The sequence below is a fragment of the Equus quagga genome, chromosome 20, assembly GCF_021613505.1.
Source record: "Equus quagga isolate Etosha38 chromosome 20, UCLA_HA_Equagga_1.0, whole genome shotgun sequence".
In the NCBI taxonomy this organism is placed as follows: Eukaryota; Metazoa; Chordata; class Mammalia; order Perissodactyla; family Equidae; genus Equus; species Equus quagga.
The window spans coordinates 11,460,738-11,749,095 of record NC_060286.1 but is presented as its reverse complement, the minus strand read 5'-3'; positions in this window follow the sequence as shown (position 1 = coordinate 11,749,095).

Here is a 288,358-nt window from a genome sequence, read left to right as displayed (position 1 = left end):
GTGTGTCTGGAGGGCAGCAAGTGGAGCTGGAGAGGTAGGTAGAAGCTGGTCTGTGGAAAGTCTTATCAGCCGAGCTAAAGATTTGGCTTTTGTCCTGAGAGCCCTGGAAGCAATTGGATGGTATAAATAGGAGAGTGACATATCAAATTCATATTACAAAGAGGTCACTCTGGATACTGTGTGGAGAATTGAATGCAGAGGAGCAAGAGTGAAAGTCGGAAGACCAAAGAGGAGTCAATGGCAGTAGGCTGGAGAGAGACGATGGTTGCTTGGACTAGAGAGAGAAGGTCTGCAGAGATGGAGAGGGGTGTGTATTTGAGAGACATTTGGGACATAACGTATATAGAACTCAAGGATCACTTGGCTATGGGGGTGAGGGGGAGAGGAATATGTCACAGATAACTCCTAGTTTTAGGCTAAAGTGACTGGGATGATGATGGAAACATCCATGGAGATGTCATAGGAAGAGAACCAGGTTTGGAGAGAATACCACAAATTTAAATTTGGATGGGTTGAAGTCAATAAGCATTTGAAATGTTTAAGTGGAGATGTTGAATAGACAGTGGTTCTACAGATCCAGGCCCAAGGAGAGGTCCAGACTAGAGATTTGACTCTGTGAATTAGGCTACAGAATCCTGAATTCAGTGGAAAGTGAAACCCCAGGATTTCCTAGAGCGTAACGCTCTGCACTTGACTAGACTGAAGATAGGTGGGAACCAGAAATCAGAAAAGCCTCAGACTTAGTGTTTTTGCCCTGCTGTTTCTACCAAGAATCTCCCTCTGTCTGCTTTTGACATATCCTCAGCCAGGAAACCCCTCTTCAGGTTCTGTTAGAGAAACACAACCCAGGCCCATCTAGAGGAAACCAATCCCTCGTGGCCCAGTTAACTTCACTCTCTTTCTTTGCTGACATCATTTTGGAAATGCTTTGCTTTTGTTACGGATGGGGCTGGCCAGGAGAACAAGGAGGATCCCTTGAACTACTCCATCTGGGAGCCAGGGAAGGTGAAGGCCTGTGTTAGGGTGGTTGCTTTACAAGACCAAGCTGAGCAGAGTTGCCGCTAAGTTGCTGCCCCAGATCCTTCACGTCATGTGGAGTCTAGTAACCTTGGATTCCTCAGGCAGGAAACACGTGAAGCCCTGGGAAGGGAGTGTACTGTGAGTGCACAGCTTCTCCTCTGGGTTGAAGAGTCTCATGACCAGGAGACAGCCAGTTTGGGGCGTGAGGTTGGACAGGCCTCCTATGGATCCTGTGGCACTAGATCTGCCAATGGTAGAGAGAAGGGGCCTGTTTCTGCCTCTGTCCCCAGTGCCATCTTGATTAGCACCAAGAAGTGCTCTCCCTTAGAGGCTAGAGAATCCACACTGAATGAACTGTTAAAAACATAAGATGTGGGTCTGCACATTAATGAATGCTGACATCAGTCAACACTTATATTTCTTATCTCAGATCCTCGCTCTTCTTTGGAATCCAGCTACCTCAGCTGCTGGCGGTATTGTCATTAGCTGGAGGCTGCCAGCGCCCCTGGAACTGAGCTTATTAAGAATAAATGAACCTTGGGTTCGGACCCCTTAGGGGTTTGGCTTTCTGAAGCTAGGCACAAATAAAAACTCAGCTGCCTAGGCTTTGCATTATTACATTTTCTGGGTTATATTGGTCTCCAGGGACTCCGCTTGATGCATTTCTAAGTTGTTTGTTTTGTTTTTAATGGAGGAAATCAGATTTTAAACAACCCTCAATTATCGGAGAAGCCCCCTTTAAAGTAGGAGTTCTGAGCAGCAAGATGGCTATTTTAAAATGCCCCTTTCTCAGTCAGTATGTTGGCTCCCCGAGCCTTAGTCCTGGCTGCTGACTTAAGCGTGGAGCCACAACTTTCTGCTCCAGTTAGCATTTGTTGGGTCTGACACAGCTATAGGATGGGAAATGGTTTCTAATTTTCCTGCTGCCTCTTCAGCAAAATTGACAGCTAAGTTCCAACTGCTGAGGCTTTATTACTTTTGAAGGTGTGAGAAGCAGAAAAGAGCACAGCTGGGTCCCTCATTCCAGGTGGAGTCCACAGGACTGGCGGGGAGAGGAGTCAGCTTTTGACTGTCAACTGAGGCCAATTTAATCTGGATGTGGTTGTGGGGAGATGGAATTTGGCATCCCCTGACGCTGGCATCTGAATAGCTGCCCTTTCAGGAGTACACATCCGGGTTCATCACATCCTCAGTGAAGAGTGACCTAAAAGCCCTAGTGAAAAAGTTTTAAGAAGCTCAGCTGTTGGGGTGAGGTGGATATAATGGGTTGTTGTGTTGGACAATTCACCCACCAATGTGTTTGCATATCTCCCATTTTCTTGGAAATGCCACGTCTAAGAGACATTAGAGCTCAGCCTGAGGAAGGGTGGAATCGTGGTGATTTCTTGTGCTGTGTGATTGTGTGGGCAGAGGAGGCCAGCTAACGGCTTTCTAGGCTCAGGGCTCTATTGAGTCCTCAGATAATTATTTTGTGGCCACATGTTCGCGTGTTTCTATTTCCAAAAATGAACGTTAACTTCCAAAAAGATCCCTAGGACAGTGTAACAGCACTTTCTCAGGAAGCATGTGCCCAACAGTCCTTTTCTTTCCAGGTGGGCTCTTGCTCAAGATGATAATTTACCAAAAGAGTGTAATTATGCAATTGAGAAGTCTTTAAATTGGATTGTCAGGGAAATGCTGTGCAGCCTCTCAAAACAGGCCAGGTGTGAGCATAAAGTAATGAGACTAATGTTTAAATTTTTATACTGCTGTACAAAACAAAAGGAACAATTCTGCACTCTGACCTCTCTCTTTCCCAGCTTAACTTGGGGCAATTAAGGCAGAACTCTGAACACTTTTTGTAGAGCATTGCTCTCTCTTTTTTGTGTTGCTGCCTCTCCTCAAGGGTCCCTGGTCCTTCTTGTTCATTTGTTTGTTATCTCTGAGGAGGACAGGTCTCTCCTGATCTGGGGCTTGTTGATGGGGAGAGCAGAGTTTTCTTCTTGGATCCTCACTGGGCATATGGTTGCTGTTAGAATCCTCTCCTCTCCTGAATTGGATGGTTGGTTGGGGTGCACAGTCAACTTCCTAGCATTTTGCAGTCTTTTGTTCTCATTCTTTCTGAATATTTCCCAAGGAAAGGGTAGATCAGGTTACCAAGTTTCTACTATTTTATCCAGAAATCTTTCCTCATTCTTCTAGTAATAATTCCTTCTCTATCTTGTGGCTGGTTTCTGAATAAGGAGCTAGTATGGGCCTAAAAATCTTCTAAGTTTCTCAGTTAAAGTATTAGAAATTAAGATGGGCATTTGGCAACACAGGCATTTCTGACCTGGGGGTTATACAAACTAAAACGTGTACATTTCAGGTAATTGTTACTCAAAACAATCACCTTAGGACTCCACGAACTTATTCTAATAATGATGCCATTGCTCAAAATGCCCACACATCTCCTCTTCTGGAGCTGTCTCCCAGGCTGGTTGGCAAATCGTATGGGAAAAGCCTGTCACAGAATGATGCACGGTCTTATCATTTTTTGGATCAAAACCAGTATTTTTTTTTCTAGTATTGCATAGTTGGATCACCTCCACTCACCTTTATCTATCAAAATGGGCTCCAAACAACTTCAGTTTCTCAAAATCAAATCCATCCTCAAAGGATGAATATTTATCAGCCAATATTAATGGGACTCTAAAGAAAATGCCATAGGCTATGAAAGCAATTCCTAAAATGAAACTCCAAGAATTTTTTAGATGGCAATAGTATTTAACTAGTACAGAAATTCCCAAGGAGACTTCTTTGGAGCAAATAATACTTGTTTAGATGTGCAAGTTCTGATAAGTTGGTTTAAAAAGATAGTCTCATTTGTTGTGGGATATGAGATAAATGGGTCCCAGCCTGCCAATGAACATGGGCAATGTGCTTAGCATCTCTAGATTTCAGATTCTTCACATTTAAAATGAAGGGTTTAGATTAGAAAATCTCCAAGGACTCTTAGCTTCAATACACTATGATTCACTCATCAAACATTTATTGGGTAGCTACTGTTAGTATTAGACACTATTTTAGAAAAAGTGATATAAAATCCTTGTCCTAAAAGATCTCAAAATCTAGCCAGGAATATGGATGACATACAATTTTTATATCATCATATGATATCCTCTCATATATTATACAACATAATATAGTATTTGTTGCTGTGTAAACTGGTTACTTATTCATCAAATATTTTTCTTTTCTTTCTGGAGACTCTTTTTCCAGACTCTCTTGTAATTAATTAGCTGTGACCAAGTGACTGGAGTCTGGTTAATCAGATGTGGGCAGAAGTGACATAAGCCACTTCTAGACTGGACCATGAAACGCTACGTGTGAGTCTTCTCTCTTTCTCTCCGTCTATTGTCTGAATAGAGAGAACTCCACAGAGCCAGAAGAGTGTGGAGCCTCAAGATTGAAGGAGCCTGGGTCCCTGAATGACTGTGTGAAACATAGGGCTCCCCCATACATCCTGCCAACCTGCATTGGACCGTAATATGAGGGAGAAATAGCATTTATTTGGCTAATCCACTCCAATTTGGGGATAGGTGGTTACAATGGTTAGGTTACCCTGCCCAATGTACTTACCTTATAAAGGAAGAGGCCTCAAGTCTTCCGATGATCGTGGAGAAGGCAGATAGCCATCATAATGGTGCTTCAAGTGGGCAAAGGGCTAAAGGGAGCCCTGGGGGAGGGGGGTTCATGTCTAAAAGGAAGAAGGCAGCATAGCAGAGGGGCGGATAGAGCAGTGAGAAACAGACAATAGCATAATTACTAGAGTAGTTGATTGCCTAACCCCAGGATGTCTGTCTGAAAAAAAAATTGCTTGAAAAAAATGGGCTATACAGGTCTTTTAGAAAAAGTATGGAGGAAATGGCCAAATGATTCTTATTTTTTCATCTCTCTAACACTCACAGGACCATAGAAATTCTTTTGAAAACCATTCAGTCAAGAGTGAAGCCTCAGTAACTGGTAAGAATGTTATCTGAAATAATGGCTCCCAGACATGATTACCTACCGTCTTGCGTTTCAGAATCTGATGTGTAGGTACCTAGAGGTTTAAAAAGGCATTTTTTAGGAGTTTGGACCATGTTAAGAATGACAAAGATAAAGTCTAAGTGGATGCTCAGATTCATCTAAAAGCCAATGTATTTGGCTACTTTTAGGTCAGTTGTAAAGAGGATGACACTAAATTCAAAGTGATATTATATTGTGATAGGTAGGATAATAGGCCCCCAAAATGTCCACATGCTAATACATGAAACCTGTGAATGTGTTTCCTTACAACAGGGATTTTGCAGACGTCATTAAATTAAGGATCCTGAGGTGAGAAGATTATCCTGGGTTATCTGGATGGGCCCAATGTAATCACAAGGGTCCTTATAGGAGGGAAGCAAGAGCGTCGAGTCAGAGAGGGAGATGTGACAACAGAAGCAGATGCCAGAGTGACGTGGGGCCCTGTGCCAAGGAGTGCAGGCAGCCTCTAGAAGCTGGAAAAGGCAAGGAATGGGCTTTTCTCCTAGAGCCTTCAGAAGGAACACAGTCCTGTCCACCCATTTTGGGCTCTGACCTGCAGAACTGTAAGATAATAAATTTGGGTTGTTTGAAGCCACTGAGTTTGTGTAACTTGTTCTAGCAGCAACAGGAAACTGATAAATGCAGACACTGTGGCCTTTGCGTTCTCTTCTGTTTTATCCATAGCAATTATCCATAGCTGTGTGTGAATCACTGTACTCTCTAGGTGCTGGAAAGGGAAAGAAGATTAAAAAATAGCACATTTCTATGCCTTTTGTGTTTATGAAAAAAATTAATTTATTGAATTCTTACTATGTTTATATAGCATTTATACTATATGCCTTATTACATATATATTATATATACATAGTATATAATATATTATATTATGAAATATATATTATATATATACAGTATAGCCATACCTTAGGGATATTTATACTAAGGGTCTCACAAATTATAATGCATTTAGTTCTTTCTTAATAACTTAAGGATATAAGCACTATTATCTCCCTTTTACAGATGAGAAAACTGAACTTAAGTAATTTGCCCAGATTTATATTTCTAGGAGGCTGCAGGGCAGGATTTGAGTGTGAGTCTAGCTGCTCCAAAGTGAATGCTATTATTCACTATGATACATGGAGTTCACTGACTTGAATGAAACTTAAAATTCTGATTTTATAACTTCTTTTTATCTTACATAAATGTTTCATCAAAACTGCCTTATTGTTGCCATATGCTTACATGAGTCATGTAGGTTAATTTTAAAGACTTGGATGATGATATTCCACTTTCAGTAATGGCAAACCAGCTTTAGCAGACCAAACCTCCTGTTGTGAATAACTAGAAAATATGGATAATAACAAAATAAAAGCTTGTGTTTGAAACGTTGGAGAGCTACTCAAGTAGCCAGGACAGGAAGGCTAAAATCCTGGAGAGAAGGGAAACTCAATGTGGTAAGCCTAACAATCTGTGCTATTTTCTGACAGATATTTGCCAGTTCATAAGCGGTCTGGGAAGAGGAACTGATAGAAAGAGAAAAGGCACCTGCTAAGAAAGGGAGAAGCTGAGCAGAGTCTTCAGCAGTGTTACGGTGCTTGGGAGATGACAACTGGAGTTCAAGGCTACTGAGTAAACCAGGACTTGAAGATGCTGCTGCAAAGAGAGGCTGCAGAGAAATGAAACCAACAGTCTGAGCTGTTTCTTTTTGATGCATTTGCTAAGTAGTAAGTGGCACTGGCCCAAAGAGAAGCAGATCGGGAAACAGCCACCAAGGGTATGACTGAACAGGCTCCTCCTGAACCACTCTATCCCACAGATAACAACTACAGTCCCTTTGAGGGGGTGGAATCTGGAGGGGAGTTGAAATCTGCAAGAAGGGACCAATAAGAGGGAGATCCCCATTTTTCTGACTTTTAGCCTTGAGGGCAGACCAAAGGTTAGTACTGTATGAGGTGACTAAAACTCTGATAGAAGACCTGTGCTTCTGTCTTTATGTCCTGAAGGATCAGAGGACAGAGATCAGGAACACCACAGTGACTGGAAAGTGAAATTAGTGTCCTAGAAAAGAGAAAGAGCCCCAAATTCTGTGCATCAACTCTGCCCAAGTTTCTGGCTGGCCCCTGAGCCATGCATGCCTGGGACATACTCCAAGTACCTCAGAGAAGGCCAAAAGATCAGAAGTGAGATTTGAGGTGTTGCCCAAGAGGCAGAGTTTACAATTTGGGTCAAATCAAATTAACTGAGTGTGAAGACAAAAACATCAACATTCTTCTGAGTAACATAAAAGAATCCAGTGTCTCTACAACACAGAATTGACAAGGCCATGATTCAATTAAAGATTACTTGACAATTGAAGAACCCAAAAATGTGCCCAAGTCTTAAGAGAAATGATAATAAACTGAGACTAAGCCTGGAGATTTAGGATTAATCCTTGGAATTAGCAAAGATTATAAAATGGCCATTATGAGCATGCTCAATGAAGGAAAATATACTTACAATAAATTAAAAGAGAGGAATCTTAGCAGAGAAATACTATAAAAAAAGAAGCTATGGAAATTCTAGAATTAAAAAGTATAATAGCTGAAATTAAAATTCACTGAATGGGTCTAACTGAAAAAATGCAAATTATAGAGAAAAGTGTTAGTGATTGTGAGGATATATCAATAGAAATTATTGAATATGAAGAAGAGAGAGAAAAAAGTTTGGAAAAATAAACATAGTCTCAGACAACTAAGGGACAATGACAAAAACTGTAACATCTATGTAAGTGGAATCCCAGAGAGAGAAGAGAGAGACTGAGGCAAAAAAATATTTAAAGTTAGAATGACTGAAAATTCACCAAATTGATTGAAAGACATAAATTTGAAGATTCAAGAATCTCAGCAAAAATCACACAGAATAAACACGGAAAAGCTATGCCTAGGTGCATCAAAGGCAAATTGCTGACACCAAAGATAAAGAGAAAATATGGAAAGCAGCCAGAGAAAAATGACAAACTACGTCAGAAGAAAAAATATTTGAATTATCATTCACTTTTCATCAGAAATGATAGAGGCCAGAAGATAGTGTAATAACATCTTTAAAAAAACCTTTTCATTGAAAAATAAGTTTAGACATACAGAAAAGGCACAAAAATAATACAGAGAGTTTCTGTCTACCCATCACTCAGCTTCCCCTATTGTTAATTGCATATGTAAGCATTGTTAATTATCAGAGCCAAGAAATTAACATTGGTACAATATTACTAATTAAACTACAGAACTGATTAGAATTTTACATTTTTCCACTAACACACTTTTTGTTGCAGGATCCAACTCAGGATCCCACATTGTATTTAGTTGCTATGTTTTGTCCCTAACTCCCTGTGACATTTTCTCAGTCTCTCCTTGTCTTTCATTACCTTAGTACTTTTGAAAGGTACTAGGTAGTTATTTTGTGGAACATCTCTTAGTTTGGGTTTGTCTGATGCTTTCTGGTGATAAGGATGAGATTTTGCATTTTTGTCAAGAATATCACAAAAGTCATGTTCTATTCTTGACTCAGTGCATCGTATCAGGGTTCCACAATGACAAGTGTCTCCTTGCAGGTGATGTTAACTTTGATCACTTGGTTAATGTCATGTTTCTTCAGTGGAAAGTTACTATTTTTCCCTTTGAAATTGAGAGTGTCTTGTGAAAAATACTTTGAGACTATGCAAACATCCTGTTTCTCCTCAAACTTTCACTAGTATTTGTCTATGGATCTTGTCTGTGACAATTTTTATTGTGATATTTGCCTAATGGTGATTTTCTGGAATAATATCTTCAAGCACTTAAAAAAACAAACAGACAACCTTTGACCCAGAATTTTATATTCAGTGAAAATATCATTTAAGAACAAAGGGTACAACCCAATAATAAAAGACAACCCAATTAAAAAAAATGGGCAAAGGATATTTCTCTAGAGAAGATATGCAAATGAAAAGATAATCAACATCATTAGCCATTGGGGAAATTCAAATCAAAGCCACAATGAGATGCCACTTCACACTCACTAGGATAGCTATGATCAAAAAGACAGAAAATAACAAATGTTGGCAAGAATGTGGGGAAATTGGAAGCCTCATACATTGTTGGTGGGAATGTAAAATGGTGCAGCTGCTTTGGGAAATAGTCTGGCAGCTCTTCAAAAGATTAAACATAGATGTACCATAAGACCCAGAGATTTCCACTTCTAGGTATATACCCAAAAGAAATGAAAACATATGTCCACATAATAACCTGTATACGAATGTTCATAGCAGTGTTATTCATAATAGCCAAAAAGGGAAAACAGTCTAATGTCCATCAGCTGGTGAATGGATAAAAAGATATGGTTTATTTATACAATAGAATATTATTTGGCCATAAAAAGAAATGAAGTACTGATATATGCTACAACATGGATGAACCTTGAAAACATTGTGCTAAGTCAAAGAAGCCAGTCACTAAAGATTACACACAATTTCATTTCTATGAAATGTCTAGATAGGCAAATACAGAAAGAAAGTAAATTTGTGGTTGCCTGGTGCTGGAAGGAGATGTTGGAGGAGAAAGGAGAAGTGACTGCTAATGAGTGTGAGGTTTGTTTGGGGGAGTGATGAAAATGTTCTAAAATTGATTGTGGTGATGGTTGCATAACTCTGTGAATATATTAAAAACTGTTGAATTATACAGTTCAAATGGGTGAATTGTATGGTACATGAATTATATATCAATAAAACCGTTTAAAAAAGAACAAAGGTAAAAACATTTTCTCATAAAAGAAAACTGAGAGAATTTATTGTTAGAAAACTTGTACTACAAAATGCTATAGGAATTTCTTCAGGCTGAAAGTAAATTATACCATATGGAAACTTGGATCTTTGGAAAGAAATGAAGAAATTTGAAATAGGAAGCATTTAGGTAAATATGAAAGAAAACTTTATTTTAATTTCTTTAAAATACAAAGAACTAAAGCACAAATGATATTATCTTACAAGATTTATAACATTCTATTCTAGGTCTTAGTGCAATAAAGCAAGAGAAAGAGATTAAAGACATAAAGATTCCATAGTTTGTTTATATAGAAAATGCAAAAGAATTGGAATTAAAAATGAATTTAGCAATGTTTCTGATAGAAAGTCACACAGAAAAATCAATTGTGTTTTCATATACCTGCAACAAACAAGTAGAAACTAAAGTTTAATAAATAATGCCCTTAATAACAGCATTGTCAATTGGGACCTCTGGGAAGCAGACACTGAGACAGATTTAGGAGTGCAGGAGGCTTGCTGGGGTATAGGATCCATGAAAGATAACAGGGAGAGAAAGCAGAATTGGGCAGAGATAGCCTCAGACCATGATACTGATCTCACAGAGATTTGGCCAATTCACTGGGGAGCTCCAAACCAAAATCTGTTAGAAGGGTCCATATTTGGCAGAAATGGCCAGACCCTAATACTTTTACTGTATTCAGGCATTGTATGGGGACTTCCCAGGAATAGCCTGTCCTCATCTCAAATGATGCTTAGCCTAAAGGTGCTAACAGCTGGAGGCTATCAGCTAAGAGAACTTCTTGCAGCTCAATAGCAAGTTCTTTTGTAAAGAGAGATCCAGGGTGCTGGCCCCATAGCTAGATAGTTAAGTTCCCGTGCTCTGCTTCGGCAGCCCAAGGTTTGCCAGTTTGGATCCTGGGCACAGACCTACACACTGCACATTAAGCCATGCTGTGGTGTCATCCCACATAGAAGAACTAGAATGACTTACAACTAGGACATACAACTATGTGCTGGGGCTTTGAGGAGAAAAAAAAAGAAGATTGGCAACAGAGGTGAGCTCAGGACCAATCTTCCTCAAAAAGAAAAAAGGGAGATCCAAGTGGTACAGCTCCATGACTGCCACAAGCGTTAAAACACATCATATAACTAGGAATAGCTATAATGAAAGATGTGCAAGACTTGTACACAGAAAACTATACAAGATTAAGAGAAATTAAAGAAGACCTAAATAATTGGAAGGACATACCATGTTCATAGAGTGGAAGGCTCAATGTTCTAATGATGTCAACTTGACATCACTGATCTGTAGATTCAAAGCATCCCAGTAGGTACCATTTTTTGTGGAAATTGACAAGTTGATTCTAGAGTTTATATAAAACTTCAAAGGACCAAGAATAGTCAAGACATCCTGAAGAAGAAGAACAAAGTCAGAGATCTTATACTACTAGTAACTAAGATAGTGTGGTGTTGGCACAATCTTCTGAACAAATGACCAATGGAACATAATAGTAAGTCTCTAAAAAACACAAACATAAATGTTCACCTAATTTATAACAAATTGCTACTGAAAATAGTGGGAAAAGGATTGATTTTCAATAAGCAATACTAATCAAATTGGATATCTATATGGAAAAAAGATAAATTTTTACCCCATTTCACATCATATATAAAATTCCAGATGGATTGTACTTCTAAATATGAAAAGTAAAACAAGACTTCTAGAAGATAACATAGATATTATCTTTATGACCCTGGAGTAGGCAAATATTTCTTAAGCAAAGTATGAAGAAAAAGACTAATAAATTGGACTACATAAAAATTAAGAACTTCTGTGCATCACAAGACCATCCTAAGAGAGTGAAAAGTAATCCATAGAGTGGGAAAAGATATTTGTAATGCACATAGCTGACCACATTCTCAACTCCGGAATATAGGAAGAATTCCTGTAAATCAATCAGACAAAGAGCGACAATCCAATAGAAAAATGAGCAAAAAACTTGAGTGGCCACTTTACAAAAGAGGATCTCCAAATGCTCGGTAAACATATGAAAAGGTAGTTATATTAACCATGTCTTTTTATTTTCTGTATTCTGATGCTTTGACAATTTTGGGGCCCTATTGACTCTGGAGGGACTGCTCTTCCCAGGGATAGCTAATTCCTAGAGATGGCAAACAACTTGCCTTTAAGGGCACCTTTCTTCTGCAAACCAACCAATCCAGAGCTCATATCCCCAAGATCCATCATCAGTATCTCACAATCAAGGCCACTCTCCTTGAGCCCTAGTCACCCCAGGGCCTGGTACCAGACAACTGGGGAAAACCTTCATGCTCCAGAGCCCAGTGAAATTTACACTAGCTAATCCTAAACCTGCTTATGCTGCCTCACCCATTCCTTCCTGCATAAACCACAATAGAAGCTCTTGCTCATGTTTTCCCAGCTCCCTCTGCCTAATGAGTAACACTGGTGCTTCCCCATGTGGCTCCCCTATGAGGTGTGCTATGCCCATTGTTTCTGGGGAGCTGTGAGTATAAAAACTCCTTCCTTCATGACTGTCATTTCCTTGTCTGTGGGCTTTATGATACCTGATTAAAACAAACCCAAGTTACTTTTAAAACAATGCTTAACTTCATTGGAAATGCAACTAAAAATCACAATTTATCTACCAGAATGGCTAGAATTAAAAAGATCGAGAATACCAAGTATTTATAAGAATATGGAACAATGAGAACTTTCACTTCCTGTATATATTGCTGGTGGGTGTGCAAACTGGTATAACTATTTTGGAAAACAGTTTGGTACCATCTACTAAAATTGAAGTTATATATACTATATGACCTACTGTTTCTACTCTTAGATATATACTCAACAGAAATGCATAATGTATACATGTAAATATATACATGTAACATAAAATACATGTATAAGAATGGGCATAGCAACATTATTTGTAAGAACCAAAAATTAGAAACAACTCCAATGTCTAGCAAGAGTGGAATGATAAGTATATCGTGGTATATTCAAATAGTGGAATGCCACGAGGCAATGAAATGAATGAACTACCGCCATGCACAATGAAGCTCATGAACATACTGCTGAGCAGAAGAAGCTGGACACAAAAGAGTACCCAATGTATGACTCCATTTATGTGAAGTTCAAAAACAGGGAACGCTATCTAAGGTGATAGAAGTTGTGATAATAGTTTATCTTTTGGTTTATGGGGGGATTATGACTAGGAGGGTCATATGAAAGGGGAGGCTACTTGTGTGTTAATAATATTTGGTTTCCTGATCAGTGATGGTTAGTTACCGAGATGTGTTTGCTTCCTGAAAATACACAGAGCAGTACGTTTAGGTTTTGTGCACTTTCCATGTGAATGCTTCACTTCAACAAAAATGTTGAAAAAATCCGATGAGAATTCTTGTATAGGGACTAATCATTACAAGGATGTAAATTGTACTGTTATAAATACTTGCAGTCATTTATGAGCAATGCTTGCTCTGGCATAGGATCACACTGCTGGAACACCTGTGAAGTGGGCTTACAAGCTCAATTTTCTTTTATGACACTGCTTATGTCCAGTGCATCCTGGCTGATTGTTGGTCATGAAACTGTTTTGGTCGTTACTGAAACTGGATGAAATTGTGTTTTGGGGGCTCCCACCTGGAGATTTGGTGGCTTACTTAGGGTTGTGCTTTACTCTGTCTCCTTGCCACTTACCGATGTTACTTAATCTCGCTGAGTCTCTATCTCCTTATCAGGGAGGTGGGGGTGATAGTAGTAATTGCCTCACAGAGTTGTTGGAAAGAATCAATACAATAATGTGTGTGAACGGCTCAGCACTGTGCCTGGTCTCAGTGAGTACTCAGTAAATATTAGCTATTATTTTCATTGTGTTTATGTTCTGACTTGTTTTGAAGATTATAATTTAGCTGTGAAATGGACAGGAAGTAGAGGAGGGACGTTCTAAAGAAGAGTTTGAGCGCAGCTTAACCAGCCCCTCTACCACAGTTCAGGTTAACCCGTTGGGCTAGAGAGATTTGAGGACGGTTTTACCTGGTCAGACTAAGTTTAGTGACAGTGCTTGGAGGGTGCTTTTTTGAGTAGAGGGGTCTTGGTGTTGCCACAAGAATAAGAGAGGCTATTTCTGCTTGAGGTTTGTGGTCCAAGCCTGCCCAAAGAATGGTCAGCACCACGGCCAAAGGGCTCAAGGCCACAGCTGCACATAATTATCATGGTTGGGCCTAGGCCTGGAAGCTCTTGCGTTTATCTGCTGGTCTGAAACATACACTACTCTTTCAAAACATAACCATGAGTCTAGGAAGAGCTATATTAGAGTATGGATGTGGGGGTACCTGCTTTTGGCAAAGCACAGTAGGAGATCAAATAAATGTGTGGATGTACTTACAAAGGTTAAAAACTCTCTAAAAACCCGGGCGGGCTTCTGAGTTATCCAAGAACCTGATATCGTTGTGCCTCTCGCCTTTAGCTTGTCACTCTAAGCACTTCTAACTGGGCTCTAACACTGGCCTCTCATGTCCCACAATCGCAGCCTCGGGATTCGCCAGCAGCCAGCCTCATGAGCCAGGAGTTATTTTAGGCTTCTTTACAAGATGGCCAAAGGACAGCTGTGAGTTTATTTCGCTTAACTCAGAAAAGATTAACGGAATCATAGACATGAAATTTCTAGGTAACATTTGAAATTTCTAAATAACACGTAAAATTCCTCCCTCCACGTATGCAGCCATGACCTGAGATGGGGAAGCAGAGGAGGAAGCAGGACCACTGCAGTTTTACGTGAGGGTCTCAGCTAACCTGGCCGCTGCCAGCTCTCTTGTTTCTCACACGTTAACAGGAGATGAACATTAAAGTTTGGGGAGGGACCCACTCACAGAGCCTGACCATGGAAATTTATACCCAAAGCAGGGGTGGGTTTTTCTGACTCTCCACACCATCACCAAGGGATTTGCTTACCTTCAACAGAAGGGTGTCTTTCCAATATGCTTCTGGAGAGAACCTACAGGTAAACTTTGAAAACTGTGAAGGAAAGTGTGACTTTTTGTTTTTTCTAAATGATAAAAACCTTGTTAACTGGGGATCTAGAAAAAAGAAGACTTGAAAATCTCTTCCTCCATGTCACCTCTTTCTTAATACATTTTGATTCCTGCAGGCTGATTTTGTGAAAAATTGGGAAAGGGCCAAAAGCATCTTGCTGTTTTTTGAGAGCTTACTGGGGAAGGCAGAGATTTGAAGTCAGATCCATTTCTACTTCAATCCCTGCTCTGTCACTTACTTGGTTGTGTGACCTTGAGCACTATGCCTTCTGTTCTTCATCTGTGAGATGAGTGTGAGAACACAGACAGACACACAGACCGACAAGGGCTTCAAGGCTCCCTCCGAGGCCATGACCAGTGCTTCTCTATACCCGCCCCCAGCTCTCGGAGTGACGTCAGCCACATCCCCCCCTTCCATTCTCACCCCCATGCAGATGCAACTGCCTACTCGACAGCTCTACCAAGATGTCTCAAAGGGAACTCAACATCATCCAAAATCAAGCTCTTGACTTTCCCCCAAACTTGGTATTCTCGCCATCTACCCTGTCTGAGAGAAGGTCTCCACTATCTATCCAAGTGTGCAAACCAAAAGCCAAAAGTCCATTTTGATTCCTCCTATTTCCTCTCCTCACCCTCCTCCCATTTTCCATCCATTTCAAGCTCTGAAATGTTAACTCCCAAGTTGCTCTTAAATCTGTCCACTTCTATCCAGCTCCACTGCCACCACTCCTTTGCACTTTCCCATGACACATTCCCATCTACTGGCCACCCTTATAGTTAGTTATTCTGGATCTTCTACAGTCTCCTCTGTTCTACAGCCCGAGTGATCTTTTCAAAATGTCAATCCAATCATGTCGTTTACCTGTCCCTGCCTTTCAGTGGCTTCCCTTTGCTTTCAGGATAAAGACCAACACCTTAAGATGATTTTCAAGGACAGCATGGTGTGGCCTTTCTCTACAAGTTCAGCTTCGTCTTGCCTCCCACTCTCTTTGTTTACTGAGTTCCATTCACAGGGGTCATCTTTCACATGTTTTTGATGTTTTAACCTTTCATCTTGAAATAATTCTGGATGTACAGAAAGATGGCCAAAATAGTACAAAGAATTCTTATCTACCCTTCAAATATATTCCTCAAATGTTAAATTTTACTACATTTATCATTCTCTCTCTATTTGTCTGAACTTTTTGAGAATATCAAAATAAATAAATAAATACAAATATAGTACTGTTTTATAACTTACAAACCTTTTTCAAATTTCACTAATTATCCCATGAATGTCTTTTATAACCTCCAGATCTGGGGTCACACATTCCACTTAGTTTTGATGTCTCTTTCAACTCCTTAACCTAGAACAGTTCCTCAGTCTTTGTCTTTTACGATACTGACATTTTTGAAGAGTCCTGTCAGTTATTTTGTGGAATGTCTCTCATTTTAGGTTGTCTGATGGTTCCTCATGATTAGATACAGGTCATACATTTTTGGCAGGAATATCACTGAAGTGATTTTGTGTTCTTTTTAGTGCGTCATATCTGGAGGCACATGATATCAGTTTATCCCATTACTGTTGATATGTTAAATTTGATCACCTAGTTAAAGTGATGTCTGTCAGGTTTCTCCACTGTAATATTACCATTTTTCCCTTTGTAAAAAAAAATACCTTTTGGGGAGATACTCTGAGACTACATAGAATCTTGTTTTTTATCAAACTTTCATCTTCAAATATTAGAATCCATTGATGATTCTTGCCTAAAATAATTATTACTATGGTGGTTGCCAAATGATGATTCTTTCACATATTTAAAAATGCCATGGTTTCTCTACCCCAGGGCCTTTGCATGTGTATGTCTTCTACTTGGAATACCTTCCCCTTTCTTTTTAACAGGTTAACTCTCATTATTTCTTTAGACCTCAGATCAAATGTCATTTTCTCAGAGATGCTGTCTCTTGTCATCCCCTTGGACCATATCAGGTTTCTTATTTTTGCATTCTTATGACATCATATACTACTTTGTAGAACTTATAATTTTAATCTATTTGTGTGATTATTTAATTGTCTGTCTCCTCTACTAGGCTGTAAACATAATGAGTGTTTGTTTTCATACATCACTGTACTCCCCATGCCTAGCACAGTTCCAGGTATACATAGGCTGTTCATCAAATTTAATTGACTGAAGGAATGAATGAATGGATCTCATGGAGTTCTTGTGAGGATTAGTCAAAATAAGATACCTAAAATTCCTAACATGTAGCAGAATCTTAATGAGTATTGATTCTCTCCACATCCTCCTGCCTTATCTGTAGGTCAGGCATTAAGTAACAGGCAAGACATCTTATACCAAAAAAAATTTGTCCCTAGAGGTAACCTTCTATGTTCTAAAGACTGACCTCCACTTGAACTTTACTAACACTTCCACAGAAGCAAATTTATAAAGAGCAACTCAGACCACAATATGAGGTTACACTTCCTTTCTTATCTCCAACATATGTTGAAATGAGCTTCTGCTTGCCCATTTTTAGAAATTAACCAAAGACCGAAGACCAAAATAAACAAAAGTGCCCCCAGAAGAGCTATTTCTGGAAACAGAAGATAACTTTTAAAAATCTGATTATGTCCTCACGGAGAATTGAGAAGACATTGTATTCAAGAGAAGAATAGAATATTATAATAAATGAATAGTGGAAGAATTAGCTCTCGTAGTAAAAAGATTATGTTAAAAATTTAAAAAATAAATAGCAAGTTTTGATAATAAAGTCAAAGCAATCTTTCAAGCTATAGAGCAAAAAGGTAGACAGAAAACATGAGAAAAAAATTCATGAAAGAGAAGGTCAATCCAGGGTTCAACATATGACTCATGGCAGTTCCAGAATTTAGACTATATGATATAAGGCTGAGCTTTCTTTGTTCAGTTATGAGGAGAATTTCCAAGAGTTGAAGAAAGGTACAAGTCTTCAGTTTGACAGGGCTCATCCAGTGCTGAGCAGTATGAAAGGATAAAGATCCGAATGTAAGAATAATCTCATCATCCTTGGAAAGGTCAGAATAAAGAGAAGACCCTAAAAGTTTTCAGAGTGAAACCAATTAGCGAATCAAGTCGCCTGCATTGTAACAAAAATCAGCTGGCATCAGCAACACTGGATGCTGGAAGTTCAAGGAGCAATGCCATAAAGTTTGAAGCAAAGATTATTTTGACCTGAATTTAATTTGACCTAGAATTCTGTATCCTGCCAAGCTGTCAATCAAGTGGGAGGGTAAAATACATTTTTAGACATACAGGGACTCAGAATATTTACTTGGCAAAATAAGGGAGTCATTCTAGCAAAAATAGGAGGGAAGAAGCCATAATTAGGGAAAGAGTGGTTCTAATCCTACAGTGTGGTGAAGGAAAGCCCAGCCTGGCAGCTGGGCATCAGGCCTGGGGAACAGTCAGCCCGCAGAGAGGAGAGGCTCTTGGAGGTGTCTCTGGGTAAGTGGGGATTCCATGCGACTCTACCACTGAGAGGCAGAAAATGACTGCGGATGCTTCGACAGTCGATCAATCTTCTTTCAACATGAAAAACAAAAGGCAATTAGAAATCTCAGGAAAAACTAGTTCTTTAACCGGGTCATGGATCACATAAAAAGTTTATTATATTGTGACACGATTGGTGCATTGGTTAAGTGTCAGGACAGATAATCTATCTGGCCTTGACACTAACAGTGTTCTTCTCCAAATGTCCCAGGGGTTATGACATTTCCCCTGTAGAGAAGAAAAAGTGATTATACGATATCATTTGGCTCTGTGGTGAATAATATTTATGTAGCAGTTACAAAAAAACCCTGGTATTTACTGGCTTGTTAGTTTTTAGACTCAACCTATAAACAAAGTATGGAAGACTTAATCAAGGTTATGGAATAGGATTTAAATTACTGTCACCAGCCACGCATAAGATAATATACAGCAGAAACATGGACAAGAAAAGAAGAGGAATAGGGATAATAAGTTAGCAGCAGTAAGATGCTCAACTTACAGTGGTAGGTAGTGGTAAAGAAATACTACCAAAAGTTGATGGAACAGAGAAATAGATGTGTATGCATATTTCTTAAAATTACACTGGCTGCTAATAGATATTATATATAGCTGAGTGCTACTATTTATTCCTGACAGAAAACAGAAGGTGGTGGAAGAAAGACTGTTGTCATATTCTCAGCTTATCACTAAGCGTAAGTAATCGTATTAATTGTTAGAATATTGACTGGGGAATATTTTAAAATTAATAAGTACAGAAATAGAGTGCCTTTCAATTATGAAACATTTTCTCTAAAGGGAAGGGGCCCTCTAGGGCACTGACTTAATGTTTTTGGTACTTGAGGCCCAAACAGAGTAAGGGGTACAAATATTCCAGGTTTCCAACTGCCCTAATTGTCTTTGGGAATCATAAAACTGCTGGAGAATTGTCCTGTTAAAAGCCAAAGAAGGCCAGTTTCCAGATCCAACACTGAGCACAAGAGCGCTCGTTCTGCCAGCCCATTTGATTGATTGCTCCTCGTGTTCAACTCAAGTGGCACTTGCTGGGCACATGGCGCTGGAGGCAGCGGCTCCCATCCATAGACCCCAGGAGGCCACATGGGCCATCGAGGCCTCCAGCGACCAAGATGACCCTCTCTGCTGAGCCATCACCTTAGATTCGGATGCCAGAGGATGTTTGCATGGAGCCCATCTTGTACAAGGCGTGGGTCAGCTTCAGACCCTGGCCAGTGCTCTGCTTGCTCACCGACGAGATGGTGGAACTAAACGAATGGCAAAGACAGTCCTTCTTGGGCAGGTTTTCTTCTGAACTGTCCTAGAAACATGAGCCTCTCATTATGAGAAAGAGATATTTCCCCTTTCAGGAAGAATTGCTACACTCTCCTGCTGTCACTGACACTGCTGAGCCTGACGCCCTAAGCAGGAGGCCCCTTAAACTGGGACTCTTGTCAGGCATCTACGCCCACTTTGCTGCTCAGTGATATCTTCCACCTTAAAGTGGAAATTAGGTCAACTGTCTATAGTTATCTTCTCTCTTAAAATGGAGAGGAATGAGCTTCTGTAAACTGGTGTTTTTAAGAAGAATTATTAATATAATACAACACAAGACATATGCAAACGTATGCTCAGGTAGTGGACAACCAATTTCTGACCTCCTAATTGTTCTGCGTAGACGAAGCTTTAAAGTCTGTCACGACCACAGCGTCATAGTAAGGGATTCCCTGCACTGCTTTCCAATTATGGAAGTAGCGGCCACGTTCTGCATAGTGGAACCTCACTGTCATAGCTTAAACCTATTGGACCAGTAGCAGGTGCCTGATATACAGGTTAAGAAATCCATAGGCTGGCCAACAGCAGCCTGTGATGTCACATAGCATGAAAGCTCTGGCAAACAGGGGCATCACGAGTCTTCCTCAGAAATGTGGACTGCAATTAGGGAGTGTTGATTAGTTTATAGGAGGAGCAGAAATGGGGCAGCATCCTGGAAGAAGGTATTCCCCGGATATCATGACGTAGAAGAGTCCAGGAGTAGATAGTAAGCATGAGCATACAAGCGTATGAGATAGAGAAAAGTCGCTAGAGCAGAGGCTGACGTGGTTTGTGGGGGCAGGAGCGGCGGCAGCAGAGACGGAGAAGACTTGCGCCGATGCTAACAGTGGAGTTCAGAGTAGGGATTAACGAAATGCTGCGGCTCAGGAAATGTCTGAACCAGGCTCCTGTATTCCCTCAAGGCCTGGTAAGCAGCTGTTTCTGGGCCTCCTGGCACCGTCGCCTTGCTTTCATGCGTGTCCTTATGACAGACGCCCACAATGTGAACTAACCTGAAGGGGTCGCTGTTCTTCGCATCCCAGGGGTCCTGGCTAACCATGCCAACCCCTCTATCCCGCCTTTCTAGTTGGACAGCTCTTCTGAGATGGCTTTCCTGGGGAGGTGAAGAAGTAACTGAGACAATGCGAAGATGGTCTGAAGCAAAGCAAGTCAGCATGGCCCGCTGAAGCCTCAGAGCAGAACACTAAGGCGGGTTCTTCACCGGGTCCGGGAACCGGCAGGGAAGGGCAGTGAGGAGAAAGTGCTCCGTGCTTGGGGATCATGGCACAGACTCGATTTCCAATGTCTTCACCGTCAAGGGTTCAGGCTCCACCCCCCACTGCCAACCACTTTAATTTTTCTCCCTGGACAATAAGTTTTGAAAAGATTTAATTTGTTTAGATAGTGAATCACTTTCCCATTGGAATAGGTGTGAATCTTATCCATAAAGTCAGGGTGCATAAATCTTACTTTTATAATCTCTAACTTCCCTAATTTGACCCTGAGTCCCCATTTCACTGAGCTGGGAGGAAATTTAACTTCAGTCATTCTTCTTTTCTGGAGTTTCCTTTGGTTCAGCCCCAAAGCGAAGAGGAGCCGTGAGGACTAGAGACACTCATAAAATAAATTCTGTGAAGGAAGTCAATGAACCATCAGCTCAGTCTCATTAACTTTAGGGGGACCCCAGATGAGGCTTTATTTCTAGCATATCTGGTTGCAGGAAAAGTAAAAACCTGCCAACGTCTCCTTAAAGCCTCTTATTGCCACTAAATGGCTGTCCACTTAATTCTAACTCTGGGCTCTGCCGAGGGACCTGAGTGACCCTGGACTTGGAGATGGTTCTCTTTCTGGACTCCTGAGTCCCTCTTCTAAGTGCCCTCTGCCCATCTCCCAGGGTGCACAGAAGAGGCTTCCCCTTTCTGTGTTTCTCTTTGTTGTCTGCTAACAACCTTGAAACTGCAGACCTGTCCCCTCTGGTTTGAAGGTGCTGGCTCATCAATTCCAAGATTTTCTAAAATGTGCCTTTTGTGCCCAGGGAGGATGGAGGGAAAGACAGAATAGAAACACCTTTCTTTTGGCGCTTCGAGTTCGGTACACTTGGACTTTCAGGTACACGAGTTCATCTGACCTCACACAGCCCTGCGGAGTGGTGGTGTGCTCTTGTTATCAGTGTGAAAAATGGGGCTTAGAGAGGTGGAGGGACTTGCTCAGGGTCACAGAGCAGACCCAGAACCGGAAGCCAGCTCTTCTGTTTCTCACTCCTGCGGTCTCGTCCTGATACCCCAGCTGTTTCTCAATGACTAGTCAGTAGGCAAATAATGAGCTTTTAATGTGAACGGAGCACTCTTCAGACCCTGCGGAAACAAAAAGAAAAGTATCAGACACAGTCCTTGCCCTCAAGTGGCATACAGTTCAGTTGGGCGTTGACGTCTGTCTGTATGTGGCACTCTGCTAGGTCAAGCAAAAATGCAATCCTTGCCCTTAGAAGCTTGCAGCCCAACAAGAAGTCAGTGTCAGCCCTCTGCTCCCTTATAAGGTGTGGGGAAGCTGGTTTGAACCCGTTTTTCTTTGCTCACTAGCTCTAAGTAAACAGAGCCAGGGGAACTCCTGAGGAGGAGCTTGAAGAGGACGTGAGATGTTCTCCACCCACCGCCATCCTTTGTCTTTTTCCTCTCCTCATTCTCTCACTCTGACTAGGTACCTACAGCCAGTCTGCCCTTGGTTAGCTGGAGAGAAGATGGGAGAAACAGTTCGGGACTGATCTGGGGCACAGACGCTGTCTGTGTGCAGAGAACCTGCACTTCCTCCCCGGCTGTTGGTAACCTCAATTTAACGGAGAGAAAGGAGGGGTCTTCGTTGGAGCAGGTGATGAAAAGGGAAGCGGGAGAAGTGGTGGAAATGGTGTAGTGTCCATTCCTTGTCCATTCCTTTCTGGGCTTAACTCCCCTAAGGTCACAAAACTGTCTTTGTGGCAGAGGGGGCTGGGGTGAGGCAAGGGGCTCCCAGAACGTTCATGAAATGCTGAGGCTCTGGGCCTCACAGGGCTGCTCAGGCCCCGGAAACAAAATGTGGCCCAGGTTGGGAAGTAAGGCAATCTCCCTGACTCTGTGCAGGACCCTGCACCAACCAGCTACCCAAGGCCAGGCAGGGAAGTTGGTCCCTGGCCCAGATGGAGTATCCTTTAGTGAATGCAGGTAGCAGTGGTCATGGGGAGGTACACAGTGTGGTTGTAGCTATGAACAGGCAGGGACGGGAGCCTGAAAAGAACAAAGCAGATGCCAGGGATCCCAAACCTGACAGACCACTCTGTGGGCATCCGTGTGTGTCCCATAGTCAAATAGTGATGGTAGCCAAGTTTCAGTATGGGTGGAGACCTTAGAATCATTGTGATGTGATCCAGGTGACATTTGGGGTACAAGAACCGAGAAGCTCTGTTATAGTGGGTGAGCTCTCTGGGCACAAATCTTATACAAGTAGTTCAAGTTCAGGTAAAAATCTTGATCCTATTAGAATTTTCTGCCTTTTTCTTCCTAATTTCATCTATTTTTTCTACTTACTTCTAGCCTAGTTACTACATGTTGTCTCTTACCTCTTCTGTTCACAAAGCAACAAAGTCTTTTTCTTCCTGATTTTTCTCAGCCTTATCCCCCACGCAGGCCTGACTTATTCCAGGTAATCCCCACTTATTCTAAGCAGGAATCATCCTCTGAACTGAGAAAATCAATTCATCAAAACCGCCGTGAGTGGTTCTCTCTCTGAAGTTGGTCTGAAAGACCTGCCCTCTGACTCTGCCCTACCCATGGGTGACCGAGGCAAGTTAGTACTTCGTCTCTTTGAGGTGTAATTGTCTTTGTGAGTGAAATGAGACCCATCTCACAGGGACTCCAGCCTAGTGTGTAGCTCTTTCTGTAAAGAAGAGAATGAAGGTGTATCTCTCTGTAAACTTTCCAGTGCTGTGTACGTGTGACCGGTGGTTACTGTTATTTGCATAGGACACATCCAGACCCCGCAACATGTGTTCCAACCAGCTGACCTCTGCCCTCATCAGCTGTGCCTCCTCTTCCAGGCCCTGGATCCCGTTCCTGGCATTTCACTCCTGCAGGATCCCCACTCAACATCAACTCCAAACACATGCTGTAATAGCTCCTGACTTAGAAAAGAGTTACCCTCCCTCGACCCTGCTTTTCTCTCTGCTTCAGCCTCGTGTCTTTGCTTCTCCTGCAGTAAAATGGTTCAGAAAAAGATGTCTGTACTCACCGTCTCCACTTCAACCATTCCTCTTGAGATCACCCAAACATGCTTTTCCCCTTACCACTCCACAAAACCAGTCTTGTTAAGGTCACAGTGACCTCCCTGCTGCTAATCCAGCGGCTCAGTCCCAATGCTTCAGTCCACTGCCTCCTGCAGTGCGCGACAATGTTCACTCTCTGCTCCTTACAACCTTCGGCTTCTGGGACACCACCCTTCTAGTTGTCCTTGTTTCTCATTTGCCCTGCCTCTTCCAGATCTCTAAATATGCCTGCCTCAGAGCACAGGCCTCTTTTCTAATTGCCTCACTCCCTGGGAAATTGCCTCCATTCTCATGGCTTTAAATAGCATCTATCTGCTGTCAGTTCCTGTGAACTCCAGCCTTGTGCATCCAGCTACCTACTGAACATCTCCACATCTGACTTTCTTTTACACTTCACATCCAACCCATCAGCAAATCCTGTTGGCTGTAGCTTCAAAATATATTCAGTATTCAACTTCTTCTCGCTTCCCTTCACCAACTGGTCCCAGCCGTAATGACCTCTCTCCTTGGCTGCTACGGCAGATTCCTAACTGTTCGTGCATCTACACTTGCCTCCCTGTAGTGAATTGCTCCATGACAGCAAGAGTTATCCTTTTAAAACGCTTTTTAAATGTAAACCTTATTACGTCATTCTCCCGTTCAAAACTCTCCAATAGCTTCCTGTAAAATTCTAAAGGCCTACAAGGCCCCACACGCTCACCCTCTAACTATATCTTTGACCTCTACTCTGGCCACTCTCCCTCTCCATCCCTCTGCTCCAACCCCACTGACCAACTTGCTGTTCTTAGAATATGCCAAGTGTGCTCCCAGCTCATGGCTGCTACCCTGTTGTTTCCTGAGCTGGACTCCTTTCTCCCAGAGAGTGGGTAGTCCATTGTAATAGTTCTCTATTGCTGCAGTAGTAACAAATTACCACAAGTTGAGCAGCTTAAAACAACCCCTGCCTGTTATCTCACAGTTCTGTAGGTCAGAGGTCTTGGCACAATGGGACTGGGTTCTCCTCTCAAGGACTCCCAAGGTTGAAGTCAAGGTGTTGGCTGCCAGACTCTGATCAGGAGGCTCTGGTAAAGAACCTGCTTGCAAGCTCGTTCACAGTGTTGGCAGAGTTCAGTTGCTTGTGGTTGTGGAATTGAGGTCCCCATTTCTCTGCCTCTCAGCTTCTAGAGGCAGCCTACAGTTCTTCTCGTGTGGCCCTGTCCATCTTCAAGCCAGCAACCGTGTGTGTTGAGTCCTTCTCACACTTTGAATCACGCTGACTTCTTCTTCTGCACCTGCTGTCTGCTTTGAAGGACTTATGGGATGACATTGGGCCCACCCTGAAAATCCAGGATAATCTCCCCATTTTAAGGTCAACTGATTAGTAACATTCATTAGTCCCTTTTGCTATGTAATGCAACATAATAACATATTCACAAGAGTGACACCAGGGGAGGGAGATCACGGGGACCAAAATTTTGCCTACCACACCCACTGTCTCACTTTAGCCATTTGGTCAACATCACCTAGGTCCCTGGCTCCCCAGTCTAAAGAGTGCCCCCCCACCCCATTCTGCCCTCACTCTCTGATTCCTCTCCCTGCTCACTTTTCTCATAGCACTTATCAGTGCCTATATTATCAGTGCCTACAGTTAGCTTATTATCTGTTTCCCTACACTAAATTGTCAGCTGTCTGGTGGCTGGAACTTTGTCTGTTTTATTCACTGCTACATACACAGCCCCTAGAACTGTGCCTAGAACAGAGTAGGGGCTCGATAAATACTTGTTGAATAAAAGCAAAGAGATGAATGACACTTGCCCTCCTCAGAAATCCAGATTGGCCGTCTTAAACAATTAACTAGTTCTCTGCTTCTTTAAGTACCTTTCTAGCAGTTTGTCAGTTATCAGTCAGCAGGTATTTGAGCACCTTCTACAGACTCCACCCTGTTCTGGCCATCCCCTTGGCTATGCAGAATCTTGCATTTGAGGATCTTTTGGTCTTCGGTGGACCCTCAAAACATTCTAAGGGCAAAATAAGACAGATGAGGGGGTGAGAGGGTGTGACTCTTACCCCACAACTCTGATGAAAGAAATGTCATGTTCCTTTATTTTCCCTGGTCTGTTGAATCTGTTTTGAGCCCTCATGTTCCTGGCTGGTAGGAAATATCAAGTCTTTATTATTCATGAATGATTCAAAAATGAAATAGATACTTTCCTCAGGGAACTTATTGTTTAGTAGGTTTGATTAGATGTATTCATAATACATCATTTTTACGTGTCTTCATGTGGACAAATATGTTAAATGATAAATGAGAGATACTGCAAACATGCTTTGGGAGTATATGGTGGGGAGAGAGAGCGGGCATAGAAATGAATTCTGGGGACTGGGCACTGGCGTTAGGATAGCATGTAAGCTAGATCTTGACGGATGGGCAGAGCCTGGACAGCTGGGGATAGAAAAGGCAGGCAAAGTTGGGGAGGAAGGTGTGAGTACGAGTGTGAAGAATGAAAGAAAAGTCTGTGTGTAGGGAACTGGGAGTGGTGGAGAAGAGTGTTATAAGGGAAAAAGAAAAAAAAGAAACAGCCCCGTCACACGTCCTCCCCCCAAGTCAATTCCAGGTCATAAATTGTAGATCTAAATGTCAATAGCCAAAAATAAAACTTTGACAAGATAATATAAGACCTCTGGATAGGAAAAGTCTCTTTAAACAGAAGAGTCAAAATGTAATCATAAAGGAAAATGATAAATTGGACTTCATTGAAATTCAAAACCTCTGCTCATCAACAGATGTCATTATCAGAATTAAAAGGCAAGCAACACAGTGGGAGAAAATATTTGGAAAACACGTGACAAGGAACTTACTTCCAGATTATATAAATAACTTCTATAAACCCATGAGAAAATAACAGACAATCGAATGGGAAAATGGGCAAGAGATTTGAATAGGCACTTCATAAAAGAGAATATTTGAATAAGCAATAAACATATAAAAAGGTTAATTAGACATGGGAAATGCAAATTAAAATCACAATGAGATAATACTTCATACTAACTAGAACAGGCTAAAATCTAAGAGTGACAGTATTATTATATATATTATTATAGTATTATTATTATTATATTATTGGCAAGGATATGGAGTAATATGAGTTCTCAGACATTGCTGGTGGGAATGGAAATTAGGACAAACACTTTAGAAAACAATTAAACATTATCTACTAACATTGAAAATACACATACCTTCTGATCCAGCAATTCCACTGCTAAGTATGTACCTAACAGAAATACATACACATGAGCACCAAGAAATGTGTACAGCGTGTTCAGAGCAGCATTATCCATGATGACCTAAAATTGAAAAGAATCCTAACTAATATCTATCAACAGTAGAATGGATAAATGAATGCTGTGTATTCCTGTGAAGGAACGCTAGACAATCAAGAAAATGAACAAAATATAGCCACATACAGTAACATGCATAAATCCAAGCAATATAATATTGAGTGAAAAGAAGCCAAAAATTTTAAATGTATGACTCCATTTAAGTTATTTCAAAACAAATTGTAATTATGCTGTTTAGGGATAATTACATGACAAAATAATAAAGAAACAAAGGGAATGATTACAATGAAAGTCAAGACGGTGGTTTCCTTTGTGGAGGAAGGAGGAAGGATTGGGAGGGGGTTCTGAACGTTCTCTTCTTGATCTGGGTGGTGGTCACAGAAAGCTTCACTTTGTAGGAAATTATTGAAATACATAGTTTTGATTTCTGTGCTTTTTGTATATGTTATAGTTCACAACCAAAAAGAAAAAAGAAATAAGCCTAGAAATAAAGGTGTAGAAGAGATCGCTCAGTGTCTGCAATGCTGGGCTGGATCTGGATTTTATTCAATAGAATAGGGGCCACCGAAGTGCTCATTCGCTGGGCAGGAAGGTGATCTTTTTACTTGTCCTATAATCCTAGCACAAATCCATATAAAAGGAAAATTTTTGTAAAATACCACCATTTTCACTTTTAAGTATCTTTTCACCCTCCTTTCTAGAAGTAGATAAAATAAGATATAGTTTTAATTTTTCAATACTTCTTAAAAAGGAATAGGTCATAAGAATGTTCCATATCGCTAACCAGTATTCCTAATAATTTTCGTTGACCTTATAATATTCGTTTGAGTGGATTTACCTTAATTTACTTAACTATTCTCTTATTATTGCTTTAAATTCATTCTGACATTTCATTATTATAGGCAATATCTCATAAACATTATTCCCCCTTTGAATGATTGCCTTAGAATATGTTCTCAGAAATAATATTTTAAGGTCAAATATTATGAATATTTTAATGAATATTGATGTTTGCAAATTACTTTCCACAAGAATTTTTAGTAGTTCATATTGCCAACCACTATGTATGCACAAGTTCATTCATTGAGTCATTCTGCAAATATTTAATGAGTACCTATTCTATGCCGGCATTATCTCTGCTGTCGGAGAGTTTAATGTCAAATGAGGAAGACACAGAGATTGACTACAACTAGGGGGCTGGGGAAGGTCCCCCAGAAGACCAGGTCTATTCAGCAGATTAGCTGTGAAATGTGTTGTGGTCTGTTTCAAGAGATGTGAAAGTCCGCTGGTGCTTTTTGAGCAGTGGTTGACATGAATCAATGGTGCTTTAGAAAGATTAATTTGGCCATCAGTGGTAGGAGAGATTGGTTGGTTGGGAGAGAAAGAACTGTGTGAAAATTTGGGGTGAAAAGCAGTGAGGGTTTCCAAACCAGGAAAGAACTAGAGAAAAGACAGTGAGGGAGAGAGTTAAGTGACTATAACACTATTTACCAAGTTAGGAGATAACGTATTATGAGCATAAAATGTCATAGCACAAACACAAAGTATAATCAGACCATTAGGTTGCAATTCCACACTGCAGATGGCTGATTGACTTTAGGGTCTAATTGTGACACTCGTCTGCCCTGTTCGATGCCAGATACAACCTGATGGTTAGATAATCATGTGGCTCAATTAGTGTGGCTGTGGGAACCTTAATGTCTATATTCCTGATTTCCTGCATATTTAAAAATATGCCCTGAATGATACTTGAAAGTAGCTTTTTTGCATCCCATATATATTGTGATTTTCCCAGGATGCTGCTTGCCTTACACTGAAATGGATGCTGACTGTCTGATATACTTGCTTTTGCAACACCATTACAATTTATTGCTGAAAATGAACACAAGTAGCATCAAAATGCTCCTCGACACATTTTACCAGCTCTCTTCATAAAGCAAGGAGGCCATAAATCAGGCAGATGTTAAACATCCCAGTTGAAGCTGTATCCCCAAGTCTGAGCCCAGAGTCTCTGGGCTGGCACTGACGTGTGGTTGGGAACTGTTTATGCTTAGGCTTCTTGCCAGAGCATATGGGACAGCACAAAGCAAGAATTACAGACTCGGGATCCCGAAATCCCACAAAATTAATGAAGTGTAAAATTTTTACAGAGAGATGGGAAATGGAAGAAGCGTAACTTAGGAAAATGGCTTGGTCTAGCAATCCTTAAGCTACTGTCTGCTCTGCTTCTTTTTATGGGCAGTGGGTGTTGAGGTCAACCTTCAGGCAAAGGCCGTCGCAGCACCTGTGCATCTCTGTGGGGATTGCATGTGTCTGTGCTTGAAGCTTTCCAATCAACACAACCAGATTTTGGATGTTCGGGAGACTTCAGCCTGACTTTAATAAGTTAATGTCTTGTAAAACCAGGAGCTAGTCTTGAAAAACTGAAATCTATACAAGAGAAACTTAGCTGTCTATATTTTCCTCTATTCCTGTTGGTTACCTGTTAATTTCTCTGATCTCTTCGTTACCTATCTTCATATAATTTATGATTTCCCTGCCCTCCTCAGTGTTTTCTTTCTAATCTCTAAAGCCAACACTTATTTTCTCTCTTCTGTGTCTCTTGGAACCTTGTAAACTCCGTCAAAAGTCTTCTGGGACAATCCAGCTGTCATTTGTTGAGGACTTACAATGTTGTAGGCATTGTGCTGGTTCTTTACATGTATTATTTCTGTAAGGTTATCACCGTCTTTTACCTGAGACAGTGGAAATTCAGGCTGCTTAAATGGTGTCCAAGGTTATAAACTGGTTGTGGCTTTTCTGGTATCAGAATCTATATCTGACTGACTCTAAAACTAATTTTTCTTTCCATGTTGGTTTTCTACTTTCCGTCTAAAACTTAACAAAATAATCTGAACCCAATTTTGCCCCCTCAAGAATTTGGAAAGTTTGATGCTCTATCAAACATATTTGCGCATCTGCTCTTCTCATTACAGCTCCTGCCCCCAGGAGTGGTTCGCACCTTGCTGGCCTTCAAACTGCCAGTCTCCTGGACTTAGAGGTCTGGCTGAGGTTTTTCAGAGACTAAGGAAAATCTTATTTGCTCCAGGCTGAAGACTTTGAATGGCTTTGCTGCTGAGTCTGGGGCCCGTCCTAGAGCTGAAAAACATCACTAACCGTGTCCCCATCTGGAAGATAAATCTTACTGTCATCATGCCTGTCACTGACCACATCTCATCTGCCCTGGGCTGTCCCCTGAAGAAGGATTGCCTCTCCAGGTGACTGCTTAGGCCTGAATCACTGCTGCCTACATCACCCAGGCAAATTAGATCAAGCCAAGAGTGAACTCATTGCAAATGTTGAAGAGTGATTTCACCAGATAAAATACATAATGTGTCACAGCTGATCCAGCACTCACCAAAACAGCCTCTCTGGGAGTGGTCTTGTCACTTATTAGGAAAAGGAAGGGCTTGGGAGAGGAGCAGGAAGCACTGTGTAGTCACCGTCAAGTCCACTGCCAGGAGAGGTCCTCTAACAAAGCTGCATAAGAGAGAGCTTTCACCTTTTCCTAATGATAACTTTCAAACACATTCAAAAGTGGAGAAAATAGTAAAAGGAAGCTTTGTAGACCCATTAGTCAGATTCAACAATTATTGAGGTATTGTACCATGAAAAACTCACATGAATGCCCAAAACCATAGGGATCAAATCACACAAAAAAAATGAAGACATAATCATTAGGTTGATATGTCTTATGCATGGATTATACTTCAGTAAAAGTTCATATTCTTATGTGTGTCTCCTTCCCCTTGTTGCAATACTGTTAAAAGTAGTTCCCCAATCATCTGGTATTGCTCCATAAATTTTCGTATAAAATCAAGCATATATTTGTGTATTAAGAAAGAAGATTTTGTTACATTTGCTTCATTTATTCCCCAAAACCCACTTTTTGGGGTTGGGAGTAGGATGTCAGCTTACAGGCCTCGTGTGTGCCAGAGAAGAGAAGTAACAAAAGTCAAACTCCAGCTCCCTGTTGCCTTTTCTCAACAATAGATACCCGTCCATTTGTTTACAGATGTTCACTGAGTGCCTTCCATATGCTGGGCATAGGCAATGAAAATGGTAGAAAAGAAAAAGGCAGCATGGCGTTGGAAAGAGTATTGGCTCTTCCACATTCTAGGTGCTCAACAAATGGTTATAAACAAGTCATAACGATGAATATTCATACTATACTATCAAGATAAGCTCCTGCCCTTAAGAAGCTTTAACCTCGTTGGGAGAGATAGACATTCAAAATAATAGATGCAGCAAGGTTATAAATACTGGAACGGAATTGTCTATGGGGCGCAGTGGAGAAAATACAGAGGGAAGTCATCGTGTCTAGGATGGGTGATAATTGAACTGATGTAATACGGACACAGTAGGTCCCCTCCAGGTGGGGGCTTGGGCTGCAGATGATGGTGACAGAATGGCAATCCAGTGGAGGGAAGAGCCTGAGACTTACGGCGGGTTGATGGCACTCCAGATAGGCACCGCGACTCAACTGGTGAGTAGACAGGAGGCCGGGTCATAAACAATCTTCTAGGGTTTTGAACTTTACCCTGAAAACAGTGGGGAGCCAGTGAAGGATTTCAAAGAAAGGAGTCACAGGACTATATCTGGGAGTGTGAGTGATGTGGGTATCCAAAGTGCCTAGAAGAGCAGAACCTAGTAATCGTTGGAAAACATCGTTAAATAAATATTTTATCTCAATAAAGTTCTTCAGGCACCTGTTTCAAAAGCTGAACTATAATGGTAACCAGAACCATAAGGATGATGCATCACCATAGTGTGATCAGGTGCTTTCTGACCAATCTTGCCTATAACCAGAGCTTGGGACCTGCTCCCCTACTGAATTCCTCATGTCCCTGAAGTCTGTCATGACGTGCTTCCCCAGACACTGAGGCTGGACCCTCAGGGTCAGCCTTGACCTCTCCCTCTTCCTCAGAGTCCTTCTGACCCCTGCCCCATCAGAGATCTAGCTAATCACCAATTCTATTGATTTTATCATCTGAATGTTCCCCATATCTAGTCCCTTTCTCTGTTCCCACCTGTGACTGTCTTAGCAGAGGTCCTTGTCATCTCTCACCTGGACTAACACTTACTAACTAGTTTCCCTGCCTCCAGGTTTCTAAGCCTCCCCTCATCCACGCTGCTGGATCAAATCCTGGGACTCCTTTGAAATTCTTCCCTGGCTGCCCACTGTTTACAGGATACAGCACAGAGGCGTAGAAGGCTGCTGATGACGAGGCCTCCTGTCTAACCACCAGTCAGCCATGCTGCCTATTTGGAGTGTCGTCAACTCTCCATAGTCCACACCTCTGTGTGGACACTAATGTGGATACCCAGGTAACCTCATTAAAGCAGGGGCTCCATGATCCAGTCTCAAAATACCATCATGATAAAAAAGAAGTCTGTCACCTGAAAAGAAATTTCCAAATAACTGTTCCTATTTTAATTGCTATCCTCACACATTTTAAGGAGACTCAATCCTGAGAAACATTTCTCTTCTTACAACCCTTTCTCTTCCATCCATTTTTCCAGAATACTGCAACTACTCCCACCTCTCCTCAGAACCACCCTGTGAGCTCTCCCCGGCCCTGCTCTGCTCCCTCTTGTCCTTCTATTTCTCCCCTCTTCTCCAATTCTGTGCTACAAGAGCCCAGAGGACCAGAAGGCCAGAGGACCAGAAGGCCAGAGCAGGCAGCACTGGATCAGACACGCAAAGCCAGACACCTCTTCAGTGAGCAGAGAGAGAAAACAGGCTGGAAATAGACACAGTTACAGTTTGGGTTTCATTACACAAAGATGAATAAGCCATCTGTGATGATGGACACCTCGTTCCCCAGCGATGTGTATCACATAATCATTTCATGTTTATTTTTGTTGTAGGCAACTTTCTTCTTGTGGATGGCAGTGCCAACTTTATAAGGGCCAGGAAAGCCTGCTTCCTGGAAGAGGGGTTGTGGGCAGCTTGTATTAGGGGAACAGCCTCTGCCCGGAAGCTGGGACGTCTGTTCTCTGAATTCACTCCTTGGGCTGCTCTGGGCTGCTATCACCTGCGGTGTATTAGGACAGCGTTTTGGGATCGGCTCTCAAGAGCAGGAAGGCAGCTGGGGCGGAGCCAGCAGACTGCTTAGGCTTCAGGGGTCTTCTTGCTGTGGGTCACATGTCACTGTTCCCTGCCCTGTCAGCCCCGCATGCGCAGCCCTTCAGCAGTGCCAGTTTCTAACTCTGCCTGGCCCTTGCCCAGCCCCTTGCTCCAGAAGCTCCAGTGGCTTCCAGTGTTTATAGCATCTTGGTTTGCTTGTTTGCTTTTCTGCCTTCAACCCCACTGCTGCTGCTGTCTCTGCGTTGGCCCTGCTTTCCCGGGACCTGCTGCCCCTGCTTCTCGCCTGACTGCTTAGGACTCCAGAGGATTTAGCAGCAGGAGGTGGTGAGCCAGTAAAGGACATGCTGAGGTAAGGGGCGACACTGACGAAGTTGGGCTGAAGAGAAGGTAACTTAGGAGAAACTGTATAGTGTGGGTTTTGACCTTGGTGGCACATTGGAGTTACCTAGAGAGTTAAAAAAACCCAAAAAACCTTAGGCCTCAAACCAATTGAATTGAAATCTGTGGGGTGGGGGCTATGGTGGCCCCCACTGATCCTTCCCCTGGGTATTCCTGCCCTCTTATAATTCCCTCCCATTGAGTGTGGGCAGGACTTTGTGACTTGCTTCTAATGAATAGAATGAAGTGAAGATGTGTGACTTGGAGAGGAGGTCATAAAAGGCGCTGTGGCATTGCTTTCTGGCTCCCTCAGATCACTTGCTTTCGGAAAAGCCAAACGTCATGTCATGAGCAGCCCCATGGAAAGGCCCAGAGGGTGAGGAGCTCTGGCCAACAGCCATGTGCACGAGCTGGGAAGTATATCCTCCCACCCCAGGCGAGCCTCGGGTCACCGCAGCCCCAGCTGACACCTCGATTGCAGCGTCTTGAGAAACTCTAACTCAGAGCTACCTGGCTGAGCTGCTTCCAGATTCCTGACCCACAGAAACTGAGATAATAAATGTAGGTTTTCTAAGCCACTAGGCTGTGGAGTGATTGATTACACAGCAAACGATAACTAACACAGTGCTCAAGCATCTGTATTTTTCACAAGTTTCCTAGGTGAGTCTAAAGAGTCGGCACTGGTATCAAGGACTGAATGAGAGGAGTTGCCTGGAGCTGTGGAAGGGAATGGATACCGCCTCAGTAACTGTGCCACACGCTCACTTCTGGCATCTTGCTGACTTCAGCAGTTCCCTCCAGGAGTTACTGGGAGCGTCCTGCTTTACAGACGAGGAAACTGAGGTTTAGCAAAATAAATTTGCCCCAGCTAGGAAGACTTAAAACCTACGTCTAGCCTTATTCAGAAGCCCGTGTGCCCTCTGCTGTTTCTGACGCACCCCCTCCTGAGGCCCCAGGAGAAAGCTTAGACCAAAGAGAGGTCTGGTGCCTCTAATTGCCTGTCTGTCAGTTGTTTGTACCTGGATTTGCTTTCTGCTCCAACAGCTGCTAAGTGCTGATTACATGCTCACCAGGGACGTCACTTGCCCATCTAGCCCTCAGTGAAGGTTTGCTGGGGAGGCTGAGGCAAGAGTGGTTTTGGAGAAAAGAGGTTGGGCTGGGCTGTGCAGCCCGAGTGGGGCCTCTTCCTTCATCCCTTGGAGATTTGTTGCCTTGGGGTCCTGAGCTTTTCTCTCTGACCATTTTATGCCACCACTTAATCAGGATTATTAAGCCTGAATGTACCGTTTTCCATTTCCCCCGACAACATACTGAAGCCTCGGGCCTGGGTGTGCCTGGGCTCCAAGTCACTTAGCACATGCTGTCTGACTCTGTCCATCTCTAAGCCTGGGAAGAAAATCTGCCTGAAACTAAAGATGGTTCTGGAATGAAGTTTAGACAACAACTAGCCGTAGAAACAGTGAGGAGGCACCTGTCCCCTGGTTGGAACTTTATAGGAGAGTTTTAAAAATCATTGTTATCATACAAGCTGCAGAGTGTTCAGGCTTAAGCTGCAAAGACCATTCCTAAAGGAAACACATTATCATAATTGAATAATCTTTAATTACTGATTCCAAAATGAAAAACAGCAAAACAAAACCCAAACCCAACTCTCAATTTACGTTCAATGAAGATTACATAAAGTTAATATCTTGTGGAAATAGCTCAGTAAATTTAATTACTCAGCAGCGGTGTCCTATAAATCTGGAAGAAAGTAGCTAAGTCCATTAGCTGTTCCAGCCTGGTTCATGTTGTCGTCACTTTCTATGATGGCTTCGTTAGCGACCCAAGCTGTTCTGTCAGGTACACAGAGACGTTCCTTGGGCTTTGAAAGGTAGTGACAGTCACAGGGAGACATCACGTTCCTTCCCTGACCATCTGTCACTGTAGGTCAGACCAGGGAATGAAGCAAGGTGCAGCCGTGCGGCCAAGGCTGGAGCTCAATGAGAAGTGGAAATCAATGAGGTGCGGACAGTATGCGCATGAGGTCAAGGCAGCGTTTACTCCCCGCTCCCACTTCGTCTCTGCCCTGCAAGTCTGGATGCCATTTAAAAACACGTGCTTGCAATGGGGGTAACAGTAAGACATTCACAAAGTAAAAATGTTTTTAATATGGAAAAACATAAGTAAGAAAATAAAAATCGCATGTCATCCCACTACCCATAGACAACTACTTTTAATGTCTTCGAAATGTTCTAGTCTTTTTTAACAGACACATATTTTTAGAAATCTGCACAGTTCACTTTTTTGCTTTTTAGGTTAGAACCATGTCATGAACATTTCTTCCTGCCACCGAAAATTCCTGTAATACATGATCAGTATTCTAGTGTAAGGCTGAGTCATGAGTTAACCAGATTTCTATTATTGGACATACAGGTTGTTTTCAATTTTTCGCTACATAAATATTACTTCTGCATGCTTTATTTTAGGTAAACCTTTGTCCTTTTCACTGATACTTTTCCCAAGACAGATTCTAAGAAGTGGAATTTCTGAGCCGGAGAATTACATAGTTTTAAGTCCTCTTAGGTATATGTTAAAATCACTACACCTCTAAATATGGGATCGCCATGTTTGGTTGTACAGGTTGAGCACTGCCCAAAGGTGCTTAACTAAGAGGATGAATTGGGCCTGAAATCCAGACCATATTTCCTTTGCCAAGCCTGGCACCCTGCAAGTGGAGCATCACATAGAGAGAAAGGAAGGCTTTTTACCCTGCCCCAAAGTTTCTCCTGCTTGCCAAACCAATCACCTGCAGGGGCTCTACCTGCTCAGAAGGGACTTTTCACTTTGTCTTCCTGTGAAGGCATCTTTTTGTAAATGCCACATTGATTCTGTATGTGCTGGCTGGGGGCCGGCTCAACAGAATGATTTTTAAAAATTGACAAATTGGTATGCAAAAATTGATATTCAAATTTATTCAAATTTACATTGAGTGTCTCTTTCAGTGGTTTGGATGACCAAAAGCTCCTCTTCAAACCCCCTCCACTATTGTCTTGCATCTTCTTATCAAAGTGCCTTCAAATAATTGCTCTCTGGATCACAAAGTTCTCTAAGTTGACCTTTCAGTTTGGTCTCAGCCACTCTGTTCTTAACACTAAGGAGGTGTGTGTTTCTAAACAATCTACTGTCTGGGCTGATGTCCACTTGGGCGGAGATGGATTTGCTGTGAAGTTAACGGAGCTGAAGGCTTAGGGCCCCTTCCAAGGCCCTGGACCTAGTTTGGTGTTAGCAGTTTTTTTGTGGAAGCTCACCCAAATTGTATAATCTTCAGATCCTGCAAAATATGGACTCACCCCTGCCTCGGCGCTACAGCTCTCACTTACTCCCAGTTCCCACCTTCATCTGAGTGTGTGTTAGCACCAACTGGGACCTTTGGAAGCCATGGATATAGGAAACTGCTGTTTTAAATATTTTATTCAGACTAGTCGGTCCTTTCAGTACCTACTCTGCACTTTCTCCATTTATTGCCTTAGAATTATAATCTCTTCTGTCCGTCACGGTTTTAAAATATATATATAATTTTAAAACATATTTTTAAATAAATATTGGCTTGTCTGTCTTTGTCTGCCAGCTCGACTCCAGCAGTCCTCCGCCCTGCCTCCCCAGCCATGCCCGTGCTACTCTCTTCTAGAATCGCGAAAGCATTTCTGCTTAACAGAACCATCAGTGCCTCTTGATTATATTCGTGCCGACTCTGAGCCTTATTCTGCAGATCTCAGTACTTTGGCAATTCTCAAATATTTCCAAGACCCAGAAAGGGTTAAGAATCCTATGAGTTTTTGCTTAAAATCAGGAAGCTAGAGGGAGAAGGTAGAGTTCAGGATGGCAACTGCCATGACTGTAGAAGAGGAAGCAGCGGGATTCTGTGTGACACCTTCCATCACCTCTGTCTCTCAGGTAGGGAGACAAAGGCTTTCCTTCAGACCAAACTGCTCCATTCGCTCCAGATTGGCCCCTTTGGGTGCTCACCAAACCTTAGCAAGTCTTGCCATTCTTCCTGAACCCTCGCTTGATGCTTGGCTTCTGAACGGGATTTAGACCAGGCAATATCCATGCCCTAAGGGCGCCTAGCCGGAAGACAAAGAAGGTCCAGAGTAAGCATCCAGGATTGGAGGAAAAGAATGGATAAGTGTTTCTGTTTATCTCCTGTCGTGGTGGCACATGCCTCACTCTTCTTTCCTTTAGTTTGCTCACCATAGGAGCTCTGGGAGGAAAAGCTTCATGCAAAGACATTGCGTTTTAGGAACGGTTTTCAAGACGGACAGCTGCTGACTTTGATGTGAGAGTCATGAAACTCTCTCCTGGTCAGCAGATTGGATTTTGATGGTGATGAAGTTGCCCTATATTCACTGTAGGACCAACAGATACCATTCGGCTTTAAATGTAAGCCACAAATAGAAAAAGGGTCCCCAGAATAAGTTCCTATAGTTCCAGCCTGACTGTAGGGTCCTTCACATCCTACAGGCTCATCCCTTTAATGTTGTCTTAGAAGCTATGGTTTATTAATGTGACAGTTAGACTGGAGCCCAGCAATTGGCCCAGGGTGTTTGGCTTCCATGACCTGCCACCTCCTGTCACTGCCTATTTGAGGTCACCACCTCATCTTGGCCCCTGAAGTGCGGGGAGATGAGTGCTTACTTTGAGGTTGAAAGTGAACAAGCACTCATTTGATTTTGAGAGCTTTGGAATACTCATTGAAATAACCACTATTTTCTTTTCCATTAAGATTTTTTTTAAGTTATGTTTTAAAAAGAAAAATAAAACTATCAGACATGAATGACTGGAGATTTCGTAGTGTCCTGCACATCACGGGGGTCAAGCTGAATCTCATCTTGTTGGTGTTTTACTTAAATACCATCCCATCTGCCAAATGCACATAATATTTAGGTCAGGAACTTTAGATTATGTGATCCGTGTGCTGCTATCCTGCTCTGAATATCATTCCCTGTCTCTCAATAAAGAACACGATTCCAATTATTCCCGGTGGTGTTGATTTCTAATCTCAACAACAATGAAGTGTGCCGGGAAAATGAAGAACTGGAAGAAGAGACACTCAAATCTCGTTCTATGTTTTAACGTTGACTATGCACAGCTCATGATGTGTGGTCAACCTTAACATTATTAATTTTTGGCTCCCCTGTCCCTCTCAATTCGTCTCCTGGTCTCAGAAAAAGAATTGGCAAATAATAGATGGTCCTATGGCCATTTTAAGTCCCAACACACAATCTCAATTCAGTAACTAAAATAAATCCAGTCCATGACGCTAATCAGTGCCTCAGTCTTCTTTCAGAGGTGAGACATCTCCTCATCTTTCCTGGGCTAAAGCCAGTAGTCGGCAGCTGCCCGCCTTTGAGGAAGGGGCTGTGATTGGCTTCTGCTCTTTCTCCCACTCACCTTCTTACAGACAACCAAACTCTCTTTTTGATATCCTGCAAGGGCTGAAGGGGCAGAGAGGAGGGAACAGATATAAGTAAAAGGAAATCTCTGACTTGGCTGGGGGGCTTTTGCCCTTGGTCTGGAAAGTGGTCAAACGCATTCTTTCTCCTGTGATCTGCAGACATGCTCATTGCTGGGGACCTCTCACTTGCAAGTCTCGCACTGTGGGGAATGTCTCCATCCTCTAGGCAAGCTGCTTCCCGTGGCTCACTGGTGGTCCACCACTGGTGTGCTGGAGCTGGCCAATACTGCTTCACAAAAGCTGATTGTGCATATCCATTCCTGACTGCACCTTCAGGGACTTCAGACTAGTAGCTGGAAATTGGCCATGGTGGGAACATTTACACTTAGGAAATTGGCAAAATCAGAGTGTGTTTTGGTTTGTTTCGGAAGAGTTGGTTCTTAAACATTTACTGGTACTCTTCTGGGGCCACCCTTCCCAGACCATGCCGTTGGTGTTCCCTTGTTCTCCCAGGTCATCTTCTTGGGCAGGATTCACCCAGCTCCAGTCTAGCTCTCTCTTCTGTGTCTGCATAGTTTGTCCTACGAAGTTCTGGGAGCATTTCAGGCAGATCCCAAGGTAGCAGTAGCAGCAACTTTCTCCAAAGAATCTCTTCATCACATCCTCTCCTTTCTTCACATTTTGATTCCTTTATATCACCTTTATCTTGCTGAGGGGGCCCAAGAATCATGGAACAATTTCAACTGATCATCCCCTTTGTAAACTCTGCATGTGGGGAGGCTGTCTCAGATTCATTTTGGTATTTGATGTGTCTGAGTCCTGTTTAAATTCCTCCACATCATTCGTTTGTCATTCTGGGCCAAGTTATTATTCTAGGGCTTGCAAAATGCTGGGTAAGCAAGCACAGTGCTATGTCATTAGCACTTAGAATTTCCATGTCCAACATGGTAGCCACTACCCTCATGTGGCTAAATTTAAATAAATTAAAAGTAAGTAAAATTTAGTTCCTCAGTCGCACCTGGCCACATTTCAAGTGTTCAATAACCACATGTGGCTAGTGGCTTCTTTACTGGACAAAACATTTCCATCATTGCAGAAGTCGTATTGGACAGTGGTGATTTGGATAGACGTTGTCTGGAGAAGTTTAAACTGATAGGGATCTAATGTGAAAATGAAGGAGATTTCTAAATCAAAATAAATGCTGGTGTCTATTAAATTAAGATCTTGAAGTTTAGTTTATACAGACTATACAGCATTTCATAAGTAAGATGTCATTGTTAAGTCCTAGAGAGATAAGGACTGAGATTGCAGCATCTTGTAGCCTTTGGCTATAGCGTCAGAGAAAATAAACAGATTCCTGGGCAAATGTCATGCACATTTGCGAATTTTGATATGTGTCCTCTCGACTTTGTCACTTGTTTTTAAATCGTTGCTTTGTTTTTGACACTGTCATCCATCAACTTTGGATAATCTGCCTAGAGGCGGGAGTTGGGATGTGGGGCTGAGCAGAGGAAGAAGAGGGGTCTTGGGAGGCGGCCTGTCAGCCGAGGGCCATTGAAATTTGGTAGTTTCAGTAGAGCTCAGATTTTATGGGCTCCAGGAAAAATGTCCTCCCCACTAGGTTCCAGAAAATTTTCTATGGAAATTTGGGGGATTATTAGAATTGATTTGGGAATCTTGACTTTACACCATCCTGACCAGTTTGTTCTTAAGCCTGGTGAGTCAGTTCTCGTACTGTAGGCTGTGGATTTTCTTCAGTCATGAGTAAGGGGAGTTGATATTCGTATTTCAGTGTACCTATATGAACGCATATGTGTTTTGAGCTATGCAAAACTACGTATGATCACCAGTTTTGAGATCTGAGCAATGGTCCATGCCTGGGTAACACCCCAGAGCTATCACCATCAGCATTATTGTGCAGCATTTTGAGGTCCCATAGACAGTGCTTGAGTGAAAGATGACTTTGGTCTTAGAAGTGGCCTTCTGAGTACAACCCATCAAGTCCAGCTCGAGAGGCCTGTGTGCGCTGTGACATATCTTTATAACCTGGAGCAGAGGCAGCAGTGAGGCAGTTTTGCTGATGTATGTAGGTTTAATGGTCTTGATATTGTCATCCTGAGTAATGAGGCTTGTCCAAGGCTGATGGTGGTGGAAGGCATGATGGCAGAAGAGGAGTTAGAGGTGGGGAAATGTGAGGAGCCCCAGTGGTAAATCAGGAAGACCACTCCGGACATGGGAGAGCTGGGCTTGGCCTGGGAATGTATCTTTTCTCTGGTACACACAGAAGTCTGTCAAGAAAGATCATTGAACTACTGAGAGCAAGAAGGGAATGGCCCGAGAATCATTTAGAAGTTGATGGGTGAATGAAAGATGGTTGGAATTTTTTTTCTGGCGTGCGAATGTGGAGCGGTCGAGTTGGCTGGATTTCTGGACACCATCCAACAGCAGCACCCACATCTCTTATGTTTATGATTTGGAAGCTCAATACTTTTCTGTCTTTTTTAGGAATATAGGAAGAGAACGTGGTTGCTCTTGGAGAAGATAAAATAAAAATCAGTCATTTCACAATATATACAAATATTGAATCATTGTGTTGTACACCTGAAACTAACATAATGTTATATGTTAATTATATATCAATAAAATTAGATAAAGAAGAAAAATATCAGATTGTATGCCTTCAAGTTTTAAAAATTATTTTTGTCACTTAGTTTTTAGGAGAGAATGTGTGTCACTGTCTGCCTGGAGGGAGCTTTGGGAACACATCTCAGGCAGGTGCCTCTAGGTTCCTGCTCACCCTGGGATCAGACCGAATTGATGCCTGACTCTACTCAGACCACGTAAACACTCGGGGCCTGAGTCAGAAGACCTGATTCTGTTACAAAGTCCTCCTCACCACTGGCCTCTGATGCTTGACCCTACGACCCAGATTCCTTTTGCGGATCTTTCACCTGCTCTCTTATCACACTCATTGGGAAAGAGAAAGATTTCTGTTCCATATTTCTATTTTTTGCTGTATTTTTATCTTGCCCCACAGACTCCATCCCTGGATTCTCAGTATCTGAATGTCCGGGTCCAGATCCTCAACCGGAATCTATGCTCCACTGATCACCTGTTTCTAAAACTATTAGAAAAGGGACCCTGCATCTGCTGTGGACACAAGCTCAGGCTTGATCTCCTTATGCTGCTGTTTTGGAAACACCAAAGGAAAGGCCTTACCTCAAATGTTACTTTAGTCCTTAGTTACAAATATCATGAATGACACTCACTGTGGGCATTAACTTGTGGAGAATATGGGAACGTACAACGTTCAACTCTATCCTTAAATAGCTTAAACTTTAGTTAAACATACAAAACTGGAGCATATGGAAAATTAAATGATACAAGTATTAATAGTTTCAATATATTAAATGCCTACTGTGTAGCAGGTGATTTACATAGATTATTTTAATCTTCAAAATTACCCTATAAAGTATTGTTATCTGTGTTTATCAGCTGAGGCCCCTGAGTCTTAGAGAGGGGAGAGAATTTTCTCTGGTTCACTCAGTTAACAAGTGGTGACACCAGGGCATGTCTTCAAAGTTGAAACTCTTACCTCCAAAATATATTACCTTTATATTTGTTCACTCTGACAAGGATAGAGATTATTGCTAAGCACAATATTGATGCTTAATAAAAAGAGTTATAAGGAATCTTCAAGAAGGAAAGTGCTCTGTGGCCTGGGTTGGTTAGAGAAGACTTTGAGTAGAAGTGGCCAGATTTTCCCTAAGATCTAAAGAATGAGTAGAATGAGTTAGGAAGAGGAAAGAGGGATCAGGCCACCTGTTGAGGGCCCGGCTTGAGCCCCAGCATCCTGGAGTGGACTTGAGGGCTGCCCTTGAAGGTGTAGCTTAGTCTCATCTCAGTTCCAACTGAGAGGCTCCTCAGGGCTGGAGAAGTTCTGGGGAGGGGATAGAGTTATGAATGTAATCCCCATGGTTGGATTACCCCTCAATGCCCAGGTCTGCTCCTGAAGTGTCTTGTCAGGTTATTGTTCTCCGTGGCCGTGTTCTTGATGAACACTGGGAGAACGAAGTTTTTGGATGTCAAACTATGCTGACAGCCCACTTCCTGTTGGTACAAATTCTAGGGACTGAGAATTGCCTTGGGGGTTGAATAACTATAGGTTTACAGTTTCTTTGGCTTTATAGTTCCCTTAAAAACATTTTATGCTTTTGGTCTATCTGTATGCTTCTGATCCATTGCCAAATGTCTCAACTCCACAGAACTATTAAGCCTAAGAATTGCTGTCCCACAGCCAAGGGCCAGTGTTCAGATGTCTCCCAGGTTGTCAACTCAATAGTTTTGTATCTGTAACCCTATCCCATAATCCAATCTTACCCACTTTCATCTTCACAACCACCTCAAAAAGTAGAAACTGTTATTATCTGATTTCACAGATGGGGAAACTGATCCTCACAGGAGTTGAGACGTTAAATAGAGAGGAGCAGAGGTCATCAGGCTTCTCTTTCTTCTCTAGCTTGGACCTAGCTAGACTTTGTGTGCAAGTTATCTAGGGCTTCCCCACATACATTCCACACAGTCCTTGTCATCCTTTCACAGCAAATCTTTTGTCTGTGAAGTTCCTCTTGTGGCAACCCTCTGCCCTTGCTCTGAGAAGCCGCAGAAGGCCAGCCACTGGGCACCAGGCCACCAACTCACGGATCCTCCGTTTTGGAAGTGGTCAGTAGTATGTGAAGCCTCGCAGAGTGTACCTGGCCCCCTGTGCCTGTCAGAGCCACAGGAAATAAATCCCCTCTCAGCCCAGCAGTAATCAGCTCACGCCTTGAAGCATGAAATTTGATTAGCGCCTTTATCTCACCTGCATCACTTGGACTGTTATTATGGGTCGTAAAATTTACCAAGTCCCACCCCATCCACCCCTCTGTCAGTGTGACCCTGGTGTAGGACTCAGCGACCTCCTGAAAACAATAGGGGGACTGGCTGCTTACTAAATGAGGAGCTTTGTTCTTTTTCATTTCTATGAAGTTGCATATACAAATCAAAGTAATGCTGCCGGAAAAGGGAGCTCACTTCTCAGGGAAACCTAAGGGTTACTGAGGCTGGTTTTTCACCTTTTGTATGTCATTTAAACGGGGGTGGGAGATGGTGTAGGTATGTGTAATAGGACATACCCTATTGTGTTCGCAATGCAAATTCTATTCCAAATTATGAAAAGAGCCACGTTTACACTGTAGAAATGAGTTGAGGGTCTCTATCTGGAATTAATAGCCTGTAGTGATTCCCAAACTGATTTGCAAATTAGAATATTCTAGGGAGGTGTTAAAAACATGTATTCTCAGGCCTGTCTCCTACCATTTGCACGCCAACCGTATTTCTGAGAATTCAACCCAGGAGTCTGTATTGATTGTTGGACCAGGGCTCTGGGATACACTGATGTAAGGGGAGGCTGGTTGGATCTGCCCCAAGGGTCAGGTATGGCAGGGCTTGGGTGTCCTGGTCTGAGGATGCCTTTTCAATGAACACAGAGTCACTCAAGCTTGAGTAAAGAGGGTTTACTTTAAGGATTCAACAGGGTATCAAAGCCAGGAGAGAGAGTCCTGCGGGGCCATCTGGGGCCAGGGAGTATAAGTGGGAGTGAAGTCAGGACGGAGGTTGATCTCTTGTTCCCCAAAGGCCAAGGGGCTCCCCCTTCGCTGCTTCTCCCTGCCTGGCTGCTGCACTTGCCTCGCTCTCTGCCTATGCGGGACCCAACCTGTTCAGGTCAGGCATTCACCGCTCTGCCTGGTTGCTGTGTCTCGTGGTCAAATTCTTGAGAGATGAAACGTAATTAGTCAGATTTGTACTAACCTGCCAATAGCCTGGCTTCTCCTGTGTCCTGGGTTCACTCTCAGTCAAATTGACTGGAGCTGAGGGAGCCAGGTCAGTCAGGCTCTGCTGCGGTCAGAATACGCCCCTCCAAATTAAAACGTTGAAATCCTACCCCGCAAGGAGATGGTATTAGGAAGTGGAGCTTTGGGGGGTGTTAGGCCATAAGGATGGAGCTCTCATGAATAGGATGAGTGTCCTTGTAAAAGAGGCCCCAGAGAGATCCTTGTTCCTTCCACCATGTGAGGATACAGCAACGAAAAGTCTGCGACCCAGAAGGCTCTTGCCTGACCATGCTGGCACCCTGATCTTGAACTTCCAGCCTCCAGAACTGTGAGAAATAAATAGTTTATGGGCCAACCTGCCTGTGGTATTTTGTTATAGCAGACTGAACTGACTGAGACAAGTGCCTGGATCTCCCTTTCCCAGGGCTCTGAAAATCTTCCTCATTAAGACATACGAGACAAGGACAATAACGTGCACGTTGCCTGTGTTTATTACCCCACCAAAGACTGACTTAGACCTTTTTAACAAAAATGCTTGACTCTTACACGGACCAGAGCAATTACGGTGGCATGACCTGCACAGTCTCTTCCTGTAGTCAGGATGCAGAGGAGGTCAAGTCAAAGTCAGCCCTTTTTATTGCATTATTGTTCATTCATTGCGTCTTTAAAAAAGTATTTATTGAGTACATATTGTGTGTTAGGTTCTTTTGGGACCTTGTTTTTTTTTTTTTTTTAAGATTGGCACCTGAGCTGACATCTGTTGCCAAACTTCATTTTTTTTTCTTTTTCTTCTCCCTAAATCCCCCGGTACATAGTTGTATACTCTAGTTGTGAGTGTCTCTGGTTGTGCTATGTGGGACACAGATTCAGCATGGCCTGATGAACAGTGCCATGTCTGCACCCACGATCTGAACCCAGCGAAGCAGAGAGGGCGAACTTAACCACTCGGCCACGGGGCTGGCCCCAAGGGACCTTGGTACTGTTTTAAACGTTTGGGATACTTTGGTGAACAAAACAGACAAAGATATTTGCTTTTGAAGAGCTTGCATTTTAGAGCAGAGGTGAGAGGAAGATGGATAATAAACAAGAAACACAATAAATAAGTAAATTATGCAATACGTTAGAAAGTTATTAGTTCCATGAGGGGAAATCTGTCAGGGTCAAGGGGATCAGAATACCAGGCAAGTGGACTGCAACTTTAACTATGGAGGTTAGTATGGTCTAATTGAGAAGATGACGTTTGAGCAAAGATTGAAAGAGTTGTAAACAGGTGGAGGAAGAGCTTTCTAGGCAGAGAGAACAGTCTAAGCAAAGGCCCTAACGAGGGAGAATGCCAATGTCACTGGAATGGGTTAATGAGGACAGAGAGTGGTAGTAGAGGTCATAAGGACACAGCATTTGGGGCCTTGTAGCCATTATAAAGACTTTGGCATTTTACTCTGAATAAGATGGAAGCCAAGGCAAGACTGTGAGCAGAGGGATGACATGATTTGACTTATTTTTTCATTATGTTTTGTTTTAAACTTTTATTATGGAAATTTTAAACAAACAAAAGCACAATAGTATAATGAACCCCTATGTGCCCATCACCCAGTTTTCCAATAATTGACTCACTGTCAGTCTTTTATATCCATACCCCTATTCAATTCCCCTCCTCTCTGAATTCCAGATATAATATCATTTAACCAGTAAACGTTTCAGGTATATAATGTGTTTTTGAAGTATAATGTACAGTAAGTGCAGCTTTATGAATATTTTCATATGTTTGCACTCTTATGACCACCATCCAGATCAAGATATAAAATATTTCCAGCACCCCAGATTCCCTTGTCAATTTCCAATCCATAACCACTCCACCACCATCTAAGGCAGCCACTCAGACGGTGGCTGATTTCTATCATCACAGATTAATTTTGTCTATTCTTGAATTTCTTACAGAGGAAATCATACAATATATAGTCTTTTGTGTTTGGCTATTTCAGCTCATCATTTTGTTTGTGAGATTCATTATTGTGGTTGTAGCAGAAATTTTTTATTTTTAATTAATATATAGTTTTCATTGTATGGATATTCTACAATTTATCAATTCTCCTGTTGACATTTGGGTTGTTTCCATTTTGGGCTGCAATGATCATTCTTGTGCGTGTTTTTCAGTGGACACATGCACTCATTTCCCTCGGATATTTACCTAGGAGTATTGCGCCTAGGAGTGCGATAGCTAAGTCCAGTCAATTCTGACTCCTAGCGACCCTGTGGACCGTAGAGCAGAGCCCTGCCTGGTCTTGTTTTTGTGCCATCCTCTCAACTGCTGGACCTATATCAGACAGTGCTCTGCTGCTATTCATAGGGTTTTAGCTTTGGCAGATGTGTCCAATACGGTTAAACTGATTTCACTTCCTCTCGTAGTGTACGATAGTTCCAGTTGCTCCGCGTCCTCACCAAAACATAGTATCATCAGTTTTTAAATCTTAACCATTCTGACAGGCGTGGGAATTTGTACTTTCCTAATGAGTAATATTATTAGGCACTCTTTCATATACTTACTGGCCATTTGAATTAATCTTTTACAAAATGCTTGTTTGAGCATTTTGCTCATTTTAAAAATGGTTTGTTTTCCTGTAGGCTTGTAGGAGTTCTTTATGTATTTTGGAAACAAGATCTTTGTCAGATATTTGTATGGTTATATCTCCTTCCAGTTTATAGCCTGCCTACTCACTTTTTTAATGATGTGATTTGATGAAGACATTCTTAATTTTACTGAAATCCAATTTATCATGTTTTTCTTTTTAAGCTTACCATCTGGCTTTTATATTTAGGTATATGATTTACCTTGAATTAATTTAATAATGAAGAGTTAATTTTTTTTCATAGCATACCTGGATGCTTCAGGATCATTTTTTGGAAAAACTATTCCTTCTCCACTGAATCACAGTGGGTTTTTTTTAGTTTAGTTTTGTTTTTTGCTACATCAAATAATCACGTGTGTGTAGGTCTCTTCTGGTCTCTGTATTCTTCTCCATTGATCTATTTGCCTATATTTACACCCAGACAACACTGCCCCAATTACTATAGTTTTATGGTAAGTCTTGAAATCTGGTACTGTGAAGTCCTCCAACTTGGTTACTCTTCTCCAACATTTTTTTGGCTGTTCTAGGTTCTTTGTATTTTCATAAATTTTAGAATCACCTTGTCAATTTCCAGAAAATGATCTTGCCATGATTTTGACTGGAAATGTACTGAACTTATAGATAAATTTGGCAAAAATTGGCATCTGAACAATATTGAGTCTTCCATTCAATGTACATGTAATATTTCTCCCTTTATTTAGATCTCCTTTGATTTCTCTCAGCAGGATTTTGTGCTTTTTACTGTGGAGGTCTTGCACATATCTTGTTAGACTTTTATTAGGTAGTTGATCATTTTTGAAACTATTCTATCATTTTTTCGTTTACATAGAAATACAATTAAAATTTTTGTATATTCACTTTTTATCCAGCAACCTTGTTCAATTCTCTTATTAATTTTAATAGTTTGTTAGACTCTTCTGAAATTTCAGCATGTACTATTATAACATCAGTGAATGAAAGAGTTTTACTCATTCCTTTCCTATCTTTAAACTTTGTATGTCTTATTCTTACCTCACTGCACTGGCTAGGACCTCCAGTACCACGTTGAAAAGTAGTGGTGACGGTGAACATCCTTGTTTCTGACCTTAGGGGAGAAAGATTTCTACATTTCACCACTGAGTATGATGTTAGCTGCAGTTTTTTTGTTTGTTTCTTTGCTTTATAGATACTCTTTGTCTTGAAAATGTTTTAAGGAAGTTCCTTTCTATTCCTAGGTTAGTGAGACTTTTTTAAAGTGAAGAATTGGTTTTGAATTTGGTCTAATGATTTTTCAGCATCTATTGAAAAGATGATGTGATTTTTCTCATTATTCTGTTAAAATGATGAATTACGTTCATGGATTTTCAAATATTAAAACGTTTTCTCACTTTTGAAAAAGGATTATTCTGGCTATTATGTTGAAAATAGACTGGAGAGGCCACAGGCAGAAGCAGGGAGAGCTGTTAGGGGTTGTTACAGTCAGCCGAGAGAGACGATGGCCGTCCAGACCAGTGTGGGCGCAATGGAGGTAGTAAGGAATCATCAAATTCTAGAAATATTCTGAAATATAGGATTTTCAGACATACTGTACATGGAGAGTGTGAGAAAAACACAAGTCAATAATGAGTTCAAAATTTTTGGCTTAAACAACTGGAAAGATTGGGTTTCTATCAACCAAGATAGGAAAGAATGCACATGAAACAGGCTGGGGGCAGATCAGGAGTTAAGTTTGGATATGTTAAGTGAAAATGTAGAGATGTACAGTAGGCAGTTGGACATGTGGGTCTTGAGTTAAGGAAAAGGTCTGCACTGAAGATATAAATCTGAGAGTCACCAGGGAATAGATGGGGTTTAAAAAGATGAGATTGGATCAGATCATCAAGGGAATGAGTGAGTGTAGACAGAGAAAAGATTGTCTCCAACGTTAGAAGGTTGAGGAGGAAAGAAAGAACAGCAAAGGAAGTTAAAAGTGGAACTACTGAGGTAGGAAGAGAAACAGAGCACTTTCCAGGCAGCCAGGGGTCAGAGAATCTGGAGGAAGGTGTGACGAGTCAAGCCCGATGATGCTGGTAGATCAAGTTAGATGAGAACTAAAAATCATTAGATTTAGGAATGTGTAGGTAACTGGTAATCTTAATAAGGCCAATTTGGGAAGAAAGAACCTGATTGGAGCGTTTCAGAGAGAATGGGAGGAAAGTGCTTCGCTTAGTATGCAAAGCGCTTTTGAAGAGTTTGATACAAAAGAGAGCAAAGAAATGGGCCAGAGCTAGTAGGGAGAGTAGAGTTCAAAGAACGTTTGTTTTGAAGATGGGAGAAATAATAGCATGCTTGTATGCTCATGGTAATGACCCAATAGGAAAAGAAAAACTGTGATATAAGAGAAGGAAGAGAATTGCTGGAGCAAGATCCTCTGTTAAGTGAAAGGGTAGGGATCTAGTGTACAAGTAGACAGGGAAAAGAAATCAACCAAGCCAGGAGAAATCAGTGCCTTCGAGATGGAAAATACTTGTGGTGGGCAAGATTGGTAAGCATGAATTATTGTCTATCTCTGGCTTTGTCAGCTTGAGAATAAAGATGTAGTCTCAATAAGATCCAAATCTTCATGGCTCTGAACCCCTGTGCTTGCTGCTGGAATCTCAGCCTTTTCCAGATTTATTTTCCCCGAATACGTTTAGAAACCCAGAGGTGCTTTTTATATTTATACACACAAGTCCTGTTTATTAATAGCTAGCATGGCTGGATGAACTTAAATATCACACGCTGAACTCTGACAGTTCTACAGGAGTCAAGGCCAAAGATCCTGTGTTCCTGCTCTAAAGAAATATTTCTTCTTAGTTATGGAAATGCCCCAGAGCAGGGTTGCTTACGCAACCTTTCTCACAAGGCAAGCACGTGATTCAGGACAGATTCTAGTGTCGGTTGGGCACATCACCAAGTACCAATAACCCCTTCTGACATTAGGTCCCATCACTGCAGTTGGCTCATCATAGCTCAAGTCTTCATGCCTTATGATGAGTTAGCTCTCAGCACCCCCATCATGGCCTCCTTTAAGCTGGCTTCTACTTATCTCCCTGCTCCCCACCAAATGGCAAAGAAGTGGCAGGGGACAGAGGAAGACTTATGTCTCCAGGCACCAGCCTATGTAGGCACCAGAAACTCACTAACTGCAAACTTCAGTGCTGTGGCAGCAGAGTGTAAGGAGGGAGGCACTCTCCCGGGGCATCTTATAACCTCTTCTTGCCACTGTCCCAAGCCCCGTTATCTACTAAGTCCGCCAGCTGTGTTGTTTATAACTGAACCCCGGGATGTGAGACTTCACCCCAGTGACTTCTCCTTTATGTAAATCATGAGATACAAATGGATATATTGGAGCTGGTGGCATATCTAACTTCCCCAGCTCTAACTCAGTCAGTACGTATGGGGTCAAAACAATGAATGCTTGATAAGGGTGCCACAGTGTGAGGCTAAGATGGCTCTAACGATATTTTGACAAGGCCATCTGGACCACTTAAGTCTCTTTCCTTCCAGGACGCTGCTTTCGTAGGCACTGCCAAAGGTTGCCTTTATGGCTTTAGTCTAAGTCTCATGGCTGACCAGCACCCATTTGGATAGACATATTTTTCTTTTACTCAGGTTAATGAAATCAAAGGTGTGATGGAAAATTTTGCTGGCCAAGGTGCCAGAATTTTAGAAAGCATTTAACTTCATGAATTCTAGAACTTTTATGTTAAGAACCCAAATGGAAATGTTTTATTGGACAGAAATTGATGAGGTTTGTAAAAATCACCAGGAGAGGGGACTCAGAATTCCTTGACACCCGTTGTCTGTCTCCAGGATGATTCATGAATCTATTAGTGGAACTAATTGATTTGCTCTAAATGAAGTTACAAATCTGCCTTCTCTGGCCCCCAAGCATATTCATATATTGTAATGGAAATTACAGGTTTGAAAAACTGTGACACTGTTGTTAATTGTCAAAGATGACTACGAGCAAGATTCCTATGGATCTGGCCTTGTGAGTGACATGTCTTCCGCTCCATGCCTGTGTATTGGCCCTATTGGTTCGTTAAGTTGGTCTCACCTGGTTGACTCCTGGAAAGGCTGGCTTCAGAGAGCTGCTCTATTCTCTGCTCCCTGTAGGGGCTGTGAGGAAAGCTGGGCTCCACGCAGTTGCAGACTGGCTTGTCCATTTTTGTTGCTTCCTTTGGTCAGGAATCTCCCACATTTGTATTCTGTGTCTATATTCTATGGCTCAACCTAGACGATATCTCTACAACAAAAGGATTATGGGGCCCCGTGATAGCCATTTACCTAGCATTCCCCAGATGAGGGATTCACACAGGAGAGCAGAGTGTCTTCCTCTGACATCCACATCCCTAGGAGAGATGGTCTGAGTACTGTGTACAACCTCCTACTGTCCACGCCATCATTTCCAAATATACCTCCATTTGCACGGTATGGCAGCAAAAGGCTCTGGATTAAAACCAATGTGGATTCAAATTCTAGTTTTGCTACTTACCCAGTGACATTAGGAAAATTACTTTATTCTTTATGAGCTTCAATGTCTTCATCAGTAAAAATGGAATAATAACACCTTCCTCACAGTCTTGAATGAACCCGAGCAGAAGCTGGCACATGGTACAGACTCAATAAATGTTCATTTCCTGTCCTCTGAGAGATTTTAAAGGCTGAGTTAGAGTCCACGTGAAATTCCAACGCCAGATAACCACACAGGACAATATACCCAGATAGGATCTTGCAACTCAATTTTTATCTTTCTTGGGTGTCATGAACACAAAGGGCTGATTAGTCCAGTGCTGGCCATGGGAACGGAAAGCACACTTGCTAATCGTAGGGATGTGAGGTAGGGGCTGCCCCGATCCATCCCTATGTCTCTAGAGGGCACAGTTTGGTGTCTAGCATGGAGGGGTCTTTGGTGAATATTTATGAATTTAGTTCAGAATCATCTGGGTTTGAAATCTTAGACTCTAATGCAACAATGTTTTGATCCAAATTTACTAGCCCACGCAGAGGCACAATCACAGTGGGTCGATAGTCCTCTGGGTGTTTAAAATGATACTTCTTTACACGGGAATGGTGGTTTACAGTTAAAGAAGGTTCACAAACACAACTCGGTTAATCCTTACCACTCCCCTGAGAGGTACAATCACCACAGTAACCCGATTCTACCAACTAGGAAAGGTAGCCCTGGTGAGGCGAAGGGCTAGGACCATGGTCTCCTGCCCAGAGTAGTGAAATGAGGCCTTGTCCCAGGTTTAATGGAGAGAAGCCATAAAAAAACTGTGTTCTTTTATTCTTTCCTTTATGTTGCAGTGAGCTCCGATTGGGTATTGTTTCTGAAATCCTGATGTACTGGAAGTTCTCAACTGGGGTGAATTTGCCCCCAGAGGAAATTTGGCAATACCCAAAGATGTTTGTGGCTGTCACAACTGCACGGTGAAGTGTTCCTGGCGTCTAGTAGGTAGAGGTCAGGTATGCAATTAAACATTCTACAATGCACAGGACAGCCCCTCACAATAAAGAATTATCTAGTCAAAATGTCAATAGTGCCAAACTGGAGAAACACTGCAATAGACCCAAATATGACTGTCAAAGATGACCAAGAAATGTCTCCCAAGTTCTCTGAGTTCCTGTGATGTGAGTTCTAAGCATTATAAGCATGTACTCAGCTGCTGAGAAGACCAGAATGCTCCTCTTGGCAGAGTGTCGTTTGCTTCTGTCATAGCCTTGGGAAACTTCTGGCTTTTATGTTTTGTCTTCCTTTTCTGTTCATGAACTCTTGTAGGGACAAAAATTAGGACTTTAATTATTTTTGTATCTCCCCACAACGTTGGACACATGGCTCCATACTCCATAGGGACCCAGTACTTATGGGTCTTTGAATAATCAAAACATCTCATTATTATTATTATTATTAATGATAATCATAAAAGTAAGAATTTATTGAGCATTTACTATGTGTTAAGCAATATTTCAAGCATTTCATATTTATTATCTTGTTCTAATGCCTCAACTACCCTATGAGATGTGTGCCATGGCCACCCTTATTTTACAGATGTGGAAACTGAGGCATCAGGAGGCTAAAAGCTTGTGCACAGTCAGAATTAGGCAGTGGTGCCATTGAGATTCACAGCCAGGCCGTCTAGCTCTGGAGTCTGGGTGTGTTGCCATTTAGTCATGTGATTTCACATGGTCGGACAGCCTTCAAGGCTGTTGTCAGCTTGAAAACCCTGTAGAGAAAGGACCCAGGCTCAGTGACCTCCTTTCTGGTGTGTTTTAGGGTTTTCTGCAGGAGGAAACTGAAGCAGGAAGGGATAAAGAACTCTTATGGAAAGAAACTGAAGTGAAATCAGCAAAGTCAAGAACTTTGTTGGAAGGAAGAAAAAACTTGGGAAATGAGATGGCAACACATAAACTCTTCCCTGGATGTCCTCTTTTCTCCACTCTTCTCCAGGGAAGAAAGGCAAAGGAGAAAGCAACAAAACTCCAGGCCAAGGGCCCAGGTGGCAAGTCTTCCAGCTGCATCCACTCATGTCCTGGAAGATGAGGGGGCTGGCACCTGTGGCCTGTGTGGTCAGTCTTCTGGACACGAGCGCTGCAGTGGCTGTTATGTATTCCAGCAGAACTCTCCACGCTGCTTCTTGTGCAGAGTGCTTGCTTAATGATTTTTGCTTCTTGCTATTCATTAGAGCCTCTTCACACTGAATATACTGTTAGGTTTTGTAGGACTCAGCAGCTTGGAGGACGCGCTCACGCTGGAGGGACCAGAGACTTGGGAGGCATTGAAGAAAGGCCTACAAGAGCCATTGTGGACGCTTGTCTCATTTATTCATTCATTCACTTGTTTCCTTATTCATTCATACATTCCTTTGCCAAACATGCATTGAGTCCTGTGTGCCTGGACCTGTGTAGTCGCCAAGAAAACAAAGATAAAAAAGGCACTGAGGGGCCAGCCTGGTGGTGCAGTGGTTAAGTGCACATGTTCTGTTTCGGTGGCTCTGGGTTCGCTGGTTCGGATCCCGGATGTGGACATGGCACTGCTTGGCAAGCCATGCTGTGGTAGGCGTCCCACACATAAAGTAGAGGAAGATGGGCATGGATGTTAGCTCAGGGCCAGTCTTCCTCAGCAAAAAGAGGAGGATTGGCAGCAGATGTTAGCTCAGGGTTAGTCTTCCTCAAAAAAAAAAAAAAAGGCACTGACAGGAAACATGAGCATGCCAGGGGACAGTTGCCATACAAGAACGTGATTGCTCTAATGGAGGCCATAGAGTGGAGAGATTTTGAGCACAGGCACAGGCTTCAAACCTTGAGGCTGTCACTAACTAGCTGAGTGACCTTGGATGAGTTATTTAATCAGTGTGTACCTCGGTTTCCTCATTACACAACAAGAATAGTAATAATAGTACTCGCCTCATAGAGTTGTGATGATTTAAATTGTAATGTGCTTAAGTGATACCTGGCACATTGCAGTGCTCAATAGAGGTTAGTTATCATTGACTGACCGTTGAATGTTTATTAGACAGAGGTTAATTATTATCATATATTGAGTATATGAGTGAAAACACGGGTGAAGGAGAATCTAAGACTGTCCAGGGGTTCAGAGGATGTTTCAGAAAAGGTGGCCTGCGGGCCGAGACTTGAAGAGTGAGCAGTAGATTGGCGGGAAGACCTGCAGGGTGAGGGCATCCAGGCAGAAGAGGCAACGCATGTGCGAGCAAAGAGGCCTGAGAGAGCTGGCCCATCATATTTGGGGAACCATCTGTCCATGGTGTGGAATGTCTTGGTCACAGAGTGTGGTGGACGAGAGGCCAGAGAGGAGACAGGACAGGTAAGCGGGGACCAGTCCTATACGAGGAATTTAGGATGTCTCCTGTGGGGGATTTAAAGTCATTGAATGATTCTGATCGGGGTGAGATGTGACGCTATTTTCACATCCCCCTGGCAGCAGTGGGAGGATAGATGGAAGGACAGAAATGGAAGCAGAAAGACCAGCCCGAAGGCTGCAAGGCACTGGCCAGAAGCAATGAGTGCACTAACGCTCTGGCAAAGGCGGGCAGAGAGGCAACCTACACGAGGGATTTGAGGAGGCAGAACTGGTAAGAACTAGTGCTGATCAGATGTGAGGGCCGAGAGAAGAGGAACCTCGGACAACTCCCAACAACGAGGTAGATGGGGGTGGTACCCATCCTGAGACGGGAACCTTGGAGGAGGAGCAGGTTTTGTGTGAGGAGATGAGTGAGGTGGGTGTTAAGGTGAAGATGTCCAGCGGGGAGTTGAATCCATTGGCAAAGTCGGGATTGCTCAGGGGATAGTCGGGGAAGGAGATGCAAAGACTGAGCTCCTGGGGACACATTTCAAAAGCAAGAACATGGCCCTCAATGTCAATACCACAGAGAAGTAAAGTCATACGGGGCCCGAAAGCTTCCCATGAGGTGTGTCAGCAGGTGGTGTTTACAAGCTTGGCGACAGATGTGTAGGGGAAGAGAGCAGCGTCCGGGCTGCAGTGAGGGGCCAGGAGAAGACAGGACAAGAATACTTTTTAGAAGCCTGATTGTAAGGAGAAATTACTGTTTTTTGACACATATTTTTAAAAGATATCTGTAAATCCAAGGTGCCCAACAGGGAAATCTCTGGAAAAGCTTGCTGTGATAAAGAGCAGAATACTAACAAGTAAGAAATTCTTGAGTAGACAGTTTCGAAAATGAACCTATACTTAGGGCAAATTTTTACAGGAAAAGAATATTTGAGAAGCCCTTTTTTTTACTGAGGTAACACTGGTTTATAACGTTATATAAATTTCAGATGTACATCATGATATTTCGATTTCGGTGTAGACTGCATCATGTTCACCACCCAAAGACTAATTACCGTCCATCACCAAACACATGTGCCCTCTCACCCCTTTCGCCCTTCTCCCTCCCTCCTTCCTTCCCCTCTGGTAACCACCAATCTAATCTCTCTGTCTATGTGTTTGGTGGTTGTTGCTTTTATCTTCTACTTCTGAGTGAAATTACATGGTATTTGACTTTCTCCGTCTGACTTATTTCACTTAACATTGGCTCTTTACATGATTTGTAAGCTCTAACCACTAGCAGGCTCTACTACAAGACTTACAACTTCTAGGAATTTATCTGCATATTGGATTCTCTTGGAATATAGTTCATGACTCATTGTAGGCTAAACTTCTAATGCGTGTAGTTTATGGACCTCTGGTAGCGAAATCCCCAAATTTCAAACACGTAACCCTGGTACTATCAGATCCTCACAAATTTTATATGTTGTTCTGAGATTCACAGATTCACATAACTTCCCATAGCTCATGAGAATAAGGCTCATATGTTGCATAGCACATTCACAGTTCTCTTTCAATCCTATATTCTTCTTTCTTTCTTTCTTTCTTTCCTTCCTTCCTTCCTTCGTCCCCTTTTTTTTGCTGAGGAAGACTGGCCCTGAGATAACATCCATGCCCATCTTCCTCTACTTTATATGTGGGACACCTGCCACAGCATGGCCTGACAAGCAGTGTGTAGGTCTACACCCGGGATCCGAACTGGTAAACCCCGGGTTGCCGAAAAAGAATGTGCAAATCTAACCACTGTGCCACTGGGCCAGCCCCAATCCTATATTCTTATAAAATTCCAAAAGCAACACTTTCTTTAGACCCAGAGCATGTATTAATTTTTCTGACTGGAGTTAGGTGAAATCCCTTTCTAAAAGTGGTGGCAGAATATCAGAGAGACAAATAGAGAAATCTCATAGTTGAAAGCAATTTACATTTGATTCCAACACCAAATTCTGATACCAACAATGGCAATCATTTTTCACTGAAGTGGCCAGAGAAGTCTCCGTGAGGAAGGTTGTTTCTGAGGTAAAATTTGAAGAACGTCTGGAATTTTGATGAAAGAAAGAACCACTCAGGTGAAGGAAATGTCACAAGTAAGATGTAAAAAAACTCATTGAAGGACAGTAATTCAAAGCATAGTGTTTTGAAGGAAGTATTTATGGAGAAAAGTAGTGGAGATAAGACTAGAAAGGGGTGACTAAGATCAGAGTTTTGGCAACAAGGATTAGGACTTTGGGATGTTAGGGAGCCAGAATCATGTCATTACTTTAATAGGGTGGGAATAAGTTTCCTTAAGACTGTTTTTGTGAGTCTCAGTCAAATTATGAACTCTAAGCTCCCACAGTCTGATGGAGCAGAAGTGAAAAGCAGCGTCCAAAAAGGTAGTTAAATCCTGGTTGGCAGGTGATGGGAAGAAGGGAAGACTGGGGAGCTACAGTCTGTGCTGGGCTCAGTGTGCTCAGTGGAGGCGGGGCGTTAAGGGGAGGAACCAGCCACGTAGATGCAGTCATGCTGGGCTGCACGAGGCAGGTGTTCACATTGGATTGGTTGGGGTGGGGTGGTGACAGTGCGGCTTTCACCCTGAGCCCTTCCTGACTCGTCTATGGTTTCACAGTGTTGGCCAAACTCTCCTCCACTTGCCCTGAATGTCCCTGGAAGAAGGGAACTGTCTTGCTCAAATTCATCACTTCTGACTTGAACTTGGCTCCTTCCCTGGAAGCAGAGATTTCTCTGTGTGGGATGCTCACTGGGAGATTTTGGAGCATTCTCTGAGTATCTCTTCATTCTTCTGTCTCTCTGTGTATATGAATATAGATAAATCCTCTTTTCCACTTTTATGGGACCAGGAGAAACTGTTAAGAGGAAAGTATAAGTTGAGGAAAACCAGTGCATTGAATTTTGAGGTAGGTATCTATTGTTTTGTCTGCCTGGTTTCCCTTCTAACCTTTTTCTGGTACTCCCTTTCCTTAGGGAAATACCCATTTTTCTATATTATGTGTTTCTGGTGGGACTGTCATTCATGGTACTCTCCTCCACTAAGCCACAGGTGTGGGCATGTGACCAGAGTCTGGCCAATCATAGTGTCTCATCCTCTAGCCCACAGTGATTGGACATGTGTGGGCATGAGAGTGAAGCAGGACCAATCAGAGTCCTTCTCTGGGATTTTCTGGATCTGCTGGGATGATGGTTAGCATTTTCTGCAACCAAGGTCTTTCTTCAGTCAGAGAGGATGAGGCTACCACACTGAAAGAAGCATAGAGGAGAGGGAGTGAAATCTGGTAACTTCCCTTCGAGTTCCTGGGCTTGGCTATGTTGGAACCCACTCCCCCACTGTCCACTCTCCTCATGGTATTTTTTGCTTGAGTTATTTTGAGTTGTGCTTTGAATTTATTTCTTTATTTATTTTCAGATGTACATCATAATATACTTCAAATTCTGTGTACATTACATCATGTTCACTACCCGAAAACTAGTTGTAGTGCATCCCTTCACATGCGAGCCTAATCACCCCTTTTGCCCTCCCCCCTCCCCCTTCCCCAATGGGTAACCACCAATCCAATCTCCAATGCTATGTGTTTGTTTGTTGTTGTTTTTATCTTCTACTTATGAGTAAGATCATATGGTATTTGACTTTCTCCCTCTGACTTATTTCACTCAGCAGAATACCCTCAAGGTCCATCCATGTTGTCACAAATGGCCGGATTTCATCATTTCTTATGGCTGAGTAGTATTCCATCATGTATAAATACCACATCTTCTTTATCCATTCGTCCCTTGATGGGCACCTAGGTTGCTTCCAAGTCTTCGCTATGGTGTATGATGCTGCAATAAACATAGGGGTGCAAGTATCTTTATGCCTTTGTGTTTTCAAGTTCTTCAGATAAATACCCAGCAGTGGAATAGCCAGATCATATGGTAGATCTATCCTTAATTTTCTGAGAATACTCCATACTGCTTTCCATAGTGGCTGCACCAGTTTGCACTCCCACCAGCAGTGAACAAGGGTTCCCTTCTCTCCACACCCTCTCCAACATTTGTTGCTTCCTGTCTTGTTAATTATAGCCAAACTGACCAGAGTGAGGTGATACCTCATTGTAGTTTTGATTTGCATTTCCCTGATAGCTAATGATGTTGAGCATCTTTTCGTCTGCCTGTTGGCCATCCATATATCTTCTTTGGAGAAATCTCTGTTCAGATCTTTTGCTCATCTTTTAATTGGGTTGTTGGTTTTTTTGTTGTTGAGCTGTATGAGTTCTTTGTATATTTTGGATATTAACCCCTTATCTAATATATGGTTTGCAAATATCTTCTCCCAATTGTTAGGTTGTCTCTTCATTGTGTTGATGGTTTCCTTTGCTGTGCAGAAGCTTTTTAGTTTGATGTAGTCCTATTGAGTTGTGTTTCGGTCACTTCAACTGAAAAACAAGGCCTGATTGATATAAAACTTGTTTCTTGCTTATTTGCTTTACTACTGGCTTCACCTTTACAACCTTTTTTTGGTCCCAGACAACCAGTAAAGTCTTTTGAGGGTGGGACATCCATAGTGTTAATTTAGGCGTAGCCCAGAGGGTGTCCTTATAGACGTGTCACCTTTTCAGCATCTTGTAGGTCTGAATGCTCAATTCTGTGGAGTTACGCATCTCTAAAGAAATCTCAAAATACTTGTTAAAAATGTAGACAGGGATCCCTTCTTTTTGGGTTTAGTTTTGCAGCAAGAAAAATGGATTTTGCAGAGTATTTCTGAAAAGCAGATGAAAATTGTGGTACTAATATACATTAAATACTAAAAAGAAAAGTGGTTCAGAGAAAAGGCATTATTTCTAAGAGTATCATTAAGATGTTTCCTTATATAGTAAACGAGATGCAGTTTCACACCCTGGCAACTTACGTTTAAGATACTGTGAGTGTGTGTATGTGTAAATTTGCTACAGAAAATGGGGTAATTTCAAACCATTTCAAAGCTTTGGATCTTTATATCAGGAAAAGGTTTCACTTGTATTATGTATACTTGTGTATAGAAAATACACGTGTATGTTCACTTCCTGATCAGAAGCATCGTTGCTCTCCAGATCCGAGCATGCTCAGTGGTGGGTCAGGCTGGGGATGAGTTGGGGCAGATGGACGGAAGAGCTAAGAAAAGGTCCCTGCAATGACACCATCTGAACCAGCCTTGCCACTCAGCCTAGTCATTCAGAGTGACTCTGAGGGGCAAGGTGTGGCAACAGGAGTAGCCAGGTACCCGGGATGGTACTTGGGGTCTGCAGTGGCAGCACGTGGTTCTGAGTGGTTCCTCTCTTTGGAGCAGGACTCCAGGTGGCAGCCAGGGGGACTGAAGAGCAGGGGACAGGTATGGTTTCCTCATGCAGCTAGAGGAGCTGGGGCTCAGGGTAGAGCTCCGGTTCCAGCACATCAACTCGGAACAAGCCCAGACCACAGAGCAGGTAAGTGTGGAGGGGGTCGGGGGAAAGGCTGCAGCCCAGGGGGCACCTGGGACTCATCCGTGAGACAAGGGCTCAGGGCAGCAAGCAGCTCCAGCCCTGAGAGCAGGGTGGGCATGGAGCGCCCCGTAGAGCCTGTGCACTGCGAGACGTAGGAGAGATGGAACTAAATCCGCAGGGCTGGAATTGATGCCAGAACTTAGCGGATGCAGGGAAGGAAGGCCCCAACCTCTTCTGGGAAGGGAGAGGGCTTGGTGCCTCAGAGGGGTCCTGAGGGGACCCTGAGGCTGCACTTACTTCTCCTCCTCATCCTGTCCCACCCAAGCCTGCCGCGGGTGGATACTCCTGGTGCAGGGAAAGGAGCTGAGCCAGAGGGGGTAAGACTCCCTATGGTCTTGTTATCTGTGGATCCTGGCTCATCCACATCAAAAGGGCTCCCCCGTGCCTGCAGGGAACGGACAGGTGCAGGCTCCTCGAGTAAGTCCACAGACTCTGAACAACATCTACTCCATGTTGGCTCACGGTTAACTCCCCCAGCCTCGGCAGCCTCGGCCTTCTTCTGTCTCACCTACTCTCTCCATCCTTTCTCAGGACCCAACCCTGCCCTTGTGCTATTTCTGAGATGCTTCACTTTTCGCTGTGATGATTCAGTGGTACTACCCTAACTGTAGGATTCTTTCTATTTACAGGGCTGGAAGTTGAGCCAGTTGTACCAGCAGCGAAACAGTGATTGGCGGGATGTGATTTGAGGGGCACCAAGGAAGCTCCCCATGTCCCTGCCCCTACATGGAATTCTCTCAGAGTCATTTATTTACACTAAGACATCGTATCTCCCCTGCAAGACTTGTGCTCCATCGAGTCAGGGCATCTGTTCACTGCTGAGCTTAGAATGGCGCCCAGCACACGGTGGGTACTCGATAACTGTTTGTTGGATAAATATTCTTCAAGGGACACTGTGTTCAAGTATAATTGTCTTTGGAGTAGTGCTGAGATGTTATCAGTCCTCAAGGCCCTGGCAGGAGTGGCTGCTTTTTCCTCATGTCACTGACACTGGGCCACCCTTCTCTGTACCCTTGAGGGAGCCCACACACAAGTAAAGGAGAGCCACAGATCGGGCAGTTGTCCCTGCCTGTGTGTCCCTCCTGTTCCTGTTCAACTCCTATTTCTCCCTAGCTCAGAATCGCTGACTTGGTCTCCTGTTTATGACTCTGTTCCTGCCCCTGGATGCTGGCCTGTTCTCCCGAGCCTGACGTTCAGTTCTCCCTGAAGGAGGTAGCTTGGCCCACCCACATCTATGCCCCGCCCTCAGACTGCCTCCTCCAGGGGGGTGCCCACCCTGGAGGGGTCCTCGGCTCTGCCCCCGCGTGGCCCCTTCTGAGGCAGAGATGCTCTGAGATGTGGCGGTGGAATGTGGGCAGGGGGAAGGCAGGGGCGGTCAGGGTCTGGACTGTAACGTGTTCTCTGGACAGTTGTCCTTCCCTCTGCACATCCCTCACTGGCCTCTCATGCCTACTTCAAATTCAATGCCCTCCTCGCCCAGAAACTGACGCGGGAATTTGATAGGTCTGGGAATACGAAGCGTCTCTCCTCTTCTGTCACCTTTCTCCTTTGTGATTTTTACTGCCTATTTTTCTCTCTGCTTCCCCCTTTGTGGCTCTCTTCTCTGTTTTCTCCTTCCTCTACCCCAAGAGTGTGTCCTAGCCTGGGTTTCCCTTGGAGGAGAGCTGGCCGAGAGCTTGAGTGTGGGCTGCTGATTTTGGGAAGTGATTCCTGGAAAACTGGAATGGGGACTGGAAAGTATGCAACAGGAAAGATGAGAAGGCCACTATGCAGAGTGTTCTTGAGTGAATCATTCCTGCAGGCCACTGGGGCTTGACTCCACTGGGATGCTCGGAGAAGTCATGCAGAATGTGTCCAGAATTGGCTGCCTAAGTGACAGAAGGGAGGAACATCCATCGAGTGGCTTTAGGATTGCCCCGTGGGGCATCAACATCTGTGCAGATCTGGGCTCAGCTCCATGCTGTTCTGTCCAAGAAACCCTGAGGCATGGCACAACTGAGGCATGATGCTCTCAGCTTATGCCTGTGCAAAAGTGTTTACCACGGCAGCAGCAGGAGGGAAAGTGGGTCACGAAGAAGTGAGGGAGGACACAAGACCCAGTCCTCCCTTGCATGGCTCACATCTAGTGATGTCTCCATTAAGTCCGATGTGTTACAGAGACTTCAAGGTGTTGGCAGACTGCTATCTTTACAAAAGACTTAGGACACGAGAGTTAGTGGAACATGCCATGGTCTGTGATCTTACAACTGGTCCCAAGGCCTCGCTCGGGATTCGTCATTCACTTCCCCCATTATACCTTCTATGTTTTCCTCACCTCAGTGAGCACTTCAGTGGGTCAAAGTTGCTAGCCTGGTGGGACAGTTGGGACCTCCCCTCCAAAGACTTCGAGCCTTTCCAGACCTCAGTTATACAAATGGCCACTTTACAGTCATCACTGGGCACAGGAAGTCCCAAGAGACACTCCAGTGAATCTCCTGGGGGTTCCAGACACACTCCTTCCTGCCTCCCACTGTAGAGCAGCAGCCCAGCTCCTCATGGTCATCAGGGCCACTTACCCCCACCAACATCCTAACCCCTCTCCTTGCCTGCTCCTCCGCTGGCATGAGAAGCCTAAAATGAACAGATGGCAGTCGTGGCTTCTAGGAGAACTCCAGCTATGTGCGTACCTTGGGACCTGGGGCCTCTAATCCAGCAGAGCCTAAGGTCATGGGACAGGAGCACGAATTCCACAGGAGGCCAGTGGGGGTGATGGTGGGGAGAGAACCACTCCTACTTCCACCCAGGTTATGCCTGTGCAAAGCTGAATGCTAAGACATTGTAAGATGGACCCCAAGAGGTGTTTGATACACTCAGACGGACTCTTTCTCCCTCCCTCTCTGTGTCTATCTCTGTCTTTCTCCCTACTCTCTGCTCCACTCTATCCCCTGACAGTCTGATTCCCCCGTGGAAGGACAGATGCAGCAGCTGCTGAGGTCACCTCTCTGTGCCCGCATGGTCTCCCCAGCTCTGCCTGACCTGGGCTGCTCCTTCCTAGAGTGCCTGGGGACTCTGGAAAGTGAGGGGCAGAGGGAAGTCTATGGGTAGGGGCTGCTTGTGAAGGTGGTGCTCAGGAGAAGGGAAAATTCTAGAACAAAGGCTCTACTCAGAAATTTGGCCAAGGATTGGCACTGCTGGAAACTTGAATTTAACTTGAAGACTGTCCCATCCTGCACCAAACATCACTTTCATCCGTTCTGCCCCACCCATGGGGAAGTGATGGGAACAGGTGCTGAGGGAATTGATGGGAGAGGATGGGAGATGCTGCCCTCCTCTTCCAGGACCACTCTTCCTGTACCCAGTGAAGGATTGCTTCCTCCTTTCAGCAGGGGCTCCGTAGATCATCTGGACAGCCTTCTCCCTTGCACACACAGGCCCAGCAGAGCCTGGGAGAGGAGGCCTGAGGCTCCGGCAGCCTCCTCCTCCCAGTTCTTTCCCACTCTAGCCTATCACCAGTCAGTGACCTGTGCCATTGTTATGCTGGCCTCTCTTCCAGGATGGACTTTCCAACGCTTTTCTATTCTTCTTAAAGACTTAATCAATTTTTTTAAGACCCATCTCAAGCATCATTTCCTTTGCGAAGGTCCTGGTAGAATTATTCTCAGGTATCCTAAACTCCTTTGATGATATCTCTATAATAGCACTTAAGTGCTTTATACATAATAACTCATTTAACGAGTCACAGGGAGATTAATTAACTTGTCCAAGATCACACAGCGAGTAATGTTATTTCCAGGGCTGCGTCTTGCCTTTGTACTGGCAGTGTGTAGCATCGTGTGTCACGTAGAGGGCCAAGTGAATGATTCAAATGCTGGTCCTTGCTCAGAGCAGCCAAATCAAGTCTGATTAAGCACAGAGCAAGGGTGGTTGACAGTTTGTGATCCTGAAACAGATTCTCTTGTTTGTGAACTCTGGGCTTTTCACTCCTCTCTCTGCCTCTTCTCTTTCTGGTCATTCCTCAGTTTCTTTCTTTCTTTTCTGGTTGGAGAATATGAGGTGAAATAACCAGAAGGAAGAGCTTTGCTAGGGAGCCGGGGTTGAGCTCTTTGCCAGGTTGGGTGTTTGGTGAACCCGTTGGCTTCACGTTCTTCGTTAGGGTTGGATAAATGAGAACTGGCTTCATGCAGGAGTGGAAGAACGAAGCTATCAGAGTACCTGGTGAGAAATTGAATTCAGAGAGAGGGAATGAAGTGGAATATGTTCCTTTCAGTCCCATCGATCTTTCTGTCCATCAAATCATCTCCTGCAGGCTTCAGTTAAAGATATAGAATTATAGGAATTAGATATGTTACCCTATCTACAATGATGGCAGGATCATTTGTCAATGAAAAAACTTCAATTGTAGAGTTTCTGGAACACTCTTTATGCCTGACTTGTTTCTGAGATCTTTTTAATTGGATCTGAGCCTTTTGTTTTGTTTCTTTGGACAAAGTCATTAACCTGTTCCACTGAGCTGAAGGAAGAAGTGAAAGGCAGTTTTGACTGTAGGGAACCCTGAGTAAAGTGTAAGAGCCAGAATCCAGGCCTGCCTTGTGTGGTGCGAGTACCATACCTGCTCCTTTCTCATTCGCCTCAACACTGATGGGGGAAGGAAGTGATGCGGTCCACTATGACACTCATTCTCACTGGAAGTTTTCTAGGAAATGCAGCATCAAAATCAACAGCTAAGCCACAGGAGTTGGGAACATGCTGATCTAGTGACAAAGGCACGAAGTAGAGAAAAAAGGTCTGCTCACTGGTTCTGACTCTGTTACTAAACTACGGGTTAGGAGAAATCAGTGCATTAGTATTGAAAATGTTTCCTTGCTTGTAATATAGGGAGAATGAATCAAAAGTATCCTGGTCTCATGACTGGTTGCAGTGTGGAATGCCAGGTCTGCAATTCAGTGCAGACACACATTTTTCCTTACTCTTCATTCCCTCTTTAATGCCTCCTTTAGTCTTTAATCCATTCCCTCTTTCATCGTTCTACTCTAAATTGTGTCATCAGAATACAGGATAGATAAAGATAATAATGATGAAGATGATGATGATGCTAACGTGAGCTACTCTTTGTAAATCGCTTGGTATGTACTAAACACTCAAAAGTATTGTTTCATTTAATGCTCAAAACAATCTTAAGAAATAGATATGATTATCCTGATTTTAGAGGTGGGAAAATCGAAGCCCAGAGAGGGAGAGTGAATTGTGCTGGATCACAGCAAGTGATGGCTGAGTCAGTGTGGACTCTCAGGATTTTTTAAATCCAAAGCCCACGCTTTTAACCAGTACCTTACATTTAATAGAGGAGAAGGGTGGTTAGCAATGATCCCCAGATGCAGAATCCAGTGGACTTTTCCTTCATAATCCTTTGCCTCTCAGGTTGTGCTCGTGTTTGATCATCATTATCTGTCTTAAAACACTATCCTTTGCTTCCTTGAGGATGTCTTCCGTGATCGTTAATTTTACGTGTCAACTTGGGTGGGCCACAGTGCTCAGATACTTGGTCAAATATTATTCCAGATGTTTCCATAACGGTGTTTTTTTGAAAAATTTTTTTTTTAAAGATTAGCACCTGAACTAACATCTGTTGCCAGTCTTCTTTGTTTTTTCTTCCTCTTCTCCCCAAAGCCCCCCAGGGCATAGTTATGTATTGTAGTTGTGTTCCTGCTGGTTGTGGCATGTGGGACGCAGCCTCAGCATGGCCTGAGGAGCAGTGCCATGTCCGTGCCCAGGATATGAACCGGCGAAACCCAGGCCGCTGAAGCGGAGGGCGGGAACTTAACCACTGGCCACTGGGCCAGCCCCTGTAAGGGTGTTTTTCCAATTAGATTCACATTTAAATTGGTGGACTTTGAGTAAAGTAGATTGCCTCCATAAGGTGAGTGGACCTCACTCAATGAGCCGAAGGCCATAAAAGACAGACTGAGAGACTGAGAAGGATTCTGCCAGCAGACGGCCTTGGAAGCTGAACTGCAACATGGCTCTTCCGTGGGTCTCCAGCCCGCCAGCCTACTGTCTGCATTCTGGACAAGCCAGCCTCCATAGTCCCACGAGGCAATCCCTTAAAATTAATCTCTCTCTCTATACGTACACATCCTATTGGTTCTGTTTCTCTGGAGAGCGCTGACTAATCCTTCTTCCTTCTTGGACTCTTCCTTCTCCATGTCCTCTAGTCCTCATTCCTCCTCTGCCCTGACAAGAGGCTTCCTTGGTTGTGGATGGCAATTTCTTGTTCTTTCCCTCAGAGAACACAGTCATTCTCACAACTTCACAATGGATGTGAGTTACTCCAAAATCTGAGCTCCCAGCCCCAGCGGCTCTCTTTATCCCAAGTTTGCTGCTGACTGGATCTTTACAGGAGGACGCCAGTCGCGCTTGGCAGCTCATCCTTCAACTCCCAATCACTGGGCCCTCCTCCTGGTCACAGATTTCTTTAACCACTCAGGTTTAAAACCTTAGAGTTTCTTAACTCTTCCTTCTCCCCTGCTCTATATGCAGCCAGCCAGCCAGTGTTTCAAATTGCTTTTCCTTGGGACCATCTTTCGTCTTGCTATGGTCTGAATGTTTGAGTCCCCACAAAATTCATTTGTGTTGAAATCCTAACCCCCAAGGTGATGGTGTTAGTAGGTGGGGCCTTTGGGAGATGATTAAGTCACAAGGGTGGGGTCTTCATGAATGGTATTAGTGCCCTTTTACAGAGATCCCACAGAGCTCCCTAGCCCTTTCCACCATGTGAGGATACAATGAGAAGTCTGAGACCTGGAAGAGGGTCTTCACTAGAATCTGACCATGCTGGCACCCTTATCTCGGACTTCCAGTCTCCAGAACTGTGAGCAATACATTTCTGTCATTTATAAGTCACCCAGTCTGTGGTATTTCATGAGAGGTGCCTGAACAGGCTGAGACACATCTTTCCTCTTCATTTTTTCTCTTGGCACTACCTGGTCCATGCCTGTTTGTCTCCTTTGTGGACTGTCTCCCTGTCTTCACATCCACTCTTTCCAGTCCACCTTGCACATAAATAGCAGACTAACTTTCTTTAAGCATCATTTTCTCCATCTTCCTTCTTCCTAGTTTTTGATAACAGGGAAGCCTAGCCTTATCTGGATCTAGTGCTAAAACTGGGTCTGAAGTTGATCCTTTATATGAGAATGAGGCCAGCTCAGCTTCTCCCCACATGCTCCAAAAGCCCTGGAAGCCAAGGCCACAAAGAGTCTTGCACTTAGTCAGAAGCTCCTTTCAGACCCACGGTCTCTTTTCAAGAGCTGCAGATGTCCAGCAGCACCGGGGGAGCTCCGATCAGATGGGACTTGGCAACCTAGGGAGGGATCCACCAAGACCCAGCACTGAATCCCATGTGAGTCTATGGCTCTTCCCACACATGAAGGCTGCTTCTGACTGTCAGCCCTTGGCCAGGTCAGACTAAGCTCGTTTCCCTAGAGGCTGAACTCAGATCGAGATGTCGGAGAGGGGACAGAACTAGAAAGCAGGTCCAAGAAAAGAGAAACTTTATTTATGAATGTTGCCGTTACCTCAAGAAGCTTCACTGGGCTCATAAAGACCGGTGAGCACTGGGGCAGTGGTTGAAATAACTTGCCTGCCAGTATCCACGTTGGAAGGCAAGCTATTGTTTTGGTGTGGGGGTAGTATGATTTTTTTGTTGCCTTTCAAGAATGATACAAGCACTCTTACTTTACATTGAGATGAAGACTTTTTACCAAATTGGGCCAAAGTTATATAATAATAACAATAGAAACTATTATTTATTGAGTATTTAATGGTGCCACATATGGTGCTAAGCGTTTTGCATACGTAAACTCATTTACTCCTCATGATAGTCCTATATGTTATAAACCATTATTATTTCCATCTTGCAGATGTGGAAACTGAGGCATAGAGAAGTTTGCTGGAGGTGACAGCTAGTAAGTAGCAGACTCAAGGTGTGAACAGGCAGCCTAGCTCCACAGCTTACAGGTGGAGGGAAGAAAGGAGAGCTGATTGATTCCTACATTTGGTAGGTAGAATTCATTGTAATTAGTGCCTAATTAGACACTGGCCCAATTGGAAGAGTTTTACCTTGACTATGGGAGGAGTGGCTTCTCTACAACGGGAATCTAACTTTGAGACTCCTTATAGGTGACTCAGAACTTCCTAAGCTACAAAAATTCTCTCAAATTTGAAGTGGAATTAGGTCATAACAAAATTTAATACATCCCTGATGGCTGGTGGGTTGTGTGGGGACGTGGGCCTCCAGGATGCTCTCGGTCAGGTCACAGGGCAAGGACAGTGGCAGGAGTAATGGAGGATGGAGGGAAATTTTGAAAACCCACTCACTGGAATTAGAAAGGATTTCTCCTCCTTTTGACGATGCTAATTGTTTAGGAGCAAATAAAAAGAGCAGAGACATCTTGAATGCTGAGTCTAAATCCTCTTGGTGGGCAGACAGCTTTCATGGGTGGCCTTCTGCATCACAGTGATGAAGTGAAGCCCCTGGATATGTCCAAAGGGAGTGACACATTGTTTACAAATCTTACGACTTCCCATGGCACTGAGAGCTACCTGGGCTGTGACTCAAAGGATTTCCATCCAGATGTCACTGATGTGGGTGGAACTTCCTTCTTTGTAACCCGTGCTTCCCCAGGCCACACTAACACCTGGCTTCCATGTTTGCTTGGTACCATCTGAGTTCTCCTGCAGCCACCAATGCATGGCTCCACTCTCGATGGCTGTGGAGTCACATTCCAGCCTCTAGGAAAGACAGAGTCTCCATTGCCCCTCCAAAGCCCTGGGTTTGACTGATTTGAGGGCCACTGATTTGGCTTAAAGAGAGAGGCAGATTTGGGGGAGGAGAAAGAAAGAAGCTAATTCTTGTTTCCCAGGAGAATATCCTTCTTTTGCAATCTTTCTCTCAGTCACACTTTTGGGTTCCCTTCTTCCTGCTGCCATCTTCCTCTTCGTCATTGAATTAACTTGAGAGAAAGTCCATGTGACTTTCTTCCCAGAGGCTGGGCTAAGATGGGCCTGGGGAAGCCTCTTGCTTGGAAGGAGGCTCCCCTGCTTAGGTACTGTAGCACGGATGCGAGCGGGGCAGAAGGCGAGAGGAAAGCATGGAGGGGCAGGTCTGGACCAGCTGTCAAGGCCTGAGAGAGAAAGGCCCTCTTTTCCTGTGTGTGTCTATGCTTCTTCTCAACAACAGAGCGTCAGGATTCGACCTCAATCGAATGCAAGCCTTGCGGAAGATGCCAGCAGGGCCACATGGCCTGCTTTTAGCTCGGTTCACCAGCTGAGGACCAGGTTAGGACAAATGTCCAGCACCCATGTATGCTGGTGTTTTGTGCATTTGAGGCACAAAGGTACTGGGCTGAGGGAGCAAAAAGTGGCCACTGGAATCCAGTACATTTCCTTAGGCTGACTCTGAGAAGAAGAAGGGACACACAAAAACCGTGAGCCTGAGGTTATCCGCCCAGAGGGGTCTCCTTTCTCTAACCTGTACAAAGGCGCTACATGGGCTGCCCTGCAAACTCCTTCCTAGGGATAGGGGAGGGTGCCTTTTGGAGGTGTCCATTGTGCTGCTGATGGCCCTTAGCATCCCACAGCAGGTGTAGTCGGCAGAGTTGGCAGTTCAGAATCATAGCCATTTCTCTCCCTTTCTTTTGTGAAATGTGAAACAAAATGGAGTCACTTATGTCTAAGGAGCCAGGAGGCCGTTAAGGAGATGGGTTTTATGCACATCCTCATTGGGCAGAACTTAAACTTTTTTTTTTTTTTTTTTTGAGGAAGATTAGCCCTGAGTTAACATCTGCTGCCAATCCTCCTCTTTTTGCTGAGGAAGACTGGCCCTGAGCTAATATCCATGCCCATCTTCCTCTACTTTATATGTGGGATGCCTGCCACAGCATGGTTTGCCAAGCGGTGCCATGTCTGCACCTGGGATCCCAACCGGGAACCCCGGGCCACTGAAGCAGAACGTGCAAACTTAACCGCTGCGCCACCAGGCCGGCCCCAGAAAAATTTTTGAACTGAGTGAAGACACAAAAACTCTAAGCTTGCTGCACAAGACCTGCAACTCATCACCTTGACAGACTTTTACTTCCTTCTAGCTAGCCTTAGCAATCAATTATTTTTATCCAAAGTTAGCTTTCTGCCGCCAACCACAATTAATGTTCTTTGTAATGCAAACCTCCCTCTTTTGCCTTTAAAGGGCCCTGCCTCTTACTCCCTAGTGGGACACTATTTGGGTTGCTACCCTGACTTGCAATTCTTTGATCCCAAACTAAATGCCTCTTTGCCTCTCATTTTGTCTGTTTCTTTTTAGGTGAACACGTTAAAACTCTAGTCTTAATAAACAACTTCTCCTTTTGCCGTGGGGTCAATCTTGGCCTTCCCATAGAGGAACAAGTGACTTTGTTGGAAAGTTTGACACTTTCTGATTCCCTTCCTTTATGTGTGTAACAGAAATTCTCCATAGCTCCCTTTATCTGGGAATGTATGGATTTGGAGAACTGATTCTGGGAGACACAGCACAGCAAGGCTTATGTGGCTCCACTCCTGGGAGAAGACCCGGCTAAAAGAGAGAGAGAACCAAACTGGGATGGCATGGGGGCTTTATTCTTTACGCCTTACATTATGTCATGAGAACTTTTGCATGATCGATACGTCGTAGAATCTGTTAGAAAAGAGAGGTCGTCCACCTCTTGGAGTCCCACATTCCAAAGAAAAAGTTGGAATTGGGTGGCATGCTGTTATGTCTTTGGGTGTGAATGAAAGGGGCAGGCCACCTCCAGGAGAGAAGCAGTGAGCAGCTGGTGGGGTCTACATACCTTATCCTTGGACCTTTATCTTCTGCATCCTCATACATCCTCTGTAAGGATATAAGGACAGCCTTATCCTTGTCCTCTTTCATTCAGCCTTCCCAGACAAGTAGCTCGTGGGTCCAAAATCTCTGCTCTGACTTTTGACACCACTCAAGAAACAATCTCATTAAAGAAAAGGCTGAGAAACTAGTTTGAGATTTTCGGATTATACTTTAACATTATCTTGAGTAGAAAACGGCAGGATTTTGCTGAAAAAAAAACCCTTTTGACTGATGTGTGTCTCTTCTAGTTCTGAACATTTCAGTCACTGTCTTATAAAAAGAATTTTATTGATTAGAGGCTTGACAAAGAGAAATGATCCACTCTTCAGTCAAAAATTGTCTTATAAAGAGTATGTGACCTTTTCTTTTTTCTCTTTCCAGCAGTTCTTTGTATTTTCTCTTATCTCCAGTGGTCTCTGATTCCATGATGCTATGCCTGGGTCTTTTCCATTTATTGTGCTGACTGCTTTGTGGGGCCTCCAATCTGAGAAATTGTGTCCTGTGGGGAAAAAGCCTGTGAAATTTTCTTCTATCACACTTCTTTGATAATTTTGTTCCCTCCTATTTACTCTGTTTTGTCTTTTTGGAACTCATGATATTCAGATATTGGATTTCCTGGACTAAACCTCTAGCTTAAGTAAAAAATCTTTTCTCTCATGATTTCTCTCATTTGATTAATTAATCAATTAATTTTTAAAATTTTAGAGTAAACAAACTTACAGAAAAGTTGTAAATACAGTAGAAACAACTTTTTTCCCCAAATCATTTGAAAGCAAGTTGTGGACATGATATCTGAATGCTTTACTCTGTATTTCCATCAAACAAGGACACTCTCCCACAAAACCACAGTACAACCATCAAAATCAGAAAACTCACACTGATACATTACTGCCATCTCATTCGAGACCCCAGTCAAGTTTCCAGTTTCCTTAATAAGGTCTTTTATAGCAAAAAGCTCCCGTATAGAATCACATGTTACATTTGGGTAATTCTCTTTAGTCTCTTTCAATCCAAAACAATTTCTCAGTCTTTCTTACATGACCTTGATACTTTTGAAGAGTACAAGTTAGTTATTTTGTAGACTTTCCCACAACTTGCGTTCGTCTGATGTTTCCTCTTGATTAGATTCCAGTCCTGCATCTTTGGGAGGAGTATCACAGAAGGGATGCTGTGTGCTCCTCACTGCATCCCTATCAGGTGATACATGATTTTGACTCATCTTTATTCTGGTGGTGCTCTCTTTGATCATTTGATTAAGGAGGTATCTATCAGCCTTATTCTCTGTGAAGTTTTACTTTTTGCCTTTGTAATTCATAAATATTTTATGGGAAGGAATTTTGAACCTAGGTAAATATCCTATAAACTGTAAATAGTATGAATAGGAACTATGAAGAAAAATAGCTATTATGAAGAAATCCTTGACAGCTTGCTCAAGTTACTAATCTATTTCTGCATATTTGCTCCACGTAAAGGTATATAAAAGAACGTTTATAACTTCATGGAATTGAGAAGGCTGAGGGTTTGAGCCATTGTTGTATTGTGTGTCTCCACTTCTTCCTCTTGCAAGCAGACTTTAATAAATATCAACCTTAATCTAAAATCTGAGTCTCTCTTTGTTTTTGAAACAGCTGTAGGATATAGATGTGCGTCTATACATTTACTTTCCAGCTCTGATTGCTTTGAAGGTGTAGAGGAGAAGCCCCCCAATAGCAACCGCACACCTAGTGCCAACCCTGGTTTCTAAATATCATTCTCTAGTAAAGACAACCAGTGCTCCTTGGAAAAGTGGCCCATTCCAGACCAGGTTAGAAAAAGCACAGGATGAACCTGGAATATCTTATGATGCCAGAAAGTAAGAAAGTTCTCAAAAAAAGATGGGAATATGTCGAAAGGACAGAGAAGCCAACTTAAAAAAGCTTTCCCTGACCAAACTTGGGACAATTGAACAACAAAATAATGAGAGTAGAATAAGACAGTATAGAATATGGTAAATATCCATGAGTCTATACTGAGATAAATAAATACTTTTGTAAATAAATAAATAATTAGGAGAGAAGAGAAAGCTCCAACTATAGAATTTCCATTAAAAATGTAGTTGTAATGATAGAAATTTAAAAAATCATCATTTGGCAAATGCCACAGTAGTAATTCTTATAGGCAAGAAGCATCAATAGATGCTAAAATTAGTGGGTCAAAGTGTGTTAGGAAACAGAGTATTTTGTGCCCTACTGTGTAGTTATTAATTACAAAGGTAACATTAGAGTGGAGAAGCCCTCCAGAAACCACCTTAACCAAGTGATCAAAGTTAACATCACAGTATGAGTCATGTAGACATCATGTGCTTCCTGATATGGTGTGCTGAGAAGGAAAGTTCTACACGGTAGCTAACCAGTACCCTTTAAAAGTGTCAAAGACATTCAAGACAAGGGAATAATGAGTCTAAATTGTAGGAGTCCAAGGAGACTCGACAACCAAGTGTGGCGTGTGGTCTTGGATTAGGTCCTATACCACAGAAAGAAAATCAGGGAAGTTTTAAGAAGGCCCACATGTTAACTAATAGTACGGCATCAATGTTAATTTATTGATTTCGATAATTGTGCAATAGTTATGTAAAATGCTAACATTTGGGAAAGGTGGTGAAGGGTCTATCGTAACTACATTTTATTTGCAAATTTTTGGTAAGTCAAATTATTTCAAAATGAAAAGCTTAAACTGTTTTTCATAAAATAATTAAGTCAGAGGCTGTACCTTTCTGTTAAGCAACCTGAAATGTCATCATAGATAAGTCGGGTGGTGTTCATTTTCTCCAGTCCACCTGTCTGTCAGGCTTCTGGGAGGGGGTCGAGACAGGGCTTGGAGCCTCATTATTCAGTATGTAGATTTTCAGGCAGTTCTCCTGTTTTCATTCAGCACTTTACCTTTTGTTGACTTTTGTGTCTCCAGGCCTGAAAACCTTTTGGCTCAGTTTCTCCAGGGGATACGCCTCTTGTCGCCTGTACTAGGTAGAGGCGGGCTGGCCATCTGATTGCACGGGGTTGTGGGAAAGGACAGGGCTGCGGTGTACACGCTCCTCATGAAGACTTTTGTCCATCAGGTTGTTTGCCCCACTCCTCACTCCCATCTTTAGAGGTACCTGGTGGCTTCAAAGCCAAAGCCCCTTAGAGGCTCCATGGTGCGGATCCGCTTGCCTCTCATCGGCCGCCTCTCTGAAGGCAGTTGGGTTTCAACTGTCTCTGGTCTGCAGCTCTCTCGCATCTGTTCACTGTCCATCATCTTACTTTCTGTCGTCTCCCCTCTCCTTCTCTTTGTCCATGTGGTTTATTCCTTTAAATTTCTGTACTGTCATTTTAGAGACATTTCCATGGGAAGTAAAGATTAATACATGCTTTCAATTTCCAGGCTTTACTAGAAGTCCTCAAGGTATGTTGTACCATTTCTTTGAGCAGGTCCATCTGATCCTCATGCAATGGATTTGGGCTGACACTGTAACTTTCAGAACTCCTAAGATTTGTATGACGATTAGGTGCCTCTTTTGGACCCTTGCAACCATGAGATGCCCGTATTTAAAAAGTCCCTTTATTCATATGATACAGATCAATGTAGATTTTCATTTTAGCAAATAGTGTCTAAAATATTCAGACGATAGACCTCGAGGTGTGTTTAGAGTTCGTTCTCTTCTAAAGGAATGGGCGCACACCAGGTCACTTGACTCAGACTTGAGTGGAGCGACTCTGGGCAGGGAGGGAGTAGAGAGTGGAGAGGGAAGATAACATGATGAAGAGCATCTGCTTTGCAGCCAGGCAATGGGGGTTCAAATTCCCCTGCAGCCACTTGCTTGCTGCATATTCTCGAGTAAGTTATTTATCCCTTAATATCTCCAAATTATTCATGTATAAAAGGATATAATAATACCTCATTGGCTCATTGTGAGGATTTAATAATATGTATATAAAACATAAATGGTACCTATTCTTATTACTATAGCCTATTAAAATGGCTTATCCACTGGGCTTCCAAGGATGACAGAGCAAATAGTAGGGAAAAAATGGTCTTGTGCCATTCCAGAGGTGAACTATGACTATCTCTCCACTCAGAGTTGAGGTGGGAAGCATGGACCTGAGGCTGTACTCCCCCAAATACTTTGATTTGGTTTTGGTGTCTGAGGCAGTCAAGCTGCAGGAGTCACCTTCTTGCTCTATGTTCCTACCTGTGAGAGATGCTGCTGACTCCTAACAAAACAGAGACCGGCTAGGCCAGGCTTCTTGCCAAAAAGCTTCATCTTTGTTCTCCTTTGGAGTTTGTTCAGCAAAGATGATCTTGCCTTGTTCCTTTGGACTTTAAAACCCATGCGTATCTTTGGTGCAAAGTGCTTGACGCCTGACCCAAGTCCTTCCTGACGCTCCAGATGGGAAGCCCTGCCTGAAGGAAGCAGCAGAATGTCTGGCCTGCCAGCTGCCTCTGAGTGGGGCCATTAGATACGTACGAACGTCCTGCAGGCTCTTGGAGAGCTCTCTGTCTCTCTCATTTTCATTTCCTTCTTGTGCAGTTCATAAAAAGAGGGGTTCACGAGCCTCAGCCTGTGTAGCTAGCTGGCAGCTGGCAGGGAGTCCTCTGGATCACACAGAGGTCAGGGGTTGGTGGGAATCTGCTCGGCACTTTAGTAGGCTCCTTCCAGAGATGTTGTGAGAGCCCATCTCAGTGCTGCCTAGAGAGATGCTGTTACAACAATAAGAAAGAGCAGCTGTTGCCTCCAGGACTGTTGCTCCAGAAACTCATAACAGCACGAGCCTTGATTTTAATATTCTTTTATAGAGGGGTCTGGAGGACACATTTTACAGCTGGCAAATGTTTTTAATCACAACAGGGTGTGTGTTCACCAAGGAGCCCTGCAGTAACCAAGGAGAATGCTGAGCATGACCGGAAGCCTGGTAATTTCTTTGTGATATAAAACATTTCACAGAGAGGAGAGGGCAAAGTGGGGAAAGACAAGTGATGGTTGTTGTCGTAGAAGGCAGAGTCCAAATAACTTTTTTCTAAGAGCGTATACTGGGGAATAAGTTTACTCACACACAAACAAATATTTTCAAACACATATTCTCTGTACCCATGGATAAAACTTCTTCAAGGAAACTGGGGCTGCTCTCTGTGCGTGGGTGACTACCACACATTTGCTTCTCGTGACAGTTACTTTCCTAATTATAACTGAAAAATTTTGGAATCCATTAAGTAGTGCTATTTTCAGGCCAAAGAAGATGATTTCGGTACAAAGGGGTGGTAAACTCTTTGTGTGCAGCGTGAGCAAAGGATTCGAGCTGAGGCTTGGGCTTTGAAGTCCAAACATGTCTTGACATGGTTCCTTCATTGATAGCCAGCCACTGGGTAGGGACCACCAAGTGGTTCAATGCATTTAGGCAAGAACCCAACCCTCTTGCTCTTGGATGAATTTGAAAAATCAAATGCAATTACAGAAAGATCTGTATAAGTCAGACAAATCCATCTTCCCTGATTGTGACATTAGCTAGTCCCAAAAGGAGATGAATCTAAGAAGCAAGAAGCATCTTAAGTAAATAGACAGTCTTGTAGAATTTAAGATGTGGGATATTATTTTTAAAACCGAGATCCCAGATTATTGTGAGGAAGCATTAATGAGGTCAGCTGGTGGCCCAATCAGGCTTCACGGAATAGCCCTTGGTGGGGGCGTCTTAGTCTAGCATCTGAGTCCTTGGCCTTGGGGTTTGGGAGCTCACTTGCATCGGTACACATGGGTGTGCTCTAGCTCACCTAGAGTATGGAGGGGCATTTTCCAAACTCTTAAGACAGTCATTTATAAACACATTAATGCAGGACTTCTAATAATCAGATACTCGTGTCCACTTATCTGGATCACCTTCTTCCCAGTGTCTTCCCTGGAGATCCTAAAGTTCCTTGGAGAACCGACAGTCACAGAAAGGCTACCTAGTGTCGCAGGACCAGCTCTGGTAGGACCTGAAGAGTTGTCCCAGGAAAAGATAATTTTCTAGCAACCAGAAACCGTAAATTGCTCAGACTCTTGGTTAGACCTATTTTTAAAACCCTGACCAGGGCTTTTCTATTTATCTCCTGTCTCTAGATTCCATGCAGAGCTTTCCATTGCATTTGTCATTAGTGTGTTGCAATTTTCAAAACTATACCAGGGCCAGCCTGGTGGCATAGTGGTTAAGTTCGCACACTCTGCTTTGGTGGCCCAGGGTTCCCCAGTTTGGATCCCAGGTGTGGACCTATGCATCGCTTGTCAAGCCATGCTGTGGCAGCCGTCCCACATATAAAGTAGAGGAAGATGAGCACAGATGTTAGCTCAGGGCCGGTCTTCCTCAGCAAGAAGAGGATTGGCAGCAGATGTTAGCTCAGGTCTAATCCTTCCTCAAAAAAACCAAAACCAAACAAACAAAAACTATACCTTAGCTCAATAAGCTAAAGTCCATTTGAGATTAGTAGTTTCCATGGAAATACAGAAGACTCCTGGGGTCCTTGGCAGGATTTGGGAGCTACTCCAGTCTTATCTGCAATATGTTTGCCAAACATCCTTGAGGGTGGATGACTTACAGGGAATAAATAACTATGGGTGACTAATCCTATTCATCGCATATTGATTTTTGTCATTTTCAGTTTTGAAAGATGTCATTTTCTGACCTTGTTTCTAAATCCTAGTGCTAACTTTAGGGACTTCTCTGACAATTCAGAAGAATTATTTTCATGGTGTATTTCCTGGGTCATGAGGAGCACAACTTGTTATAATTCTGCTTCGTCGAGTTGCCTTTGTACAAAATCAATAAGAAAGAATAAAATGATTTCATGGTGTGCCCCCTTCAGCTCGATTCATAGGAGAGCATCCTCTCAAGATTCTTCTTTCTGACTTAAAGTGGGGGCCAGGGGAAATCTTTGGGATGTCTCATAAACCAGTCTGCCATCCGGATGTGCTCATGGCAGTGTCAGATCATCCCCAATGAATCAGGGCCCTGAGGGTACGTGACCCCCTGTATTTAGCCACCACCTGTGACTTCTATCTGGAGACTCCACGGCCTCTCTGAATAGCTCCTCTGGGTCTGTTCCATGGGCAGGCGGTGGTCGACTGCTGAGACAGACTAGAGCCAGATGAAAATGTTGCAAGTGCACCCGGAAACAGTCGGCTTTGCTAACTCACAGAGGCTGTGCCGAGATGTGCACGTTTAAGGTGCAGGTGTGTGTACAGAGGAAAACAGAAACCTTCCTCAGCCCCTCCCTTCAGTCAGGTGGTTCCTGCCTCTCAGACGTTGGGGAGAATCTTTCCGTTTCCTGGAGAAAGCCCAAAACTTTGACCTTAAGCCCCACGTAAGAATTTGATCCAGGATATTGGAAAGCCTTTAAGGAAAAGCTTTATTTTCAAAGGTTTCACTGCTTTTCTGTACTGTTAAAGGTTGAGATCAAAATTCGCTTTGATTCTTTTGTTTAGGGAAAAATCGTTCTGTGGGAATTTAAAGAAAAAAACAAAACTTCCCTTTTTGAACAGTTTTACATTTACCTTCTCCTTAGGCTCCTCTCGGCTGTGACAGTTTGTCAGCCTCTCCTTGTTTTTGGTGACCTTGGCATTTTTGAGGAGCATTGGTCAGGCATTTTGGAGGATGCCCCTCTACGGGGATTTGTCTGATGTCTTTCTCATGATGAGACTGGGGCTGTGAATTTTGAGGAGGGAGATCACCGAGGCCAAGTGTCATTTCTATCACATCACATCAAGGTTACACACTATCAACACGATTTAGGACTGCTGATGTTGACCTTCATTACCGGGCTGAGATGGCTTTGCCAGCCTTCTCCTCTGTAAAGTACTCTTTTTTTCTCTTTCTTTCCATACTGTCCTCCTCGCAAGGAAGTCGCCATGCTCAGCCACCCTAAAGGAGTGAGGAGTTATGCTCCCCTTCTTTGAGGGCAGAGTATCTACATAAATTATTTGGAATTCTTCTGCATAAGAGATTTATCCTTTCTCCTCTGTCCGCATTTATTAATATATTCAATAATTTATTTATATTAGCATGGACTCACAGATATGTGTTGCATATTTGGATTATAATCCAATGCTGCTTTATTTATTTTGTTACTCACATTGTTCCAGTATTGGCCATTGGGAATTCCATGCTCCTTTGACATACTCATCAGTGTGGGTTATTTTAATTGTTTTTAGTGCTTTCTTATTTTACGGCATTAGAAGTTGCTCTAGCCTCATCTTGTGTGTTTCTTGCTCTAGTCCTAGAATCAGCCATTTCTCCAAGGAGCCCTGGTTCCTTTTATTGGCGAAGGGCATTAGAAATGAAGATCTGGACACTAGGTGTGCTCCTTGCTACTGGGGTGTCATTTCTCTCAGGCCCTCTCAGCTGACAGAACAAAGAAACGTATATGTGAATTCCAACCTGTGCGTATACCCATATCTATAAATATTTTATATGTAACCATCTGTATCTATATTAAGCTAAACATGAGTTCATACTGATGCCTCAAACTCTAATCCATTACCATATGGATTATTCCAGCCTCCTCCCCTTGCCTGTCTGTAAATTCCGGCTCCAACAGTGAGAAACCTGGCGCTGCAGGAAGTTTTTTATACAGATAAACCAATGCTAACATTTTGCTGAAATTTTTCCAAACATCTTTGTCTATGTCTCTGTCCAGGTTCTTGCCTTTCTGTTAATATTTTTCTAAATACATATGCTCATATATATGTATGTATATGTATATATGAATGCATGTGTATGTATATATGTCTTGGTTTTCACATAAGTGGTACATACCTTACAAGCTGCTTCATAATGTGCTTTTTCCTACTTAACTATATGTCAGCAATATCTTCTCAAGTTAGTAAATTCTGCTATACATCTTTGTCTCTAAAAGTATGTATCCCGTAAGTTAACTAGCCCCTTATTCACGATTGCTTTGGTTGTTCCCAATTTTGTCACTACTACAAACAATGTCACAATGCAAAATCCTTCTGCACATTATCTCTGTAGAAAATTTTCCTAGAAGTGGAATTTGTCCTACAGAGACAGGAGTCTTTAAATTTTTCAAAGCACTTCCAGAAATATGTAATTTTACTTAGACTGGACTTCCAGGAGTCAACCCCAGTCTGATGGCTTGTCTGGGGGCTTGGCGAGCACAGAGGGGCTGTGGGGTGGGGATGGGGTTCAGGTCTGTTTCTGCCTCCGCAGCAGAACTGGTGCCTTCTCTCCTGCTGGCTGCCTTGGACATCCCTCCCCTCCGGCCAGCACCTGGCATTTCCCTAAAATCAGGGTCTGGGGCATTAAACTTGTTGTTCTCTGACCCAGTCTGACTTTACCCAGGGGCCAAGTGCTGAAATCTCCCATGAGCCCCGGTCTCCGTTCTCCCCCATGTGCCTCTTCCTCAGCATTTGTAGAGATTCCACCCTGTCCTAACTGACCCCTGAAGACTCTGAGTGCATCGGCCGCTGCTTTATCCCCAGAGCCCCAGGAACACGTTTCTTTAAGTATCTGGAACGGGTGAGTCAATTTGCAGATCAAGCAAGAAAGAATAGAAATAAGATAAAATCTTTACTCAAAACTTGGAACTAAACCCAGGGCAAGACCTTCTAGAAAGAGCCAGAGAGAGGCTTTATCTGACATCCTGCTATGCTGATGCTACAATCTCTGCCCTTGTCAACTGCTAAGCTGCTGGGTAAAGAGCATCGAGACCTTTCTCAGAGGTACATATTTTCCTTAAAGAAACTCTTAAGGATTAGAAGTCTTCAAGGAAATGGCAAAATGACAGGCGGTGGGGCCACAGACCCCTTCTGAATTCATACTGTGTGGGTGGACGTTTTTTTTCCTCCTGCATTTGTTGCGAGGATTAGAGAAGATAATGTAGAGTGTTTGGCATACAGTAGATAGTCAATAAATAGTAACAGTTGGAAAAAGTTAGTATTTATTGAGGACTTATTATGCACCAGACGCTATTCTAAGTATTTTACATGTGTTAACAGACTTTATCCCCATGATGATACTGTGAATGGGGTGTTATTTTTTCCCCCCAATTTTATAGATGAGGAAAATGAAGCACAAAAAGATAAAACAATTGGCCCAAGGTCACACAGCCAGTAAGGGGAAATGCCAGGATTCAAGGTGAGCCGTCCATCTCCAGAGTTTGTGTCTCCATCCCAGGCCACTGGTTCTCAGGAAACAGTGTTCCCTTGTGGAAGGAGGGCTGCCTTTTCAATCCATGGCAGACACCGCTAGATGCCGCCTCAGTATCGGTTCCCCCTTCTTTCTTACTAATTGAACTTCAATATTTTTTACAGGGTGGTAATACGCCCAACTAAAAATAGACACCTCCACAGACCTCCTTGCAGGTAGCGTGGACACGTGACTCAGTTCTGGCCAATGAGATGTAAGCCAAAGGGACAGACTCAGCTGGCATCACCTTCCCATCTTTTCCCCTCCCCGCGTTCACCGCCCAAATGCAGTTGTGATGCCTGGAAGCTCAGAACCTTCCTGTGAGCAAAAGGAGGAAAGCCACCTGCCAAGGATGGAGGAGCAGAGAGACAGAGGGAGGCTGGGAGGTCGACAGCATCGCAAAACCACGCGGCAGTCCTGGGGGCTTACATCCAACCCTTCTGGTCATGAACACCCAGAGTGCAGAGGATGGTACCAAATAGGGCTTGTCCCTTCCCACCGTGCCAGAGAGAGACACCTCGATGGATGCCTGGCAGTTTTGTGTCCCCCTGCCGTGCCTCCACTCCCTTTTTTCTAGCCCTTTTCCCTCTCCCAGGCTCTGTTTTATCTTGCTGGTGCTCCCTATGGTCAAACCAAGGAGACCCTCAATTCCGATTCTACCCTACAAGGGAAAAGGAGGGACCCCCTATACTTCTCTGGGTGGGGTCAGCTCAGTGGGTTCTTAGACTTGCTAAAATTGATAGCAGTAAGAGCACAGATGCAGAAGCTAGACTGCATGGGTTCGAATCTCGCTCTATCACTTACCAGCTGTATGATCCTGGAGAAGTTACTTAGCCTCTCTGTGCTACAGATTACTCATCTCTAAAATGAAGATAACAGGACCTATTTCATAGCGTTTTTGTGAGTTTATATTTAAAAAATGTAGAATAGTGATTCTCAAGTGGGGACAATTTTGCCTCCTAAGGGCATTTGGCAATGTCTGGAGACATTTTTGGTTGTCACAACTGGAGGAGGCATGCTCCTGGCATTTATCTAGTGGGTAGAGGCCAGGGATGCTACTAAACATCCCACAATGCACAGGACAGCCCCTCACACAAAGAATTATCCAGCCCCGAGTGTCAGTAGTGACACGGTTGAGAGACCCTGACTGAAAAGAATGCCTTGCTCGTGGTAAATGCCGTGTAAGTTAGCATGACTTTGATTGTTACGCTAAAGATTCCCTTTCCACTCAGTGAAGACAGAAGAGAATAAAAGAGGCAGAGGGGACCAACATCCTTGTTCTGCCATGTATGTGAGGGGTATAGTGATGAGAACTTTTAAGAGGGCTGCAGGGACTCAAGAGTGCGTGTTTGAATGGCCAGCACAGGCCAGGCATGTGGTAGGCTCAGTAAAGACAGCCTTTAGGACTATCATCCCACTTTGTCACTGATCACAGTGACAGTTGTTCATCCTTTTGTCCGCTGGACTCGCTTTGTACTTCCCTGAAGCTTTCTGATAACAGAATCAGAGGTGGGTGTGGCTGGGGCCATGCTGGAGAGAGAGCATTGACTTAGGCACTGGGAGGGGTGTCACGGCATCCTTCTCCACTGAGAATGCTGCCGTCAAGGAGGGCAAGGCTCGGTCTCGGTGGGTCATGGGGGCAGGGCGGCTGTTTAGACTGAAGCATCCTCTGGTCAACCATTAAGAGCAGGGGTCAGTGAATTGTTTCTGTAAAGGACTACATAATATTTTAAGCTTTGTGGGCCAAGAAGCACAATTAAGAATATTACATAAGTAATTATATAACAAGAGGAAAGACAAATTTTCATAAACTTTTGAGAAAATTCAAAACCTTATTATGGACTTAAATTTGAATTTGATATAATTTTCACATCATTTTGATTTTTTTCAGGCATTTCAAAATGTGAACTCCATTTCTAGCTCCTGGGCCATGCAAACACAGGTGGTGGCCTGGATTTGGCCCATAGTGGGCCATAGTTTGCCAAGCCACTGGCTTGGAACATCATCTCCTCAGCCTGTGGCAGTTCTCACCCTGACCCCCTAGCCTGGTTCTCTGTCACCAACTCTGGTCATTCCCTGTCCAGTTCCCCGGGAGCAGATTTAGTGCAAAACAGCCCTTCATATCCTAGGGCACTGGGCACCTGTGTGCTGGGGCAGGGGATGCAAAATGGAGAAGGCTGTGTTCCTGCCCTGGCATTGCTCACCACCTGGGGAAGAGGCAGAGACAGCTAAGAATCAGGCAGTAAGAGGAAGGCCATTGCAGTACAGTGCCACAAGGCAGATCATGTGGGGGCAGGAGGCTCCAGGCCCTCGGGGAGCATCAGAGCATCGGGGGAAGGTCTCAGAGAAGCCACATGCTTGAGCTGAGACCTGAGGAATAAGTAGGAGTCTTCTAGAGATGGGCGGGGGTATAAATTTTCAAGGAGCTGAAAACAACATGTGCGAATAATGTAAATGCTGGGGGTAAGCTGGGAGGGCGTTCTGTGTTTAGGGCCCTAGAGGTAATGTGATTTTCATTGCTGGGATGTAGTTTGAGGAGGGGCCATGGCATCCTACGATGTGGGGCCAGCAGGCAAGGTTAACCTTGGAGACCTGTGGGCCCACCTCTGGGACCTGCTAGGACCCTGCCTTGTTCTCTCCTGTCGCATACGGGCCTGGTCCCGCTCCTCAGACTCATGCCTTGAGGCTGTGCTGTGATTGGCTTCCAGACCTCCCACCTGCCAGACCTCCCATATCACCTAACCCCAGATTGGGCCAAAGCTGCTCTTTGCCTGCCTGGCAGCCGACCCTCCTGAGCCCTGTGCTGGTTCACCCTCCCTAACCCAGGGGAGTCCCAGTCTTCTGGCTTCACAGAAAGAAGCCCTAATTTCTAATCAATAAAATGGCTCCCTGAAATTGGCCTGTTTCCTCTCCTTTCCACTCACCAGTGAGATCCAGACCCCTTTCTTTTCCTCACCCGATTTGTAAGTGGGGGACAGTGGAGATGCCACACCTGGGCATTCTTACCGAGTAGATTTAGGGGACGGGGCATAGGATGTCCCTGCGATTCTGAGCTGCACAGAATGCCTGCCTTGAGTGACGGCTGCAGGGAGCGCACCTTGGGGATGCGTGATTGGAGGCATCAGGAACGGCTCAGATGCAGCCTGAGTCCACTTTCCCATTTCAGATTTTAGATGCTGAGTCTCGCTATCTAACTGGCTATATTTTTGCAGGGTCTATAGGAAAGGCCCCTGTCTTAGGAATTTGATATGTAAGATCTTTAAAAAGTGAGTAAATTGAAACCCTAATACGTTGCTGGTGGGAATGAAAAATGGTGCAGCTGCTGAGGAAAGCCAATTGGTAGTTCTTGAGAAAATATTAAACATTAGACGAAACCACAGGTACAGGTTTTGCTCTGGGGTGATGACCATGATCTGGAATAAGGTAGCGGTGATGGCTACAAAACACTGTAAATGTATTAAAAGTCGCTAAGTCCTACACTTTAAAAATGGTTAAAATGGTGAATTTTATCTCAATTAGAAAAAAAGTGAATGAAGTCAGCTTTCAGCCTCTTGTGCCCATAGAGCTCCCTGGTGAAGCAGTGAAGTTTCTTTTTTTTTCTTTTATTGAGATATTATTGACATATAACATTACACTAGTTTCAGGTTTCAACATAATGATTCTATATTTGTATATATTGTGAAATGATCACCACAATAAGTCTAGTTAACATCTGTCACCATACAGAGTTACCAAAAAAAATTGTTTTCTTGTACAGTGATGTTTCTCATGTCCTTATATCCTGGCTGTTGTAGATCCTGATGCCTGGGGGGCCTGGGTCAGGTTTAGGACATTCCTCCAGAAGAGGACAAAATTCGGGATTGGCCTTTCTCTAATCTCAGGAATGGGCAGCAATTTCTCTCCGTGACATCCATCAGGACAGATGGATTTTGTTGTCTGCGCTTGGTTTGCCCCTTAACCTGAGGCCCAGGACTTGTCCCAACCAGGATTCTGGGTCCCTGAGGAGGAGGAGCATCATTCCTCTCTCACTTCATCATTGTCCAGTCTCTCGCCATAGCCTCTCCCGGCCCATGAGGGGACCATTCATGGGCTCACACATTTCACGGGCATGTGTTCACACTTTTGAGTCGAGTTCTGTTCTGGCCTGAGGATCATATGAATAAGACAGAGTCCCTGCTCTCAAGGAGCCAGTCGGGGAGGCAGAAAGATGACAGAGCAAGTGCAACATGTGTGATAGAGGAAATGCTGAGGCGACGGTGGGTGGACTGAAGGGGAGACATGTGATCCGGGTCTGGAGAGACAAGTGAGTTCATCAGGGAGGTGAGGCAAAGAGAGAGACTGGTCAAAGCCTTGGGTATGTGAAATAGCCTGCAATCAAGAGGGAAAGAGTTGAGATTGAGAGGGGTCGAGGTAAGTAGATGAGCAGATCAAGTTGGATAGCTGGGAAGGGGCAAAGCTTGGAATGCCTTGTTCACCAGCCTGAGTTTGGAATTTATCCTGATAGTGGAAGGAAACTACTCAAGGGTTTTATGAAGTTCCATCACCAGATTTGCATTTTAGGGAGGAAAAATCATACTGGGAGCAAAATAGAGGCTAGAGTAGAGAGAGAGTTAGAGTGGAGGTCTGCCAGGAGGCTGCTGTAACAGTCCATGCAAGAAATGACGGAGCCGGAGGAAGGCCATTGGCAGTGGGGATGGAGGAGGCAGAGACACAGCTGAGAACTGACTGCACTGAGATGCTGGGGAGCAGTGGCTGTGCAGTAGGGTGGGCATATTAGAGAGCAAGAGCAGTCTGGGGAGACTCACAGATTTCTGGCTTGGCTAGGAGTCAAGAGGAGCAGATTTGGAAGAAAGATGACAAGCGGAGTTTGGGGCAGGGAGAGCCCAAGAGCCTGAGAGCCTGAGGCGCGTCCAAGTGGAGAGGTCAAGCCGGCCCTCAGGTGTTGGGATTGACGCTCAGGATAGAAGGCTAGTGACTTCTACCTGTGCGTCCCTGCTGGTGCGTCCCATTTCTCCCCAGGAGTTTGGTTTTGGGCACTGTGACCTGGAAGCTGCTGGTGCCCACTCCTGTCAAGGTTATTCTTGTCTAAACTCTTTCTCCTGTTGGCATATGATTTCATGGTTTTCACTTCTCCCTTTAAACAGAAATGCAGAAAATGATCCTCTCCCTCCAGGGGGGATTGAGATTTTTTCCTCTCTCAGCTCTGACACCTGCTGCTGTTTGACTCGCTATTAAAGGTCTGCGTGACCGGGTGGCATGCCTCAGGCGGTGCTAAGTGGGTGTGCAGGAGGGCCTGGAGAACTGTCAGGAGACAGGTGTTAGAATGTGACTCACAGCCACAGGGAGCAAAGACCCGCAGGCTGGGATGGGGAAGCTGGGGTGTGGGTTTCTGAGTAATGCCCCAGAATAAAGGTACCACCCCATCTCTGGCTTATAAGGCTTCGCAGCTCTTTCCAGGCCTCCTTCCCACCACTCACCTACTCCAGCCCACCTTTTGGGCATGGCTTACTCCGCCTTGTTCAAGGTCACACAGTTCAGACATAGTGGAGCCAGAATACAAAGTCCGGTCACAGATGGCAGAGTCTTTGTCTCTCTGCCTCAATGCCTGTTACTGTGATGAATGGTCCCATCAGGGTGAGAATAAAAGACAAGCTACCTGCCAACCCAACCCAACCCTACCTAGCTCCAGCCTTGAGTGACTCAAGGGAGGTTCCATCTGTAAGTTCAGGCATCAGGGGAGAGATGTTGGGGTGGGGGTTCTGGGCAGCCCCTTGCTCTGCCTCCCCTGGGAGCCTGCCACCGCCTTGGGTTTCTCTTTCTCTTCAGCCCTGCTCAGGCTGCACAGTGAGCAAGGAGATGCCTTCTGGTCCTGGCTTGTTTGTCAGTTTATTCTCTTGCAGACAAATCTTGCCTTGTGGTATTGCTGCTGTAATGGGAAAGAGGTTCATCTATTTCCAATTCTGCAATGTGCACAGACTTTTAAGGGGTCTGTCTCTTTTCAATTCACATATTAATATGCTTCCTGCCACAGCTCCAAATACCTTCTGTTCCTAAATGCGGGCCATTTTACTTGAGAAGTGGGATGGAGGGCAGATAATATTTCATTTGTTACCTTTTCAAATGGGCAAGGTTAAAGGGTCTTGCCCTATCTCAAGACAGTACCTGAGGGGTTTGGACAAGATAAAAATCCAAATCTTTTACCGATAGAAATTCTTTGCTCAACAGAGCTGATAAGAAGTATATGCATTTGAATGTGTGTGTGTGTGTGTGTGTGTGTGTGCACGCATGTAGGCATGCACATTAAAGCTGTTAAGATCTCAAGCTACCCCTTCTTGGGATGGCAATACTTCCTTACTGGAGAGATGAATGGTCTCACTGATGCTCACGGCTTCCTTCTTATCGAGGGACACTGGATGTCTTCGAAGGACCAAATCAAGTGGTAGGAGAGCCTTCCCCATGCTCTAGAGACTGGCCAGGGGCACATATTTCAACTTCTTCTTCCTGTTTCCCCCAAAGAGCTCTAGACTAAAACCCTGCCTGTTAGAAATCCAACATCACAAGGGTTTTGCTAACATTTAATCTCTCTAATCCATACGATGCTGTAGTATTATCTCATGTTTAATAAACGGAAAAATGCATCTTGGCCTTAGTCGGCAGAGCAGTCAGAATTGAGCTGTTGGGAGGCCAGGAGTGGAATCCTGGAATGGACCCAGGAGTTCTGCAGCCGCCTGCCCCACCCCGTATCTGTGGCCCTAACCATTGTTCCTCTCGTGCCTGTCCCTGCTGAGTTTAAGGAGTTGGAGTTCCAACACAGAAAGGAAGACCTAAATGTCCTTAATTCTCCACCCTGAAACATCGTTCATTAAACCTCCAATGTTTCAATCTTTTTTTAGATTGCATTTCTTGATTTATCTCCCTTCTCCTCAAGTGGGAACCTAGAGACTTTCAATTACCGTTATCTAAGAGGAGATGTGTTTGTGTACATAGCCAGGGGCTTAGATGTGCTTATTATTTGCAGGGCATTCTTTTGGTGCTCTCCCGGGTTTTTCTTTGCCTACGTGATGCTACTTAAAATCTGCTGTGTAATCTTCACACTCAGACTTCTGGGCCTTCAGATCCAAGTGTGGCCTCCTGTCTATGCATTATTCATAGACACACCTGTTCTCAAGTAAGAGACCAAATGGAGATTAATTCATTTTTCTAAATTGGAGTGAAGGAATCACAACTCTGATTTGCAAACCTGTTGTCCCCTTCACGTCTAAGTTATTCCAGAAACATCCCTTGAGAGCCCTCTTCTCCGCAGCAAGAGGAGGCCTGCCTCTTCTAAAAAGGGGACCCCAAGAACCCTGCCAGGGGGCCTCTGCCCAGAGACACATCTCTGTCACTCTTGATGTTACTTAGTTGTGTTCCTTTTGCCTGGAAGGAATGGTTCAGCAGTGAGAGCAGGCCTGTTTCATTGGAAGGCATTGCATGTTGTTATATGAAATTTCCTGAATTTGAAAGATGGAGCACATTGTAGCCTATGAGAATCTTGTAAGGCTTACATTATTGTCAAACTTTAATTGTTGCTGTTATTGATTAGCTTTATTCCTAAAATTAACTTTTAAAATGTTTGAACTAGTCTTCTGATTGATTCTTCCTAACCTCTTAGCTCTTCCTTTCCTGTGTTTTTTGGTTGTACTATTTTGAATAACGCCGCTTCCTATGGGAGATTTTCCTCCCAGAATAAACCAACCGCCATTTTGATTCAGAGAAATGTGGCAAATGGGCATAGCCTGAGTGGCAGAGAAAGCCAGGAAGGATCCTGACAGGAAGTGGATATTTTGAAGTTAACAAAACTACAAAGATGTTTGTGACTTTGTGATATAGTTTACATGGTTGGAAGTATGGCCTCTGGGGTGAGGGTAAACTCGACCACATGCTGGTCAACTGACCTTGGACAGGTAGTTTAATATCTCTAAAGCTAGGTAACCTCATCTGGAGAGAGACAGAGAGAGAGAGAGAGAGGAAGAAAATAAAGTATGAAATAAGATATTACATTTTAATGTCAAACACCCTCAATAAGTATTAAGGATTGTATTATGACTATTGAGTTTGTGAACCACGATTTCAAAGCATGCCACTGAATGGGAAATGATCTGACATGTAGATAGATGCATAGGATGGTTTGTGTTGAAGGCAGCCATCTCCATAACAACCACAGTGCCCTCTACTTATGGGGTCCCCTGACAAATCACCCAAGGCGCCATCTTGCTTATAGCTCAATGATTCCCTGGCCTTTCCAGGTGCTTTATGATTAAAGACTCAGAAAGGTTTTCTTCTTTTTTAATATAAGAATAGTTTTTATTAATTTTAATTATACAAGTAATACATGAATATATTCTCTTTATAAAAAATTAAACATTACAGATAAGGCTGAAGTCTGCTTTGAGCACCATCTCCCATCCTCATCTCCACTGCAGAGGTAACTCTCATCACCAATTTGATGTGTCATCTTCTACACATTTTACCATGCTTGGAATGACTTATAGTATCTAATACTCATAGAAAAAAATACAAGATTGTTTAATGTGCTTTGGTGTTTTTATATGTAAGTTATATTGTGGGTCATTCTGCAGCTTGATTGTTTTTTTTGCTGAGGAAGATTCACCCTGAGCTAACATCTGTGCCAATCTTCCTCTATTCTGCATGTGGTTCACTATCACAGCATGGCTGCTGATGAGTGATGTAGGTCTGCAGCCAGGAACCGAACCCTGGCTGCCGAAGCAGAGCGTGCTGAACTTAACCACTAGGCCACGGGGCCGGCCCCTGCAGCTTGACTTTTGTTCACTCAACAGTAGGTCTTGAAGCTCTTTCCATGTCAGCACATACAGTACATTTTTTCAAAACTGCTGTATATTTATGTGCGTGTGTGGTATGGATGAACCACAATTTACTTAGTTAATCCCATTTTGATGGTCATTTAAGTTATTTCTGACTTGCTGCTATTGCAAACAAAACTGCCACAAACATCCTTGGACCTGCCTTCTGAGCGCATGGACAACTGCTTCTCTGAGAGAAGGTACAGAGAAGCTGAATCGCTGGATCGCAGCGTATGAACCTTTTATACTTTAATAGATACTGCCGAATTCCTCTGCAGAGTCATTGTACCAGTTTACAGTCCTACCTATACAGTATGGGAATCACTTCTCTCCTATCTTTTCTCCTTTTTAATTTTTTCCAATTTAGTAGGTAAAAAAAAAAATCCCTCACATGTGAATTTCCATTTTTCTGATTACCAGTAAAACTGAGCAATTTGTCATGCAATTTTGTGCCATTTATATTTCTTTTTTATTTACATTTTAAATTTTTTATTTTATAAAAAATTTTACATTTACCTTTCTGCAAATTAGGGTTTTAGATCTTATAATATTTTTCTGTTGGATTGTTTATCATTTTCTTTTTGATCTGTAGAAGTTCTTTATATATTCTAGATACTGATCCTTTGTTGCAGATATTTTCTATTTTTCGCCTTGAACTTTGTTTATGGTGTCTTCTGTCACATGGAAGTTCTTGTTTTTTGATATAGTCAAATTTATTATTCTTTTATGTGTTTTTGTTTTTGTACCTTGTTTAGAAATACTTTTCTATACCTAGTCATGAAAAAAAATTCTTCTGCATCATATTCTAATGTTTCTTTACATCCAGGTGTTAATGAGAGTGGTTTCCTAGGTAAGGAACACCTCGTCTGCGTGCAGTATCTACAACCCAGGCAGGACCATCGGGCCCTGACGCTGGCAAGTGACAAGAGCCCTAGCTGAGGACTTGAGCAGTCCCAACAGTTTCCAGCAGAGGGCAGTGTCTGAGCGGGTCTGCCTCCCTCTGCTGGGTCTGCGGGGTTCCCGATTCACCAAGGGGAACATTTTATCTGCTCTGAAATTAGCTAGTTCCAGTGAGGGGAGACTATGTCTCGTCAGGGAAGAGATCAGGAGCAAAGTGTGTTGCCAAGAGAGCTACACAGTGGGAAATAAAACAGGGCCAGGGGAAAGTGTCCGTGGGCTCTGTGTTATGACTGCATATGGCGAGAAAACACATCAAAGTGAGCCAGGAGCCAGAGGGTTTTCTCCAAGAGAAGCTGGTCCACACACTTGACATGAAAAGCCCAAGTTTTAAAGTGGAAATGTTATTTACTGGCCAAACAACAGGCAGGAAGAAAACATGAAATCCCCAAACTTATCTTTTTGTTTTCATCAATAATTCAAGTCCTGTCTCCTTTAAAAAAAAAAAAAAAAAAAAGTCCAGTAGCCAGAGGCACAGCTGACTTCAGAGGGGAAACTGAGGACACAACAGAGACAGTGCTGTTCAGTACAGTTCCCTCCCACCTGACCCCAGGCACAGCCTGAGACGGCACGTCTGTTTTCTGTTGGTGTGGGTTTAATACTGTCAGTGTGGGATTAACCATATCGTTATGCAGCCAGAAGAGCATTGGCAGTGAAAGACATAGATCCGCCTAAATGTGTCGATCCACACAAATTTGCAGATCTGAATCAGTCCCTCGGCTCCTGTGCTGGGTTCTTTCTGCTTGTCCCTGCTCATCCACTCTCCACCTTTTTCTAGCCTGCTTTGTGCCCAGGGAGGCTGCCTGTGTGAGATGAGTCAATGGGCTCCCTTGCTCATTTGTTTCTGGTTTGGATGAACCAATGAGAAACAGAGAGCAAGAAGAGATGTCTGAGTATTTATTCCCCAGGCTCCCTCTGAGCCGGGCTATAGTTGGCAGTGGCTTCATTCCTCCGCAGGTTCAGGGTAGTCCTATAGCCGCAGAAACAACTAACAGCTCTCTCTTTTGTCCCTTTCATGCCTTGAGGTGTTAGAGCTTACCAGATAGACTGGGCTCCTCACTATCCCGTATTGGCTTCCTTTATCCCTGCTCACACCCTTGGACCTGGTGAATCCAAAGTCTGCGCTCATTCCACTGTCCCAGTAGACTTCCTGTTAATCATACCCTTGGAATAGTCCCTCCATTAATTTATCTTCAGTCATCTCTCTCTTCTGAATGTACTGTTTCATCCCTGCCCCAAACCTGCCGGAAACCTAAACCTATCTGCGCTCTTCATCCTGAAACAGATCAAGCGTACAATTAAAATTTTATTGTAGTTCTGGACTCCCTTTTGCTACACAATCTCCAAGTGCAGTGGTGGCTGCTGCGTGCACACCTTCCCAAGAGGGCAACAAATCATTGCAAACCTGCCTAAAAACCCCGCTGGCTGGGTTCATTTTCTGCAATTCCCTAGTGTTTATTTATCAAAGACCCCTTCCTCTAGGCTCACAAAAGTATTCCATTGCTGTAAATACTCTTCAATTCTGTTCTAAACTTTAAAGGCAAACAACCTGGAAGATGAAAGGATTGCAGGAACCAATTTGGATGCCTTGATGGTTTGACTAATTCGTTAAGGGATGGTTGTAGAAAGTTGCAGGAGATGTAAATTGCAAGTATATGCGGCCCTCCCCTTCAGGGAGAGGATTGCTGTTCTATAAGCTAAATAGTCACAATAAATATTGGCACTCCAAGTAGACGAGGCCGTTCAGTTTCCATCTCTCCACCAGACGTACGTGAAATGCTGAGGCGACGGTGGGTGGACTTGGTCTCCCACCCTCATCTCTTCCCTTCTTCCACCTGCTGGTGAAAGTGTAGATGAACAAAGCTCAGACCGCAACAGGAGGAATGGGACCCTACTCACCATGTTAGATCACCGTGACTAGCTGAGAGCTGTTTGGACCCCCACTCTAATTAAACACTGAGTGAGTCTTATTCACTGCAGACTGGCCCACTTTCACCGCTTGTCCTTTCTGGGTGCACTGCTTTCTCACTTGTAGCTAATCTACTCTACCCTCTCCCAGTGCAGCTCTCGGCCCATTTTCAGTCCTTATCTAGTGACCTCATCTAGTGGCCTAAGAGATGCCCTTGATGCCATTTTCTTTTCCTACCCCATATCCAATCCATACCCAAGGCCTGTGGATTTCATCTAAGTCTCTCTCTCTAGTCTGCATTCTTCTCCCCCACCTTCACCAGCGCTGAGTCAGAATCCCTGGCTTCTCCTCCTGCCATCTGCACTCCCCTCTCCACAGCATAGCCAGAGTGAGCTCTGCAACATGTGAACCTGTCCCCGATACTCTTCTGTTTACAACCCTTCAAAGGCTCCCTGTTGCTTTTAGGATAAAGACCCAAAGCTTTACAAACCTCCACAGCCAGGTCTTTGCCCACCACTCATGGGTCATCTGATGCCATGCCTCCCTCTGCTGTGCTCTGGATCCCTTCCTTGGGTCTTCTTTCTGGTCTTCGTCAGGCTCCATCCCAGCTGATGTCCTTTCCCTTTGCCTGTAGTGTTCTCACTACCATCCGCACCTGCCTTTGCCTAGTTGACTCCCTCAGACCCCAACTCAAACAATCCCCTTCCCAGGGGAGCCTTCCCTGACCCGAGACTAGGCCAGCTTCCCTCTCACACACTGCCCTGCTGTGCTTGCAGGCTGTAACTATGCACTTAATTGAGACATTGATGCCTGTCTCTTCCACTAGAATGTACACTCCCTGAGGTCAGGAGTAGTGTCTGTCTTTGTGCATCTGGCATTGTGCCTGGCAAATGTGAAAATCTCAAAAAAGACTTGCTGGAGTCAGCCCTGATGGCCTAGTGGTTAAAGTTCCGCGATCTCACTGCTTGGGCAGCTTGGGTTCGGTTCCCAGTCGTGGACCCACACCACCCATCTGTCAGTTGCCATGCTGTGGTGGTGGCTCACATAGAAGAACTAGAAGGACTTACAATTAGGATATACAACCATGCACTGGGGCTTTGGGGAGGACAAAAAAAAAAGAGGAAGATTGGTAACAGATGTTAGCTCAGTTGGCACCTCCCTAGACTGAAGGAACGGAGGTCCTGGGTCTGGAGAGATGCAGGCACAGTACTGACCAGAGCGGGTGATGGACTACACTGTTTTCTGACAGCCAGTGATTCTCTGATTTAGGGGATATTCATGTCCTCTTGCCTCTTCTGTCTGTGTAGACACTCTCTCCCAATCTGCTGCTGTCTTGTGTCGGTGCTGTTGAGTCCATGCCCACACCCGCCAGCCGGTGGCCACCAGAGCCCCTCTTGCTTGTGGTTCAGTGCCCCTATTTATTCTTATGCCGGGAAGCCGAGGTCTGCCATTCCCGGGCATGCTTCTGAGCAGATACAATAAAGCATTTAAAAGCCAGTTGGTCTCCTGAAACTTCTTTCCTCCCAGTCTTATTGGCAATGCAAATGAAGGATTAAATTACAAGCAAGAGAGGTTTTGTTCAGAAGCCCGGGTTTTCAGAACCATCCCCAGGGTAATAAAATGGAAAGGGGAAGACCGAGCACACAAGACCTTCCTTCCATTCCCCCAAGTGCCAGCTAAGATTGCAGCCTAAGTGATGTGCAAGTGAGGGAGCCAGGGCTTGGATGGGTCTGCACCGGTGGTTCTCAGCCTTTATTTAGCATGCATCAGGATCTCTTGGAAGGCTTGTTAAACACAGTTTGCTGGGCCCCAGCCTCAGAGTTTCTGATTCATTTGGTGGGGGTGGGGCCCAAGAATTCGAATTTCTAACCAGTTCCCAGGTGGTGCTGATGCTGCTGGTCTCTGGGGACCATACTTTGAGAACCACTGTGCTCAAACCTATTGTGTATTCCAATCACCCAGGGATCCTGGTGAAGCACAGACTCTGACTGAGTAGATCAGAGTGGAGCTCGGTGCCCACACAGCTGCAGTGAGGACCACATGCTCAGATGCAAGGCTCGGGTTAGCCATCATCTTCCTGAGTCCTGGTCTTCTTTGATAGAGGTCTCTTCCTTCCTTTATGCCTTCCTGGGATAGCAGGGGATATTTCGGATGACCTGAGAAAGAGGTGGGTGCCAGGGAATATCACCCTCACTTATGTTTTCCACGGTCTCAGAGGCCTGGCCAACAAGAATCCAATGTCTGTATGCCAGAGGCAGCTTCTGTCTTCACTTCATAGAGAAACCTGGCCTTCCTTTATCCCCCTTTGCTGAAGAGACCCTTACCCAGAATGTTAATAGATGTGAGGAGGAAATACAATGGGAGAGTTATGCTGGCAGGACCCTGCTGCCTGGTCAGACAGGTGGTCAGTGTGTCTGTAGTGGGAGTTGGGTCTCACTGAGGCTGCGAAAGGGTGGGGATACAGTGTGGAAAAGTAAAGCTTTTCCCTTTTTAAGAACTGTGTGTGACAGCATATTGTTTAAAAGCCTGAGCTCTGAGCTTAGACGTGGACTCAAGGTTTTAAATAAAGTTGCATTTGTAAACTTTACCACAGTGCTTGGCACTTAGTGAGTGCTTAATAAATGACAAGTATTCTTATTTTTTAATACGAAGTATTAATTATAGTCGAATGAGAATCCATATCAAGAAGAAGACGAGCAGCTCGAAAGCCTACAGAATGAAACAGTAGGGTTGTTTGGCCACTGGGATTTCCTACCCTCTGCCTAGCCCAGTGCCTGGCCCATGGAGTAAGTGTTTGTTGAACGGAAGGCAGGAATTATACGAGTCTAGGTAAATTAGTAGATGGGGGATTTGAGCTTATGGAAATTGCCCAAAGGGAAAGAATTATGGCAGCACCTGAATTCTTGAAAGTGAGGACTTTCAAGCCCTGGGTAACATTGCTCAGTTTCTTTATTGATAAAATCAGTCACTACCACTACTGTATGAGGTTACCCTGAGAAACATTTGACAAAGCATGCAAAAGCGTTGGCTACTGTAAAGCACAAATCCAGTATTAGCTGCTTTAGTAAAGAGGAGCAGATCCTTGGGGCGGTGACAGATCCTTGGGTTCAGTGCTGAGGGAGAGGGTGACGGTTTCCAGCTCTCGGGTGTTGATGTGTTGCCTTTGCCGTTTAGGTTGGCTCTTGTGTGCTAGAAAAACCTCTGGAGTTCCTAATATTTTTTGCTAAAATGGGATATGAGCCTCTTCAGAAGGCCCGAGTGCAGGTGGGCGAGCGGGTAAAGCCGCCTGAGCTGGGCTCACCTGGGCTGATAAGATAGGGAGCCAGGAGCCTGGCGGCCCAGGAACAGCACTCAAGTGCTGCGCTCCCCAACGGCACTCCCTCCCGCCCTCCGCAGTCTGAGGGGCTCATTCATTGTTAATGCCGTTTCCACAGGCTCATTTGCAAACAGCCTGAATAAAACATTCGAGCAGGCACGGGGGCAGTTCTCTCCGTCTTCCATTGCTGCCTCTGCCACCCTCCCTCCCTCCTTCTCTCTCCTCGGGTCCCTTCTCCCTTCATTACTCTGATTAACAATCTTTGTCTAATTGGCTTGTCATGAAACAGCCACATAGGACTCATGGGCTCTTGCAGGGACAGTGAGGAAAACGACTCAGACAGGCCCAGCATTTGTTTTTGGCTTTTGTTTTCCTGGATGGATGAAGGAAAAAAGCCAACACTGAATTTACAATCTTAGAGAGGAGACCTGGAAATAAAGTGGCTGCTCGGCTCCTCCCAGTGAACTGCCTCAGCCCAGGAGAGGAGGGCAAAGGGCCAGCCCTGGTCAGGGAACCATTCACCCCTGCGGGGTGAGGCCGCAGGGCGGCGCTGCAGAGGATCAAATCTCGCTAGAGGCAAACCCATGCGTAATCCCAAAACAAGGCAGATTAGGAAAAGCACAACCAGAAAGGCATGTCGTGGGCATGACCCTCAATCTGCACACAGTTGCACAGGAATTATAGTTTCCATTATTGTCTCTAGTTTAACAAAATTACTATCCTGATTCTTACAGCACCACTTCCCTGTGTTTCTTTATAGCTTTACCACTAAAAAATGCATCCTTGGGACCAGCCCAAGGGCATAGTGGTTAAGTTTACGCACTGTGCTTCTGCTGCCTGGGTTTCACTGGTTCAGGTCCTGGGCACAGACCTACACACCACTCATCAAGCCATGCTGTGGCGGCATCTCACGTAGAACTAGAAGGACTTACAACTGGGATATACAACTACATACTGGGGCTTTGGGGAGAAAAAAAGAAAAGAAGAAGAAGATTGGCAACAGATGTTAGCTCAGGGCCAATCTTCCTCACAAAAAATTTAAAAATAAAGAGACTCTTATCTCTAAAAAAAAAAAAAGTGCATCCCTAAGACACTATAATTTAACCTTGCCAATTTTTAAAAATTTGTTATGTGTTTTAAATCTTTTTCACCTACAAATTTTGCCTAGAGTCCTTCTTATTTTTGTAAATTTTCTGTTCAAGAACCTGAGGCTTTTAACCTGTACATTTCCCAGTCTGGGTTTTGCTGATTGCATATTCAAGGAACAGTTCAACATGTTCCTCTGAGCTCTGAATTTCCTGCAAATTGGTAGCTGGCTCCAAAGGCTTGATTAGACTTACGTTTGATGCCTTTGGCGAGATTATAGATGATGGTGTGATTTCATCGGGAGGCACATAATGTCTGCATGTCTCCTTCTTGTGTTGTTAGCAGTGCTGATGTTCAGTACCTGCATCCCTTAGTTCACTGGGGGGTACGGAACAGTGAGGTTCTAATTCTAACACTTCTTTTTCATTTATTAGTTGGAATCCTTCCATTAAGAGAAGTTTCCTCTCATCTGCAATTTGGTTACCCAGTGGTATAATTTACAAAGGAAAGACAGGACAAATGCTTGATTCTTTGTCTTTATTTAGCAGTTTTCAAGATAATGAATAGATGCCTTTCATCCTGCCAAAGGGACCAATTAGTTTTTTTCAAATATCATTAGGAACCCATGGATTTAAATACATTTATACAGTTATTATCCTTACTGAAATACAAGTTGTCCCTCTCTGGCACTGGGAGCTTCTTCAATTGGCTCCTGAGTCCTGCTGATGTGACCCCACTAGTCCTTGATACCTTCCCTGTTGTCTGGAATGACAAGATACTCCACGTTCATCTTATACATCTCCTGCCCCCGGCCTGAAACCAGTCCTTCCTCCAAGAAGCCCTGACTTCTTGTGGTAGGAGGTGGTGCTGGGGATGCTCATTGCTCTTTACTGCAACATCAGTCATCATTTTTAGTCCTCTCAATGGACAGAGCTAAGGAGTTAATGGGGGGAAAAAAGCTATATATGGCCAATTCTGCCATAATGCTTGTTTTGAAAATGCAAATTTGTTCAAACGTAATTGATAGATTAAAGAACAACGTGAGCGTAACACAAATTTTACATTTGGCTACGGGTGATTTTATACAGGATAAATATTAGGTGAAGGCAGAAAACTGCACCCAGTTTTACGCAAAACGGAAAAAATCAGGAACAATCTTTTCCACAATCAAAAAGAAAGCACAATCTGTCTACAAAGATCTTAAACTGAAATTGCCAGATCCTGCAGAGGTGGCACCTTTTACTGCTATGAGTGGCTGGGTTGGTGGTTTCAAACATCTCTACAATTTCCAGAGCTTTCAGCTGTCAGGCAAAGCTGTAAGTGCAGATGCGGAAGCAGCAAAAGAACTTCTAGCAATGACACAGAAGCCGACTGAAGAAGGCTACACATTGGATAACGTTGTCGATCGTGATGAAACAGGTGTCTATTATCAATGCACGCCTCAAAAGGCCTCCATCTCAAAGGCAGGAAAACATGACCCAGGACGTAAGGCAACAAAAGATCTTGTAGCTCTGATGTTCAGTGCCAGTCCCCAACAGAGGGTAATGAGCCAGCTGCCCGCATCCAGTGTTACAACCTTCTGCCCAGTTTCAGGTAAACTTCCTTCCCCGCTTCACAATGACTAACAAGCCACAACTCTTCCAGCGCCCACCTCCACAAGCAAACTCCAGCTCTTTTTCAAGGCAAAGTGCCATATTTATTGCAGCAATTATGTATTTCTTAACCTTTTCGTATATATAGAACTGTGGTACCATTTTTACTAAACTTCTAGTCTTTAAAAATTTGTCACTCATGAAATATTTGAGTGTTGTGCTCTTACCTCCATTTTTACTATCAGCCCGGTGGGTTTTATTGCATGATTTTGAACAATGTGGAGATTTTTAGGAACACATATGTCGTATTCTAGCAGAACTGAGCACATGCACGCACACACCTCATGAACTCATATTCATACTTGTAATTCAGTTTCAGAACTATGAGACTTTGACTTAACCTCATCTCTAGTACATCTGTATCTCCTTTCTTCCATGCCCCAAATCCTGGTTTTCCAGGATATAGGAGATGATCGAATATTCTATGATTACTCATTCCCTTTATCCCATCTTATGCACACAACAGAATAACAGCACAAAAGCTACCACAATCTGTATAATTACTGAGAACTCTCCCAGAGGGGACCCCCAGTTGGTCACTTTCAAGAGTTGGCAAGAGTGCTCTGGGACCCCTTAAAACCCCATCACAGACCCCCCTGCACTCACCGCTACTAGACTAGGCAGAACCCCTCCTCGGTTCCACTACAGCTCTCAGGTCAGCCTGCCGTTCTTCTGTCAGATTCCCCGTCCCTCCCTCAGCTTCCTCGGGCACACGTGCTGATACCCTGCAGATGGTGAAGGTATGGGTGGTTGCCCTGCCTGCTTGTATTTTGGAGTTCATGGATACACCTTGTCACTTAGCCTTGTTGTAAATGTTGTCCGTGGATTTTTAATTTTTTGCTACCTTGCTGCTCTGTCTGTTTTTATATGGAAATTTGGGGAGATTTAAAAATCATGCCACTGTTGCTGCTGTCTTCCCAGAATCCTTCTCTCATAACCTGACAATTTCTTCAATATTTGTCTTTGAAAATGAACACTGATTTTTTTTATATACGGATATTTTAAATTTTTATTTAGTCAAATGGACTTGATCTTCCCCCATTGCTTTTATGTTTAAAAAGTCTTTTGCCATCTGGATGTTAGATAAAAATCTTTTCACAATTTCTTATGATATTTTAAGTTTCATTTTGTACATATACTTCTCTTGTCCATTTCCTCCATTTGAAGATTTTTTTGTAAAACGCTGTAGGAGGAATGTCTAAGTTAATTCTTTTTCTCCTCAAACACTAAATTTCCCCAAATCCATTTATTGACTTTGTAATTCTTCCCTTATTATAGATCAATCATAACTATCAAGGTCTGTAGCTAGGTTATCCCTTCTTGATACGTCTGTCTATTTTTATAATTGTACCAAAATGCTTATTTATTTCAGAGTAATAGTATATTTTAATGTCTAGAGCATGTCCCTCCTCACTATTTTTCTTTTATTAAAAAAAAATTTAGTCGTTTTCACCCACATTATTTCTTAGTGAATTCCAGCAGAAGGAAAGTCCAAAGTCAATTTTTTGGGTAACCTTTTGATTCTCTGACAATCTTTTTATTTAAAATGAAACCATGCCTACTTGTTTGACCTCTTCCAAACATTGTGTAACTTTCCAATAGGTGCTGCCCATGGTTCTATGTCAGGACATTGTGGCAGGGCTCATGACAGCTTATTCAAGGCTGGGTAAATGCGTTTGGGGGAATGTTTAGGGCCTGACACTGGACCTGCTCAATAGGATGATGGGAGAGCCATTAGCTGGGGGATACCATCTGAAAGACAGGATTCAACCAGGCAGACAAGACTTTTTCTGCCAAGAGACTTAACCTTTCCAGCTGTGATTCAGAAAAGTGCTTAGTGCTGGTAGGTCCAAGATGGAGAAAAAGGTCCATTCACAAGTAATAAGAACCCAGCATCAAACTTCAGTTCAGAGCAAATGCTTCTGACAACAAATAACACACATTTGCAAGATAGCGGGGTGGAGCCTGGACTGTGATACGAGGCCATGGAGCAGAACACAGCTAATGGGATTACCAGGAACGCAGATCCGTGATCCTGATCTCTCAAGGCTGCTGTAACCAGCTGCCCTGCACAGCCACAAGCCAGCAGAAGCAATACAACAGGTTTGCATTCTGGACTTGATTTTTTCTGCATGGAGCTTTCAGCTCTGACCTTGTCAGGCGAGGGCTAACAGCTTATAAATACCTTCTCTCGTCTTCCTGAGACAACAAAAACAAAAACAAAATTAATATGCCCAATAAATGGAATGTAAAGACTCCTATCTTGTAAGTAAACTTGGAAAAATATTCTGGAATATCTCATATAAAACATCAGCCTTGAGCCCCAACTCAGATTCAATAGATTCTACTTTATGTGCAGCCTGCTGTTCAAAGGGGTAGAAGGAGTCAATAGTAAAACTCAGCCTTCAGGAAGACGCAGAGATACTAAAAAGGAACAGGCAGCTCATGTCTGTTGGCAGTGAATCCTCTAGTGACACTGGCCCATTAATCTTTTTGTATTTTTTTCTCTTCCCAGCAGTGAGAACCTTCAATGCACCTGCAAGAAAGCATATCCACCGATTCCTTTAATGGATTCAAATTTAGAGCTCTGAGAAGATAGAAGATTTAAGATTTAAAAGATTTACTTCCGTCTCCCTCATTTTACAGGCCTCGAGAGGAGGCCCATAGGCCTGGAGAGGTGAAGGGACACGCCCATGCAACGTGTCTGCAGAAAAGCCAGAACCTGCCAGGTCACGGCTGTGGGACGGAGCTGCCTTCAAAGATTTTGCTCTTCTCATTGTACAGATGGGCCAGATGAAGCCCACAGCAGGGAGATGGTGTGGACAAATTACCAAGGGGTGTTCTGGGAACTCTACTGGTAAGAAAAGCACCAGGCTGGCTCCTTAGAAGGACCAGAACTCACATGTTGTGGCTTTTGTCTAAATTGCCCATCAGGCTCTCTCAGAAGGTGCAGTCCAATAAACACCCACAAATAGAACAAATAAACAGTCCATTTTAATTACCTAAAGAAAACAGTAAGGGCTGATTTTAAGCTAGGACAGCTGCCGTAACACCGTAAGTAAAGTTAATGCATTGCTCAGTACATGAATTGATTAGTGTTTAAATAATAGAAATGACTATCAATTACAATACATCACCACAAATTACTTGCTGTGCAAACAGCTTCTTTTTGCTACTGTTAATAATTCCAGCTACTGATTTTCTGTAATTGTAAGCCACAATTTTCCTTTGGATGAACAGCCCAACAGAGTTACAACACAAAGTCAGGTGCACACTCACACCGATAAAAGCTGCCTGGGGCCCCTGCCCCTTCTGAGCTAGCTTGCTTCTCAGCCCCCATTCTCTGCTGTCAGAGAAACCTAAGAGAATCAGCTGCTTAGTATTTGCTTGTTATCAGAACTAGCTTTGATATTACAATCAAACATCCAAGAGAACGCCTGAGGCGACATTTTCTGCTTCTAAGTATGACTTGCTCGATGAAATGATTCCACCTGTGTGATCAGCTCTGCACCAGTGGAGGGTGGATCTTGCTGGGGAGTACATGACAGGGAGCAACGTGATTTATTAGGGGGCCTGGGCCTGTGGTTTAGAAGATCAGAGTTCAGGCCCCACTCTTCCATAAACTCAGTGTGGCACTTGATCTAGTTATTTAACCAATTTGAGACTTCATTCTCCCAGTGAGGAAAGGTAGACTGTGCTCCCAGCCATTTATTGCACAGGAGAGGGAGTGTGATTATAGCTGGTGTTTATACCTCAAATAAGACACATAATAGCTGAAGAAAAACTTTGCTGTCTCTTTTTCATTGAAAGTAAATTGTCCTTTAAGTCTCAGGCGGATTATGATTGGGTCAACCCTCTATCCGGTGTGAACAGAGCGGAGGAACAAATGTGCAGGCCCTGGGTGTTCCTCACCCTCCTCGTCTTCTCTGACGCCCGCATACAAGTCCGGTCCTGCCCCGTTAACAGATCCGCATTTCCCCAGAGCTCCTGGCGTGTGAGCACCGTGCTCAGACGTTGCACGGATTTTCTCACGCAGTCCTCTCAGCGACCCGATAAGGTAAGCCATTTTGCCCCCTTTACACAAATAAAGAAACCGAGACACAAAACAGTTAAGGCCAGGGAGCCAGCCAATGACAGAGCCAGGATAGCAGCCCCGGAGGACTCTTTACCGCCTGCTAAGCCGTCACATGCACGGCTGTTACCTTGGAGCAGCTTCTGCCCTGCACCCTGCCTCCTTCCCTCTTTCTGTAATCTGAGTCTAACAATCTAGAAGGCAATTGTGTCACGTCAAAGAGGACTTCCAAGAAGTCTCCACTTCCTCCAGGAAGCTCCCCATAGCGATCTCATAGCACCATGGGCCCACCCTATCCTGGCTCTCAGCTCAGTGACCCCACAAGACTGCGAGCTTCTGGAGGACAGGGACAATTCACTGTGGGGTTCCCAGGTCTCACCCAGCGTCTAGCACTTGTAGGTAGATGTGTGTATAACAAATAAGTCCCTCTCTTTCACATAAACACCCAACACACACATACAAGGACTGATGACTTTTGGCCCCCAAAAGTCCCAGAATGCCTCTTCAGAACTCCTGGGTTTATAATCTCTTCCCTTTTCCCCCTAACCAAGGGCCCTTTCTAGTCCTGTCCCCAAAGATGGCTGCAGGGGGCAGAAATGAGAGAGACATGAGAGCGAGAGGGCCCTTGTCTCTACTCAGTTACTCTCTTACCAACCACCTGGGAGCCGCCCCCACCCTGCTAACCACACCCCCCTATCGGAAAAGGTGGCTGCAATAAAATGGGAAATAAAAAGCAGAAAGCCCATATTCTTTGGCTGATCAGTCTTTGTAATAAACGCTACAAGGTGGAACAGAAATAAATTTATGAACTATCTGAGCTGCAATTTCTTGATTTCAAAGTAATCCAATCGTGGGGAAATGTCAGTTCCAATTGAAGAGGAAAACAAACTTCAAGTGTCTGGCGTTCCCCACCTTGAGCAGTCACCGAGGTCATAAATGTGGTTGTTGTTCAAGAGCTCCAGCAAGTCCTGTGTTGGGCTCGGTAGCCGTGTGTATTTGTGCACGGGCCATGCAAGCATTTCGTTCCTCAATATTCACATGTTCTCCTCTCCTCTCTAACGCCCCCTCCCTGTCCACCGTGGAAGGGGTATTGATATTTCAGCCCACAGCTGGTCTGCAGAACTCAGACTCCAGAGCACGAGGGGAAAGAGCCCACCGTGCTGTTGAAAGCAGGAGCCAGGCTAGATCGATCCGAGGCTTCCAGAGCATTCAGAGAGTTCACCCTGACCAATGGGAAATAAGTCAGAGGGACGCAGCTTCTCACGGGCTTGTCAAGGTTGCCAAGACTTCTGGGTAGAGGGGCCTGGATGACACAGTAACCCATTGCAGGAAAGGCCAAGCTCTGCTCCAAGGCACCCCTCACCCAGAGGGACCAGTAAAGGACAATGACCCCAAATGCCCTGGATCTTGCTTTTGCTTGCTTTCTGAACAGCTCCGTAAATCTCAGAGGCTGATCCTGTGGTTAGGACTTTATTGACTCAACTACTGTGGGATTGTCTGAAATTTCTTGAGCAAAAATTTCTTTCCTTTCTTTGTTTGTAAATTAGGTCAATTCCTGTGGTTCTTTATAAATTCTTTGCCTCTTTCCTCAGCAGTTTTCTGCACAATTGACCACACCTTCCTTTTTGGAACCCTCTCATTCTTTGCTCCCAGCACACTTCCCTCATGGGCATTTCTCCTTCTTGGCTGCTCTTCTTTGGTCTTTGAGGACTCCTGTCCATTTGTCTTCAAATGCTGGCCTCTTTGGAGCTCTATCCTCCACAGTCTTGCTTTACACTCTCTCCCTGAGGGTCCCCATCCAGACCCACCTATGTCTTCATTTATGGCCCAGCTGAGACCTCTCCCAAGGTTAAACCCGTGTCTACCGGACCTCTCCCGTTGGGCATCCCATTGGTGCCTCAAATTGAACATAACCAAATATATCATCTCTGCTCTGTGTTCTCTGTCTCAATGAATAGTTACTCAAGGAAGAACCCCAGGAGACATTCTTAACTAAATCCTCTCTGTAAGCTACATGTCATCGCAATTCTGTTTTCTAAGAATCTTCTGAATCTCTGTTTTCTCCATCTCCACCTCATCATCTTCGTTCAGGTGATCATAAACTTCCGTTTGACAGCTACAATGGTCCCAAATACATCACTCTGTTTCTAGTGTGGCTCTCTCTTAGTAGTGGTCACAATAATGCTGCAAACGAAAGAATCTCAACATCTCATAAAAAGATAAACATTTATTTGCCTCTTATGGGTTTGTGGGCCAGCTGGGCTGACTGTGTTTTAGGCTGCAGCAGCCAGGGTGGCTCTGCTTCGTTTGTCTCCCATCTTCCTCCTGGGCCCAGTGGGCTGGCCCGGGAGCATTCTTCTCTTGGCAGAAGCAGAGGTACAAGAGGGCAAGTGGAAACATCCAAGACCTCTTAAGGCCTAGGCTTAGAAATGGCACAAGGTCACTTCTACCCACATACCATTGGCCAAAACAAGTCATAAGGCCTGGCCCAAAGTCAAAAGGTGGAGAAGCACACAGCTCACTATGAGCCCACGGCAAAGGCGTGGGTGCAGGGAGCAGCAAGCAATGGCAGCAATAATGAGGTCTGCCACTGTTCCTCTGTAATCCATTTTCCACCCTGCAGCTAGATTTCTAACATGCAAATCTGATTATGTTACTCCCCATTGTCCATGAGATAGAGTCTAAATCCATGATGCGACCACAGTCTATCTCTCTTCTCACACCACAAATTACTCCGCTTCTGCCATACTGAATGATATTTATTTTCAAAAGTGGCCTGAGCTTTCTTACCGCTAAGTCTTTGCACAGCTGGTTCCTTTGCCTGGAGCACTTCCTCATCCTCACCTCACTGCACGATCTAGCTCTCATCCTATGCATCTTCTGGCTAAGTCTACTAGTCCCTTAGGTCTCTCTTTAAGTTTTCCATCCTCTGAAAACTCATCCTGACCTGATAGAGCTGTCCCTAGGCACATTCCTCTCTTCCATGTACTCGCGCCTGTAATAATACTTATCCATCCGCACTGTAATTGCCCAAGGAGAGGGACTATATTTAATCTAAGTACTTAGCCACTGTGCCAGGGTCATTGCAGGTGCTCAATAAATAACTTTTAATGGATGATTACCACATAGGAATCTGCTCATGAATACAAAGTTAATGCCTTTGTTTGTTGTTGTTGTTTTACATAAAATCAGATAAACTTAAGGTAACTGTATATATTAGGACTAAAATTGTTGTGGTCCAGTTGAGGAGAGGATTAGTCTGATAAGCATCTCAGGTCTGAACATAAAGCTCACCTTATTCTGAATGGAGATCTACCTATTTATGCATTATCCCATTTAAAAGTAGCAGCTAAGGTTTAGGTGGCAGACACTGTTGGTTGCCTACCCAATAGGCATTCCCCTTCAGCAGAACCCCAGTTCTGCTTGGAGTGGCAATGTGCCCACCCCCAGAGGATGGCTCCTGATTGGTCTAGACCAATTGTGGAATCCCACTCCTCTTTGCCAGAGAATAGCCTACGAGTGAGTGTGAGACCTAACTGGCCAATGGGATCTGAGGGATAGTCCATGGGCTACTCCTGGGAACACTTTCCTATCTGACGAAAGACACAGCAGCAGGAAAAAGGATCTTCCTCCGTATGCTTGCCCTTGCTTGGGATGATGTTTTGTGAGAACATGATTCTTGGAACTGTGTAGCCATGTTACTACCATGAGAGAAGACATTACTGACCTCCTGAGAAAGGCAGAGCAGAAAGATGGACAGAGCCTGGGCCCTTGCTGACCCTCAGCTGCTGCCCCCATGTTGGAGCCACTTACCTCTGAGCTTTCTGTTACGCGAAATAATTAAATGTCTTTACAGCTTAAACCACTGGTATGTGGTTATTCTGTTATTTGCAGCCGAACTAATTTGACACAAATGGCTTTGAAATTTACTTTAGAACACCCAAAATTTGTTATTAGCAAATATCAGAGATTTCACATCACTCTAGTCCATTATTTAACATAGTTTTCTTAGGGCCTGAAACGTTTTCACAGCTGGCTTTTATTGACTGTGGTGGCTGATATGACGGAGAATGAGACTCAGAGGCATGAGGATTCTGCCCCTCCTTTTGTTTATTAATCAGTGTTCCAAGCTTCAGTTCTTTCTTATTACAGTCCCCGATTCTTCAGAGGGACTGGGGGGCTGGAGCTACACCCTCTTCACTGGTTTTCTGAGACTTGTCCTGGGAATAACCTACCAGTGTGGTGAAGAAAGAATAACGGACCCCCAAAGATGCCCACGTTCTAAACCTCAGAATCCATGAATAGTTTACTTTACATGGCAAAAGGACTTGACAGATGGGATTAACTTGAGAACCTGAGACGGGAAGATCACTCTGGATTACGTGGGTGGGCTCCAAATGATCACAAGGATCCTTAAGAGGGGAAGGGGAAACAGAAGAAGAGCATGAGAGGGATGTGTGACTATGGAAGAATGGTCAGAGAGATGAACACTGTTGGCTCTGAAGACGGAGGAAGGGGCACAAGTGCAGAGATGCGGGAAGCCTCTAGAAAGTGGGGAAGACAAGGAAAGGGATTCTCCCCTAGAGCTTCCAGAAAGGAGCACAGCTCTGCCAACACCGTGATTTCAGCCCAGTGTGGTGCATTTCAGACGTCTGATCTCCAGAAACGTAAGATCACAAATTGGTGTTCAATTTGTGGTAATTTGTTACAGCAGGCACAAGAAACTAATGCAATGAGTTGCCCTTATTGACTGCAAAACTGAGCACCCCTGGTTCAGGCGAGCCTCTGGGTGCTGCTTGCCTGAGGGTGCAAGGCATAAAGCATGAACTCAAGCTGGAAGCAGCGGCCTGGGCTCAGTACTGGAGTAGACATAGTTTGGGAAGTGTCAAGGAATCAGCAGTTCTTCTCAGGGGAGAAGAAAACCCCCGTGAGAATAAAAAAGCAGCAGAGGTCCACAGTGGCTTGGAGTTCTAAGATTTCCTTCAACACTCTGGAAACAAGGACAATGTATTCTGTTGACTTTTCATGGCACCCCCCCCCGCCCCCACCTCGTTTTTCCTTGCTAATGCTGGTGGGAGAGCCCAGAGCCGGTCACTTACATCCATCTCGTGGGCAGTCCTGCACTTACATCCGTCTCATGAGCAGTCCAGCCTCAGTCCAGGCTGCAGGGTGGAGACTATGCTCAGACTCTGGCCCACAGGAAAGATGTCAGCCTTTTCTTTTATCAATGGCTGAGGGGAAAAAGGATCCAGGCCCAAGGAATAGCATGTACAAAGGCCCTGAGGCAAGAAGGGTGAGGGCAAGTTGCTATGGCAGTTGTATAAGATGTAAAGGGGAGCAGGGCACAAGAGGAGCTGGTGCCTTTTAAAAGCCTTTGGAGGTTTCAAGCTAAGATTCTGGTTTCCCTTTGTCATGCTTTCTGACTCCTTAACCATGAGTTCCCATTTACTGAAGAAACATCAGTATAGGACTGGGCTCAAGCCCTCCAGGCCCACGATCCCAAGCAGCCTGCAGCCTGTCCTCTCTCCAGAGGGTGCAGAGTGGGGCAGGGGTGGGGGTCAGCACCACTCCCGTCCTTTCTGTCTATCTTTCTTTTTGGCCCAGCTTCTTTGCTGTTACCTCTGGAGATTTTCAAAATTAGAACCATTACCTAGATGAGCCTGCAATGCAAATCAAATGAGAGGATGCGGCAGGCTAATGAAGGCCAGCGACCTGGCGCTCTAATGAAGATGGACAGCTCTGTCATAGGTAGAGGATGCTACTGCATTGTGTGCTGCTTGGAGCAGGAAAGAAGCAAATTCAGGATTTTTACTGTGCTCTACCAAGGCCAGTAAGATGGAAATATATCTCTATCTACCTATATCTGTCTATCTATCTATCTATCTATCTATCTGTCTGTCTGTCTATCTCTATCTATTTATAGCCATGTGGAAAGAGGAGAAAAATATTATTTAGATGCCTTGGAAAGGCAACGGACTCATCTTATGTGGCCCGGTTAATTTTCCCTGTTCTCATTCAAGCTTTGGGTGATGAGGTCGTTCAAGGTCAGAATATGAGCCTCCAAAGGCAATGCGGAAGGATATATTTTGGAATGGCTGAGTAAACTGGGTACATTCAAACTGGGGCGAAGAATTAACAGACAGATAATGCAAAATAAAAATATATTTTGTCCTTTTATGTGTAATGGAATATAAATATATTATGTTCATACTTAAAACTTTGATAATTGTACAAATATGTAAAGCTAATTTAATCATTTAAAAATCATTTTTTGAACACCTGATATATGCCAGGAACTATTCTATGGATAGATTTGGTTTTTCTTAATCTTGGATGTTTGAAAACCTTGGGTAGTTTCTGAATTTCTCTTGATTCCAAATTTTGTGACAGTTTTGGAAAGTGCCTGTCAATATAATTGGTAGACGATCATATCAAAATCTATTTTAATGGGTTTTCAGTGTAAGAATTCAGTAAGATCCAATGCTCAAAGGCTCTGTTTATGTGCTTCCCATTAACGCAGTGAGGTTACAGGATCTTGGTTTTCTGGAATTTCATTCATTTAAAGAATGCTAACGAGTGTGAAGCTGAGGTACCCAGAGAGCATGGTGAGGATGGCAATCAAGCTCTCAGTGAGGTGACAATAGACTGGGAATTTGAGGATCAATTCTCTCCACTAAACAATTTCAACAAAGTCTTGGAGGCCCAGAACTGGGAAACATTAAGTTGAAAATCATTTACTTAGGATAAGTCAATTAAGCTTGTCTTTTCTCAGTTCATCAGTTTTGATGGTAGCTTTTGTTGGTTCATTTTCATGAAACTTCAGCCCCTATTTTTATTGTCAATAAGTTAATAGATTTTATTTTTATATCCTTTTATCCCGGCACATAATTCTTTATGTTCATAGATCAATGTTAGGGGAAATTTCTGTGCCAAGTAATGATCCATGTAGTCATCATAAAAGGGAGAAATTTCAAAGGTTTTCAGAGCCAGAAAGAATTATTGCAGAAACAAGTGAGTCTCTAACTGTGTTGTCCAAATGTCCCCCCAGATTTATTAGCCTTTTTTAGCTCTTTCCTGATTGAGAGTGAACCTCCTGGTAATTGAAGCCAGGAAATAATCTGTCGAATGTTAGAGCTAGAAGTCATCTTAGATACTGCATAATCCAATTCATTCATTTAGGAATGAGGAGACTGAGTCCGGCCTTATTGACAGCTCCTGTGCATTCAAAATCTTCCAGGTCATGGCCATCGATTTCACAAATTACAAAGAGGATTCTTGCTTAACCACTTGCTTGACCCTTCCCACCAGTCTAAAATTGCTTTTTCAGAAAGGCTGAGGCCCAAAGAAGTTGATTTGCTTCAGATGATGCAATCATGGTGAAATTAAAACTAGAACTCAAGTCTCCTAACACTCCATCCAGGACTGATATCCGTGTAACCAAGAAACGTCTGGAAAATGGGGATAATGATACCTTCCTCGCTGCATTGTGATGAGAATTAAACAGCATGAACTGTGAGAAATCGTTATATTCACCTACAGTTTGTTTTTCACCAGGGAACTTGCCTAGTCAAAAAGGTAGATTTCTCCAATCGCTCAAGGGTGGGTTTGCCGCTGGACTTCCGGAAGGACTATAATCAGGGCCTGGAACCCACCGGGGCTCTCCCTCCATCTCTCCTCTCAGGCTCTCCTTTCCCAGTTGTTGGATTCTTCTCTATCTACAGGCAAATCTCTTCTGCTTTTCTGATCCATGAGTCACGGACACCCAGTTTATATGGGGAGAGACTGAATCTCTCTCTCCCTCTGTTTCCTTTGGGCTTTCTCAGGGAAGGGACTTTGGACCGAGTAGCTGGGTATGTTGGGGAGGGGGGTTGGGGTAGGGACAGCAGTCGGGTTACCCTAAGTTTGATAAGTGTCAAGAGGTAGGTAGTTCTCAGGGGAGAAGAAAACCCGCATGAGACGAAAGAGGCGGCACACACCCACCCTGGCTGGGAGCTCTAGTTTCCTGCAGCACTGTGGAAACGAGGACGCTGTACTCTCGACTTCTCACTTCTCATGGCGCTCTCCTCTCCCATCTCTCTTCTCCTTGCTAATGCTGGTGCGAGAGCCCGGAGTGTACCACGTGCATCCGTCCCATGAGCAGTGCTGTGCGTGGTTAGTGAGAACCTGCCTTAGTGAGCTTAGGCTGCTGTAACACAACACCATAAACTGATTGACTTATAAACAGCAGGAATTTATTTCCCACAGTTCTGGAGGCTGGAAGTCCCAGATCAGGGTGCGAGCTCAGGCGGGTTCTGGTGAGAACCCTCTTCCAGGTTGCAGACTGCCATCTTTTCATTGTGTCCTCACAAAGCGGAAAGGGGCAAGGGAGCTCTCTGGGGTCTCCTCACATAGGGCACTAACCCCATTCACGAGGGCTCCACCCTCATGACCTAATCACCTGCCAAGGGCCCAGCTGCTAATACCATCACATTGGTGGTTAGGATTTCAGCATGTGAATTTCGAAGGAACACAAACATTTAGTCCATAAGAGAACCTCAGTCCAAGTTGCAGGGTGGAGAGTGTTCTTGGTCTCCCTCTGACCCACTGGAAAGATGTCAGGTTTTTCTTTTATCAACTGCAGCAAATGATGGCTAATTCACTCAACAAATATTAATTAAGTGCTCCCTCACTGCACAGTGTGGAGACAGTGTTGTACAAAATAGATATGTTCTCCATTTTCTCCGCCTAAATTCTTTTAGGGAAGATAGACATTAAACCACAAGACAACAAATAAATATATAGCAACAATTATGATAAATGTGATGAAGGAGAATAGGATACCGAGAGAGAATAGTAGAGGAGACTAGTTTATATTGGAGGGCCAAGGAAGTTATTTCTTAGGAAATGATATGTAAATTGAGGTCTGAAACATAAATGGGAATTAACTGGAGATAGAGATCGAGGAAGAGCGATCTAAGCCCAGGAAATAGCATGTGCAAAGGTCCTGAGGCAGGAAAGGGGGGGCTTTGGGCCTTTTTTTTTAGCTCTTATCATACAGCATGTGATCCCTGAAGGTGGGGAGGAATAACACTCAGAAAAAAAGGACTGACCAAATATCCCAGGAGGTGTTTCCTATTACTGTAAAATATGTTATACATAACAGTTTTATTAGAATTTCTATCCTCACATAGGCAGATTCATTATATAATTAACAACCTGACATTGGGAATTTGGAAGCTATTGATACAAGTACTATGCAAGCAGAGAGGGACATTCTGTGGGCTACTATTTGGGTCTCTGCTGTGGTGGAAGATGACAGGACAGGACCCCATAGATTCCAGGACCCAGCTCTGGACTCATCACTGGCCCTATGGGACAGAGGTGAGTGGTTGCCAATTTGCTCAACAGGTGAGTCAACAACAGTTTTGGTTTTTGGCCTCTCCTCTCTTTTCGTTTCATGAATAGGGAGCAATTTATTTCTAAATGAAAAATATTCACTACAGAGCATATATATTTGTGAACTTCTGTTGTTAGGCTGGGGCGTGAGAGGAATGCTATCGGGGTTAGGGCTAGGAAAGTGAAGCAAGGAACACATTCTCCCCTGGAGCCTCTGACACCTAGACTTGAGCCCAGGAAAACTGATTTTAGACTTCTGATCCCTACAACTGCGAGGAAATGAACTTCCACTGTTTTAAGCCACCAAGTCTGTGGTAATTCACTACATAGCAGCCACAAGAAACAAATACAGCCCCATCTCATTCAGAGTAAAAGCCTGTAAAATCCTACATGGTCCAGCACTTGCTAACTCTCTGCCTCCGCTCACTCTCCCCTTCCTCACTGGCTCTGGGCACCTTGGCCTTCTCCTTGTCCTTGTCCTTAAACAAACCATGGCCTTTGCTCTAGCTGTTTCCTCAACCTGATGCGCAAGTACTCTCCTGGCTTCCTTCAATCTGCTCAAATGAGGTCTCTCCAGACCACACTATTTAACACCTCAACGGCTCTGCTCTTTGCCACCCACTCCTGATCCTTTGTCCTGATCTGTTTTTTCTTTTTCTGAGCACTCATCTCCTTCTAACCTGCAACATAATTTACTTGTTTATTATTTATTTATCACTTATTAATCTCTTCCCCTGCTAGAATATGAGATTCTCACGGGCAGAGCTGATGACCTATTTTGTTCTCTGCGGTATCCCCAGCACCTAGCATAGTGCCTGACACACGCAAGCACTCTATTAATATGTGTTGAAAGTATGAATGGCTGTCCTTAGAGCTCCTGTGGCGATGATGCAAATTAGAGACATCCCTTTTCTCCCCATCTCCCACCTCCTTCCCTCCATGGCCCTCACTATATTGGCAAAACAAATAAACATAGTAAGACACAGAATATTCCGTTCAACATGGTAGGGAACAACTGGGTAGGTTAGCGAAAATAAAACTTTCAGCTTTCTCCTCCCCTGAGCCTGGTGGCCTTTTATACACATTAATTTGCAATACTCACCACCTAACAAAATTTTGATGGTTACCCTACAGAATTGTTTACGTAGCAGGTTAAATAATTTTAGGCTACAAATCCCAGGTGTCCAAAGCATGTAAGTTTTCGAATTTCTCTTTAACTATCTGAAGTCCCGTTCTGCATGGTAGGAAGAAAACACAATCTCACCACTTCAGGAGGAACTCAGTCACTTCAGGGTTATTTCCTTCCCCCACTTCCCCTGGGATGGGCTGTCTGCCTGGGGGGCTGACATAGTGTTGAGGCATCAGGAGCTTGGCCATGGAGGTACCTGGCCAAGCTGTCATTTCCTAAAATGCCCACCTTCCCTTTTGGTCTTCAGCAATTACAATCCATACTAGATCCTTCGAGGGCATCTTCCTGTCCCAGTGAAGAGGCCAGATCCAGTGTAACACGTGTGCTACTCTGAGCCACAAGGAAGAACAGAGGCTGCCTCGGCTTGGCTGCCTGAGCAACCTGGCAATCTGAGAATGTTTATGCAGCACCGCCATCACCCAGGCTGCAGGACGGCAGTGCCCAAGTCTGAGAGTCACTGCCCTTCAGAGATTATGTTCTAGAGAGGGGAGCCACATCCTAGACACAAAAACAAGTGCAAACAGATGATTTGGGGTACTATGAAGGGAGCCAGAGGTGAGGAAGGTCTTTCTAAGCATGACACTTGAGTTGAGACAGAATGGTGAGAAGGAAGCAATCACGCAACTATCTGGAGGAATGGATTTCCAGGAGGAAGAAACAAAAATGCAAAGTTTCCGAAACAGAGATATGTTTGATGAACTGAGAGGGGATAGCATAGCTAGAGTATAGCAGAAGAAGAGAGAATGGAGAGTTGCAAGAGAGAGGTGAGCGCGGCCTGATCAAATAAGCTATGCTAAGGAGTCACCATTTTATTCTCCGTGCAAGGAGATCCTATGAAGCCATCTCTACACCATCTCTACATCTCTCCTGCCATGGCTTTGGGAAAATGTCTGTGGGCCTTGCCCCTCTGCAAGGAAGCCTGGCATGCATGCCATCTACCCCGCAGGTCCCCAAATCTTCCAGTGTTTATATTGCCCCACCCTTGACTTAGTTGGGAAGACTAGTGACTAAGGGGCAAGACACAGATCTCCCCCCTTAGGGACATCCATCATACCTAACTACCTTGTCAGGAAAGATTGTGAAAGACTTTGGAAAAAGGCAAAATTGATTACTGGGTGTCCTACCTATAGCACCCTTCTGATTCATCTTTCATCATCTATGAGCTATTTTACAACTCTGTCAAGATATGGAATATTGGTAGTAAAACAAGTGATTCTTGCCCAAAGAAATGCAAACTGTGTCCGGTGGAGAGCCAGTTGCTTGTTGCCCTGGAGATAGTGACCAATTTTGTATCTATTTGTAGTTATTTCAGCGTTCTTTATTTTGTGGTCTATTCTGTGTTATTTTGAATCCTTATTTGAACTAGTTGTAATATACTACTAGTTCCCTCATTAATAATGGCGTATGTTCATGTTATGTTTGTACGAGTCAAGATTCTACCTTTTATAAAAAAGTATCCTTTGGAAACCTTAACTTACTCTCTGTTCTTCCTCCTGTGACCTCCTTCTCTTGTTCTGAACAATCACACGTCCTGGAGGTAAGTGGGAAGCAGATGGCACTCTCCGCTGTGTACAGAGGGAACCACTGGGGCTTGGAGAAGTGAAGACTTACCCCTAGTTTGCTGACTTCATCCTGCTCCATAGTAGGTGGGAGAGGAGTACCACTCCTATGGGTTCTTTGGGAAATACATTGAAGCTATTTTTGGGAACGGGGAAGGGTCTATTGCCAGGGACGTAAATGTCCTGCCATGCACAAAACACTCCTCCAAAAGGAAGCTATCCTGCTCCAAATGCCAGGAACACCCCCAGGGAGAAATGCTGCACTTGGACGTCCTTGAACATTGAACTTGGAATGTTGCTCTTGGATACAGGAGCCTTGATGACTGTCCGCTAAGAATCTTGCTGGGACCCAGAAAAACATTCTATTCATTTACCAAGTCAGTAAACCAGAGCTAGTTTTATGGTCATATTTCCCCCCTGGCATGCAAAAATGTTTATGGCTTTCAATAAAGACTTTCCTCTGCTGAGAACTGAGTTGGGTATATATTGTTTTAAACTTCAGCATCCTCCAGTAAGATTTATATTCTTGTTTTGCTTAAGATTCACATTTTAATGTGGCAATAAAAACAAGTGAGATTGTCTCATTGCAAAGGATCCTATTTAGTTAATTATCAGACTCCAAGCCACAAATCACTGCGTTGGGTTTCTTGTACCCAGAGAAAGCTGCTGCTTCTCCCTCTCCTCACATGAGTCACATGAGCCTGAGTATTGACCAGCAGAGCTGGGGCTACAGGTGGCGGGGAGGGGAGAGTAGGAAAGAGGTAACTGCCCTATACCATGCAACCCCCACAGAAGCCCATCAGGTATCCATCAATTCAGGAGGCAGTGTGGTGACAGGCAGTGTCCCGATTCCCGGGTCAGATCTTGAATCCCAGCTCTGTCATCTCCAGCAATGTGACCTCTCACACGTTATTTAATGTCTCTACAGCTCCAGTCCCCTCCCCCACCTCACATAGATTATGATGATGCTATATCAACCTCCTGGCTTTGTTTCGACAATTAAATTAGGTAATGGAATTGAAGAAGCTGGCAGTAGATGTTGGATCTTTCCCCAGTAGAGGCTGACAACCTTGAGGAACATCCAGTGTGATGTGCCTGATGCTTGCCAGGAGTCGCCAGAACTACAGGCAAATATCCAGGTGACCAGGAGCAGACAAGCAGGCATGAGGGGCTTAGAGATTCAAAGGAGAGTCTGAGCAGCAAGGAGCAAGGTCTCAGGCAAGGATCAGGAACCAATGAGGTCAGAAGCAACACAGAGAAGGAACGATAGACACACAAGGGAAGAAAGGAGTGGGGCTTGTTATAAATCTGGTTAACTTCTGGGGGATTTCTGGACCAAGACCAGGAAGGCCAGAGCCTGCAGGTAGAAGATAATAGACTGCTTTGCTTGAAAATGGGGTGGGTGGGGTCGGGGACCACCAGGCAGAGGCAAACCGAAGAAGTCCCTCTGCAGCGTCCTTCAGCAGAAAGCACGGTCTGCCCCTGAAGAAACTTCGGTTTCCCAGCCTTCTCCACGCACAGTGCAAATGAGTAGCGCTGACGGCACTCCTGACCATCCAGGACGGCAGCTGTGATGAATCAATGATTCAAACAACAGTTCAGGCCTTTATGCCCTGACAATGATTTGGATAGCCTCGGGGATTTCAAGTGGATTTTATCTCTGGTGTCAACTCTGAACAATTGGTAGTGGCTGGCTGGAACATCGTCTTGAGAAATATTTTGAAGGCCACATTTGGGAAGAATTCTGTGATTTATTATTTATGTCTGCCAGGGGCTTAGAGTACTTGCTACCTGTTAGCTGGAAGTAATGCCCCCGATTTCTCGCAGCTGATAGGCAGCTGGGGCATGCTTATGAAGTGTTGGTGGAGGAATTTATTCATTTACGTGTTCATTTATTCAGCATTCTCAGAATAGCCTTCACGAGCTGCACTAGTGCATCGGAGAAAGTGAGGGCGTGCTGTAAGAAGTTCCAGGGCCTCTCTGACCTATTTTCCGGATGCAAGAATGCCTTGGCACTTCATTAGATTCAACATCAGCAAACAACCCTGGACAGCAGAAATTATTATTATTATCCCAATTTTGCAGGCTAGAAAACTGAGGTTCATCTTGGTTTTGGAAACAACTGGTTTAATAATTCCTACTGTAATCATTGTCATGTCCTTAAATGCAGTCTTTTGCATCTTCCACTGCAGGCCCAGCAAAGGACAAGATCATGCGCGTACAAAACCATATGCCCTCTGTACTTTTTAAGAGCAGCCTTCCTCATGCACTGGCCAGCCCTAAAGTCAGGGAATGCATATTCTGCAAATTGGCCCATATTTTATCTCCCTGCAAAATAGCTATTTAAATATCCCCCGAGTATGCACTTTCTGAATCATTAACGCCTCATGGTACATCAATTACACTAATTTGGGAAAGTGATCAAATTCATGCAGGGCTGTTATTTTTGAAGCAAAGACATTTCAGTGTATTGATGGGGAATTGGTGTCCGGAGTATATAGATTTCCAGTTATCTCCTGTCATGGCAAGAGTCCATCGGTTTCCTTTAAGAGATGGAGAACACATTATGCCTGGTATTAACAAAGATCAATTTCAGTAAAGGAAGACATTCAACACAAGGGAATTGAACTGAGCTGGGAATAAATGACGTAATGTTTGAAACGATAAGGGATAAGTCATGCTGGGACTCCAAGTTCTTGTATAAACGATGATTAAATGGAATTTTTGTCTCTGCCTTCTTGCTGAAGGTGATATTTCTTTACTGTAAAGTATAATGTATCTATTTTGGCATTGTCAGCGAAGTATGCAGTTAATAATTGGGCTTCCTAAAGATTTCAGAATTCTTTGGTCTTAACGTGAAGGGAGGGCCTTATCTTTACTGCCAACTCATTTCTACTCTTCAAACTGAGGCGACAGTCTTTTACGAGAATTTGGCTTTGGGTGTTATCTTTCAAGAAAACGGTATTCCAAACTTCAATACAGTGAATAGAGTTACAAAGACACCATGAGGATAATATGGAAGATTTTGGAAATAGAGTAAAGATAAGCTCTCTGTCAAGATGTGAGATGCAATGAAAAAAAAAAATGAGGTAAACAGGAACAACACTGGTGCAGGATTTCTATCGGTGTCTCTAAGGAAGAAAATGGAGCTAAACCAGACTTTTTCTTTTTTCTCTGTGAAAAAATATCTTTGAGGTCCATAAAAGCTATTTAGCTATTTAAGTATATTCATGGAGATATTTAGAGCTGGAAGAGACCTGGATATTTTAACAGATGAGAAAACTAAAACCCAGGGAGGTAATGCGACTTTCTGAGGATCGGTTTCTCTTCCTTCTGGCTTTTAGGTATTTCTTGGTAGCTGAATTTTCATTTTTAAGAGGAAATTTAAGAAATTTTTGTTTTTAAAAGAAATATTGTTTCAATCTTTCAATTTTGTTTTTGATGGTGATATTAATTTTTGAACATGCACCAAAAACTAGCACCATGATTGAATGCCAGAAGTTCTAACTTGGAACTAAATCGAATGCTAAGTTTCTGACTCCATGTTTCTTGGCAACGGCATGGCAATGATACAAAAAGCACATTTCACAGAATAACATTTAGAGGCCAGGCAAGAACAGGAGAAACAAGTGTAGGAGAAAGTTAGTTTGTGTTCATCAAGTAATAGCTCTGCCCCTACCAGAACCCTCCTAGGTAGAGAGGACAGGGAGGCAGAGAGAGAAGAGTTGGATTACCTGAGGTCTGGCACTTATGACCTCTCCAGCTCAGACACAGAGTCGTGGAGAAGCCAAGACGTAAACTAGGAGAAGAGAACCAAGAATCTCATCCTTCTTTTTACTTTTGTCCATTTCATCATTTTTTCCATGCTAGCTTCTAAGTAGGTACTTTTGGGGACTTACCCCAGAATGAAGAGGCTAATGCAGCCAGGATTCTCAAGCCTAGAGGGAGACCTACCTCAGGGTTTTCCTGAGCAGGGAAGGGCTGCCGTCCTGACACCTAGAAGTAGAGATCTGAGTGAGGCTTTGTAACACTTTCTTCATTGTGAGCTGCTTCCAGCATGGTGGTTAGCAGGAAGGGTGGGGGCACTGCTTTTTAATGGAGAACAAACAAAAGATGGTAGCCCAGCGGTCTGGGCTCCTATCACAGCACTGCTGTTCACCAGCTCCATGTTCTCTGACAGGATGTCTCCTGCCATTAGGTAACTGACCTTCAGATCCACGAGGACAGGTCATCTAACAGCCCGATCCAGGCCCTTCAACTTCTTTCTTTCCCTTTGCCTCGTCCACCAACTGCCACGGCCACACCTGAACCAAGCCACCCTCTCCCTCTCGCTTCATGCTGCTGTAAATGTGGAATTTCCACCCCTGGCCATTTCCATATTTCTCTCACATATCAGCAGTCTCACCAGACACGCTCTTCCATCCTTCAGCCCTTCTAGTTCCCTGACTCTGCTGGGCCTCCCAGTCTATCAGCACTTTCTCGCTTTCCCTCTTTTTCTGCCATTGTGTTTTTCATTGCTAGGTGCTTCACTAACACTCTTCCCAATACCCTCCTCTGCCCCCTGAGATGTCATCCTTCCACTGATAATCAGCACCCTGACAGTCTCAACTCTGGATGAACCCAACCATCCACTTCCTCTAGGCCTGCTGCTTAGTGGCGCCTGTGAAAGCCCATCATGGTACCACCCTTATGCATTAGATGCCAACCCCCTGGTACTGAAACTTTTTGGTCTGATTCCTTAGTGACTAATTTAAACCTTTACCACTCTCCTCAATCGCTCTGCCCTATCTCTAGTCCTAGTTTCCATGCCTTCATTTGGAGCAGATGACTTGGCTCTCTGTTCCCTGAGAAGGACATCAGTAGAGCAGTTCCTAAATTTTCCTAAAGTTTCATGAAGTCCCAATGACCTGAACTGAAAGACCAGAGGGCAGTTCAGACAAAAGTAGCATGAGCCAGAGGGAAGACAGGCTGAGCCATAGCAGAGGATGGGAAACCAACTGGATAGTGAAGGTGGGTTCCAGTGCAGGAAGGCCTGAGTTGAGGCAGCAGGATTCACTAAGATCCCCTTCAAGGAGACTATATCTGTGCCTCATTGAATTTCTAAAGCATTTCAAATCTCAACTAAATGCTTTATTGTCTCCTCTGCCTGAAACTCTTAAATTGTCCAAATCACAAATAATTTGCTCTGAAAGGCTTTTTTGCATGTAGAGTGAAAGACACTGCATAATAAAATTGTATTCTTTATATTGGGTTAGGCTGAGGGAGCCCATCTCTGAAATTTTGTAACTCAAATAGAGCTCTGGTCCAATTATTTTCCCTTTTGTTTTCATCATCTGACTTCCAAGCAGGTATAGAATTTTAGCCTGGAGAAAGATTTTTGATCAGGTATCCTGCACAAGGTGTGGAGTTGTGAAGATACTGACAGGTCGGGAGATGCTGGGTTCAGTGGCCCTTTTACAGCTAGCTTCACTGTTTCACCCTTACCTTGGTTTTACTCTGCTTATTTTGGATGATTTATAGTTTCCCTAAGTAGGGTGTAAGAAGGTAATGACCCAGAGCAAAGAGCATCTGCTCGTGTTACTTGTCTTGGTTGTAAGATTTTGATGTCTTTTGGCTTTTCCCTAACACAAAAAGAGAATCAATATCAAGTTATTTTTTAGGTGCAGTTCTTGGGAATCAATTCCTCATTATGGAAAAAGATTTGTGTACAAACATGTCCCGGGGACCCTACGGCCAATGAGAAGGGCTTTGTCCTGCATAAAACTTCCCGGGCAAAGTATAGTTGTTGAATCTTTCTCTAGGTGGTAGCAAGGGCATCTGTAGTAAGAGAAAGATTATGAAGTGGAAGAAAGCAAGCTTCTATATAGGTGAGCCACTAGCTTCTACCCAACCTCTTAGCTCAAACAGCAGCCCTGAAACTCCAAGTGGATCACTGGGCCTCCTTTCTTAAAAGCTGAAGAGGAGCTAAGATGGGGAATAGACAAACTAGTGGTCAATGGGCAGATGGACCCACCACCAAAGAGAAGGGTGATTGTTCATTGGGAGAGCTATGGGACAGGGCTTCTCTTCAAATATACTTATCTAGCCATTGACATGTTTAAGTTTCAAGAAAAAGAGAAGAAAAAACCCTTTAAATGAGTTTATATTCTTTAATAAGTCAGAATGTTTTTTATTTAAAGAAGTCCAGACAAATTATTCTGGAATAAAATTTACTAAATATTGTTTTGTCGGTCAACATGTTTATTGTTAGGTTGCTTGATTTATAATTGATACCCTCACCTACATCCAAAAGAGAGTTTAAGGGAAAACAATAAGAAAGGTTTTGCAGACTCATTTTCCACTTCCTACCCCCTTGGGTTTGGTAGAAGTAGGGCTGAGTTCCTTGGGCACAGTGACCCTGAGTGTCCCTTCTTCCATGGCCTCAGCTCTTCTGGGACTCCAGTCATGAGTCTGGAGGTAGTGATGGCTTCCCTCTCTTAGCAGTTTCTGGTGCCTCAACAGGTCTTGCTCTTTTCCTTATCCCTCCCCACACCTTTGAGAATGCTCTGTATTGGAGTGTCCTCATTGAATTCTCTTTCTTGCTGGGACCATCACTGCTATCATCTCTAACATGTTGGAAAACCTATAAAATTGTAACACTTACCATGATCTTTTTTCTTGGACCAAGTGCCACCAACTTATAAAAACCAGACCTAGCTCTGGTGTGGTGCTTTGCACTTGTTCAACATGGAGTTTGTTAAATCTCCCATTCTCACAGTGTGTCTGGGGAGTTGGGTAGTGCAGGCGTTATCGGTCCCATCTTACAGGAAAGGAAATAGAGTCACGGGGAGTTTAGGAATTTGCTCAAGGTCCATGACTAATTGGGATTAGAGTGGTCAAGATCTCAGCTCTCCAGCACTCTCTCCTGGCCCGACTTGTTCTGACCCACCAGCAGCCAAAGAAAAGCGAACCCTTGGCTTTGTTCTTTACCCTTCATCAGTTTCTAAAGACTTGAGAAAGATGTTCCTGCCGAAGGGTCAGCCTTAGCATAACTTCCAACTTCAAAGTAACAGATCTCCTTTCAAGACCACGTGGGGATCTCCTGCGCCTGTGTTTCCACATGGGAATCCCTGCTGCTTCTACAGTCATCAGCCTTTTACATTAGGCTTCAAACGCCTTTCAGAAATCCTGACTAGGAACGGGCAGCTTGGCTTTAGCAAAGGAAAAGAGCTCTCCTTTAATCACTCCAAGCATGTTTCTTTCTCTGTCTGGCTCTGCCTCTTTCGCTGTTTCTGTGTGTCCTTTTCTCCTTCCTCCTTTCCTGAGGCCTTCCTTTCATAAGAGGCCTTGTGAGTCCTTTGCATGTGGAGGCACCCAGAAACTACTAATAGTGGGAAGCCATTGCCACCTCCAGGCCTGTGACCAGAGCCCAGGGAGAGAAGTAGTCATGGAGGCGTGACTTCCCAGCCACTGCCTGCACTGTGCTCTGGAAGCAGGGAGGGAACAGGGAAGAAATACCCCAGTCTCTCTCCTCTCACCTTCTCCTCTCCTGCTGACACTTCCCATTGGCCAAGACCGACTGTAAGCCAGAGGAAGCCTGGGTGATGCAGCCTGTAGGGGTAGCCTTTGGGCAAACAGAGTGGAGAGAAGGGGAAAGAGTGGATGGAAGCAATGACAGGAGGTGGTGGGTGTGGAACAAATAGAAAGTAGCCAACATAGGCATGACCCCACCTACTGACAACAGTGAGACTGGTTAGTGGGATGAGCGAAAGCTATTTCAGTTCACTACTTCAGCCCTCCGTAGCAGTGTTGGTTCATTTCTTGATAAGTTTTATGAAAGACCCTGGTGTCACTCCCTGGACATTTCTGTTTTCTCCACTCTCTCTGTCCCTTTGCCATGTGTTCTGTTAGCTGGAACAATCTGTGGAGCCTTGACTTTTCTCTGCAGTGAAGTCAAATTGGGAATTGCACCTCTTTGCTTCTCTGCATTCTTCTCCTTTGCTGAGTGAAAAAGAAAAAGACCAATTTCCATGGAAAGGCCCCCAAACAAGCCATGGCAGAGGTCTACCGAAATGGCAACCACAGTTGTGACACCCTTGCTTCCATACACCTGTCAATCAGCTGATGCAGAAGACACTCTTACCATGAAGTCAATGAAGTTTAATTGTCAGCGCCCCCGTCCAACTCACATGGGTCCCTTCAAAGGCCCTCAAGGGGCCTAGAAATTTCATTATCATAATTTTGTATTCTTTTTCTTAAAGAGGATCCTCAAAATTGTATAAACTTAGGCCCCCAACAAACAAGACCTGTTCCTTCCTCTATATCTTTGTCACTGAGGACACATTTTCTACCCATGACTAGCCTGGCACTGTTTGCAGAATCCAGAGCAGAGGTAATTAGTATATGAGAGATCTACTGGCTGAGACTCCTCAGACATATGGTCCAGTCAATGGGCCCAAACAAAGGAGCAATTATAAGGCGCCACTGCCTCCTAGTAAAGCTGTGGAAGCAAAGCACATTCGGTGACACGGATGACAGAGGTAGACTGTCAAGGACTGGCCATCACAAACAGAGCTCTGGTGCTCTGCAGTTTAATAAATCTTATGTGTGACATCAGGGGGCAGTCACCTCTGCTGGCTGGCCAACTTGCACACCTGCTTTGGAGAGAGGTGTGGTGAGAAGTGAAAGGCCTGCCCCGCTGGCCTTTCCAGAACAGAACCTGGTCCAGGGGTGGGGACGCCAGCAGGGGCTCTGCCCCTGGGCCAGCCCTGGGACACGGCACACTGGATCGGGTCACAGAGATGCAGCTTTGGGTCATGAATTCCAGCCCCAGCAACACTGCCAGGCCTTGGGGGTAAGTCCCAGTCACTCAGGTTTCTTCTCATCCACAGTCACAAAGTGCCTGCAGGGTCTCATGCTATTGGCCTCGAGAGTGACTGGTTTTAGGATGTCTTAATGCTGATCCTTCCCTCCTCAGAAAAACAAGCCAAAGACCCAATCTAGGTTGAGACCTACTATGTGGCAGCACTGGGGATTAAAGGAAAAACACTTCCCATTTTCTTTATATTGATTTAGCATATCAGTACTTACCAGGCCCTTATTTAGAGACAGAAGGAAAGAGGGAGCAGGGAGACAGAGGAGGGAGGAAGGAAGGGTGAAAGAATATTCTACTTATAAAAGGGATCAAGGACAAAAGCTCTGGAGGGTTTGATAACAGCCACTGTACCAGCTCTATGACCTTGGGCAAGAAACTTACGCTCTCCAGGCCTTAGTTTCCCAATTTTGTAGAATGGGAATAAAAACAGTACCTACTCCCGAGGGTGGCTGTGAGGATTAAATGAGTTAACACGTGCAAAACTCTTAGAGCCATTCCTAGCACACAGGAAGAGCTCGGGAAATGTTTTGTTGTTGTTAGTACTGTCAAGTCAATTCCAACTCCTAGTGACCCTGTGTACAGCAGAGCAGAAGCCCGCCCAGTCTTTCTGTGCCATCCTCTCACCTTCCAGTGCTGTATCAGACAACGCTCCACTGCTCTTCATGGAGTTTTCATGGCCAATTTTTTTCGGAAGTAGGTGGCCAGGTCCTTCTTCCTAATCTGTCTTAGTCTGGAAGCTCTGCTGAAACCTGCCCACCACGAGTGACCCTGCTGATATTTGAAATACCAGTGGCATAGTTTTCAGCATCACAGCAACACACAGCCACCACAGTGTGACAACTGGCACATGGGTGGTGTGGTTCCCTCACTGGGAAACGAACCCAGGCAGCAGTGGTGAGAGCACCAAATCTTAACTGCTAGACCACCAGTAGATGTTACCTAATACTATTTTATGTATACTTGCATAACATCTCAGGTTAGGAGCATCATCTTTCTTGGGTAAAGCTCTGTCTTTGCATAGAAAGGACTAGGGCTCTGAGCTTAAGGGCCTTAGTCCCTTGGCTTCTCCCCTCAGTGTTCCCATAAATAAAGTAAGGACGCTGATCATCTCTGAGCCCGAAGTTTGTCCTAAGAAGCGAATGAGGCAGGCATCATGCCTGAGCTTTTTTTCTCTGTGAAGACAATGGAATGGCTGTGTTATTTAGAAATCATAAAATTACTCAGACACTTAGGGTCTGCCTGCCTTATTGGCTTATGCATGAACCTCTGTCAGCACACTTCCTCCGTGCTGAGATTGGTGTTTGCCTTTGTGGATGGACCAGGCCCCTGAGAGAAGCCAATCCAACCTCCACAGCTTGCCAAGATGCTGAAGGATTTCATCCTGAAGCAGATTCACTGCAGAACCACCATCCTCCTGGGGCGCTGAGGAGCAGCCTGGAGCTCTGGGTTCATGAGATACTTGACAACCTGGCACACTGGGCCCAGGGACTACTTAGGCAGCTGAGTAGGGAGGGCAGGGAGCGATTTTTGTGCTTATGGCCTCAAGGATGAGGACAGGCCCACCCTGGCACACGCTCTACCTGCTCCTTTCCACCCGGCACCCTGCTTAATGATCCGTTCCCAGAGCCACCATGAAAGGGGCTTTTGATGGGCAGAGTTTTTAGCTCTTCATTTTAATTGTGCTTCCTGGCGTTTCCCCCATTGTGTTCCTTTCACTTTACCTGACAGTGCTATTCGTGTCACCCAAATACCAAATTGTGCTGAGGAAATCGAACTACTGTAAACGAGGATGTGTATCAGGCTGGTTGGAAAACAAAGGACATTAGTGTTCTCTTTCTTGTGTCAACTGAGTAAGCCTTTCTGGTCTTGCCTTGTTGGCAGCCCAGGAAGTACCTCACATCTGAGATTCATAGATGTCTAGATGGAATCTAATTTCTAACATCCGGCGCAAACAGCCCATTCTAGAAAGGCAAAGAACAACTTATCAGGATCTCCTTAAACGTCGTTTCACCAATGAAATAAGAGAAGGGAGAGAAATGCACCCCACCCATCCAAGTGGCTCTTAGCACAGGAGGACTAGCAGTAGAAAGGAAGTGTGAGGGAGGAAAGGGGAGAGAGCAATCTGCTCCTGTAGAAATTACTCCTGGCGCCTCTCAGGACCAGCCTTGTGACTGGGAGGTTCTGTCAGTAGCGAATTCTCATACACATTTGTCTGAAAAGTGTTTTTTCTTCTTCTGTATTCTCAAAAGATGTTTTCACAGGGTATCCTACGCTTGGTTCTCAGCCTTTTGGAGCCAGTATCCCTCCACCTCCTGGCTTCCCTTGTTAGTGTTGAGGAGGCTCATGGCTGCCCGTCATTCTTCCTCTGATCTGAGGCCTCTCTGGCTGTTTTTAAGATCTTCTCTTTGCCTTTGGTACGAAAGCAGTTTCACCACAACATGTCCAAGTGTGGGTTTCTTTTTATCGCCCTGCTTGGGACTTGTTGCAATTCCAAATCTGGAAAATTCTCAGCCTTTTTTCTCTGGATCCTTCCTCTTCCCATTTTCTATATTGTCTCTCCCAGGAACCCTTCTGAGATCCATGTTTGATCTTCTCGCTCCTCCACACCCTCCTGTTTCTGAGACCTTTATCTGTGAGAGTCCCAGGAGATTGGGATAGAAGTTTGTCCCTCCAGAGAGAATTTGCTTCTGCCATATGCCAGGGGTGTTTTCAACACTGGGCTGCTTTGACCTACTTTCTCATTAACTATCTCAGTGCTTTTTGGTATAGACAGTGTGAATTCAAGCCCCAAACCTGCATGGAATCAGCCCTATGTTACAAATATTTGGGAGAGATTTTTCTTTTTCCAAGGGCCAAGGCAGAGACAGAGAAGTTTTCTCGTTTGTGCCCTCGTCTGTCCTTTCACTGAGGCGCAGCAGGTAGGGCATCCCTGCCGTTCCGCCTCTCCACCTCCCCCGACACAGCTGTGAAACCCAAGGCACTAGAAGAGATGATGAGGGCCAAGAAACCCTTGAGGGCGGTTGCTGCCTTCCATGCCCACTTTACTTTTACCTTCTGAGCCTTTCACCACTGTCCCAAGGGTTCTGAACTTTTAAAACATTTAAGCCGGCGTTTTAAGTCGCTGTTGTTTGCTTGTTTGTTTATTTTGGAGTGGAAAGGCTTTCGGGAATCCTAGTCCACTACAAATCCAGAAATGGAAGTCCAGGGGCCAACCTCGTGGCTGAGTGGTTGAGTTTGCACACTCTTGCACACTCTTGGCGGCCCAGGGGTTCACCAGTTCAAATCCTGGGCACCAACATGACACCGCTCATCAAGCCATGCTCAGGCGGCATCCCACATGCCACAACTGGAAGGACCCACAATTAAAAATACACAACTATGTACCAGGCGGCTTTGGAGAGAAAAAGGAAAAATAAAATCTTTAAAAAAAAAAAAAAGAAATGGAAGTCCACATCTCCATTTTTATAAATCCCCACTCTGAAGACTTTCCCAGCTTCTCACTCTCCTGATCTTCCTTTTGTTCTCTGTAGGCCCACAGGTGAGGAGTGGAAGCAGTCTCTCCCCTTGGCAGGGACCCACCCTCAACACAACAGGAGGCAAGAAAGGCCGTCTCCTCTTGAGGGGGAAGAAAACACTGTCTTAGAACTTCTGTTTGTGCGTTTATCTCACACATTGCTTAGCTTCTACTTTTTGTACATGCTTTATCATGTGCACATTATATTAGCATAGTAGTACATGCCTACAATGAATTAGTAAATAAATATACATTTTTAACTGATATCAGTGTGTAGTCATGAGACTTTGGGGACTTCACTACCTTTTAAAGCCATTAGAAGCCATTGTCTATTTTCTCATGATTTTTATGGATAAACATCCAGAACTTTGCTCACATTGAACCCTCCTTCTTCAGACCTAAAACAAAACATCTGGCATGGGTTATAAAAATAGACCATATACCCCAGGGTGGTGGGGCAGATAATGTACTGACTAGTTCCAAGGCTGGGAGCCTGGCTCACCCTCTGATGGACCCATTCTTCAAGACGATTTTTGCTTCTCTGCTATCATCCATATTTTCTCATTTCATCGTTTCTCTCTACTGCTAATACACTTTTCCAGTTTTTGACTCACCCTATGGATAATGCAAAAGTTTAGTTTCTCTATTTAAAGAAAAAAATAGAATTGACGTTAAAAATATAAATATATCAGCACCTGCGAAAGCAGTTGACAACTCATGGCCCCACATCATCCCTGGGAGCTCACCGGGGTCCTCCTCCAGGTACTTGCCTGGGGCTGTGTTTGCTCTGAGCCCCACTGCCCTTCTAGCTCTCCTTGCTGCATGTTCCTCTCCCTGTCTGTCTGTGGTCCTTGTCTGGGTTATGTTTTCAGTCCTCTGAGAACACATTTCATCCTGGCAGTGGACACAAGTGATCAGGATTCAAGGGAGCCACAGAGCCGAATAACCACAGTCCAAGAAGTCTACGAATAGGAGTTAGAGAATCAGAGCTTTCCTCCTCATTTTGAAACTGAGTTCTGGCCTTGAAGTACTTTTCTGATGATGATTCTGGGACCCTCACTTCCCAATAGGACCCTAAATGGGTCATATTGCATGAAAATGCTCGGACTGGGGTTGTTTATAGTCTTCAAAGATAGTAAACAGAAGGCTTAGACAATAAATATAAAATGTGTGTGCGTGTATAAAATGGTATAATCTGCAGGTTTCGTGCAATCATAAGAAAGCTTTTAGATGCAGAATTGTGACATTCTGGTTTATTGGTATGGAGGAACCATGGCACAAACAAACAAGACATTTCAGGCTGCAACGCTGTGTGCACCGTCACCACCATCACAGACACATGGAGTGTATGCGTGTCATAGCCAGGTCACTCCTCAAGTGATTCAAAGCTGAAGCTAGTGGCAAATTTTTGCTTAGGATTTTTGAGAACTCTGAGTCTGTTAGTGTGGACAAAAACAGGTTTAGCCTGCGCTGTGCCAAGGGGCATTATTACCTCCTGGGTGGTCAAGTGAAACAAACTGAGTCTCCAAATAGGCCTGTGTTTTCTGAGCTAACAGCCCTCCCCTATTTATATTTCCTCCTTAAGGAGGATATTTTTTGAAAGTCTATTTCACAGAGTCAATGTTAGTGGGCCCTTTAAGATGGGAGGTGAGCTGGAGGTAGTTCAGTTTGTTTTAACAATAACTTCAGCTTATCGAAGCGAGCATTAGCTGATCATGTCCCCATATGGCAGTCATTAGAGACAGGGGAAACTTGAGAAGTTTATTGCTCTGTGATAGCTAGTAAAAGAAATCGAAGACATTTTTACAGGACCTAAAGATAGCGCCAATAAAATAAGGACAAAGCCCATTTGTAGAAGATAGGCAAGAGGAGGAAATCTTTGAGGAACCAAAGGTCTTTGCTCCATAATATACAAGGTGGAGAAACTTGCAGGTGAGAGGTCTCTGGTTCATGTGCATATTAATTTATTCATTTATTTTCTCAGTCACTCAGTCAACTAACATTGATGGAGCACCTACTGAATTCCCAAATGTGGTGGGTGCTGAGGATACAGCGATGAACGAGCCACAATCCCTGCCTCAAGGACCTTACACATGAATGATAGACTCAGAAAGAGGCCACTGAGTGCAAGGGATGGGATAAGTGGTTGGGTAGGCAGGGGGTGATGTGTCAATGCACGTGGGGGACACAGGAATGCTTCCTACCTGGCCTGTCAGGGCAAGGCTGGGGTGTGAGCTGTCCCAGGCAGGTAGAACTGGAGGTACAAAAAGCTGCAAGGAGATGAAAGACAGGGTGTCCTCGAGCAACTGCAAGTAGTTCTTCATGGCTTCCACTAGTTCAAGGAAGGGGATGTCAAGAAGTAAAGATGGAGAGGTAAACAGGGATCTGGATCACTAAAGAGTCTTCTGTGATCCCTGGCAGTTGGAAACTATTAAAACATTCTAAGCATGGGAATGACATGACCAAATTTCCATTTTAGAAAGATAGTATTGGTAGCAGTATATGAAATGGCTTAGAGCCAGGAAAGGTAAAAACAGGAGGCAAGTTAGGAGCCTGGTAAAGTAATTGAGTCAAAGGATAAAAGTGGCCTGAACTAAGGTAGCTGACATGGGAGAGAGAGAAATGAACAGACTGAAGATATATTAGGAAGGTAGAATTAATAGGACTTAAGAATGGGTTGAATGTGGAAGGAGGGAAGAGAGAAGATAAGGATAATGCCAAGGATTCTGGCTTATGTTTCTGGGTGGGAGAGACAGTACCATTCAGTAAAATAGCGAATACAGGGGAAAGAGGGAGTTTGAAGGTGACAACAGTGAATTAAATTTTAGACATCTCATGTTTGCCTGTGGGACATCTGATAGACTCTTAGATACATGTATCTGGAGCTCAGTACAGGACATGGCAAGACTTAGAAATTTGGGAGTCATCAGCCTATTGTTGCTAATGAGGATAATGAGATATGGATGAGATTACCCAAGACAGAGGGTGAAGAGAAGAGATCCTAGAATAGAGCCCAACAGAACCAACCAATGTCAAAGGGATAGGATGAGGATGAGAAGCCCACAAGGCAGCCCGAGTGTCAGCAGAGGAGCAGGAGACCTAGAGAGTGTGGTGCCAGAGGGACTGTGAGAGGAGGAGGACTGAAAGTACCCATTAAATTCAATAACAAGCAGGTCACTGGTGGTCTGGGTAAGAGCAGTGCCACTGGTGTGATGGGAGAGTGGGTTGCAGAATGAATGGGAGGTAGAAAGGCGGAATCTGGGAGTAGGGATAACCCTTGTCTTTCAAGATTCTCTTGTGAAGGGGAGGGGGAGATGAGGCGTTAAGTGGAAGAGGAGAGTAATAGAACAGAAAGTATTATTTAGGAACTAAATGACGGGAGATACTTGAGGTGATTCAAATGCTGATGAGAAATGGCCAATAGGGAAGAAAATGTTCATGAAGTCAGAGGCAGAGGGGATGATGATTAGAGGAAGGGGCCTTAAGGAGTGGGGCTTGCCTGGGTCCAGAATGCAGCGGGAGGGACCAGCCTTGGAGAGGGGGACAGACCTGGTACCTGTTAACAAACAACCACAAAATCCAGGCACATACACAAATAAGTGTTTGTGCTCCCACTTCTGGAATCAACTGGGGGTCAGCTAAGTGGCTACACTGATCTTGGCAGGACCCATCTGACTGGGACTCCAGGGCTATTGTTAGAGCCCTGGATGAGCCTCGCTTTCAGTGACTGCGCTCTTCTGCACATGACCCTTGGCCTTACCCTGGGACCAGTGGGCTGGGCTTGTCCTTCTCACGGGGATGGCAGAGACGCAAGGGAGCAAGCGCCAATGCCCAAGCCCATTTGCAGCCTATTTGTCACGTCTGCTGATACCCTTCTGGCCCAAGCGTGTCATGTGGCTGAGCCCAGTCCAAACCACCCCCCACCCCCCGCCATTGCAAAGTTAAATGGCAGAGGGCACAGGTTCAGGGCAGGATGAAGAGTTTCCTAACACAGATAAAGAGAGGTACAGTTTTGACATTTTGTCAAACACAAGAAGGAAAAGAAGTTTGCAAGTATCCAAGGGAAAAAGACAATTAAAGTTCTGTCATTCCCTCTTCTCCTGTTCAGGCCAAGGCGCTGCTGTATTATTTATGTCTAGAAAGGTTAACACTCAGCGGCAGTTAATGAGAACGGCAGTCTAGAGGAGAGCACTTCAGGATGGGGTCAGCATTACCTTATAAAACTTAACGACAGCAAAGTCAGCTTTATCGCTTTGCAGAGAGGGGAAAAGCCCTCCACCACCTCAACCGAGTAGGTGGAAGCGGCTCCTGGGCAGAAGAAGAAATATTCTCTCAAAAGCTTGTTTATGAGAGGAGAGTACTGCACTGTGAAAGAGTTTAATCTAAGAGTGTGGGGGGGAAACAGGAGCGTCTGCGAAAGGGAGGATGGGACAGCTGTGGTTATATCCATGTTATACCTGGAAGGACAAGAAATGAGCTCCTGGATCAAGGAAATCAGGCTTCCCAGGACCAGAGGGAAAGGGCAGACCAGGGAGCAGGGAAGTGAGTCTGTGCTAGGGGCGCTCTCCAGTCTGCCTCAAACATCCCCAAGGTGATCGCCTGCCCTCCTCCTTCGTCTCTATTTTCTGGCAGAACCATTCTACAGATCTCAGCCTCTGTTTTGAAAGCAGGACTGAAGTGCACTGCTGTGAGTTTGTAAACAACTGGTAGAAGCGTACGTGGTTATCATCTGTGGGTCTTGTGCTGACATAAATGGGGGATCTACATGTGGCGTCCCCTCTCCTTCTACTTCAGCGTAGTGTGCACTATTCCCTGTTAGGGGCATTGATGGAATATAGTATCTAATTTTAATTAAACTAGCTCTCAGAAAATGGACACACAGGCTTTAAAAGTTTCCTCGGGCTGGCACTGTGGCCTAGTGGTTAAGTTCGACACACTTGGCTTTGGTGGCCCAGGGTTCACTTCGGGGCCCAGACCTACACCACTCATTGGTGGCCAAGCTGTGGCAGTGACCCACATACAAAAAAGTAAAGGAAGATTGGCACAGATGTTAGCTCAGGGTGAATCTTCCTCAGCAAAAAATAAAATAAAATGTTTCCTGCAAAGAAATACCAGTTGAAAGATTTGCACCGGCAGACAACGCAGAAATGGCTGAGCTGACCATTAGTCCACCACAAGAATGAGCTCGTGGTCAGCCACACTGCAAGGTGAAACAGTGGTGATCGGATCACTTCTCATGAAAAGTCAGCCAGATAAAGAGAATGGAAATGTGAAGATTATTTAAAATACATATTTGCCTCCACTACCATTAATCTGCCCCAGGTGTGTGTTGTACCTGAAGTTACCTGAATCTGAGTAGGAAGTCATCATGATTAGCAGAATATCCAAAAGTTAAGCATTCAGAACACAGACACAAACTTCTGTAATAGCCTTAGTGATATTTTAGGTCGGGTGATAACCAATGCAGTATTTTTCTATATGTCACTATACATCAATAAAGATGCTTCTTTAAGGGTTTTTTAGAAGAAGCAAAAGACCACCCATCTTCTTTCTATGTTCTTCCTTATGTGGTAAAATGGCTGAAATAGATGTGGAAAAGAATATGGCCTCAAACTAAAATGGATTTCTTTATCAACAAATAATATTGAAAGGTGCTTAGAAAACATTGTTGAAAGTTAGAAAAAATGAGTGTGGAACAAATTACACCGAGGGCAAGGTTTGTTATGCTTTGGGATGAAAGTACAGATGCTAAGTTAATGGCATTACTAGGTTCTTTTTCAATCCTGAACTGTGTAAATAACTATTTTTTTGTGAGTTACTAAAGGAAAGCGGCATTAAAGGAGATGTATTCTCTACAGAAAATTTCTTGAAAACGGAGTGGATGTTACCACCAGAGGAGCAGGCAGTTGGATCGGAGGAAAAAAGGATTCTGTCGTCAGGCTACAGAGCTGTCCCATGTGTGAAATTCATTTACTTCATTTTCCCTAAACAAGCTATTGCAGCAAAGAGGTAGAAGCTAGAATTTCTTAGGGCAAAACTCTCAAACCTGAATGTGTCAGTGAGTCTCCTGGGGTCTTGTTAAAATGCAGATTCTGATTCAGTAGGGCTGGCCTGTCTGGAGATGCTGCACGTCTAAAAGCTCCCAGGTGATGCGCGGCTGCTGGTCCATAAACCACATCTCTTTGAGTAGTGAGACCATAAGGAGATATAGAAAGTTAGGGTTGGCATTAATTTTATAGAAATAAGATCATTTACAATAGAGTGAAATTTTTAGATTATTTCATAACGATACGTGCAGTGATCGTGCAAACCTTTGTACCCCAGAGAGGTTCTCTGGCCACGTGGCAGCCGAGTCCTCAAGAGCCGTCCTAGTGAGGATGTGCTGCTCATTGTGCTTTTACAAAAACACATTTTTTCCCCCAAATTTCCCAAATTTTAAATAATGACAAGGAGCTACTAGTAGAATTCTATCTAGCAGGAAATAAATAAGCAAACAAATGAACCTAATCTGTTCCCTAAGGTAAAAGTGGCCATTTACCAATGAGCAAGAAGGCGAGTGCTCTTCAGCAGACACCTGCGCCGTGGAGAGAGCACTGCGAAGACAGACGTGCTCATCACCGCGTGACTTTGTTGTTGAAAATGACACCACCACGCCTGTACAAACTTTCATCTCTTCCCACTAAGAAGCTGAATTTTCTAGCATTTAAAAATCATTGACATAGTCAGTTTTGAACACATTTTATAAAAATATAAAACATAGCTATATTCCACCCATGCCCTTTCTGATTCATTTGTAAGAAAATCAAGGTGATATCAGAGAATATAGAAAGGTCTTAGCTGAGTTTTCACAAAAACCTTTGCATCGTTGTTGAATATGATTGAACAATAAATGCCATGATTTAGTAAGGGAGCCCTATGGTTGCATGCCTCCCATTTGGATCTCTGACGTATATTTTTTTCCCTCTGACATCACTAAAACCAAGTAAGAAAACAAACCAAATTTACAACCAGACCATTGAATGATTATATCACAAAGTCCTAAACCAAGATTTTAAAACATAAAGGAACATATTAAATTGCATTATTCCCACCAAGAATATTAATAATGTGTAAAAGATTTTAATGAAAATAAAATTTTACTATTAAAAAATAAAATGCTTAGAAGCATTATTTGTTTCTTTTTTACCTTATCCTTTTTAAATTTATATTTTTATGTATTTTCATGTACATAAAACATTGGTACAGCAGTACACTTGAATAAATTATAAATAAATACATTTACATTTTAAGGGATTGTTTACTTTTTTTAACTAATGAGGTGTGCATCCAAAAATATCAGAGGACACCAACGTAAATTAACACTTTTATAGACCATGAACTCTAAATGGTCATTTTCTTTCCTTCATTCAGCGAACATTCATTGCACACAAATATTGTCTTAATGAGAGCTGACTGCATATATACTCTAAACAATATCTAACCTCAGGGCGACCAGATTTTGTCAGCAATATGGGAATATGTGAATGAACCGTAGAAGAAGAAAAACGTTACCTTTAAGTTGGATTGAGCAGCTGTGCTGTGGGGGGCCCCGAGTCCAGATCCTCCCTCTGAGTACTCAGGAGGCATTTTCTGCATCCCTGGCAGGTCTGGTGCAGGAATGTGAACGGAGGAGAGGACGTGGTTCCAGAGATCTTAACACGACTCACAGTGGGATCCCTGCTGCTGACTCAGAGGCCCACCCTTTGGGTCTGGCACTCCTCACAGGAGCTGTGCAGACAAGCTCAAATGCCCAATCAGGAGCTTGGTCAAAAAGTTGCTTCATTTTTCTGTTTAGGAGCTCTCTCTCTTTCTTTAAAAAAAGGGTTTCTGAGGAAGTCATCACAAAAACAGTTTGTATAAACGGCCTTTTATCAAACTATGGCTAGGGCTTCACTAAGACAAGTCCTAATCACTAGTTTAACGAGCTCCCAATGGGAAAACTGAATGAAGGAAGATATTTGACTCTTATTTAAGGACAAGCAGAAATTACTTTCCTTGTATTAGAAAGAATCACGTGTTCAGGACAAAGGAATTGGTGTTTTTTCTCTCTCCTAATCCTGATATAGCGAAGAGAAGCAAAGAGCCAATGCTGAAAAAAAGGGAATTGAAACACATGAGGAACTAAGTCATCACAGGCTGTAAATGAGGACAGAGCTAGCGACTGAGAGAAGCCGCAAAGCTTTGCAATATAAACCTAGCCTGAGGCCCAGCTCCACACGTCAGCCTCGTGGCACAACGACCCTAAGATAGAACTCATGTCACAATAAAAAGAACAGGGGCCGAGTGGTCAAGTTCGAGTGCTCCACTTCTGGGGCCCAGGGTGTGGGAGGTTCAGATCCTGGGCGTGGACGTGGTACCACTCATCAGGCCATGCTGAGGCAGTGTCCAAAATAGCACAACTAGGAAGACCCACAACTAAAACACACAACTATGTACTGGGGGGATTTGGGAAGAAAAAGCAGAAAAAAAAAACAAGATTGGCAACAGTTGTTAGCTCAGGTGCCAATCTTTAAAAAAAAAAAAAGGTGAAAGGAACATTTTACTCATAATATGGCTGTGAAAAGAGTTAGAATTAATGATAATTAATAACTAATATAGACACAGAGAAAAAATATTTCTCTAGGAAGAGTGTTTATTCTCTAAGAACAAACAGCTTTACTGTTCATTGTTGTTTCAAGTCAACAATTTTAAAAAGTATACTAAATAATTAATAATTAAAAAGTAAAAAATAAATGATTATAAATCTGTTAGTTTGGACTTGGGTAAACAACCCTATTTGACCAATGGATTGCACAAATTGATGAAGGCACTTACTGCCATCTTGGTCATAATACATGTTAATCGCAGGAAAAGGGCTTACAGATTTTTTTTTTTAATCCCAACTTTGAAGATAGAGATTCATTTTTCCACCTACTTTTATCCTGTCTTCTAAGGTGATATGGATTTTCAAGCTTAAAGACGAAAAATGCAGGTTAATTGATTCAACGAATCATTGTGGAGCATCTACTTGGTATCAGGTACTAGTCTAGATACTGGGGATAGAGAGGTGAGCTAGAGAGTTGATGGCTATGCTCTCCTGGTGTTTAAATTCTGGTGAGAAGATAGGTAATGAATGAGTAAGATAATGTCTGATATTGCTAAGAGCCACATGAAAGTAAAAGACAGTAATGTAGTAAGTGACAGGGAGAACTGCTCAGGGAAAGCCTCTTGGAGGAGCCGACATTTGAACTTAAAGACAAAACGGAATTCAGCCTTGCAAAGATCTGACAGAAGAGCATTCCAGGCAGAGAGAATAGCAAACATGAAAGATCTAAAGTGACAGGGACTGTTTGCAGAGAGCCAAGGAGAGATTGATACTAGGTTAATGTGGAGGGAGAGGCGGGACCTAGCTTATAGGGCCACAACCAGTAGGTAATTGGAACTTTATGCTAAGGCCAATAGGAAGCTGTGAGAAACGGAAAAATAAGGGCCCAATATTTTGCTGATTCCCTCTTCAAGAGCTGAACTATATTTTCCTGTCTCAGAAATCTGGACTGGCCTTGTGACTTGCTTTGACTTTAGAATGTGGCAGAAGTGATGTGTTATTCCAAGAGCTCAACCTCAAGAGGTCCTGTAGCTTCCACCTTCACCTGCTTGGAATGCTTCTGCCACCACGTAAGAAACCCCAGGCTGGACTACTAACCGGGAAGTGGCCATGTGGAGAACAAGGCCTGGCCAGTAACCAGAACCAAAGTCCCAGACATTCGAATAAGGGGAATTTAGACTCGTGGGCCCCCATGAAGTTGCCAAATGGCTGTAGCCACGTGTGTGAGCCCAGGCTATTCTTATAGAAGAACTGCCCAGCCGAGCCCAACCTAAGTTACTGACCCACAGAATTATGATAAATAATAAGTAGTCATTTTAAGCCACTAAGTTTTGAGGTGATTTGTTATACAACAATAGAAAACTGAAGCAGAAGTCGTAGGAGAATTTTAATCCTGGAGGGGGTGTGATCTGATTTACATTCCAAAAGGTCACTTTGGCAGGTCACATTCAGAAGGAAACATTGGGAATCAAAGGGAAGAAATGCCACTGGTGAAATTTACACTACCTAATTTCAAAATTTAGTATGAAGCTACAATAATCAAGTCGGTGGGGTGTTGGCATAAGGATAGATAAATATATCAATTGAACAGAGTCAAGAGTCCATAAATAAACTCAAACTTATATGGCAATTGATATTTAACAAAGATATCAAAACATTTCAATGGGGATAAAAGAAAGTCTTCTTTAATAAATGATATTGCAATAACTGGATCCTCATGTAGAAAAATGGATCTTGACCCCCTACTTTACATCATATACAAAAACCATTCTATATGGATCGTAAACCCAAATATAAAAGCTGAAATCATAAAACTTCTAGAAGAAAATGTGGAACTTCTTGACTTGGGATAAGCAAATCTGTTTAGGCACAGAAAAAAACCATAAAAAATTCAGATATTGGAATTCATCAAAATTAAAAACTTTTGCGCATAAAAAAATACCATTAAGGCAATGAAAAAGCAAGGCACAGACTGGCATAATGCTCACAATACATATGTTTGGTAAAGGACTTTTATCCAAAACATATAAAGAACTTCTGCAACTCAAAAATAGAAACACAGGGCTGGTCTTGTGGCTGAGTGGTTGAGTTCGCGTGCTCCGCTTTGGCAGCCCAGGGGTTTTGCTGGTTCTGATCCTGTGTGTGGACATGGCAAGGCTCATCAAGCCATGCTGAGGTGGTGTCCCACATAGCACAACCAGAGGCACTCACAGCTAGAATATGCAACTATGTACTGGGGGGCTCTGGGGAGAAGAAGAAGAAGAAAACAAAAAAGAAGATTGGCAACAGATGTTAGCTCAGGTGCCAATCTTTAAAAAAGAAAAAAGAGAAAAATAAAAAACAACCCAGTTTTTAAAAAATGGGTAAATGAGCTGGCCTGGTGGCATAGTGGTTAAGTTAGCACACTCGGCTTCAGCGGCCCATGGTTCATGGGTTTGGATCCCAGGTGTGGACCTACACACCACTCGTCAAGCCATGCTGTGCTGGCATCCCACATACAAAATGGAGGAAGACTGGCACAGATGTCAGCTCAGGACCAGTCTTCCTCACAAATTAAAACCCCAATGAGATACTGTGTCACACCCACCAGAATGGCAAAAATTAAAAAGCCTGGCAACGCAAAATGATGGTAAAAATTCGGAGCAACTGGAAGTCTCAAACATTTTTGGTGGGAATTTAAAATAGTCCAACCACTTTGGAAAACTGTTTGGCAGTTTCTAATTACATACCTATCTATGACCCAGAAATTCTACTTTTATGTGTTTACCCGAGAGAAATTAAAGCATACGTCCACAAAAAAGTGAGAATGGTCATGACAATTTTATTCACAATAGCTCCAAATTGGCTACAACCCAAATGTCCACCAACAGGAGAATGGATAAACAAACTGTAGTATATTCGTACAAGAATATATTCTGCAATAAAAAGAAACAAACTACTGATCCATCAACAATATCCATCAACTGGATCAATCTTTAAAGCACTATGCTGAACAAAAGAATCCAAGCGCAGAGAGTACACATAAAATTCTAAAACTGGCCTCTGGTGTTTAGAAATTGGAATGGCGTGGTTGCCCAAGAGGACGTGTGGAGCAGAGATTACTGAAAGGGGCTTCAGGGAAGTATCGTGTGTGATGATGATTTTCTCTAGTTTGATGGAGTGTGGGTTTCATGATTGTATTGCTTTGTCAAAGCATGTGTACCTCAGTAAAATAGACTTTAAAAAGAAAAAGTAATCAATAATTCAATTTCAGAATAAAAGAGGCTCACTTAGAGATAATGATTGAGACCCACGTGATATCGTGGCAGCCCCACACTGAGATTGAGAACTGAGTTGTAATATTGTATTTCTCCGTTTCTAGTTGGGTGGCTTTGGGCAAACCATTTAAGTCTAGTCAAGCTATCACAAAATGGGGAAGCCTTTACATACGTCCTGTCTACCTCATAGAATTAAGAGAGAGATTAAATCAGAGGGTATTTATTAGGATCCCTCAAAAACAGAAAAGTTTTCTTAGGATGTGATGTTTTGATTTCTAAGGGGTTTTTCTAGAGACTTGGGATACAGTGTTGCTAGCCCTTGGGCGTCGCACCCCACACTAATGTTAATAGCTGACTTGACTTGTTTACTATGGACGGGGCCTGGTGTTGAGTTGAGCCTTGCATTATCTCCTTCCTTCCTCACAAGAACCCTGAGATAGGTGTTATTTTGATCATTTCCATTTTACAGATGAGGAGACTGGAGTTTAGTGAGGTGAATTAGCTTCCCAACGTCACCAGCTACCAAGTGACAGATGGTGATTTGAACCCATTCTGCTATTCTCCTTGCCCATCACCCCATGTCCCCTTCAGGGGCGATGGGCCCCAGAGAGATAGGGAAAACCATAAGCAGTAGGGAAATGTGGCCGTTGTTAGCAAAGAGGCAGGTGTCGGGAAGCAGAACCACACTGTAGAGAGAAGGGCTGCCTGTGCTGGGATTTGCAATAGCTGACAGTGAAAAGCTGTTGGGCGCATCACAATTGCTGGCTGTAGTTGGCTCCATGAGCTGTGGCAAAAGCAGGCCCAAGGGGAGGTTTTTCCTTGCAGTCACTGGAGAATAAAGAATTGGGGAGGTGGGGCACGTTGGGGAGAGACTTCGAATTATTGAAAGGGAATAAGCACCTGCAGAAAATCCTGTTCTGCTCTGGAGAAGTCTCTCTAAGAAAGCTTGTGGCCGCCATGGAAATAGGGCAGGGTCATGCTCCTGAACAGAGCTAGGTCTCTGTGAGAACAATTTCCAGCAAAAGAAACGGACTTGAAAAAGCCTTTGAAGATCTCGGGGTCTGGCTCCCTTGTGAGCCGGATGAAACAAGGAACGCCCACCAAGGGTGACAAATTGGACTGAAACTTGACTGTGCCTTGGGGGCTTTTGGGGACTTCAGCACTCAGGGATGTTGAGTGGGGATTCTAGGGTCCAGAATGAAGTGAATTTTTAGATCGATCTACTTGTAAAATTCATACAGTTTACACTTAGGGCAGCGCCATTCAGAACTGAGTGGAGAGGAGGGGATTCTGGACTCCCCTCTTAAGCTTTTGGGGTCTGGGAATTAAGCAATGGTACTGCCCTTTGACACCTTGAATTACCTTATCTCTTAAATTACCTTATCTCTTAATTACCAGTAACAAGCTGCACACCACTTGTGGTGGAACACCCATCTTTCCCCTAGTTGATGTTCTGAGGTTATAGAATTCTAGGTGCTAATGAGCTGACCCAACCGTACTGGATGTTAGAGAAGAACCCACAAACCAAGATGTCTCGTAAAGCCCAGATTCTTCCATGTTCCTTTGAAGATGGCCAAGAGCTCACCAGGGGAGCCTCCCACAAACATCCCTGAGAACAGAATGAGGGTTAGTGGCAGGATGACTCATCCCATCTTTCCTGATAAGGTGCCCCTTCCCTGTCACACAACATGGGGGATGTATCTGGAGGCAGCTGAACTGCGGGGACTTTTCCTCTTCTTCTCTAAGCCATGTTCACAGAATATCATTTCTGAAGCTGGATGGGAAATTTCCATACCCTAGCTCCTTCTCCCTTGGTATAGCAGGTACCCTTTCCCTCACAGATCCCTCCTAAATTTCCACAAGATTATGGGGCTTCAGTCTCATGTTATGTTGCCTCAACAACCCAAAGGGTCATAAAAGCTGAAAAGCAGGATCCTGGCATCATTAATAGTTACAACCAGCTCCCTGGACATTCAACTCAGCCCAACCGAGAAGTGTCTCTTACCTGTCTCCTGGACTACAAATTCTGTCCTTAGGCTGGAATATGTCCACTGTGTGTTCCCCCGCCCACCCCCAACCCCCATCTCCCGCCACGTCCCTTACTGACCTCATAACTCCTCTCTGTGATGGCCTTCTTCTTTTCTCCACTTATGTGGAAAATGTTAGGAGCAATCTCCACGCCCAGGCCTGGCCTCAGGGCCTCTGGGTTTGACACCGATGTCTCTCTCTCCAGTCAGTTGTCTCTGGGTCTGATTCCACTTGAGTGGTTTCCAGCCTCCTCCTCCTCGGCACCATGGTTTATATTTAGGTTTGCCTGCAAATGGGCAGATAGATGAGGCAGAACTACCTCTCCCCTGGGGGTGGCCCTGCTTTGTCTTCTTGACATTCCCTCTAGGAAGGAGGCTGGTGGTGCACTCTCCCAGAGGAAAGCATGTCCTAGTGGCTGGGAAGTGGGAGAATCATGATGAGAAGTGAGGGGAGTAACTGGTAGCTGAGGGAAAGAGCAGAGATTATAAAAAGGGAAAGTGGGCAGAGGAGCACTGGGGACTGCCTGAGCACAAACTGCCCATCTCAACAAAAAGAAATAAAGGAAAACAATTCCTTGACTCTTTGCAACTTGGGTTGCAATATTGACTCAATCAATCATTCAAAGTTAACCAAATACTCACTACGTACCTAGTGTAGGCCACGCCCTTAAGGGCTTAGGTCCAGCAGAGGAAACACAGTCAAATAAAAATTGTGAGGCGGGAAAGAACAGAGGTTGAGCAAACTGTTCTGGGGGGTCAGAGCCAGTCTGAAGAGGTGACAGGGGCAAGGTACCCCGGGAACTGACATTAGAAGTAGGTAGAGGAGTCAGCGCATGAAAAGCTGTGTCGTGTTAAGGGATTTACTTTATCTTTAGGGAATGGGGATGAAGTAAAAGTTTATAAGCAAAGGAGTGACGCCAGTAGACGTGCTTTAGAACAATAAGTCTGTGACAACGTGGACAAGAGAAGTGCAAGGCAGGGAACCATATAAGATGTACCAGCACCCCACAGAGGAAGGTACATATTCTAAATGAAGGCAGGCACAGTGATGCTGGACTGGAGGGAATAGATTCTTGAGATTTCAGCCTGGGAGCTAGAATCCACATGATTTGTTGTTCAAGTGGGTGTGTGAGTTGTGGGGGAGGGAGAAAAAAGGATGCTTTTGAGGTTTCAACCTTGGGCTCTTGGTTCGAGCTTTACGCCACTGATTAACGTCTGAAATACAGAAAGAGGAGTAGGTGGTGGGGAGGTTACAAATTCACTTTGTCCGTGAGAAAATGGTTCAAGAGTTCCAGAGTTCCAAAGCTTCCCCTCTCTGAGGGATGAACATGCCATACTGTACCCCTATTTCTGTCTCATTTTTCTATTACCTCCTACCCTGTTACCACACAAAATTGGGGCTCTCTTGCCGGATGCACCTGTACAGCCTATTAATTACAGCATCAGCCTTTGGGAAAAGAGGTCAGTTTTACTCAGCAGGGAGGCAGGGGGCGTGGGCCCTCAGATCTGTCTCTCTGATTCAGGATTTGGGGTGAAATTTAAGAGGTTGGGGAGAACAGGCTGGCACGCAGAAACACTGGCAGGACAGGTTTTGATTAGTGGGCTTCAAGCATTTATGGTGAGGTTCTAAACATTTATGACAGCGGTCTAAACATTTATGATGAGGTTCTAAACTTTTATGATAGGGTTCTAAACATTTTTGACGAGGAGGGGAAAGACTTTTAATACCAGATCTTCCTTAATGAGGGAATCTTTGTTTCTGATGAGTCTGACTTTCAAGTTCCGGTCGTGTCTCAGTCCTTCGGTTCCACGGGAAGGAGGATTTGGCTCCGCAGTCACTTCAGGTCAAGATTTCCTCTTCTGCGCATGCTCTGGCTACATGACTTTGCTAATTTTCCGAAAGGCAATTCCTGATCACTCTGTTGATAGGAGGTGGAATTAGTTGAACTGGTCCTGGAGGGCCCATGGCTACAATCCCAAGAGCAAATTGACGAATAGGCAAATAGGAATGTTAATTTTATCTAAATAATTCATTCACTTAGCAGCCATGGGGAAATGCATATTCAAATTCTCGCAAGATTTTCAAGTCATCAGTGCACCCTTTGCTACAGGAATACAGTCCTTTTCTTTTTCTTCTTCTTCCACAGCCACATCCCCACCCCTACTGAAGTCAGGAGGGAGGGATTACAAAAGGAAAAGAAAGGACTACACAGCTAAACCCTCTTGGGAGAACAGTCAGGAAAGGTGTCTACAAATTAGGGAGCAGGGCCTGTCTGGAGTCTTTCTCTTGAGCCAGTCTGCAGGGATGAAGCAAAGATTCTCTAAATTCAAGAAATGCATCTCAGGAAGGAATTCTCCTTTCTAGGGCTTAGGGGACTGGGCTCCGAAGGAATCATCTCCCCAGCTGTACCCTGATCCTGGGGATAAGTCACTTTCCCTCTTGGGGTCATTCCTCTCACTCCTATGGGGTCTTTGACTTGAATGGGCACCCACAGGGCATGGACCCAGGGCCCAGGACACAAGAATCCAGACAGAGAATCACACACTGGTCGTCTTTTCCTCCAGACCAAGGCCTCCATAGAGTTTGTGCTGATTTGCACCAATGGAAAGATATCCTCAGTTAGTAGATTCATCTCCTTGCTCATACAAACACCTAACAAGTGACGTATGATAGTACCGGGGATCAAAGAAAGAGCCAATTTAGTTTTATAAATTTTATAACTGTAATACTTTTGAAATATTAACTGAGGATCTTCTCCCCCATATGCTATCAGCCAATGGACTCTAACCTACTCTATATTTGTGTAGCCAGGACATTCAACATTCATTTTCTTGGAAAAGAGATGTAATAGCAGAAAATAGGAAGGGGAAAAAACAAAGACTTTCAGACTTTTGAGTTTTAAAAGCCTAGGCCTTGGGAAACAAGATAGGACTCACGTCATAGATGAAAAATTGGGGAAAAAATATTAGTAAGTTAAATATTTCCTGGGCTGGTGGGAGTGAGAGTTAAGAGTAAGAAAGGATGGGAAATAAGTAAATTCTGGGCACATATATTTGTCGATGGGTTCCTAAAAAAGGAAGGCGGGGGGAACCTAGCTGAAATCTGTTCAAAGAAATGAAGGCTTTGACCAGGACACTGAAGTTTAGAAGGAGCAAAAATATGAGATAGTTATGTTTAAAGATTTACTAGTTTCAAATCCCCCGCTCCACTCTAAGCAAATGTGACCCCTCCCCGTTAACCTCTCCGGTCTGAGATCACATGATTTTCTGTCTGACTGGGGCCCCTGCCACCCCGCCAGCCAGGAGAAGAGATGCTTGAAATGAGACCTCCCAAGTAAGGAAGCAAAAGTGTCTATGCCTCAGAAGTGTGTCCTCTCCCGAACCCTTCTTTCCTCACAACCAGTCGCCTCCTTTGACTGCAGGGCAGCTCCAGCCCTGCCTGCCCAAGTCGCTATTTATGACGCAGATCTCAGGTATTCTCCCAGGTGCCTTCTCTAAAATCGGCCCTGGGGGCTTCTTCTGGGCAGCCCAGACAATGAGCTAACTATGCTGGGACGGCTGTTGCTTCTCCCTAAGCTCAGCTTCCCACGGCACCAGGTGCTTCCTTGCACCAGAAGTGGGTTCTGGGATACCCAAAGAGCCCCAAGTTTCACCTGCTGGGCAGCTGGATTCCAAGACAACTTCTGTAAACAGCTGCACGTCAAACCCAGACTGCCGGGCGCTGCACTGCCTGTTTCTTCTCCAATTAACAAAGGCATTTCTCACCCTTAGTCTGTGAAAAGGCAGAAACAGCAGAGGAGCCAGATGCCCTGGCACCAACGCATCTCTGATGGATTGAAGGTTGAGGGAAGCCTGTTCTTCCTCTTCTCTTGTTTACCTGAAACTCTTCCCTTTCCTACAAAAATCTGTTCCTTACCCCATGTCAAGTGATGCTGAGTAATTTGTCCCAAACCTGGTGACCCAGATGAGACGCAGCTGGCAGGATGGTGCATTTAAGAATTACGAAGTCAGGAGAAGTAAGTGAAAGAGCACAGGCTTTGAACCAGGATTTCCATGTTAGCTCTGCTTCTATTAACCATCTAATATTGGATAAGTTTACTTCCCAGCCTCCATTTCCACATGTGTAAAATGGGCAAAATTAATGTCAAATTCAATAGGATGTGGTGACGATCACATGACAGAATGCCCCCAGTGTGCCTGGCACTTTGATGTCCTCGCTATCATGAAGAAGTTGACACTGGGAAAGCATGCTGCCATCCAGGCACGATTGCTCCCTCTCCTGGGGAGTCGTGCAATTTCTCTGCACTGATCAGCTTCCGCCATCTTGTTGCTAGAACCATGTAAGTGTCCTCCTAGTGATCCAATTTCCCCCTCTGTGAAGTGGCACACTTTGAGAAACTATTAGGAGTCATATATGGTCACTTATCTGGGGGTGTGATCTCTTACCTGGTAACTTTGCCCAACAAGACCCCAACCCAGCCTCTGGAAGACAGTGACGAGGGCCCATGAACAGCCAAAGTAGGTGTTCCAAGGTCTGATCATCATCGCTTACACATGTTGGGAGCAAACTTTCCCTGGGTTTGGAAGAAAAAATCCCTGCCTTTGAAAACAGAGATGAATTCAAATCTGACTTCTACAACTAAGGAGCTGTGTGACCTCAGAAAGTTGCTCACCTTCTTTGAGGCTCAGTTTCTTAAATTTAATTAAAATTAAATTTAAATTTAAAAAGGGTAACAGGGAACAGTGAGAATTAGAGACAATGTTCCCAGTCCCCAGAAGCTCCTTAATAACTGGGGCTATTATTACTTCTGTAAGGCTAGGCTCTTCCAGTCCTTCTTGGGAGCTGATTTGATGCTAGTGGTAACACAGTTGCACAATCGTGAATAAATTTGCTTCTCTGATCGCAGAGCCAGCAGGTTCAACCAACTTGGAGGAAGTCACCAAACAGCAGTGCTTTTCAGCTCTGGCTGTATGTTAGAATCAGCTGGGGAGCTCTTAGCCCTCCAGTGCTCTCACCACACCCCAGACCAGTTATGTCAAAGCGCTGGGGACCAGGCATCAGTATTTGTAATGCTCCCCAGGTGAGCATTCAAGGCTGTGAAGTCAAGGTTGAGAACCACTGGGCTGCTTCTCCAACATTAATGTACATATTTGGCACCTTGGGAACTTACTAAAATGCAGAATCTAATTGAGAAGGCCTGGGATGGAGCCAAGATTCTGACTTTCTAGTAAGTTCCCAGATGATGCTGATGCTACTGAGGGAACAGATGGAGAAAGGTTTATTCGAATTGGCCAAAACAAGGAGGTGGGAGGATAGGTTCTCTCAAATCCACCTTCCCAAGAGCAGAAAGCAGTGGGTTTTATAGAGCTAAGGGGCTTGGCAGGAGGAGCTTTGGGGAAACAAAGGGGTCACTTTTGATAAGCCCTGGACAATCTGACACCCTTCTAAGGGTGTCAATGCAGCTGGGGACCTGCCCTCCAGTGATTGCAACTTCCCCGAAGCCATTCTCTTTCTTCTGGAAAACAAGCTTACAAATATTCGAGACCCCTGAGTCACCCCTCAAGTTAAGAAAGCTGCAAGTTGACAAGATTCATCTATGTTTGTGTTGGGAACAAGGTCAAAAGGCAGTCATGTTCTTATTGAATACCTACAGTAACCCTCAGCTACCCAGCTTCAGGGGGACAAGGAGGGTAAAGGTACCTCCTGGTAGATTTGGGGAGGTTTCTTAGAGAAAACATTCTCTTTGAAATGAAGGGAGGATGTAGCAAGACAAGAAAGCACAGGGGTAGGTCTGGAAGCAATTAATATAGTGAATTATTCTAAGATGTGAGAGGGCTTGGATTAGATGTTAGATATGAAGCCCAGTCTTAGAGTTAGATTGAGGGAGTGGGCAGAGAGGGACAAGAAGTGGCTGAGGGCTTTGATGAAGAGTGACTAGTTTTTTCCCTTCAGAGACACCAAGCCTTCAAGATGTTTCTTTTCCTGTCTTCATGGAGAAGGCATTTGGGACCACCTTCGATTTCTCTCTATCCCTCGGGGAGGAGTGTTTAGGTCTCATTGGCTGGATTCCAGGACATTGATTTGGCTTTTCCTTGCTCTCTCTCTGGTTCCATTTTCTCTGGTACTGATGGGTGTGGTTTGGGGGATAAAAAGGCCATTTAATTCTGTAGCCTAGGACAAACAAAGTACTCCAGGACCTATTCAGCTCCCTCAAGTTTGGTCCCGGGTCCTAGAGTAACAGCCCCAGCCGTCATGAAGTATCTGCTTGGCCAGCCATTGTCTCACCTGCAGGGAGAAGTAATTAACGTGGGCAGGCTTCACGTATTCCTGGTCCTCTGGCCAAAACTCCCTCTTTAATACCATTGTAATACCAAACCTCTCTCTGACTTCTAAGGTGACCTATCTTACTCACGCCTGCTATCCTTGTGACTATCTCCTGATGCCCAGAGAGGTATTTTCAGCCAGAGTCAAGTTTTAAATAGTGGTGTGTGTGTGTGTCTTTTAAGAGTGCCATGGCATGCTATAATTGTGCCAATGGGGGGATTATTTCCTAAGCCTTCCTCACTGGTTTATTAGAATCCAAATGAGAACATAAGATCTGAAGATAGGTGAACTCAGCTCCACTATTCTAGACATACAAATAGCGAAACTAAAGGGGACATGAAGGAAAGAGTAGATCCCACAGAGGTAGAAACAGTGACAGGACAAGAACAAGTACAAAGAAAAGAGAAAGTCTTACAATGAGAAAATCAGCTAGGGACCTAATGACTTCAGCGTCTCCCTCCACTTCTTTCACCTCGTCGCTCCTTCATGAGACGAAGCAGCCAATTTTAGCTTGGTAAGATGCTCGGGCTGAGGAGAATGTGTCTTTGTGTCACAAGCCAACAGAGAAAAGAGTCTTGCAACATCATTTTCTTTCCCTTCTCTGCATGTAAAATCCATTATAAAGCTTGAGGCCATCTCTCTACTCTAGAGAAAAGGAAACTATTTACAAAGAAGGCGGTAGAATGTCTTCACACATATACACAAAAGAGAAAGCCAATTAAAGTCCTCAGTAGGGGAGAGTTTTGTGAGTTTGTTTCTGTCAGGAACAAAAAAGCCTGGCCATCAGCCAGCTTCCCTTAGACAAGGAACCAAATCAGAGTCATAGGGATAAGAGTTGTTGGAATTTAACATCTGCTGGCTGGTGCTCTGCCATCATCCTCCAGGTTGCATTATGAGGGCGCCAGATAGAACGGCCCAAGGGAAGCAGAATTCTCCCGGTACAGCAGAGACATTTGATCACTGAGAGCAACTAGAATGAGAGGATGCAGTCTAATTCTGTCTCCATTCATAGAGCCTCTTCCTTTCCCTGCTGTACCCCTCATTTTTAATCCTCAAAAACTAAAATCCTCTTACTTCCTCCTAAACGAGGCCACGTTATGATTATCAGGAAGGGCTCTCTCCAATTAACTACTGTCTCCAAAGGGAGGTCCCCGCATTGGGCACCATGCTGATGATGCATTAGGAGGAAAGGCAGGGCAGGACCCAGGCTGGAAGCCAGGGAAGGATGAGACCAGAGTTGAACTTAGGGAGAAGGCCACAGGGGGATAAGATTTGCTGGGGAGCAGTGGAGTACTGGATGGGAAGGTAAAGAAACATATGAGTCACACTTTAAAGGCAATAAGCTGGGCTGCCATCTCATACCAGCGAGAAGCCATGGCAAAGGAATATGTAATGAGGAATCTGACTCCATTTTTTTTTTAAATAATTAGACTTTTTTTTTTTAAAAAGATCTTGTTTTTTTCCTTTTTCTCCCCAAAGCCCCCCGGTACATAGTTGTATATTCTTCGTTGTGGGTCCTTCTAGTTGTGGCATGTGGGACGCTGCCTCAGCGTGGTTTGATGAGCAGTGCCATGTCCCCCCCCCAGGATTCGAACCAACGAAACACTGGGCCGTCTGCAGCGGAGCGCGCGAACTTAACCACTTGGCCACCAGGACAGCCCCCTGCCTCCATTTTTTGATGTTTAACTGCTGACACCTTTTAAGCCTCTCCTTTCCCTCTTCCCCTTGTGTCTACAACGTCTGATAAAACACCTGGGTGCTCTTTCCTTTGGTGAGGGCAGAACACTCAAACTAAGCAAGCCCATGTCTGTGCGGGAACTCTCACGCTGGCCCCCCTCCCCAACCACAATGAAAACCTGAGCCAGTCTCCTTTTCTTGTTCTCTCAGCCATTTCAGACCTGTTTGAGTGGCTCCCTGCTCTCCTCAGAGGCCTCAGTTATGTAACCCAAACCTTTAAATGCCATCTTGGTGTGTGGGTGCTATCATCAGTCTCGATATCTGATACCAAATTTTGAATGGGCATCCACCTGCCTCTGCAGGTAACCATAGCAGAATAGATCTAAGAAATGGCATACTCATGATTTGATTACTTGCTTTGGATATGACAGTCCGACCTGAGCTGGTATTCCCTCTCAGATGTCATCCAGAATTTGATTTTTGTTACCACACAGGACTCCGAGTAAATAACACCTCTATACACACACATACACACACACACACACATCAGGAATGGATAGCTGGCTAGCAAGAACAGAGAGCTAGTGAGATATATTCAGAATCCAGTCTTCTCAGATGTCTTAACCACTCCCACCCCAGGATTTACATTGGGTATACATTACAAAGAAATTACATGTGTATAGTATCTAGCAGCATTGTCTTGTTTTCTCTGAAATTAGGCAAAACAGCTAGGATGATTGGTAAAGTAGTGATTTTGTTAAAAAACAAGAGACACATACTTGGCCCGCTAGTGTCTATATTTCAGTTAATCAAGAATTTGTGGTTAACCGAGAAGTCAGGTTGAAAATATTAGAGTTGGGTTGTAAACAAATCAGCACAAAGATGCTCTGTGATAGTGGAGGGAACTAAATGGAAAATTCTAGTTTTAGCTTTCTGACTCTCTGTGACCTTATGTAAGTCACCTTATTTTTCTGGGCCTTAGTTTCCTTACCTATAACTTGGTGAGTTTAGACCAATCTCTAAGGTTCTTCAAACTAAACTTTTAGTGAACACATAGTCACAATAGTCTAGGCTATGTTGCAGTAACAAACTGGAAATCTCAGTAGTTTAAAACTTAAAGTTCATTTCTCTCTCATGCAAAATCCACTGTTGTTTTTAGGGTTCTCCAAGGCAGTTCTCTTCCAAAGATCCAGGCTGATGGAAGCTCTGTCATTGTAGTTGTACCATCTAGAAGACAAGGTCTCCAAGATCTTTGCAGCAAGGGAAAACTGAGGGTCAAGCACTAGCTTTTAAATGCTTTGACCCAGTTGTGACAAACTTCACTCCCACTCACAGCCTAGTGACCAGTTGACTTTGTCCAACTACAAAAGGACTGGACAATGTGAAAGAGCATATCTCTGCTGTGGGGGGTCTAGGACTCTAGGCCAAGGTTCACATCACATATGGCCCAGTCACTCTGACACAGAAATTTTCCAATGACCCTGAACAATACCTCTAAGAGGGAGCTGCCATCTTCCAGAAATGGCTCAGAGCTCACAACTATACTAACACCTGAATGGCCGCAAACAACTCATCACCAACAGGGCAAAATCAACTCAAAGCATAAGGTCTTCTGACAGTGCAAGAGGAAATAGACAGATGGTTTGTTTGAATCCTAATAGAGAGTGGAAAGAGGATGCCGTGTGAAGCTAACGGACCACATAAGGATTAAAAATAGGCCCTCATCTCGTGATTCTTATATTCCACTTCACCTACTACACTGAGCCAGAAGAGTGAACAAAAATAAGTTGCTTGAAGAGCTCTTTCTTTTGCAGCAAAAACAGATTCCAGATGCAAACTAAACAAAGCTGGAAGCAGAGAAGGCGTTTGCACCCAAAAAACGTGTCTACTGGTTGGTTACCTGGCTGGCTTACTCTAAGCAATAAAGTTGTAGTTCCTCCATAATCCCAGCTGAGCTGAAGAATCTTAGTTTCAAAGATCCTGGGTGCAGCCTTGGTAAATTTTGGGGGGCCTCTCCTTGCAAAATGAGTCCAGTTTGCAGGAGAAGTAAAAGAGGGTTGGAGCAGATCCACCGGGGCCTGAGGCTGCCACGGCTGGGTCAGAGATTATGCAGGAGTCCTCCTTCTAAACCCTGGAATAAATCTTGCTGGTTGCTGCCTTCATAATCTGAACAGATTTGGCTTCGCAGAACATTAAATGGCCCAGGATATATGGAGAGGAAAGGAAGAAAAATGGAGTGGTGTCCCAGGTAGCAGCTGAGTTTTTCTTTAGGCTGAGAGCTCAGCCATCTCTTCATCTTACAAAATATCTACTGGGGAATGTTTTCAAAGGGTGATCAGCTCTTTGCTTTACTGAATGGCTATCTAGAAAAATAGCTGTCTCACTAGGTAACGCCCAACTCATCTAGATGACTCCATGTATAGCTCCTCTTGGGGAAGTCACTTTTACAAAGCAGGGGGGAAATTCTCAGGCCATTGAGTAGCATTTGCTGAAGCAGGAGACTCCTGTGCTCCTCTTTCCCCACGTTCCCCTGCCCTATCCCTATCATCTCCACTCTTCAGAAGATCCCCAATCCACTGGAAGAATAGGTGGGGTGGGAAGGCCCAGCTGGGTCCAAAGCCTGAGTAAGCCATGTCTGACCACCTCATGGGCTGGGCTTATCAGAAGTCTATTAAGAGGTGTCCTAAGAGATCATCCATTCTAGGGAATACAAGAGCTGGGAACAACTTACTTAATCCTGTGAGAAAACCTCAGTGGTCAGAGGAAGCTCTGAGTTCCTCTCAGAGCTGACCACATGACTTTGTTTCCCAACCAGTCCTCTTGAACTCATGTCAGTCTGACAATACAACTAAGAGCCATTTGCTGATCAAATTATGCATCGGTCACTAAACCAGGTACATTTTTGCATATGAATATGAGCCAGTTCTTAATAACCTACCAAGCCAAGCATGGAATTAAAAATTGCCAAAAAGCCAAAGTTGGATATTTATGAACTAAAATGGCAATATATGGAGTTTCCTAAGGACTTCAGTCCAGGAGACCACCAAGGAGTCTGGCTGCTGCTGCACACACTTGGGAATGTGGGCAAAGCTCCAGTTGAGCCTGTGGATACAACGAGAGCTGGGTGGGTGCACAGAGTTCCTGAAACTTTGGGGAAGAATTATCAATATGGCTTCCTTATTGTCTTGAGTGGGTCATAATTTTCCATAGCTGATCTTGAATTAATTAAGATATCTGCAGACTTATACTTGTTAATCATTTTGTGTTTAACTCATGCAGTAGTACATTCTGATTGTTATTATGTTCTTCTCCAATGCTGGTTATCATCATGTTCTTTCTCCACTTGAAAGCAGGACCAAGTCAGACAGATGTTCCTGTCCTTACTTCAGAGCAGGGCTCCAGAGATGAAGGAAGCCCAACTACAAATACCTGTATAAACAGCCAGGTGATCTGGTTTGACAAGAAGAGAGGTTGAACCAAAATGGGAACCAATTTTGGCCACTAAAATCCTGAGCATAGAGGCCCTGATGTCAAGCCCCACAGCCCTGCCAGGCATCACATGCTGCTCAAGAAAGACAACCGAACCATGGAGTGAATGTTGGTGGTGTGAAACCAGAAGCTTCCACAGAGCACACCTCTGTCCCCTGCACTGGCAGAAAAGGAAAAATCACACTCAGAAGAGACATCTGGAGAGCTGCCACGCATGCCATCTCTCACTTTCCACTCGCTGTCACACTTGTGATCTCCCTCCACCTTTTCCTCATTACCGCCACCATCTAAGCTCCTTCCCCACGTTTTGGGCCAAATATCATTCTCAGAAACCTTCCCAGCCACCTCCTAACTGCCAAATCCAACAGTCTGTGCTTGGTCCTTGTTATGGGGCTTGAATTATGTTCCACAAAAAGATACTTTGAAGTTCTAACCCGCAGTACGTCAGAATGTGACCTAATTTGCAGATATAATTAGCTAACGTAAGGTCATACTGGACTTGGGCAGGCCCTTATTCCAATATGAATGGTGTCCTGGTAAGAGACCAACATGTGAAGACACGGAGACACACAGGGAGAGGGCATTCATATGGAGACAGAGGCAGAGATTGGAGTTACGCTGCTGCAAGGCAAGGAATGCCTGGGGACAGCAGAAGCTAGAAAGAGGCAAGGAAGAATCCTCTCCCAGGGGCTTCAGAGGGAGCATGGCCCTGCCAACACCTTGATTTTGGACTTCTAGCTTCCAGAACTGTGAGACCATAAATTTCTGTTCAAGCCCCCAGCTCATGGTGCTTTGTTATGGCAGCTAGGAATGTACTACTCTCCTCTTGCATTTTCAACCTGTCTATTTACCACTGCTCATTCTCGAAACTCTCCTTTGTCTTGACCTCCTCAGCCCAGCATTACCTGACTTCTTTATTGCTCTGCTCTCTTCTCCTCTCTGGCTCACGTCTCTAGATGTCTCATCCTTAAATGTGCATTTACTTTGCTTATAGTTCTGCCCTTAAACTTTGCTCTTTTTGCGCTAAGCTTCCCTTACTTAGGCTTCAGCTCTCACATCCTTGGAGATCACTGCGATTGAGATCCTCCACTTATTGAGCACCTGCTATGTGTTAGGCATAGAGCTAGATGCCACAGATACAGGAGAAAATAAGAGAGCAATAAGACTACCAAAATATTGTCTTAATTTCCTGTCCTCCAGCTCCATGTTACCTACATCTCTCTCCAGCACCTCAACCCTAACTCACCCGCCTCCCCAAACTGTTCCTCCACTTGGTTTACTCTTTTGGCTAATTACTCCATCAGTCTTCTATTCCCCCAGGCTGGTGACCTTGGCTTCATCTTTGATTGTTCCTTTACCTGTAACAATCAATCAATTATCACATCCCCTAGATTCTGCCACTTCTTTGTCCCTCCATAACCACCCTTTTTTAAACCCACATTAATACTCATCTGAAATAGTCTGGCAACCTCCTCTCCAGTCTCCCCACCTCCCATCTCTCTCCCTTCTGAGTCATCTTATAAGAATAATTACTCTTCCTCGAGCACAGCTGTGATTAGACCTTCCTTTCCCAAACCCTCAATGGCTCCCCACTGACTGACAAATTAAGTATAAATTGCTCATCCCTGCATCTTAGGTCTTTTATGACAAAGCCCTGATCTACCTTATCCCCCAATTCTTCCCTACTGTATCTTACACATCAATCAAATTAAATGACTTCTGGCACTCCTCCAACTTCATATTTCTGCTCATGTTATTCCCTCTACCTAAAAAAGTCTAGAATGACTTTTTTCCCACTCCTCTAGCCCCACCTCATGAAATCTTACCCATCATCCTTCAAAGGCCACCTTGAACATCACCACAGTCACATGCCCCTTCCACCAGGTGGGAGCCCTACCCTCTTTGACCTCCACTTATTCATGGTTTGTACCTCTCTTGACTTGATTGTACTGTTTGTGTCTTTGTCTTGTCCCCACAACTAGACTGTGTCCTTACCACCATGACAGATAAAATCCTTAGATATTTGGAGAACATATCAAGAATGAACAGTGTGTGTTCTGTTCCAACTTTATTGAATTGGTAACACTCTAAGAGTGACAACACCCTAGGACACGATATTGCTAAAAGCTCCTCATTAAAACACAGAAAAAGAAATTGACATGGATCTGAGATGCCACAGTGATCTGTCCTATGAGATTTAGTGGGATCTGAAAGGAAAATAAAATGGAATTAAAAACAAAATGTGTGTCCCATAGGAGACTGACATCTTCACAGCATAAAACTATGAAAATAACAATATTTATGTAGCACTTGCTATGTGCCAGACATTGTTCTAAATGTTCCGCATATGTCAATTAGTTTAATCCTCACAAAACCCCTTTTGCTGATGAGGAAACCAAGAAAAAAAGGATTAAATAATCATCTTCCCCAAGATCACGGCTAATCAGTGGTGGACCTGAACCCATGCAGACTAGCTCCCTAGGGCATGCTCCCAAACAAGATGTTATCCAGCCAGCCTCTCATTGTGCTGTCAGGACGAGAAGTGAACCTGCAGGACACATCCTACCTTTCAACTTGCATGGCTCTGTCTAGGAAGCCACACCCACGTGTAAACCTGTGTCCCTGGAGTCTCCTGGGAGCCATGTTTCACACCAAGCAAACCTGGAGGGTCAACCCCAATGCAGGAGGCTGCTGCATGGTCCTTTCTAAACATGGAAATGATGCATAGCTCTTGACCACAGAAGTGATGGTGGCAGGAATGGCCGCTCAGAAAGTATGTAAAGGGTATGGGGCTTCGATACTCTGAAGAAACATGTCCCACCATGTCTGAGGTTCAGATGGCTGCCTTAGCTGGCTCTCTTTCCCCTAGATGCCACCTGGCCTTCCCCTTTCCAGCCCCTGCTCAGGGAACATGATGAGTGCTGGGATGTGACATTGCGCTGAAGCCATACACCTGGTTCTCTGGGCCCACACCCACTCCAGTTTCCCACTTGTTGTCTCTTCTACTTAAAAGGTGTCATGCTAGAAGTAGGAAGCCAGTGTGCTTCACTCACCCCTGGGATCATACAAGTTAGCGTGGATGAGCTCCCATTTTGTGCCAGGCACTGTTCTTCAGACTTTTCATGTATTAACTTATTAATCTTCATGACAACTGTTCACTGAGTTGGTGCTCTTTTTCTCTCTCTCATTTTACATATGAGAAACCTGGGGCACAGAAACGTATGGTAATTTTTACAAGGTCACACAGCTAGTTAGTGGAAGAGCCAGAATTTGGACTCATCCAGAGCCCTTGCTTTTAATCACTAACCCTCACTAACCCTGAATGTCCTTCAAAAAAAGTATGAAATAGCCCTTAAGAGCACTTTAGAATCAGCTAAAGAGCTTTCCAAAATGCCAGGGGATGAGCACCACCCCCAGAAATTCTGATTCCCTTGTGCCAGTGTGGTATCTGAAAGTCAATGTGTTTTTTTATAGCTTCCCCAATGGATGGATTCTAATACTTTAGTTTTGTGGTGGTTTTCACATCCATGTAAAGTGCCTGCATTCTTTCTTTCAGCCATCCAGTCATCAAATGTCGTATGCACCAACATATGAGAAAACAGAGCTGAAAGGGGTCCCATCAAGTTTTGGCCAAACTTGGACTTATGTGCTTTTAGAAATATAGATAATGTAATCAAAACATCTACTTATATTTAATTTATTTAGTCACACATATGCATTTAAAATCATGCATTACACAGAGCAGCAAATTAATTTAGAAACATTGCCTTTTCCATTCTCATATTCCACAAAACAGCCTCATTTGAACTTTGCATATGAATCTACCACATTCTTGTCTTCACATCCCTCAAGCCACGTTTGGTGACATCTGCCCAGATTTCTGGTACACATCACCTGCACGACTGTTCACTGATTAAAATATACCAGTTTTTAAACACAGGTATCACGTGATCACTGGAAATTTTATCCCATGCCATAAACAATCACGCACAACCTCAGGAGAGTTGGTTGTCCCTGTGTGTCGTGGGCCGGGCTGGTAGCCAGCTGGTGGACTAGGCTTGCCCCTCACTCAGTTCTGATTGATCTGTACCTCGTTCTGAGCAGTTGCTAGATATTTCAAACATTACTCTTTCTTGAGGACATGTTCTTGATTTTACAACCTACCAACCCCTTGCTGTCCCTTAAAGTGAGTCCTAAAGAGGCTTATTTACAATGACAGCCACGCTTGCAAGTGTGAAGTTACACACTCAGCAATAATAAATGGAGCTAAAACTAAGAAATAATAGCTAAATAATAATGGAACGAAAACTATGAGATCACACACTCAGCAATTTAGTGGAGCTTGAACTCCATTCAATTCTTTGCCTCTTGCTTCTTTTTCTTAACTGAGTTCATCAAAGGTGGCCTCTAGGAGGTTGGCTGGGTGGTTTCTCCAGTGTTTTGGGTTCAAAAGAAGGTAAGTGAAGGATGTGTCCTCTTATAAGAAACATTTGTAAGTGTTTGTTATAAGGTGACCGACTCTTCCAAAAGGTAATTCAGAGAGACAGGGGATCTCACTCTTTTTCCAGCACAGACAGGTTTTATTGAACACCAAATGATGAGGAAGTGTTGTTGCTCATATTCTACACTCATCGGCCCAAGTGGCATCAAGGTCACCTTGAGTCGCTTGGAGTTTCTTTCTCCTCTTTGAATCTCCTCAGACCAGAAGTGACAGAGGCAGGAGAGCTCTCTTCCTCCTCCCTCACACCTCCGCCCCCGCCCTCTCCCTGCCAGGTGTCCACATCCGCCAGCTCCTGGCACCAGTGGGACTGTGATGAGACCCAGCAGCTTCTGAAAGGCACCTGTGTTTGAGCAGGGATGAGACGAGCCTCCTTAAGCCGCTTATTCTAAGTTGAGGATTGTTCCTTCTAGTCAATTGATACTGGAAATAATTACTTCTTCGAATCTTTGAAAACCAAATGTATAAAGAGAAATTAAAATCTAATTAAATGGATGTAGACAGTTCTGTCTGAACTGACAGCTCTTAAGCCACTGCAGTTTGTCAAAGGTTACATTCTCTCTCTGTCCCTGGGTGCTTCAGGCTCCGCTTGGCTCTGAGCCCAGTACTGCCTCTCCAACACCCTTTTGTCTGCCCTGTCCTGCGCCCAGGATCCTCGTTGTTCTTGGGCAGAGACGCTAGCTAACAGGCCATCTGTCAGTGGGATTGCTGAAGGGCCGCCTGCAGAGGACAGGATTCGCTCTGATCTTGAAGCTTCTAACCAGTGTTTCTCAACAGGGGTACATCTCACATTGTGGTAGGACAATTCTTTTTGTGCATCTCTGGCAGGGGCAGGGGGCAATAGCACCCCCAGTGGAGAGCTACCACTTTTAGCCACCTCTATTCAGGCACCAGCATGTAGCTGGCAGCCAACACCCGTAAGCCTTCGACCCCTCAGCTCCACTCTGACAGTCTCCTAGAGCAACGTTACCCCAATCTGTGCACACGTTACCACTCTGCAGTGGGATTCCTGAGTTAAGTGGCTGCAAGTGTTTATAGCAATTTGACATTGCCACAATCTTTTTATTACATGTTACAGATTGGAAAATCAGTTTGTAATGGATTGGAAAAAAAAAGTGGGCTGTCATCACCCGTTGTTGGAGAAGCTCTGTCCTCAACCTTCCTTGCCTGTTCTGGACTCTGCTCTCGTCAACTCCAGCTTCTCCACGCTCATGACCTTGATGTTTAAATGTGGTTTTTCTGGCTTTGTTTGAAATGTGGTTCTTTCCTCCCCTGTTCACATTCTTCCACAGAGGCATTTTTGGTTGTAGGAAACAGGCTCATTTACACCGCGTGGAAGAAAGGTGGGGTGGAGGTAGTCACTGCAAAGGTTCACCCGGAGAGAAGCTGGACATGAGTCTGTGAGAACTGACAGGCTCCAAGGGAGGAGATCCTGGGGGTGACTGCTCTCTCCACCTCCCTCCAAGGCTACCTGACTCTCAGCATCTCTCTCTCTCCAGCTGTGTCCTCTGTGAGCCCCTGGTTTCTGCTCCTTCTCTGCTCTGCATCAGCCCATCGTGGCCTTTTCCAACCTCATGACCTCAGCTCTACCCGCCTACAGCCCAGGCTCTGACGTCCTCTAGTCTGAGGTAACACAGGAGGGAATCTGATGGGTTGTGGGCATCTTTTCCTGCCGGGCCTCAGTCCGAGCAGGCTCAGTGAGCAGCCACGCTTGAGTCAGTGCCCTCTTCCCGGCCCCGTCGATTTCCTGCTAAGAGGGAGGGGATCAGAGTCACTTGGAAAACTGCAGATCCCCAAGCAGTAGGGGCTGCGGAAAGGGCAGTTTCTTTTGAAGGTATCCTGAGCCCCAACTATCCAAAATACTCTTGCCTCATCTCCTATAACCCAAACTGGGTGATATCAGACAGTCTGGCTGACTCCTGACCTACCCTGGCCCTTGTGAGGGGATCTACTGGTGGTTACTGAACAATGTAGGGGGCATCTCCTAGGAGATTTTGTAGCCCGTAAAATGCACATTCATAGACATTTCTCACCTTGGAACCTTCTCAGCTCTAATGCTTAGCTGGTGAGAGGGAGCGTAGGAGATGGCTGGTGGCATTTCCCACCACCCAGCCTCCGTGTGGTAGATAGCTCCACGGGGGTTAATTGGGTTTGGCTGATGAAATCACAGCAGAGTTATCCATTGTCAAAGCTCTTCGACAGCATAACAGTTATTACTCCCCGGCCACTTTCCATTCCCTTCTGAGCCATTTCATTTTCTCAATCTTGTCTGAAATGAGTATTTGCATCAACATGTCAGTGCCCCCTTGTAATAATGCCATAATGTTATTGTTTTCGCACCACCATTAGGAGTGGATGCCACAGAGGCTGCCACACACCCACACCATTTTGCTGGCTGAGCTCCCTTGGGGACCCAGGAGTTATCACCTAGTGGGATGCCTCGGTGGAAAGGCTATTCTGCCCCCAAGGGCCCTCTCCAGTGGCCAACAGGGGACCTCCTGACCAGCGTGGGTGCTCCTGTACCCATGACCAGGAACTAGGAGTTTAAACCTTGCCCCCTGCTCTTCTCTGAGTGGGGGACAAAACGCCAGCAGTGGGCAGGACCCTAGTTAACAAGCCCATCTCCTCCACACAGTTCAGGCTCCTTCTGGTCCCTAGAGGGAGCTCAAGGGCTCCCTCACTCCATTTCCAATGGAGAAGGACACTGCCACTTCCTGCCCCTGAGGATAAGACTTTGAGGATTAAGGTTAGACTTTGAGCCCAAAGACACAAGTAAAAGAAGCACCTTTGTACTGTGTTTGGTCTGGGCTACAGGGACCTGCAAAAGCTCTGGCTACCAGTCAAGTGCTCTTTGGCATGACCTTCCCCTGGCCTTGTCCTCTGTGCATAGACACAGAGGTCCTCTCTCAGGGACCTTAAGGACAGATGTGCCTCCCCCTCTCCTCTTTCTCATTATCTTTTCATCTTAGAGATGGTTAGTAACCACTTCTTGCCCCTTCTCCTGGCTCAGACGGAGTCGAACACTAGATCACTATTGCCGTCTCTTGGATCAGTGTCCTCCATTCTAGTTCCATCCCCTCAGAAGGAGATTAATCCTGGGACAATGTTAGAGACCACCATCTCCCCACGTTACCCTATTATGCAATTCAATGCCTGACCTTCAAATAATAACCTACACTTGCCCTGATTATCTTTACACAGCAGCAGAAGAAGGCTGGAGAGAATGATTTTGCTGTAAATTGTCTACCTAAAATAAGGCCATCTACGTAGAGTCTCAAAACTGTGAGGTAGAGAGAAGTAAGGAGGCCCAAGGATCCAGGGGGGTGCTATTACGCAACATCTAATCAACGTCAAGCAGTTGCTCTCTGCTGTGGCACCTGGGAGGCACATCAGAGGCCTCACACACCTCCCCTGAGTGCTTAATAAAGTGGCTGGTGTCAGGAGCTAGTGGCTAAAGGCACACTGGGGCTCTATCATACTATTTCCTAGCCCAGACATCTGCTACTTAGCATCAGACTAATAAAGATGGGAAAGGCACTGCACTCCGCAGGGCAGCCCTCCCCAAGGACAGGAGCTAGTCAAGGACACTAGGGCCAGGTAATCTATTACCTCTGGGCAGCATATAACAGTGACTAATTATCCCTAGGGTTATGGATGCTCTTATAAATCTGATATTAACACCTAATACATTATTTATGACCCCAAATATGAATAATTCAGTGTGTCCACATTTAGCAGGTTTCTGCTTAAAAACCAGCTTTGTGCTGGGTGTTGGCTCTTGAAATTGATCTGGGAAGGACTGGGAGAGAAGCCGCTCAGCTCGTGTTCCGTGCCCAGGGAGGCTGGGCTGCTAGCTGTGGAGAGTTTCGGCCCAGGCCCCGCCCTGACATGGGGCCTCCTCTCTACTACCCACTTTCAGTTTACTCATCTATGTAATGAAGGCAGTTGGGCTCGATGATCTCTAAGGTTCATTCTAGTCTTGCAAGTCTGAGAAGGAGAGAAAGAACTAAAGAAAATGGTAGGAACAGATGCAATATCCACAGCCCAAAATGGTTGCCCTTGTCTGCCCCAATCCCGCAGTGAGCTGTGTCCAGGTGGTTGGCTTTGGGCTATAACTTGCCAGTGGTCCCAGGAACAAACCTGGGAGTGTTTGATGTCCCAGTTCCCTAGGTGTCTACATGCTTGCATCACATGGCTCTATGTCCCTCACATCTGTAAGCTACTTGAGGTCAGAGATTCCTGTATCTTTGTTTATGGCAGCACTGAGCACAGTGCCCAGCACACAGTGGGTCCTTCTACATAAATAGTAAGTGAAAAGATTAATGAGGCAGGGATGAGGAGGATGTGACTCCCACTCCTTTGCCAGTTTAGTCCATCTTCATGATGAGGAAGGAAAAATTTGCCATTGTCACTTTCCTGGAAGTTTAGACCTTTGCCCTTCACTCCAGCACGGCCAGCCTATCCCTTTTACTCTTTTAAACCCAGGGGAGTTATGGAAACAAAGAATAACCCCGCAGCTCTGCAAAACTCTTTCATCTTTTGCCTGTGGTTGGAGTTGAGCTGATCTCCACCCTTCCTAAGAGTGGATCTTCCATTCCTTGGCTGTGGACACAGGAAGAGATGGAGTAGCTGGCAGCAGCAGGACGCAGCCAGCAAAGTGATCTTGGGCAGGTCAATCCTGTGACCCCATTTGTTTATCTGTAAAATGAGAGGGTCAGACTCAAAGATTTATAAGGCCATTTTCAACCCAAAATTCTTTATGGGGAAATGGGTGGGGAAAGAGGCAGTGGGCCTACCTTGAGAAACCCTGGATTTAGTGGCACTTAGAGTATGAAAAGCAAAATTGTCCGTGATGGCTTAGACAGTGGAAGAATAATGGCAGGAGCCCCAGACCCGGTGGGCCAACTGCTCTGTCCCATGACCAGAACCGGCAGCCATAAGCCTCAGACTGGCGCTGATATCTGTGAACCCAGCAAGCGGCTACTTAATCACACCTGCTCCTATAAAAATAATTCCACATGCATTCTTGCGGGGAGCGGGGAGGGAGGCTCGGGTGATATGGAAGCTTTAGGCAAGAGACAGCAGTTAGGAGTGGCGGGAGATAGCTGGAAGGCTCCTGGTTCTGCCAAATGTCCCTGAGTGCACCTGTTCTTCAATCATGCAGGAGACACGGAATCATTCTATTTTCAAAGGTATGAGCCAGCAGAGGCCCAGTTACCTCTTTTGAGAGCCTCTTCTGGCTTGTGATCATGGGGACAGTTTTCTTCGAATTGAAATCTTTCTTGATGACACACATTCCTTCTCCTTCTCATTCTCCTCTTTCTCCTCCCCCTCCTCCCCCTCCTCTTTCTCCTTCTCCTCCTCTTTCCTCCTCTTCTATTTCCTCTTCCCCCTCCTCCTCCTCCACCTCCTTGTTTTCCTATCTTCTGAGTTGACGGAGAAGCCCTGGCCATGGTTAAAAATCAGCGTTCCTACTGGGGAGTCCTCTTCCTCCGGGAGAAAATCCCTCGTAACCTTAGGGTTAGAAGCCGCTCCCCTGTTGTCCATGCCTTTTTTCAGCATCATTTTCAATTGCTGCATCTTCTTTTCAAAATATAGTGATCCGAGATTAAGTGTAGCCACTCCAGTAAATATAGGTGTGTTTTCTGTTACCTGCCCCCAAATTGCACGTTTGCTTTTAAATAACACCAATTTTTAACTTAATTCAGCTGCTGTTTCACCATGAGTTTCAGATCATTTTCTCCCCAGAAATGCCTGTTTTCGTTGTACGGTGCTCGGCTTATTTATATATAATGACACTGAGAAATAGTAGACAATGATGATTGTGATGATCGTAATGAAAATGAAAAAGAAATGATGATGCTTAGTGTCAGTGACAGTGAACGGTATTCTTGGAATGCACTAGTGCCTGCAGAGGCATCCCCTCAGCGGGAGTGCTCCCGGCCCAGGAAGCTGTAGATGGTCTCAGGCAATTGCCAGCACTCAGCGTTGTTCTGTGATAATTTGTTTGGTCACAATTATCTCTAATCTCCTGGGGATTTAATGCTTATTGTTAAGCATTATCACATCCTGGTCTCACTCAAACACTTAGGACTTTCTAGCTGGTCTCAGACATGCAGAGAAGACTGGGTAGAAACCTCACTAGGGGCTCTGCTCTCCCTGGGAGACAGGCCTCTGCAGTGGGGAGCCCGTTCTGGAAGGACTGGCCTGCTTTACCAGGGGGTGGATGGCGAGCACATTACTGTGGTGGAACAAGAAGTCCACATCTGAACTCAGCCTGCCAGGCTCCTCTCCGAGCCTCAGTCTCCCCACACGTGAAAGAAGAAGATCATCTCTGCTGGCAGTTACTCCCCACTGGGTGGCTGGGGATGTGGGCAGCTGGCGGATTTTGTTAAAGGTATCTTTGGTGCATTCTGGAGTCTCTTTCCACTTAATTCAGCAATGTTTATTGAACAACTGCCAGCCACTGACAAATGGTGGGGAAGGAGGAAGTGGAAGGTAGGAGCGCAGAGACACACAAATAAGGAGGATTTGTGCTGGGATTCAGAAACAAAGAAAGTGGCTGGAAATTAACTGAGGAGAAAAAGATTACCTTTGACTTGAGTGAGGTGGCATTTAAAGTGAGGTGCACTTTAAAGAAGAATTTCTTGGGTTGGCCTGGTGGCACAGTGGTTAAGTTCGCATATTCTGCTTCAGTGGCCCAGGGTTCGCCGGTTCGGATCCCAGTTGTGGACCTACGCACCACTTGGCAAGCCATGCTGTGCAAGGCGTCCCACAGATAAAGTAGAGGAGGATGGGCACGGATGTTAGCTCAGGGCCAGTCTTCCTCAGCAAAAAGAGGAGGATTGGCAGCAGATGTTAGCTCAGGGCCACTCTTCCTCGAAAAAAAAAGGAAGACTTTCTTTCTTTCTTATTACAGATGTTTTCAAACATGTACAAAAGAAAGAGAGTTGTATAATGGACTCCCATGTGCACGTCACCCAGCCTCAAACCTCAACACATGGTTTCATGTAAAACCCCACCCACTTCCCACTACAAGCCCCACTGGGTCCTCTCCATTCAAATCCCAGAAAGCATATCATTTCATAGGAGCGTACTTCAGTAAAGATTCTTTTTTAATCTAAGCACAATGCAATTATTACACTTGAAGCAATGTCTTTATTATCATCAAATATTCAGTCAGTACCCAATAATCTCATAAATTTTTTTACAGTTGGCTTGTTCAAACCAGGATACAAATGAGGTTGATACGTCTCTTAAGTTGTTCCTTCTCTCTTTTCTGCCAATTTCCTGTTGTTGTTGAAGAAATGGCATCATTTGTCTTACAGAGTTTCCCTAAGTCTGGATTTTACTGATTGCTTCTCTGGATCATTTAATGTTCCTCTATCCTCTGTATTTTGTATAAATTGGCACTTCAATATAGAGCTTCATCAGATTTGGGTTCAATGTTTTTGGCAAGACTCCTTTTTAGACGGGGTTGGGCACTTCCATCAGGAGGGTCATAAAGCCTGAGGATCTCTTTCTATGATGTCAGCAGATGCTAATGATCATCATCCAGACACTTGATGTGGGTGAAGTTGACACAGATTGACGCGGATGGTTGCTTTGTAATGATATTATATGATTATAACCTAGACATGTATCTCTCATGAAATTTCTAGTGTGGGTGTTATACCTCATTTAAAAAAAAAGGATATGGGATATATAAATAACTCATACAACTGAACTATGAAAAAACAAACAACCCAATCAAAAAATGGGCACAGGATAGGAACAGACATTTTTCCAAAGATGATATACAGATGGCCAATAGGCACATGAAAAGATGCTCAGCATCACTAATCATCAGGGAAATGCAAATCAAAACTACACTTAGATATCACCTTACGCCTGTTAGAATGGCTATAATCACCAAGACAAAAAATAACAAATGTTGGAGAGGTTGTGGAGAAAAGGAAACCCTAATCCACTGCTGGTGGGGATGCAAACTGGTGCAGGCACTATGGAAAATGGTATGGAGATTTCTCAAAAAATTAAAAATAGAAATACTATATGATCCAGCCATCTCACTACTGGGTATTTATCCAAAGAGCTTGAAATCAACAATACAAAGAGGGTTATGCACTCCTATGTTTGTTGCAGCGTTATTCACAATAGCCAAGACGTGGAATCAATCCAAGTGCCCATCTACCAATAATTGGATAAAGAAGATGTGATATATATATATGTATATATATATATATATATATATATATATACAATGGAATATTACTTAGCCATAAAAAAGACAAAATTGTCCCATTCACAACCACATGGATGGATCCTGAGTGTACTATGTTAAGTAAATAAGCTAGACAGAGAAACACAAACACCATATGACTTCACTTATTTGTGGAACATAAACAAACTTACAGACAAAGAGAACAATTCAGTGGTTGCCAGGGGGAAAGGGAGTGGGGATGTGCACAAGGGGTGAAGGGGCGCACTTACATGGTGTCCAACAAATAATAATGTACAACTGAAATTTCACAATGTTACAGACTATTATGACCACAATAGGAAAATAAATTTTTTAAAAAAAGGACTTTTTAATAGGCAGTAGGGAGCCAGGGAAGACTTTGTGCAGGGCGGTGACCAGTCACATCCATGGGATAAAGCAGAGTGCCCAGCAGATTCAAGCTGGGCCTTAACAGCTAAAATTCTAGTTTCTGAAACCCAAAGGCCAAGTAGGCAGTGGTTTAATTGAGGCCCACACCCAGGAACCCACCCTCTGGGGCACTTACTATCATACAGCAGATTATGCTTCTGCATCCCACCAGGGGCGTTTCAGAGGGTGCTAAGTGGCTCTCGTCGGGAGACATGTGAAAGAGCTCTATCTGCCTGTGTCTATAGCAAACCAGAGTATTTCTCATGGTGTTTCCAGCAGTTAATTAGGTGAGCGTGAACATCAGCCAGGGGAGTTTGCACATTTTGACCCATTAATATGTGGCCCTGGGAAAACTCCCAAATATAAGAGAGAGAGGGGTTTTTTGGAGTCAACTACCTAAACTCAAATCCCAGAGTCACCTCCTACAAGCTGGGACACTGTAGGCAAACTACTTAACCTTTGCAAGCCTCAGTTTCCTCAGGTGTCAAGTGGGGTAATAACAGCACCTAACTCCTAGTGTTGTTTTGGTGCTTAAAAGGGTCGACGCCTGCAAACCCTAAGGCACAAGGTAGGGAACCAGTAAACACTAGTTATTGTGTTCATGCAGCACGTGATGCCTCTGATGTTTGCTTCCACAGCCTCAGAACAGCCAGTCTTGAAGTGGAGTCTTAAGAAATATTTATTGATGAAGCTATCCTTAAAGAATGGCCGCCTTCTGAGATCTCTGCAGGGACTTGGCGATGACACCAATATGGGTCAAGTGGCTTCTTTTTTCTCTGTTTTCTTTCATTTTTTCTGGTAAGGAGACTTTGTATATTCGGGAAACTGGTGAACTTTCTGAGAGTTTGAGCAGGAAATAAATTATGAGGATCACACTGACTGCCAGCCTGCTCCTTGGACCCTTTGCCAGGACCCTGACAACACCCCCACAAGAACTGTAAAGTCGTTAGAAACGAAAACATAATTAACATCCAAAACAGGCAGGGGGACAAGTTGTCAAACTTTGCGATCTACAAATGACCAAGAGGCTAAAGTCACTGGAGAGAAAATTAAACAGTAAAAGCCGAATTTGCCTGACTTGTCCTTTACTTTGGCTTAATGAGAGCCCGGCTTGAAGCTCACTGATGAAGATGAGGACATGACGGGCTTAGAGAATCTTTAAAATTAGGTCTCTCTTTCAGTTTAGGTGTGATTTTCAAATGAGACATTTTCCAGGACTCTCTTAATGTTGCTAGGCGGTCAGGAATCCATCAACAAACATGTACTAAGCATCTGTGGTGTTCATGTCAGGTTCTGGGGAGCCAGTAATGAACAAGACAGACCAGTGCTTGGCCTTTGGGAACTTCTGTCCTAACGGTAGAAACAAATAATTGAGCAATTATAATAGGAGCAGAGCTAATATAACTTAAGCAAGCCCAGTCTAGTTTATAATATCCAAAAGGCGGAACTTGGGTACTCATCAAGGATGTAAGAAGAACCAAGAATGGGTACCATTTCTACCCCTGTTGCCACTGCCTTGGTCTAGTTTCTCACCACTTTGTACCTAGACTCTTATGAGTTCTCCCAACTATGCACCAACAGCAGATTCGTCTTCCCAGAAGACCACTTTTATCACGTCAGATCCCTGCTCAAAAACCTTCTGGGACTTTCCACACTGACAGGGTTAAGTTTGAATTCTTTAGCCTGGATCTGGAGACTTAAGTACAAATTTGCAAGTAGATAAAGAAGGTGGGGGTGGAGGAGTGGATTCCTTGCTTGAGTTAGTTGTGGGGGTTGGGGGGGAGGGAACCATACTAAATGAGACTAACGGACTCAGTGACCTTCTTTCTTGTTCTGTCTTCTCCTGGTGAGCTCTCGGCATCTTCTGAGCTTGCACACCCGCCCCTAGAGCCCGGAGGGACCCGGGTTGTACTAGATAACCCAGCACTGAGGCTGGTTGCATTCTCCTTCATCTCAGCACTCCCAGATCAGGTGCATTTCAAAATTACACAGATCTACACATCAGGTATAAGCAATAGTGGTGGTCCCAGTGAGTGACTATCCTCCAGGGATTGAAATGATCACTAATCCAAAGGGACCAAAGGAAAGAACTTTTAACCAGAGGAGGTCGAGTTTGTCCTAAGCAGCAGGTACATTACAAATCCTCAATTCCAGTGGCTTTTCCACATTTTATGTCAATTCTCCAAAGTTAAATATCGACTGTCAGAGCACTTCTCACATTGCATTTTAATTACCTGTCTCCTTGCTATCTCTCTGCTCCACTAGACTGTGGAGTCTTCTTCAGGAACCATCCTTTATTCATCTTTTAAACAAAACATCTGGCATAAAGCCTGGTCCACAATAGGCACTCAGTAAATAGTAAGTGAATTCCCTCCCGTTGCTTACAAAGCCATTTCTGAGAACCTTAGGTCACAGTAATTTGTCTTTTCTCTGAAGTTTCAGGGCAACGATCTGTTCTATACATGTATTTTTTTCAGTTTTACAACTTTTAAATGAGTTCTAAAAGTTCACTGGAATATTCTCTCTTCACAGGAAAGAAAAGTTACAAATGCTGCTGTTGCCTAAGCTAGCCTGCCGATCCTATTTGAAACCACCATAGTCAACTCAGCACATACTTGTTAACACTTGCTAGGGATTGGGCTCTGGAATAGGCACTGGAGACAAAACAAGGACTAGGCCCTGTCTTCAAGGAGCCTACGATCCGAGAAAGCAGATAGCGCAGCACGGGGCACACACAGCACACACACGGCCCAGCAGAGGGAGTTCTCACGCTGGTGGCGGGCGCGAAGGCTTCCCAGGGAAAATGGATTAGAGCTGACGCGGGGGTCAGATTGGAAAGGAGGGCGTTCGTGAGGGACAGAGGCCTGAGGGGCTGCCTGCGGAGTCTGGATGGCAGGGAAGATGTATTCCCAGGGGGCTGAGTAGGCTGGGGGAGGTGAGCGGAGCTGCTGGTGAGTGAGCAGACAATCACAGAGCCTTTAGGGCACACTGAGGGACTGGGCTTTATTCTGTAGGTGTTGGGGCGCGTTGGGCACAGAGACGCTGAGATCACTCCAGTCGTTGCAGACTGACTAGAGCATGGGTCGGGGACACAGCGGCTGGAGGCGAGGGCGGGGCTGAGGCTGCGGCACGACCCAGGTGAGAAATAGTGGCGATTGGAACCCAGGAGCTCCAGCTTCCCTAGGCCTTTCCTGTTTGCCCCAATTGCCTTTTCCTCCACTTCCGTGCTCCCGTATTCTCCAAAAGAATGGCCAGTGGGCGGTGGGGTCCAGGGGTGTGAGAGTGTCTGTGTTTGTGCGCAGACACGGACATTTCCAGTCTGGTGGGGGTTTTTTTGTTTTTTTTTAAATTTTTTTTTTGAGAAAGATTAGCCCTGAGCTAACATCTGCTGCCAATCCTCCTCTTTTTGCTGAGGAAGACTGGCCCTGAGCTAACATCCGTGCCCATCTTCCTCTATTTTATATGTGGGACACCTGCCACAGCATGGCTTGCCAAGTGATGCCATGTCCGCACTCGGGATCTGGGCCAGTGAACCCTGGGCCGCTGAAGCGGAACATGCGAACTTAACCACTGCGCCACCTGGCCGGGCCCCCAGTCTGGTGTTTATTAGTGGAGACACTGCAGTGCATCTTAGCTCCACTGTTCCTCTAAGCCACTTAAGGGTAAATGCTGCATCTTACACATCTCTCCCCTGCTCTCCCACTCAGCCCTAGCACAGTGCCCTGCATATGTCCAAACCAAGGAAGAGTCATGAATTCAGATGCGTTGATTAATCCATATATTTCCCCTATAATATATACTTTTGAGGGGAGGATCAGTGTCAACTGAACATTTGTTCTCTGCTGACATGTTGTGTAAACACAAACAGTAATTAAAACTCCACAGTATTAACAATTCCAGTCACAGATGACACAGCATGAAAGCGTGGCAGAGATTACAGCCTAGACCGGGTCCTGAGCCTCACCTCGGCCCTGATTCAACCCAGCGTGGGTTTAGTTATTTTCTTCAAGACTCAGACGAGGCCTCTGGCTCCCCTCTACCTGAGTAACAGCTCCCGTGAATCTTCAGAGTAAGAAACAGGCCACAGTCAAGTTGAATTATCAAATGTGGCTAATGACCACAGGGTGTTTTAGACTATTTTAATTCAGTGAAAAGAGAATTCCCCAATAGGCTATACAAGATTCATAATTGCCAGAGATTTCAAAGATGGCAAGTCGAACTGAAAATCCTCGACTCTTTCTTTGAGGATTTAGAAAGTGTTCTGGGATCCCACTGCGCCCCAAAGCCCCTACTGACAGCCCGGTTCCCACTGTTCTCTGGGAGGATGTGCAAACTCACTTCCCCTCCAGCATCCCACAGCTGAAAGCTCTGTGAATGGGGCCTGTACTGCATGTTGGACGGAACTGGGGAGTAACTGGTAAATCTTGCAATTACTCATTTAAGCAACATTTATTGAGCATCAGTGTGTTTTAGGCACCAAGGAGCGAACCAAAGAAATAATGGAAAGAGTCAACCATCTCTGGGTTGCATCTAGGTTCCCCTTTGTAGCCAGGGGTAAGTTAGTTAACGTTGTTGAGCCTCAGCTCCTTATCTGTAAAATGGGACAGTAAAACCCCCTCCCTGGGTTGGGATTAGGCTTCGTGGAGGGCACCGCCCAGCTCACAGGTGCTCATAAAGTGAGTTCTCTTCTCCTTCCTTGTAGGGATCTTAAAATCCACAAGTGAATATTAACATCAAATAACTAGAGAATTGCCTAAAAGCAGAGGATAATGTTGCACTAATTCATAGCAAACTGCTCGGCGTCAAACAAGCGAGCCTGCAGCTGTCTAGAGACGAATTGCTCAGATACTCAAGGTAATTTTCCAAAAATTCTTTCTAAACGAGCGTTAATATAAACTCATCTTTAGCTGAGCCTTAGCTTTGTGGCACTTAAAAAAATCTGTAATATTAAAGGTAAATTAAATACTGCCTATGACTAGGCATCAGAGGTGTTTAGGGAGCAATTTCACAGTTGATGACTCGAGCCTTCCTGTCTGATGAAAATTCTCATTTCCCCTGGGGTGGGGGAGCAGAGTCCCTGGAACTGGGGAGGAGATGACGACACAGGCGACGTGACCTGATTCAAGAAGGTGAGAACTTGGGCAGGGGGCTCAGACATGCGCTCACCACTGTGTGAAGAAAGATGTCGCTTTCCGAGCCTTTAAATGGCCAAGTAAACAGATACTTTCCATTACCGAATCTGGGTCAGCAAATGTGGGTTATCCTCCCACATTTACGTCCTGCAGGCAACTCAGATCTGGAGGTGCAAGTGGTCCTGTGGCTCCCCAGGGTTCAGCGGTCCTCCTACATATGCCCCCACCCCCGCCACGTTGCTGTCTCCTTCACCACCACCTATTCCAGTCACCTCCCCTCTGGTGTCTTTTGGGATCATTATTGGCTGTGCGATCTGCTTTGTAGAGTATGTCTGAAGATGGAGCTTCCGATTCTCAGCAGGAAACAAACATGGAGCCACCCCTCCGGCAGCAGGGAGAAATCCAGGCCAAGCTTTCCATGTGCTCTGGTCTGTCCATCCGTGGATGGGACTTGGCAGAAACAGAGCCCAGGGCCCTTCTGGGTTATCAGTGGGAAGCTGGATATTGGACTTGGTCCTCATCCAAAGGGCAGAGTTGAGTTGAGCTCTGTGTCAGCTCTTCTGAGGAGAGAGCCAGAAACCCAAAGTCTGGGGCAGAGCAGATCAGAAACCAGAAGGGCCCGGCTTGGAGCCAAGGGAGGGCAGAACCAAACCTTGTAGACGAAGCCAAGCTGGTAATGAGAAGGGACCAAATCACACAGGAGACTTCAGACGGGAGCAGCTTTAACAAATCTGACAGACTGCTGTTGGCCCCACTGCAAGGGCTTTCCCCAGGGGCATCATAGGGGCCCTGAGCGGCCTCTGAGCTGCCTGCGGGCGGCGGGCCAGACTCAGGCGGGCAGTCTGTGTCTGTGGCTTAGAGCAGTCCCACCCGGCCCTCAGGAACCAGCTTAACAGTCTCCTAGGGCTGAGGGTTTTCGAATTCACAAAGCATTTCTCACACACTATAACAGCCCAGCCTTATGAAAACCACTGTTCGTCCCCATTCCATAGCTGGTGGATGATGAAGAGGAGAGACTTGCCCAAGGTCACTCAGCTTTTCAGTTGTGGTGTCTGGTCTTGGGCCTACTCCTTCCTCTATGTCCCATCTTGAGTCTGTGACCTTGGTTGTATTCACGCCATGTTCCATTCAATCTATGCAGAAAGCTGGAGCTGCTCATTACTCTTGGTTCACAGGCTGAATGACAGTCTTGGTGGTGGTGGCGTAATAATGAGCCATTACTCTATTTCTGATCTCACCTGTCCCACCTAGACCTGAGAGCCCACAGTGTCCCTGAAGACAGGGTGTAACTCATTTTGGCCATCCACCAATGCTGTGACTTAGCCGCAGGTGGTGCACCCTCACCTCCCCTATATACAAACATCATTTTCTTTACTCTGTTTGACTGTTCTTTAGCATAGCTGTTCATTTCCTGTGTGATATCACCTGGCTCTTAGAGGACTCATGGCCTGAGTTTTAACAGCTCTCCCATTACTGGATAATCACCTGTATGAAATCTCAACAAAAATAGGTAGCAATCAATCTGCAGTTAATTAATATAAAGCAACCAGGTCCATTAAATTCAAATGTTGCAACGGACATGGTTGGTTGGCTAAATATCAGTGCCATTTATAAGTACATCCTTCTTGGGATTGTCCTGGACCTGAAAATATTTTTCATTAACTAGCTGGTATTTAACAGAAATTAATTGTTTGCTATGCATCATCAATTTCATCCCCTAGAAGTAAGACCCAGAGCTGCCTTGGAACAGCTGTGCGCACGGAGGAGTTTTCTGGGCAGTTCTCTGAGCCACACCACGTGCGCTCTCCTTACTCCCAATTCTCACCTCACTTTTACTCCCAATTCTCACCTCACTTCTACAGTCCCCTGCCTAGCATTTTAATGAGGCTTCTTCTAATTGCGCTGTAATTTTGAAAGCTGTTTCTTAATTTCCGTCTTTGGAATTGGCTCATATTCCAAAACATTTTATCATTTGCTAATACCCAACTGGATGTGGGTACTAACATGGTGAGAGAATTGGAATCAGGAGAGAAGTGGAGGAGTACAGGGCTGGAGTAACTCTGAATGAGGCAGTTCTTCTTGCAGTATCAGTACCTTCATTTATGGAATGATAATAAAAACATTTGCCACCAACCTGCCCCATCTGTATTAGTCAGGGATCCTTTAAGTGATGTGACAGAAACCCACTTGAAGAATAACTGAAGCAGATAAATGATATTTATTGCCTTATATCAATGAGTCCAGGGGAATTCAGGCATGGCTGGATCCAGGGATTCAAATAATATCATCAGGACTCTTTCTCTGTATATAAGTCTGCATTAGTTTCCTCGGGCTGTTCTAATAAAGTACCACAAGCTTGGTGGCTTAAGACAACAGAAATTGGGGCTGGCCCCATGGCGTAGTGGTTAAGTTCGGCGTGCTCTGCTTCTGTGGCCCAGGTTCGCAGGTTCGGATCCCAAGCACTGACCACTTGTCAGCCATGCTTTGGCAGCAACTCACATGTAAAGTGGAGGAAGATTGGCACAGATGTTAGCTCAGAGCTAATCTTCCTCAGGGGAAAAAAAATTTGCACAACAATGTGAATGTACTTAATGCCATTTAAAAATGGTTAGAATATTAAGTTTTGTTTTATGCATATTTTGCCACAATTAAAAACAAACAAACAAAAACCTCCAGAAATTTATTCTCTCACAGTTCTGGAGGTTAGAAGTCCAAAATCAAGGTGCCAACAGAACCCTGCTCTCTCTGAAGGCTCTAGGGAGGACCCTTCCTTGCCTCTTCCAGCTCCCTGTGGTAGCCAGCAGTCCTTGCCACGCCTTGGCTTGTAGATACAGCACTCCAGTTTCTGCTTACATCATCACTTGGCATAATCCCTCTGTGTTTGTCTCTGTATCTCTTTTTTTTCTTCTTATAAGGACACCAGTCACTGGGGCCCATTCTAATCCAATGTGACCTCATCTTAACTAATTATACCTGCAGCAACGCTATTTCCAAATAAGGTTATTCCAGGTGGACATGAATCTTGGGGTATCACTATTCACTCAGCACAATCTCTTAGCTCCATTTGCTTGTTTTCTTCATTTTCATTCAGGTTCCCAAGTGGCAGCAATATGACTGGAGGAAACCCCAGCAGTCCCAGAAAAAGTCCCAAAAATCTCCCCCAACCCCCAGCATCCATAACTGGACTCCAATTGGCTCTGCTTGGGTCAGGTGCTCAACCCTGGACCAATCACTGTCAGCAGGGAAGGCAGTGCCATGTAACTGACACACAGCCTTTCCAGAGTCTTATGGAGATACAGGACAGACACAGAGAACAGAGGTCTCCTCAGAGACGACTGGTGATTACCCGAGGGGAAGGGGGACAGAGGAGGACTAAAGGGGTGATTAGGCACATGTGTGTGGGGATGGATGATAATTAGTCTTGAGTGGTGAACATGATGTAATCTACACAGAAATCAAAATATAATGATGTACACCTGAAGTTTATATGATGTTATAAACCAATGTTACGGCAATTAAAAGAACAGATGTCTCCTACATTATTTCTCTTTTTATGTTATTTTCCATAAACATAGCTATGTTTCTGTTATTAGAGAAGAAGATCTATATCATTTTAAAGTACTATCTCCACCTACAGAAACTGATCAACTGAACGTGATGGCTTTGATTTAGAAGGCATGAAATTAGGAGTTTCTCGAGGGCTAGGAATGGGTCCTCTTAATTGTACATATTTGAAAGAGCAATGGATTCAACCAGGATTTATAGCAAGAATATAATTTACGGAAATCCCCAACTTCTCTTCATTCACGTAATTAAGTCATAAATTTAGGGGAAGGGACCCTTAGATGGCACAAAAGGGTGCCACGGGCATTCAGATACTTTTAGAACTATGAGGTATTCCGAGCCTGAGTAATTTGTTAAACAAAGACCTACAGTGGATTTCAAAACCCCCTCCACCCCCACCTGGCTGAATTCCATTTTGCAGCTTTTCTGTTCTTATGAAGGGGCCATAGTAAATTCATCAACAGAAGTGCCACCTTCAACCCAGCCAGAACAAACTCACAGTCACAGTTGGATCTGCCCAATATCTTCTCAGCATAACTCCCTTCCTCTTATTTCTGACGTGTAAGTAGGGGGACAGCCACTATTCCCCTTTACCTGAAAGGCAAGTTCAAAGACCTTACCGGAAGAGATTCTGTCATCCAAGGTGGGGAAAGTAAAATAGATTTCATCCTTTCCAGGGCATGACGTTTGGGGCAGAGGCTAGCAATGTTCTCCAGCAACTTATACCTTGAATGACTTTTCTAAATGCTTGCTGATCTCAATGAGAAGATTTATCTAGACAGACGTACCTGCTGTCATTTCATTAATTTCTTAGTCAGCAAATGGGTAGCACAAGTCCTTGATTTGATCTGGCAGAACATGAGCATCCTCTGCAGGGCCTCCATGCGCCTGGCCCAGCTCATGCATCAGCTAACAACCTGCTTTTCCAGAACCCTGACGCGTGAATGATGGTTTGGACTTAAGCACCACACAGACACTTAGAGATCCCATCCCTTGCCCTGCGTCACCTCACGTAACACAAAGAGGATTATGCAACAGCCTTTTCTCGCCTCATCGGAGCTGGCACTGGATTTGACAGTTCCCAAACCAATTCAGGGGCAAGATCCTCAGCAGTAACGAAGCACCCAGCAGGCGCATTTCATTCTCTGATGCCCATCCCAGATGGTGTCAGAGTGTGGTTCCTGAGACACCTGGAGAGACCTGGCAGTCCCATGAACCAGGGCCTGAAAGGTCTGAAAGCAGGAGAAGGGGAAAAGGAGATCGAAGGATCAGGGAAGAGATAAAGGGCATTGATATTGCCAAGGGAGTGAGGGGACGACAAACAGGGCAGGGAAGAGGGTGACTGACTTGCTCCAGTTCGCCTGGGACTTTCTTGGTTTTAAAACTGAAAGTTTCACATCATTCCTGGGCAAGAGCCTCATTCCTGGGCTCACAGGACGGTTGGTCACCCCAGGCAGACATGGCGCAGGCTTTGATTACGCAGAGCAGATGGGGAAGAGCCTGAAAAGCACTCCTGCCATCACTCGGTGGCTGAGGACATTTAAAATTCGAAAATTGCCACTTTCAACTCTGCAGCCCTGGTCCCAGGAAGCAGATCCCACAGCACGCCACAGATGTGACCCAGACTGCTCAACACTTGAAGGGCAGCACTTATGGTGTGTGTCACTCTTCCTGGTACTCTGAAGTCCCAACTGAAAGGCCATCAGCATTTTGTTCCCAGCACATCAACTTCCCAGCACACTCCAAACAGACATTGGGTGGCCAAGATAAATCACTGACTGGCTGGACCAGGATTTTTTATGGCATATCTACCTAGTTTCTCCATCCTTTACTTAGACTTTTTATGAAAAATCTAGTTGTCAAAAGGGTGTCCCTAATGCAAGAGACCATACGGCCAAAGCTAAGAGCAACGTCCATAATAAACGGTAGGAGTCAGCATCAGAAAGCTCCACCTGGAGTCAGACGCGGCATGCCTGTGAGGGGGAACTTGGCCTTCAAAGGTCACTCAGGCACAGACAGCCACCTCCCCCCGCAGTTGCCCTGCTCTTCCCACGACCGGTCTGGCTTCCACTCCTCCTGCTTCAGTGCTCCGCTGTTTTGAACCTCAGACCGACCGCCCTGCTGCTGGTCTCGGCACAGCCTCCCTGGACCGGGCCTCTCACGTCACCCCTGCACCTTGCAGCCCCTCCGCTGCCACGAGACTAGGCTCAGGATCTTGCCCATTCCTCCCCTCCCCTGGTCCTGGACCGTGGCCTCCTGGCCAGGCGTTGACAGCTGACCGTGGGCCCAGCCACACGCAGCCCAGAGTACCCAAGGGTGCCTATTTCACCAGCAAAGCGGCTCTTGTGCAGTTCCCCAGGCTCCTGGCTGCCCGTCTCGCAGACGTGGGACAGACCAGACGACGCTCGTCAGGAGCGAAAGGCAACACCAGGTCTCAGTTGTCCTACGCTGCCCAATATCACGTAGACCACACACTCACTGACTTATTTTTTAAAATATTTATTGAGAAATTAGGACATGCCAGGCACTGACGTAGGCCCTTGCGATATAGTGGAGAACAAGACAGGCAGGGCCTTCCCTCACGGAGCTTAGTCCTGGAGAGGGAGAGAAAGATAACAAACGAGAACTTAACCGAATGAACATTTCAGATAGCGCTCAGCGCTGTGAAGATGATAACAAGGGGGTGGGACCTTCCGGTGGGGGGCTGGGCTGCCTTTACCTTCCGGGACCTTCCCCCGACCCCGCGTGTAGTCTACCTCCTCAAAGAGCCCTGCACTGCCCCCTGCTGGCCAGGACCAGCAGGGCATGCCGGCCTCTCTCCGGTTGCTTCAGTTTCCAGACAAGCGGCTGTTTGTTTTGCCTCCACGCCCTCCTCCCCTTGCCATTTGCGTGAGCCACAGTCTTAGCACTGTTCGAGGGGGTGAGGGCCGTAGGGACCGAGCTTCTCTTGGTAAAGTGCCTTCTTGTAATGTTCTCTATCAAAGCAGGTCTCTGGAGGCCGTGGAGCCTGCAGCTTGATGTCAGCCAGCCTGAGTTCCCCTCCTTCGCCCCAGTGTGTCTTGCTAACTGACGCTGGTCCTTCAAAACACCACTTCAGCGTCTCCCCTGGAAAGCCTTTCCTGGGCCCCTGCAGTATGAGACCGGCAGCATGAGCCTGTGAACACCACGTGGGGTGATCAAGTCCTACTAATTTGATACCAGGCGGAGTGTCTGAGGCATGGATGGAACTCAATAAACATTTATTGAACGCACGCATGAATAAATGAATGAATCTGCAGCTTGGCAGGCAAGCCTGGATCTGATAAATTTGGTCCCACAGCTCATTGCATAACCCAGAAGTCCAGGATGAAAGGCAAAGTAAACTTATTTCCCCACGAACCACATCACGCACGATCAAAAAGTTGGAAAAGCATCTCTTGGGTGGTCCAGATTGGCTCTCCCAGAGGCCAGAAGCACAACTGCTTTTGTCAAAGCCACACAAACACCCCTCAGTGGACTGCTTTGAAGCATCTGTTGATTTTTAAGAAAAGTATAATGTAATGAAAGTGCTGCTTCCAGCTCCTTGTCTCATTCCCTGAACTCCCTCCATGTACTTCCAAATGTGATGTGAAATTCAACTGTGTGTGTCAGCCCCAGTGACGGTGAAGTCCCTCGCTGACCAGTGGGTTGTTGGGAGAAAGCTGCCTTCACAGCTTTCTCTGGACAGGATGTTAATCTCTGACAGATTGGAAGGAAAAGTCTCCAGGCAGCTCAGATCTCCCGGCTCTGCTGGAGTGGGGCATCAGGGGAGGTTAACCCCGACTCGCCCTGACTCTCGGCCAAGGCCCTGTGGCATCGTCTGTGGGTTGCTGCCTGAGAAGCAGAGAAGGGGGTTTTCAGAGTTGTTTGAGGAATAATGGAAATGTCAGAGTCAACTCTTGCTAAATGCTCTTTGTTGTGGATAATAAGAAATCATCACAGATCTCTGGTATTGAAGGATTACGATACTCTTTCAGAAACCTCTCCCTTATCTTGGCCTGGGAACCCAAGAGAAAGTCGTTATCAAGGTTCCCATTTGCTGAAATGTAACCTCTCTATTCTCTTCATGGTTAGGAAGATCGATTTCCTGCCCGACCCCATCTCGTTAAGGGCAAGATGGCTCTACTATGACGATGAGAGCTTTCGACTTGCTGGACAGGCAGGGCAGGTCGTGGGCATTGAGCCTCGCCATTCTCAGTGGAATCCACAGTGTGACTGTGAGGTTCAGCTATGAGGCTGTGTGTGGACATGCTTTGTAAACTAAAGACTGTACAAAAATGAGAACTCATTATTATGGCGCACGCATAAATTACCAATTTTGAAGAAAACTATGCTGAATATCATTTAATATCTCTTTAGTCTCATAAACCACCTCCCAGTGGTTCAGTATGATTTTGAACTTTGCTTGTTATAGTCGCAGGCAGAGTTCCTAAGCTCCTGAACCTGGAGATGACAAAGTACTCAGGGAGCTCCGACAACTTGGAAATGGTAATAGGAGATGTCACCACAAGATGGCACTGTTGATGATATGTCTTTGCCTTGGTGGTTTAAAACAGGTCTGACACTTGAGGGGCCAGGTCAAGAGTACGAAGGGAGACCCTCATGGCACATGTTTAATTATTTAAAAGTTAAATCTATCTAGTACACAAAGTGAATAAAATACGTTTCCTGTCTTGAAAAACATATCTTCCTAATGAAATGGAAGGCCAGGTGTGAATTTAGAATTCTGAGGTCCTCAGAGTTCTGGGCAGAGAGAGGCGGGCCAGGGAAGGAGGGCGGCCAGCCCCGCTCCTTCAGCTCCATCTTGCCTGCGAAGGCCCTGCCCACATGCTTCCAGACTCCATCCCCATCCCTGTCCCCTTCACCTTGGGTCACCCTCAATGGCCAGACCAGTGGAGAGGTCCCTGCATGATCCGGAAGTCGGCTCAGGATTTTGAGGCAGGTACTTGCGAAGCCCTGGGCACCCACGGTGTGGTGTAGATCAGAAGTTAGCTGACTTTTCTGTAAAGGGTCAAATAGTAAATATTTTAGGTTTTGTGGGCAATACAGTCTCTGTCACAACGATTCAACTTTCCTTGTATCACAAAAGCAGCCATAGACAATACATAAATGAATGGGTATGGCTGTGTTCTAATAAAACTTTATTTACAAAAATAGACAGCAAGTCAGATTCGGTCCACAGGTCATTGTTTGCAGATACCTGAAGAAGCTAGGGCTAGGATTGCCAAATAAAATACAGGACATCCAGTAAAACTTGAATTCCAGATAAACAACGAATACCTTTTTAGTGTAAGCATATCCCAAATATTGCATGGGATATACTTATACTAAAGAAAATGAGTGGTTGTTTATCTGAAATCCAAATCCAACTGTGCATCATGTTTTTACTTGTTTTATTGCTAGATCTGGCCACCCTAGCTGGGGTAGGAGCTCTGGGTAGGCCCCGTGGACTCCTTACCCCATAGGGAGGGCCACAGCCCGAGGGAGGCCAGAGAGCAGCCTCTGCCACACAGGCCCTAGGTCTCTCTTTCCTGGGCCTAAGCGCAGTACTGACTTCTTAAGTGACAATCTTTATGCTCCCCGGGAGTAGATAGACTGTGTATGTTTTGCAATTTAAGTAGCTGATTTTGTGTAGTTTGGACATTTATTTATTAAACAAATACTTATTTATTGAGTTCCTGCTATGTGCTAGGCACTGAGGGATACACAACGGTACAAAAAAGAAAAAGGCAGGGCTGGCCCCGTGGCCAAGTGGTTAAGTTTGTATGCTCCACTTCGGCGGTCCAGGGTTTCACTGGTTCTGATCCTGGGCACAGACATGGCACCGCTCGTCAAGCCATGCTGAGGTGGCATCCCACACAGCACAGCCAGAAGGACCCACAACTAGAATATACAACTATGTACTCGGGGCTTTCAGGAGAAGAAGAAAAAGAAAAAAAGATTGGCAACAGATGTTAGCTCAGGACCAAACTTGAAAAAAAAAAAGAAAGAAAAAGGCAAAGTCCCTGTCTTCGTGGAGCTTATAGGAGAGGCAGACATTATGGTAATTCACACATACATAAATGAGTCATTACGAAGGGAGAGGGCTATGGAGATAACAAGGGAGATAAATAAATTGGGAGGCAAGGCAAGGCACATCTGAGAAGCAATGTTTGGTCTGAAGTACAAAGGGCAGAAGATTCCAGGCAGAGGAAAGTGCTTGAGTGAAGACCCTGAGTTGGCACCTGAGAGAGGCGAAGGGGGCTAAGGCATCTGATCTGACGGGAGGGAGGCCGGTCGGTGTGAGAAAGGAGGGGCTGGGCCAGGTGCACAGCTCGGCTTTGGTCGCGGGAGCAGCTGCCGTTCATCTAGAGTGCAGCAGGAGGCCCCGCAGGCTCTCACACAGGGAGGGAATGTGATCCCATTCTCATTTTCAAGCTCGTACTTGCTATTTCTTCCTGCAGAGAGAGTAGGGGCAAGAGGAAGAGAGGGAAACTTAGTTTGGAGGCCACTGCAATAGTTCTGGAAAGAGAGGGTGGTGAGAATTGCTCTGAGAAGCATGTACAGGTGGAGGATGGGAGTCGGGGGAGGGGGAGGGTGGTCAAGACAGTCTCCTGGGTTCCTGGCTTTGCCGAGATGAGGAAAAGTGGGGGAGATGCAGGTGTGAGAAGAAGATGGACATCTCCATGGTTGGCATGTAAAGTTGGAGATACTTTGATTCTGCTAAGTGGGCTTATCAAGTGAGCAGGTGGATACACTTGTCTGCAGCTCAGAAGAGAGATCAGGGCTAGAAATGGAAGATGGGAGCGCTCGGTGGCCTGTGGAAGGCTTTTATAGCCATGAGAATAGCTGGAAAATTCTTGATGAAAAGAGAAAGGGGCCTGGGACAGATCCCTGAGGCACTTCAGTGTTTAGAGGGAAGAAGAAACAGCAAAGGAGAGGCTGGTGCTGTGGAAGCCAAAAGAAGGGACTATCTGATGATTACCAAAGGCATCCCTTTTCTTTAAGAACTTGTAGGGCCCCTCCTTATCATGGACCCTCTTATCCCATCTCCTCGCCACATTTATGATGATAGAAAGATGAAGCAGATGGGAAAACACATACATGAACAACTATACACAGTCACTTCCATGAATATTTGCACAGCAAGCGCTGGCCATTGAAGGAGGGAGTGAAAAGATGAATGGGTGGGGCCCGCCCTGGGTGGGGCCTGTCCGGTGGCACAGGGGTTAAGTTCTCACGTTCTGCTTCTCTGTGGCCCCAGGGTTTGCCTGTTCAGATCCCAGGTGCGGACGAAGCACTGCTGGGCAAAAGACATGCTGTGGTAGGCATCCCATGTATAAAGTAGGGGAAGATGGGCACGGATATTAGCTCATGGCCAGTCTTCTCAGCAAAAAGAGCAGGATTGGCAGTAGTTAGCTCAGGGCTAATCTTCCTCAAAAAAAAAAAAAAGATGAACGAGTGACTTTTGAATGAGTGAATGAATATCTTCACTCTCTTCCCTTATTGGTTAGGAAATAGATTTTGAACCTTCCATAATTTTCTTTAACCAAATGGCAGCTGGCAAAGGAAGAAGCTCCTTGAACGAATCTAACATGCGGTGGCATTTCCCAGTCCTCCCATTGGACCTTGGTCAGACACACTGGGCTCCGGAGCCCGGGGAGGTCAGTCCCGTGCTAAATTCACCAGGATGATGGGCACTGTGTGTTGTTCTGAACTCCTGGAGGGAAATCATGGGGCTCCCATAATTCGTATTAGTGACATTTCTCATTCCTAGTAAATAACCTTGTGTTTTGACCTGTGACGATGTGAAATGCTAACAAAGCCATGAAGAAATTAAAATCCCTTGATGTGGCTTGGAGGCTGCCTATGAGGCTCCTGTCCAGGTGATAAAAGGTCTGCTTGACTCTGGGAAGAAACAAAGGAAGAGAAAGGTCGTGGAGGAAGTAGCTGTGTGGTGAAATGTCAAAGTACAAGAGTTTATCTAGACCAAAGAGGAGCCCTTTACATAAAAGAATTCCAAGCCAAGGGCCACTAACAGGTCTGAGCACCAACTAATACAAGTAAAATGGAAATTGATGATTAAAAGAAGACCTGGGGCTCTGATTGCTATATTGGAACAAAACCCGGTGTGCAACAGTATTTTAACTTTATATAGCACTTTAAATTTTTCAAAACCCTTTTTCATATACATTGCCTTATCTTAATTTTCCAGAAACCTGGCAAGGTAGGTCTGACGGGGTTAGGATTCCCATTTGGCAGATGACCAGAGGGAGAGAGGCTCACACAGCAACCTGGTCAGGTGGTGGTCCAGACCAGCCCTCCTGAGCATAATTCACCGATCATTGTGGCACAGTAGCTTTCAGAAGAGTGATCAGGTCACAAAATGAGATCAGTACGAGGCCTCAGTGGTTCCGTAAAGAATTTTCTGCCCGGCAGTTAGCAGACTCCTATGGCTGCTACGTGTCTGTGTCCAGCTTCTAGAAATAGAGGCCATCAGTCAAGGCATGGCACTAGAACTCCAAAATAGGTGTCCTATGGAAAGCTCGCATTTTCCAAACCAGACGAAGTACTTACTGGCTGTTACTGGAAGGCATGAAGGAAAGTGGCGTCAATATTCATTTGTTGCTCCTCACTGTTGCTGTCCGTTCCTAGGGAAGGAGAGCCGCAGCCAGCCTGCTCTGCGGTGCAGCTCCCTAGAGGATCTGTGAAGTTGGATGGAGTCAATAATGCCTCATCTGCCTCAAATCATTTGATCCTCTCTCCCTGTCTCTTTTACACAGAAGAGTTAACTACTGAACTTCAGAAATTCAACCTAACTCCGGCCCCAGCAGGCCAAGCTTTGGTGTTGATACGATGGGATAGAGAGGTGGAGGCCAAGGCCCAGCTAGGCATTCTAGCCGGCACATGGGCCTAAGGTGTAGATGCCACAATCCTAGAGGACAAGGATACAAGCTTGAGGACAAAGAGTGGGCTTCGGACATGGCTCCTCTTTGTACCCAATGTGCACAACAGTCATGCCAACTGCACCCAACTAGGGCTTGTTGAAGTGAATTACTCTGAAGGGATTTAAGAGGGACAAAGTAGAGAATGTGAGCGCTCAAAAGACACAGCTTCTTCTGCAAATCCGTAAGAAACAGAGGTCATGGAGAAACAGGCAGGGCACCTGAACAGGCTCTCACAAAACAAAACGTCTACATGACCAACCGGCACAAGAGGGGGCTCAGCATCGGGAGTTTCAGGGAAGCTCTAATTCAAACCCCCCGAGATGCCACCACACACCTATTTGAACGGCTAAAATGAGGGGACTAACCACACCAGAGCCTGTGGAGCTGCCAGAAGTCTCACGCTGGTTCAAGTCATATGCGCTGGAGAACCACGAACATGTCCAAGCTGAACATATCCAGTCCCCTCACCCAGCAAGGCTGCTCCGAGGTGGATCCCTACCAGAAACGCACACATGTGTTCACCTAAAGTCATGGACCAGAGTGACAGCATTTTGATAATAGCTCCAAACAGGAAATTCCCCAAATGCCCATCAATAGCAGACTAAATAATGATCTATTGAATATTACAGCAATGAGAATGAGAAGACTACAAGGACATGGTTGAATCTTATCAATACAATGTTTAGCAAAAGAATCTGGACACAAGAGTACGTGCTGTAGGCTTACAGTTAGATAAAGTTCAAAGATGAGCAAAACTGTTCTAGGGTGTTAGAAGCCAATATGGCCTCCCTTGTAGGGGCGGTGACCATGAGGGGAGACCCTGGGATGCTGGTCATCTTGTTTCTTCAAATCTGGGCTCTGCTTACATGAGTGTGTGCAGTTTATGAACAGTCTTTGAGCTGTACACTTAGGATTTATGCATGTTTCTGAATGGTTTTTTTTTTGGTGAGGAAGATTGGCCCCGAGCTAACATTTATTGCCAGTCTTCTTCTTTGTGCTTGAGGAAGATTGGCCCTGAGCTAAGATTTGTGCCAGTCTTCCTCTATGTTTTTTTGTATGTGGGATGCCGCCGCAGAATTGCTTGATGAGTGGTGTGTGGGTCCATGCCCAGGATCTGAACCCGTGAACCCTGGGCCGCTGAAGCAGAGCATGCAAACTTAACCACTAAGTCACTGGGCCGGCCCCTCTGAATGTATTTTATATTTGCAGAAAAAGCTTTTTGTGCCAAAAAACAAAAAAGCAGCACATTTCACCAGCATTCCTAACTCTGCTGCTTCTGCTGCTGCTGCCATCCAGGACAGCGCAGCTTGGGAAACAGAGAAAGGAAAGAAAATTTTTCTTTCCCTCTATTACTTCCCATTGCACATCCTCTCTTGGTAGATTTTTCTCTTTTCCCTTCTCCCTTATTTTGACTTGGATCTTAGCTCTTCTAGAAAGCCTGACCAGAGGGCAGCTTTGAGACTGGCGTGGTGTTAGCAGCCTAGGTGGAGGAAGCGAGGCCTCACCCCCCATTTTTGGTGGTGGATTGGGTCACAGGAGCAAGAGGCAGGATTAAATCCTGGAGACCCTTCGTGGGACAATGAGGACACTTGGAGCTGCCAGCATCAGGCTGTGTCAAATTTCCATTTCAGACAGACATCTGGAGCAGCAGCTGTGTGGAGGATGAAGAGGGACAAAATGAGAGCCAGGGAGGTGGGTTAGGAACCTATTTTAATGGTTCAAGCAAGAAATGATATATGTCCTGAAAACAAAGCTCATTGTTTCCTCTCTTTTCTCCACCTTATCCATATATAGGCAATAATATAGTGACAGATGCAACTGCCAAGGAAAGATGGAGATGAGGACAGAGGCAAGTGGCCAAGGTCAGGCGGGAAGAGGATGTAGCCAGGGGAAGAGGGGAACGCAGGCATCAGGAGTGAGTCATGGCCTGGGATTCGCTAGAAGGATAGTCAGGCACCCAGTTAAGAGCTTCAAGGGGCTTAGTTCCCTCCGTGATTACTAAAGCCAGCTTTGATGATTTAAAAATCACGTGTTGTTTTTCTAGAGAAGTTTGATCTTTATTCTTTAAGAAAATATCGATTTATTTCCTTTTTTTCTGGGCAAAGACTCCTATAGTTTAACTGCTCTGGCTAAAACAACTCTTTTCGAGCTCCCGAGTCTCAGTAGCCCGTTGTAGGAAGAGAATATGTTTAGTCTCCTACAGCTGCAAAGACAGGGAAGTAGAAGGCACAGAGAAGCCTGCCACGCTCACCCCAGCTTGGGAGCCGTCAGAGCCCAGAGCTGGAAGTTCATAGTCGGGGCAGGAGCGGGGCGCCACTCTCAGAAAGACCGCTGGGCCCTACAGTCTTTAGAAAGCCGTGTTTGGTTCACCTGAGTCAATAAATCCCATCAAGGTCAGAACCCGGACCTTGTGGCAGAATCCAACAGCCTTTGTCTGCAGCTGCCGACGGCAGGGCTCCTCGGCGTGTGCTTTCCCAAGGCCTTGAGATCCCAGGTTTGGGAAACTCCTGTAGGAAAAGGGAAAAAGAAGCCAGACCTGAGAGGGGGTCCCTGGGCTGATTGTGGAGGGGTGCGGCTGACTTCTCTGCTTCCTCCAAGCAGGGGTGCTCTGGAGGCTGCAGGAAGATGATGAACCCACGTGGGGGCTGAGGAAATGCCAGAGAGCCTGGGTCCGCCCCTGGAATGGGACAGCCTCTCAATCATGTACTGCTCCTTATGTGTGTTAAAGGTACCCCTTCCTCCGGGCTTCTGGCTTCTGGTGCGTATTTGGGAGCAAAGTTGTGTCTAATTAGGGTTAGAGGAAAGACCCCCCATTGCCTCAAGTGAACACACTCTGCCTGCGGTGAGTGGAAGCAGAAGCAGGACCCTGTGCTCAAGCCGTCCTGTGGCCCTGCACTGCAGAACCACAGTGTCCCTGGGGAGCTCCATGGCTGTCAGAATGCGACTTCACACACTGCTTCAAAGCCATCAGCGGTGCCCCCTCCCCGTTGACTAGAGCTCCTGCTACGTGCCAGGCACCGTAATAGGCTCCGAGGCACAAACATGATTAAGATCCTCTCTTGCTTTTGCCTCACAGAACTAGTGAGGCAGACAAAAAGACACGTCAAAACTGCGTTCTAGCACGATGGGATAAACTCTATGACAGAAGTATTACAAAGTGTATGGAAATACAAATGAAGGCTGAGTTCAGTCCACTGGGAGGAGCGGGGCTGGGCAACGCAGCAGGGAAAGCCTCTTGTGAACTCTATTTATTGAATTAATAAATGGATTAATTTTCAGTTAAGAGGTAACATTTGATCTGGGTCTTGAAGTATAAGTAGGAGTTCTCCAGCTCAAGAAAGGGATGGCACCTCAAGCAGGAGAAAACTTGAGCAAAAGGGCACAGCTGAAGCATGAGGCAGTGCCCCCAAAATGGGTTCCTGCGCACTCAGGAACCCACTGCCGGGGTTCAAGGCACTCAAAGCCACAGAATAAGTGTGTGTACCTTTTAAGAGTGTTAATTTTGCTTAAATATTTGGGTAAAATAAACTATATAAGGAGAGATTAAAGGTATTTTATCAATTAAAGTAAGCATGAATGTTAATCAATAGAAGGCAAAATTGACATAAATTTTTAAGATGAAGCGTTAGCCTTCAAAGAAATATTGTGTGTGTGGGGTCCTGTCTTCGGCTACAGACATGGGTCCCGGGGTCTTGGTCTCTTTCTTATGTCATCTGGGGTGCTCTGGAGGAAAGGAAGAGGGGCCTGGTGCACACACCGTGGGGGCTCGAGTGTGGTGCGAGGCGGACTGGGGCAGATTTGGGGAGCGCCCGGGCACGTTGTGACAAGCTTTGCCTAACACATCTTGAGTTGGGCTGCACTAACAGGTGGTGGAGAGCCCCTGGCGGCCTGCTGCTTAAGTTGTACCTGGCCTCACTCCCCCATAGCCGTGCTGTCTGGGCAGCACAACTAATGCTCAGTGCCCACCCAGTCATCCCCCTGCTCAAAACCAGCGGCTCCTCGTGGCTGCTGGGGAAAGTCCAAACCATATGCAAACCTGCGCTGCAATGTGGAGCAGGGATCCAGGGCCAAAGGCTGAGGTGGGGAGACAGTGGGAGCCCTGGTGGGAGGTCAGAGGCTGCACTAAGGAAGCACGGGAGTGGGGAGAGGTGGAGGGCCTTCAAGATGCTCCTCCTTGTTCTCTAACTTGCCGTGACAACCTGCATCTCTCTCGCATGTTTGCCTGCATTTCAATCAAGCGGAATGACTCACCACTCCTCACGCTTTCCTGCAGAGAGGTGTTTTGCTCATTCCAATCCTTCCACCTGGAATGTCCTCCCTTGACCCCATCTCCCCCGTTGGAAGCCGCCTGTCCTTCAGGGTCCAGCTCAAGCGATACTGGAGGCCTTACGCTGAGCATCTGCACTGTCCCAGGCTCTGTGCTACATGCTTTGCTTAATCTCTAATCTCCCTCCCTGCAGGGTGACTATGTCCATTTTGCAGATGAGGGAATCAAATGTCACAACTGAGCCCAGACTGTGAGCTGAGCAGACACTGATGTCCCGTGGGGGCTGCCCCACCCCCAGCACCTTGTGGTCTGCACCTCACGGTCTGCACCTCACTCAGTGCTCGCAGAGGAAGTCACACTGATGCCTTTCATCTGGGCTCCTCCTTCCCACCACTCCCCTTGACCAGTCACCAAGGCCTGTGGATTCTACATCCACCTGTCTGTACCCGCCTCCTCTGTGGTTAGGGCCTCTGTCATGTCCCTGCCTCCCGCCCCAGCATCACTGCCCTGAAATCCATTCTCTGCATTGCAGCCGGGGTGGTAATGCTGAAAGACAGAGCTCGTCAGATCTTGTCCCAGCTTAAAATCTCTCAGTGCTCACCCCTTATTCAACCACAGATACATACTGAGCATGTTCTCTGTGACAGTCACTGATCTAGCTGAGGGGGATACGGCAGGGAACAAAACAATGCCTGCCCTCATGAAGTCCAAACTCTTCACGCGCTGCTCACAAGCCCGCCACAATCTTGGCTGCCCAGCCTGGTTGTGCCCACCACCCCTCTGGCATGTTCCTCCCCAGTCACTCGAAGCCTGTGGTCTCACAGTCACAGTTGGCTCCTTCTCACCTCTGGGCCTCCACACACGCCCCTCCCCTGCACCGAGCATCCTTTCCCTATTCAACATGCTGCCGCTTGACATCTAGCTCCTATTCTTCCTCCCTGTCTCAGCTTCCAGGCCACCTCCTCCAGGGAGCCTTCCTTAACCTCCAAAGGTATGAGGTCCCCCTACTGTGTGCATCCACAGCACTTTGTGACTACTTGACTCTCCTCCAAAGCAGAGACCATGTTTTATTTATTTTATATATTTGTGTAGGCCCAAGACATAGCACGGTATCCGAGGCCTCTATACTGCTTGCTGGTTGCATGAAGAGTGGAAGCAGCCAGGCCAGTCTGTGACATCACGTGCGATGAAACCTCCCCAGGTATAAACACCCTGAGGCAGCCTCTCCTGGGCGTCTGAAGCTTCTGAGGGGCCAGTGGGGAAAAGGAAGGAGCAGAGAGGGCCCCAAATGGATGCTAGGCTGCCATCCTGCCTCTCTCCTGGTTCTCATCTCCTCCTGCCTCCAAACTGTAGTGTGAATCCAGACTCATTGTGAATCCCACCCGTGAGCATCTGGTTCATTTCGGCATCTGGATGACAGAAATGGAGTTTTCTCTCTTGCAAGGCCATTAGTTCTCGTCCTTTCTATCAGCTTTTTATGAATTTTTTACAGGACTTGTGTTGTTGGGGAACGTTTTGGGGTCTCTGTCCCTGGAGATGTGCTCTAGGAGAGGAAAGGGAACGAGAGACAGTGAAAACCCAACGTCCTTCCATTTCTTCCCTCCTGGTAAACATTTTTCAGGTCTGCTGGGCTTGGGCCCCTGGCAGCAAGGCTATTTTAAAGCACATAAAATCTGATAATAAACGGGTAGGGCTGTGGCAGGAGGCCGGTCTGGCAGGCACTGCTCCTTGCAAGTTGGTCACTGTAGGGCCCTGCAGCTGGGAGGGAGCTGTAGGGAAACGAGGTTGGAGAGGAAAGCCTTGATATCAGGGAAGTCCCAGCTCACACCCTCAGCCTCCTCCCTCCTCGCTGGAGGAGATGTGCCCAGTACACACCCCGGCACCGCTCCTGCTTCTCCCTGGAGCCTACAGGTTGGGCCTGCAGGGAGAGGAGCAGTGCGAAGCAGCTCATTTTGCTATAAGGCAGAGGGGCTAACACCAGATTTACCCCAGCCCCCTCTCCATCCAAGGGCCCTACCAGCACCTGCAAGCCAGGTGACCTCTCCCTGACTCAGGTGGCCAAGACCCCATAGCAGGGAGCTCCTGCCCTTCCACCTTATTCTCTACCCCACTTGCCTTGTGCTCCTGTTCCTGGTCACCCTGGCACTGACCTCTGACCTCACATTCTGTCTCTGGTTCTGCTCTCAGCCAGTGTATCTGACCGTTGACCCTGCTCATCTGGTTCTGGCCTCTTCTCCCCTCAGTGAAGAAACTTAGCATTTGTGTCCTGACCATACGCTTTAGAATGCAAGGAATACCCCTGAGACACCTGGAAGAGCAGGCATCTGAGTCGGACCCCTGGATGTGAGTCCTGGCTCTGAGGCTCGTCCGCTGTGAGCTGGATCACCATAGTGAGTACTGAGCCTTCCCAGCCTCGGCTTCATCATTTGTCAAGTGGGGATCATAATAACACCAGCCTCGTAAGATTGCCAGAGAATTCACCGAGCTGGTCTACATGTCAGTGCTTAGCAGAGCCCCTGCCCCACAGTAAGCACTCCACGAATGGTAGATAAAGTAAGAACTCCAGCCCTGAGTCCCGACTGGTCTTCGTGAGTGAGAAATGGATGCTGACCACCTATACCTCCCAAAACACAAACTAAAAATGTTTAGAATAATGGTCTTTCTCTGTCCTGGACACCTGGGTTCAGAAAAGGAAACCAGAGCTCCAGGGAGGTCCATGGATTGAGTGAAGGCAGTGTGGCTGAGGAATGGGCAGGGGTCCCTGCAGGAGCAGGGTTTAAGGAACCGGGGTTCACATTCATGGAGCAGAGGTTGAGGAGTGGAGTCTACAGGGCAGGAGTCCGAGGGGCAGGGGTCCAAGGTTAGGTCCACGGCGTCCCAAAGGAGCCCAGAGCAGGTAGGAGCACAGAAGGAGCCACAGTTCATGCCGCCCAAGGCATCAGGGTTGAAAGGCTGCCTGGGGGCTGGGAGCCGCTGGACCACTGCACACCTGAGAGAGCCGGAGAGAAGCACTAGAAGCCAAGCAAACAGGGCTTTTCAGCTGTCCTGGGAGGCACATCCTGGCAAACCCAGGGAGGGCAGAGGGGCATTCTCAGTGACACCTGCCGGGGGCAGCAGGCCCAGATACTGTCTCTCCCCTTTCACTGAAGTTCAGACTTGGTTCTGAGGCAGCGAATGCATGTTCTGTAGCTCCTTTCCTCCTTTCCGCTTTCTGAGACTCCTGTCTTTCCCTTGACCTCCAAGCTCGGCAATGATGGAGATGCCAGGACCTTCCATAGGTCTCCAGGGAGGACAGGCCCACTCCTCCAAGGGAGGCACAATCGTTCGTGTCATCTCATTAAACTGAAAACTGCTGCTGACTCAGGCTGCAGCTTCGAGGGAGGGCTGCCTCCTGGCTCTGCGTGACCTCCCCCGGGAGCAGCATGTGGTAGGATGAAAACACAGAGGAGATGCACAGGACAGGAAAGGACCCCGCTCAGATGGCAGCCTGCTTCTGCCTGGCACTAGGCTGCAGGACGGGAGGGTCCCGAGATGAACACTTCAGCCTGGAAAACATTGTTTTTATTAGGGGTGGCCGTATGCCCAGCTGAAACTTGGAGGCTCTATGCAGGAGAAATCAGATGTGGAAAACAACTGACAGTCCCTGTGACAATGATCGGTTCAGAGCCCTGTCCATGGGGGCTCTACAGGGGCAAAGACAGACACACCAGTACAGTGCAATGTACTATAGAGAGGCACCATTCACCCATTTACTCAAGGAATGTTTATCAGAGCCTACAAGCATTGAGGAAACAGAGGTAAAATTACCGTCCTCTCCCTCAGTGGGCTCACAGTCATGGGGGAGAAAAAAATCATCTAATGTACTTCCTACTATAAAGGAAACATTGGTTCATTCATTAACACATATTCATCCTGCCCCTGCTACATACAAGTCAACACACCAGTAAGAGCCATACCGTGACAAAGACACAGCCCTGCCCTCAAGCTGCTGACGCTTTAGAAGGGGAGACAGACACCTGATGGGGCAGCTGCAATATGGGTGATCAGGGCTGTGACTGTGACAAGCCCAGGGACCCCAACACAGCCTGGAGGTCTCAGCAGGACCCAAGAGCATTGGTACCAGGCGAGACCCCAGAAATTTGGTCCAAACCTGGGGAGCTACCCACACATGACTGAAATTGGGTTTCTCACAAGACCAGCTGAGATCAGAGTCGGATTTCAATTGATTTTCTTAAAGAATACAGAAACAAGGTATTTCTTGCATACTGGGCTGTATGCCAAGATTTACTTCCACCACCCAGTTTAGCTCCGGGAAACTGTGAGTTCTGGAAGCTGAAATTTGAAAGATTTCCAAAGGCAGGAGGTGGGTTTAGAGGGCCCAGAGGATGAAGAGTGAATCCTCCACCTCGCCTGCTGCCCAAACTCCACGCTATTATTCCCATCCGCCAGGATTTTGATGACTACTGGGTGGTGGTCAAGGCTGTGCGCCCTGAGCCGCCAGCTCCCTTTTGAAGCTCCCCCAGGGACAGAGTCCACAGCGCCCCAGATACTTGTTCTGAGTTTACCTCGATAACCAAAGATGTGCTTTGTCCAGCCAGCATCACAATTACTCCAATTAAAATCCATTTTCTTTTATTTGAGCTTTGAAGGGCTAAGACAGCAGTGGTTTGTCACCCTAAATTGTGAGAAAATGCTTTCTAAGCTGGGCAGACTCAAAAATATGAAGTGGTTTTCTTTTTATCATATATAAGATCATGTTGCAGGTAAGGTAGAAACTAAATTTTATTGAATAACCCATCTGTGCCAGGAACTGTGCTAAGCACATCACATACATGACCTCTCTGTAAGCCGGCCATGGCGCTGCCAGGTAAGCATTGTTTTTACTCATTTTACAGATGGGAAACTGAAGCACAGAGAGGTCAAGTAACTTGCCCATGGTCACGCAACTCGTTTGTGGTAGAGCCGGGACCAGAACCCAAGCCTGTGTGACTCTTTTCCTTCTTCCACAACCTAGAAAATTGTAATTAAGTCCTCTGTAGCCTTTTCTTCCCTAAGTTAAACAACTCCAGTTCATTTAATTTTTTATCCTTTTTTATGATGGGCCCTTCTTATAAAACATCTGACAGTTTTTGAAGATCATGAGCTAGGTGGAATTGTAACCTCTGAGGAGAGTTTGTGCAAATCTTAAGATCCCACTAGTCCTGGCGTCTTACAACAGTGGCGGCCAATGTAAGCCTGTGGGGTCACGCGAGAGGCACTTAAAACAAGAGTGAATTCACATAGTGTCAATAGGAATTCTATTGTGTTGTGATAAAAAGTGGTTGAGTGTCCTTTGAAAGAGTTTGAATGGTGTTAACATAGATGGGGATAGCAGGGTTGATGGCAGTAGAGAAAAAAATATATCCATCCATGACTGCTTTCGTCCATTCAAATGCTAGATTATCATGATGTGGGAGACCAGTGCCAGGCTCTTGGAAAACACAAAGCATGTGTGTGTGTCTATGTGTGTGTGTGTGGTATGTTTGGGGAAGGAGGAATTATTGCATAAATTTGTATTACATGGTTAATTTTGCCTCCTCACCTTGATTAGGCCAACTTTATCCTGTGCTTTTTATTTGTATAATCATAAGAAAAATATTAGACAAATTCCAACAAAGGAGCATCCTAAAATATGCCTGACCAGCACTCCTCAAAACCGTCAAGGTCATCAAAAACAAGGAAAGTTTGAGAAAGTGTCACAGCCAAGAGGAGCCTGGGAAACGTGACACCTGAAGGCAATGTGGCATCCTGGATAGATCCTGGAACAGAAAAAGGTAAACACTAGGAAATTAGGTAAACGCTAAGGAAATTTGAATAAACTGTGGACTTTAGTTAATAATAATGTTTTTAAAAAGTCACTCACCAGTTAGGTAATATTGTCATTCTTTATCCAGGATGGCAGCCCGAGGGTTGAGATAAAGAAGTATACTGAGGTCACAGCAGGGCAGCAAATGCACATGAACCTGGGGGAGACCTCAGCCCTGCTTGGCCTCCAGCTGTTATTTCAGCCTCACATCCATCATCTTTCAGAGGAGCACGAACTCTCTGACCAGTGAGAATCTTGGGTCCTGGACCCACAGGACCCAAGCCCACCCCAGACCAATTGTTTTAAGCCATGTCTTAAGACAACGCTTCATCTCTCATTTGCCACCTTTCAAATGGCCATAGATTTTCCTTGGCAAGATTTAAAAACAATCCCCTCCGCCTTGTTAAGCTCTCGCCTTAATTAGCAGAGCAAGAACCGCCGTTTTTGGAAGCCACCTCTCTGCAGCACACTTCCCTCTGTTTGGCAAATTAAAAGCATTTGGATGAAACTCTTCTGTGGTCCCAATCAATAGCTCAAGCCATAATTATTCAGCAGCGCCTGCACTGTTCTCTGCTGACAGCCGGCTGGGTGTGCTGACCTGTAATTGTTTCATATGCTTATGCGACTTGTCTCCTCCCAGAACTGGGGTCTGCAGCAGATGAATCCATAGCATCTTTGGGGAAACTGGGGATGGACCTCCGCGCATCTAACCCCTCTCAGGCCTCCCGTTTCTCAGGGGAGACCTTAACCACAGTCAGATAGGCTCTTTATTTTTTCTTTTACCTGCCTGATGCAGAGCCGAGCAGCACTTTGGGGAGACCAAAACACTACCCACTTTATAGGATACTTGTGTAATATCAGGCTTTAGATTGTGGATAATGGTTATGTGCCAAGGAGCAGTAAACAATCCAATCGTATTGGCTCAGATTTCACTAATTTCAGCATCACTGATAATTTGGATGGGATGTGGATTATTTCTCAAGCAGATCTTTCCCTAAAGGATGGTGCAACTTAATGGTGTAAACAAAACTGCAGGGGTGAATGTTTAAGATACTTAAGAGGATTAACTTTTTTCCACATTACCTGTCAGTCTTTTAAAAGTGCCCAGTCACACACAAATGGCCAGGTTATTCATTCCAAATCCTTGTAGATAGCTGAGAGACCAAATTCAGCCCTGCCTCTGCATTTCTCTAGACAGGTTACTCAGCTTTCTTTCTTAGTCGGTTTGGTTTTATTTTGTTGTAAAATAGGAATATGGTTTGTCAACCTCACAGGGATACTGTAAGAATAGACAAAATAAGAGATATGACAGACATTTAAGTGTAAAAAATGCCATGACAGTTGATTATTTCACACATTAAAGAGAGTATTTTAAACACCTGTGGTTACCTCTTGGTCTTTATTTATTTACTTATTTTTTATTATGCTTTGCCTATTTGGGTTTACTCTGTGTTCTTAAAAGTGATCAAACCAATTATCTTAAGATTCAACCCAGACTCTTTGGCTCTACTCCAGCTCATGAACAATAAAATCTAAAAAGGTTCTCTTTTTACATGAAAGGGAACATTAAACCCTTGGTTGCTACATGAACCCAGGCCCAGGTAGTCATACCAATTACACGGATTATTGAGATTACTTTAGATCAAAGGCACTGAGACTCTTGTAAAGCATCCTCTGAGTGAGGTCATGGTGACTGCCCACTGGGTTCAGGACTAAGAAGCATCCAGAATCCTGGGTGATCCTTGTAAGAGGTTGAGGGTTCTGAGGATCTGGCCATTTTTCTGTAGGAGAGAATGGCCTGATGACCGAACGAGGCCCTGGACCCATTCGGCCACGAATCTCTTTCACCCTATCCTTTTGAAAGTGTCTGGGGTTCATCTCAGTCACCAACACCCTCACCTAGTTTCAATAAATGCCACATGCTTGTGGTCCTGTAAAAAGCAAGCTGCCCAGAAGCCTAAATGATCGTATTAATGGGTGATGTCACTGGGTGCTGATCTGAACCCCATACCTCACCTCAGCTTTGGAAGAGCCACGTCAGTGCTCTCTGACACTGTCCTTCTGTTCCCTCAAGAACTGAATAGGGTTCAAGGAAAGCTCACCTTATACCTAATTTCAGAGGCATTCCAGCATCTGTGCAGGAAGGACCTACTCCAAGTCTGCAGAGATCCTTCATCAACATCGTTCTTCTATTTTCATGTTCTCTCGTTCAACCTCCATCCACCACCACCCGTTCATCACATTTCTAAAAATTCAACATGAACAAAATCGCATATATTCTCTGAGTCACTCTCTCCTTATGTCACAGGAGACATTAAAGCAAACCAGTCAAAAATCTCTGGAAGCATAGAGTGGGTTGGGAATAACTGTCTCTTTAAATGAAAGAGAACAAGAAAACTGATGGTTCCAATCTGAGCAAGAGCATACTTTATCTTGGAAGAATTATTAGAAAGGAAGGGACATATATTTCTATTGACACTGTGTATTAAGTGAACTTTCTAAACCCTGTTTGTCTGTATTAAGTAAATACACTCAGAGTTTCCTGCCACGTCCTATATTTCTTCTGGTTTTAAATCAAAGGGATTAAGACTCCCAATTAAGACGCTGGAGGAAGGCCCGATCAGTTTTGCCAGTGCAAATTAGTTCAGAGGCCCAGAGGTGTTCCTTTCTGTTTGCTGGTATGGGAGGTTTGTTTGGTTTAACATGATTGAGGAAATGAAATATCCCTAAGACAAAGAACCAATATAGCACTTCTGGAGAGTGGCTGAAGGGAAATTGGAAACTAATGCACATTAGCAGTGGATCCAAAATACGGCCAGAAGGAGAAATGCCATTTAGAAGGAAAGTGATGTGACTAGACTAATCTTTTGAAATGGTTGTACCTTCTTCTTCCTTTATTTTGTTTTAAAGAAACATAAGTGAAATAGAATCTCAATTTCCTAACAAGGTCCCATTAGCTGGGGACATTATTTTTCTTTCCTTCAGTACATGCCAAGCTTTTATATGCATTATCTTGTTAATATTCACAACGTTTCTATGAAATGTTATTATGGTCACCCTATTTTATAGATAAGGATCTCATTCTCCAAAGGTAGATACTGACCTAAACCCAACTATTCTTTGAGACTCTTGGTTATTGTTTCTGGTTCCATCAATTCTGAGCCACTTGAGAAGTCTGAGGAGAAGAAAATTCTCGGTCAAAGACAGTACGAGTTTGTCCAGTTTTGGTGTTGTGTTTGGTTGGGGTGGGTTGGGTTCCCATTCAGTGGATCTAGTCAAGCCCCGATGATTCTCCAAGGGTAACGAAAAAATGGGCAAGATATGAAGTCACTCGTGTCATCAACTGAAGTCAGACAACAAATACAGCCTGAAATGGCTCTCTCTTGTCCCAGTTTGGTCTTGCCTTCTCTGTCAGAGTTTATTTTCTCCTCTTCTCTCTCTCCTGGGTGTGCACAATCCACTCTTTACTCATTCAGGATCTTCAGGAGTACTTTTACAACTTCCGTGCTCAATAAATTCAGTTGTTTGTTTTGCATTTACATAAAAATATTCGATAAAAATTTAGATCCTTGTGTTGTCTAAGGCAAGGGGAGATGAGTTCTTCTGTGTGGTTGTGTGCTGCATGTGTGGGGTCACCAGCACCTGTGTCATGGGATTACTGATCCCATTTTATGTCTGACATGGCCAGTCAGACTGAGAAGAAAGAGGACAAAAGATGGATTGCTTTAATTTTTGTCAAGTTCAGCAAATCACCCAGTTCTTACTACCTGGGACCTCTATGACTGATAAGCCAAAAATGCAATACATGCACCCGCACACAAACTTGTGTGTGTGTGTGTGTGTGTGTGTTTATATGGCAGGCAAGACACTGGAAATGTTAAGGCCTGGGTATCCATGGGCAACGCATAATTGGGTAGAAATGGCAGGTGGCTATATGTGGGCAAAGTGGTTTTGAAAAATCAGCCCATACCTGTGGGATCCAGGAGTCCTGGAGGAAGATTCAGACCACATTAATTATTGCTTCTTCTGCTAGTAATCTCAGAGGAGCACTGATCTCTTTGATCATCTTATGACTTCTGACAGTGTGTCAGGCCAGGGTGTATTGTTTTAAGGGAACTGGGATTTGTTTTAATCAGGTATGGTGAGACACACAGATGTGGACATTACTGTCATAGAGGAAGAATTTTTTTTCCTCACAGATCCTTAGAAATGGGAAGTATGGCTTGCTATGCAGAGGGGGCAACCTGGGGAAGCACCAGGGTTGGTCTGGAGGTGGGAGCAAGAGGAAAATGTGGGCAAGAGCCTCTATTATGGTTTCCTTGGGAAGGAATGGGCGAAGCTGAGTAAGCGGCTTAGAACTGTCTACTTGGAATAATTTCACTAGGCTCTGGGGTGTAGGGCTCTCCCTACTTGGTTGGTACCTGGCCCTGGGGTGATTAGGGCAGGGGAATAGTGACCCTGAGTGTGAGAGCCTGATAAAGGTGGTGGTTTAGGGTACAGGCTCTGTGTTGGTTGATTTGCATGTGAAAGGTGCGCTCACAGGTGAGTTGTTTACTATCTCCAGGAACTGGCTGGTCCTGGGAGGGATAGCTCCTCCCGGATCAGCAAGGCCCCAAGATGTCAAAGCATCAGAATACAAATAATAAAAAGACCCAATTAATACATGCATGCCAAAGCTGCACTTCCTGCAGTTCTGAAAGACAGACGAAGGGCCAGAGGGGTGTTGGTCTCATGTATGCTGGGCGGACCTTGACAGTGACTTCGTTGTGTAAAAGGGTTAATAGCAGGGGGGAAACATGACTTTTTTGTTTTGTTTATTTTTTTGTAAGAGTATAATTCAGTAATTATTAGTGTATTCACAATTTGAGTAACCATCCTATGATCTAAATCAAGAATATTTTCATCTCCCCAAAAAAGAAACACCATACCCATTAGCAGTCACTCCCCACTCTCCTTGCCCCCAGCCCCTGGCAACCACTAATCTTTCTGTCTTTATGGATTTGCCTATTCTGGACATTTTATGTAAATGGGATCATATAATATATGACCTTTGGTGTCTGGTTTCTTTCACTTAGCACAATGTTTTCAAGGTTCACCCATTTTGTAGCATGTATCAGTACTTTATTCCTTTTTATGGCCTAATAATTTTCCATTGTATGAACATATCACATTTTGTTTATCCATTCCTCAGTTGATGGACATTGGGTTGTTTCTACTTTTTGGCTATTATGAGTAATGCTGCTGTGAACACTGCTGTACAAGTTTTTGTATGGATGTATATTGTCATTTCTCTTGGATATATACCTAGGAGTAGAATTGTTGAGACATACGCTAGCTCTATGTTTAACTTTTTGAGAAATGGCCAAACTGTTTTCCGAAGTGGCTGCACCAGCAATGTATAAGGCTTCCAATTTCCCTGCATCCTCGCAGACATTTGTTATCGTCTATCTTTTTGGTAATAGCCATCCTGGTGGGTGTGAAGTGGTATTTCATCATAGTTTGATTTGCATTTTCCTAATGACTAGTGATGTTGACCATCTTTTCATGTGAAAGCTCTATTTTTTATGCTAACTTTTTCTTGATACACAAAGAATATATAGTAACTGGGAAAAACTAAAAAATCAACATAAAAGGCAATAAAAATCAACCTTAATTTTATAACCCAGAAATACTAATATTACTAATAATACTTCTATATATACATTCCTTTCAGATTTTTTAAAGAAAGAATGTAAAAATCATGTCATATGTACTATTTTCTAACTTCCTTTTTTTAATCTAATATAACTTGTGAGCATCTTTCCATGTTAATACCTATTTTCTATAATATCATTTTTGATGGCTGCATATTATTCCTCTGAATGCATTTACCAGGATTTATTTATCCAATCCACTATTTTGGAGGGTCTAATTTATTTCAAACTTTTGCTAAGATAATTTGGCAAGCAACATCCTTGTAGTCAAATCTTTGTACAAATAAGTTATTAGTTCTTCAGTGTATGTTTCCAGAAGTTGAATTTCTGAATCATGCAGGGTGCAAAATACCAATGCCATATTTGTGTATCATAGATGAGTTACCAAACTCTGTGCTTGAGTTCCACTTTCTAATTCCACTTCAGACTTGGGACCGAGGACGTGGATGGCCAACTCAATTAGTTACAGAACAGAAATAACAAAACCAGGGCTGTGGCTGTGCTCTCTGCCTGATAAGCCTTGAGCACTCCTTTCCAGCCAATTTACAAACATCCATCATTGAGCATGAGTCAACAGAGGAGGGAATGTGGCCATGTTAGTGCATTGCATTCAGGTCTCACTCACATCTCTTCCTGGGGGAGGCCTCCCCTGACCACCTGCTAAGATAGGCCAATGGGTCCTTGTCTACCTTGGCTGTGAGCCAGAGGCTCTAAGAGGGCAGGGCCGTGTCTCCCTGGCTCAACCTTGTGTCCCCAGCACCTGATAGAACCAGAAAAATACATGTGTGCTGAATGACTGAATAAAAGAATGAATTAATACTATTGAGAGAAAAACGCCAAACCAAGCCTTAGCAGTGTTGGACTGTACACAAAGGGCAGCACAGCTGTCACTGACGACCACGTGTGGAGACGAGGTAGGGACCACGCGAGTCAGCTGTCTGCTTTGTGTGCTTTGCATGCATTGTTGCATTTAGCCCTCGCCACAATAATGCCTACAGAGTAAGTCTTACTATCCCCATTTTAGAGATGAAAACACTGAGAGTCAGACAAATTTTATTCCTACCCCAAGGTCTCATACCCACGAAAAGAAGAGTCGGTTTGCCACACCAGATCTGTCTGCCTGCAGAGGACCCCTTTTTTTTGCTCTCTAGTCACATTCCATTTCTTGCAGAAAGCTGAGGATCAAACCTAACCATGTGAGGTCTGAGCAAGGCTGGAAGGCCCTACACATGGCTTCAAGTGTAACTGACATCGTCCCAAAATGACATTACGTCTCACTATATCACTGTGGAGATGCCAAACTATGGATGGTCTGATAGGTTTCAAAGGGCCCTGCCCTGGGAGGCCAGTTCTGCTTATGCTCCTGTCAGAGGGGCATTTATTTAGGACACGGGTCATGGTGACTCCTGAGTGCTGATGGCATAAGTAATGTGCGGGCCGCAGGGCCTCCTCACCAACCATCAGGAAAGCTATATATCTGCCAGCTAATTCTGAGAGCCGGTTCCCCTTCATGTAGATTTGTGACTCTCCTGGGCCCTGTAGGCACATTTAAACAATAAAAGGAGATTAACCACTCAGCCAAAGAGACATTTTTAATGTCACCACCATAGCATTGACTTTTTCCACTTCAAACATTCTGCCGGCATAATTCGACACAGGGCTGCCATGTATACCAGAAATATTCTTTCTCACATTTCAGTGGTGTCTGCCAGGGGGAGTCGCTTCCAGGAGCTTTCCAGGTCCTGTCTAATTGCAAGACTGTTGAGTGAGTCTGAGCCTAGCAGAGTCAGGTCACACTGGCCGCCTCTGGAATCGAGTAGGGTATCTTTCCCCCTTTAAATGGAGATTAATAGTTCCTGCCTAACCACAAAGCAAAGAGTAAACTTGACCAAGAGGCCATCAAGCCTGAGGTGGGTCATCACTGGCCTCTCCTCAAGAGAATCATGAGGACTGGCTGGCTTTCTCTTTGACTTCCAGGATCCAAGATCCACAATCACATTTTTAAAATTCGGAGGCATGTACACTAAACTACTTTATTCATAGGTTTTTAATGGGTCATGAGCAGAGCCCCTGGGGTTGAGCTAGGGTTGGAAGACCACCTCCCTTGGTCTGGCCGGGACCCTCAGAGTCTAATCTGAGATCAGAACTGGGCTGAATGCGACTGGGTGGGACTGGAAGGGAAGATTGCAGAGATGTGCCAAACACTTTTCCCTAAGATTATTAGTGCTTAGTAATGTTGGCAACTTCAGCATCCTAAAATGCTGGGTTTCTTCTTCAAGAGCAGAAAGGAAAAAGGGGAGGAAACCAAATTGAGAAGTTTAAGAAAAGCATGGTTTTTAATGGATTGATTTTCTATTGCCTCTAGTCTGCTCAATAGAATATGTTTCTATGAACCATTACTCACAAGCACTCACAGATAACCATTATAGTAATCACAGCATAAATCTCCTGAACATAGGCAAGGGGCAGCTCCCCAGACATCCCCAGTAAGCTGGGGAAGGAGTCGGGACAGATGATGACCTCTTTAGGGCACTTGTAATTATAAGAAGAGAAATTATTTGTATTTGTCTTTTGGATTTAGAGATAGACAGCCACTATCTTGACTCAATGGTCTTCAAACTTTTGATTATTTATCCCAGCCATAAAATTTTTTAAGCACACATCCCCAATACGTTATCTATTATGTGCATGCCCTACCATATTTATTATGTACATTTTAAAACATACTTAAGAAACTGAGATTAACACAGAATCAGGGGAGAATCAGTAGACATAGATGTCATATATTTTGTTCCTTCCTCTCAAAGGCTCATCGAGGTAAATAGCGTGTTGGAGATTTCTACTCGAAATCTCACTGAGTCTGTATTAGTTTGCAAGTGCTGCCATAACAAGACGCCACAGACTAATTGGCTTACACAACAGAGATTTGTTCCCTCACGGTTCTGGTGGCTGAGAGCCCAAGATCAAGGTGTCAGCAGGGCTGGTGTCCTCTGAGGCCTCCCTCAGCTCCCAGATGTCCACCTTCCTGCTGCCTCTTCCCATGGTGGTCCCTCTGTGCGCGCATCCCTGCTGTCTCTCTGTGTGTCCAAATGTCCTCTTTGTATAAGAACACCAGTCAGATTGGACTAAGGCCCATCCTAAGAGCCTCATTGCAACTTAATCACCTCTTTAAAGGTCCTGGCTCCAAAACCAGCCACATTCTGAGGTGGTAGAGGAGTTAGGGCTTCAGATATGAATTTTGAGGGGATGCAGTTTCAGCCCCTGACAGAGCCTCTTTCAGATAATAGCCCAATGGCCTCCAGAGGCAAAAGGAAAGGCTGATTTCTGACAGTGGGACCAAGGGGAGGGATCTTGGGGGCTGTTCTTAAGCCATTAGCTGACCACTCACATTCTGGCTCCTGGGGGATAATGCTGCCCCATGATAACTGTAGGACCACCTTTCCCAGAAACCAAGGTTGACCCCTCTAACATCAGGTAATGTCAGGCCACCGTCCAACTTCTTAGAGGTGACAGGTGACTTGCTCCCCAAGCTCACAAAGGGGAAATACAAAGGAACTCTCCAGAGTTCTTTGGACGGTGCTGGACTGTCCTCCCTCAGACTCTCCCAGCTGTGAAAGCACCAGCCAGGACACTAGAGAGTCTGGTATTGGAGATCCAGCGATGAGTCTAGTCCACAAAACTCCTTCCAACATGGTGACGAGGTAGGGGCCATGTGCAGGGCTGGCCCTTGGCAACACTTTCAACAAGTGTCCTTTTATGTATTCTCTTCCATCTTTGAACATCTTCTGCCCTCAGATCTTTCAAGGCTATCACTATAATTCACGAGACTCCATAATTCATATCCCCAGGGTTATTCCTGTCTTTTTAAGAGGCTCACGTGGAGTTGGGGGAAATCAATCCAAAGGAAAGAATCTCTACTTTGGAATTTGGGACACTGGAAGTCTAGGTTAGGGAAATATCGGAGGAGTGGCAGAACCTTTGTTGGCCTTTCAAATCACCCTGCGGTGAGAGAGACTGATTCTGGCTATTCTTATCATTAAAAAGCTACTGCTTCCTCTGTGGAACAGCTCTTGTCTGCTGCTCCCAAAAGAGGCTTCAGTGAGAAGGGTTAGGATCTGACGCCAGATGGTACTGATTCCAAGCTCGGAGGCAAGTCAGAGGAGTGGCCTCAGGTGGGGCAAGGGAACCAAAAATGGAAACGGGTCTTCATGGGAGGTCAAGACAAAGCTTCTGGAATTCTCCTGCCTGAATGCAACTCCTGGATCTGCTACTTCCTACCTGGCTATTACTCTATGCCTCAGCTTCCTCATTTTAAAATTGAGAGAGTTCTAGTGCCTGTCTCCCAGCACTAAGAGTTTTAAAAGAGGTAATACAAGTAAAGTGCTTAGCACAGTCCTGACATACAAGCACTCAACAGACGTCAGCTGCTGTCATTAAGAAGGGTTTGCTAAGGAGGCCTGAGATGAGGCGCGTGCACAGCGAGCTGGCTCCCTCATCAGAGTGAAGGGGACCTGCAGAATGAGGACCTCGGACAACAACTTTCTCCTACCATAAACTGCACGCTGTGAGATGAGTATTTTGAAATATTTAATGCAGCGTAGTGGAGGCTTTTCAGGGCAAGATGGGGACATGCTTAACAGGCAAATGCTTATTTTGAATTCCTGGCGATGCTGTGAAGAGAGGAGGTGGACTCTGTCCAGGGACTTCGGCGCTGGGACGTGATGGCGACAACAAGAGGGAAAATTATCCAGGAAAACGTCAACCTTGAAATCAAAGCCCAGACCTATGGGTCTTGAGATTTGAGGCCCATAAACCCCTCAGAGAACCTGAGAGCTCTGTGTGCTCTTCCCAGAAAACCCTCACATGCACACACAGCTCTACATACCGTTCCAGAGAGACCCTGGACCCCTGAAGGCCAGCCGTGGAGCCTGAGGGGATCTGAGCCCAGATTAAGAATTTCTCACAGGAGAAGGAAACGCCCCCAGACTGACAGGGACTGATGCCAGAAAAGATCTGGAAGCAAATGCATCCTGCTCAGTGCTGAACCAGGCCAAGTGGTTCCTTAGGATGCTCCTGGGTAACCGCCCCGTCCCTCCATGTGGTTAGTAACCAAAAGTAGCCCCCACTGTGGATAGAGTTATGTGGGCGCCTAAACCAACGGTGTGTGACCAACTCTGAGGACCACAGTGGGCTGTAGGGTAGAGACTGGGGCAGGAGGAGACAACAGGGGAAGGGCCAGGCAGGATGCAGCAGCCATCCCCCTGTGACCCCAGGTGCAAAGCTGGGGCAGAGTGAACCTGAGCTGAGCGGGTCCTCACCGCGCCTCCTTCCTCAGCCCTGCTGCTGTCACTCTCTGCACATCGGTGGGGCTCCCAGGAATCGCCCTGGATCCCGCCCTCTCACCCACCCTACTTCCTGGGTCTCTCTCAAATGCATCTCCTTGCCTCTGTGCCCCTGCCACAGCACCTGTCACTCACTACCACTGCTCACCCAGACTCCCTGGGTCTCGGGTTGCATCCTTTGCCCTCTGCTTTTTATGCTCCACAATGCTGGAAATCTGTGCCCTCGGAATAACATGCCACTTTCTGAATACAGCCTCCTGAATAAGGCTGTGACGGACTTGTCCCTGCCTACCACTCCAGCCTCTTCTCGTGCCCCACGAACCTGCGGGTGCTGGTGCCCGAGTACCCTGTGGTCCGGCCTCTCCTCAGACCCTCCAGAACCTTAGTCATGCCCACCCCTTGGCTGACCAGCTCCTACACACCCTTCAGGCCTCTGGGGGATATCACTTGTCACCTCCTTTAGGAAGGTTTTTTACCCTCTCCTCCACTTCCAACACCTCTTACCATGACCCCAAACTCCAGCCAGCACAACTACTGCCCTTGCAGTCCCCTCAAGGCACGTTCTCCCCACCTCCACCAATTCCTCCTCCTGCCTCGGCTGCAGGGGTGATGGGCCAGCTAGCGCTCCTTCCAGAGGCCTGCCCCAGCCTCCCAGCCGGCCACGCCCCCGAGTGCCCTCACCCCGGATCTCTCCCAGCAGAGGCCTTGCCTCACCCACCACATGCTCTTCCTGGGAAGGGCCTGTGCCTTGTCTCCCTGTCTCATGTAGTACTGGGTTATCGCGAGGATGAATGCGTGAATGTACATGACACATTTAGAGCAGTGCTTGGAAAATGGTGAACACAAGAGTTGGTTATTATTATTGTTTTTGATGTTATCATCCTCCTCATCATTATTACTTACAGCTATCGTCTCAGTGCCTGACACATGGTGTCATTCAATAAATTTTTGTTAAAAGAAAGAATGGGTAGGTGGCTGGCCCAGTGGTGCAGTGGTTAAGTTCACACGTTCTGCATCAGTGGCCCGGGGTTCCTGGTTTGGATCCCGGGTGCGGACATGGCACTGCTTGGCAAGCCATGCTGTGGTAGGCGCCCACATATAAACTAGAGGAAGATTGGCATGGATGTTAACTCAGGGCCAGTCTTCCTCAGCAAAAAGAGGAGGATTGGTAGTGGATGATATCTCAGGGCTAATCTTCCTCAAAAAAAAGAAAGAAAGAAAGAGAGGGAGGGAGGGTAAGAGAGTGAGAAAGAGAGAAAGAGAAAGAAAAAAAGAACTAAAGAATGAAAGAAAGAATGAAAGAAAGAAAAGAACAAATGGATGATAAAACTGTGAGTGTATCACTATAGTCATTAATGGTGCTTTTTATTTTTGTTTAAATACTTTTTTAAGAATCATTTTGTGTTCTTCAATGCATGCTAGAGATAAGGAATTCTGGATCTGGCAAACCTTAAAACTGAAGTATAAAAAGCCCTGAACAAAGTCACACAAAACGCTGCCATCTGAGTGTGGGCACAGGACGTTACAGATCTGGCTCCTGGCTGTCCCCCTCACCTTCGGGACTAATTTTCCAGGAGAGCTTGGGGGCCCCACTTTCCAGAGCTCCTCCTTTGCCGACCGTGCTTTCTCCAGCCTGGGCTGCTGCATAGAGAGGTGGGGGAAGTGGTGGAGCACACACAATCCGACTGAGATTTCATTAACTCGCCTTCATGTGTGTCACTTAATTATTGCGGTCTCGGTTCTTCTCTAATAAATGTGTTTTCCTAACCTGCAGCCTCTGGGCCATCATTCTAACCATATCTATTATGACTGAATGGCTTCTTGGGAGCAGAGCGACCTTCCCTGAGTTGCGAGCTGAGTAGGGCATACTAAAGAGTTTCTTGCCCTCCGGAAAAGGGAGGTGGGCAGGCAAGTCCCCATGCTCTGGTGACCAAGCTCTGCCATTTCATTGGTAGTCACCTGCCAAAACAATGGGCCTGGTGTGTCTAGACAACAGTGCGCCCAGCTGTGGCCGAGGAGTTAAACCGCAGCCTCCAAGAAAGGACAGGAGCCTGCTGATGACTTTAAATATTTAGGCAACTGGAAAAGCTCATCCGTCTTGATCTGTTGGCTTCTCCAGGGGATGCAAAGGCGCTGAGATAACATCAAACAAAAAGCAGCCCCACCCCAGGGGACAATTTATATCCTAGGGCTTTCGAGCCAACCCTCCTATTCAAAGAGAATTCAGTGCCCGTGCGGGGTTTTACTTCCCATTGCTCAATGCTTTGAGTTAAAATTCTTCTTTTCTCTCTTCCTTTCCAAAATAGATTGCACTGGGCAGCAGAAGCTGTGTATTTAATTGCAAACTCCATGAACAAATGAGCAGCTGTCTCTGTATTGACAAATGAGTGTCTTTTGTCTTTAAAAATGTTTAAAAGCATGCACAGTGAGCAGAGAACTGGATGCGTTTTGGGAAACAGATTTACCTTCTTAATTATGTTTTTACTTGCCCTCGGATTAAAATTAGTTTGCCTTGCCTGAGCTGACACCAACTGGAGTGGAGAGCGACGGCTGGAGAAAGCTCTGGGGGGAAGAAAAGCTGATCTGATACGAAGCACCTGCTGCAGAGACTCGGAAAGGAGGATGGTCTTTGAGGACTTGCCTCAAAGAGACAAGAGCTCCCTGAAGTCCCCACTCCCTCAAAAGGTACTTCTAGGGTAGCAGAGATGTCATTCACCACTTTTGGGGGGAATTAGTGTAGCTCACTGAGGACACGTATCTTTCCAAATGCACACATCCTAACGATTCGTCCATCGACAGAGAAATGGAAAGCTGAGATGTGGTCTCAGCGCCAGGCCAAGGATGAGGGCCTCCTTGACACCCTCTTTGGCCAGGATTCCCTTGTGGAGGTGGGAGCTCCATCAACAATCCTGCATCTTATCAACTCCACCCAGCTAAGACTTGAAGTTCTGCTCTAAATAAGCAACAGACACTGAGGCTGGTGATGGCGTAACAAGCCCGCCCATCCGTGGTGCTGGGAAAAGAGGAGAACTGTGGACTGAAGGCAGACTTGGCCATAGTAAGTCCAAAAGTCCTCGTGTGGTAGATGCACCTGCAGACAGTACGTTCAGCAAAGAGAAGTGCTATGTGCTACTTCCAGCCTGGCCCACGCAAGACTTCTGCACGAGTCTCTACTCTCGCTTCCTAATCTGCGGGCTGATTTTAGAAGATCTAGCAGGTAGAGACACTAATGAAGGTGCATCTGTGTCTGCAAAACTCACCATGGAAAGCCTTTTATAAAACACGAGGTGAGACTTTATGTGAGCGAGGCGTGGACTTTCATTGTGTTAAACCACTGCTATTTGGGAATGTTTCTGTTACAGCAGCTAGAATTACTTAACTAATGCATCTGCATATTTATGAGGTGACAGTGACAGATTTCCCTAGGTTATAGTTTTCTCCTCCCTTCCAATGACACATATTGTGAATCCACAATGACACCTTCTTAGTAAAGAGAAATTAGTTCATTGGTTTGGGAAAATAGACAAGATAGTGAGAGAGAAAGTTATTCCTTCCAAGAATGTGTTGAGAAAAAGAAGGCAGGTGAAAAGAATCTTGAAAGAGACTGTGAGCTGCGTGGTTGGTAAGTAAGAGTGATTTTATAAACCACTTCTTCCTAGTGATGCTCCCAGTACACTTGGAAGGTGACGAGTGGTGAGAAGTGACACACCCATGCTATAAAGGAGAAACTGAGGCAGAATGAATGCTTAACTTTGCTGGTCTTGTGACTCCCATTCCAGTGGTTGAATGACCTTTGCCAATAAGACTAGTGATAATACAATGTCAGAGGAAGTGGGTACAAGGCCCTCCCCTCCTGTGATACCCACAAAGAGAAAGTGTGCACTGGAATCACCACTTTTCTATAATCCTTTCCCAATTTAAATCCTAACTAGATAAATCCAGAGGTAGGAGGAACAACAGAGGATGGGGCCACAGCTCCTTGCCAGAATAATAAGAGGCGTTATGAAGAAACAGGGTGGAGGGAGTAGCAAGGGAAGAACAGGGGTGGACAGGAAGAAAGCTCCTTTTTGTTGCATAGAACATCCCTTATGGATTGTCGTGAGGTCCAGAGGCACTGTGTGCTGGGCATGAGAGCTGCTCAAAGCTCTGTGCAAACAGTCTTTAGTGGGTACCTTCCACCCTGTAACTGGAGCCTGCTAAGGTTCAGACAGGGTGGGAGTGCGGGGTTGGGAGGGTATCTACCAGGCTGTTACCATGTTTTACATACATTACCCTACATAGTCTAGGCTGTGTTGTTAGGGAAGATTTAGCCCTTCACAGCCAGTCACAGCACTGTCTAATAGAGTTTGCACAATGATGGCAATGTTCTATAATTCTGTGGTACCACTAGCCACACGGGACTAGTGAACACTTGAAATGTGACTAGTACAACCAAGAAATGGAATTTTTAATTTTTATTAATTTTAATTAATTTAAAATTAAATAGCCACCTGTGATTAGTGGCTACTATACTGGACAATGTGGATGAGGGTGCTGTGAGGTTGCCAACAGCACCAGGGGAGTTCGATGACCTCAAAAGCAACCCAGAGGAAGGTCAAGCTCACCAACGGGCAAATACTTTCGGTAAAACTCATCTAAAATGCAGTGTTGAAAAATAATGCTTCTGGGCTTGCAACTCATGAGGACATTCTGCAGACAATTCTTGTGTCCCTGTTTCTGTCATTTGCTCCATCTTGGATTGTTAAGCAACGAGAGTCTAGAAAAGTAGGCAAACACAGATCTTAAGCCCCACATGCTGGCATGGAATAGGCATTATTTAATCTTTACCAACAACCCCATGAGGTAGCTATTTTCCCCGTTTTTCAGATGAGCAAACCGAGACTCAGAGAGTTTGAATAATTTGCCAAAGACACTCCGAGTATGCGGCAGAGCAGGGATTTCTACCCAAATCTGACTCCATTATATTCTTAACCATATACATAAATGTTCCATAATTCAAGCCACAAATGTACTTTTCTCCTCCAGAGTCTTGGAGGAGAAACACACAACATCTGGCCCCTGATTATTTTCTTTCATTTCCCCTTCATCATTGGTTTGATGCTAAGTAAAAGAAGTGGAAATGCTAAGTAAAAGAAGTGTCTGGAACCACTGAATATTAATCCATGACATTTGCATAGCACTTCAAGTTTACAGAGCATCCTGACATTTATTATTTCATCTGATCTCCCCATCAAATATATGGGAAATTATTATCACTTCCTTTGTACAGGGGGGAAATGGAGGCTCAGAGAAGCTAAGTGACCCCACAGCTAGACAGAGGTGAACTAGGGCTCCGCCCCAGGCCTTCTGACTGCAATTCAGAAGGCAGGCCTGGGCTCTGCCCCCCTCGCAGCTGCCACCTCAGCCCTCGAAGCCATCATACGGGCTCCAGGGCAGCCGGTCTTAACCTTCAGAGAATGATGATGACCCCTTCACAAAATAACATTTTCAAATACACAAAATCAAATCCACAGTGTTTCTAAGGAAACCGATTATATTGAAATAGAAAAATATTTTTAATCAAATGTGTGATATAGTGTTATACATGTGCTTCTTATTAACTCAACCAGTTCTAGCAGCTGGTCTAATAACTTCCGCAATTTTAAAGCAGTGATCAGCGTAAATTCTAATTTAAGGTATGTGCGACAGTAGTAATATCATATGAAAATATCTTCAATTTCTGATCGTCACAAAGACACAGATACTGCTATTGTGGTTTGTTACCCACATTTATAATTGAAGAAAATACTTAATTTCAGTTAAATGTTAGTGAAAATAAAGATGTAATTTTTTTCCCCATCTAAGTTTACAAAACCTTTGAATTCTGTCCATGGAATCCCTTGAACCATCCCCTTAGGACTTCTCAATACGGGGCGTCAACCTCCTCAGGCTGGATCCTCCTTTCCATGGCAGGCAAATAGTCTACTTGCCGGATGCATCAAACCTTTTCTCTAACCTTCCCACAAGACCAGTGAGAAAACTTGAGATTGCTGGTTTGAACAAAGCAAGGAGAACTAGAAACATTTTGATGCCCATGATGGTCAGCTTGTAAGCTGAATTTATGATGTGTTCTCACTACAGTGTCTGGGAGTCACTGGATTTTCCATGTACACAATGATAATGACCATGAGCATCCCAACCATCCGTCTCATATCCATGTGGTACCTTCCTGCCCAGGGCTCAGGGAAGTGTGTCCAAGTTTGTCTTCGAAGAGTCAGAGGCTCATGGTTTCTTTTGTTTTCATTTTAAAGCTCATTCCATAAGTGATTCTCACAATATCTTATGTTGATAGTTCACAGAATAGTATGTTAACCCTTGCTCTTCAGATAGAAGAGATGAGGTACAAAGGGACTGAGTGACTGTTCCAAGGTCATGTAGTTTCACTGCAGAGAAGAGAACTCAGGACTCCCAACTTCAAAATCTTACTCACTGTTTAGAAATTCAAAGGAGAGGGGTGGAGAAGACAGACACGTAGGAAATAAGGCCAGGTAGATCAAGCCAGCTGGTGTGCATTTAACAGGAATGTGCTCAAAGAGTAAACACTTGAAAAAGAGAAAAGAGAGAACGGTGACCCTGAAGATTTGTCATCTCAAATTTCGAGAATCACACTGCAGATGGCAGCGTGCCCAGACCTGGCAGCAGCTCCCGGCTGGAGGGACAGGCTGGATGTCTCTAAGCTCCTCCGGACAGATTTACAGTAATTTCTTGATGTTCCTAAGCAGAGTGACTGGCTGTCCCAAATCATTCCAGAAATCATATAGGAGAACAAATAGGAAAAATGACATTTCTACCAACTCACCCTTGAGTAAATCACTTTATTACTTTTCTCAAGTATCACATGATGGGCGAGAAAAATCACTGAAAGCCTGCTTTTCGTTTCCTCATTAGTCTTAGCCCATTAACTGAATGACAAAAAAAGATTTTAATTAAAAGCCACTGTCAGACTTAAAACTCATGACACACACCAGGAAGCAGCCCAGTAGTTGAAAGGATCACAGTACAGAGTAGCAGGGGGAATTCTAAGAAAGTTATTAAACTGGAAATTCACTCGCTCCAGTGGAGAGACCCCAAAACTTGGTTTCAACCTGTCAAGGATCCTTAATTTGCTTTTCATCTAGTGAGGGACTTGGAGGTTCTGGAGTATTTGAAGTAATCGATTACTCTCTGTCCTTTTACTTCTCTCTCCGGGCATTTAGCAAAGAAAGTCTGGAGCTAAAATATGAACATAAAATTTGTGTGTGACACAAATAAAACCCAAAATATCTTTTCCAAGATTGGTATACAACTGTTACCAGTGTCACTACTGAAACTTCTTCAGGATTATACTGATAGAAAGTATGTTTTGGAATTCAACAAGAGATACACTTGTTTCCAAGCTTTAATCACAACAACAATAATATCCCACACCCACCAGAGGCTGCGGGAGGGGGCGGTAGGAGGAATCCCAAGGACCCGCCCAGTGGCCCGGGAGGTACCTGTCATACTCGCCTTACTGCAGAAGGGACAAAAGTGCGTGGAAATTCTTCCTCCTGGGCCAGTGGAAACAGAAATGAACGCTTGTGACTCACATTCTGCTTTCATCTTCCTAGGAGAGAAATTTAAGAAACAGACTAGAGAAAGCGGAAATGGAATTGGTTACGAAAGTCCATCTGATAGTTTGCGCATGTCAAATACTGGAGGGTGCCCACCACCACCTAGAGCAGACATCATCGGTGGAGGCCAGATACAGCCCCAGAATCCCTCTCCTCCTGCAGCCTCTACCAGTAGGAGTTGGTGCAAGAGAGGGACTCCCACACGCTGTTTCACCCTTTGTCCATCTGGTGGAGGTTGTTGTTTCTCACTTTCCGTCTTCTACGTGGTGAATGGTGAAATGCCTGCCTTGGATCAGCAGCCCTCACTACCCAAAGGATGATGCTCACAGGCATCATATTCCTAGTGTGGTGGTTATAACTCAACCATTCTAGCTCCTATGCAGAAGGCATGTTCAAATGCAGGTAAATGTCAGGGGCAACATTCCAGGAATAATATCGGAAACATTTTATTTTTTTAAGTAAACAATTAGCAAATTTCATTATAAGTGTTATAAGAAATTTCTTGCCATATACCTTCGCAGCTGTGGTTCTTGCTGCCTCCATGAATCACTGCCATAGGCGTGGGGAAGCAGCTTCCGGTCCAGGATAAGACACTCCAGTCCTATCCTGCAAAGTTGGTGGTGCTGGCAGGAACCAGCCTGACATCGAGACCACAGCTTATCAGTGTCAGTCTGTCCCTTTTGACCCGTTACCTGTAGGCTAACTTTGAGACCCTGCTGCAGAGAGATGCTGAAAGACCTAGGAGGCAACTTTGTCACCCGATCGTTCCTGGTGATGTGCTTCACACGGTCCTGAGGTTGTAATAAAGAGCAGTCAGCACTCACCAACTTCCTCTACCCTTCCCTAGCCTTCACACGCTCCACCCATCCTGAATCCCCATGTCCTCACGTGTCCTCACATCCCCACATTCTACCGGCTAGCACTGGGCACACACAAGTCTCGAGTGAATGCCAGAGAGACGACAAAGAGAACAGTGAAATCAGTGAATGGCTTAATCGCTCAGAGTTTAACCTCAGCATCTTCCAGGCAGGCAACTCTCACTCCCCATTTGCTGTTGTTTATCGTGAGGAATCTGAAATGTAATGAGATTCACTCAAGAAAGACTCATAAACCCACAGCTGCTGGGGTGAACCATTCCTGCTGGGGGTGGACCGGGCAGGGAGTTTAACTGCGGGCATTGCCAGAGCATCTGCAAAGGGGGTGCCAGATGAAATCAACCCAGCTCCACAGCTGTCTGTTTCCTTTCAGTCGGTCCCGATGGCCTCCTCAGTTTCTTCCGCAGGCCAGTAGGGGAGCTTTCTGAATAACTCAGCACTTTACGTTATTCAGCTCATCACCAAACTCGACCAACATCAGTTCCAAGATCACAACATTTCAGGGCAGTGTTCACACAGCGAGGCAAGCTGCCTTCCGACCAGCACTTGATGGCATGCCCCAGAGGAGGTCCCCCAGAAGGTGAGAAGGAATATTAATTAGAAATTCAAAAATAAGATTTTCACCTTCCCAGTGGGACCACCAGGCTGCATCCATTAAAGAGTCATTGAAAACATCTTGTGTCAACCACTCCTTGGGAAAAGAGGCACGGCCTCAGCGAAACACTGGGCCTGCAGTTTTCTCCTTCAGCCTGGCTATGGGAGGAACTGATGCCCAACACTGATGTTGTGTTTGGGGACAGCAGGTTTGTCACTGGGTGATTGATTTCATGGTTGATTTTACTTTGATGAAAAGTAAAATTGTAGATGGTAAATACGGCGGAGCACTTGGCTGGTTGAATTGGGAGTTCAGACCCTGCTGACTGGGCAGTTCTCAGCTCAGGTAACTATTTGAGTTCATTTAGTGCTTGTTTGGTAGTTGAGGGCTTTACTATTGTTGTTTCTGGGAAAAGGGAGGAGTTGGAGCGGCAGCCGGGAGAGTGGGGAGGAGATTAAGGAAAAGGAGGATGAGGCGAAGGCTTGACATCCATTCCTGCTCAGAGTCTTTGTACCTAGAATATAATACACACGTGGTGGGCCAAGGGATATTTGAGATTATCAGTTATCTTTTTTGCAGGAGAAAGAAAATTGAGGAAAGCGGGGACAGTCAGGGCGGGCCCTAGAGGGCTGCAGGAGAGCTGGAGCCGCAGAGCTGAGAGGGCCGGGCCGCACCCCCACGCGGGCTGTAGTAAGGCTTCCTCCGCTCCCGGAGGCGGCGCACTCCCTGCCCTCTCAGACGCATTTTCAAAAAACACTCATTTTCATAATGCTGACAAAGTACATGGGGAGCCAACAAAAAAAGACACTTTAATTTCTGTGACTGATCTTTGATAATAATTGTGATATGAACATTTACTGAAAACAAAAAAAATACTGGCAAACTATTAAACACAAGTTCTTCAAGTGGCATCTTTCAAGACAGTGAGATAGGCATCGTGACCTATCACCCCCCACCCCCCCGACGTGGGCATCAAGGCTGTCGATGGTCAGCTAAACCAGCCTTCCAGTCCTGGGATCTAGTGAGCTGTCACATCAGCTGACACTAGTGTCCACTTCCAACCCCAATATAGTCCTCAGCAAACATCAACTTCATCCTTCTTACTATTCCAAGAGTTTTTATGACCTGCTTTGGGAATGAGTAGTGCATTAAAGCTGAGAGTAAACTTTTCCCCACTACAGGTGTCTTGTTCTTGGCATAAACTGGTTTGCATCTGGTCCCTGAACTGCCCCCTGCCTTTTTCTTCAGATCATCGTGACTTTCTGGCCCTCTCCTTCTGTGCCATCTGCTTCTTCTCTTCTTACTCAACCCTTACTCCACAAAATATTCTTATTTTGGTCACTACCTGGATGAGATTATACCTTGCCAGAGAGAATATCATAGCCAGATGCTTTAGTTTCCAAATTCCAGAGCCAAGGCATGTGCTTTCCTGCGTCTAAAATGATGAAGCACCGGTGTCATTGTGGGTAGAATCTCAATAGTGCTGGGGACAGAAGGGCCGCTTTAGTCATTTGACAAAAGGCACTTGCCCTGGGGAGATTCCAGGAAGCACAAGATGATAGTCATGTCTAATGGATGCCCAGCCACAGCAGCCCCTTGCTCTAGCCTCTCGGTTTGGGTAAAACATTAGGGAGAAAATACAAGAATGTATCATTTTTTAATACTAATAAGTACTTGTCCTTGGTCGAGTGCAGCAAGCAGAACTTCAGAACTTGGCATAATGCTGACCTCTGGATTTTTAGCCACCAAAACGTTTAAGAAGGCTAACAAGTCAAGGAGAGGAGGCGGAAGGCTCTTTGTGAAACTGATGATAGCAGTGGGAAAGACTTAACAGAAGGTAATGAGAGTTTGCAGAACAGTAAATAGACAATATTTTTATTGGAACCATCATGGCAGAGAAACAAGTGGAAGATACTAAGAAGAAAAAGAAATGTGGCTGACTGGCAAAGGAGACCACTGAGGACTGAAAAAGAAGTTTATGTTGGAATTAGGGACGAAGGAGAGGCAGTAGCTTGAAAGAAAAGAGAAGTGAGATTGTTGAGATTAAGAAAAACACCAGGGAGCCCATGTTCAAGCCCAGCTCCCCTCCCATCGCCAACCTCCTCCTGCTGTCCTGCCTGTAGAAACCCTCAAGTTCCCAGGCGCATGGTGCTGATTCACGCCTCCAAGCTTTGCTCATGTCTCGGTCTGCACTGCCCCTGTCCTCTGTCCGCCTGGAGAATTCCTACACATGGTTTTAAGACTCATCACTCTGCCACTTTCTCTGATCAGCACTCCCTCAACATCCAGCCTTCACAGAAAACTTTAGATGTCCCCTCTTTATACCAAGAACATGCACCATTTCTATGCCATGTCAATTTGCACTGGTTATTTGGTTACACCTGTGTTTCTGACCAGATCATAAACTTCTTTAGAATGAGAACTATGTCCCACTCATCTTTGTATTTCGGATACTTAGCACAGTTCCTAACACATGATAAGTCTCAATAAATATTCGTGGAACAGTTAAGAACCTATAACAGAGTATTCTAAATCATAGGCTCCCAGAGACTTTTTAAAAATTTTGTATGAGTCTTCAATGATGGACAGAACTTGGGTAAGTTTAGGGCAGGGGTGTGCAAGCTCTGGCCTATAGGCCAAGTTGGTCCTGCCACTTGGATTTTTTAAAGAGCTTTTTTGATATGTAATTCACATACTGTAAAATTCACTCATGTAAAGTATACAACTCAGTGTTTTTCAGTATATTCACGGGGTTGTGCAGCCATCACCACAATCTAATTTTAGAACATCATCCTGCACAAAGGAAATCCCATTAGCAGTCCATCGCCATTCTGCTCCCTCGTCCATCCCCACTCCCCCACCCCCAGCCTAAGCAACCACCAATCTACTTTCTGTCTCTATATCTTTGCCTCCTCTGCAAATTTGATGTTAATGGAATCATATTGTGTAGCCTTTTGTGCCTGGTTTCTTTCACTTAACATAATGCTTCCAAGATCCAATCCATGTTATAAGATTTATCAGTACTTCGTTGCTTTTTATGGCCAAATAATATTTTATTGTATGGATATGCCGCATTTGTTTATTCATTCACCAATTGATGGATATTTAGGTTTTTCACCTTTTGGCTATAATGAATAATGCTGCTATGAACATCTGTATACAAGTGTTTGTGTGGATATATGTTTTTATTTCTCTTGAGTGTATACCTAGGAGTGGAATTGCTGGGTAATGTATAAGTCTATTTAATTATTTGAGGAACTGCCAGACCCTTTCAAAATGGCTGCACTATTTTACCTTTCCACCAGCTATGTATGAGGGTTCCAATTTCTCCGTATCCTCACCAATACTTGTTATTATATGACTTTTGATTCTAGCCCTCCTAGCAGATATGAAGTGGTATATCATTATGGTTTTGATTTTCATTTCTCTAACGATTAATGATGTTGATCATCTTTTCATGTGATTATTGACGAATTATATGTCATCTTTGGAGAAATATTTATCAAATCCTTTGCCCTTTTTTAAATTGGGTTACTTGTCTTTTTATTGTTGAGTTGTGAGAGCTCTTTATATATTCTAGATACAAGTCCTTTATCAGATATGTGATTTGCAAATATTTTCTCCCATTCTGTGGGATTTCTTTTCACTTTCTTGATAGTATCCTTTGAAGCATAAAGCTTTTAACTTTGATGATGTCTATTTTTTTCTTTTATTGCTCATGCTTTTGGTGTCATATCTAGAATTCATTGCCAAATATCAGGTCATGCAGATTTGCCCCTATGTTTTCTTCTAAGAGTTTTGTAGTTTTAGCTCTTACCTTTAGGTCTCTGATCCATTTTGAGTTAATTTATGTATATGGTGTGAGGTAAGGGTCCAGCTTCATTCTTTTGCATGTAGCTATTCAGTTGTCCTAGCGCTGCTGGTTTAAAAGACTTCTTTCCCTGTTGAATGGTCTTAGAACCCTTGTCAAAAGTAAGTTGACCATAGATACGTAGTTTTATTTCTGGACTCTCAATTCTATTCCATTGGTTTATATATTTTATGCCAGTACCATACTGTGTTAATTACTGTAGCTTTGTAGTATGTTCTGAAATCAGAAAGTCTGAGTCCTCTAACTCAGTTCTTTTTTCTCAGGATTGTTTTGTCTCTTCTGAGTCCTTTGCATTTCCATATGAATTTTAAGATCAGCCTGTCAATTTCTGCAAAAAAAAAAAAAGCCAGCTGGGTTTTGATAGATTGCTTTTGAATCTGTAGATCAATTTGGGAAGTATTGCTATCTTAACAATATTAAGTCTTTCAATCCATGAATGTGAGATGTCTTTTTATTTATTTAGATATTCTTAAGTTTTTTAACAATATTTTATAGTTTTCAGTGTGTAAGTCTTGTACATCTTTTTGTTAAATTTATTCCTAAGTATTTTATTCTTTTTTCATGTTGCTATAAATGAAATTGTTTTCAGAATGTCTTTGCTAGTGTACAGAATATACAGTTTACGTTTGTATACTGATCTTGTAGCCTATAACCTTGCTGAATTCATTTATTAATTCCAATCGCTTTTAATGGATTCTTTAGGATAGTCTATATGCAAATATCATGTCTGTTTACAATATGTCATTTGCAAATATAGATCGTTTTACTTCTTCTTTTTCAATCTAGATGGCTTTTACTTATTTTTCTTGCCTAATTGTCTTGGCTAGACCCTCCAGTACAATACTGAAGAAAGGGTGACAGCAGATGTCCTACTGTTATTCCTGATGTCGGGGGAAAGCATTCAGTCTTTCATCCACTAGTGTGATATTAGCTGGGGGTGTTTTGTAGATGCCCTTTATCAGATCAAGGAAGTTCCGTCAATTCCTGGTTTCTTGGGCATTTTTATCACCACCATCTGTTTTTGTAAGTAAGGTTTCATTGGAACACAGTCATGTTCATTCATTCACACGTATTGTCTGTGGCAACTTTTTCACTGTTAGCGGCAGAATTGTGACAGAAACTGTATGACACATGAAGGCTGAAATATTTACTATCTAGTCCTTTATAGAAAAAGTTAGTGACCACTGGTTTAGAAGAAAAGAAAGAGGCATGCTTACTGGGGCAAGAGGATTAATAAAGTCTGTAGAGGGATCTAGAATGGAAGAGAACGAGGGGGACCAGATTATGGAGGCTGAGAAAGCCTGGCACAAAAGAGAGAAATAAATGAGCCACTATAGGACATTCAGAAGATCATGGCCTCGAAGGGAGTGATATCAGGAATATCTAAGGCAAGGAGACTCTCAAAGTAAAGAGCAACACCCTCAGGGTTTGGCAATAATCCAGGTGGAGGTGATGAGGGCCTGGACTGGAAAGGGAAGGGGACACTGAGTGACGTTGCAAGGTGGCGCTGGGCAAGAGCCCCAGTCGAGGAGTCGAGAGTTCTGGTTTTGAGTCTTGACTCAGTCTCCACCTCTGACAAGTCCCTTGATCAGCTTCACCTCAGCTTCCTCATGAAGTAACGAGGGAGGTGAAGTCCACAGCCGTGGAGGTCCCTTCCACCTCTGCATTCCACAATTCTGTGCTTTGATTCTGAGGAAAATGAGGAAGGGTGTTTCCTAGGTTTACCTCTTACCTTGCTCTGAAAGGCAGTTTGCTATTTTCCCTCACACCTTCATGTTAATGCCAGTGCACCCCACCAAGTCCTTTTTAGCTACTTCAGTAGGTTTGGTCATAAAGGCTGTGCACGTGCTGACACAAGGTTCTCAAACTGTATCATGGATCAGAATCCCCTGGAAGGTTTGTTGAAACAGAGGTCGCTGAGCCCTACCCCAGAGTCTCTGAATTAGTAGGTCTGGGGTGGGGCCCAGGAATGTACCTTTCTAACAAGTCCCCAAGTGCTGCTAATGCTGAGACCACACCCTAAGACCCCTCGGCTAAGGCGAACACTCTTCCCCTTATCCACCCCATTGTTAAAATATGACAGTCAGCTTTTCCCTCTTTCTCTAGGCCTTTGCTGTCTAGCCACATCCTCCCTTACCAACACGCTGTTTCATGAATATAGGACTCCCAGGACTCTTCTTGATATCCTTCCAGGCTGAGGAATCTGCAGAGAACCCCAGAGCTACTGCACTTCTTGAGAACTATTTCCCACATAACCCTGGGGGAGCCACTTACCCTACATTTACTGTTTGGGAAATGAAGGTAATTCAACAACACAGGATGCCATAAGAACTGATCATCAAGAATTTGCCAAATGCTCAAGAGGGCACCTGATGAAAGATGGCACTCAGAATGGCAGAGTACCGAATCTGAAAGCAGCTTGAATGGAGAGTGTGCACGGAGGAAGGAAACGGACTCATCAAATCCCTTCCGACAAGCATGTAAGGTACAAAAATTGAAATTTACAGCTATTTGGGGACAAGAATTGCATTCTTCTGCTCTGAGGCCTTGGCAATATACGTTCCAAGACATCCCTTAAAAATTTTTTACATCATTCAATGATAGACAGAAAAGAAGTCTGTTCCTCCTCATTTGGGACTGGCTGCTTTTCCCAGCTGCTGGCTGAGTTCACACCCCAAGACTCCTAATTTCAGCTTCCTTAGAGCATGGCATGACCAATAGATATGTCCCAGCTCTTAACTCCTCACCCTCCCACCACCAGCATCTCTAGTTATGGCATTTCTGTCTTATTCCAGTCCAACAGATGCCTCAAGAAAGGTAAGTCAAAGTCGACTGTGTACATACTGGGTAATAAATAGCAGGCTAAGCACTTGACATGCATCATCTCACTCAGTCCTTACAACCCTAAGAGGCAGACATAGATACTAATACTATCCCCACTTTATAGAAGAGGAGCCAAGGCTCAGGCTGGGTAAGCAACATGTCCTTAGACATGTAACTAGTGAGGCAGGAACACTGGCAATCTGACACCCCAGAGCCTGGACTGGTTACCCCCAACTCTACCACACTAGTGGGAAAGATAGAAAAGTGATGGATAGAAGATAGATAGATAGATAGATAGATGAATAGATAGATAGATAGATAGATAGAAGGAAAGATAGACGAGAGAGAGAGAGATGATAGACTGACTTTAAACTCTATAGTTAAAGGGTGGGAAGTTTAACATCAGGCAAGAAACTCATGCAAAGCCTACTGCCTTTGCTGCACTTCCTGTCATGGGTGTCACCTTTCATCAGCTGTTAAATGGTTACTCTATGAGCGCAGCGATCATGTCTTATCATCACCGTGTCCCCATGGTCTAGTTCTGTGTTGGGCATGCAGTAAGAGCAAGAAAATGTTTAGTGATTGACAGAGAAACCAAAACAGCTTATCAAAAGGAGAGACACTGGACCCTTTCCTGGCCACCTGTCTGATTGTACATAAAGACCTAAGTAGGCTCCTGGGTCACTCAGAAGTCAGAACCTACTCTAGTTATTGTACAGAAGAAATTTGATATAAAGAATTGTTAAGATAGAAAGTAGTGATCTAAGCATCTGAGAAAACAATGAGAATTCTGCGGTATCACAGAGGTAGCCGCCGCAGAAATCAGCCCCCTCTAAGCGCCTCACTGTCTGGGATGACGCTGATAGGAACAAGAAACCTACAGGAATAAGCAGCAAGTCCCCTCTGCCTCCTCCCCGTCGCAGTGTCCCAATAGCGCCCCCTATTGGAAAGCCTAACAGAGAACCGTCTGCCAAAGCGTAAATGTGCTTTGCAGAGTCCCACCTCCAGCGTCACAAAACATTATCAAGAAGGCTGAGTTAGGACTGAGAGACAATAGTTGAATAGCTGGAACAGCTTGTCCTAGTGGTGGTTACGGAGTACACACTTTTCACTTTTGCTAAAACAAGAAGTTAATTGGGGTGTTTCTCTTAGCCTATAATTGTTAGTTTATGCCTTTTCCTTTCCCTTCCAGCATCCCTTCCCAGCGGTGACTCAGAAGCAACTATTCTATAATGTTTCTCAGGCAAACCCTACAGAGACTGTCTGTTTCCATGCAGACTTGATGCAAACAATTCCAGGAGCTGCCAAAAAGAAGCCATGAAGGCTTGAATTATGAATAAGCCCTTTTGCAGGAATAGCTGACAGAAAGAGATTTAAGTGCTCTCCTCCAAACCAAAGTGTGTGTTTTGTCCTCCTATAGCATCATAACTCTATTAAAACAACCATATTGGGTATTTAGCTTCTGTGCTCACTAACAACAGCGACAACAAAACTCTTTGACTCTACCGCTGATGACGCTTTGAATAGGAGCAATGTGTTAACAGGTAAATTACAGGTACCTCTTAGGTGGAGCCTGCCCTCATCCAGGATGAGATACGAGTCTTAACTAGAGGTTTCTTGAACCTGAATCCCTGAGTCCAGGCTTTTGTATGCGTCGGTTCTTCATCCTGCTCTCCAAAAACTCTATTTTCCCAAAACTATTTTCCCTAGTTCATTCCTGCTTCTCTTCTCAATCAGAGCTGCACAGTGAAAATCGATGTGTCTTTTAGGTCAAGACCCGCTTTTGTTTAAAAGTAAACTACGTCTCAAGGCCTGAAGACCACAGCGCTCCAGCTGCTTGTTCTTTGCTTCATTCTACACACTTTTTATTTCTGTCTCCAGCATTTTCGGGTGGGATCATGCAATGATTTCCACCACATCCCTCCCTACCTCACGCTGGGTATGAGCCTATGCTTTCTACGTGCTTTCTGTCCATAAGGTAGTACACACTGGGCTATAAATACCATCATATGCCTACGATACATCGGGACTGACACCGTGTAGAGCCAAAAATCCAAAAAGAAAATATACCTTGGAGAGCTTTTCATCACTGAAAGGGAAGCCCTCTCCCGGTGAAGCCTGGATTCCTCTAGAATAGTAATAAGTATGCAAAATGCTGTTTGCATAAGACACTTTCTAAAATAATCAAGACAGATTGTGGGAGCTTTCCTTTTTTACAATGCAAAGCTAAACTAAGCAATAAAATACGTGTGTCGTCATATGGAGGCACACAATATACATGTCATCACTGATCACTCTTTATGCTCTTACGGTCTGATCTGAGTGACTATGGAACACGGGAAGGAATGTTCCCCAAAGGGATGCTGAGAAGAGCAAACCAATTTGATCACTGTATTTTTCAAATAGCCAAGGCATTTTTTTCAAGATGAAACTCAATTCTGGTAAGGATGTGGTAAGACATATATTCACTTGAACTGCTGACCGGAGTATAATCTTACAGTGGTTCTGAAAAGCAGTTTGGAACTTATCTCAAGAGACTTCCAAGTGTTGCTATACCTTGTCCCCGTGATTCCAATTTCATGAATCCATCCTAGGAAACAATCAACAATGTTATTAAAGATTTATGTAAAAGATTGTTCATGAAAGTGTTACTTATAATGGTAAAAAGTATTATAAGTAACCTAAATATAGACAAGATCAAATAAACCATGGCACATTCATATGATGGAATATTATTTTGTACTTAAAAATCATGTTATTGAGGAAAATTTAGTGACATAAAAAGGTGTCAGTGATATAATAGAGTTTTTTTAAAAAAGCAGCAGAATACAGAGCTGTGTACTATTTTGAACTTGATGTTGCAAAAAATGAATACAATATATATAATATGTATACGTGTGTGTATGCGTGTGTATGTGTGCATGCCCCTCCAATGTTTGGTGAATTACAGGTGAATTTTACTCTCTTGTTAGGCCCTGCTGTATTTTTCAAATTATTATTATTGTTATTATTATTATTATTACTTGATGAGGAAGATTGTCCCTGAGCTAACATCTGTGCCATCTTCCTCTATTTTGTATGGGGGATGCCACCACAGCATGGCTTGATGAGTGGTGTGTAGCTTCAGGCCCAGGATCTGAACCCATGATCCCCAGGCTGCGGAAGCAGAGTGCACAAACTTAACCATCACACCACTGGGCTGGCCCCTCGAGTTATTTTTTAAAGGAGAAAAAGTTTATTTTATAAATTTATCCAGAATATTTGCTAATAGAAAATAATACTAGAATATTTATCATTTTCTTTAAAAATGTGATCCCAGTTGAGGCAGCAAGAACAATTCTCACAGTCTGCTTTCCATTTCCTTTTTTATACTTAAAGTCCCCGTTTTGCTTGTTTTCCAACCTGCTCGGTTATGACTCGATAAAGCTCCAGTGTCAGCAGCTAGCACAGGCGCCTAGGAGTCAGCTGTAAAGTGGGCAGGCCTGAGATACACCTCAGAAATGTTTAAAACTATGGGAAAAGACCGGCAATTTTTGAGAATTTAAGGTTGAAAGCATGTGTGATAATACATGTTGCTTTTGAAGAAAATTACTATCATAACATAAAAGCTATTGTTTTCTCTCGAGTCTTTCACAGCAAATAGGCTGTTTGGAGCTTTTACCAGCATACTAGGCTGATGGGGTGGATGGGAGAAGGAATTATTTTCTAAGAAGCTGCTTAAACGTATTAGTAACTAAGGTGGGGGGCACTTTATTTTTGCAGAGTCCTTCCACATGTCATCTCATTTGATTATCAGAACAATCCAATGAGTTCGTCGGAACAGGTATTGCAGTTCTAGGTTGTGGAATTAAGTACAGAAGGATGATGACATTTGCCCGAAGAAACCAAAGACCTTAAATCCATTGTTGCCCAAGGCTTGTGCTCAGTGCCTGGGCCAACTGGAACCTCTCATGATACTCAGAGCCCATCCCCCAGAATGGACTAAGCCTAAGACCTAATATGCCTGAGGTGAGTGTCCAAAGGGCTGGAGACTTCCCTGACCCGCACCACGTGCCACCCCCCATCACCAGAGCTACAGGTTCTGGGTTGAGCTGTGGATCCCGACTGGGGTCTGAACCCCACCTTTCCTGCACTCTCACAGCCTACCTGCTCAAGACTGGCCCTGTCCTTGGAGGACCGAACGGCACTGCACTTGGCTTAGAGTCCCCCAGCTCTGACCTCTCCCTACCTACCTCAGTGCACACACGCACACCATCACCACCACTGCTTCCACCATTCAGACTCTGGCTTATTTGGAAGCTGAATCCCGATAGCTTGTCACAAGGTCACAAATCCATCTAGTTGGCAGAGCTATGACAGAATGAGGATGTGTCTCTAGATTCTTTCAATCTTGTTCCTTCCTCCCTCCCTCCCTTCTTCTTTTCTTCCTTCCTTCCTCCTTCCTTCTCTCCTTCCTGCCTTCTTTTCGGTTGTTATTTTGTTGTCCTTGGACCTGAGGGCTGAGTTAAACTCCTCCACTCACGGCACATTGTCATCATTTGTCCGCATGAAGCCTCTCCAATTGTCTTACTGATTAATCCATTCATTATTCCCGAAGCCACTCCCTTCGTCCTCCCTCACAAAGCAATTATAATGTGTTTAACGTATATCTTTTTGCTTATAAGTGGTGTAACAAGATGTACATTGTTGATCTGTATGCATATATTTCTAATTGACATTAACAGTTTGGCATTATAGATCTCATTCTGTTCACTGCTTTTTTCACACAATCTCTTTTTATGATCCCTTCATGTAGCTGTGTCCTCATCAAATCCAGCATTTCTAGCTGCTGCATCCATGGGTGTAGACCCATGACATTTATGCATCTTCTTTCACACCCACCACTATCCACTTGCCAGGAAAAGCAGACGCCGGCGGGACCTGGTCTGCCCTTCCTCATTGCTGAGCTGCGTCACCCTGCCAGGTGTGTACTGCTATAAAGCATGAGCTGTCCTTGACAGAGTGCCCTAAAACCACCACCAGACCAAGTGGCCCTAAGCTCTTCCTGTCTCCCAATGACAAGCTTAGTTCTGGATGTGTCTCCAGATGACACGCTGGACTCTCCCTTGCTCCATGTGAGTTTAGAACAGAGATCAGCAAACTTTTCTGCAAAGGGCCAGAGAATAAATATTTTAGGCTTTGAGAGCCACACAGTCATTGTTGCAACTATTCGACTCTGTCGTTTTAGCACAAAAGCAACCATAGACAAAACATGAACAAATGGATGTGGCTGGGATTCAATAAAACTTTATTTACAAAAAGAGGCAGTCAGCTAGATTTGACCTCGAGCTGGATTTGGCTGTGGGTCAGCTTTGGCCACAGGCCGTGATTTGCCAAAAGCGTTTTATAGCCACTGATCTCACGGAAGAGAGATGGAAGTGATTAATTTTAGGAATGCTGGTTGTTTTACTGCCTCATCACTTGCCTCAAATTATTAGATTGCCCACTGGTGATAAACTGAGATCGTAAAATGTGTCCTCTGCATGCTTTCTCTCCCTATCCTCCTCCAACCTGATCTAGCCATGGCTTATAGTACACATTCAATAAAATGAAGGAAAAAATTAACACATACAAACGTTTAAGTTTGGTCTTAAAGGTCACTAGAGACCCTCTCCCAAACCAGGAGAATTTCAAGCTCACCCTAAGGAGGAAAGAGTCCCCTGCCCAGAGACACTGCCCGCTCCTCACTGAGGCAGCCTCCTGCTCCAAGCCACCAGGGATCAGCGGCTGAAATGCATTTCTCAGACAAAGGGTGGAGTACAACATGTGCTTTTTAAATTGCAATATTTTGAATTAAACCACTTTAATACCCTTTCAGGCACAACATGTTAAAGAAGAAAGAGGGAAGATAGGATGAGGGGAATGGAAGAGAAAAATCTAAATTTAAACCAAAAAGATAAGTCTGTTCAATGAATTTTCATATCCAATGCATTCAACCAATACTTATTTTAATTAACATTTTAAAAATTGGAAATGTAATTCATTCACATAGTCAGAAACGTCTAATAGAAGTTGTAGGGGAGGAAAAAGAATTTTCCCTCTACACTTCTAGGTTCTTAGCTGAGACAACCCTGTAATAAAACAGATAGGTTAACAGAAGAAAAACAAACACAAGTTTAGTAACATGTATACCTCCTGTCTACATGGGAGAGGCCCGGGAAAACTGAGTAACTCCCGGAAAGGGCCCAAGCCACCACTTTAAATACTGTCTCCAGCTAAAGACAAGAGAGAGTTGGGTTGCAGGGGGAGGCCAGTTATGGGGAGAAAGAAAAACACAGTAAACCAGGGAAAGATTGTCACAGTCAACCAGCGTAAGATTCCTCTGCAGATTTCAGTCCGGCACCTTCCCCACTGATAAGAGTCTCCAGAAATTTGGTCATCCTCCTCTTTCTGGTCCAGAGGCATTTACAATGCAGATCCCCTTATAAACGGAAGAAAGACTTCCATTATAAATGTAAAAGTCTCTTACAAAAGGGTAAATTTTACTTGGTTTTTCAGAGCTTTTCCTATGTCATCTGAGACCCTCAGTGGACACTGACTGTTCTTCCAGAAATATTCAGAGTTGATAAGAGATGTGCATAGTTCAGCATCTTCATTCCATGTCTTGGATTTAAATCCACCGTTTTACTGTCTGTTTTCTAGTTTTCCTGCCTGTTCTACACTCCTTTTTCTCTTCTTTTTTGCCCTCTTTAGGGTTAATGAAGGTTTTTGTTTGTTTTTTACCACGCCGCTACCCCCTCCCACTAATTTTTTAGCTATGTAACCTGTTACTTTTTATTTTTTTAGGTCGTTCCCTATGCTACTGAGCACAAGGGGGGGGGGCCCTCTGCCCCATGCACATAAAAAAACAAAACTTTGGCATCAGCTTTTGAGAAAAGAAAAGGCTTTATTGTGAGATTGACCAGCAAGGAGACAGGAGGCAAGGCTCTCAAATCTGTCTCCCCAGTCGAGGATTTGGGGTAAAATTTAAGGGATTGGGGAGGGCAGGCTGGTATGTGGAAGTGCTGGCAGGACACGTTTTAATTGGAAGGACTCCAAACAAGATCACTGCATATGGTGAGTTATGGAAAGGGCTATAACACCAGATCTTCCTGGACAGAGGACCCCTCGCTTCTCAAGAGAGTCTGGCTTCGAGTTCCAGTCATGTCCTGGTCCTCTGGTTCAGTGTGGTAGGAGAGTCTTTGGTTCTGGGTGTTATTTCAGGTCCAGATTTTCTCCTCTGTGCATGCTCTGCTACATGACCTGCAGTTTTAGCTCATCACCCCTGCAAGACAGCTTCAGCATTTGTATTGATTAGATGGGGTCAAACTAGTCTTGTGATTATAGCTATAGATGCAACATTAATTCCAAGGACTCTTGTGATTAACTTGGGCTCACCCAGATAATCCAGAATATATAATTCCCAACTCAAAGTTCTTAATTTAATCACATCTGTAAAGCCCCTTTGCCATGTAAGGTAACATATTTACAAATTCTGGGGATAAGGACATGCACATCTTTTGGGAGTGTTTTTCTGCCTACCAGCCCTAGTAATTCAAAGATGAAGGCATCCTTGAATGGCATAGAAATGGGGCCCTCTTAGCAACAGAGCTTGGATGAAACTATACATACACATGCATCTATTTCTCTGTCTATTTGTGTATATATTAAAAACCATGCGTTCATGCCAATACTTCTGATTCCAATTCAACACTGTAAAGTTTATTCTAGTATTTCTCCTTACTTGTAACTTCTTTCTCCAACGGTGCGGAATCTGGTTCTTATTATCTACACCTATCTACTCAGTCCTAGTATAAACGTAAGGTACTTACAGAATTGCTAACCCATGCCCCTGTGAGAAACAGATTTGCTAACTACAGCATCTGTGTGCAGTTCCTTTTGTCTTCAGCCTTGTAGAATCCAGTCAACCTAACTGGTTTCCGGAGTTACGTAGGTCACTTCTTTTCTTCCTCTTCCTCTTCAGTGTTTTTCATTTTTAAACAGTTAGGTTCATTTGTTATGGTTTGTATCCAATTTTGCTTCTTCCTACATCCTGGTTGCTTTTAATTATTTGTTTATATTTTGAGGTATGTCTAAGATATACTGATTCTAAGAGCCAAGGCTGTACAAAAAGACCCACTCAGAACTGTGTCACTCCCTCCTCAGCCGTGACCACCTCCCATCCCCCCTCTTCCCACCACTTTCCTACCCACCCCCTTGAGATGATCAACCTCATTTATCCTTCTTGAGTTTCTTTTGCACAAATAAGACATGTATGTGTGTTCTTTATATCCTTGCTTTCTTATATGAAGAGTGGCTTACCGTAGATATTTTGCTCTTTGCTTTTTTCTCTTAACAGTATATTCTAGAAATCGCTCCAAATCACTTCATTCTTGTATATAGCTGTATAGTACTCCATTTTGTAGATGGACCATAGTTTATCCAACCACTCTTCTATGTATTGGCATTTAGGTTGTGTGCATTTTTTTGCAATTATAAACAATGCTCCCTAAATAAACTTGTACATATGCATTTTAATATTGTTGGAGGTATGTCTTCAGAGTAGGTTCTTAGAAGTAAGATTGCTGAATCAAAACTAAGTATATATGTTGTTTTATTAGGTATTGTCAAATTTCCCTCCAAATGAGTTAATATGTATTATTAATATTCACACTTTTGCTGAATGCCAAGTATAATAGCTGCCTTGAAGAAAAGCATTTGTGCAAATATTTGTGAGCTAAACTACCACTTTTCTTGTGTGAAATTTTAGTTTTTATTTGAACAAAACAACTGACATTCCAAAAATGGTTGATTATTCAGACTTAGGAATTTGGCAGATATTTTCTCAAACATTAACAAAGTGAACCTGGGGAGAAAAATGACAGTATTTGTTGCCAATGATAAAATCCAAGATTTCAAGTAAAACAAATTTTTTTCAAGCAAAGAATTTTTGAAAGCTTGTACCCACCACTGTGAGTTTCCCAAAACTTAAAGAATCTTCAGATGAGATTTGAGGTGATATTTACTGATGTGATTTGTTCGTTTGGTTGTTGTTTTGTTTTGTTTTATTTTTTTTGGTGAGGAAGATTGGCTCTGAGCTAACATCTGTTGCCAATCCTCGTCTTTTTGCTTGAGGAAGATTCACCCTAAGTTAACGTCTATGCCAATCTTCCTCTATTTTGTATGTGGGACAGCTCCACAGCATAGCTTGAATGAGTGGTATGTAGGTCCACACCTGGGATCTGAACCAGTGAACCCTAGGCTGCTGAAGTAAAGCACAAGAACCCAACCACTATGCCACCAGCTAGCCCCACTGATGTGATTTTTTGATATTGAATAATGAAATATATCAAGATTTGGAAGGTCTGCATGACTCAGTGAGCCAATGTATTCTAAAGGACCAAAGCATTATGTTATAAAATCATGCATAGGTAAGAGAGACACTCAAAGAGCAAGCTGGACCAAATGATATAGTTTCAGTTCCTACACTGCAAATAACCTTTAAGACACTACCATTTATCAAGTTCTGGTGTAATATCAAAGAAGAATATCCACAATTGTCTGCAATAGCTATTAAACTACTTCCTCCTTTTTCAAACTACATTTTTGTGTGAGGCCAGATTTCCTTCATATACTTAAACCAAACCAAGGGATCCCAACAAATTGAATGAAGAAATAGATATGACAATTCACCTGTCTTCTTTTAAACCAGACATTAAAGACATGTAAAACAATGCTACTCTTCTTATTTTTATTTTTATAAAATAAAAATTTTATTGTGCTAAAATATGTATAACATAAAATTTAACATTTTAACGATTTTTTTTTGATGAGAAGATTCATCCCGAGCTAATATCTGTTGTCAATCTTCTTTTTTTCTTTTTGCTTGCAGAAGGTTAGCCCTGAGCTACCATCTGTTCCAATCTTTCCTTTACTTTATATGTGGTACGCCGCCACAGTACGGCTGATGAGTGGAGTAGGTCTGCACCTGGGATCTGAGCCCGTGAACCCAGGTCGCTGAAGCAAAGCACACAGAACTTTAACTGCTAGGCCACAGGGCCATCACCCATTTTAGCAGTTTTTAAGTGTGCAATTCAGCAGCACTAATGACATCACCCCAAACAGAAACTGTGTACCCATTAAGCAATAACTCCTCATTCTCTCCTTCCCTCGGCTATAAGAGAGACTTCTTTTTTTTTGGTTATATGCAGTCAACCTAATCTTAAATGATACAATTACTACTAAATCATTTTCCTTCCAACTGTCTTATATTCATTCCTATACCTTTGTCAACAATGATCATAAAAAGAATACCAGTGAAAACTGGGAAATAATAAAGATGACCAATTCTCAACCTTCCCACTTGAACTCTCTATAGAATCTGCCACTGTCAACCATGCCAACTTTCTGAAACTCTCGTCTTCATTGAATCAATACTTTGTAGATCACTCCTATCTTTTTATTCGCTCCTATTTAGTTTCTTTGCAAGGCTCCTTTACAATCTGGTGGTCGATTTCACTAAACTGTTTTGACTATGATTAATTTTCTTGTATATGTTTAATGGCTGTTTCAGGAATCAAAATTTCCCTGAAGCAGTCCACCATGGACTTAATTGTGTCCCTCGAAAATTTACCTGTTGAAGTCTTTTTTTTTTTTTTTTAAGTTTTTTCTTCTAGCCATGAAGAGATGGTGGTTTTTTTTTTTTTTTTTTTTTTTTGAGGAAGATTAGCCCTGAGCTAACTACTGCCAGTCCTCCTCTTTTTGCTGAGGAAGCCTGGCCCCGAGCTAACATCGTGCCCATCTTCCTCTACTTTATATGTGGGATGCCTACCACAGCATGGCGTGCCAAGCAGTGCCATGTCCGCACTCGAGATCCAAACCGGCGAACCACGGGCCACCGAGAAGCGGGACCGTGTGAACTTAACTGCTGTGCCACTGGGCCGGCCCCTAAATGTTGAAGTCTTAACCCCCAATGTGATGGCATTTGGAGATGGGGCCTTTGAGAGGTAATTAGGTTTAGATGAGGTCCTGAGGGAGGGGCCCTCATGATGGAATTAGCGCCTATACAAGAAGAAACACCAAAGAGCTTGCTGCTTCTCTCTCTCTCTCCCCATCACGTGAGGACACAGTGAGAAGGTGGCCATGGAATATGGCCATATGCATACCAGGAAGACAAAATGAATTGGCCAGCACCTTGATCTTGGACTTTTGAGCTTCCAGAACTGTGAGAAAATAAATTTCTGTTGTTAAAGCGTCCAGTCTGTGGCATTTTATTATAGCAGCCCAAGCAGACTAAGATACATTCACTCAATTATTACTGAATACCTAATAACTAATCATTTGGTGAATGCCTGCTCTATACCAGGAATGTTATATATTTTATTATATTTATATATTTCTAAACTGCTTTCTATCTCTATGAATTGACTATTCTAGACACTTCATGTAATGGAATTACATAATATTTGTCCTTTTGTGTCTGGCTTATTTCACTTAACACAACGTTTCCCAGGTTCATTCATGTTGTAGCATATACCAGAACTTTATTACTTTTTATGGCTGGATAATATTCCATTGTAAGCATACTATACCACATTTTGTTTATCCATTCACTTGTTGAGGGACATTTTGGTTGTTTCCACCTTTCGGCTATTGTGAAAATGCCGCAGGGAGCACTAGTACACAAGCATCTGTTTGAATCTCTGCTTTCAGTTCTTTTGCTTATATACCTAGGAGTGGAATTGCTGGGTCATACGGTAATTCTACGCTTAGCTTTTTGAGATATCATTGTTACTTTTAATGCATTAAGAAACAAGTATTTTTTAAATTTCCACTTTAATTTCTAATGCAGTAAACATTTAACCCACATAAACAAAAGGTATTTGGGGTCCTCAACAATTTTTACTGGTATAAAGGGGTCCTGAGACGAAGATGTTTTCAGAAGCACTGCTACACAGCAATGAAAGCTAGCAAATTACAGTTTTTCCAGCAATGTGGAAGAATTTTCACAAATATTGAGTGAGGTGCTTATAATAAAGTTCAAAACAGCTGAAACAAAATTATATATTTTCAGATGCACGTGTAGGAGGTAAAACCCTGAAGAAAAGGCTAGACGGGATCACATAAAATCAGGACAGTGATTGCTTCTGGCAACAAGGGAGGGGCACAGTCAGGCAAAGGCATATGGAAGGATTGGGGGCTGCTAACAATATTTTATTTTATTACCTGGCTGATGGATATATGGACGTTCATTTTATAACACGCTATTCTTTACTTTTTTGTTTTCTATATTTTTCATTGTGTGTGTGTTTTCACATTTTAAAATGTGTGAATGAAAAGAAAGAAAATGATTTGGAGAATAGCAAAAACCCAAAAGAGAGAATAGTGCCAGAAAGAGTCATCTCAGTGGTAATGGAGAGAAAGGCATGGAGGATGGATTATCATGACCGGCATCACCTGGGATTGAGGGAGGAGCCTACCTTCCCTCCACAGCTCGAGGCTCTATCCCTGAAAAAAATTGGGGAGCTGATCTCAAGAAAGAGACGGATATATTAGAAATAACAGATAGTGAGTCAGCAACCAGCAACGTCTGCCCTACCACTGTGTTTAGTCACAGTCCCTCTGCACCATCCTCTTTCACTGAACTCAGTTCATTTTCTTGATTGCACATCGATATCTAAAATTAATTAATTTGTTTATTTACTTGGTTTTTTTTCTTAAAGATTTTATTTTTTTTTTCCTTTTTCTCCCCAAAACCCCCCGCCGTTACATAGTTGTATATTCTTCGTTGTGGGTCCTTCTAGTTGTGGCATGTGGGACGCTGCCTCAGCGTGGTTTGATGAGCAGTGCCATGTCCGCGCCCAGGATTCGAACCCACAAAACACTGGGCCACCTGCAGCAGAGCACGCGAACTTAACCACTCAGCCACGGGGCCAGCCCCATTATTTACTTGGTTTTTGAATACTATGATGGAATATAAGTTCCTTCAAGCAGGTTCCTTGAAGTAGGTCCTTTGGCCTAAATCTCCCTTTTTTTTTTCTGAGGAAGATTGGCACTGAGCTAACATCCGTGCCTGTCTTCCTCTATTGTATACGTGAGACACCTGCCACAGCATGGCTTGATAAGTGGTATGTAGGTCCGTGCCCGGGATCCCAACCGGCGAACCCCAGGCTGCCAAAGCAGAGTGCAAACCTAACTGCCATGCCACCAGTTCAGCCCCTCCCTTCTTTTCAAGGAGCCCTCCACACTTAGCACAGTGCTAGCACCAGTCTACCCCAAGGGGACCTTCATAGATCCGAGCACTTTCACTCTTGGAGATCCCATTCCACTCCACATCGAATCAAATGTGTTAAAGTATACTGATAGCCCACATTTAATTTAACTATTCTGCTGTAAAAATTTTTTGAAGATTTGTGTGATCTTTATAATTTTCATACTTTTGAGCTTTGTTTGTGAAAGACTTTGAAATGGACCAAAAAAAAAAATTATGGTATATCTTCAATGGAAATCTCTACATTGTCTAAAGCACGCCCCTTCAGATTATCTGATTTACAGGGTTTTTACCTCTCGTTGTCTTGAAGCTATTTTACAACTTTCTAAATTATAGATAACTGATAGCAATGCACAGCATTTCTGTCTATAAACATGAAAGTATATTTTGTCTAGTAGAAGGACAATTAATTTCCCTTCCTCCTCTCACTGTGGAAAAAGCCTGTTTTGCGTTTGTTCATAAATCTATATGTGTCTCTCTGCTTTGAAACATGTTTTGAATGAGTTATAACATCTTACTGGGTATCTTGTTAATTAATGGGTTAAATAAAATTATTGATGTGTTCATTTTATATTTGTATGAGAGTCATGCTTTTGCCTTTTTAAAAAGGATATTCTTTATCGGACTAAGAGATCTTCCACCAACGCGCCCAGTGGATCCACCCAACAGAGCAGGAGAAATCGTACTGCTGGAGAAGCGCACACCCTGGGCAGCAAAGCCCAAGTGTGTCAATTCTGGACTCTCAGAGGTGAACCTGAGGCAGCAATGGAACTTTGTCAGCTCTCAGTTTCTCTGGTTCTTTCCCCTCTCTACCCATGTTGTGTTTTGTCTCATTGGATGTTTTGTTCTTGGCTGAGAGGCTGTTCCCCGAGGGTGGCAGCAGTGACCGGGAGCTCGCCTTCACAGTCTGATCATTCAATGATCTCTGTCAATAGATTAATAGATTATAGAAATCTATTTTCTATTAAGTAAAGAGGTGACAGAGCTTCTGGTTGGTTAGTCTTATTTGTTTGTCAATTTGTCTCTTTTGAGATCAGAGAATTTTGTGCCCACCAGAAAGGCAAACCTGCTCTTCGGTATCTGAACTAGTGAGTTCTTGTGTTTCTGTGTCTTTTAAATCTCTTAACCTGTGGCCAAAATTGTAGAGTTGAAGCTCTAAGCTCTCTTAGTGTCTGCATATCTATGTGTCTGCAGTCCAGGCCTTCACTTCCTGTGGTGTAAGTATGAAATTTTTCCTACCGTGAGATGGTATTCATAAATTAGATTATTGAGTATCTTAAAGAAGCTCTATTCTGATTGACTTAAAGAGATAAATAAGCACTTATATAAATCAAATATTCCTAAAATTTTAGTAAAATGAGGAGACTGAATTTCTAATGCTTTAAATGTGCTGCACTAAAAAAAATTTCTTATACGGCTGGCCCTGTGGCTCAGTGGTTAAAGTTCCATGTGCTCTGCTTTGGTGGCCCGGATTCGGAGGTTCGATCCTGGGTGTGGACCTACTCCACTCATCAGCCACGCTGTGGAGGCATCCCACGTACAAAATAGAGGAAGACTGGTGTAGATGTTAGCTCAGGGCCAATCTTCCTCACACACACAAAAAATATTCTATCAGAAATATTTTAAGAATCTAAGCTCACATAATTAAGGTAAATCTTTGGCAAATAAAACTAGTTTAATATGTTTGGTTTCATAGAACAGTTGTGCCTTCTTGACTTATCAGTGTTGAGTGTAATAGAAACATACATTTTATTCTGCTGGGTTGTACTTTTTCCTATCATTATACAAGTTATTAATTAAATAAACTGCCATAATTCTTCTTCTTCTTCTTCTTCTTCTTCTTCTTTTTGATGAGGATGAGTGTCACTGAGCTAACATCTGTGCCACTCTTCCTCCATTTTTTGTACATGAGACTGCCACAGTGTGGCTTGATGAGCAGTGTGCAGGTCCATGCCTAGGATACAAACCCACAAATCCTGGGCCGCCAAAGTGGAGCATGCGAACCTAACCACTATACCACCAGGCCAGCCCTACCATTATTCTTATATAATGTAAATTTGTGTTCAACAGAATTGAATCACGATTTTCATAACTTTATTTCAAGAATAATTATGTTTTGTAGCATGCCAACTGGAAGATAATTTGCAAGACTCCTTAAAACCTTGAAGTGGTATTAAATTGAGTTAATTAATTCATATATAGTCATTGAATATCTAGGTAACTTCTAAGTAGGATAGAATACTGAAACATGATTAATTATATGCTCTAGAAGGACTATATCTATGGGTCATGCTAGTGAACATGTTCTTTTTGCTACTTTAATAAGATGTGAAAGAGAAGTGCATGGCTATAGAAAAGCATACCAATGAGCTTTTCTAGTCTGCTGTAATGCTGGTATACGGCAGGAAGTTCTCAATTATCCACCCTGCACCCGCTTTTCTCTGTGAACGAGAAGTTAGTTGCTTTGGTTAAAAGTTATAATTAATGTGAATGGTTGCAACTACACTTAGGAGCAACAGCGACAGAGAAATCCAACCACATGTATGTTTTGATTTTTCAAAGAAAAAGAATAGTTCTGTCCTAAAGCAGCAGTCCTCAATTTTGTTGGTCTCCAGACCATTTTACTGTTGGGGACCCCAAAGGGGCTTCTGTGTATATGGGTTATAACTATCAATATCATATTAGAAATTAAAACTGAGAATTTTAAAAATACCAGTCTTATTTATTTAATTTGAGGATAGTTGTAATAAACAAATTGCACGTTTACAAAAATAGCATCTCAGAATTATAAAAAATTTGTTTTGCTTTGGTGGACCCCTTAAGATGTGTCCTAATGCAAAGTGTCAGTTTGTTCCGGAGTATGAAAGGGGACAACGAAAGAAAAAACTCAGAAGGTGAATTCTCTTTGCCTTTGCAGATAATACCTAAGTCTGAAAAGAAGCTTTGAAATGTGTTAAAACCTTAGCAAAGTTCATTCTGTTTTGATGGGTTTACTTCCCTGGTTTACATATGAATGCTTTTGTGTAAAATATGAATGGTAATTCTCTACTTTCTGTATAAATTGCCTAGAGAGAAAAGATTATGTGTCTTACCAGAGTAATTTTCTGTGGACCTTATTATGTCCTTGATTATTTAAAAGAAAAAAAAAAAAGAACAGAGTTTCCTCATTTCTGAAAGAGGTGAGGCTCTTTCCTATTGCATTGCCATTGGTGTGTATTTTTAAATATCTTCTTTTCACTTTCATTAAGTAGGCAATCAAATATTGCTTTGCAGGTATCCATGAGCCTTTCTTAATCAATTGTCTGAACTCCTCTGACAACTTTTTAATCTCATCTTTCCAAAATGAGATCCTAAGTATAGAAAAAATAAACCTTTCAAGATATTTTTAATAACTAGAACCATCTTTGAGATTTCCCAGAGAGCCCCTGGAAAAACTCAGAAAGTTATTTTTTCTTTTACCTTATAAAAAGGGAAGTGCTAGAAATAATTCGGTTTGTTTGATATGTGACTATTGTAAGAGTTTCATGGGGAGAATTGTGAGCAGAGACACCCAGGCTGCCCTGGATGAAATCTGTATCAGTAAAATGGTGCTAAAATAAATACTTCAGGAAGGATGTGCTTTGTGGGAAGTTCCTGAAAATTTGTCAGTGTTCTTGCTTTTCGTAATATATTCTCACCTCGGGAAACACAGATCAAAACTCTTAAGAAATAGTTCCTTTCAAGTTTCCCTATATTTATTAGTGGCCTGGAGATGCTTTACCTGGTGAGATTAGGCGTCAGTAGGATGGTGTTACCAGTCGTAAATTCAGTTATTATTTGAAATACTCACTTAGTCACAACTTTACTCTCAAATTTGAATCTAGAGGCCTCTAGGCCATTAGTACTCAGTCAGAAATATACATCAGGTTTACCCATGGAATATGGGTATACAAATGGGAATATAAATACCTATTTATATATTTTATAAAAATACAACATAAGATCCAGACTTATTGACTCTCTTGATTTTTATTCTTACAAAAATTATATTCATACATTTTTATATACCAAATATAACATTCACTGACTTCTTTGGAAACAAGCTTAATCAATATCCTTAGAGATGTTTTGTCTAAATTTTTTGAAGGGCTTTATTATCTTTGTGTGTGTGCCATCAGACCTTTTACGTTTCAAAATTATCAGTCATAAATTAACCACAGCCATTCTAAATGGTTGTCATCTACAGATGGTTTTTGTTTTACTCCAACGGTTCCCTGAGGTGGTGCTATAAGGTGCAGGCCAGAGTTCATGTCTTGAATAAAGAAGGACAGTCTCAGAGTCTCATTGAAAAGGACTTTACCAGGTACTTCAAACTATTGATAGTTCAAAAAATAGAGTCCTGGGGACAGTCTTCTGAGGTGACATCCCTTAGACAACTCCCAGACTGTACCAGTGGGCTGAGCCAAGATTTCCAGAACTCTTTTTAGTTGAGAAAGAGACAGCTTCATGAGACTCCTAAGCCAAGATCCAGCGGAACAAGAATTAACTGTAGGACTGAATAAACTGATGAAGGAAATTTTACTGTGGTTATCTGGAATATTGTTGATTTTTTTTAAATGTTCTATTTTGTGGGCCTGTGAGAAAGGCATTTCTCTTTCCTCTTACACTTCTATAACCCACAACAATTCAGCAAATTCTGCTGTTGTAAACTGAAATGAAAAAGATTTTAGATGATATCTGACCCTCCCTGGGTCCCCAGAACTCAGAAACTCATAAAGATTCTCCTCACTTTTCATGGCAATGTAGTTATTTGCATAGTTCCCATAAGAATTGATTCTCATTTTTACCAGGATGTAATGGACAAATTGATTGTGCAGTCAAGGCCTATTTGAAGAGTTACATTTGAGAATGGTGCTTATTTAATCTGATATGACCACCACTTTGTTTTAAGAAACAAAGGTTGGCTGCACTTCTAGAATTAATACCTACACAACCCTCCCAGGAAAGCTGGCCTGGTTCCTGGAGGACAGGTGGGTAGGAGGTCGCTCCCTAGCAGAATAGGACTGTAGAATATTTGGAGATCTTAAGAAGAGAGAAATTCACATAAAGTCATAGGTGTTGCAGATGCACTTGGGTGGAGAGAGTTTCTTAGGATTGGTCTCCTAGCCTCAAGATAGTAAAGAGTAGAGGCTTTTAAATCCATCTGAGATTCTTTCTGAAAACCCCCAGACAGAAGTTAATTTTATGGTATTAGTGGTTGTTCAATACTGTACGGTTGAGGATTTGCAAAGCAAACTGAAGGAAGCCTACTTGTTAGATAAACAACCTCGCTGTGTTTATGTAAACAATCAGGCCAGACCTGATTGAGGCCAGCCTTATTTTGTGATCAAGAATAATCTTTCTTTGCGATTCTATAATCACAAGGGAAGGGGGAGAGACTGTCAGAAAAAAATATGAAAGACTTTGAGATGTACCCAAAAGTATTGAAAAAATTACCAGATGAACTCATTGGCAAATTATGTGTCATCTAGAACACACCATTTTGGCTTATCTGATTCTATGGGATTTAAAACTTTAATTGTCTTTGAGCTATTTTACAATTCTATAAGTTATTTTTTAAAATGACAACAATGCAAATAATTATTGTCTATAAACATGCAAATCAATTCTGTTTGGTAGAGGAACAATGATCCCTTCTTCCTCTGCGTTATGGAAAAAGCCAGTTTTGCATTTATTTGTGAATTCATTTCATGACCTACATATGTCTCTGCTATTTGAATTCTCCTTTGAATCAGTTGGAACATCTTAGTGATTTCCTCATTAATACGTTAAATAAAATATCTGACATACAGTAACTTTGTGTATTTGTATGCCTGTCATGGTTTTATCTTTAAAAAAATTTACCCTTTAACATGTTAAATTCTTCACTTTGTTCTCGTGGGGTAACCTCTATTCTATTTTTTATTTATACATAACTATAAAAGAGTCGAATTGTCAATAGTTGACTGGTTGATACAATGTTAGGGTAGTGGACACTCAATTAAGCATTCATTAATTTTGAATCTACAGGAAATTGCTTCCTGTCTTGGAGCTAATCATTGTATTTTAAGTGTCAAACATTCCTGTACGCACTTGAAAAGCTCTTAAGCTCTAGTTACTGTGCTTATGGGGTAAAAATCAATAACTGTGTCGTCATTCAATAAATATTAGTTGAATGAGTGATTTGCAAATAATATCTACCATTTTGTTGGCACTTCTCACATGCCATACACTCATACATGTCTCAGAAATAAGGAATACAACAGGTGAAGCAAATTTGACAGGAAGATTTGTTGGAAATTATTATTAATATTACCATCTGATAGGTGAGGAACAGGCTGAATGAGGTTGAATACCTTGCCTGTGACTGCACAATTCTAAGTGCCAGAGCAATATTGAATCCAGGTCTGACCTCAGAGTTCCTGCCTTTTCCACTACCCGGGATATGATACTGGGTCTCGTGCTTGCTCTCCTGAGGGAATCCCATCAAGGTGACTCAAACCTCCCTTTTTGGTTCTTCTACCCTCCAGCCCCACTATCCTTGTACTTGGCTAAGGAGACGTCTCATCGGAAAGCACAGTGCTCTTGGGCACTGGATGTCAAGTTCTTTGAGCCAGGGTACAACCCTGGCCCTGCCAGAAGCTATGGATTCTTGAGCAAGTTACTCAATCTCTCTGTTAAAATAAGAATACTAATAATATCCAGCCCTAAGAGATGTTGTGAAGGAAAATGAGATAATGCATTTGATGGGTTTGGCACCACTCCTGGCACAGAGTATGTGCTCCGTAAGCAGTAGTCATGGTAACATTTGCCCCAGATTCCTGCTCCTCTGTGACCTCATACACCCTCTGAGCCACCGCAGCAGCCAGAGCGCAGAGATTGGGTTAGGAAGGAGGAACCGGTGGTGGGAAGACATGATTTGCATAAGGATTTACATATTAAGAAAACTCTTTCTATTTCACAATGGAACAAGTCTTTCGAAGCAAAGCTGTACAATTTATACAAATTCAAATTGGAATGTTACAAGGGAGATTACAGAAGGAAACAGGAGGAGTCCAGTCTTAACGGGTCTAAATCCCAGAGGCCTGGAGCCAAACAGGCTCCAAATTGGGCCTTAACTCCTGCCTGTGCCAGCCGCGAGTCCCTCCCCAGGCCCAGCAGGAAGTGGAAGGTGGGAGAAGCCGAGATCCCAGGGCATCCGGGCCCCGACCTCCACCAAGCCAAAGACTAGGTCTGGGTTCCAGTCTCTGCTCCTGAGGAAGTTATTTCTCAGCAAATGGAGTAAAACCTGTGAGGGGCTTGTGTTGGGGAAAAACAGGACCCTGTCTCTACTGTGGGCAAAGTCCTGAAATAAAGCTCAGCAAAGCAGCCACTGTGACCTCAGCTGCTTTTGTCCGTCCCCGTAGGCTTCTCCACGTGTTTGGCAACAAGGGTGCTCTGGGTAAGTGCTGGCTTCCCGAAGTGTGAGACCAGGCTGACGTAGAACAGGCACAGAGGGAGGGGGTTCTTAATGCCTTGCTGCGGAGTGGGATCGTGAGCACGGCTGCCGCAGAGCTGGCTTGTGGTACTTGATAACTCCTCTGCAAAGAGTCTGAGACTATGCAGGGAGGGCCTGAGAGAAAGAGAGAGAGATGAGACCCTCCAGGCACAGAACAGGACTATCCCAACCTCCGGGGAGGCCCTCCAGACACACCAGGTCCCACGCCCACATGGGAACTTGGACTTGAGCATGTACCGCGGCAGCTGCAGTGTGGCCCGGACAAAGGGCCTGGGCTTTATTTGGCATCGAGCCACTGGGTTCAAACTCAGCCCTGTCACTTACCAGCAGAGTGAGTGAATTTACTTAACTTCTCTAAGCCTCAGTTTCTGCATCTCTCAATTAAGGATAATAATAAATATCCCACACGGTTGTTGTAAGAATTAAATGAGATAAGTAAATAGGGATTAAACACACTTGCCTCACAGGGTATTTTGAGGTTAAACGAGATGATGTGTGAAAACGCTGGGTTAACAGGCCCTGGCTGGCAGCTGGGTTGGTTTGCGGGAGAGCGATAAGTCACCCACTCTGCCCCTCCATGAGCTGAGCCAGCTGAGATATAGAAATAGTTGTTAGAAAAGGCAGAGCAAAATACTAGCTTTGCAGCCAGTGGAGAAAGAACAGAGATAGAAACATTGACCTGCAGCCACATGGGCTTCCTAACACTTTACCTTAGAATTAGCAGGGGCAGGACGTGTCAATGCTGCATCCTCCCAGGCAGTGGACCTAAGGTTTCTTTATGAAAGCATGAGGATAGGGAATTAAGTCCTTCTAATAATAATATATGGAACTACAGGCATGGACTTGTCATCCTAATCCAAACTCTAACCCTTCAACTTGTGGTCCTGAAACATTTATATCACTCTCCATATGTTAGCATCTTAGCCATGAAAGTCCTCACAGATCAGCTTTCAGAGAAGCACGGTGCTCTGGGCAAAGGATTCCTGAGTGATCGACTTCTCTTCCCCAAACTTAAGCCACATCCACAGATTATTTTCATCTGCAATCCTATAAATATCACAGCCATGTTCAAAGTACATCCTTCGGCATTCTCTCCTCATCTACCATCCCTAAGGACCAAGTGTGATGCAAACAGAAAGAAACCAGTGCTCAAGGAGGCCCAGCCTCCTTGAGTCTCTCCAGTAGGTGCTGAGTACCCCTACCCCCATAAGCCTAGCAATCAATGGGGACTAGGCTCCTTCTGCTCCAAAAGACAAAACTCTTGTCAATTAGACCTTTCTATTTAATACTAGATTATTTCAGACCTTCTAGGCTTTCTTCAAAATGCTGGATGAGCACATGAGATCACACACACGCCCCCCCACACACACACACACTCACATACATACTCATACTCATGGCTCTCTCAGCAAGTGACTTTCATATGAAGTCTCCTACTTTATATGGACAATAGGAACCATCTTCTGAAAAAGTTCAGTGTCACACATCCAAAACTATCATCCACCCACATCTGCATGCATCCTCTCTTCCCTCACCTCTGCCAGAATAAAGAAGTTCTCCTTGCTCTAATCTAAGCCAAGTTCTTCTACTATTCCTTGGATACCATCACCTCCCTCCTTCTCAGGAATCTTTACTTTCACTGATCCCTTTTTTGTGTACATGCAATGTCTACATTTCAATAGGATTTTCCCCATAATTGCTCTCCCATTAAAAAACAAACTCTCATTCGACATCCCCATCCTCCTCCAGGTAACACTCTACCTCTCTCCTCCCAGTCACAGCCAAATTTCTCAAAAGAGCTGTCTGTGCTCACCAGCTGCTCACCTCTCACTCACTCCTCAGCCACCCTAATCTGGCTCTTTGCTCCACTCAGACAACTCACACAAAGGCTACTGATGATCTCTGAGTTGTTAAATCCAGGGGACAGTTTTCACTGCTCATCTCATACACTCTGAGTAGCATTTCATACTTTGAAGACTCTTGGATGTCTCAAGGCAAATGAATTCTTAGCCTTGCCCTTAAATTGGTACTGATCTGATACTCTCAAGCCCAGGAATGGTACCATACCCAACCAGCTGCACCAGACAGAATTAATCTGGAGCCATCCAAAACACCTCCTTCTCTTCTACTCTCCACATATAATCCCAACAAGTACTGCTGATTTTATCTTCTAAGTATTTCCTAAGTCTACCCATTTCCTGCCATCCTCCTGCCATCACTCTCTGAACCGCCATCTTCTTTTACCTGGTCAACAGTGTCGACCTCTTAACCAGTCTTCCCCACATGTCCTTTTGCCCTGAGTGAATATTGAAAAGTATTTTAAAAAGGAAAGCTTAATGATGTTTTAAAAGGCAAATCTGATTCTCTCTCTCTCTCTCAAACAGACACACACTCACACTTCTAAAACTCGTTAATGGTTTTCCATTACTCTTAGAATCTAGATCCAAATCCTTAACATGGTCTATAAGATCCAGCAGGGTCTGACACTATGTTGCCCAATTCCAGGGACCACCATTCACATCATACTCCGGGTGGAAGCTCCCCTTGAAGTTGTGCAGTACACAGCCTGCACAACTGTACATCAGGCCCTGGCCCCTTACCTACCTCTCTGGCCTCATCTTGTATCAGTCACATCCTTGTTGTCTGCACTCAGCCGCATTCTAGTTTCTCAAATGTGTCTGGTTCACTTCAGCCAACAAAATTTGAATATGTTCGCACTACCTGGTATACTCTCTTCCCCACTCCCAATTCCTTGTCTTGGTTAATTTCCAATCAAAAGTCACTTCCTGAATGACATCAGCAACATGGCAGAGTGAGCTATTCCCTTTGTCTCTCCCTCTTTGAACTACGACTAATGAACATTCACTGATCAGCAGAGGATACATGCACAACACATCAGGATGCCTGAGAGACCCTTGCAGCTATACATCTGAAGGTTGACGCACTACCCTTGGGGAGGTGGTGGCGACAGGTGAGCACTCTCCAGGTGCCTGGCAGCCCTGTATATGCATGCAACTCCTCTCCCAGCTGGAGTGCCCACAGCACTGCTACGGCCCCGAGGGTGGTAGAGCATTTCAGTGTGACTGTGGGAACAGGTGATGGCAGCCCTTAGCCCCTACATGATCACTTTCTCAGCTGGTGGGAGAGTCCACTGTGCCACTGCAGTCCCAGGGAGTGGCTCGGGTTCAGACCCAGTAGGGAGGATGCACCCATCAAGCACAATAGCTGGGGTGACCTAGGAGGAGACAGTGGCAGATCTGTACACCTGAGCAAATGAATTCCCAGCTGCTGCAAATGCCCGTAGTACTGCTGCAGCCCCGAAGTGGGGAGTGCATCTCAGTGGGACTGTAGGAGCAGGTGGCAGCAGCACTGAACCCCTTCATGATCGCTTTCCCATTTGGTGGGTGAGCCCACAGGGCCACTGTGGTCCCAAGGAGTGGCCCAGGCTTGGACAGGCACAGCTGACAGGGATCACAGTGCGTTCAGGATACTTGGCTCCTGCCTCCGTCCCCCCAGCGGCAGCAGGTGGAATCTGCAACCAGATACTGTCACTATGCAAAGGCAAAAATCTACCCCATAAGTAGTGTGAAGAAGTGTATTAATACTCCAGACCAGAAGGAAAAGACAACCAACCAGAAATCAGTCCTGAAGGCACAGAAATATACAATCAAAATGACAGAGAATTCAAAAGAGATACCATAAAAAAAAAAAAACTCAATGAGTTATAAGAGAACTCAGAAAGACAGTTCAATGAAATCAGGAACAAAATTAATGAACAAAGGGAATTCTTCCCAGAAGAGATTGAAACTATAAAGAAAAACCAATAAGAAATACTGGAGATGAAAAACACAATGAATGAGATAAAGAAAAATCTGGAGTCCTTAAATACCAGAGCTGTATTATGGAGAATAGAATTAGCAATTTAGAGGACAGAAATGTAGAAATGCTTCAGCTGGAGGAGGAGGGAGAACTAAGAATAAAAAGAAATGAAGAAATTTTCTGAGAAATATCTGACTCAGTTAAGAAGTGCAACATAAGGATTATAGATATTCCAGAGCAAGAAGAGTGGGAGAAAGGAACAGAGAGCTTGGTCAAAGAAATAATAGTTGAGAACTTCCCAAGCCTGGGGGAGGAGCTGGAATAACAAGCAAAAGAAGCTAATAGAGGCCTGGCCCCATGGCCAAATGGTTAAGTTCACGTGCTCCACTTCGGTGGCCCAGGGTTTCGCTGGTTCGGGTCCTGGGCACACACATGGCACCGCTCATCAGGCCACACTGAGGTGGTGTCCCACATGGCACAACTAGAAGGACCCACAACTAAAATATACAACTATGTACTGGGGGGATTTGGGGAGAAAAAAGCAAAAAAAAAAAAGAAAAAGAAGATTAGCAACTGTTGTTAGCTCAGGTCCCAATCTTTAAATAAAAACAAAGAGAAGCTAATAGAACTTCTAATTACATCAACATAAAAAAGACCTTCTCCAAGGTATATATTAGTAAAATTGGCAAAAGTCAATGACAAAGAAAAAATACTAAGGGCAGCAAGACAGAAGAAAATAACCTCCAAAGATCCCCTATCAGGCTTTCAGTGGATTTCACAACAGAAACATTACATGCTAGGAGAGAGTGGAATGATATATTCAAAATTCTGAAAGACAAAATCTTTCAGCTAAGAATACTCTATCCAGTGAAAATATCCTTCAGATATGATGGAGAAATAAAAACTTTCCCAGATAAACAAAAGCTGAAGGAATTTATCACCACAAGATCCCCCCACCCCCACCTCAGATATAATCAAGAAGGCCCTCATACCTGAAAAAGAGAAGAAAGGGTTTACAAAGCCTTGAGCAAAGAGATAAATAGGCAGACAAAATCAGAAAATCGCAACTTTCTATCAGAAAAGATTAGCAAACACTTAATTATAACATTAAAGATAAAGGGAAGGAAAACATCAAGAACAAATATAATTACTTCATTTTAACCACAAACTCACAACACAAAATGGAATAAGTTGTGACAACAACTTAGAAGGGGAAGAGGCAAGGGATGGAACCTGCTTAGACTAAGGGAATAAGAGTCTATCAGAAAATGGACTATCTCACCTATAAGATCTTTTATACAAACCTCATGGTAACCACTAAACAAAAAATCAGAACAGAGATACAAATGATAAATAAAGAGAAAACTGAGAAAACTATCATAGAGAGCCACCAGACTGAATTGGCCATCTGAAATACACAGGATGAGAAACAAGAGAAATACAGAACAACCGGAAAACAAGTGATAAAATGGCGGCATTAAACCCTCATATATCAATAATCACTCTAAATGCAAATGTATTGAACTCCCCAATCAAAAGACACAGAGCATCAGGATGGACTGAAAAACAAGACCCAAAAATATGCTGCCTGCAGGACACATATCTCAGCTCTAAAGACAAACACAGCCTTAGAGTGAAGGGATGGAAGATGATACTCCAAGCCAATGGTAAACAAAAGAAAGCAGGTGTTGCCATACTTATATCAGACAAAGTAGCCTTCAAGACAGAAAACTGGGGGCCTGCCCCGTGGTGCAGCAGTTAAGTTTGCATCTTCCCTTTCGGTGGCCCAGGGTTCACCAGTTTGGATCCCGGGTGTGGACCTACACACCACTTGTCAAGCCATAATGTGGCAGGCGTCCCACATATAAAGTAGAGGAAGATGGGCATAGATGTTAGCTCAGGGCCAGTCTTCAAAAAAAAAAAAAAAGATAAAAAACTGGAGAGACAAGGAAGGGCAGTTTATAATGATAAAATGGACATGCTACCCAGGGGACATAACACTTACAAATATATATGCGCCTAACACAGGAGCACCAAAGTACATAAAGCAACTATTAATTGACCTAAGAGGAGATATTAACAGCAACACAATAATAGTAGGGGATCTTAACACCCCACTTTCATTAATCAATAGATCAAGACAGAAAGTCAACAGGGAAATAGTGGAACTAAACAAAAACTAGACCAGATGGATTTAATAGATATATATGGAACACTCCATCCAAAATCAGCAGAATATACATTCTTCTCAAGTGCACATGGAACATTCTCAAAGATAGATCATATGTTGGGAAACAAGGGAAGCTTCAACAAATTTAAGAAGATTGAAATCATATCAAGCATCAATTCTGACCATAATGCTATGAAACTAGAAATGAACTACAATGAAAAAGCTGGGAAAGTGACAAACATGTGGAGACTAAACAACAGGCTACTGAACAACCAATGGATTATTGAAGAAATTAAGAGAAATCAAAAAATATCTGGAGACAAGTGAAAATGAAAATACACCATACCGACTCATATGGGATGCAGCACTTTTGCCCTAAGAGGGAAATTCATAACAATACAGACCCACCTTAACAAACAAGAAAAATCTCAAATAAGCAATCTTAAACTACATCTAACAGAACTAGAGAAAGAAGAACAAAGCCCGAAGTCAGCAGAAGGAGGAAAATAACAAAAATTAAAGCAGAAATAAATGAAATTCCAACAACAACAACAACAAAAAAAGTAGAAAGGATCCATGAATCTAAGAGCTGTTTCTTTGAGAAGGTAAAAAAATTGAAAAACCCTTAGCCAGGCTCACTAAGAAAAAAAGAGAGAAGGTTCAAATAAATAAAATTAGAAATGATAGAGAAATTACAAAAGATACTACAGAAATACAAAGGATTATAAGAAAATACTATGAAAAACTATATGCCAACAAATTGGACAATCTAGAAGAAATGGATAAATTCTCAGACTCACACAACCTCCCAAAACTGAATCAAGAAGAAATAGAGAATCTGAATAGACCAATCACAAGTGAAGAGATTGAAACAGTAATCAAAAACCTCCCAAAAAATGTAAGTCCGGGACCAAATGGCTTCTCTGGAGAATTATACCAAACATTCAAAGAAGATTTAGTATCTATCATTCTCAAACTATTCCAAAAAATTGAAGAAGATGGCACACTTTCTAACCGATTTTATGAGGCCAACATCACCCTGATCTGAAAGCCAGACAAGGACAATACAAAGAAGGAAAATTACAGGCCAATATCAATGATGAACATAGATGCAAAAATCCCCAACAAAATACTGGCAAACAAAATACAGCAATACATCAAAAGGATCACACACCATGATTGAGTGGGATTTATACCAGGGATGCAGGGATGGTTCAACATCTGCAAATCAATCAAAGTAATACACCACATTAACAAAATGAGGAATAAAAACCACATGATCATCTCAATAGACATTGAGAAAGCATTTGACAAGATCTTACATCCATTTATGATAAAAACTCTCAATAAAATGGGTATAGAAGGAAAGTACCTCAACATAATAAAGGCCATATATGACAAACCCACAGCCAACATCATACTCAATGGGGAAAAACGAAATGCCATCCCTCTGAGAACAGGACCAAGACAAGGGTGCCGATTCTCACCACTCTTATTCAACATAGTACTGGAGGTTTTGGCCAGAGCGATCAGGCAAGAAAGAGAAATAAAAAGTATCCAAACTGGCAAGGAAGAAGTGAAACTTTCACTGTTTGCAGACGACATGATTTTATGTAGAGAAAACCCTAAATAATCCATTGGAAAACTATTAGAAATAATCAAAAACTATAGCAAAGTTGCAGCGTACAAAATCAACTTAGAAAAATCAATTACATTTCTGTATCCTAACGACGAGCTAACATAAAGAGAACTCAAGAATACAATCCCATTTATAATCGCAACAGAAAGCATAAAATATCTAGGAATAAATTTAACCAAGGAGGTGAAAGACCTATACAAGGAAAACTATAAGACATTATTAAAAGAAATCAATGATGATATAAAGAAATGGAAATATATTCCATGCACATGGGTTGGAAGAATGAACATAGTTAAAATGTCCATACTACCTAAAGCAATCCATAGATTCAATGCAATCCCAATCAAAATCCCAATGACATTCTTCATGGAAATAGAACAAAGAATCCTAAAGTTCATGTGGGGCAACAAAAGACCCCAAATAGCTAAAGCAATCCTGAGAAAAAAGAACAAAGCTGGCATCACAATCCCTGACTTCAAAATATACTACAAAACCATAGTAATCAAAACAGCATGGTACTGGTACAAAAACAGACACACAGATCAGTGGAACAGAATTGAAAGCCCAGAAATAAAACCACACATCTATGGACAGCTAATCTTCAACAAAGGAACTAAGAATATACAGAGGAGGAAGGCAAGTCTTTCAATAAATGGTGTTGGGAAAACTGGACAGACACATGCAAAAGAATGAAAGTAGACCAATGTCTTTTGCCATACCCAAAAAGTAACTCAAAATGGATTAGACTTGAAGGTAAGACATGAAACCACAAAAATCCTAGAAGAAAATATAGGCATTATACTCTTTGACATCAGTCTTAGGAGGATCTTTTCAAATACCACGTCTCCTCAGGCAAGGGAAACAAAAGAAAAAATAAACAAATGGGACTTCATCAGACTTAAGAGCTTCTGCAAGTCAATGGAAACCAGGAAAAAATGAAAAGACAACCCACCAACTGGGAGAAAGTATTTGCAAATCATATCTGACAAGGGGTTAATCTCCAAAATATATACAAAACTCATACAACTCAACAACAAAAAAACAAACAATCCAATCAAAAAATGGGGCTAGAATACGAACAGACATTTTCCCAAAGAAGATACACAGATGGTCAACAGGCACATGAAAAGATGTTCAACATCACTAATCATCAGGGAAATGCAAATCAAAACTACACTAAAGTACCACCTTACACCTGTTCGAATGGCTAAAAAACCAAGACAAAAAATAACAAATGTTGGAGAGGTTGTGGAGAAAAGGGAACCCTCATACACTGCTGGTGGGAATGCAAACTGATGCAGCCACTATGGAAAACAGTATGAAGAATTCTCAAAAAACTAAAAGTAGAAATACCATATGACCCAGCTATCCCACTAAGGGGTATCTATCCAAAACTTGAAATCAACAATTCAAAGAGACCCATGCACCCCTATGTTCATTGCAGCATTATTCACAATAGCCAAGACGTGGAAGCAACCTAAGTGCCCATCGACTGATAGTGGATAAAGAAGATATGGTGTATATATATACAATGAAATATTATTCAGCCTTTAAAAATGACAAATTCATCCCATTCGCAACAATGTGGATGGACCTTGAGGGTATTATGTTAAGCAAAATAAGCCAGACAAAGAAAGCAAACACTATATGATTTCACTCATATCTGGAAGATAAACAAACACATGGACAAAGAGAACTATTTAGTGGTCACCAGGGAGAAGGAGGGTGGGGAGTGGGCACGAAGGATGAAGGGGCACATCTGTATGGGGACTGACAAGTAATAATGTGCAACTGAAATTTCACAATGTTGTAAACTATCATAACCTCAATAAAAAAACAAAAATTTTAAAAAAATGATTTGATTTGGTAAGTGATGAATAGCAGGCATGCTGAATTATGTGTTCTTCTGAATACACCAATATTGGTTAATGCAATGTACAAAACTGTATATAAACTCTGAGATAAAGCAAATTGTCTTTTCTGCTATCAAGTGTGCATACTAGTAACAAAAGGATACTTTTTCCAAGTTAAAATCAAGTGAACTACATCACATATCCACACAATGTATATGTGTACATATCTACAGACCTTGAAAATTATTTTGTAAATACACATGTAAATGTAGGGAAATGCATATATATTTTTTGAAAATTTCTAGATATGCAATTCAGCTATGCAAAAGGAAAGCTTGGAAACAAATTCATTAAACTGTCAAGCAATTTTAAAACATTAAAAAAAAACAAAAAAAAACACTACAATGAGGGACCGGCCCAGTGGTGTAGTGGTTAAGTTTGCACTCTCTGCTTCAGTGTTCCAGAGTTTGCTGGTTCAGATCCCAGGCAGAGACTATGCACCACTCATCAAGCCATGCTGTGGCGGCACCCCATGTACAAAAATGGAAGAAGATTGGCACAGCGTTAGCTCAGCGACAATCCTCCTCACTAAAAAAATAAATAAATAACTACAATGAGATATCATCTTACACCTGTTAGAACGGCTATAATTACCAAGACAAAAAACAACAAATATTGGAGAAGATGTGGAGAAAAGAGAATACTCATACACTGCTGGTGGGAATGCAAACTGGTACAGTCACTATGGTCACTATGGAAAACGGTAAGGAGATTTTTCAAAAAATTAAAAATAGAAATACCATATGATCCTGCTATCTCACTACTGGGTATCTATCCAAAGAACTGGAAATCAACAATCCAAAGAGACTTATGCACCCCTATGTTCACTGCAGCGTTATTCACAATAGCCGAGATGAGGAAGCAACCCAAGTGCCCATGGACTGATGAATGGATAAAGAAGATGTGGTATATATATATACAATGGAATGCTACTCAGCCATAAAAAAGACAAAATGATCCCATTTGCAACAATATGGATGACCTTAAGGGTATTAGGTTAAGCAAAATAAGCCAGACAGAAAGAGAAACACTGTATGATTTCACTCGTATGAGGAAGATAAACTACCACATAGACAAAGAGAATCGATTAGTGGTTACCAGAGGGGAAGGGGGTTGGGAGTGGGCATAAGGGGTAAAGGGGAGCATATATATGGTGACTGACAAATAATAATGTACGGCTGAAATTTCACAATTTTATAAACTATTATGATCTCAATAAAATAAAATTTAAAAAGTCACTTCCTTACTGGGGCTGGCCCCATGGCCGAGTGGTTAAGTTCGCGCGCTCTGCTACAGGCAGCCCAGTGTTTCGTTGGTTCGAATCCTGGGCGCGGACATGGCACTGCTCATCAGACCACGCTGAGGCAGCGTCCCACATGCCACAACTAGAAGGACCCACAACTAAGAATATACAACTATGTACCGGGGGGCTTTGGGGAGAAAAAGGAAAAAAATAAAATCTTAAAAAAAAAAAAAAAGTCACTTCCTCAGGGCAGCCTTTAGTATTGGTCAGGGTCCCAGCAGGAAAGAGACCACACACTCCAAGAGGGTAACTGAAGGGAGTTTAAAAGAGGGGCGAGTTACAGGGTGAGGGCAGGGTTAGGGGACCAATAAGGGCTGGTGAAGCACCCCTGAACTGGAAGCTTTTACCACCCTAGGCGTGAAGGGTCACACTCTGTAAGGGTCAGAGCAGCCTGAGGAAGAGGAAGGAGTGGGTCTGGAGGGGCAGGTGGAGAACATCCTGCACTCCTTCTCTCCTTCCCCATCCTTTCAGTTCTCTTTGATCTATGCTTTTTTTACACAGCATTCTTTTCCTTCAGAGTTCTTCTCCCCATTTGTAATTATGTTTCCTCTGTAATTATTTGATTAATATCAAATTATCTATTTATTTTTTTATTTTGCCAATGAAGATTAGCCCCGAGCTAACATCTGTGCCAATCTTCCTCTATTTTATATGTTGGTCACCACCACAGCATGGCTGATGAGTGGTGTAGGTCGGCGCCCGGGATCCAAACCCGTGAACCCAGGCCGCTGAAGCAGAGTATGCTGAACTTAACCATGACACCACAGGGCCACCCCTACAATAATTATTAATATCAAATTATGAACATGACTGGCCCATAAGCTCATGAGGGTTGGTGCTGTTGGCTTCCCAGTACCCATCACAGTACCTGGTGGGGGTAGGGGATCCACAAACAACTATGGATGAATAAACGAAGGCCTATGAGGAGGAACTCATAAATTTTAACTGCTGACTATGTGAAGTTTATATATTTTGGCCATTGGGTGTCTGTCTGGGTTTGTAAAGAGGAAGGGAGAGCAGATCTGCCATTAACTGGACGGGAAATATCTAAGTCAGCTCGGGCTGCTATAACAAATACCTTAGACTGGTGGCTTAAACAACAAACACTTATTTCTCACAGTTCTGCAGGCTGCAAAGTCCAAGATCAAGGTGCTGGCCAATTTGGTGTCTGGTGAGGACCTTCCTGCTGGTGTGCAGATGGTCGCCGCCTTGCTGTGTCCTCACAGGTAGAGAGGGCAACTCTCACTCTCGTGTCTCTTCTTATAAGGGCACTAATCCCATTCATGCCCTAATCACCTCTGAAGGCCCCACCTCCAAACACCATCATGTTGGGGGTTAGGGCTTCAACACAGGAATTTGGGGTGGGGGGGACACAAACATTCAGTCCATAACAGGAGAGGGTCAGGGTGACGCCAACAGCACAGAGAAGGGTCCTTGTCAGAGAGCACCAGGAAGTCTAGAGCTTTGGCTTCTGCAGTCAGTCTTCATGAAGCCTCTGGACCGAGGCTACGGCTTTTCTTCTGCCCCAAGGACAGAAACGGTCCAAGGTTCCTGCTGGACAAGGGGCCAGGTAGGGCTACGAATGGGAAACCAAAACAAAGGAAAAGCAACAGGACGTGGAGTCACACTACCTATGTCCTCCCCTCCCTGACTCTCCCTTGACTGTGTGGCTTTGAATAGTCTCTGGGGAAGCATGCCAATCTCCTGGGTCTTGGTTTCCTCACCTGTCAAATGGGGATAATGACTAAATTTCCCATCATGGTGGCTGGAAGGATGGCATGAGGTCATACGCGTTATGTGAAAGAGTTTCTAAACTCTAAAGCTCCACACAGTGGTCAGTCCCTGGGTTGCAGAGGTACACAAGACGTTTAAGTAAAGTCGCTTTCTAATCTTTGTCGGGGAGGGCACTCATTCTGGATGCAAAATCTTCACCATTGATACTTCCAAGCTTCATGGAGTCCCAAGCTTCATGGGACCTCATTCACCACGGCGGTTCCTTGGAGCGACTCTCTCCCCAGTGGCAATGGGGAGAGTATGACCATTGCAAGCATATAACTTCCCCCTCCAAAATCAGAAAAATCTCTTGCTGCTTCTCCCCACACCCCCTTCCTAAGCCTGAGAGCAGCTCCCAAAGGCCAATCAGAATCATGGCCCCTTGGCCAAGTGGTTAAGTTCGTACACTCCATTTCTGTGGCCCAGGGTTTCACTGGTTCGGATCCTGGGCGTGGACCTGGCGCTGCTCATCACGCCATGCTGAGGCGGCGTCCCACATATCAGAACTAGAAGGACCTACAACTAGAATATACAACAATGTACTGGGGGGCTTTGGGGAGAAGAAGAAAAAAAAAAGAAGATTGGCAACAGGTGTTAGCTCAGGGCCAATCTTTGAAAAAAAAAAAGAATCACGGCCTATGGTTGTCTATAAGCACACACACAAAAAGACCCCCTGCCCTCACTCCCCATCAATCATTTGCCATTTATGAACATGCAGCTCTAAAAGTATGAAGTCATCATTTCCAATTATGCTTTTTTAACTTGCAGCAATAGTCAAGGGGATCATTTCCATTACCCCAGTGCTTTTCCCCTTCTACTTGATAATTATCCTTTATCCTGTAATCTTGACATAACATCTATAAGGCAGAAGAGTTCTTTTTTTTCTTTTTTTCTTTCTTTTTCCTCCCCGTGGTTCATCCTTCCTGTGGATTTCTGACATCTCCTCCAGGCTAAAGTCATTGTGGATTTCCTCACTTCTCCAAACAGACGGCTCAGTGCCATTAACTTTGTAGTTTCATCTTTGAAAGATCTAATCTTTGTATTCCCTTCTCTACTTTCCTTAACTTTTTAATAACAGAGACATGTCAGAACAGAAATTGCTTCTGGTCTGGAACAGGCTGTGCTCTTGATGGCACGTATATTACTGTGCTGGGGGTGGCTTCACTTTGACTTGACACAAACCCAATCAGGATATGAGAACCCTGAAGATATTAGTCTTTATCTGTGGCTTCACAGTGGTTAGGGAAGCAGGAACGATATTGATGTATATATATCTTTTTGTAGTTCACACCAAAAAGAGAGTGAGAAAAAAAATCCCTGACATTTATCTCTTAAACAAGATATGTGAGCAGCCAAATGCCGTTTGACAGGACAAATATTTATTGTGCCTGCAAACAGCCCTGACGGTCAGTGCAGGGAGCTCGAAGACTCTGGGCCAGAGCTGATCAACATTCAGTGGAGATGCCAGGTCCCAAGAGCTGGGGATTAAGGGCATCGTTTAACCCTGAACTACAGACAAGATTTGTCTCCACGGCCCCGTATCCAAACTGGGCATTTTATTTTCATTGCCTGGATTCCCCACGGGCTCATGTTCTTCAGGGCGAGTGGCTGTGAGGCCTTTTCATGCCCCTATCTGTGATCTCCGGCCGATCTTTCACACAGCAGTCGGTGGCTTATAGGTTTGCAAAGTTTGAGTGAAGATTTGCTAGTTCTCCTCCGAAAAGAAAATTGGACTCCTGAAGACCCGCAGGAACATCAGTGCGCACAGCAAGCAATGAGATGAGAGACCCGTCTAGAGACCATGGTTAGAAAAAGCCCTGGGAGGCATTTTTGCAGCAGTGTTATTAGCAAACCGCGTTGGGGGAGGGCCGGGCGGAATTTCTGCTAACGAGCCTGACAGTTGTTCTGTAACTTGGAGAGAAGTCCCGCTTCCTTCAGCAGCATTATTTTTTTAGACAGAAGTGCCTGATTAACAACCTCCTAGAGCGATGGCGTTTAATGGACACTGGCCACAAAGGCGTCTGACAAGTTTTACCGTCTGTCTTTCACAGGAGATTCTTCAAGTTCTGCTGTTGCAGGCAACGCTGGGGAACAACTCTTGATCGGTCCGCCCGCCTCGTGTCCCAGTACATCTTCCTTTCGAGGGGAGCAGCATGCAGCTGGAGGCAGGCTGCTCGCTTCTGTTGCTTCTTGGTTGGTTATACGGTGCACGCTATTTAACCTCTCATGCCTCAGTTTCCTCTACTATCTAACTACCTTTTGTGGTAAGCGCTCTTTAAATGTTAGCTCCCGTGATTATCATGTGACAAACGTCACAGCAGAGCTGTGCCGAGGAGTTCTCCTGCTGTGGTCGGGATAAAAGGAGCTGGGGACAGACTCTCAGTGTCACAAGATGAAAAGAGTTCTGGAGACGGATGGTGGGGTGGTTGCACAACAATGTGAACGTACTAAATACCACTGAAGTACTTAAAACTGGCTGAAATGGTCAGTTTTACACTATACGTATTTTATCACAATAAAAATAATTGAAAAAATAAAAATAAGAGAAAAGGATTAAAACAAACAAACCAAAAAAGGAGCGGGGTATGGCAGACAGAATAATGGTCCCCGAAAAACGCCCTCATCCTACTCCCCAGAACCTGTGAATGTTACCTTACATAACAAAAGGGGCTGCAGACGTGGTTAAGGACCTGGAGAAGGCGGATTACCCAGGGGTACCCAGTCACAAGGGTCCTTAAAAGAGAGAAGCAGGAGGGTCAGAGGCAGAGAAGGGCATGTGACAACGAAAGCAGAGGGCGGAGAGGAGAGGAGACGTACACTGCTGGCTTCGAAGATGGAAGAAAGGGGCCAGGAGCCAAGGAACGCAGGAGGCCTCTAGAAGCTGGAAAAGGCAAGGAATCATGTTCTCTGCTCAGAAGGAACCCAGCCCTGCCGACACCTGGATTTTAGACCAGGGAGAATTCTGACCTCCAAAGCTGTAAGATAATAAATGTGTTATTTTAAGCCACTAAGTTTGTGCTAATTTCTTCCAGCTGTGCTAGGACACAAACGCACTGGGTAACAGTGGAGACCTGTGGGCCCGGTCAGGAGTGGAAGCCAGAACCAGTGGAAGCTCAGGGCCAGTCCTGGACATCGACTCCAGCCTGGCAGAGGGCTCCCTGCTGACGCCTCAGCCTCGCAGGGAAGAGCAGCTACGTTCATTCTCCTAAAGTCTTGGTATCGATGGCGGCACAGTGCAAGGCCAGAGCATACTGAGGGGTTGGGGGCCACCCCAAAGCAGAAGATAGTGAGTGAGAACTGAAAGTCCTTCGGCAGATGGGGGCTGCTGTCTTCTCTCCTGAGAAAACCTCAGAGAAAGGGCCTGACGAGCAGGTGTGGCTGCAGGAGTTGGCTCAGAGTTTCCACATCCTGCTTCGGGACACCTGCGGCCCAGCAGACACTTTCACACACTGCTTCTGAGACTCGGTGCCATTTTTCTATCATCTCTGTACTTTCTTTGTTTGCCCCACAAGCCAGTTCCCAAAAGCACCTATTGAAAAAATAAACAAACAAGTGAATGAATAAATAGACAAGTAAAAAGAACCCAAATGTTATCACATAATATCACCATTTTTCTTAGCTTGGAGGAAGCGGGCTGGGAGTGAGATGGAGGTTGAGTAAAGATCCTTTCTTTCTTTTAATCTCCCGAGGAAGGGGCTGACTGAGCATGTCCCCTCCCCATGCTCAGACCCACTGCCAGGTGTCCTTGGGCCCAAGACAGACAGGTGGTTCTGTAGCTGCTGCTGTAGCTGGTACACAGGCAAACGCTCCCAGAGCATTTGAAATCTCAGGGGGTGGATGTATCTTACCCAGCCCAGGACCAAGACTCACTGTGAAAAAATCCTCTACATCTGTTTTGATTTTTTTGTAAAGATTGGCACCTGAGCTAACAACTGTTGCCAATTTTCTTCTTCTTTTTTTTCCTTCTTCTTCTCCCCAAAGCCCCCCAGTACATAGTTGTATATTCTAGTTGTGAGTGCCTGTGGTTGTGCTATGTGGGACGCCGCCTCAGCATGGCCTGACGAGCGGTGCCATGTCCGCGCCCAGGATCTGAACGGGGGATACCCTGGGCTGCTGAAGCGAAGCGTGAGAATTTCACCACTCGCCCACAGGGCCGGCCCCTGTTTTTAAATCTTCTTGAGTTCTCCTTTTTTTTTCTTTTTGCAGGGAAAGTTTCGCTCTGAGCTAACATCTGTTGCCCATCTCCCTCTTCTTTTTTCCTCCCCAGAGCCCCAGTGCATGGCTGTCTATCCTAGCTGTAAGTCCTTCTACTTCTTCTATATGAGCTGCCACAGCACGGCAACTGACAGACAGGTGGTGTGGTTCCGTGATGACCACTAGGCCATCAGGGCTGGCTCTTGAGTTCTCCTTCAAGTTAGGTTCTAGCAGAGCTTAACTTATTTTGTAACTCCAAGCCCCTTCACGGAACTGTTGTGTTTTATTACACACTGATGAGAGTTTCTGAGACAGTTGGATATAATTCAATTAGCAGATACCTAGCCAGAGAGCTGAGAGAAAGAGGAGCTTGAAGTAACAGTAGCGGGCCGGAGAATGCTGGCAAGATGGTGGTGACGTGGCAGCACAGGTTTCAGATCTTCTTGAATCTCCACGTACAAACAGAGCTACTGAGTAGCAAGGCCAACGAAGCTGACCGTGGATATTTACCACAAAACTGGTTGATGAGGCGTGCCCACGAACCCCAAATGCAAGCAGGTTGAGACAAAGCCAGCAGCACAAGCCCTGGGCACTCTCAGCACCTGTGAGGAGCCAGAGGCAGCCACAGGGCGACTGCAGACCTGGACCAGGCAACCCCCAAGGAGCCAGCAGGCGGGAGCACTCGCAGGCCTGTGGAGAAAGGAGGCGGCTACTGGGAGGGGCTTTGCCCAGCCCAGTCAGGGAGCGGGAGGGATCCGCAGGCAGCTCTGAACTATGACCTTTCCAAATGACCAGCCAGGGCTCCCCTCCAGAACAAGACCACACATCAGGAGAAACCGCTGGGAGTGGAATCAAAACTGGGCAGGAGCAGTGCTTTCAACGGATTCAGCCTGCCCATGGAAGCAGGTAAAAATCCAGCTGCAGACTTTTGTGCCGAGGACCCTCCCTCCCACCTAGTCGGGCAACAGGCTGGCTCTCTGTTGCTCTGGGGTCATTGCTTTGTTGACCTATCTGGACACGGTTCTGCAGCTCCACACTTATCCCTCTTTCACACACAGTTCCACATTCACCCTCTGGCTTCATGCATAATTTCAATCAATTAGCCCTCGTTCTGCCTTCTGGAGCCATAAAGAAGTCTCCTCCCTCCTCCATATGACAGGTTTCCAGTATTTGACAACGGCTATCACAGGCCCTCTAAAAGCATCCCTCTTTCAGGCCAAGCATCTCCGGTTTCTTCAAAAGCTCCTTCTGGAAGGTGGCTTCCAGAACCCTCAGTCCTGGCCCCCTGCCTCCGGGCTTGTAGTTCAGTTCATGGAACGATAGAATAAACGCCACTCTGGGAGCCTGAGAGCTTGCATTTAAGTTCTGGAACCTCCGCCTCCGGCCTAACCTGTTACCCTCTCGGAGCCTCAGTTTTCTCATCTCCAAATGGGGACGATGTTAAATCGCAGATTTATTGTGAGGCTCAGTGAGATAATAAATGTAGCCACTTTGAGAACTCTAGAGCATGGAGAAAGTATACATTAGTGTTTGGGCGTTATTTCTCAATGTTGTAACATCATTGGCACCCCAAGTTGCATTTCTAGAAACAGAGCATTCCAGAAGTGATCTGTTTAGAAGAGAATGCGACTGGATTATCTTCTCCCTTACGCTAGTCTCTAGTCTCCTCTTGATGCAATTTAAGTTACACAAACTTGGTGGGCCTATCACACACCAGTGGTCCTCTTTGAGCTGGTGGTTAGCTGAGCAGGAGCCACTCCATCGACTCCAGGTTTCTTACTTGTCTTAGACAAGGTCATGCATGATATTACATAGCACCTTGATAAAGAGAGCTGCTGTCAGCCCCATACAAAGGACCTCCTGTGCTGAATTAGGTCAGTCCATCACGCTTTCCCCTACTTGAGCCCAAGGAGTATTTTTTTCTGGAGTGGGCATGTGCAGAAATCTCTATACCTTTCTCATTTAACAACAGTATAGTAATATATGTCCAATCTTCATTTTCCTCATTATTCTTCTATCTATCTTCAACCTAAGAACCAATCTAAAACTTTAAGTTATTCTCATTTTTGGCCTATTCTCTCTCCTCTGGTTTGTTACAACTTCATATACCCACCACAGCATATATACATCCTTTTACTTGACTAAATTTGTCTTCCCAGTTTCACGGGCTATCCCCTACCAATATGCCAAGATTTGTTAAACAGGTCCACCACGTGGCCCGTAAGTTCTTGATTGTTTCCTTAATTACTGCTCTAAAATTCAGCCATCTTTCAAAGTCAGCAATAAAGTTTTAGAAAATGCCTGTGATTAGCTATTTTAATGAAGGAGTACTTTAAAAAATGAGGCAAAGCATGTTATTCACTTTGGTTAAATAAACAGAAACTCATGGGAGCCAGAATCAATGCCCATGAGGTGCTGGTTACCTTGAATTGCCAGCCAAGAGCACAGGAAGAAATAAATAGCCGTGTGAGGGCTAGTGTAAAACATCAAAACATTCACATTTATTAGGGTCATTTGTCCTGTCACATAGAGAATGCACGTAAACTTCCAAATATATGCCCATTCTCATACACGGATATACTGTCTCCCACACACATATGTCTGGATACACAATTGCCCGTACACCCAACAAGAACACTGGTCTCACACATGTCTTTAGTAAAAGGATGACAACAATAATAATGCCATCCAATCACAGTAAGACAAGGAATAAAATCTCCCCTCATAAGACTTCAAAGAGAATTGAAGTTGGTGATTAACACTGAGCTCTTGGTTAACAGTCTCATTGGTGAAATTCCCGCAGTGACGTTGTTGGAACAGCTACCAAACCATAATTGACATTTGAGCAGCTAAGCACATCAGAGATCCTCATATGATATTTACAGCCATGTGGCTAGATTCAGGATTTGGGTGTATCCTAACATAGAATATGTGTACAAAATGTCCCAGACAAGATGGATAGATTTTCACTGTCTCAGTCCCTACCCTTCCTGGTACTTCTTTTTCCGTTGGTACCTTGTAGTTTATAATGTGAGAGAACTACCCTTAAATTGTTTGAGCTTAGGATTAGCTCCCAACTAAACTGCCAACTCTGTGAATACAACAACTGGATCTTCAGATTCCTTTCTCTCTCTCCCCACTTGGCTCCTAATCCTATGCCTTTCATAGAGCAGACACCCAAAGACATCGTCTGACCAAATGGGCTAATGTGGCGTTGGAGATTTCGACATGATGTCAGTCCTGAATTGCATGGCACTGCCTGAAAAGAACTGTTAAGAGGGGCTGGACTTGGACGCTTTCCTATCAAACCATCTCTCCCTGCGCTTCCTGCAGACCCTGTGATTTATCCATCCTTTAATGTGTTTTTGCTGTGGCTGTATTTTTTTTAACTCTGCCATTAGGATTTTGTTACTCATTCAGGTAGTGAGTTGAAGAGATAGCCTGTTCTAAATTGCTAGCATTCCAAAGAGTCATGGGTTTGAGGCCAAAAGTTACTCCTATGCAAGAAAAGATCAAGTATGGTTGCTCACCCAAGAAGCAGAGCAGAACAAGCCACTTGCCCCCAATCAGAGATGGTCCCACCAAGTACAGAGAAGCACGCTTTTGATCGGTGGCAGCCTGCAACATAGCCAGTGCCTGAGGTCTGAGTCTTGATAATTTTTTTCCCATTTTCCAAGTGTGTGCTTATTTAAATTTTATAATCATGTGGTTATAAACTCCTAGGGATTTCAAGGAAGAAAACAACAGGTCAGCTTGAAGTTAAAGAAGATAAATGAACATAGGCTGGGGGAACAAGAGCCAATTCCTGCGGAAGACTCAGCTAGCCTTGTGTCACAGGAGCACCAGCCTAACTGCATGAGGTACCAGGCTCTATAGCAAAACTGAACACATCTGGAAATGATTCTTTTGCAGTTTACTTGGCCTCTTCCCTATGGCCGGACCTCATTGTCTCGCCTTATGTAAACCATAAACTCACACGTTTGTGGCCAACGAGGATGATTTACTTGGCCTAGAGTGTCCCTGACAATGACATCACTTGCAGCTAGCTGGTCACCAAGGATATTAACAGACCTCAAACACACAGAAGGAACATGCTAGAGGGGGAGACATGCTTGTTACCCACTGTCACTATCCCTTAGTGCACCTTTGGCCAAACATGGTGTGACAACAAAGATACTGCTTCACCCCGAGTCCCTCTGAAGGCTGGCTAGCAGCTCCCCAATAGTCTACATCAGGACTGTCTCCACACAGTTCACAGATGGTGGTCACTGGTTGAGTTGACCAGCACTTGGCCTCAAAGACCCCAAGTCTAGAGCCTGGAATAGGGATGTGAGAGATGCTTCTGCTCTTCCTCCCCATCACATGTAGGAATTTGGAAGGTCACTCTCATCAGACCCACAGTGTCAACCAGCCCCTTCATGATGACTAAGTCCGAGGGGCTCCCGGTACATACCCTGGCAGACAGGTTTGTTAAAAATGTGAGAAAACAAATAAGCAAAAGCAATCAAACCAAACAAACAAAACCAAAAGGACAGACGTCTTCTCCAGCTGACTGGTTGTTTCCTAGGCCTGCCTCCAGGTACTCTCTGCCATCAAGGCCTGGCCCCGAGCCCGAGACCAGTTACATCCTTGCTGGAGGACTGTCCGTGTCCCAACCCACTTCTGTCATGAAAGGTACTGCTTCTCTCTACTCTAAACCACCTTCTTGTAAAAACAAGTGAATCAAGTACAATCAGTACCCCATCCAATCAGTATCATGATCCAAACACCACTGAGTGGACAAAACCCAGACAGAGGAGTGCAGCCCCTTCAGTACTGTCATTTTGGCAATTGGAGGAAAGAAAATTGGTGTCATGATTTCAAGACATGGGCAATGTGAGCTGCACTCATGGGTGGAGCTCAGGTGAAAGGACTTCAGATAAGGTCCCACTACATTCGTAACTGAACTTGACTGTGATTCTGGCTCAGGAATGCTTTGCCTGGTAGAATGGTGGGCATCTGACATTTCAGAGTTTGGGGGATAGTCATAGTCAAGACAGTGACATTGTTTCTGTGATTTTTCTTTGGGGAAGGAAATGGAGTAAGGGGATGTACAGAGAAGAATCATTTGGCTGCATAGAAACCACGTATGCAAATTTAAATAAAGGGAAATTTATTTAAAAAGATTTAGATTAAGTGGAATCCAAGGAGAAGGTGCCCCAGTAGACTCTGGAGCCAGGGCCATTCTGGAGGCCTCTGCACGATTGCCTCAACCTTCGCCCTACTGCCTGGGCATCAATACCGTTCTGCTGCCTGATCTCTCCATCTTCATTTTTCAAGAGAGAGAATTTGATTGGCTTCTGGGCAATCTTCTTGGTCAACTGCCATTGGGGCAGCAGGGAGAACATACTGTAGAAGGCTTGTCAGGGTAGGGGCAATGTAATCCCTCCAAGAAGGGAGTGTGGGGGCAGGAGGGGACTGATGAGCAATTCTGCCACAGAAGACCCCTCCTGTTTCACCTCTAGTGATGGAGAAAGATTCTTATTTGCATCACATCAATAGGAATCAGAAGGGTGGGGAACTCTCTCTCAACGTGGTCATCAGAGCAGACTGAAGGGAGACCAGGCTCCTTCAAGTCAGGACACAGAAGATTTGGGAAAGCTGGAATGGGAATTAGAGGGAAAGGGCGAGAAGATAGGCATATAGCAGATTAATTAAATGTCTTTAAAGAGGAGGCTCCCTTGTCCTCCCTCAGACCCTGTCTCAACTGTGTTCCCACCAGAGGAATCATTAATTGTTGGGAGGTCAGTGCATTTACACAGACTCATTCCAATTTATCAGAGAGCCAGGAAGGGCAAGGCAGGAGTGGCTGGTTGACACACTATTATACAATCATCTGGAAATCTAATTTGTGGAACCAGTAGCCATCTGTTCCATGGGTAATGTGCCAAGGTACCTGCCAACAAAAGAACAAGCTTTCTGCTGTTGGGTAACTAATTGCATCTATGAGACCAACACAGCATGAGACTCAACTGGAACGTGATCTTCCAGCAAATTATTACTTCTGCTTGGGTTTTAAGCAGAGTACAAAGTCTCTGACGCAGCAGCAGGAGGACGGAGAAGCTCGGGTAGCCGTGTGCCCCCAAAATGTGGGCGGTCAGCAAGTATGAGGGGCAAACACATTCAGGGAGCTGTGCAGGAGGTTGTGGTTCTGCTGTAGCTCATTTTTCCCGCCTGAGAAAGAGGGACGCCTGATTCAGTATGAAGCAGCGAAAGAGGATCGAGGCTTCGAAGGGCTTCTAAGTTGACGTCAGTGGTTCCTTGTATACTTCTGAACTTTTTCCTTTTTGAGGGCATCTTATCTGGAGACGAGAGAGAGTGGAAAATGCAGGAGGCATGAAATCTATGTCCTCACCCTGTCACCACAGATGACATGGTGCCCAACAGTTTAGATTACAAGTTCCTCCACTGTAATTAACTCCTCATAGGAAAAGACCTCTGTTCTTTGGTGTCACCACAACAACCAGCACCCAGAAGGAAGCAACTGACTCTGTGCCCTCTTCTGGAGCCCCCATCCCCATCCCTGTCCACCCATAGGCAAGAGGGCCCACAGAGCCCGAGCAGACTAGATCCCAGGTTTCTGTGATGTTTAATGAATTATCAGGGGACGGAGGAATGGACATCTATTCTGCCTAAAGGGATTTAACCCCAAAGTGCAAGTGACAGTACATTGTTCACTGCTGTTTTTTTAAAGAATGTAGCAACAGCATCAAAAATGTACCAAGAACACTGAGCATTGTGCAGGCCTCTGAGTATCAGCTGCTTCGGGCCTTCCAGTGGGACCAGGGACAGACTCTTCCTCATGTACTTGTCTCCCGGACTTTCTCTAACCTCTCACTAAATCTATATCTTGCTGGGTTGACTCTGATCTTAGTGGAAAAAAAAAACAAAAACACTTCCTGTTTTCCCGACAAACAAGTACCCAGCACACTGCCCATGCATGATGAATCCCTAGTCATGATCTTAGTGCAACCAAGAGGGAAAAAACAAGAGATTTATCCAGCAGGGGGGAGTCTGCTCAGCACTAAAGAAGCTAAGCTGCTAATAAAAAGCATGAATCAAAGGCACTTGTGACCCTCTGGTCGTCTAGGGGTCAGTGAAGGGCGTTCCATCAAAGCTCCTGCAGAAGGGACCTCCCAACAGGCAGGACAGCCATTAGGCTGGGCCTATTGCAAAAGATAAATAAGGAATATTTGAGAAGATTGAATTGGCTTTCTAGAGATGTCTCCATTATCTGTGGGAACAGTGGTATGGATAAAAATCCTACAAAACAAAATATTATACCTAATAATCATCTATGGAATGGATTTTATGAGGCTTTTTGTTTTGTGTTTTGTTTTTGATTTTTTTGGAGAGGTGGTTATAGACTACCTTTCTGATCGTAGTTTGCTTGGATGAACAGGAAAATTAAGTCTATGCCCTGAGCACACATGAGCTGGGTGGCAAATGGCAGTGGAAGGAATATTGGCCTAGCCTTGATGATTCACTGTGATGACAGAGGTGCCATCCACAAGCGTGTGATGGTAAATGTCTAACAAACGGCTCTCCAATGAAAGCCCTGATTTTCAGTGTTTGCCACTTTTAGAGGTATAAATACTCCTACAGTGGCTGGTGCCAAGGTACCAACATGAGATCACTGACCCTGCAGGTGGCAAGTGAGCCAGCCCCAACATACCCCTGCATCCACTAGAACAGGCTGAATTCAGGTGACAGAAACCAGAATACCCACCAGCTTTGGTGGGGGTAGAATCTTACATTTTTGTACATCTAGTGCCATGATTACATTCAAAGAAATTCATTACTTTTCATAAAAATTGATATATCAAAAATGATGTCAAAGAACACCTAAAGGGTAGTTGTATGACTTAGTCAACCATCTTGAAACAAAATATTTGTTAGTCTTTTATCAAAGTTCTCAAACTGGCATAGGACTGATTTCTGAAGCCTTTCAATAACATTTGCTACGAAGTAGAAATTACAGTGTGGAAAATTGCACTAAAGTCATCTATCACGAACAGAACTCTAATCTCAACACTAAATTTATCTTAAAACCTTAGGAGATTTTAAAAATAAGAATTTTTTCAAGATCTTTTAATTTATATTTTATTCTCAATTTTATTGACTGAGCTTTAAAAAAATAACAAACTATGCCTTTTCTTTTAGATGTCTCTGAGGGTACCTGACAGTATTTGTTTTTGTACAAAGGAGGAAGGTAAAGAGGCAGTTTCTCTCCAGAAGTCAGGCACAACTATGACTCAAAACAAGGGAGAATTGTCCATTTCTTTATATTCTGTGTTTCTGATCTGTAAATGTCTCTTCCAGCTCTTGAGCTCTGTGGGGCTCCATTTCTATTTGAAGTCCCAAGAAGTGTCTTTCTGACATGGTGCTAGTTGAAAGAGTTTGCTCTGAAAACCCTTTTCCTCAGTGATGACTGTGTTTCTTCTGCTAAGTTCTACTGGGTGCCGTGGCAACAGGTGCAGAGTAATCTCAAAATACATACACAAGCCCCTTGTGGGCCTTCTTCCCGGGAATACCCATGAGATTTTCCCTCTTCTGACCAGACAGTCACCATCAGAGATGGATTTTCAGGCGAATGCTCTTGTTTCTATGGCAGAAAATACATGCTGAGTAGCCTCCCGGAGCTCACCTCTCCAGGGACAAAGTAGACGCCGGTGATGTGGATCGAGTGTCCAGGACTAGTGCCCAATGACTCATTTCTCCCCTTTAGCTGTAAGACTTCTGAAATGCCTGGGCTCTATGTGCCTAGGAAATCACTCAATTCCGCAATTCAAGCGTAGGGTTCTGTTGCCCCTCCCTCTGCCCCTGTCATGTGTGTCCTCACTCATCACTGTCCAACCCCAATTCCTGGGAAAAGTCAGATGCCTGAGTCCCTATATCTGCTGCCACTTCTATTTCCACACATCCGCCTTTGTTAGGTTCTGGTGAAAGAAACTTCTTTGGATCTTTGTTCAAAAGTCATATATTTCAAATATAGTTTTATGTGGTCAAATTCTACCTTAAGCTGGCGTTTATTTAACTCATTTTTCTAAGGAGTAAAGTCTGCTTGAAAAAAGCAGAGTTAGCAGATTCTCCTCTGGTGATGGTTGCTGGGAAACCATTCTATGGCAAATTAGAATCACATAAGCTCTGCCTTCCCTGAGAACGCCTATAGAATTAATGCAGGCACAATTCATTCAACAATGAATCAGCACACAGTGATATCTTTGCTCTCTTGCTGGTAAATTGTTTAAATAATTAGCTTTTATCTACAGTTTATGTCTTAGCTTCCAGTTAGTCTTTAAATTCCCAGAGAATAAGTCTTCTTGCATTTTCATCTTTGAATGCCCACTCCCTCACGCCTAGTCACCAGAGCTTGACCAATATGCACGGACTGTGTTTGAGGAGGTGGTCACAAGGGAGAAACGCCTCCAGACTAGAAAAAGAACAGTCTGGGGTAAGTTCCACTGATAATTACATGCCTTCTCAAAACTATTTTCTTTCTTTGGTTTACATTTCTGTTTTTTGCTCTTAAATTTGAGGCCACAGAAAGGAAGACTTGCTGGAATCTTCAAAAGTGGTTATGGAAATTGGTGCAATTTCTTTGTAGAACTATTAGGCAATATCTATTGTAGAGAAGGAAGAATTATTCCTCTACCCTCCAGATCCTTCTGGCTGGTCTAAGAATTAAATTGACATGAGACAGAATAACAGGAGAAAATCAAATAATGTTTAATAACATGCATACGTGGAAGAAACCCAGGAAAACTGAGTAACTCGCCAAAACAGCCAAAGCCACCACCTTAAATATCATCTTCAGCTAAAGATAAAGGAGGATCTTGGGGGTGGTGGTTTGGGACTTTAAAGGGAAGGAAGGCGATTCAAGTGGAGATGGAAAAGCAAATATTTGGTAAACAAATGTTTGCTGGGCCATCTATAGACACTGTGACCCGAGAGAGATTAAAATGGGTTTAGCAAGGATCCTCCCAGTCTACCACACCCAGAATTATCTACAGTGATGGCCTGTCCTGGGACATGCCTTCTATCTTAATTCTTTTAGGAGTTAGGGGAAAGGTCAAAGTTTCTTTCTGAGTCTTTTGTTTTTTAAAAAATAATCCAGCTAAAGAGAGATATTTTGGGGTGGCAAATTCTGACCCCCCCCCCCCACTGTTAAAGCTGGAGTGGCAAATACACTATGACCCACAAGTCCATTGCTAGATACATAAAATCCTCACACAGCAGGAGAAATTCACCAAAAAAGTTCATTTCAACATTGTCCATAAAAGTTTAAAAAATGAAAACAACTTTAAATGTCCATCAAGAAGAGGATAGATAGAATTGGTGCCACGTCCATTCATACTCTACTATCGTCCTCTACCACACAATACTGGATCACAGTACACCATGCTACATAATGGTTAAATGAACTGGAGCTACCAATGTCAACACGGTAAGTCGTTGAGCAAAATACATCTATTTGCAGAGAAATGCATACCACATGATACCATTTATATAAAGTTTAAACTATGTCAAACCAAATTATGTATATATGCATTATACAGTAAAAATATACAAATATTCATGGGAATAAAATCACTAAATTTAGTACAGTGATTACCTTTGGGGACGGGGAAAGAAGGATGGGTAAAGGAGGGCTACATAATTTTCTCTATAATGTTTTGTTTATTAAAAACTACATTTAAGGAGAGCACAGCAAAATGCTAAGACTGGATGAAGGGTGGTAAGAGTGTGGATGGTCATCATATTATCCTCCACATTTTTTTTTTTATGTTTGATGTATTGCATTTTGTTTTCAGAAACTTTTTTTAGGAAGACAAAAAACCTAGGATTCTTCTGCTAGGGCGGGTCACCATTGCACAAACCTGGTGCAAAATACTGAGGCACTTTCAGTTCAGGGAATTTGGTTCCTACCAAGTTAGATGGATTCGTTCAAAGTTCTATCTACGTGATAGAAAATTCACAAGAACTAGATCTTTTAAATACTGGCAGTAAAAGAAAGGAAGGTCAGACAATGAGGAATGATTTTTTTTTAAATATAGTAAATAATCTTTGTTTTGCTTTGTTTGAAGAACAGTTAATTATAAAAGCATGCATCACTTTGGCAGCTCACAATACCTAGAGCAATGGTTCTGAAGCTTTAGGGAGCATAAAAATCTCCCAGGATGTGTGTTAAAATGCAGATTCCCCAGTCCCGTGCCTCCCCCGGCCCCTCCCCCCACAATACTGATTCGGTGGACCAGGGTTGGGGCCCTCACCTCCACTTTCAGCAATCACCCTGCCTAATTCAGGGAGACCATAGAGTAAACTGGGACTCTCCCAGGCAGGTCGTCCCATCTGTGAACCACAGACCATTGGTGATTCTGATTATGAGAGCACACGGCAGGCAAGCATTGCAGGTGTCCTAGTAACATCAGCAAATAAGTAGTTCCTCGAAAATCCATATCTGTAAAATTATCACATACAGCACACTATTCAGCATGCATTGTCAGCTGATTTAATGAATGCCACGTGCATAGGACTTCTTTTCTCTTCCTTAATTTTACCCTTTGTTAATTTCTTGACACATATACATGTGTAAAATTTTACATAAATGCGTAAATGGGGTCTGCTGATTCATCATCTTGGCTTTCTTTTTTTTCCCCAAAGTTGATGTGCTAGAAACGTCTTTTTTTTTTAAGTGTAGACTCTTTTTGTCCTTTTTCTTTGTTTAACCACCCCTCCCACTCTCCTCTTCTTCCATCCATATTGGCCACCCTTTGTCCAGATAATCCATGTCAACAACCTAATATGCACCCTTCCACATATTCTCTGTGCCCATACGATGTCATACAGACATATATGCACAGACATTAAACAGAGTGTATCGACATGCATAGGTGACTGAGCAGAGTAAAAGATATGGTCTCTCTCTGCCAGGAGCTTATCATCTTTGTGGGGGAGACAATGCACATATATGAAAATACCAAGACCAAGACGACAGAGGCGGAAAGTTTACACAGTGCTGCAGTCCTATGGTGACAGAGTGAAAAATATATAGAAAAGCCCTGTCGTCTCAAGTGCTGTAGGCTTTTGAGAGGCAGAAAATAGACACTGTAAGGTGTCAATCATTGCCTCTACATCATGGACCACCTGGATCAGAATTAGCTTAAAACCTGGATTCTATGTGTGCAGGAGAGGCATTCTCTCTGTTGAGGAGGAAATGTCTTGCCCTCAGAGGACAGAGCTGAGGAGAGTCCCTCCCCAGGGCAGAGCTCCCAGATCCCGGGAGCATCTTGGGTTGGAGCAAGGTGAAGGTCAGGCGAACGAAGGCCCTGTATTCAACTTAGCAAATGCCGCGGTATTTTCTGCAGGCACAATCATGCAAATGCTATTTGCTGTGAGAAATGTATTTCCAAAGCAGATGCTTCCCACTATCTATCCACTTGACTGCCTTGAAATGAAGCAATTCCTTTGTCGGCCTCCCAGGGGGGTGTTAGCATGCCGGGCCTCAGGCTGAGACTTGGCAGCCAAACTACAGGAAGAGCTCAAGTCCTCCTCTCAGCTGCTGAAGTGGGCTCCTGCCCCGGGGATGGGAGAGCCTGAACTTGCGGGCTGTGGAGGGCGTGAGTCAGTCCCCAGGTTCCAGCTCAGCCCAGTGTCCTGACTGAGAAGGGAAGGAGGCTTTGGGTAGAAGCTGACCGGCTTAGAGAACCCAGAATCAGAGCTTGAGGTGAGCAGTGGGGGAATGAAAAGACTAGAAAGTAATTGACACAGAGACCAACAAATAGCAAAACTCAACAAGCAGCTGGGCCCAGTGAGGCAAAAGGAGGCTGCTTTCTACCTGACAGCTCCTGGTCCTCTTTGTTTGCTGGGCAGCCTCATTTACCCAGGGTGGCTTTTATTTTCTCAGTCCTCTTGGCAGAACAGAAATGTGGGGTCACAGGGCTCCCCAGTCTTTGGCTGGTCCATGTGTCAGGTGGAAAAATAAAGAAGGCAGCTAAGCAAAGAATCCTACAGAATAGCCTTTACTACTACTAGGCAGAGCTCCAAATCCACTCAACGGAGGTAAGAGAAGACCTCACTCGAATTCTCTGAGAAATACTTGCTGCAGTCCTTTCAAGTAAGGTGATATGATTTGAAAGCCACTGCATTTGGATACCGAGAAAGACCACATATAGTATAGTGGAAAGAAAATGAGGCATCAGTGGCCCATGTTCCAGATCCACCACTCGCCCACTGGGTGACTCTGGGCCCCTTACCCTCATTGAGCCTCCATTTCGTCATCTGTGGAATGAGGATATTAACATCTTCCCACTTACCCCACCTGATTGATGTGAAGACCATGCGTGGTGATGGCCAATAAACATTTTTGAAATAGTAATGGGTATAAAGTGATAAGGTCTTTATGGCACTGTATCAAAGCTTTTGCTCCTAAGGATTTGAGAGGAGCCTATGATGAGGCCTCAGGAGAGACATATAACGGGGAGCATTCAGCAAAGACACCAAGGCAGCACCTAGGTACCTGCTAAACCAGGTGGAGAAGAAAGGGCCACAGTCACTCAGAGGCGCAAGCAATGATTCTGGTCCACAAGATACAGTTTTAGCGAGAGTTTGGGAGTTAAGTCTATCCTTGAGAATTTAAATAACTGGACAGTTAAAGGACGCAGATGAACATCCCTCTGAAAGAGGCAGAGGGATAACTTTATTAGCGGGGAGATAAAGGTCATCTGCACCCCCAACTTGGAGGGGTGTCTGTGAAGCTGCACTGAAGTCTCCCCCTTACTAAGAGGCCTCCAGGTGTCCTCTCTGACCCTCGGCTCCCATCTACCTTTGAGATAAGAGATAATGTACCACAAAGAGCCTGCCAATCCTTCATTCCCTCATACTTCTTTCATCAGGTTTTTCCTACAAAAGCCCAATGTTGTGAAAGATATTCTACAATTAAAAAAAAAAAAAAAATCAGGCCAGGGCTGGCCCCGTGGCCAAGTGGTTAAGTTCGCGCGCTCTGCTGCAGGCGGCCCAGTGTTTCGTTGGTTCGAATCCTGGGCGCGGACATGGCACTGCTCATCAGACCACATTGAGGCGGCGTCCCATATGCCACAACTAGAAGGACCCACAACGAAGAATATACAACTATGTACTGGGGAGCTTTGGGGAGAAAAAGGAAAAAAATAAAATCTTTAAAAAAAAAAAAAAATCAGGCCAGCCCTGTGGCAGAGCGGTTAAGTTCACGCGCTCTGCTTTGGTGGCCCGGGTTTTCACCTGTTCAAATCCTGTGTGCGGACACGGCACCTCTCATCAGACCATGCTGAGGTGACATCCCACATGCCACAACTAGAAGGACCCACAACTAAAAATACACAACTATGTACCGGGGGGCTTTGGGAGAAAAAGGAAAAAAATAAAATCCTTAAAAAAAAATCAAACCGTAATTCAGCCACTTCCAATCTGCTGTGTAACAAGACAAGGTGTAAACAGCAAGTGTATATGATTATCTTTTCCCTATGTATTATTTATTCCGAATATAGATGGCTGCCAATCAACTTTTCAGATTAGCGTGAGATAACCAGTGTTACCACGCTAAGCTAATATTAAAATCCTAGCCAAAAGGCAAAGAAACTTGACATTTTTGTTAGCATATTCATTATTATCTATGTAAATGTACAATTTCCAAGAGACTTTCTGAAGTATTGAGAATAGTTCAAATATCTCTGATGAGACTTTGAAGTCCAGATCTCTTGGTGGGCAATCATTTTTCTAGAAGGTAATTTATAATATCAACCTATTGACACTAGGGAAATTAAAAAATTGCCTTGACTAGCCATGAGCATGATGCTTAGAAGAGACATGAAGATGACCTGAAGAGAAGTCTGCATCAGTGATGCCCATCTCTGGTCCTGTTCTTATTTCCCACGTGCTTCAGAGCCTGGACCCCTGCTGCAGTCGGCCAGGGAAGTTCCTTCTGAGAGGCTCTCAGTGGTGAACCCTCTGCTGTGGGGATCTCTTCACTCAGAAGCCTCCCCTCCTTGCCATCAACCCTAACATCTTCCTTCCTTCCATAGTCTCCAGCCAGGGGTCTTAATTGTCTCTCTATCTCAGTCCTAGGGGGGAGTATACACTGAAATTCTTCCAGGCCAGGAAGTAAATGGATGGATTGGACCATCTCTAATCTACCCACTCATTGGGATGAGTTGCCCAGGACCGCACAGTTCACTGGGAGCAGAGCTGAGCCTGCCATCCAGCTTTCCTGCCTCCTAATCCACTTCTCTATTTCTTTGGAGGGCAGAAGTTTTAATGTCTTTGTGTAAAATAAAACTAATCTCAGCAATTCTACCATGGTTTTCTTAAAGCCATGTTGTAATCACAGAAGATTTGGGGGCCTCAGGAAGAATATTGGAAAACAAAAGTTGGAGAGTAAGATTGTACTGGAGCATCACCAATAAAGATCAAGGAGGAAAGTACTCTGAATTTCAAAGATCAGTACCTACAAGCCAGGCAGGTAGATCTCTAGAGAAGAGAAGAGTTATTCACTGGTGGAAATGTCCCCTGAGCAACGTTCAGATCTGCCAGGTGGCCTCCTGAGCAGACCGTCTGCCAGGATGGATAACCATAAGATGGCTGGTATGGGTCACCCTGCAGCCTAGCACCAGCATGCCAGTGTCCTGAATCCTCTTTGAAATCAGCAGGAATTCTTTCCTCCAGGCCCAGTCCCCCTGGACAACTGACGACAGACCTTCTGAATCTGCAGTACCAAGACCCACACCTGGGACTGAAGGCCCCCTGAAGTGCAAACCCAGGCCAGAGGCGGGGCCAAAGCAGCCTCTCAGCTGCTGACCTTGGGTCCCCTTACCTGCACTGGGGGCTCCTTAACCCCAAGGATTCAGGAGGAAGGCAGTAGGGTGCAATGGATAAGGGTGTGACCTTTGGTGTCAAGCCCGGCACTGCTGTGTGACTGGGGCAGGTAGTTCAGCCTCTCTTAGTCTGTTTCCTCATCCACAAAGTGCTGGCAGTGATAACAATAATAAGACCTACTTCAGAGGGTCATTGTGAGGATTAAATGGTGCTTAGCACAGCAGCTGGCACATTGTAAGTGCTCCATAAACGTTAGTTGTTGCTATTAATACCCAGCAGGCTTCCACTGCATTGGTTTGGCAAGGACACTGCCCTGTGCTTTGCAGGGCTCAGACAGTTTCCCCTCTTAACATTCCGCCCTTCAGGACCCTGGCCAGAGACTCCAGAGCCCCCTTGATGTTGTTTTACTCTTCTTTACAAGACGGGATCAGAGGACATCCTGCCTGCACCATGGTCTTAAGCCCATACCAACAGCCCATGGGCTTGCCTGTCTCTCTGGGGGACTGAGAGCTCAGAACTTCAATCGCCTATAAATGGCAACAGATCAGGAAGCAAAACCAATGCACCCTCAGTCACTGCGGTTCATCCAAGAGAAGGAAACCCTTTGATGGCCAAGGGGGAGCCCTTGATGCTAACCTCTGTTCTGGCCAAATCCCAGGGTGGCGGGAGCCTCACCTGCTGAATGTAGTGGAGACACAAGATCAAATCAGAGAAGAAGCATAATTGAGGAACACCCCAGCCTCTCCCGTCTCTTTCCCTGCCTCTCCCAGAGGGAATATAGGGTGGAAAACATTGATTTAGTATCGCGAGCCTGGCTTAATGAAGGCTCTTGGAGACAACGGAGGTAGCTGCAACCCCACAGCCCTCTGATGGAAAAGGGAGCCCCCAGAATGCCCCCTGGGCATTATTTCAAGTTGTTTTCTTGAAGCTTCCAGAGCAGTCAAGCAATTATTTCTTTGCAAAATCCAGGAAAAGCTGGAGAGGCAGACTCCCTGGGAAAACAGGACTTATTCTGCAGAAAAGCAGGAATGAGATAAGAAAAGAGCATGAAGACTACAAGTGGCAGGGAGCTTATAGATGATTCATCCTTCACAGACGAGGAAACAGAAAGACGCGGTGCCTTTCCCCGGAGCACACCCAGACAGAGGCAGACACGAACTAACAAGAGAAACAATATGGCAGCTGGGGATTGTTTAGTCTACCAGGTTTCAGGCACGACGTTCAGGGCTTTCTGTGGACCTTGAGCACATTATTTAACCTCTCTGTGCCTCAGTTTCCCCATCTATGAAATGAGGGTAATAAGAGTGCCTACCTCAAGCTTATAGGGTATTGTAAGGATTAAATGTGTTCTCCTGGGAAGGACCTTAGAACAGTGCCCAGTACATAATAAGTGCGGTCTGTGTTAGTTCTTACTACTGCTACTATCACAAAAATGCTCCTCGTTACTACCTTTTTAGGTTGATATTGGGGAGGAGTGAAGAAGATGTTGTCTCTCAGAAGAAGGGCAAAGCCTGGGGCTAATTCAAAGATAAAGGTAACGCCCTCATCAGCGAAAATCAGTGTGGTTAACACTGGCAAGAAGGCAGCTGTGCCCCTCCACAGGAGGGCAGGAATGTCACCTGCCAAGAAACAGGGGACTCTGGCCAAGCAGTGGCCACCCACAGCCGCTCCAGGCAGAGCAGAAGTCCCACCTGGACAAGAGAGAGAGCCAGTCAAGGAGAAGAGGAGAGTGACTGAGAGGGCGGCGGCGGGGAGGGAGCTGCAGATGGGCAGCAGCCAGAGGGACGAGCTCTCCGCTGGGAAAGCTGACCGCAGAGGGAGTGCAGAATGGAGGACGGGAGGCACTGGATGGTGTGGGCTGCGACAGAGGCGGCCGAGCAGAGGAGCTGTAAAGAAAATTCAGGCGATCAATATGAGGGTTTACCGCTGTCCGTGAATTTATACAGTGTGACCATGTTTATTAAGCAGTTTTTTGCAGGATGCATCTCTACAGAATGTTCTTCTTGATATCAGCAGCCTGCTTTGGGGTCCACTGAAGTGCTTAAACTGGTTCAATACCGGCTGGGGGTTAAGTGGTCCCTGAGCACCTGCAGGCAGGGTCCGCAGCACACTGTGTCTTGGCTCTGGGAGCCCTCAGGTTTCAGGGTTGGGCCTGTTTGGGTGCCCCCATTTCAGTCTTCAAGCCAAAGGGGATGCTCTAGTAAGGGGTCAGCAAGCCTCTGTGCCAAAATTCTGCCCTAGAAATGCTCTTCCTCTGATCCCACAAAGCCACCTGGTCACCTGGCAGGGACTGGAGTCAACCACTTCCCTGGCTGGAGGCAGAGGCTGTGGTGGTGAAGCCCAGCTGGGCTCGTGCCAGGAACCACCCTGCTCTGCCTCTGGACTGCAGGCCGGCTAAGGGGCATTTTAAGGCAAAAAGCACCGGGCTCCGGAATGCAGGAAGGTTCCTTAGCACCTCTGCACATTTGCTTACATGTCTGAGCATCTGCATGGCCACAAAAACCAAGTTCCACAGGGACCAGCCATTAACGTCTATCAACTGGTGTCTGGGCTTTGGGTCATTTCCTAAACCTGATTGATTGGGGGAGGTGTGGCGATGCTATATTTATCAGAGGCTTTTAGTACGTGGGAGCGGATATTTTCAAATAGGCTGGAAACAATTGGACTTAGGGGGATAAATGCAAGCACAGTTTGTTCTATAACAGCTTCAGCACTCGGGCTGCTAGCATCTTCTGCCTCCTCCCCTTCTGTTTCTCTACATTCTTTCCCTTCATGAGCTCATCCACTCCTATACCTTCAACATCATCGGCACAAACATGATTCCCAAATGCACCTTCCTAGCTCCTCTTTTTCCCTGACCTTGGTTCCAGAATTCCAAACTTCTCCCAAACATCTCCCGCTGAACGTGGTGCCAGCTTCTCAAACGCAATAACCCAGGACCAAATTCACCGACGACTCCTCTGAAGCCTGCTGCTCCTTCTGAGCTCCCTCCCGCCGCTGGAACTATCACACTCTCAGCGATGAGATTTGAGTCCTCTGACCTTTCCCCCTCCCAGCCCCCAATATTCGATGAGCCTCCAAGTCCTGCTACTTCTACCCTTAAATGGTCTCTTGCTTCTGTCCTTGCCTTTCCGCTCCCATCATCACTGCCACTTCCCTAATTGTGGCTGTCTGTATTTCTTACTGAACTAATGCAACGGCCTCCTCATGGATCTTCCAGCCTCAACTACTTCCTGTCCCCATCCCTGTCCTTTCCAGGCTCTGTTGTCAGATGAATCATCCAAAAGATCCTATTTGATTCTATCACCCCTTCAACTGGGGGGGTAGGGTGGAGGGGGGAGGACTGTTTCCTCCAGTCATTGTCTCCACAATAAAATGCTAATTTCTTGGCCTTTGAAAGGGCAAAGAGGGCCATGGAATGAGATTTCCCTCATGAGCCAAGCAATGGGTGGTCGCTGAGTGGGGCGCAGTGTGGAAAAGGACCTGAAGGCTGTGCCCAGAGCTAATGGAAAAGGTTCCCAGGACCAACTGTTCATGTCTTTCGTGAGCCCTGGAAGAGGACAATGGACACCCACACCTCCTATGGGTCACCCTACTTCTAGCCTCGGCATCATTATCTTTCTAATATTAGAGCTCTCCAATTTCTTGCTAAAAAAACAGAACACCGCAATGTTCCCCAAACCTACTGTACACCCACCTACTTCTGAGCTTCATTCACCCTGTCATTCCTCCTCCTCGCTGCCGTTAAGCTCCGCAGCTGTAAATCCAATCTATTTCTCAAGGTCCCACTCAAATCTCATCTCCTCCTTAAAAGGGTCCTTGTTTTCCCCAAGCTTAAAATTACCTCCCTCAAACTCCCTAATTTGTAGACCCTCCCTGATGTCACACTTTCCTCTCCGTAAGAACTCGATAGCAGACGCCATGTGACTTGTCCAGTATCCCACACATGGTGGACAAATACTTGTCGAATGAATGAGCGGATACTCAAATGTGATACGTGTCCCTAATAATGATGCTGTCCATCAGTTATTTTTCAATTAGTTTAATAATGTAAGTATCACAACTGAATTAGTGGCTAATTATTAGCAATCAAAGCTCTAATAGAAAGGCAGGCTGAGTTCTGACTACCTGCCCGTCCCGTTATTCGACATCCCCAGAACCCTCTTATTGAACATTCCAGTCCCTTCTCTCGCCAGGCTCCTGAGAGCACGTGAGTGGAGGGTGACTGCACCTCTCCAGGGCCCGCGCTCCACTGAGGCAAACAGCGAAGCCCTGGAGAGTCCTCTTGGCAGCCTGACGCCATGTGGGGAATTTATGCTGATTTTGTTGCAGATGGTGTGTAGTTTCAGTTTGCCTCCTACAAGTTCACGTTCATTGTTCTCTCTCTGGTTTTCTGGTAAGACTCAAAACTTGGTTGACTCAGGGCACTCCAAATTAAAGGGAAAAAGAATATATACCCTGAGTAAATACACCAAAAGGACGGTGGTGGATTTTGATCTTTGAGCACTGATTTAAGAACAGGTCACCTGTTGGTGTCACCTGTGCATGACCCAAAATGGGTAGATCCCAGTGGTCCCCTCCCCTGATTGAGCCTCAAAATCCACTGCGGGAGATCTTTTTTCTAAAAACACGTGGAGATTCCTGGGCCCCATCCTATGAGACCCTATTTTAGCTAGTCTAGGGTAGGGGCTTGAAATACATATTTTAGAATAATCTTCCCAGGCAATTCTGGTGTGCGGATATATCAGGAAGCCAATAGTCTAGAAGAGGGAAGGTGTAGAGAACGAGGTCACTTTAAAGATGAGGGGCACTGTGCTTGCCCATGTGACCTTGGATCCTGGGCGTGAGGCTGCCTGCTGGTCTGGCAGGGCAGGGAAGGTCTCGTCCAGTAAGTGGTTCTCCAATTTAGTGTGCTGGAAGCATCACCAGGAGACATTGCTAAACCAATAGATTCCCAGGCTCTGGCCCCCTCGTTCTGAGGTAGCAGGTTTGGGGGACCCAGGAATTTGCACGTCTAACAAGCCCTCTGTTGGAACCTGAGGCAGGTGGCCCAAGAACCACATGGAGGGATGCCCTATATATATATTTGGGTCCAAGCCTAGCTCTGTAGTTGCCCCTTACCAGCACTGTGAGCCCAAGGGCCCCCTCCCACTGCTTCAGCACACAGAGGAGCCCTCCTGACTGACCCACCATGATCACAGAAGCAGCTATGCTGTCTTCGTTTCTTGGCACCCACAGCTCTGTTCTGAAATGTACAGGAACTTCTCTGCCTAAAGGGAGAGAAACCTGGGCCAGCAGCAAGTCTCTCTCACATTCTCATCAGCAACTACCCAGCCTGTGAGGCCTCCCCACCTGGGTGGTGGTGACAAGGTGGAACAATGGCATTTCCCCCTCTCTCAAAGCCCAGGTCCATGTGCCATGCTGTGGGCAGCCTCTCTCTTCCCCTGCCCCCACTGCCTACTTCTGTGGTCTGCACACTAGCATGGTGTCTGATGGCTGCCTGGCCGAGAAACAGCATTCAGCAGCATAATGAGGGTGGGTTGGTTGTCATAACAACTCCCCACCCCTTCTGAAAGTCTGGCCACAGTTGGAACCAGCCCCGTTTTGGCTATCCAAAGTGGGCTGGCTTCTCAGGAATCATGCCACAACTTTCTTTACCTCCCATGGCCCTGGCAGATGGACGTCCTTGACATTCCTAGTACCAGTAAATTCTTCCAGACTTGGTGGACAGATTCTGCCTCGTCTACTCATTGCTAAGAATGTATTTGGCATGCTTATGGAAAGTTGGGACTTGGTCCTATTTGCCAATTTAAGTGTTAAGGCATATACAAGCTATTCCTGCCGTGTGTGTGTGTGTGTGTGTGTGTGTGTGTGTGTGTCTTAGCTATTGCTGTGTAACAAACCATCCCAAAACCTAGTGGCTTAAAACAGTAAGCACTGATTATAGTTACAGGCCTATGGGTGGGCTGAGCAGTCTTCTATTCTCATCTGGGCTCACTGGTGCACAGGCAGTCAGCTGAAGTAGGCGGCTCCCCTCATACTGGCTGGGCTCTCGCACGTTGTAAGATGATCTACAATGTCCTCAAGCTGGGACAACTGAGCATTCCTCCACTTGGCCTCTATTCCTCTGATAGAGAACACCACCATTCTGGGCTTCTTCTCAAGGTGATAGGGTTCTACAAGAGACAGCAGAAGTGTTCAAGGTTTCTTGAGGCCCAAGCTCTGAACCAGCACACCATCATTCTGCTACATTGTACTGGTCAAAGGAAGTCACAGGACCAGCCCAGATCCCAGGGCAGGAGAAACAGATTCCTTTTCCTCAAGAAGAAAGCTGCAAAGCCACATTTAAAAATATATATGAATACAGGGAGGGGAAGAATTAGGGCCATTTCTGCCAACAATATACCCCAGTGTGGAAAGATTCAGTGCTGTGAAATAATATTCTTTACAAGCCACATGGACTCACTTTGCAGTAAACTGCCGTTATTAGAATGAATTTCTAATTATGTTAATTCCTGATGACTGAGTGAAGGAGTGAAGGAAGGAAGGAAGGAAGGAATTTTAGTCCCTGAGATTCGGATTAAGCCCCGCCGGCCCGGCCCCATCTTGCAGAGCTCAGGATTCCAGTCATGATGCCGAGCCGCTCCATCTCTCTGTCACCAGATTCCACCACAGTGACCATCCCGGCATGCGTGCCTTCCCCGAGGGCAGCAGGGCAATGGCAGGCCAGCAGGGATGCGGTCCAGGCCTGTAACCCAATGCTGGAGGGACGCCGCAAACTGCACGGAGCTGGCAGCCTAAGGGCTCCTCCCTGGGGCTCGGCAGCCCCCGAAGTTGCTGATCCTGGAGAATAAGTACACAGCAATGTCCTTTTTAAAAACAAGTAGCACCAATGAGCCCAACAAGAGAACGCAGAACATAAATATGCGTTGTACCTGGGAACACGATCCTAACGCTTGCCCACAAGAGAAGCCAAGGCGATGCCAGCAGGTCGGGTGGCAGAGGACGTGCAGGGAACTCCAGAGGCTTCCTCAGCCTCTGTCCCCCAGTCCCATCCCCATCGGACCAGAGCGTCTCTAATTTGCACTCTTGCGTGTCTCATTGTTGAACGGTAGCCTCCACATTCTGGTTTAGGGCTGAAATGTCCCAGGTTCCCAGAATGGATGTAGGTTTTAATCCTGGGGCCGCAGGATGGCTCCATCTGGAAGCTATGACTCCTCAGTGCACCAAATGGCGGGCCTCAGGGACCCGCAGCCCCAAACTGTCCCACACGGTGCACGACTCCGCGGTCTCACTCCTCTCCTCACTCTCCGCGCCCAGCCTGGCATCTAAGGGAAGTGACAATGGCCATCTCTCTCTTCACATGTATCTCATTGGTACCCTCGGAGCATCCTTAGGATCTGTGTAGCTCCGAGCCAAGACGGTTTCTCTATTTCCTGTCGAAAAAGCCAGCAGAGGGAGCAGCAAAGCCCCGGAGCCTTGTTTTTATTTTGAACATCTGTCTCCTGCACATATTATGCACAATCCCCTTATCCCCCACATTACTGTGATCAATTTGTTCTTTTTGGAGACAAGGCTGTGGCAAAAAAAATAAGAAGAAGAAGAAAAAGAAAAATCCTAAATACTAAATAATTAACTGAAGGACATCTTCCAAGAGAAATACAGGAATTCAAAAGAGTAATCTTCCACTTGAATGACTTGGGCCTCTATTAATTATAACTTCCTGTTCACTGTGATTAATGAGTGCCAGGATGACATTTAGAGCAGAAAGTTGGGAAAGAATAACACGGGCAAACTTGTCTTTGTGATAAGATCTAACCACAGAATAATCTTTCCCAGGGGAAGTGAAAGGACTTCATTTCAGGGTCCTTTTAAAACTAGTCCTAGCAAAGCCTGGGAGAACTCGCTAGAAGGAGCGGTTGTCCTCTAGGGAGAGATCAGAAATGCCCTAAACGGTAACTGACATCTTGGCTTACTGAAGTGATTGACAGTTACGATGATGGTGATGACAACAGGAACAGCAAATACAGACAATACAAATTAGGAGCGAAAACTATTTTACTTTTTAAATAAATTTTTGTAACTGGTTTGCTAGATTTATTGAACAGTTTGATAGAAGGGAGCCACTGGTGAGCAGTAATACTCGGCAGTTTTGTGTTAGGAAGCCTTTGCTCCACGTTTTCATTTGGATATATTTTCTTTTTCTCCGTGGTGTAGATTACCACATAATTTGGCTCACCTGCTAAGCCCAATACCAAACGTGCTCCTGAGTTCAGATCACAGCCTATAATTTAGGAGGAAGGCCCCTGGAGATACAATCTCCACGATCTGTTAGAAGATGCTACGGTCCCACAGTGCCTTATCCAGGATGGTGAGGAACTGTTGGTGACCCAGTGCCACTGAGAATGACATGCATCAGATCTATTTGGTGGCGACCACTGCAAATAAGCAACAGTTTGAGCCCCCAAACCTCAGCAGCATCCACCTCCACTCCCCGATGTCCTGGAAGGGGCCCCAGTCTTTGCCTAGTTTCTGAGGATCCCTCCCCTTACTGCAGCCTGCTAGGGAGCCAAGACCCCCGAGGGGCCCCTTGAGGCTGCGCAGCCCCGCACTGCCCCCATCAGCTCTTCCTGAGGGATTCGTGACTCAGGCATCACCCCTGCCCGGCAAGAAAGGGAGCCGGGGTCTGTGGAGACAGGAGCAGTGTTCAGGGTCACTGCTGTGCCCGACTTGTGCACCCACTGCATTCCAGGCTGCAGAAGACCCCACCTGCAGCTCAGGATGAGCACCCCTCAGAGCCCAGCTCCTTCCACTGACACGTCTGCAGCCATTTTACCTGTGACACACACTAGTCGCCGAACAGGGCCTCTCCAACCCGTCAGACACAGAGAGGTTTCCTTCACTACGTGCTGGTTCACACACATTTTGGACCACCTTCTAAACCTACCATAGAACACGCCGCAACTCCCAAGGCCCAACCGGTGGATCCGCCGTCCCCTTCCCTCAGTGGGTTTCCTCTCAGAGGCCCTCTTGTCATTTCCTGATTGAAGTCAGCCCAAACTGTGAGGCCGGGCTTTCTGCCTTTGCACCTCAGGGTGTGTGCGTGTGTTAGTGTGCTGACGACGATGGTAAGGGGGTGAGAGCAACAAGGCTGCTCTGGGACCGGATCTCTTGTCTCCCAAGCGTCCCTGCCCCTGTATAACCAGGCGGATGCAAAGAGAGGCAATTCCACCACGCCCCAGGTGCAGACAGGCACATGCAGAGTGACCTGCTGAGGTTAATTTGCACTGGTTTCCCTTCAGTGGGTGAAAGAATAAGTAACATTTCTCCCTCTCCCTTCCCAATAGGACTTTGTGTTGGACATCTGGGCTCCCTAGGCTCTGGGGAGTTCTCCTGGCGTCTGAAGCTCAGAGCTACAGCCAGAAGTTGCAGATGCCCAGGAGATGGTCATGCCCACCCATGCACATGCCCCTTTCCTCCCCTCCCCCATCTATGAAGCACTCCCACATAGAAGCCCTTGGTTTGGAAGACCAGGCCAATTAAGGAAGGCTAGTGCAGGGGGCAAAGTGGGGGGAGCAGCTTATTTCAGGAAGAGAAATGGGTGATTTCTTCAAGGCCGAAGGGTAGGAAAGGCTGATAGTACCCTAGTGGCACGGACTTGTGTCCCCCATTCCCGCACAGCACCTGGAGGTGGCCGGAACTCTCTCTGAAGAGGTGCCATTGTGTGGATGCCCAGGAGATGGACTTTAGCCCTGGGAGCCTCAGCCAAGATCCTACTTGGTCCAGAAGCAATGCCCGCCCCCTTCCTCTAGCCCTTTTCTCAGCAGTGACCCTAAGAGTGTGATGACCAGAGGCCCCTGCCCCAGAAGGTCGTGCTCTGCTGGGTCCGCTGGGATTTCCACAAGCCCCCAACGTGGATGGGGCTGACCATACCCAATCTTGACCTCTTAGCACTGGTAAGTGGGAGCTCACAGGCAGATTGGATTTCTTCAGAACAAATAAAGTTGTGTGACAATCACCCCCGAATGTGGTAGAGAAATTAGGGGAGATGTGATATTTGACCTCACCCACTCATAGACTTGACAACAGCCAACATCTCCTATCACATGATGCCACAGGGCCAGCTCCAGGTTCCAATGATTTATGTCCCAGTCCTACACACCAAGTGAAACACAGACTCCACCTTCCTGAACTCTGCTGCTCTGCTCCCTCTTGCCCATTAGGTGGGCCTCAGCTGGGCCTGGCCGGGGGGAGCCGGAGAGGCCCTGGAATGGCAGAGAGGGAAGCGCTCTGGCTTCTCTTCTGCGTTTCATCCTTCCTGCCCAGTCCTGCCCAGAGTGGGCTCTCAGCAGGTATTGTGAGTGAGAAATTAGCCAATTTTTCTCTATCTTTAAAACCTAAGCCAAGCCCCCCACACACACTCTCCAGAGGCCCAGCCCAGATGAGCCCTGCTTCTCTTCCTTGCGTCTCCTCTTCTCACTCCCAGTCCTTCGCTGGACTGTCCAGGCTGCGTTAATTTGTAGTTTCTCTTATGCCAGTTAAAGGGAGCATTTCTGGATCTTTTTGATGGGGCTGATTCTTCATTTGCTGGTTGGCTACATGCTCCAGAAGGGCAAGAACCATGCCTTCTCCTCCACTGACATCTCCAGCTGATGCCAGTTTAAATGCGGGTCTCTCTCTAATGCCGCCTTGTGTACACTGTAAACCCCCCACCCCAGGAAGCTGGTATCTGGGCCTGGAACTAAACCCTCACTGCCCACCCCTCCTTGCTCTGTCTTTCCTGCTTAAATCCAAGGTTACACCACCTCCTCAGCTGGGTTTGAGAGGAGTTTGGGAGATCAAAAGTGTCTTAAATCAGTATTTTAGGGACGGCACCAAATTCGAGAATGGAAGCAGCCAACCAGCGTTAGTCTATTAAGGCCCGACTTGGTTGGTTTGGTGCCATAAGCAAACAGTTTTCTCAGCTGGGATGGATTTATGGGCCTGCCAAGGACTTGCGCAGTGAACTCGACAAGGCTCTGAATCCCTTTTTGCTTCTGGGTCCTTCCAGGGGCAAAGCCATTCATGTGAAGGAGATGAGCTTGTCTCCTTTGTCCCAAATCACAGCTCTTTTCTGAAGCCAGGCATCTCCTTCCCCTTTGAGTCAATTCTCAGCCTGGAATTTCTTGCCAGCCCATTTCTTCCAAGACCATGTGCTGAGAGGAGGGGAGGGTGAATCTAACGCGACACCCCAGCTTCCAAAGGCATTTTCAGGGCACTTCAGGTGCATCCCAGGGAAGACACTGGCTGACCAGGGATTTCAGTAATTCAGCACCCTGGAAGGGATGAGCACATCCCACACGGAGCAGCTCAGGGCTTACTCCTGTATTCTAACCTCAGCAGCATTCATTAACGGCCTTTTTCCACATCTGACCATTTACAGCAGGGGCAGGAAATCCTGGGTGACACCCTGTAGCCACCACACACCTGTGTCTTTTTAAAAGGCTCCCAGGCTCCCAGCAAAGGCTTTCTACAACTAACTGAGCCCTCCTTCCCTTCCCATCCTGGTCCAGCCAAAGGGAGAGAGAAGCTGTCAATTAAACAGAAAAGAGAAAGAATAACAGGCGAGAGAGAGAAGTCTCCATGGGAGGACCTCTCGTCCACCGTGCCCAGACAGGTGCCCAGCCCGACCCTCGTCATGCAGGATCGCTGGTGGTGCTGTTTGCCTCGTGGCCTTCTTTGCCATTCCCGCCTGACAGCCTGGCTCTACCGGGCACTGCTGTGCCAGGCTGCCTGCACTGATCCCCTTTCAGGAGACGGCACGTCACCCGGAACACGCATTGCTTGGGCATCTTTGTGAGTATGCAGGGGGCCCTCGGGCTCCAACCTGCCCGGGTGGAGCCATAGGACTTCTCCTCTGCCAGGTTGGGTGCCTGGAACGTCATCTTCCTGCTGCATCTATGGCCGCTTCATACCTTCTAATCTGCATTTTCTGTTCCTTGTAGTTGGGGCTCAATCTGTTACAGCCACGTCCCCTCCTTCTTCTGTGCAGTCAGAGCTTTTGGTCCACCAAAGCTTCTCCCTGTCCTAGGGTACCAATCCTGTCTGTGCAGTTAGCAAGTGGCTCAGCCCACCCTGCTCCGGGCCTCGGGGTCAGACTCAGATACAGTGACCGGTTTACTTCGGTGGTAACTGGGGTGTTGGGAAAGGGCGAGTCATTTCCCTTCTGTGTTGTGAGATCTAAGGACCTCGCCAGCCTGCGGCTCCTACGGTGGGGTGGGGTGTGAGCAGGGGCATATTTCCCACCCCGTGGACGGAGGCACACTGAGAATCAAATGAAGACTGAGGAAGGTGGAGCAGAGGGCCGGAGAAGAAGTGGGATCCTGAAGCTACCATCTAAGTGTCTAAACCGAGAGCCTCTCCCGCATATTCTGGTTCACGGGCCCGTTCCTCCCTGTCATGCTCAAGCTCACTGAAGATGGAATTTCATCTCTTCACTGAGTGCCTCACCAATGCATCTTCAGACCCAAACCCTGGGGTCTCTTCTGCATTATTCAAATAACAGAAACTCAATTCAAGTTAACTTATGCCCAAAGGGGAGAAAACACTAAACTGCAGGCAAGGATATGGATACAGCTGACCTTAGGGACAACAGCATTGGAACATTCTTTCTTAGATGGCCTTCTCTGCTTCTTTCTGCGTGTCCCCACCAGGCTGGTTCCTTGGCTGCTGGAGTTCTGGACTCAGGCCCTTACAGCCTCATGAAGAGAGGACCATCTCAAGGAAGGACGATGATCGGCGTCTATCCTTGGACCACCCCTGCAGCTGGGGACGGGGGGCTGTGATTGGTCTCTACTGGGTCACACACCCACCCCTACAGGCAGGGAGAGGAAGTCTGTCACTAGAAGAAGGGGGGTTGGGTTGGTACAGGCATTGAAAACAACCACCACCTCGACTTCCTCCCTCAGGAGTCCTGAACCCATCCCTTAAGCAGCCCTGATAGAATCCATTCAGACACCAGGCACCTGCCACTCGGCCCTGGGCTGCTGGCTCACCCAGGTCATTGTATTAACCTGGCAACAAGCACCCCTGCAATTTATGTGACTGAATTTTTTGGACGACACTTAGAGTGTGAAAGTAGGGTTTACTTTATATTTTAAAACCATAAAAATGTTTATTTACAGCTTAATTTTGCTCTCTCTGTTATTTGACAGTTTCTCTTAAAGAGAAGACGAGGCGATCAGAACGCCTCCTCA